Source organism: Danio aesculapii, chromosome 17 (genome assembly GCF_903798145.1).
Source record: "Danio aesculapii chromosome 17, fDanAes4.1, whole genome shotgun sequence".
Classification (NCBI taxonomy): domain Eukaryota; kingdom Metazoa; phylum Chordata; class Actinopteri; order Cypriniformes; family Danionidae; genus Danio; species Danio aesculapii.
Window position 1 is genome coordinate 42,840,480 of NC_079451.1, and position 276,272 is coordinate 43,116,751.

At 35.4% G+C, this 276,272-nt stretch overlaps 9 protein-coding genes and 1 long non-coding RNA gene across 11 annotated transcripts in view; 7 read left to right on the forward strand and 3 right to left on the reverse strand.

Annotated features, from left to right (window-relative positions):
• Nucleotides 1-91,960: 91,960 nt before the first annotated feature.
• Nucleotides 91,961-137,927, reverse strand: sec23a (Sec23 homolog A, coat complex II component). Its single transcript, XM_056476563.1, has 20 exons — nucleotides 137,855-137,927; nucleotides 134,326-134,561; nucleotides 134,081-134,138; nucleotides 132,113-132,199; nucleotides 130,660-130,896; nucleotides 130,097-130,176; nucleotides 129,186-129,330; nucleotides 127,068-127,226; nucleotides 126,444-126,559; nucleotides 123,350-123,473; nucleotides 123,180-123,260; nucleotides 122,994-123,083; nucleotides 109,427-109,533; nucleotides 108,465-108,618; nucleotides 103,091-103,168; nucleotides 102,843-103,004; nucleotides 100,678-100,764; nucleotides 100,094-100,249; nucleotides 92,751-92,816; nucleotides 91,961-92,585 (listed from the first exon to the last, which is right to left on the reverse strand). The coding sequence occupies exons 2-20, from the start codon at nucleotides 134,544-134,546 to the stop codon at nucleotides 92,496-92,498; spliced, it is 2,298 nt and encodes a 765-aa protein (XP_056332538.1). The 5' UTR covers nucleotides 134,547-134,561; nucleotides 137,855-137,927; the 3' UTR covers nucleotides 91,961-92,495.
• Nucleotides 112,177-119,045, forward strand: LOC130244235 (adenosine receptor A3). The gene is made up of 3 exons (XM_056476564.1): nucleotides 112,177-112,912; nucleotides 115,330-115,483; nucleotides 118,773-119,045. The coding sequence occupies exons 1-3, from the start codon at nucleotides 112,219-112,221 to the stop codon at nucleotides 118,966-118,968; spliced, it is 1,044 nt and encodes a 347-aa protein (XP_056332539.1). The 5' UTR covers nucleotides 112,177-112,218; the 3' UTR covers nucleotides 118,969-119,045.
• Nucleotides 137,928-138,583: 656 nt separating the features above from the next.
• On the reverse strand, nucleotides 138,584-150,337 carry srp54 (signal recognition particle 54). Its single transcript, XM_056477310.1, is given in 18 exon segments — nucleotides 138,584-139,244; nucleotides 141,242-141,337; nucleotides 141,442-141,612; nucleotides 142,955-143,063; nucleotides 143,158-143,231; nucleotides 143,363-143,432; nucleotides 143,434-143,450; nucleotides 144,934-145,034; nucleotides 145,116-145,264; nucleotides 145,347-145,497; nucleotides 145,580-145,637; nucleotides 145,732-145,798; nucleotides 146,007-146,111; nucleotides 148,095-148,179; nucleotides 148,252-148,343; nucleotides 148,425-148,526; nucleotides 149,748-149,844; nucleotides 150,249-150,337. Coding segments are annotated over 16 exon segments (1,515 nt in total). The 5' UTR covers nucleotides 148,503-148,526; nucleotides 149,748-149,844; nucleotides 150,249-150,337; the 3' UTR covers nucleotides 138,584-139,152.
• Nucleotides 150,338-150,740: 403 nt separating this feature from the next.
• Nucleotides 150,741-167,844, forward strand: zgc:109986 (uncharacterized protein LOC553566 homolog). The gene is given in 10 exon segments (XM_056477071.1): nucleotides 150,741-150,910; nucleotides 154,691-154,812; nucleotides 156,532-156,670; nucleotides 158,053-158,189; nucleotides 162,005-162,122; nucleotides 162,212-162,250; nucleotides 162,253-162,281; nucleotides 162,283-162,317; nucleotides 164,963-165,062; nucleotides 167,235-167,844. Coding segments are annotated over 10 exon segments (939 nt in total). The 5' UTR covers nucleotides 150,741-150,813; the 3' UTR covers nucleotides 167,358-167,844.
• A 1,658-nt stretch (nucleotides 167,845-169,502) lies between these two features.
• Nucleotides 169,503-200,085, forward strand: baz1a (bromodomain adjacent to zinc finger domain, 1A). 2 transcript variants are annotated; one of them, XM_056476701.1, is made up of 28 exons: nucleotides 169,503-169,596; nucleotides 169,899-170,034; nucleotides 173,099-173,374; nucleotides 175,299-175,448; nucleotides 175,543-175,644; nucleotides 175,753-175,840; nucleotides 175,940-176,074; nucleotides 178,159-178,219; nucleotides 178,320-178,474; nucleotides 178,634-178,729; nucleotides 178,804-178,942; nucleotides 179,115-179,249; nucleotides 179,458-179,553; nucleotides 179,695-179,919; nucleotides 181,461-181,626; nucleotides 181,712-181,816; nucleotides 181,901-181,992; nucleotides 182,154-182,699; nucleotides 184,205-184,359; nucleotides 184,433-184,572; nucleotides 186,077-186,225; nucleotides 187,830-187,910; nucleotides 188,055-188,302; nucleotides 190,882-191,072; nucleotides 191,178-191,509; nucleotides 195,279-195,454; nucleotides 195,652-195,739; nucleotides 199,056-200,085. In XM_056476701.1, the coding sequence occupies exons 2-28, from the start codon at nucleotides 169,922-169,924 to the stop codon at nucleotides 199,226-199,228; spliced, it is 4,413 nt and encodes a 1,470-aa protein (XP_056332676.1). In that variant the 5' UTR covers nucleotides 169,503-169,596; nucleotides 169,899-169,921; the 3' UTR covers nucleotides 199,229-200,085. The 2 variants fall into 2 exon arrangements, with proteins under 2 accessions (XP_056332676.1, XP_056332677.1); XM_056476702.1 differs by having other exon boundaries at nucleotides 195,282-195,454.
• A 2,029-nt stretch (nucleotides 200,086-202,114) lies between these two features.
• cfl2 (cofilin 2 (muscle)) lies at nucleotides 202,115-214,692 on the forward strand. Its single transcript, XM_056476991.1, has 4 exons — nucleotides 202,115-202,223; nucleotides 205,120-205,427; nucleotides 208,143-208,219; nucleotides 211,463-214,692. The coding sequence occupies exons 1-4, from the start codon at nucleotides 202,221-202,223 to the stop codon at nucleotides 211,573-211,575; spliced, it is 501 nt and encodes a 166-aa protein (XP_056332966.1). The 5' UTR covers nucleotides 202,115-202,220; the 3' UTR covers nucleotides 211,576-214,692.
• A 9,634-nt stretch (nucleotides 214,693-224,326) lies between these two features.
• snx6 (sorting nexin 6) lies at nucleotides 224,327-256,806 on the forward strand (the record flags this gene model as incomplete). The annotated part of the gene is made up of 14 exons (XM_056476398.1): nucleotides 224,327-224,350; nucleotides 224,489-224,539; nucleotides 230,238-230,342; nucleotides 230,458-230,568; nucleotides 233,714-233,835; nucleotides 234,285-234,408; nucleotides 236,514-236,609; nucleotides 238,776-238,881; nucleotides 241,176-241,251; nucleotides 241,341-241,380; nucleotides 245,267-245,353; nucleotides 249,028-249,187; nucleotides 255,485-255,570; nucleotides 255,649-256,806. Coding segments are annotated over 14 exons (1,242 nt in total), but the record flags the coding sequence as incomplete, so codon positions are not given.
• Nucleotides 256,807-258,541: 1,735 nt separating this feature from the next.
• Nucleotides 258,542-270,970, forward strand: eapp (e2f-associated phosphoprotein). The gene is made up of 6 exons (XM_056477723.1): nucleotides 258,542-258,704; nucleotides 261,350-261,534; nucleotides 264,339-264,446; nucleotides 264,532-264,646; nucleotides 266,533-266,658; nucleotides 268,980-270,970. The coding sequence occupies exons 1-6, from the start codon at nucleotides 258,634-258,636 to the stop codon at nucleotides 269,290-269,292; spliced, it is 918 nt and encodes a 305-aa protein (XP_056333698.1). The 5' UTR covers nucleotides 258,542-258,633; the 3' UTR covers nucleotides 269,293-270,970.
• Nucleotides 270,971-271,098: 128 nt separating this feature from the next.
• sptssa (serine palmitoyltransferase, small subunit A) overlaps nucleotides 271,099-276,272 on the forward strand; it is a 5,905-nt gene continuing 731 nt past the window's right edge. The window contains exons 1-2 of the mRNA XM_056477726.1: nucleotides 271,099-271,291; nucleotides 276,170-276,272. The exon at nucleotides 276,170-276,272 is cut by the window's right edge and continues 731 nt beyond it. Coding sequence (XP_056333701.1) covers nucleotides 271,189-271,291; nucleotides 276,170-276,272 — 206 coding nt within the window. The 5' untranslated portion in view covers nucleotides 271,099-271,188. The remainder of the gene's footprint in view (nucleotides 271,292-276,169) is intronic.
• The window catches only part of LOC130245080 (uncharacterized), a 17,762-nt gene continuing 16,781 nt past the window's right edge, over nucleotides 275,292-276,272 (reverse strand). The window contains exon 3 of the long non-coding RNA XR_008839287.1: nucleotides 275,292-275,473. This is a non-coding gene — a long non-coding RNA (uncharacterized LOC130245080). The remainder of the gene's footprint in view (nucleotides 275,474-276,272) is intronic.

The window sequence follows — 276,272 nt, forward strand, 5'->3', positions numbered from 1 at the left end:
TAACTTTACTCTGCTTTATATTGTCATGATAATAAGTAGGGTTGAGTAGCGTTTGGGGTTAATTCAATAGTGGTGCTAAATCAATACTTTTAAAATGCTGACTGAACCGGTACTTTTGAGCCACAAAATGATGGTGGATTACATCTTTTATTTCACAAAATATATATTTTAATCATTTTACTTGAAAAATATAATTACATTTAAATTTTGTTATAGTACATAGATTGATTAACTTCATTGTGTCATCCTCATTTCCTCTGGAGTTTCAAGTAAATTGAGTGTCATTCATTCATTTTCTTTTCAGCTTAGTCCATTTATTAATCTGGGGTCGCCACAGTGGAATCAACCGCCATCTTATCCAGCATATGTTTTACGCAGCAGATGCCTTTCCAGCTGCAACCCCGTCACTGGGAAATAATTTTGGGTGTTTTAATTTAAACTTTTCGAATTTAACCTCAGTTTATTCAGGTTTATTCAGGAACATATTTTTCTTGCCTGACAAACTGAGGTATTGGATGAGAATATGAAGTAAGAACTGGTTGAGGAGTGTTGTTTTGATATATAGAATTTGATACTGCACGCCAAATGGAAAGAAAAAACCTCTGTATTTCGTGATGCGGGTGTCTGTGGCCCTCAAAGAGGTATTCAAAAATCACTGTTTACATGGTAAACTTTTAATCAGAGTATTGTCTTAATCATATTAAAATCTGAGTATTGGTGTCCAAGCTCCGTGCCGTTTCTCTAGAATGTTTTAAGAAACTTCTCAAGACTCATCTTTTTACAGTTGCTTTTAACTTAGATTGATTATTTTTGTTATTTTTATCATTCAATTGTATTGAATCGTTCATATTTTATTGTTTTATTGTGGTCTTTTTTACTGTTTTTATTGTTCTGCTTTGTTTGCCTTGTATGCCTGATTTGAGTCTGAGAAAAGTGCACTATAAATAAAATGTATTATTATTATTATTATTATTATTATTATTATTATTATTATTATACTCAGTGAAAGTGTCAGATGATGTTGCAAGCTGTCAAAGGCAGTGCATTCCTCTGCCAAGTTGATTCCATGGGCCCTCAAATGTTTCATTAAGTTTGACATGTTTCCCACCTTACATGCAACTTTTGTAAAGCATCTGCTTCAGGTTGCTGTGTCAGAATCCTTGCTTGTAAAATATAGCCATACTTTAGATCGCTTAGTTTAATCAAGTTTGATGAACGAATCATGCGTGTTGATGAATCTGAAGAGAGTCGCTCACCAGATACACGCATTGCCTACGTGCGTGCATTCCCTACAACAAGAACAAATGCCTGACATCACAGACAGTGTCTATATCCCTCAAAGTTGTTTAGAATTGAATGTTTAGAGATGGTGTGACACAAAGCGTACCTACTGTATGTGTGTCTTTGATGTGCTTCTTGATGCTTCTTACATCCTTGTCTCAGTACCAGTGGCACAGAAATTCATGTGCTGATTCAGTGCCATTATGGCACCAGTACCCGAGTGCATACCGGTTACATACTGTAGTGACTTTTGTTATCCAATGCTAATAATAAGTGTTGAATACTTTAGCTTATACATACATGATTTCTGCAGGAGTCCTGTAGTATATAATGGGGACCACAACTCCCATGATTCCACACTCATTCACTGCCTTTGTTTGTTGTGAATCTGCACCCTCTAGTGGTGAAAATTACATACTGTGCCTTTAAAATATTAAAGTATTATATAAAGTATAACTAATAACTGCATACTTTTAGATTAATGTTAATGCATTTACCATGTTTTTATTGCAGATATACAGTAGCAAGTCAACTATTCTTGTATGCATTTATGAATTTAAAATAGTCTTTTGTTTTTAGGGTAATAACAAACTTTAGTGTAAGTTATAATACCTCAGGACCGAGAATGTGGTGCATTAATATTTCTGCCAAATTCTGAAAAGGTGTTTAATAGAGTATGCACCAACTCTAAAGCATTACAGCTAATATGTGAGGCACTAATGTGCGTCTATTCCAATCTAGCAATTCACTTTCATTTGTGCAATTAACAGTCGCAGGACTCCTAATGGACTGACTAATAACTTTTCTTTAAAATTCATTCAACCACTTTGACTTGTAATGTCAAAAGCTTTTACAAGCCGCTTCATACGTTAGATGGGGGCATCGAGCAATTTAGAGCTGTCAATCAAAGCATGTTTCTTTCATGATTCAATAACAGGCATTTAACATTCACAAAGTAATGGAATATAACTGCATAAAACATCCCCTTGGCTTTAAGATTCCCAGTGGACACACGTGGCTTGTTAAGATTTATTCGCGTGGACTAGTAAACAAGTAGGCAGGTGCAGACCAAAATAAAGATGTTGCTTATGTTTTAAAATCAAAAGCTAAAAATCAAAAGCAAGCATCTAACGTTGTGTATCACGATACACCTTGATCCTCAGCCGGTGAAACACTTGATAGATGTTGATGAGTCAAAGCAAATCCCTGTGGTCTCATTAGACATCCACTGAAAGCCTGAAAAGGTTGAAAGGTTTGATGTTTGATCAGTTGAGCGGCCGTGCATTTGACTCTTTTATAGAAAGACACTGGGAAAAAAAAACCCTGACGTTCCCAAGACAGAATTTAGCCCAACAACAGGATAAAGAGAAATCGCAAGTGTAGATGTTTCCTGTACTGTAAATAGCTATAATATTACATTAAAACAAATCTCACTCATCTCCACTCATACTTTTCTCAGATTTGACTACCATAGTGCAAATCTAGAGATTTAATACAAACAGGTTAACATAGTGTTAGCATGAATGCTGTAGTGTTAGCTTCAATCTTGTTTTTACCAAATGCTAACATGTTTTAGCATGTGGCTAACATTAATTAGCTTAATGCTAATCACATTCTAATAATATTTTATCATGGATTAGAATTTTTCCCACTTGTTTCATTGTTTTTAGCATAAATTAACATATTTGCTAACGTTTTAACAGATAAGGATAATCATGTTTCTACCATGTGCTATCATGTTGCTAGAATGTTTCTAGCATGAATTAAAATGTCACCTGTAGATTTCTAGCTTGTTTTGTTATATGGCTAACATGTTTAGCATGTTGCTAGCATAAATAAGCATTGCTATCCTGTTTCTAACATGGTTAGCATATTGCTAAAATAGATTAGCACATCAATATCATGTATTTAACATGGTTAGCATATTGTTAGCACTAATTAACATACTTTTAGCATGTTTTAGGCTAGTGGTTAAGTTTTAGTCAGGGGTAAAAAAAAAAAACAAAAAAACTGACATTTCCAAGACAGAATTTAGCCCTACAACAGGATATAGAGAGAAATCGCAAGTGTAGATGTTTCCTATACTTTAAATAGCTATAATATTACTTGAAAATAAAACCTCACTCATCTCCTCTAGAGTTTTGTTCCTACTCAAACTTTTCTCAGATTTGACTAGATACCAGAGTGCAAATCAAATCTAGGGATCTTAATACAAACTGGTTAACATTTTGTTAGCATGAATGCTGTTATGTTTTACGAAATGCTAACATGTTTTACCATGTGGCTAACATTAATTAGCTTAATGCTAGCCACATTCTAATAACATTTTGTTATGAATTAGAATGGATTGTAATGTTTTTAACATGTTTCGTTGTTTTTAGGATCAATTAACATATTTGCTAATGTTTTGACAGATAAGGATAATCATGTTTCTACCGTATATCATCATGTTGCTAGAATGTTTCTAACATGAATTAACACGTTTTCAGCACACTCACCATTTTTCTCACATGAATTATTACCTGTGGGTTTCTAGCTTGTTTTGCTACATGGCTAACATGTTTTAGCGTGTTGCTATCATAACGAATGTTGAACGTTGCTATCCTGTTTCTAACATGGTTAGCATATTGCTAGAATAGATTAGCACATCGATATCGTGTATTTAACATGGTTAGCATGTTGTTCGCATTAATTAACATGCTTCTAGCATGTTCTAGGTTAGTGGCTTAGCTTTAGTCAGGAGTAAAAAAAAATCCCTGACATTCCCAATGCGGTAATGTTAGCTTCAATCTTGTTTTTAACTAATGCTAATATGTTTTATCATGTGGCTAACATTAATTAGCTTAATGCTAGTCACATTCTAATGATATTTTATCATGGATTAGTATTTTCTAACATGTTTCATTGTTTTTAGCATGAATTAACATTTTCGTTGGATAAGGATAATCATGCTTCTACTATATACAATCATGTTGCTAGAATTTTTCTAGTATAATTTTGATATGTGTCCATCATGCTCACTCACTATTTTGCTAACATGAATTGGAATGTCACCTGTAGGTTTTTAGCTTATTTTGGTACATGGCTAACATGTTTTAGCATGTTGCTAGCCAGGGGAGTCACAAGACCCAATTTACTGGGGCATGTCCCCCAGTAAAAATCACCAGTGCCTCAGTAAATGCTTTGAGATATGATTTACTTTATGCGCAAGTGTATTTATTAAGAGTGGTAATTCCGAAATAAAGACGTTATTCTCTATGTGTAACTGAACCAGCGCTGGTGAAAGCAATGTGTTTTATTAAATAGCAAACTGACGCATCTCCGATGTGTGTGCAGAGAACCTGCTCGCCTCCCGCATACGCTGCTCTTCTCTCGGTGTGAGTCCCGTTAACATGCACGCCAAAAAAAACTTGCTGCTCATGCGCTGCTCATGCGTTGTAAAATCAGTGTAACAGCCTTTTTGTTTTGCAAGTCAACAAACTAAAGTTTAAACAATATGATGGTGATTTTATAAGCATGCCTCCTGATAGATTTTTGTATGAAGCAGAAAGGAGGGATGAGTAGTCACTGAGGTAAAGACTTATTCTCTTATTCTCTGCCATGTGTCAAGTCTAAGACAACAGATAATTCTATAAAACATTTTTTTTGTATTCTATTGAATTGTCTATATAATTTCATTCAAATGAAATTAATATTCATGCAAAAGATTTCTTAAATGATCTTAGCATCACTCCAGTTGTGTCTTAACATTGTTTTCCAGTTAAATTTCAGATTATTTAGAATAATAATTGTATAATAACAATAGTACTTTTATTTATAATAAATATTTGTTTTGTATTTATAATATATATATATATATATATATATATATATATATATATATATATATATATATATATATATATATATATATATATATATATATATATATATATATATATATATATAGGACTGTATCAGGACTGTCTCATATATTTATATTTACTTATTTATTTTTAAAAGGGGGGGGTTGTAAGGTGGTGCGTGCCCTAGTAGAGCTTTATGTCTAGCAACGCCCCTGTGGCTAGCATAAATGAACACGTTGCCAACATGGTTAGCATATTAACAGCATAGATTAGCACATTGATATCATGTATTTAACATGGTTAGCATGTTGTTAGCACTAATTGTGCTTATAGCATGTTTTAGGCTAGTGGTTAGGCTTTAGTCAGATAGCTAGATAGATGGAAGGTCTAAAGGTTTCTAACTGAGTAGATGCTGTGTAATTTGCTGTGGATTTTTTCTACTGGAGATTCGATTGTCTGTTTATTAAATGTATTAGTTAGAAAAGAGGTAGCATAGTTAACAAAACAGTCTGAAGGTCTGACCTTGCTTAATGCAGCAAGAAAATCTAGGAGGAGATTCTGTTTAAAAATAGTCTCAGAACAGTAGACGGAGGCTAAAAAGGATTTCAGTGTGTTGCCTTAGTTGAACAGGTCATTTTGTAATATAAATAGTGTGTCTAATGTTTTGTAGTGTATTAATGCAAGAATGTGTTTGTCTTTTAATGTTTGAAACCCCATTTGAATCCATCACCCTAATTTATTGTTCACTTATTATACATTTAATAGGCTATATATTTTTTTCTCATTTTATCATATTTGCAGATTTCTTTTGGCTGTACAGTAGATCAAAATGTATTGTGAGATTATTGCTTTACAAACAATTCTGATTTGCTTTTGATGCATAATGATGGTAGGATCTGAGGCGAAGTTGAGTCTAAGAAATCCATTAAGCTGCTTGAGCGATGAAAGAGCAATAAAATCACTCTCTGAGGAGATCTGAAATCTAAAAAAAAAGTAGATTCAGACTAAAACCTTTTTGGTGGTCACTCTGGATGTAGCTTCTGAATGCATAACTTCTTAATAATAAAAAATAAATGTATTATTCTTATTTATGAGAAGTCTGGAGGTGAAGTATCTGTTTGATCACTGGCCTTTGATTCTGAATATCGAGGGTAAGCAGGCACTAGTATGCTGGAATAACTAATCATCTCTCATTTATTCTTCATTAGGTTTGAAATGACCCTGTAATTGGCTCGTCTGGAGCTTGTAGAAGTTTCACTGTCTGTGAAGATCCATGAGTCTCTCAACTTGTCTGAGTTAATTAATACGATATCCGAGCTAATAGGCAGACCACACTGTCAGTTCAAATTCTCATAACGCATGAATAAAATATGTTGACATTCACTGACCTCACCACAAGAGAGCTAAGCTTCGAGTAAACAGACACATAGTCACCAGAGCTTGTGAAATAGTGTGTATTGCATGCAAAGCAAACACACTTTAGTCATGCTGTGGTATAGGAGTGAGTGAGGAGCGACTAAAGATGGCTGTGAATCAATCTGTCATTATGAGTGTTTGTGGTGGGCTTTTGTTTTATAACAAAGGGTTTTATAAGCATCTGTTATGTTGATAACCATATTATAAATGCAATATCAGACAGAAGTGGATTAAATGCTACAGTATACTCTATGTAAAGTGTTTAGTTGGCTTAAAAAAAGTGTGAACCCTTTGCCTTAAAAAGATGAAGAATGTGCATAATTATTAGAATTCAGTTGTCAACTTAACAGTTTCAGTTCCAATTGATTTGCTCACTTTTTAAGTAAACAATAGATATATAACAATAGATACATCCATACATGACCATTTTCAACTAAACACAACAAACTTTTTATGCATTTTGGTCATTACTTATTTACTTAAATATTTTTAATATATTCTTGGGCCCTAAATATGCGTACTTTTGGAAATGGGGTTTTAAGTGTAGGTTTTTAACTATGATACCATTATTATCACTGTGTAAAATGCATTTTGTTATATAAAAGGACATTTCATGCATGTTATATAATCAGTCTATAAGTGTGCACAGACACATTGATTAGTTGACTTTACTTTAGAGAAACTTAGTGAGTAAACCTGTTGCTTTTAAAGTGATTAGTTGACTTAACATAAAAAGTAAAAAAGTACTAAATCCGCTGTATTTTAAGTGATTATTCAATTCAATTCATGTTTATTTATATAGCGCTTTTTACAATGTCGATTGTGTCAAACAGCTTAACATAGTAAAGTCCAGATTATTTTACTTTACAGTTAAAAAGGTGAGTAAACCCACAGCTTAAAGCAATTTACAGTAAAAAGAGTGAGTATACCAATTAGTTGACTTCTTTTTTTCTTTAGAAAAGTGAGTGAACCTGTTGTTTTTAATGCGATTAGTTGACTTTACTTTTGTTATTTTTTTAGTTAACTCGTTGCTTTTAAAGCGATTAGTTGACTTTTCTTTTAAAAAGTGAGTTAACCTGTTGCTTTTAAAGCAATTAGTTGACTTTTCTTTTAAAAAGTGACTAAACCTGTTGCTTTTAAAGCGGTTAGTTGACTTTTCTTTTGTTTGTTTTTTTTGTTAACTCGTTGCTTTTAAAGCGATTAGTTGACTTTTCCTTTAAAAAGTGACTAAACCTGTTGCTTTTAAAGCGATTAGTTGACTTTTCTTTTACAAAGTGAGTAAACCCGTTGCTTATAAAATGATTAGTTGACTTTTCTTTTACAAAGTGAGTAAACCCGTTGCTTAAAAAGCGATTAGTTGACTTTTCTTTTAAAAAGTGAGTAAACCCATTGCTTATAAAGCGATTAGTTGACTTTTCTTTTACAAGGTGAGTAAACCCATTGCTTTTAAAGCGATTAGTTGACTTTTCTTTTAAAAAGTGAGTAAACCTGTTGCTTTTAAAGCGATTAGTTGACTTTTTTTTTAAAAAGTGACTAAATCTGTTGCTTTTAAAGCAATTAGTTGACTTTTCTTTTAAAAAGTGACTAAACCTGTTGCTTTTAAAGCGATTAGTTGACTTTTCTTTTACAAAGTGAGTAAACCTGTTGCTTTTAAAGTGATTAGTTGACTTTTCTTTTACAAAGTGACTAAACCTGTTGCTTTTAAAGCGATTAGTTGACTTTTCTTTTAAAAAGTGACTAAACCTGTTGCTTTTAAAGCGATTAGTTGACTTTTCTTTTAAAAAGTGAGTAAACCTGTTGCTTTTAAAGTGATTAGTTGACTTTTCTTTTACAAAGTGAGTAAACCTGTTGCTTTTAAAGTGATTAGTTGACTTTTCTTTTAAAAAGTGAGTAAACCTGTTGCTTTTAAAGTGATTAGTTGTCTTTTCTTTTAAAAAGTGACTAAACCTGTTGCTTTTAAAGCGATTAGTTGACTTTTCTTTTAAAAAGTGACTAAACCTGTTGCTTTTAAAGCGATTAGTTGACTTTTCTTTTAAAAAGTGACTAAACCTGTTGCTTTTAAAGTGATTAGTTGACTTTTCTTTTAAAAGTGACTAAACCTGTTGCTTTTAAAGCGATTAGTTGACTTTACTTTTTTATTATTGTTAACCCATTTCTTTTAAAGTGATTAGTTGACTTTTCTTTTAAAAAGTGAGTAAACCTGTTGCTTTTAAAGTGATTAGTTGACTTTTCTTTTAAAAAGTAACTAAACCTGTTGCTTTTAAAGTGATTAGTTGACTTTTCTTTAAAAAAGTGAGTAAACCCGTTGCTTATAAAATGATTAGTTGACTTTTCTTTTACAAAGTGAGTAAACCCGTTGCTTTTAAAGCGATTAGTTGACTTTTCTTTTACAAAGTGAATAAACCTGTTGCTTTTAAAGCGATTAGTTGACTTTTCTTTTACAAAGTGAGTAAACCCATTGCTTTTAAAGCGATTAGTTGACTTTTCTTTTACAAAGTGAATAAACCTGTTGTATTTTAAAGCGATTAGTTGACTTTTCTTTAAAAAAGTGAGTAAACCCATTGCTTATAAAGCGATTAGTTGACTTTTCTTTTACAAAGTGAGTAAACCCATTGCTTTTAAAGCGATTAGTTGACTTTTCTTTTACAAAGTGAATAAACCTGTTGCTTTTAAAGCGATTAGTTGACTTTTCTTTTAAAAAGTGACTAAACCTGTTGCCTTTAAAGCGATTAGTTGACTTTTCTTTTACAAAGTGACTAAACCTGTTGCTTTTAAAGCGATTAGTTGACTTTTCTTTTAAAAAGTGACTAAACCTGTTGCTTTTAAAGCGATTAGTTGACTTTTCTTTTACAAAGTGAGTAAACTTGTTCTTTTAAAGCAATTAGTTGACTTTTCTATTAAAAAGTGACTAAACCTGTTGCTTTTAAAGCGATTAGTTGACTTTTCTTTTACAAAGTGAGTAAACCCGTTTCTTTTAAAATGATTAGTTGACTTTACTTTTTTTTTATTGTTAACTCGTTGCTTTTAAAGCGATTTGTTGACTTTTCTTTTAAAAAGTGAGTTAACTTGTTGTTTTTAAAGCGATTAGTTGACTTTTCTTTAAAAAAAAGTGAGTTAACCTGTTGCTTTTAAAGTGATTAGTTGACTTTTCTTTTAAAAAGTGACTAAACCTGTTGCTTCTAAAGCGATTAGTTGACTTTTCTTTTACAAAGTGAGTAAACCCATTGCTTTTAAAGCGATTAGTTGACTTTTCTTTTACAAAGTGAATAAACCTGTTGCTTTTAAAGCGATTAGTTGACTTTTCTTTTACAAAGTGACTAAACCTGTTGCTTTTAAAGCGATTAGTTGACTTTTCTTTTAAAAAGTGACTAAACCTGTTGCTTTTAAAGCGATTAGTTGACTTTTCTTTTACAAAGTGAGTTAACTTGTTGTTTTTAAAGCGATTAGTTGACTTTTCTTTTAAAAGTGACTAAACCTGTTGCTTCTAAAGCGATTAGTTGACTTTTCTTTTAAAAAGTGACTAAACCTGTTGCTTTTAAAGCGATTAGTTGACTTTTCTTTAAAAAAGTGAGTAAACCCATTGCTTATAAAGCGATTAGTTGACTTTTCTTTTACAAAGTGAGTAAACCCATTGCTTTTAAAGCGATTAGTTGACTTTTCTTTTACAAAGTGAATAAACCTGTTGCTTTTAAAGCGATTAGTTGACTTTTCTTTTAAAAAGTGACTAAACCTGTTGCCTTTAAAGCGATTAGTTGACTTTTCTTTTACAAAGTGACTAAACCTGTTGCTTTTAAAGCGATTAGTTGACTTTTCTTTTAAAAAGTGACTAAACCTGTTGCTTTTAAAGCGATTAGTTGACTTTTCTTTTAAAAAGTGAATAAACCTGTTGTATTTTAAAGCGATTAGTTGACTTTTCTTTAAAAAAGTGAGTAAACCCATTGCTTATAAAGCGATTAGTTGACTTTTCTTTTACAAAGTGAATAAACCTGTTGCTTTTAAAGCGATTAGTTGACTTTTCTTTTACAAAGTGAGTAAACCCATTGCTTTTAAAGCGATTAGTTGACTTTTCTTTTACAAAGTGAATAAACCTGTTGTATTTTAAAGCGATTAGTTGACTTTTCTTTAAAAAAGTGAGTAAACCCATTGCTTATAAAGCGATTAGTTGACTTTTCTTTTACAAAGTGAGTAAACCCATTGCTTTTAAAGCGATTAGTTGACTTTTCTTTTACAAAGTGAATAAACCTGTTGCTTTTAAAGCGATTAGTTGACTTTTCTTTTAAAAAGTGACTAAACCTGTTGCCTTTAAAGCGATTAGTTGACTTTTCTTTTACAAAGTGACTAAACCTGTTGCTTTTAAAGCGATTAGTTGACTTTTCTTTTAAAAAGTGACTAAACCTGTTGCTTTTAAAGCGATTAGTTGACTTTTCTTTTACAAAGTGAGTAAACTTGTTCTTTTAAAGCAATTAGTTGACTTTTCTATTAAAAAGTGACTAAACCTGTTGCTTTTAAAGCGATTAGTTGACTTTTCTTTTACAAAGTGAGTAAACCCGTTTCTTTTAAAATGATTAGTTGACTTTACTTTTTTTTTATTGTTAACTCGTTGCTTTTAAAGCGATTTGTTGACTTTTCTTTTAAAAAGTGAGTTAACTTGTTGTTTTTAAAGCGATTAGTTGACTTTTCTTTAAAAAAAAGTGAGTTAACCTGTTGCTTTTAAAGTGATTAGTTGACTTTTCTTTTAAAAAGTGACTAAACCTGTTGCTTCTAAAGCGATTAGTTGACTTTTCTTTTACAAAGTGAGTAAACCCATTGCTTTTAAAGCGATTAGTTGACTTTTCTTTTACAAAGTGAATAAACCTGTTGCTTTTAAAGCGATTAGTTGACTTTTCTTTTACAAAGTGACTAAACCTGTTGCTTTTAAAGCGATTAGTTGACTTTTCTTTTAAAAAGTGACTAAACCTGTTGCTTTTAAAGCGATTAGTTGACTTTTCTTTTACAAAGTGAGTTAACTTGTTGTTTTTAAAGCGATTAGTTGACTTTTCTTTTAAAAAGTGACTAAACCTGTTGCTTCTAAAGCGATTAGTTGACTTTTCTTTTAAAAAGTGACTAAACCTGTTGCTTTTAAAGCGATTAGTTGACTTTTCTTTAAAAAAGTGAGTAAACCCATTGCTTATAAAGCGATTAGTTGACTTTTCTTTTACAAAGTGAGTAAACCCATTGCTTTTAAAGCGATTAGTTGACTTTTCTTTTACAAAGTGAATAAACCTGTTGCTTTTAAAGCGATTAGTTGACTTTTCTTTTAAAAAGTGACTAAACCTGTTGCCTTTAAAGCGATTAGTTGACTTTTCTTTTACAAAGTGACTAAACCTGTTGCTTTTAAAGCGATTAGTTGACTTTTCTTTTAAAAAGTGACTAAACCTGTTGCTTTTAAAGCGATTAGTTGACTTTTCTTTTACAAAGTGAGTAAACTTGTTCTTTTAAAGTGATTAGTTGACTTTTCTATTAAAAAGTGACTAAACCTGTTGCTTTTAAAGCGATTAGTTGACTTTTCTTTTACAAAGTGAGTAAACCCGTTTCTTTTAAAATGATTAGTTGACTTTACTTTTTTTTTATTGTTAACTCGTTGCTTTTAAAGCGATTTGTTGACTTTTCTTTTAAAAAGTGAGTTAACTTGTTGTTTTTAAAGCGATTAGTTGACTTTTCTTTAAAAAAAAGTGAGTTAACCTGTTGCTTTTAAAGTGATTAGTTGACTTTTCTTTTAAAAAGTGACTAAACCTGTTGCTTCTAAAGCGATTAGTTGACTTTTCTTTTACAAAGTGAGTAAACCCATTGCTTTTAAAGCGATTAGTTGACTTTTCTTTTACAAAGTGAATAAACCTGTTGCTTTTAAAGCGATTAGTTGACTTTTCTTTTACAAAGTGACTAAACCTGTTGCTTTTAAAGCGATTAGTTGACTTTTCTTTTAAAAAGTGACTAAACCTGTTGCTTTTAAAGCGATTAGTTGACTTTTCTTTTACAAAGTGAGTTAACTTGTTGTTTTTAAAGCGATTAGTTGACTTTTCTTTTAAAAAGTGACTAAACCTGTTGCTTCTAAAGCGATTAGTTGACTTTTCTTTTAAAAAGTGACTAAACCTGTTGCTTTTAAAGCGATTAGTTGACTTTTCTTTAAAAAAGTGAGTAAACCCATTGCTTATAAAGCGATTAGTTGACTTTTCTTTTACAAAGTGAGTAAACCCATTGCTTTTAAAGCGATTAGTTGACTTTTCTTTTACAAAGTGAATAAACCTGTTGCTTTTAAAGCGATTAGTTGACTTTTCTTTTAAAAAGTGACTAAACCTGTTGCCTTTAAAGCGATTAGTTGACTTTTCTTTTACAAAGTGACTAAACCTGTTGCTTTTAAAGCGATTAGTTGACTTTTCTTTTAAAAAGTGACTAAACCTGTTGCTTTTAAAGCGATTAGTTGACTTTTCTTTTACAAAGTGAGTAAACTTGTTCTTTTAAAGTGATTAGTTGACTTTTCTATTAAAAAGTGACTAAACCTGTTGCTTTTAAAGCGATTAGTTGACTTTTCTTTTACAAAGTGAGTAAACCCGTTTCTTTTAAAATGATTAGTTGACTTTACTTTTTTTTTATTGTTAACTCGTTGCTTTTAAAGCGATTTGTTGACTTTTCTTTTAAAAAGTGAGTTAACTTGTTGTTTTTAAAGCGATTAGTTGACTTTTCTTTAAAAAAAAAGTGAGTTAACCTGTTGCTTTTAAAGTGATTAGTTGACTTTTCTTTTAAAAAGTGACTAAACCTGTTGCTTCTAAAGCGATTAGTTGACTTTTCTTTTAAAAAGTGACTAAACCTGTTGCTTTTAAAGCGATTAGTTGACTTTTCTTTACAAAGTGACTAAACCTGTTGCTTTTAAAGCGATTAGTTGACTATACTTTTTTTTTGTTAACCTGTTGCTTATAAAGCGATTAGTTGACTTTTCTTTAAAAAAGTGAGTAAACCTGTTGCTTTTAAAGCGATTAGTTGACTTTTCTTTTACAAAGTGAATAAACCTGTTGCTTTTAAAGCGATTAGTTGACTTTTCTTTTACAAAGTGACTAAACCTGTTGCTTTTAAAGCGATTAGTTGACTTTTCTTTTAAAAAGTGACTAAACCTGTTGCTTTTAAAGCGATTAGTTGACTTTTCTTTTACAAAGTGAGTAAACTTGTTTCTTTTAAAGTGATTAGTTGACTTTTCTTTTAAAAAGTGACTAAACCTGTTGCTTTTAAAGCGATTAGTTGACTTTTCTTTTACAAAGTGAGTAAACCCGTTTCTTTTAAAATGATTAGTTGACTTTACTTTTTTTTATTGTTAACTCGTTGCTTTTAAAGCGATTTGTTGACTTTTCTTTTAAAAAGTGAGTTAACTTGTTGTTTTTAAAGCGATTAGTTGACTTTTCTTTTAAAAAGTGACTAAACCTGTTGCTTCTAAAGCGATTAGTTGACTTTTCTTTTAAAAAGTGACTAAACCTGTTGCTTTTAAAGCGATTAGTTGACTTTTCTTTACAAAGTGACTAAACCTGTTGCTTTTAAAGCGATTAGTTGACTTCTCTTTAAAAAAACTGAGTTAACCTGTTCCTTCTAAAACGATTAGTTGACTTTTCTTTTAAAAAGCGAGTTAACCTGTTGCTTCTAAAGCGATTAGTTGACTTTTGTTTTAAAACGTTTGTTAACCAGTTGCTTTTAAAGCGATTAGTTGACTTTTCTTTTAAAAAGTGAATGAACCTGCTTCTTTTAAAGTGATTAGTTGACTTTTCTTTTAAAACGTGAGTTAACCTGTTGCTTCTAAAGCAATTAGTTGACTTTTCTTTTAAAAACTGAGTTAACCTGTTGCTTCTAAAGCGATTAGTTGACTTTTTTTTAAAAAGTTAGTTAACCTGTTGCTTTTAAAGTCATTAGTTGACTTTTCTTTTAAAAAGCGAGTTAACCTGTTGCTTTTAAAGTGATTAGTTGACTTTTGTTTTAAACGTTTGTTAACCAGTTGCTTTTAAAGCGATTAGTTGACTTCTCTTTAAAAAAACTGAGTTAACCTGTTCCTTCTAAAACGATTAGTTGACTTTTCTTTTAAAAAGCGAGTTAACCTGTTGCTTTTAAAGTGATTAGTTGACTTTTGTTTTAAAACGTTTGTTAACCAGTTGCTTTTAAAGCGATTAGTTGACTTTTCTTTTAAAAAGTGAATGAACCTGCTTCTTTTAAAGCGATTAGTTGACTTTTCTTTTACAAAGCGAGTAAACCTGTTGCTTCTAAAGCAATTAGTTGACTTTTCTTTTAAAAAGTGAGTTAACCTGTTGCTTCTAAAGCGATTAGTTGACTTTTCTTTTACAAAGTGAGTAAACCCGTTGCTTTTAAAATGATTAGTTGACTTTTCTTTAAAAAAGTGAGTAAACCTGTTGCTTATAAAGCGATTAGTTGACTTTTCTTTTAAAAAGCGAGTTAACCAGTTGCTTTTAAAGCGATTAGTTGACTTTTCTTTTTTTAAGGGAATAAACCTGTTGCTTTTAAAGCGGTTAGTTGACTTTTCTTTTTAAAAAGGCTAGTTGACCTGTTGCCTTTAAAGCGATTAGTTGACTTTTCTTTTAAAAAGTGACTAAACCTGTTGCTTCTAAAGCGATTAGTTGACTTTTCTTTTTAAAAGTGAGTTAACCTGTTGCTTTTAAAGCAATTAGTTGATGTTTCTTTAGTTTAAACTTTTCTTTTAAAGTGATTAGTTGACTTCTTTTTTTAAGTGAGTTAACCTGTTGCTTTTAAAGTGATTAGTTGACTTAATGAGTAAAGTGAGTAAACTTGTTGTCTTAAAATCATTAAGTAAATTCAAATTTAACTTTTTAAAAACGAACTAATCACTTTTAAGTCTGTGGGGCTTCCACAATCTTGGAATGTTATTCAAATATTCTGAAACATAAATTTTTTTTAATAAAAAGTTGAGATTTAAAAAATTTCTATGTATGTGTCTATGTGTTAAAACCTCTCAGTTCGTGCTCTTCTATTTTTTTTTTTTTACTTTTAATGAAAGCTGTGACTGACAGCAGTACATTGGCACAAGCTTCAGTGATTGACAGCACAGCGTACTCTTCTCTCATCCATGGCAATTACATTGACAACCAGTTGTCGATTACGTTTCAGCTCATACAGCGCATAACCAAAGTCACTCAAAATTCCCCCTCATAAAAATGAAAGGAATCCAATTCAATTATGCACTTTGCTTGGCAAAGTGTGTATAAAAGCAGACACGTTGCGCCTTAACCACTCGGACTAATTTGCAGTGGATTTCAGTTTCCAGAGTTTAAGTGTGCAATTTACAAGAAAGTGGATAACTCAAGGAGAGATAATTGAACTTTGTTTCTTCATACAGACAGACCAACAACGTGAAAATAGACTGCTGAAGATTTGATTTACAATCGCCAGCCAGTTAAAACACCCTTCCCACAGAGGTTTGTGGCTTTAATTTGATTTTCTTTCTCTCTCTCTCAGCATGCTAAGTGATGATTTGTTTCTGCGTTTCAACGAACTCTACTGGCACTTTGTTTCATGACTGTGAGGCTCTTGTTCAGGTCTTGCTGATTGTTTTGATATTTGAAGGGAAGCTACAAATTTCCTGACCCCGACCAGGGTTGTGGATCGTTCTGTTTACCCGAACAAACCGCATCTCCTTCTTTGCAAATTGCAATTGTAATTGCAGCGGAAGAGATAACAAATCTGAGCTTCAATAAATCCTGATGCTTGCATGTTATAGAGGGCCACAGGAAAGGCGTTCATGGGGATTTCCACTAAATGCAGCAGAAACTTCAATACTTTCTTATTAGCTTACATGTAAAACTGAAAAGAGCAAGACGTGCAAATGCTCACAGTTTCTGAATGCTGCTATTTATAGAATCTCAACTCCATGAGGATTAAGGCTGGATATTTAATTAAAGTTCAGTGCCTTGCTGTTCCTCTCCCAGTCAGTGTTTGCTAGGTGAATGGCAGGCTAAGATGAGACGATAAAGTACTGTTATAAACCATTATCAGAGCACAGAATCTTGATATTTACTTTGATTAACGTCCCCTTTCAAAATCCTATCGAGCTGCAATTTATTGACTCGAAATATCTTGTTGTGATTTTGTTGCGAGATGTGGGTCAAAGCGGAAATGAATGTCAAAAAATGGCAATGATGAAAGATGATTTTGTGTCAGTCTTTCTTGAAATGCTGTTTGCTTTCCACACACACAGATTCACAAATAAAGATGCCTTTTATTGAGAATAATGACAGATTTGTAAACAATAGTTCTGCTTTTTAGGGCAGAATCAAAGCGCTGAATAGCATGAAAAGAACTTTTCAGTGCTGCTCAATGAGAAAAAAAAAAGGCTGAAAATGTTCCGCTTCAGTTTTGAGTGATGTAATCTTGCATTTTTTTAAAGGCTCAGTAGTGCAATAAATTAACAAGAGCCCAATGGACATGATTTAAAGGCTGTTGTGAATATGCTATTAATCTTCTTTCAATGTTTTCTGTAAAATCTCAGTATTATACTCTAAAACCACTTAATCTTTGGTTAATTTGTCTGTTGGACACTGTAAAAAATCTGTTTGGTATTTCGTATTTGTATTTCAGAGCTTTTTTCCTGTACATTTACAGTTATGAATTTCATAATGGGACCTTTAGCTCTGCTCTGCCTACTTTTGATGTTGACAATTCAACTCTGCAGTTTGACAAAGGGACTTTCATTTACATTTTAGTAGTTTGAAACAATATATTGTCTAAGAAATATTAAAATAATGAAAATAGCAGAAAAGCTACTGGCATTTATTTTTCCCTTCTTAAAAAAAGGTAATAAAAGTCATTTTTTCAAACTTACTTTCAAAAGTAAGTACAAATTTATTTAAGTTACCTTAACAAATTCAGTTAAGGTAACTCAAACTGTTTGGTTTGCAACATACCATTTAATTTGAAAAACTAATCCTAATGAGTACTGTGAACCTAATCCATTTGAGTAAATGAAGCAACTTTAACACAGTAAAACCTGATAAATGAAGAGAACTCAAACCAACTGAGTACTGTAAAACCCAGTAAGTTAAGGCAACTCAAACTGTTTGAGGAAACCGATTGCTCATTTGAGTAAAAAAAAAAACTAATCCATATGAGAACTGTGAACTTACTCCATTTATTTTGAATTAATAAGGTTTTTAATTAACTTCAAAACTCTTTTCAAATGAGTAGAATTAACTTTCAGTCAATTTTGAGTTAACTACACTGATTTTATTTGATAAAGCTGACTGTTGGGTTTTACAGTGTAGCACCTTTCACAGAAATTAAGTCATATTACAGTAAAAAAAAAAAAAAAAGAATAACCACAAATCAGAAAAGGTTGGAACAGTATTAAAAACGCAAATAACAAAGAAAGCAGGGATTTCTAAATTTTCCTCTGGACATTGTTAACATAGGGCTTCCTTTTGGCCCAGTAAGGGACCGATCACACCGAATGTGATTTTTGAATGGTTTACTAATGGCCGTAAGCGTTTTACGTGCTGCTTAAAATCTAAGAATATAAAAGCATTAAAAAAAACAATCAAACTGTAAATTTGAGGATGTTACAGTGTAGTGTGTAGGTACTGGTTCTAGAGTCGTGTGTTCAGTAAACAACATGAAAAGCAGGTTAAAAATAAAATATTTTTCCTGTAAAGCTGCCTGTTTTTATGCTTCATTGTGCATAAAACATTTGCATTTGTGTTCAGTCAGCAAATGACACCTCAAACAAAAGAACAGAACAGGAACAAGGAACAGGAACACATTTCAAAGATGAAAAATGTTAATGATTAAAGAGCACAATATAAAATATGCCACATGTTACTATATATAAACGGTCTCTATCATGTTATAAACATAACATTGTTGACATTACTATTGAATATAGGTCAAAGATGAAAAGGGGTTTTCAAGCATCAAAACAATAAATAGATAAAACATTTGTCACCGTTCAGCTCCAATGCTTATTAACTGGCATGTTAAGTCTGTTTAGTTTAATGCAAAAAAAGGTGTGTTTATTTTCTCATCAGCAAGCAGTTTTTAAAGTAATGAGATGCATGCAATCACTTATTCTTTTAAATATTTCATTTAATACTTGGTCAGGATAAATATGTTCACAGTAAAAAAAAAGGTATTGTTACCATTAAAAGAGGTTAACCATGTTTAACTTTTTTACTAGATGAGATGCAGTCTCATCTAGTAAAAGTCAGTTTAATGCTAAATAAGTTGAAAATCTTATGAAAGCAGCAACTAATATTTTACAATGTTGTTTAATATTTACATCTCTGTTATATTGACATTTTATTCATTATCACAGAAGTTTAAACATTGAAGTAGAAATTAACTTGCATGTAATATGCTTTAGACTGTGCATCAGGAAAATATTCGTAGCACTTCACTTTTTCCACAGTTTTTTTATGTTACAGCCTTATTCCAAAATGGATTAAATTCATTTATTTCCTTAAACGTCTACACACAAAACCTCATAATGACAATGTGAAAAAAGAGTTTTTGAAATTGTTGCAAATTTATTACAAATAAAAAACCTGTAAAATCACATGTACAAAAGTATTCACAGCCTTTGCTCAATACTTTGTTGATGCACCTTTGTACTTCTGTACATGTGATTTTACAGGTTTTTTATTTGTAATAAATTTGCAGCAATTTCAAAAAATCATTTTTCAGATCGTCATTATGGGGTATTGTGTGTAGAATTTGGAGGAAATAAATGAATTTAATCCATTTTGCTGAATTGGGGCCTGTTATAAAAAGTATTCAATTCAATTCAATTCACCTTTATTTGTATAGCGCTTATACAATGTAGATTGTGTCAAAGCAGCTTCACATAAAAGGTCACAGTAAATAGGAACAGTGTAGTTCAGTTTGTAGTGTTTAAGTTCAGTTCAGTTGAGCTCAGTTCAGTGTGGTTTAATAATCACTACTGAGAGTCCAAACACTGAAGAGCAAATCCATCGATGCGCAGCTCTATAGATCCTGAACCATGCAAGCCAGTGGCGACAGCGGAGAGGGAAAAAAAACTTCACTAAAGGTGGAAGTGAAGAAAAAAAAACCTTGAGAGAAACCAGGCTCAGTTGGGCACGATCATTTTCATTTCTCCGCTGGCCAAACGTCTTGTGCAGAGCTGCAGTCTCAGTGGCGGAGGCTGGAAGCTGGCCTCAGCGAAGACTCGTCTGTCTCTGGAGCGTCACAGGAATCAGTCTCATGTTCTCCACTCTTCCATGACCATCACAGTAGCTGCTCAGGATTCGGCCTGGTCCAGGATATGGAAACCTTGGGATCATCTCGTCGTTGGTCTTGGATCGAATCAGTGACTCTGCATAGTCTGAGGGCCTCGGGAAGAGTATCCCCAGGTGGAAATGGAGATTAAAGAAAATAATTAGCGTAGTGTTATGCAGCGGACAGGAGACAGAGGTAAGGAAACGTTAGGGTGTTTATTGAATGACAACAAGGAGCACATGAAGGATAGCCAGGAGGATCAGGAATGATGTTGGGGTCTTTTCCTCCGTGGCTGGGTAACAGGAATACACGAGGATGGACAGCACACACCAGATACAGCTGACAGAGGATGACACAGACTTGGAAGGACTGGAAGACAGGACGATTCGGGGGGACCAGGAAGACTAGGAGGAATACAAAGAGAACAGGTAAGTAAATCGTTTGTTTAGCTGAGGATGACTACGCTGAGTGGTCGCTCAGTTGTCCGCTTTCGTCGAGACGAGCCCGGACAATGAGCGACTGGAGTGCTGTGCTTTTATCTGGTGCTCGTGAATGTGATGCAGCTGTGTGCTCATTAGAAGTCAGGTGATGGTGATCTTCGTGAGTGGGGGTCGTGAGAGCCTGACCAATCCATGACAGTACCCCCCCTCCCCAGGGCCCGCTCCTGAGGGCCGACACCTCCGACGCCGTGGTGGTCTCCCTCTGCCTCTAGGCGCTGGGAACTCAGGGTGGCTCTCATGAAACTCCACCATGAGACTAGGATCGAGAATATCAGCTCTGGGAACCCATGTCCTTTCTTCGGGGCCGTACCCTTCCCAGTCCACCAGGTACTCCAACTGGCCACCACGACGTCGGGAACGCAAGATCTCCTTCACTGCGTAGACGGCTCCTTCTTCTAGGAGCAGTGGAGGAGGGGGTTCCTCTTCGTGGTCAGGCTCTGTGGAGGGAAGAACAGGATCGTGATAGGGTTTCAGGAGTGATACGTGGAATGTAGGGTGAATACGGTAGTGAGAGGGTAATTGTAGTTTGTAGGTGACGGGGTTAACCTGTTCCACGATGGTGAAGGGACCAACAAATCGGGGACTTAACTTGCGAGAGGGCAGTCGCATGCGTATGTCCCGGGTGGATAGCCACACCTTTTGTCCGGGTGTGTATCTGGGTTCTTCAGACCTTCTTCTATCGGCGGTTACCTTGCTTCGACGGACTGCCCTCTGCAGATGTTGATGAGCCTCGTCCCAGACTCTCTCGCTCTCCCGGAACCAGTGATCCACTGCGGGGACATCAGATGGTTCGCCATCCCAGGGAAAGAGCGGTGGTTGGAAGCCCAGGACGCACTGGAATGGCGTGAGTCCGGTGGAGGGTTGCCGCAGTGAATTTTGGGCATATTCTGCCCAGCCCAAATACTGGCTCCAGGAGCTCTGGTGACCACTGCAGAAGGTCCTCAGGAACCGTCCCACCTCCTGAATCTTCCTCTCTGTCTGCCCGTTGGTTTGGGGATGATATCCAGAAGAGAGGCTGACGGCCACACCTAGGAGCTTGAAGAAGGCTTTCCATAGACGTGAGATGAACTGTGGACCTCTGTCCGACACAATATCTTCTGGAATACCAAATGACCTGAAGACTTGATTAAAGATATTGTCGGCTGTTTCAAAGGCTGTGGGAAGACCTTTCAGAGGGATTCGTTTGACAAACTTTGAGAATCTATCTACTATGACTAGAATACAGGTATTACCTTCTGACGAAGGGAGATCAGTGATAAAGTCCACTCCTAGGTGTGACCAGGGACGGTTCGGAATCGGCAAGGGATGGAGCTTTCCAGCGGGTAGATGACGTGGGCTCTTGGATTGGGCACAGTCCTTACAGCCCTGAACATATTGCCTCACATCCCTTGCCATGTTTGGCCACCAGAATCGTTGGGATACTAGCGAGAGAGTATTGTTGATCCCTGGATGTCCAGTGCCTAGCGAGGTATGTAAGGAGTGGATCAGATCTACCCGGTGTTCAGGTGGTATGAACTGCCGATGAGGAGGGCATCCCGGCGGAGCAGGGGCTTCCGGAGTGGCAACGACTGGAGGAGCGTTCCAGGTGATCGGACAAATGGAGATGTGTTCGGGAAGAATCTTCGTTGGGAGTTCTTCATGATCGTGATGCTCGTGTAAACGAGAGAGAGCGTCTGCTCTTAGATTCTTGGGTCCTGGACGATAGGAAATGGAGAAATCAAAACGTGAGAAGAAAAGTGACCATCTGGCTTGACGTGGACATAGTCTCTTGGCCTCTTTGATATATTGGAGGTTTTTGTGATCTGTGATCACCTGGAACGGATGTTTGGCTCCCTCCAACCAGTGACGCCACTCCTCCAAGGCTAGCTTGATTGCTAGCAGCTCCCTGTCTCCTATGCTGTAATTCTGCTCCGCCGGGCTCAACTTCCGAGAGAAATAGGCACAGGGATGCAGTCGGGGCGGTGTATCATGATGTTGAGATAATACTGCCCCGACGCCGGTGGTGGATGCGTCCACTTCCACCACGAAAGGAAGATTTGGGTCAGGATGAGTCAGGAGTGGGGGCCCTTGTGAACTCCTTCTTAAGAAGGCGGAAGGCTGCGGCTGCTTCTTTGGTCCACTCCAGTCCTTTGGGTTTACCCTTGAGGAGATTAGTGAGAGGTGATGTAATCCTGCTGTAGTCCTTGATAAACCGTCTATAAAAGTTAGCAAACCCAAGAAACTTCTGGAGCTCCTTAATGGAAGTGGGTTCTGACCAGGATAGAACAGCCTCAATTTTCTTCCCATCCATACGTATACCGGTTTGATCAATGATGTATCCCAAGAAATGAATCGACTTCTGGTGGAATGAGCATTTCTCCGCTTTGAGGTAGAGGTGATGTTCTCTCAATGTGTGTAGGACCTCCGCAACGTGTTGGCGATGTTCGGCCCTCACTCCGGGAGTAAATGAGGATGTCATCTATGTACACTATTACAAAGTGGTGAAGAAACTCCCGGAGGACTTCATGAATGAAGTTTTGGAATACGGAGGGGGCGTTGACCAGACCGTAAGGCATGACCTCATATTCATAGTGGCCAGTAGGGGTCACGAATGCTGTCTTCCATTGGTCCCCCTCACGTATTCTTATCAGATTATACGCGCTGCGGAGGTCCAATTTAGTGAAGACTTTAGCTTCTCGGAGCTGTTCCAAAGCGGCTGGTACCAGAGGAAGGGGATATCGGTATTTTACTGTACCGTTATTTAGGACCCTGTAGTCGATGCATGGACGCAGCCCTCCGTCCTTCTTGGCCACAAAGAAGAAGCTTGAGGCGGCTGGTGATTTTGAGTGACGTATGTACCCCTGACTCAGAGCCTCCCTTATGTAATCTTCCATTGCCTGATTCTCTGGAAGCGAGAGCGGGTAGATCCTACCTCTTGGCAACTGGGCATCTGGAACTAGGTCGATCGCGCAGTCCCATGGCCGATGCGGCGGTAGCTGGGAAGCTCTCTTGGGGCAGAAGACATCATGAAAGGAGCTGTACTCCTTAGGAATGTGGATAGACTGCTTCTCAGGAGGGCTCTCGACCGATGTTGCAAACAAAGAAATGGGGTTCCGACCTTGAAGAGGGAGATTTGGAAAACAGGTAGGTGTACATCCAGATCCCCATTTCTTTATCTCTCCTGTGCCCCAAGAGATGATGGGATCGTGCTTCACCAGCCACGGGCGCCCTAGAATGATGTCCATATTTGCACCCTCCAGAACCAGAAATTGAATCCTCTCTTGATGTAACAGCCCCACTTGAAGAAGGATGTCTTCGCATTGTCGATGGATACGGGTCGAAGATCGAGTGCACTGGGTTATCGGTTGTATCTGGTATATATGCGAGGACGCCTCAGTACGGAGGTGGAGTTGACGACAGAGGGATTGGGAGATGAAGTTCCCTGCTGACCCGGAGTCGATGAGGGCTGTGACAAGGAGAGAAATAGAGGCAGTAGTTATTTGTACGGTGGTAGTAAGTGGTTTACATTGTTCAATATTCGTACTGAATACACTCACTGAAGTCCGAATGGGACGAAGGGGACACTCCATACGGGTGTGTCCACTGACACCGCAGTATAGACACAGACCCCGGGTCAGCCTCCTCTGTCGTTCCGCTGATGTCAGTCTTCCAGACTCTATTATCATGGGTTCTGGTTCTGGAGAGGCTGTTGACTCAGGCGATTGGAGGAGTGCAGACGAGGGGGTGATGGTGTCCTGTTGATAGGAACGGAGACGATCGGAACATCGGAGAGAATGTTGGATGAATCTCTCCAGACCCATTGTATCATCTAATGTGGCCAGCTGGATTCGGAGAGTGGGTTCCAAGCCGAGCCGGTACGTGGTCAACAACGATCTCTCATTCCATCCACTTGCAGCTGCTAGAGTGCGAAACCGGAGAGCATATTCCTGTGTAGATAGAGTACCTTGCTTTAGATGATACAGCTGCTCTCCAGCGGCTACTTCCCCATCAGAACGTCCAAACACCTCTTTGAAATACTCCGTGAAGGTAGTGATGGAATTCATGACCGGCCCGGCTTGGTTCCAGATCGTCTCAGCCCATTTAAGTGCAGGTCCAGAGAGTAGTGATACGATGTAGGCGATCTTTGACTTATCTGTGGGATATAGAGAAGGTTGCATTTCGAATATGAGGGAACATTGTAACAGAAAACCATTGCACTCCCCCGCTCCGCCTGAGTAGGGCGCTGGTCGGGCCTCTGTTATGCAGCGGACAGGAGACAGAGGTAAGGAAACGTTAGGGTGTTTATTGAATGACAACAAGGAGCACATGAAGGATAGCCAGGAGGATCAGGAATGATGTTGGGGGTCTTTTCCTCCGTGGCTGGGTAACAGGAATACACGAGGATGGACAGCACACACCAGATACAGCTGACAGAGGATGACACAGACTTGGAAGGACTGGAAGACAGGACGATTCGGGGGGACCAGGAAGACTAGGAGGAATACAAAGAGAACAGGTAAGTAAATCGTTTGTTTAGCTGAGGATGACTACGCTGAGTGGTCGCTCAGTTGTCCGCTTTCGTCGAGACGAGCCCGGACAATGAGCGACTGGAGTGCTGTGCTTTTATCTGGTGCTCGTGAATGTGATGCAGCTGTGTGCTCATTAGAAGTCAGGTGATGGTGATCTTCGTGAGTGGGGGTCGTGAGAGCCTGACCAATCCATGACACGTAGCTGCTGTTCATAGTGTATATAAACAAGATGCAGAACCTGTGTGGAAGCCCGCTAAGTGGTGCACTAAGTGTATGCTTTACTGAACAGATAGGTCTTTAATCTAGAGTAACCTGTTTTTTTTAATTAACTGTATTTTCCTTTTTTCCAGAACATTAATAACTTACACTAACCTTTTGCCTTATCTTACAGATCTGAGTGGAAGGACCGACGGCAAATGCATGTGACTTGAATGACATCAATTCAAACAGTATTCAGTAAAAGGTAATGCATTAATGCAAACAGGGAGAAGAGATGAAAAATGTCTCCATGTATAGGATATTCTGTATTACATAACCGTCATCCTTGGAAATTAATTGGAAGAGGTGCAGGTGTTACTAATAGTTAATAAACCTCCACATCAACCTTCACACAACCCTGGAAAAGGAAAAAAATGACAGATCAATATTCATTTGTGTTTTACAGATGCTTAATTGACCTCAGGCTTTTAAAAGACTGAATTTTTCCAATCATTTTATATAAATATATTTAAATGTGGTCCTTCTGCATAATTAAGAATGATTGCATTTGTAAATTAACCACTGGTGTGAGACTTATAGCTTATAACAATGCAGAATAATCCAGAATCCCTGCAGCCTCCACTGATTCCCATCTGCATTCATTTTTTCCACTTGTTGGCAGCTCACACACACACACACACACACACACACACACACACACACACACACACACGCGCACACACACACACGCACACACACACACACGAAAACTAATTTACCAAGGAATGCAGTAAATTACTGCTTTAAGCAATTGCAATTTCAGATGAATTAACGGGTGACCAATAGGAAGCAACAATGGCAGTATTGTTGTGACAGTTATATTAGATTTATTTAGCGCATTAGTGTGTGAATGACTGCAGGCTAAAGAGGATGTTGTTACCAGTCTGAATATAATGAGAAAATAAACAGTTTGGACATGTTTGTGTAAGATGTTAAATACAATCAGAGAACTCTGTGGAAATCAATGAGCAATTAAACACTGCAGATAATTGCCTTAATCAGTGTTCAATAATGAATTGAACTACATTTATTGATCTTTATGCGTGAAAATATTTCAAATAAAAAGGATGGTGGTATATCACTGTTTCCTCAAAGTTTGCAAATCAAACGTTGCTAAGTAAAATTGTTTATAAAATGTATTACATTTTATATATACACTGTTTACATTTTCCTGTAGCATCTACAGTAACTTACTGTAAATAGATTACAGCAAATTTACTTTATTTACATTGATTTTGCTGTATATGTATTTACAGTATTGCATATCTTTAGTGTAAAATAGACAGTAATTTTCACTGTGCCACTTTAAACTACAGTAACATGCTACATAACTGTAGTACAGTAAATTTCATATATATATATTACAGTTAAATAGAGTGTAATTTTCAAAAATGTTACAGTGTAGTTGTAGTGCAGCAGTTCGGCAGTAACTTACTGTAAATCAATTACAGCGAAATTACTGTACAAACATTTATAATGCATTTATTTTGCTGTATATGCATTTACAGTATTGCATATCTTTACTGCAAAATATACAGTAATTTTCACAATGCAACTTTAAAATACAGTAACATACTGCATAACTTACCAAAAGTAAAAAACAGAACATATTACAGTTAAATACAATGTAATTTACAAAAAGTTTTAACAGTGTAGTTATAGTGCAGCAGTTCACCAGTAACTTACTGCAAATCAATTACTGCATAATTATTGTATTTACGTTTATACTGCCATTTATTTAGCTGTATATGTATTTACAGTATTGTATATCTTTACTGTAAAATATACAGTAATTTTCACAATGCAACTTTAGAATACAGTAACATACTGCATAACTCTCCTATAGTAAAACACAGTTCATATTACAGTTAAATACAGTGTAATTTACAAAAACAATGTTAACAATGTAGTTGTAGTGCAGCAGTTCACTAGTAACTTGCTGTAAATTTGTTTTACTTACTGTAATTCAATTACAGCTAAATTACTGTATTTAAATTTACAGCACCATTTATCTTGGCATAACTGTCCTACAGTAAAATACAGTTTATATTAGTTAAATATTGTGTAATTTACAAAAAATGTTTACATTGTATACATTTAAATAATTGTGTATATACTGCATATATAAATGGTGGAGAAAATAGTTACACATTTTTTATTCAAATAATACTGAGGACCAGTAATTGATCAAAACAGCAAATATATTAACACAACACAACAATGATGAGTAAATATTAATTATTATTATTATTATTATCAATGTTGAGTAATTATTAATTATAATCAGTGTTGAGTAATTATTAATTATTATTGTTATAATCAATGTTGAGTAATTATTAATTATTATTGTTATAATCAATGTTGAGTAATTATTAACTATAATCAATGTTGAGTAATTATTAATTATTATTATTATTATTATCAATGTTGAGTAATTATTAATTATAATCAATGTTGAGTAATTATTAATTATTATTGTTATAATCAATGTTGAGTAATTATTAATTAATATTATTATTATTATCAATGTTGAGTAATTATTAATTATAATCAATGTTGAGTAATTATTAATTATTATTGTTATAATCAATGTTGAGTAATTATTAATTATTATTGTTATAATCAATGTTGAGTAATTATTAACTATAATCAATGTTGAGTAATTATTAACTATAATCAATGTTGAGTAATTATTAACTATAATCAATGTTGAGTAATTATTAATTATAATCAATGATGAGTAATTATTAATTATTATTATTATTATCAATTTTGAGTAATAATTATTAATATTATAATCAATGATGAGTAATTATTAATTATTATTAATATTATAATCAATGATGAGTATATATTAATTATTATAATCAATGTTGAGTAATTATTCATTATTATTATTATTATAATCAATGATGAGTAACTGTTAATTATTATTATTATTATAATCAATGATGAGTAATTATTAACTATTATTATTATTATAATCAATGTTGAGTAATTATTATTTATTATTATTATTATTATTATCAATGATGAGTAATTATTCTGAAAATCCACTGTTGCATCACAGAAATCAAATACATTTCAAAATATACTCCAAAGGGAACAAATTTAACTTGCAAAGCATTTTTATAGTGCATACAGACACAACTATAATTAGTTGAGCTTTTATACGAAATGCATTTATTTCACAAATACTACAATAGAGTCCTGTCATCAAATGCATGAAACATAAAGCAGCAAATAACAGGTGATATATCGTGTTGTTGTTACTGCTGTCCTCTAAAAGCCTTCATGAACCCACATATGCAGTACTCTAAGTAAGAGCATTTGCACCCTTCAGACTCGCAGTAAGCATCTGCCATTGTTCCTCTCTCTCTCAGTATTGATCATCCCTTTTCTCCAAGTGATGCCAATGGATTTGCTTGCTTTTTATGTCTGCTTAATGGCAACTCAATTCACAGAGCTCCATCTAAGGGTCAATCAAGTCCGTCCCTCATGCTGAAGCTTGTGTTCTGCTGCAAGTTTGGGTAAGTAGGAACAGACTTCTTTTTTTAATAAAATATTGCTTTCTGATTAATCACATACAGTTGAAGTCAGAATTATTAGGCCCCTAAACATAATAGCTTTAATAACTCAATTCTAATTACTGATTTTTAATTTATCTTTATCATGATGAAAGTACATACTATTTGACTAGAAATTTTTCAAGATACTAGTATTCAGCTTGAAGTGACATTTTAATTAGGGTAATTAGGCAAATGTTATGTTCTGTAGACAATTGAAATATTGTATTGTTTAAGGGGGCTAATAATATTGACCTTAAAATGGGTTTTAAAAAAAGGCAAACTGCTTTTATTGCAGCCAAAATTAAACAAATAAGACTTTCTCCGGAAGAAAAAATATTAAAGGAAATACTGTGAAAAATTCCTTGCTCTGTTAAACATCATTTAAGAAATAATTGAAAAGGAGAAAATAAATTTTTATTTTAATTGTATATATTTTTCATTCATTTGTACTAAATGTTGGTCCTTTTTGGCAGAAAAAGAGATCAAAACTGCAGAAAAATTTGAAATGTTTTGTCTTTCCATCCCTAAGAAAAAAAGAAGTTGCTCTTAGCTTAAAAAAATAAATAGCTTCAGTCTTATTCCTGCACAATTGTGCGTAGGTTTGTAAGACATTTGCATAATTCCAGTCTACGGTTTTCACTGGCTGCCTGTGTAAAACATCTGTGGTGTCCCTGAAGCACTGTAATTCTGAGGCCTGGTTTGTGTTGTTGATATGCAAAGAAGGCACTTTTGTGTTTGTGTTAGTGCGTGTGTGTGTATTGTGAAAGCAAATGCGTCTTTTATCCACTTTCAAAGTATAAAGACTCTGCTGGAGCCAAAGGAAATCTGTAGTCATTAATTAAGAAATGCTTGCACCCTTTGTATCAACAAGTGTCGAGGAGCAGCTGAAATTCAGATTTGATCATGAGCATTTGGTTTCCTGTGTGTGCTGTAAATGGTTGACCAATCACAATAGACTGGGTCATGATCTGACCAATCAGAAGACAGTAGACTCTCAGAAAGACTGGGTTTAGAGATACCTGATTCTTAAACCAACCATTTCAGACAGAGAAAAGAGCTGCTGTTTCAATATATATCATAAGAAAAATAATTATAAGAATTATATGAATTTTTTACCTTGGATAGAAGTAAACCATTTGAGGGAGACATTTAAAACAAACTTAGGAACTTTAAGGAGCACTTTACACTTTAATATGAAATTGATCACTTTTTTTGAAGAATTAGCAAGGTTTCCATTGTGTGAAGCAAATCTTTTTAAAGTTTGTGAAAGAACAACAACAAACAGCCAAATGTGAATTACATGCATTTCTATCAAGTTGTTAGAGCAGCCTCCTGTAGTATTGGTAACCTAGTAACCAATAGTAAACAAGGCAAGCATAATGGAGTCACATGGATGTAATGTTCGCTACATCAGAATTTATTCAGCATTTCCATCTCCCATTATTTGCATTAAACCTTTTTCAAACAAGTCCAAAGCCACCCCAAGTGAGCATAATTAGTTTTTTAGTAAATTTCTTTTTCTAAATCTGACATTTACATAATTTGTTTTTGAGCATGTCACCATTTTTCTCAGAAAACATATTTCTAAAGATGGTGTTGACTTAAAATTTCACCGGATGTTGGTAACAACCAAAGAAATCTAATTAGTTTACAAATGAAGTTATGCGTAGTGAAAGAAAATGTTACAGAGAAAAGTGTTGAACACATGAAGAAAGGCAGGTGTAGAAAAGCAGTGAAAGCCCAGACAGCAGCTGAAATCTGTCAGTAGTTGTTCAGCAACCCTCTGCCCTTCCTCATTGTAAATTAATATTTGCTGCATCAGTCCAACATCTACATCAGGATGATGAAGATGAAACCAGGGTGGACATTTCAGCAAGACAATGATCCAAAACACAGCCAATGAAACTCTCAAATGCTTTCAGAGGGAGAAAACTCAACTGTAGAAAGGCCCATCACCAATTACCTGACTTGAATCCACAAAATAAAGCTCGGATTTATAAACGAGACCTCAAGAGACCTCGAGAACCATCACGATTTTTACACAATCTGAGCAATTCATGTGAAGTCATTCTCCATATTAAATGCGTCTTTAAGTTGCCGTCACCAAAAAAGCCTTTTATATAAAGTATTAAATACGTTTAAGTAGTTCAGTACTTTCTCCTTGTGTAATTTCATTGTATTACACAACTCAATTGTCAGATTTTTTTGTTTAGTTTTATTTTTATGTGTGTATTGTTTGGGTTTTTACCAAATTCTAGTTCAATTCCATGTCAACAGCTGCTTTAGAGATGTTATTCTCAAGAAAAAACATGACGTGTTTAATACTGATTTTCCCCACTGTATATTACTTTGTACTTTTGAAAAAGGTACCACACCAGCTTTTATTTTTGAGACTATAATGATCGTAAATCAGAAACACTCTTTTCCTTTGGGCTCCATGCTTTAATGTCAGATGTCGTGGTTGATAAGACTTATCTCAAATGTGCTTCTGTCAGTCACTGATGCTCCAGTCACATATGGGATGCTGTTTACCATTGCAATTATTAAATTAGAGCAGATATGACTGGTGTTGTGGTGTGGCTGAAAGGTTTGCAACACTCCTTTGGCTTGAGGCAATTAAATGTGCACTAAAGAACTTCTGGAGAACATGAAGTGCCTTGAGTTCAGCATCGGTAAAAAAGTATAGTAACAGTTACTCATTACATAAAAGAATCCAAAATACTTCAATTCAATTCAATTCATCTTCATTTCTATAGTGCTTTTACAATGTAGATTGTGTCAAAGAAGCTAGTAAACTGAAACTGCGTCAGTTCGGTTTTCAGAGTTGAAAACTGGACTGACAATTAATAAGGGCGAATTTACTGTAATGTATTGCAGCAGATCCATATGATTACAAAAGATTATGTGAATCTATAGGGATGCATGATGTTATCATCAGTTTGTTTGTTGGTTATTTATTTGTTTGTTTAACTTAGTTTTAGGTATTTGTGTTTTTTTTAAATCATTTTAGTATATATTACCTAATCAACCCAGGCTCATTGCGGATAACTACTCAGGTCTACATTTCTAGGTACAGTGAAATACGTAAATGGAGGTATAACTAATAATATTTGTTTATTAATAAAATAACTAATATATTTTTCAAGTCTCATAAAGAAGTCAGTTTTCCATACTGTACAATATAACTCTATAATGGTTAAATATTTACTTATATAGATTAAAATTAGAGGATTTAATTTCTGTATAATAATAACTATATTCTATATACACTCACCGGCCACTTTTTTAGGTACGCCTTACTAGTACCGGGTGGGACTCCCTTTTGCCTTCAGAACTGCCTTAATCCGTCGTGGCATAGATTCAACAAGATACTGGAAATATTCCTCAGAGATTTTGGTCCATGTTGACATGATAGCATCACGCAGTTACTGCAGATTTGTCGGCTGCACATCCAAGATGTGAATCTCCTGTTCCACCACATGCCACAGGTGCTCTATTGGATAGAGTTCTGGTAACTGTGGAGGCCATTGTGGAGTACAGTGAACTCAATGTCATGTTCAAGAAACCAGTCTGGGAAGATTCGTGCTTTATGACATGGTGCGTTATCCTGCTGGAAGTAGCCATCAGAGGATGGGTACACTGTGGTCATAAAGGGATATACATGGGCAGCAACAATACTCAGGTAGGCTGTGGCGTTGAAACAATGTTCAATTGGTACTAACGGGCCCAAAGTGTGCCAAGAAAATATTCCCCACACCATTACACCACCACCAGCCTGAACAGTTGATACAAGGCAGGATGGATCCATGCTTTCATGTTGTTGATGTCAAATTCTGACCCGACCATCCGAATGTCGCAGCAGAAATCGAGACTCGTCAGACCAGACAATGTTTTTTTCAATCTTCTATTGTTCATATTTGGTGAGCCTGTGTGAATTGTAGCCTCAGTTTCCTGTTCTTAGCTAACAGGAGTGGCACCCGGTGTGGTCTTCTGCTGCTGTAGCCCATCTGCCTCAAGGTTGAACGTGTTGTGTGTTCAGAGATGCTCATCTGCATACCTCAGTTGTAACAAGTGGTTATTTGAGTTACAGTTGCCTTTCTATCAGCTGGAACCAGTCTGGCAATTCTCCTCTGACCTCTGGCATCAACAAGGCATTTGCACCCACAGAACTGCCGCTCACTGGCTATTTTCTCCTTTTCAGCCCATTCTTTGTAAACCCTAGAGATGGTTGTGCGTGAAAATTCCAGTAGATCAGAAGTTTCTGAAATACTCAGACCAGCCCTTCTGGCACCAACAACCATGCCATGTTCAAAGTCCCTTGAATCACCTTTCTTCCCCATTCTGATGCTCTGTTTGAACTGCAGCAGATCATCTTGATCTTGTCTACATGCCTAAATACATTGAGTTGCTGCCATATGATTGGCAGATTAGAAATTTGCGTTAACGAGCAATTGGACAGGTGTACCTAATAAAGTGGACGATGAGTGTATATTGTAAATATATTTTTATTTTGCACCACAATTTGCACATACTGTATCTGATGGAGAATGCACATTTAAATACAGAAATGCATTGCCATTGTATTGCTTTTTGGTTATTACATTTCAAAACAAATTTATTTACATGCTTCCATAATTATTGGCCATTAAAATAATAATTGCCTAATGCATTATATAATTCGTCTCTCTTTAAATCATCTTTCTTGAGCACTTCCAAAGTACTGTTTGTTTTGACACAATTGTACATGACCTAGGTCAGTTTAGTAAACACCTTGGCAAATTTGCTGAACAACTTCATTCAGCACAGAAATTGGTGTTGACTCTGCAGTAAACGCTCACATGCATCTATTACCAAAATGACTCTGCTTTAGGGGCTTATATCTGTGAGCAGTAATGAAGCCCATAACTCCAAATTACCCCCAAAGGTCATCCGTCAGACGGCTGGCTGGAGATTTCAAGTATTGCGTTCAGTCTTCTCCACGTCCACCGGTCAATACTGAGTCAATTCAGTCACAACCATTCAGCTTAAGAACACATTATACATAATATCTCACATTTTTCTCACCGCATCAATCCAATCTTGGGTTTTGAGCCCATCGTAAGATATATTTAACACTGCATGTATTTCATTTAAGGTGACAATCCATGAATATTAATACAATGGTTAGGATGTGACTTTGGCAGAGCCAGAGGGGGGAGAGAACTGGGATGGGAAAAGGCAGATAAAATGAAGAATGATGTATTGCACAGTGCCAGCGTTCATTTGATGCCAGGCCGGACCGTCCCACCTTGCCATTTATCCCGATTAAAATGCCTCCACCTTCCCTGTCCTTTTATCTATCACCTCTGTTGATCGCACTGAATGCTAATGCGGTCTGTATTAGGAATGCTGATGTAATCCATAGGTTGAAACATTGCAGTCCGGTGTTGTTGTAAGTAATGCAGTGTAAGCAGTGTGTCTTTGAACGAGTCTCCAGGGGCCTCAATAAATCCGCCCCACTGAATCAGCTATATTACATTTGAAATTTATAAAGTCAAGCTTTTATCTGGAGAAACGCTTATTCATTTTATCCACAGGCGTCTTCTTCTGTAAAGTGTTTAACCAGATTGGAGAGGAATTATGACATTATTTTGGAGCAAAACTATTTTTATATGGGAAAATGAGGGAAAAGTCCAAGGAAAAACACTATGAAGCAATCATTTAACTGAATCTTAATGGAAAAAATACATGCATGGAGCTACATCTTGGGGTCAGTCAGATTTATAAAGGCCTAAAGGATTCTTGATTCTTATAGGTCAGTTGAAAGCTTCTCAGTGGTTTATAATAAAGCTGCATGCCAAGCTGTTTTCATTCCTTTATCAATACTGTTCATAAAGTATATCCCATGATGGTTAAGTGCAGATTATGGGTAACTTCCATTCCCTATTTATATATCAGGTTCGTAGCCAGCCTGGTGAAAAGGGTGGTTCTTTTTTCTCAAAAAGTGGACCTTTTTGCAGTTATTCGCCTCATTTTCTATTTAATTTTAAGGTTTAAATACTGCATTTTAAAGACATTTAAAGCACTTTTTTGTTTAAATAGCTTGTCAGATACTCATCATTTTAATGTACCAAAGATTTTGAATAAACATGCTTTAAAATAGTAATGTATTACATGATTTATCATTAAAACAATAGCATTCGTTATTTTTTTAACTGTAGCTTATGTTAATTTATTAGGCAAATAACAATCAGCGGTGCGTTTCCGAAAACCATCGTCCAACTAAGATCGCAAGTTCCGTCATTACAAACATAGTTTGGTCCAAATCCGTCGTTCTAACGAACATTCGCAAACTGCATCGTAAACTTGTATGCTTGTGACTACACCTCTGGAGTTGTAGTTCGAAGCATAGTTCCCTGTTTTCTTTTCCCAGTTACCCCCATATGCCCTATTCATTTAGAACATTGTAACATTTAAACTTGGAATGGTTTAAAAATAAATATAGTCATCCCTCTTAGGTGAAATTTGCTTTCAAAGTATTTTTACAGTTCAGTTTTAACGATCTTCATGTTTACAATTGCGCTCCCTTCGCAGTGCACTTTGAAAACATTGATGTCATTTTGTACACAGCCGTGGCTCATGACGAAAGCTATAGGTGACCTATTATTTAAAAGCGAAATTTATGTTATGTCTCCAAAGCTTGTGAAAACAAAAAGCACATCATACGTTAATGCTTTTAATTTATAGTAGGTATTTTATTATCTGGACTGTATATGACATGGGCCTGTTGGTTAGAACATTTCTGCAGTAGTTTGCATGTGTCAAATTGTAAAAGTAGACTTTTCAAAAATAAAAATAAACAAAATCCTAAATAATAATATTAAAATCGTCATCATCATTAATATTATTATTAAAGTAGGATTTTTTAAAATCTCCTAATAAATAATAAATATTAAATTCAATTTTTTAGTAAATCATTATTTATTTATTTTTATGATTTATATATGATGTTAGAATACGTGTTAGGTTTTGTAAGTGATTTTATGTTTTATAATAGAATATGTAATGTTCTCAATAATATTTGTAAAGGAAACATTGGTCTTATATGTGCCGTTTACATATATTTCAATTAATATGTAAAACAAGTGCATGTTTTTAAAACTAATATTGTTTTTTTTATTATGTGTGTGCGTATAAAACAATATAATTTGCACAAATAAATGATGGGGTTCTTCTCTAAAGAAGTTGTTACCACCGCGTTTAGAGCATCATTATGGATATTTACGTTATAACAAATGTGGTTCAAACGATGAGTCTGTGACAGAAACTACGGGTTTTGGGAAACACTCATCACTACATCGTTTTTTTCCGAAACAATGCATCCTACAAGGATAGTTCAGCCGTGAGTTGAGACATTGTTTATGCACCCCTGGCCAGCACATTCTACTTCCTTCAGTTAGAATTTGGCCATTTGAATAAAAAATAAACAAATACATAAACAATAATAATGTAGAGCTTCACAATTTTTCTAGATTTTTCTCTTCAAAACATTGAAAATTCATGGATAACAATAGCCTGATTAGTATTAACATTAACTTTAATATGAGCCTCCTTTGATGCTTCACACATTTTTATTGATCATATTTTGTTTCATGAATAAGGTCCAAGGTTTAGAATAAAAGTTTCTTGTAAAATGTTTTCTCTATTTAACAATACAGGTCAGTAGGGAAAGATGGGTGTTTATGAATATTTCCCAGGACTGGGTCGCAGCTTGAAGAGCATACGCTGTGTAAAACATATGATAAGTTGCCAGTTCATTCCCCTGTGGCGACCCCAGCTTAATAAAGGGACTAAGCCAAAAAGAAAATTAATGAATGAAAGATTTGTGAGGGATGTACTTATATATGCTGAGCACTGTATATAGAAAAGCCTAGTCTGAACACATTAGCATATTTTACCATCACCCAACATTAAAAGAACATTTGTATATGATAATTGCAGCACGAACAGCTGAATTTAAACGACTTCCAACAGACCATGAATAAGCCCCAAAGCTTAATTGTAAAAAGTGTATTTTTTTTACAGAATACAAATGAAATTTTTAAACAATCAGGAAGAAAATAATGTGGAGGACTTAAATAGCTCTAGGCTATTTTTGGACCTTAAATACAAAGTACGTTATTGTCTTGATGTCTAATAATAAAATATAATTTCCAGCTCATTCACTCAGACTGAACTATTATTATGATTCACTTGATTGATTTTGAGTGAAACTACATAACATAACAGTTTGGAGCCTCTCACAATTTAAAACGTAGTAGTCTCTATTTTTTATTTGCAAAAAACAGTTGACATTTATTTGTATACTATACTGAATATGAAATATATTGTCAATGAAAAAAGACACAGAAGAGAGAAAGAAAGAAAAATAAAAATTAATAAAGAGCATGAGTATAAAATTTGCTTTCTTATTTTCAGATAATAAAATTGTATTCAAATAATTACCAATTTCTTGTAAAAAATGGAAAATATGGTTTGGTATTAGTAAATCTACATTAGTGGATATGGAATTTAAAAAGAAAATAAATTAAATTAATAACAAAACACAGTAGGAAAAATGTGAATGGGTTTGAGTCAGTAGGTCTCGACAGATAGGAAATAAATAAACCATTGTTATACTTACAGTGTAACTTTTTGGAAGAAGACAAAACAGGCTTTGGCAGGTGAGTTCATAATGCGCTCTCACATTACGTTTGGTTAATTTTTAATGAAGAATCGAGCAAAATCAAATAAAATACGTACTGCAGCTTTAAGGACACCGGCCCTTTTTATCGCATCACGGACGCGCGCTTTCCTGTTTAATTCAAACCGATTCAAACGCAATGGCTTCCATCTTGCGTCTCAGTTATCGACAGTTTTTAACTTAAATATATTACCAAATTGCTTCAATATTGATTATAAGCCTATGGTTTTAATTTGTTAAAGTGTTCGTCTTGTTGCTAGAACTAATATTTCCCCAGTTTCATCAATGTTAAGCCACTAAAAGGTAAGAAACGGTTTCTTCTGATATCAGTATTTAATGTCCTCATCTAACTTATATGTGGTAAAAAAGGTAATCAATGTTAATAACGTTAACGTTATATAAAAACAGGTAGCTGGTCAATCAGACTGGTTTTAGCCACATATTTTAACGGCCAGTCTGGGAGACTAGCTTAGATACTTAGGGTTGAAACCAGCTCTGGTTAAAAGTTCTGTTTATGTTTGTAATATCCATTGAATTTGGACAATTTTGGGATTTTCATGTAGATTTTTTTAAAAATATATAGATTCCAGATATTAAACTAGTTGTTTATCCGCCAAATAATTTCCTATTCTAGTAAACCATAACGTTACCCTTATGACCATGGGTGTTCAAACTCGGTCCTGAAGGGCCGGTGTCCTGCATCTTAGTTCCACCCCAATTAAACACACCTGAACCAGCTAATCAAGCTCTTTCTAGGTATACCAGAAACTTTCAGGGAGGTTTGTTGAAGAAAGTTCGAGCGAGGACACTGGCCCTCCAGGATCGAGTTTGTACACCCCTGCTTATGACACTTAAGGTTGTCACATTTGTGCTTATGTTGGTGAGCTAACCACAGATTTAATTTTACTATTTTAAAAACTTACAGGAAAATCCTGAGGAAGCTTGTGGCCCAAAAGCGCCTTCCAGGTTTTACGACTGCACATTTTGCAAGGTAAAGTGAAAAACTTATATTGTTAAAATAAAATTGACATTAACATGTTGTCAAGCTAACAATGCAGCCTTTTAAACTTAAAAAAATAGCACACAACAATCGTGTAATTTGTATTCACTGACTTGAATATATCAGTTAAGAGGCCTTAAATATTCCTCTTTATATTTCAGCATCCTCCATGTAATTTTCTCACCATTTCCCTACCAAACAACACTGCACAGTGAGTAATCCAAGTCTTTGTCACTCTTTTCAGTGCAAGCATGTTTATTTTCTATGCAAATTAGGGTTATCACAGATCATGCTGATGAGGCAGAAGTCAGAAGTATTTCCCTGCCTCAGTTTTAATAGCACTCTATTGCAAAACAATACTTGGTTTGAATTGTGTACATAGCCTAGGGACCGTGGCAGCAGTGATCCATCAAATGATGATTGAGGAAGAAAATTACGAATATGAGATAACAAGGGTGAAGAGGAGAGCAGAGTGTACCAGAACAGATGAAGGTTTTTTTTTGTATCTGGGAAAATAATTTGCTTTGTAATAGTGCAGCTGATGATCTTGAGATGTGGAGATCTGGAGTACTGGCAAGGCAAGAAATTTTAAAGTGAGTGGACCTTGGTGAAATAGGATGCGTACTCTCAAACTAAAGTACATTACTTGAAATAAAGTGCAATACTTGAAATAAAAATAGACAGGATGCTAAATTAGACTGTTATAAAAGACATTTTTATATTTTTTTCTAAGAAGAAAATGGTCAAAAGTTTGAGCTGAAAATGCTGTCCATGCTTAAAATGAAAATAGAAATGGGACATTATTCAGCATCATACATAACCAATAGTCTTGTAACATATATGTTGTCGAAAAGGTGTTAACTAAGAATACAACAAGCAAGCCTAGGGGTGATTCTAGATTTGCAGGTAGATTTCAAATGAATCCGTTAAGTGTTACCAATAAACACTCTATTATTTAACAAACAAATGAAAACTTTATTGAAACAGTTTGTGTATTTTGGGACGTTTTGTCCTTGAGCTTAGATCGGGCCCAAAAAATAAAACCCAACCCTACCCGAGCCCGTGCACCTTGTGTTCGAGCCCAGGGTGTCTACGTGTTTGTAAAAGGTGTTAAGTGCAGGCCTTTATTCCAAAATTTGCATAGATTTATTTATATGTTGAGAGAAGGACCTGAGTACTATCTTGTAAGGTCGTGTTCGTTCGACCGCGCACACTGAAACAAACTGGGTACCCAGCTGGCTTGCGGCCAACCATATAGGCAAGCTCGCTTTCATGGGAAAACATGGGAAAATGCAAGTTTTCGGACCTCTGGCTGGAGGACCCAAGATTTAAAGACTGGCTTAGGCCTGTAGTTGGCTTATTGCCACGTCTGCAAGAAGACGCAGCGCCTGCAGTTAAACTCACAGTGGTTTATTATGACAATTTTATAGATCATATTTCTCGCAATTGACAGCAAGAACATAGACGCGTTGTCTGATTGACAAGCAGCACCTAGTTATGTTTAAAACAATTGAAATCGCCAAATAGAATGAATTCATACCACATTTATACCCCGAAAGTAAAACATCCTCTAATAGGTAGTACTGTGTGTGGTAGTACAATATGATCTGGTTATGTTGTGGTTCTGTGGCTGCTGGTGTTGGTTGCTGCATGGTTAACAATCATGACAGTTAATGTAACTAGGTTAATAATTAAAATATTAATCCAATATTTTGGGCGTTTTTTGTGCGTTTGGGTGGGTTTTGGACAGCTTTTGGGCAAAAATCTACTATATCTGGCAACACTGGTGGTAGCTTGGCAACAGAGCTGCGACGTCAACAATCTATCGGCACGATTCAGCACGGTTGTCTAAGCGTGCCGAGAATTCCAGGCCAAGAACTGTTTGTAATCATGCTGCGCCATTCCTGGCTCCATGGAGAAACAACCATAACCATACAGAACTGTTCTTAGAAGAGCAGCTATTGACATTGTTGACATATATGTCATTGATTAAAAACTACGGACAAAGGCCTATTGTGACATCCTGATTAATGCCTCTGCTTTACTTAAATGTATATGTTATCTGCAATATGTTATTCCATTTGGAAAGATATTTCATTTACGCCACTACAGTTGCAGCTCTAAGTCGTGCTGATATTAACTTTTTTTTTTAAGGTATCGAAAAAAGGTAGTAAAAGGTCCGACACATTAACTGTAATTATGAGCCCGTACCTGATTTAAACCAGGCTATTTTTTAAAATGTTGGCCTTTACAACAGATGTTCTCAGCTACAATTCTGACTGTGCATTGATAATGACCAAAACTCATTGAAAGACCCAATAAATGCATTGATAGGATCTATGGATTTTATGCACTGTTTCTGAGCTACATACATACATAGCACTGCTTCAGCTATGCTTGTGCATGCAGTGTGAATGTGTGCCAGTGGAGGAGAAACTGCAGGAACTAGAGTGTTGTGAATTGTGCAACTTTGTAGATCCACACACATATTCATATCATATTGTAATTATGCTTTCCACCTAAATATGCGAATTAGGAAAAGACTTAAAAAAAACACAAATGCTTGATCACGGCCTGGCCTGAAGATAGTGGCAGGAAATATCGGTGGCCCAACCCGTGGGTCAAGTCTGGGCTCAGGCTCAGGCAGGGAATCTAAACTTTATTTTGTCCTAAAAATTAACTTAAAGACTCCCACTATACCTACTTTTGACTGTCTCTGCAGCCAAAACTCTGTTACTGCGGTTATTGAAAGGTATAGCAATCTATAAAGCGCTGATAGACAAGGCATGTGACTTGGAAGACATTGAGGACATCCATACTAATCCAGAAAACCAGTCACAGAGTGATTGTGAAATTCTGCATTTCAGTCTGTTTATATTGAGGCCATGTCCACACATACACATATATATTTAGTTTTCACCGCCTCCGTTTTAAAAAAATCTCTGTCCACATGAAAAGAAATTCCTGCATGATGCATGTAATATAAAAGCCTTTATTTTGAGTTCACACTAAATGCAGAATTAAGTAATGTACGTGAGTACATTACATAAAAGATTACCATCCTGTGGTGCAAATGGTGTGGAATACAGGACACGTTTGCCTCAATCATGTCTTCCGCATTTGGTGTGAACCCAGACGTGTTGGCCAATTAAAATGCGGCAAAAACTTCAGAGTTTAAAAAAATCTTTACCCTGGCCATAGTTATCAAAAAGTTTTGGTTTGTTACCTGATACTGTGTTTTCATGTAGACAAACAGCCAAACCACATAGAAAAAAATGGAGTTATGAAAATTCCCATGTTCATGTGGAGAAACAAACACCAGTGTTTCCAAACTGAAAGATTGTCCTCAGCATTTTCAAAAAGCTCTGTTATCACAGATCGAAGTTGTCTGAGTTGTGTGAACGCTAAGCATAAACGTAACAAAGGTGCATTTGAAAAGGAAAACCCATTAGTGTAAATGGCACCTGAGAGTGCTTTGAGTCTTGGATCTGGCAACCCATCTGCAACGTGACTTTAAAAAGCATCTAGTCTCAGTAGACTCATGTTCAGCCGTCATCACTGACGTTGTAAGAAATCATAAGCCTGCATTTGACAGTTTCTGTCATGCACCGCACAATCAAAGGCATGAACATGCAGGCCTTGTTCCTACTGAAGTATAAAAAAAAAAAAACTGGCACCTCTATGAATAAAATTAACATAAGGTGTTACTTCACACAGTTAGCAGTCTGCCAAAATGGTCTTCTGAAGGAAACTATAGACATACCAATGCTGTGGAGTTGGATGGTATGACAAAAATATAAAATCACGATGCAAGTCATCTCATATCCTGACACTATATCACAATATAGTATGACTTCTGTCAGTTCAATCAACAGCTTGTATATAGACCAGTTTTCTTTTTCTTTTTCTTTTTTTACATTTTAAAGTATATGCTCAGAAAAGTACCCATTCATACGTGATCATATTTCTCACTTTATTTAGAACTTCAGAGCACATGTTTTATAAAAAATGTAGAAATATAAAATAAATATTAATGTTGTATAAAACCCTTTCAGGGTTTCCAATAGGATTTTTTCTAGCTGTGCTGGCAGGCTTTCTACACAGATCTTCCAACTACCTATGACTTTATTTCAATGACAAATATCATGAGCGCAGTAGACTTTAAATGAAATATTTTTAAATGTGAATCTTCTAAAATTTTACAATTTTTATCAAAAGGAAACCTTAAACTGTTTTATCATATATTATTGTTATTATTTATGTATTTTACCTTGTATATTATTTATTGCTGTTGATTACTTTTATTGTTAGAATATTTTTATAAATTATAGAAAATTGGTATTTATAAAATGTGGTAAAATTGATCTATTTTTATTTTTTGCCATGACATAGCCATAGAAGCTGAAATGGCAATAAAATTAAAACTCTCCCTCTCTCTCTCGTGAGCGCAGTATTACAAGTGGAGATCACATTTACAGTATGTTATACGAGCATGTAAATCTCTTTGTTGCATGCTGATTTCCTCTGTTCTTGCACAAAACTTCTTGCACGCCCTCAAATATACGCTGCTCAAGTGCAGATTTTCTCGTGCATTCTCAAATAAACTGACGTGCGATTTAGTGCGTTTATGTCATGAGTATGTCTCCAACATTTAGATTTGCTAGGAATATTTATAATGTCTTCAGTACACCTACAGCATGGCATTGATGCATCCTGAAGTGGAGTGAAACAGCCATAAACTCCAGCAAGATAAAGTCATTGTGTGCAGAAGCACAGACCTTTATCTATGAATAAAGTATAATTATGGAAACTGTGTTCATAACTGAAAGCTACGTTGTGTTTGCTGGCCTCATGCATCGAGCAGCCCTGTCAGTCAGTCAACATGTAACCTTAAAGGGTTAAACAAATAACGCACAGCACTACTGCGATTACAGAAAAGTTTGCTCTGTTATAATGTACTTACATTTTTGGTTTTGAATGACACGCATTAATGTAGCTGTGGTGGGAATGAATGAATGAATGAATTTTGGTGTGGCACCCTGCCATGGAGGAATGAATGTAGCGAAAACCATGCCTTTTCAAAAACGTACAAGTCCAACATGAAGATAAAAAAAAATCCCTAAATAAAATGTAAACATTGTACTTTCAAAATGTAAACTTTTTCACAATGCTGGTATTAAACATGTAAAATTGTAATGCTTTAAATTAAGAAAAAAATTAATCTAGCATTTTGTGACACCACAGAATAAACGATAGAGCAAAACATGAACGTCATATTGCACAGCCCTTCGTTGTTGTTGTAAAATAATGATCCTCCCTTCAGGTCGTTCATATAAATGTGTGTAATTAACTGAAGTGTGTGTTTGTTGCCCAGGCTTTCATTACTTCATTAACCCCACACTATATTTGGAATATAGTTCAGTAGTGATTGGAAATTATAACCAAGCTCTGCTGTCCTAATTGCATTTTAGCAGTGGCAAATAACTCACCTGTCCTCAGAGAGAGTTTTATAAAGACACAAGATTATGGCTCTGTGATCTCTCTAGTCTCTCGCTTTAATCTACTTGTTTAGGTTTGGGAACAATTTTTTTTATTAGGTGTAAAGAACAGTTCTCTTGCACATCAATGACACAAACAAGCACAACCCTTTAGCTCTAAACAGGTTTGTGAGGATTATAATATAGCAGAGAGCCACAAGAGGCCATGTGTTACTTTGATTTGACTATGGTACTGCCGTGAAGCAGAAACAGCTCTAGTAAAATGACTGTAGTACTCAGCACATCTCTTTAAATAGACAGCAATTGCAATAAATAATTCAATTTAACCAAGTGAAAGAGTTCATTAGCCTAACCGTAGTGCATTTATGGTGTCCAAGGAAATTTAATTTCGAGAGCTGAAAGAATTTGTGTTCATGATCTTTATTTATTATCACATAAATGCGTTGGTGTGACCTTCATGCAACGTTGTCTTAATATGCTATAGTAAAGGGACAGTTATTTTCTGAATATTTATATACATTTTGTATATATTTATATAATTTACTTGTTGCTCTTGCAGTTTTAGTAATAAATTATATTTTGTTATTTTTAAAAAGATTTTTAATTTTATTTAGGTTTTTAAACTTAATGAAAATATCAATTAGTTGCCACATTTTTTTAGGACTTTCATAATTTTTAATTAATAAAATTTTTTTTAATATAGTTTTTTATTTTTAGGGGTTTTCACCTTTATTTGGACAGGACAGTAGAGAGAATTGACAGGAAAGTGTGGGAAGCAGAGAGAGGGGAAGGATCGACATAGGACCTCGAGGCGGGGATCGAACCTAAGTCGCCGCGAACACCGGAGTGCATGTGTCGGTGTACTTTCCACTATGCCATTGGCAGCGACTTTAGTATAGTTTTTATTAACTACACTTATGTTTCGTTAGTAATAACACCCCTCGTATAGACTTTGCTGTTTGTATTTGCTTTTTAATACAAGTTGTCATTATTTAAATTTCAGTTTTAGTTGTGAAGCAACATTTCAGCCCAAGCTCATTCTGAAAATGTATCCCTGTATACATTTCTGGAGAGTGCCAAATACGTCCAAGGAGTTATGTTTTTTTGCTGTTTTTGTTTTCGCGAACCCACTAGAGGTCACTGTGTATGCTTTTTCAGATCTCAAATTTCTCTTGTGAGTTCCATTCACGCCTGCTGTTCTCATGTAAATCCACTGTCGACTGACTGACTGACTGATTGACCAATTGACACACTCACCCTGCTCCTTCCCATAGTGCTTTCAAAAGCAATTCAGAAAAAGAAAACCCTTCGCGGCAGCCTGATTTTTTTACCGTGTTTTCAGATTTTACCACATTCTCACCCTGTTATTTACTTGTTTGTTTTATTTTTGGTCTTTTGTGAGCAGTTGCCTGCTTTCTGCAACCGTTCTTTGTGGAACTTGAACCCCGTCGTCACGGTCAACTCCGCTCCATGTCACAAGTCTGCCGGCGTATGCGGCGAGCCACTGGACAAACTGGTAAAAGCAGAAAAGCTGTCAATACACTTGTAAGCGGTGAGCTGGTACTTGTGGAAAGGAACGATGTCATACCGCTCCTTAGCGTTCGTTTTAAAGACGAAATGCAGCCATACTTACCTCTGGCTACATAATTTGCGATCTCCAGAAATGTACATAGGGCTACATTTGGAGAATGAGCAACATTTGTAATGAAATAAATGAAATCTTTTTTGTAATTAAGGAAATTTAGGACATTTTTAACAATGATACATTTAGTACTGCCACAAGTCATGGATGCCAACATTAATATAATTTTCTCTCCAGATCTTTAACCCCGATTTACACTTCCCGGTTCAGTAAATACAACTTAATCAACACTTCTGAAGAAAAAAAAAAAATCACGTCTTTTGGGGCTTTTTCCTGAAACACTGCTGCTTCACCCAGGCGTTCAGTGCATTGGTAAACACACCCTTCCCCCTGTCTTGCTATGGTTTATCAACCTAGCGATGAACTCTGCACCTCACGTTCTTCACACCCACACATTTACACACACACTCACACCCACACACTCAGAATAAAAGCGTTCACACCGCACAAGACACACACATTCTGTAGATTAATGCTCACTCTGTGATGTTAGCAGCACACTGATCGTAATCACATTTGGCAAGTGTGAAATTTCAGTTGCCTGGTTAACCGCCTACATAGTCTCTCCCAAAATGACTTGTCATTGAGCACGTATGAAAAAATAACAAATAGGTCAAGCTGCTTTTGTGTTGAAGTCTGAACTAAAATAAACAAGTGTATGAATTTAAATTAATTGATTGCTAAGTTAAGCATTACTGATACTATTGCCTGTTTCTTTGCTATGCCTTCTTTCTTACGTTTCTCTTTTACTGTAATTCACTGTCAGGTACAGTAGAGTAAAGTGACTACTGCCCGAAAGATTGTTATTAATATTGATGATATTTTATATAACAGGGTGCCACTGTTAAATTATTACTCGGTGCTCCCATGAACTTGTCAGAAACTTTTATTATAACTGTCATTTATGGGTTACAACATTTTTCTTTTTTGGGTGAATGGTGTCTTATTCAGCAAGGACAAATGTATAACAAAAATAAATAAATACAAATATATTTATTTCCAATAAATGCTGTTCTTTTAAACATTTCGTATTGATTTAAATTTCACTAAAATATTAAGCAACGCAACTGTTTTCAACTTCATTCATTCATTTTCCTTCAGTTTAGTCCATTATTTATCAGGGTTCACCTCAGCGGAATGAACCGCCAACTATTCCGGCATATGTTTTACGCAGAAGATGCCCTTCCGCCCGCAACCCAGTTCTGGGAAACACTACGGCCAATTTAGTTAATCCAATTCACCTATAGCACATGTCTTTGGACTTTGGGGGAAACTGGAGCACCCGGAAGAAACCCACGCCAACATGGGGAGAACATGCAAACTCCACACAGAAATGCCAACTGGCCTAGCCAGGACTCGAACTAGCGACCTTGTTGCTGTGAAGCAACAGTGCTAACCATTGAGCTACAGTGCCAACCTTTCAACTTTAATAATAATAAGAAAAATTTGTCAATAAGCAACTAAACAAATAAGCTTTTTGAATATAACGATTTCTGAAGGATCTTCTGTAAATAAATAAACAAACAAACATACACAGTTATCATATAAATTATTTAGAGAGTGCTTTGAAAATATCCGTTTTTCCAGATTTATTAGGCACAGGTTTGAGTAAAATGTTGATGTTTGATTTATTTTATAAAGATCTGATAGCTTTGGTTGCAATTTTCAATTAAAAATATCGTCATTTTTATTGACAATTTGTGAGAGTAACACATATTTTTATTTGTTGTTATTGTAAAAGCATGGTTATTCCACCAAATATTGATTTTTTTTAACTGTTAAGAAGTAGTTGGTGTTGGGTTGTCTAAAAATGTAAATAAATGCATCTGAAATAATTCACTTAAAAAATGCCCCATATGACTACATTTGCTTCTTTTTTTTTTTTTTTTTTTTTAAGAAAACAGTACTTTACAGAGTACAACACACAAAAAATATTTACTCAAACACATAACTACATCCTAAACAGTATTGGGGGTAATGCGTTACAAGTAACGTGAGTTACATAATAATATTTTATAAGTAATGAGTAGGCCCACACCGAATCTGCACGCACAGTTTTTTATCCCATCATTGATTCTGTTTATTTACTTGTGTAAATGTGTGTAAATTTATATTTATTCAGTTTTTAAATTAATTTCAGTAATATTATTGACTAATATGAAAATGTTCATATGATTTATTTACAATACAGTTTGTAAAACAATATTTTCTGTCTTTTAGTAGATATATTATATGAGACTTGCTTTTTTTACCAAATTAAGTGGATCTAATTGGATTTGCAATGTAAAAATTTTGTAAAATGTAAAAATTACTTTTTATTTCATATATTAAGGTTTTAGTTATGATACTCCTAAAATCCTTCCGCATAAATTTTTTTATCAAAATTCTGAGCAGAAATAGCAAAAAATGTCAGCAGATTCCGTCTGGCCCTAACAACGAGTAAAGTAATGCATTTCTTAAAAAAATGAAGCAATAATATTTGAGAACTTTTTAGATTAGTTAATTTGCTTTTCAAAAATAAATTGCTTAATTAAAATTTGTGTAATCATGTTGAATCACACTCAATGAGAGAATGAGCTCCCTACAGGAACAGACAGAAACCAAGATGGCAGAACCTTACATTTCTGTGATGGAAGTATTCTCATTATTTTGAACACATGGAAGAAAAGGGGATTATAGTCTCAATGGACAGTGATTTTACTGAACTAATAAGACAAAAGTACAAAAGTAGCAAACACATTAATCTGTACACTGTAAAATGTTTGCTCTTAAATTTACAGTAAATTACTGGCTAATAATTGCATTACTTTCACAGTAAGGTACTGTATGTAAATTCACAGTAAATTACTGTGAGGTACTTCATAATAACAATAATACTGTAAATATTCCAAAATATCAAAAAGTGCCTGTACTAGCATAAAAGTTCATGTGTATTCATTTATATGCTGAATAATGGTTAATGGTGTTTGAATTCCTATAACTAAGGTGCAAAAGATATGGCCATTTTTACAGTAATTTGCTGTAATCATGATGCCAGCCTTATTTTCACAATAAAATTCTGAATACGTAAATTTACAGTTAAATCCTGTAAGATGACACTAATGTAATTTACTGTGAAAAATTAAACAGTAACATGTTGTGAAATTCTGGGAATTTATTACAGTGTACATTAAGACATGCGCTATATAGCTGAATTGGGTAAGCTAAATTGTCCGGAGTGTATGTGTGTAAATGAGTATGGGTGTTTCCCAGGGTTGCTGCTGGAAGGGCATCTGCTGCGTAAAATATATGCTGGATAAGATGGCGGTTCATTTCGCTGTGGCGACCCTGGATTATTAAAGGGACTAAGCCGAAAAGAAAACGAATAAATAAATAATTTGTACATACGGCATGTGTAGCGTACACTGAAAAAAAAGATTCTAAGCTGATTCCTTAGATTTCCAGTTTTTTTTTACGTTGAGTGGTTGTAAACAATTTATTTGGGCTGAATTTAAAGAAACAAATTAAGTTGAACATTAAAATTTAATTTGTTTGTTTAAATTCAACACAAATAAATTGTTTGCAACCGTTTTGCATGCAACACTTTTTTCAGTATAAGAAAGTTCTTAGAAAGTAACGTTGTTCCAATTTTTTTGAAATGAGTTTTTTTAAAGTAAATAAAGGTGTAAGTTATACAGTGTATCGTGCTCAGTGTAAAGAGCTTTAAAAAAAGATTAAAAAATAAATTAAAAAAACCCTGCAAATTCTGAAAGAGTAACTCAAAAAAAGTAACTCAAAAGTAGCGTAACTCATTACTTTCTATAAAAAGTAACTTTCCCCAACACTGATCATAAATATAGAGCGACTGAGTATATAATTTATACCAAAGTGTTATTTTCAATTGTTATAATATCACTATTTTTGCTCATCATTAGAGATTTATTTCAAAAGCTATATATGGATAATCTCACTGACCCCATATTTCTGAACGATAATGTACTGTGTGTGTTCGAATAATCCAAGAAATAGTTGGCTAATAATGATAGAATTTCCAACTCTTTACTAAGCAAGTTCATCAAATGCTATAAAACACTAACAACTGGGAATGGAAAGCATCCCTCAGATCCAGACTGTGATCATTTATCTGCCAGATTATTTATAGACACTGACTCAGGGTTTCTTAAATAAGATGTTACTGTTTGATAAAACACCATCATTAGACTAAACAGTACTGTGGCAGTATCTTACGGCAACAGTGTGCTATTTTTATATGGCCATGCTATTGAATGATTACATTAGCAATTCATTCCGAAGCATTTTATAGGCTCAAATCGTAACCTGTGTTTAGTGCCCACTTGTGAACGGCTGAACAAAAGCACAGGTGAATAATAGCGTGCTAATGGAAAATCAAAAGCCCTGTACCAACCTTCAGAGGTTTCATATAGATTTTTTCACTTAACATCCTCATAAAATGCTCTGGAATCATGCGACATCAATGTCTATCTATTTCCAGTGATGAAAGAAATGATTTGCAGCTGCAGAAGTAAATATTAAGTCATCCCAGTGGCTGCACACACGACACCAGAAAGACCTCTGAACTCGAGTCACAATTATAATGACGTTTTTCACCGCAGGATTCAAAGAGCAGTGGTCTGTGGCAAACAGAGGAAAACACTGGATCCTTTGAACGCAGTGCCACATCTTTAGTAGTTGACAGTCAGGCCGTTTGGAGGATTTGTAAATTAGATGTCCTGCTTTCTAACCGACGTCAATCACAGAGAGTTTATCTTTGAACATGCATGAACATACAAAACCAAACAAAAGAAAAACTAGTCCTCGTAGAGATGAAGTTTCTGAGTGCATTCACAAGCATTTCCTTGATCGACTGACAATAATGAAGTTGACACGCTCACAAGGTCTTGACGCTGCATTTAAAGCTCCGAAGTAGACTTTAAAAGCTTTCAATTCATCGCCATGCTCAATGCCTCCATGTCCAATCGTGTGCTTTGAGTTTGAGTAAGATTTTTATTGCATGATTTTTTTTTTGCTGTCAGGTCAGGCCTCCAATTGCATCTAATTATACAGTGTTTAGACTGGCTTGACACTTTTCTAAATGGTGTCGTAACACTTCTGCTGTAATCTTGGATTTTTTTTCCCTGTTAGATCAGCTGAATTGGAAAAGTGTTATCGCTCCTAGTCTTGACTCTTGAGTGAAGAAAAACCAGAGCCTCTTTATAGATTTTGATTTGCTTTGAATTCCATCTTCCATCTGGATTTTTGATTCCATCTTTGAAACGCCTCTTGGGCAGTATGCTCGGGCATTCTGTCTGAATGGGGAAACATTAAATTCTCCAAAATTGTCGGCCATATTGAAAAATTATTATTACCATCTCCATAGACATGCGTGTGTATTTTTCAAACATTAAATGGTATGTTTTGCTTGTAGTTATGCGTATTTGAATGTCTGAAACCTAAAATAATAGTTTTTTGCTTGAAAGCATGGATAAATTGTGATTTATGACAAGTGCTGCGCACCTCTTTCCTTGCCTCAGCGCGCGCAGTCATATAACTTTAGCAGTTGATGACGTGCGCTCTAAACGTTGTAATCACACTGGTTCAGGGAACAGCCAAGGCTGATCAGGTCAGTTAAAGAGCAGATCATATGTTTTTAGAGCAGGTCAAACAGCTTATTTGCCATTTTTGAAACTGTCACTGTCCTTAAATGTAAATGTAAAGTTTAATCTAAATAAGGGCATAGTAAACAAAGATATTGTTTCTCAAAAAAAACAATATCTTTGTATCACTGCTGAGCCAGCATCGCGATCTTCCGCCGTGCCCCCGTCGCAGCAGCAACCCACCTACAAAAAATACATATGGCCCTGTTTACATTAAAACATCTTCATTTTAAAATGGCATTTTAGAACAAAAACGATCCACGTCCACACTGGCGTATTACTTAGCATTTCTGAAAAGCCCTCTGAGGGCCAGCAGTCAGCCCAGAGAGCAGTGCACATCGGACAGTTTATCAAGGATGTACCGCTGGATGGCGTCTCACTATAGTTGTTAAACGTGATATTTAATTGATCTTGTTTCTATCTAACGACTCTTCGGTCTTTTGAATCTATCAGGTATTGTGTCACAGCGTCAGTACGCTGCTTCAATATTTCGCTTTTACAATTGTACTCAGATGTAACCTCAGATGCTGTTGGTTGGTTCCTGTTGGTTGGGCACCTTTCTTACCAACCAAATTTATTGACGCCATTATAACGACACAGATCACTCTGCCTACTCATGCCAGAGTCCCGTGGAAAAAGGGATTGACAGGTGGTGGTTTGTGTGTAACTTAGCTTTATTTATTTATGGTTTGGTTATGGGTAAAACAAAGACCCTGCTGGTCAGGTAGTTATAACAGTAGGCTACAAATAATTAATTCATTATGAATTAATTAATTATTCATAAATAATTAATTCACCACTGCCTACGACAACGATGCCATCGTCTATCGCAATGTTAGACACATCGTATGATTCTAAATTGGTCGACATCGCCCAACCCTAATTCACACACACACACACACACACGCGCACACACACACACACACACACACACACACACACACACACAGACTCTTGCTGTGCCACCGTGTCGCCCTTGCATTGTAATTGCAGAATGATTCTATTATTAAGTGCATAATCTGTGAATATGACAAGGTTTCTTACCTTAGATGCATTTAATCCAGTTTAGGGGACTCCGACACAATATTAGGAAACTTTAAAATGCCCTATGACCTGCTCTTTAAAACACACATCTTCTCTAATATGGACTTTTATGGCATTTTCTGGTGTCACGTGACTTGTTTTGTTAATCTGCAAAACAATCCTTAAAATCTTTATTTACAGAATTTGAATAAGCTTAGGAACATTGATGTTTTGCTAATTTAACTCTAAAATGTGCCAAGCAATGTTTAATTACGACCTTCTCGTTTTAGAGCTCCTATGCTTTACTTGGAAAGTATTTTGGTAGAACCTTGAGTTTAATAAGTAGGAAACGGCAGCTCTGAGCTCATTCTGAAAGGCAGATGAGATGTTGCAATATTTTCGTCTGTGTGTGGCGACTCTGTTAGTAAGTTAAATCAGGAGTTTACGCCGCAGTGTTTGTAGAGGCTTTGTGTTTGCGTGAGATATGGGAGCCGTCTTTGTGACTGCTCCATTTCTGCTGATTAGAATGTTAAACACAGCCATTGTTTCCAACAGTTGCTGCACATAACTCAAAGTATCAAAGGTGCTTTCTAATGGGCATTGCCATAGAGACGGCTAAAGCTCACGGTAAAAGTGGAAAGGGTCTGTGTTTTGCATGTGTTTTGGTTGATGGAAGAATGGGTTTACTATGGCAACAGACACAGAAAAGGTGGAGGTGATATATTAGTCCATGATAAAGCGCACACTCGAATAGCGTTCGCTTCTGCCTTCAGTGTGCTTTTTGCAGGCATTGATCTTACTTCCAATTTGGAATTTTACAAAAAATGTTTTGATAGGTAAGCTAGAAATGTGCAACTTGATGAAACCTCTCAATTAAAAGGCTTTATTCAAGTCATAAATATGCATGATGCTTTAATAATCAATGAAATAATCACTTGGGGTTAGAGCTGCACGATTTGGGCTAAAATGAGAATCACAATTTTTTTTTGCTTAAAATGAACAACACAATTTTTTCACGATTTTGTAGATGTAAAATAAAGGTTAAAGAACCCCTATTTTGCATTATAAAAGGTCATATTTTGGTTTTAGAGGCCTCCAACAACATGCTGATATGCGTGCAAGGTCAAAAAACACTTTCATTGTCTTCTAATATGCATTTATTTTTACCTAATTATCCCAGCGACTCCCGTATGATTCGTTCAGTGATTCGTTTGTTCCCAAATCTCTCCTTAGTGCAAAGCTAATCTGCGGTGATTGGTCCGATGACCCAATCTGTTGCGATTGGTCGACTTCGTTCAGCACGAGACAGAGAGAAATGCCCATCATGGCTACAGTATGAAGTAGCACACAGAGTAATAACAACGACACACATTCAGTATTAATCCACACAGTGGCAAAAGCTGAACTATTTTGAAAATTGGCCGCGCTACATGTGTGTAGGAACAGCTGATGGTGGCCATAGCAAAGGCAAACTGCAGAGGATTGCCAGTTCAGAAACGCATTTAAATCGGTAAAGGAAGAAGCACGCATCACGTTTTTAACTTGGTTTTGGACGCGATATATGAACAGCCCCATACAGATTTAACCTGAGAGATACAGTACAAGCACTGATCTATAATAGATACGTGATTACCAGCCGCGCGTTGTAATTACAACATATATCACACAATTAAACATATTTTGCAAACTGCACAAAACGAGGCAACAATTTTAATGATACTTGCATGTTATGATCCTGAGGAAGAAAAAACTGGTCCATTTGAACTGTAACAGTTACTGACAAAGTGCCTAAACAATCCCATAGTCTCTGCTTCTCCTTCAATAGCAAACGGCTGACGAATCCCGTGTTGCAGCTTAGGTTATTGTATCAAAAATCTGAAAAATCAAAGGAACAAACACAGCACTAGGTGGGCTATACTATGGTGTTGTTGTGAAAATGAAATTTAACCCTTTATTCCCCACAGCTGAATCTCCATCTGTCAGTGATCGTCATCTTCGTGCCATGATCAGTCCCGTGATCCCCGCGCCTCCGTTAGTGTGTGGAGGGAAAGCCCATGCACATTTTACCAGAACTGGAAGTACATATTTGGTGATGTACCGTATCGATGTCTATGCGATCAAACAAATGATCCGAACCCAACTCGATTTGTTTATTCGACTCTGAGTCAGCTATTTCGCTAAAGAACCAATAGTTATAAACATGTTGCACTTTTAGATTTAAACCTCAGCTGGATGTTTTTATTCACTTAGAGCTGTGTCACACACTGCATGGAGGGGCGTTTTCAAAAACTCATAATAGGGGCTCTTTATTATGAGTAGGCAATTATTATTGGTAATTCTCAAACATATGATAAAACAGCAACAATAATAACATTAGGCCTGTGTGTGTAGGTCTACTTTTGGTTAAAGTGCTAAAGTTTGTATTGACTTGGAACGGTGGACTTGAACACACTTTAAATTTGTCCTGGTCATTAATGCACAGTAAAGTGACAACATCAGAATATAACTATTCATAATTCTGATCTTGAATTATTGTGCTTGAGACATGTGCTTGCAGTCTTGATAACATTATTAGACCAATTTTTTCACTGGTAAAATCAGACATTTGTCATTATTAGATTCACTGCATTTTATTCAACATTATATAAGCTAGAGTAGTTATACAGACACTGTTAAACATTTATTTTCATGCACAACACTTTTTGTGTTCGATATGAAGGACTACGTCATTACATTAAGACAAAAATGACAAGTGTGCTGTTAAGACTTGTGCTTCTGCCTTTACGCTTCTCTCTTGGCCTTGAAAATATAATTAGCTGAATCATAGAAAAGCAGAATTAAGATCCCATGTAGAGTTGAATCAAGATCGCGATCTTTTTTCGACTAATCGTGCAGCTTAGAGGTGTCAAAAATAATTGTTTCTTCGATGCACCGTGATACAGACATGGAAGATTCGGTATCGCTTCAGTAATAGATAATAATGGGTTATTACGTACTGGCATCATTTATCTCTTATGCGCTGTCACAGTAGATTCCAATGGTGAGCGCAAGTAATTAAAGGTGCAGTACAAGTGTGCCACAAGCCTGCTTTTGAGTGAAAGTCTCGGCCGTTAGATCGCCCCATGGGGGCTGGCTGCAGTACAAGTCATAAAGTCCGCCTCCGTGTTAATGAACGAGACTTGAGCCCAAATAAAAAATTTAATTACACTTGCAATAAAATTATCCGAATGCTGGTTTTGGTCAGTAGAGGCACGGTTATCATGCTGATATAAATGTTAGTTTGACACCCAGTGGTTGAACTAGGTATTGCACACCTGGTTCAAAGCAAACGCAAGCGCAGGTTGCCAGATTAACGACACCAACGGCAGTGTGCCTGACTGACGAGCCTTAAGGCTGTATTAAGTCGTGTTCTAACTAAAAGCAACGGCACATGATTGAAGGAATATTTTCCATATTAGATATTTCCATGAAAGGGGTTTTTGTTCTATCTAACACCTGAAATACATATTTTAGAAAAGGCTTCTATTTCATGCAGCTGAACAACAGGAAAACTGACAATGATAACCTCAGGTTCACCTCATTTGCTTTATTCAGTGTTAAATGCTATTAATGTGAGTTTGAATGCCATTTTACATGACATTTTTGCCATACTACTTAAAGCAGCAGCATATAGTTCATCTCAGATCTTGAAAATAAAATAAACCGTTTGACATTAAACTTTAGAACCGTCACTCAGTGTAAACCAACATGTATCAGTGATTCAGCATGTACATTTAATAATGTTAAAGAGGTTTAATATGTATTTATTAGATTACAAACTTTACCATTTGTTGGTGTGCAGTGAGTGCACTATTCTGTGGTCATCTGAGGTGAACTATATGCTGCTGCTTTCATTATGGCAATAAATGTCATGTAAAATGGCATTCAAACTTATTAGCATTTAACACTGAACAAAGCACATGAGGTGTGCCTGAGGTGATCATTGTCAGTTTTCTGTTGATAAGCTGCAAGAAATGGAAGCCATTTTAAAAATATATATTTCAGGTGTTGGTTAGGACAAAAACTCCTTTTATTAGGAAAAATATTCATGCTATCGTGTGCCTTTGCTTTTATTTAGAACATGGTTGAAATCAGCCTTAAATCAGCCTTTAGGCTCGGTAGTCAGGCTCGCTCCTGTTGATGTCATCTATCTAGCAACCTGCCCTTGCAAGTGTTTAGCAATACCTAGTTTAACCAGTGGGTGTCAAAATACTTAAATACTACATCTTTAAATGCTAGTTATGTCACATTGATCTGTGGCTTGTAAATTTGTATTCAAATTACTTCACCATTTGTAAACCGATGTCCATTGTTCATTTTTATTAAATCTATTTTATTTTATTAATTGCCAATATCTGTGAATCAAATTGAAATGAGAGCTTGCAAATTAGAATTAAATCAAATCTGAACATCTGAATTGAGACCCATGCCTATAGTAAATTAACAGCATATAACTTTACTTATATTTTATTTATTTGAAGGGGGGGGGGGGGTAAATTTTTAAAAAGATAATATCTCTTCTGGGGGATCATTCTGTTACATAATTGAAAGTCATATATAATGTTGCATGTTTTGTTTTTATCAGTGATCCCTATATAAATTGGCTGTTGGCAGATTCCTGATTCTCATTTTTAATCTGGATGTGCTTTGATATTGCTTCATGCTCCCTTGAGCCCAATAGAAAGAGATGATTGCTCCTACAGACACAGGTTAGGAGGTAAACATTCATACCTCGAGTATACAGAATGCATTGCCCCTTGGGTTTCCATGGATCAAACTTTAATTTCAACCAGCCGGATCAACAACAGCAACAGAAAAGCCACCTGGGATCCCACAAAACAAATTAACTTCAACCTTTAGTCTAAACTTTGTGTCGCACTCTATTCATTTCCCCACGCTTTAAGGGCAATGGCATGAATAATGTATCAGCTCTCATCCGTAGAGTCTCTGCACTGCCTATTGGGAAGGATTATGGACAGATCAAACGCTGAGAATTCCAGCACTATGTGTCATTAAGTCCCAAGTGATTGATGTTCCTGCCTCGAAACATTCCGAAATGAAAAGAAGTGACATGGTTGTCCTGCCCAATCTCTTAAAAGAACGACAGGAACCCAAGTTGTTGGACAGAATCTGTCATGGAGCCCAAAGGAAACAGTTCATGTTCTCCAATCTGATTGGCACGTTATGTAAAATTCCTCTCGCAGTCAGTTTGAGGAAGGACACATTCTCTGTCTGGCTTCCTTCCAGCAGGAAAGAGTGAAACCTCATCACAAGTATAGCGACTATAACACAGAGCGCTGGGAGCAGAGATTAATGCAGCGTTGATTAATTTGTGCTTTGCGGAAAGACTTCAGAGCTGCGCGAGTTTCATAGTTTCCCTCATGCTTGTGCACTACAGAAACACACCTTTCAACACACACAGCTTTGAAAACTTCCTCTATGATTTACATGAGTGGAGACTGAGGCTATTTGTCACACTTTTTACTCTTAATGAAAATTAGACAGGGAAAGGAGAGAGAGAGGGAGATTTTATACCTTGAAGGCAGCATTATTGTGCAGAGCAGTTCAGTTACAGTTCATTGACTAATTTGGTGCATGTTGTCAAACATTTTAAGTATGAATATGTTTTTAATATCTGAAGTCAGAATTATTAGCTCTGCTGTATATTATTCAGACAATTTCTGTTTAATGGAAAGATTTTTTTAAACATATTTCTAAACATCATAGTTTTAATAATGTCTTTTATCTTTGCCTTGATGACAGTACATAATATTTTACTAGATATTTTTCAAGATACTAGTATTCAGCAAAAGTGACGTTAAATGACTCAACTAGGTTAATTTGGCAAGTTAGATTAATTAGGCAAGTCATTGTATAATGATGGTTTGTTATGTAGACAATGGGAAAAAAAACATTGCTTAAGGGGGCTAATCATTTTGACCTTAAAATGGTTTTATAAGATTAAAAACTGCTTTTATTCTGGTCGAAATAAAACAAATAAGACTCTATTTAAACATCATTTGGGAAATATTTGAAAAAGAAAAAAAAATTCACATGAAGGCTTATCTTGTTGTAAGACTGTAGGGCCTTATTCTGTGAAAACAACTGCCTAGATTTACATTATCCCACTTATTACATGGCTACATGCCACAAAAATAAACAAATAGACACAAAACATTGATCTGAGATATAATAATTTACTATATAATTAAATGTAAAGCTTACAAAAACAAAAATGGCTCAATGCAGCCTACACTAATTTATTTTTGCAGTCACAAAATGGCACCAAGCAGTCAAGAACAGTGGTGTGAAATATAAGTATATAAATGCATACAGTAATGGTCAAGATAACTAAGGATGCTTTCACACTAGCACTTTTGGTCCAAATCCTGGTTCGTTTGACGTCAGAGTACGGTACGTTTAGCTAGTGTGAACATGTCTTCTGAACTCGGGTGCGCACCCGTAAACCGTACCTGAGTCCACCTGAAAGAGGTGGTCTTGAGTACGGTTCATGCGAACTCTGGTCCAGTTCACTTCTAGTATGAATGCAATCGTACTAAATAACGAAAGTAAACTGCCAACTGTACAACAAACTATCGTTTCCACAACGTTCATTCATGTGTTTGTGTATGTGTGTGTGCGTGCGTGCGTGTGTGTGTGTATAACGTACTGTACATTGGTGACAAGTGGGACTAAGCCAGGGCAAGCAGTGATAATGTCTGCTTATCTTCTCCAAAAACAGCTTCTGCAGACATTGCGTTATGTTCTGAATGTTTATAATATTTTTGCGGCAGATAGACTCGAGACGCTTTCTGAATTTTAAAAAACCAAAAGATTAAAAGCAGAACGACTGTGATATGCATCTGTCTTTCCATTTTGGCGCTTTGCTTTCGTGGCCGTCACCTAGCAACAGCTGTACACACAACAGCAGCTCGATAATGCAAGCGTACAGGGGTTCAGAAGGAAAATAAACAGTGTGAACACAAACCAACCAAGAAGGTGGCATGGGGGGACAATCGAACTTGAGTACGGTCCAGGCAATTGAACCAAGTGTGAAGGCACCCTTAAAGTACCTGGATGAACTTGTGTTATTAGTTTCAGTTGGTTGTTATCTGGGAATAACATACTTTGGAATGTCATGATTGACCAATCAAAATCTAGCATTTCAGAGAACTGTGTAATAATACATGATATATAATTATTGCGGCACGTGGCTCAGTAGTTCGAACTGTCACCTCACAGCAAGAAGGTTGCTGGTTTGAGTTCCTGCTTGGGTAACTTGGCATTTCTGTGTGGAGTTTGAACGTTCTCCCTGTGTTGTGTAGGTTTCCTTTGGGTGCGCTAGTTTCCCCCACAGTCCAAAGACATGTGCTGTAGGTGAATTAAATAAACTAAATGGGCCAGAGTGTATGAGTGTGTGTGAATTAGTGTGTATGGGTGTTTGCTGGACTGGGTTGCGGCTGGAATAGTTGGGGGTTCATTGTCCTATGGCAACCTCTTAAATAGAGACTAAGCTGAAGGAAAATGAATGAATAAATCACATGAGTAGCAGTGCAATATGGTTGCGTATTAATAAGTACAAATTAGTAGTAATAGTTTAGTAGTTAGTTGCTAAAGTAACATTTCTAATGGTCATCTAAAATTTCTTTGAACTTTACTTTATAACAAAAACTATTTTATTTTAAGTGTTAATTTTAGTTACAAATAAAAGCACAATTGAAAAAACAGCACCCTAATTTATTTTAATTAACTGTTTACATTTCATATTTATATTATTGTAAATCGCTGTTCTGCTGAAAATCTGTCATGTCTGTATGTTACTCAAAACTTTGATTTATGATATGCTCTTGAGACAACAAACCCTGGTATTTCTTATGCAGTAAGTGACCCTGAACCACAATGCCAGTCTTATGTTGCACAGGTATATTTTTGGCTATTGCCACCCAGCAAATTGTAAAGTGTTAATTTCACTCTCAAAGTGTGAAAATTAACACTTATTCTGTGTTTATATAGGTCCACACTAAATAAATTAGTTAAATTTACACTTGATATTATTTGTTGTATTTTTTACACTTAAAGAAAACACAGCGAGTGTTAACAGAAAGCTGTGTTTTGTACTCCATTTCCATATGTCAGAGTCAATATGTTAAAACTACACTCTGTGTTAATAGATTAACACTAAGAGTGTCTTTCTTAACACTAATAGTGCTCATTATAGTGTTCATACCTAGGTTGATATTTAAATGTATTTTTAGTCATATAGATTGTTGACTAAATTACAGAAAGGTTTACATTGATCATTTTAAAAATAGTCAAGACAGTGTACAAGTTGAAACTTCTATTTTTAACAGTGCATCATAAATGCAAGTTAAACCAACATAAGAGATGGTACAACATATATGATGTATGGGTCAAAACTATTGATTTTTCTTTAATGCCAAAATCATTAGAATATGACAAGAGAAACTGATATTCTGTAAATTTCATACCTTAAAATTCAAACTTTGGTTATTAATATGGATTGCTAAGCACTTAATGTGGACACGATTGAAGCCTAAAGATTTTCTGGGTAAAACCATTTTTTTAAACCTTCAGATTCTAGATTTTCTTATATATCAATATTGTCATATCCTATTTATTGTTCAGATGACATATAAATCTCAGTTTCTAAAAATAGACACTTTTGGCTGGTTTTGTGGTCCAGGGTCATATATGATGTATATTTAAGAGAGTGCTGCTCATTACTAATCCATAGATAATAAATATGCGATTTTAGAGAATTGTTTTAAAATCTATCACCTAGTATTAGATGTGATAGAATATATGTGATACACTCTTCTTTCCATTCTAGAAAAAAAGTGTTTATTTTTGGTTACAGTGTCACTTTGTCCCAGGTAGTTAGAAAATGGAAGTGTGCTAAAATGACTAGTAATCATCAGTGCTGAAGAGCAGCCAGTCATTAGAGTCATTTAGCTTCAGCAGAGCCATCATTACTCAACAGAAAGCATTAAGATATTACTCTAAAACACCTCTAATTCACTGCTGTTCCACCAGCTAGGTCTAACTGCATAGAGTTTAGTTTAGTAAATGAAAACTAAGACTAAAACTGTTGGCTAAAAAGTTTTCATTAACAAAGATAAAATAAAACATGAATGAAAAATTAAAGGAAACCTACAGGTCACTGAAAAACGAACTGAAATAAAATTATAATTACCTATAAAATAATCATTTTCAGAATGAGTAGGCACTCTTTCTTTTTGCTATTTATTATTTCACTTCAGTTAGTTTTTCAGTTTAAAGAAGTACCTGTAGAAGGCGCTCTTACAGCCAAAACACTTCAGTCAAGCACATGAATATAAACACAACAGTGCTTCCCACACATAGACTTTACTTGGGTGGGCCGCCCAGGTACATTAACGGCGCCTCAAGTATATTTAGTGACCCTTTTTTTTACTATTATTATCATCCTTTTACTCGTTTATCCGCCAAATATAACCAAACATCTGTGATGAATTAAGTAGTGGAAAATCTTCTCTGGTTTACTTGTTTCGATCTGTCTGCGTGAGAACTGTCACCCCTCAGTCTCATGTGCTCTACAGGCCCACAGAGATGCGCCTTGGGACATGGCAGGGGTTTCTAAATCTCCTAAAATGTTTGGGATTTGACTTTTGCTTTCGCTTTTTTAAAGCTGTCATTTCAAGAGTTCACTCTTAGCTGATGATTGATTATAAGCAAGTTTGGCATGCTGTCCCGGGAGAGAGGTCCTTGAGACCTGGGCTCCCTCCGGTTTCCAGGGCGAGAGGGGAGCTTTGAGCTCAGGTAGATCTCGACAACTCCCCCTTTTTGATAAGAGCTGATGACTAAAATGATTGCTATGAAGAGATTTGCTGCTGGATGAGAGTTTGACTGTAGTGCTAAATTTAGATTGATCAATTCACTTGTAGTGCATGTTTTTGGAATGTGGGAGGAAACCGGAGAACCCGGGGAAAACCCACGCGAGCACGGGAAGAACATGCAAACTTCGCACAGAAACGACAGCCGGCCTGTTAAAGGACTAGAACCGGTGACGATCTTGCTGTGAGGTAACAGTGCCAACCACTGGGCCACCGTGCTGCCCAATGAAGGGAAAGGTGAAGAAGTAGGGGTGGAAGGGGGGACTCGTCAAATTGAAGATGACTGTAGTGAGAAACTCTGGCTCTTTATAGTGGGTTAGGAATCGTCTGATTGGTGGATCATACATAGCTAATGCAGAACCAGCCGTGTTCAATCATAATCACGTGATCCTCATGAAATTAGTTTAGAAATAAACCTCATTAATCACATGTGTTTATGCATTACCTTTTCATTTAAGCCTACTTTCGCTCGGCTTTGCAGAAATTCAACAAAGAAACATTCAATAATTCATTCTTGAATCCAAACGACTTAGAAAAACTTTACTATATACACGGAGGGGACGAAATGACTGGTCTAAACTGGTTGCAAAATATATGTAGACCATAATGGTGTAATCAACGCATTTGCCTCATTTAAATAATCTACACGTTTTAATCTTGTAATTATGATCATTTTTAGAGATATTTTCTGTTTTCATTCCTTTTTCTGTGATTTATTTCTCATTTGCTGTATTTTATTAATATGATCATGTCAGTCTATTACATAGGCTATTTTATATACATATCTAAAATACTTTGGCATTCCAGTTTGCTTTAAACTTGAGAGAAAGAGAGAAGCAGATTTCCCTGTCAGTGGGTACACATGGCTCCTGAATAGTAAAAAAGTAAGAGAAATAGTGGATTTCTTTTTTATTTTATTTATTTTTTTTTTTTACTTTAACCTGTGTTTACATAGCAGTGTCATAATAAACAGAATTATTGTTAAAAATTAAATGATGTTTTGTTTGTCGCATATAGTTAATTATTTATGTGATGTGGGTAATTGGTGTGTTTCAATCCGGCTACTATCGCAAGTATATTTCAAACCTGTGGGAAGCACTGCACAAACATCTTTTCTATATCATCTTAAAATGTGTTCTGTTTCGCTTTGTTCGACACTGAAGTGTTCTAATTATATTATAAATAAATATATCAGAAACTAAATATATAAAAGCTGAATGGAAATGTGTTCACAAAATAAAAACAAAACTAAAAGTAACAAAACCATTAATCAAACAAACTAAAACTAAAAGTATAAATGTATAGCAAATTTAAAAACAGTATTGATGTAAAAACTAATTTAAAGTCCACATGAACCGGAAGCTGCTACAGTTTTTTTTGTATTGTGATGTGTGTATTGGGATCCTAGAGAAACAGAATATTGAAAAAACAGTGGACATGGCTTGGTTTTTTGTTTTGTTTTTTACTGCGAGCTGATTTGGATGTATAGTAGGCATTTCATTCAGAAAGATGGAGAAAAGGGTTTCGGAAGGGTTATTACAACCTAACAGACACCACCTCCTCACCATTGCTGTTTGTTGTCAAAACTGACATTTGAAGGGGTGTGGTTAAGTATGTTAGCCACACCCCATACATCAGACAGATGTAATCTGAGAATTTAACTAAAAACAAACAGGAAAAGCATTTTAGATAAGGGCAATTTTTTCTTTAATGACATGCACAGATGAATTGTTCACCACAAAACTAGCAAAATCAATATGGTTAGTTTTGATTTCATGTGTACTTTATAATGCAACACTATAATAACTTTGCTGCATATATAGAAAAGTGCAGTTTTGTTTTTAAGGCAAAAAACGCACACAAGTGTTGTTGAGATGCTTAAGCACAGGCAGACCGTGAGTCTATATAAAGCTGTAAGTGTGTTCTGTGTGAGGTGTGAAATGTGAGGCTGTTGGAGCGCCACATCTTGTGATTAAAATGACCTACTATGGTGAAAGAGCAGTGCCGCTGGACTGAGGGCACAATCACTGACAGTTCACACATCATTAACTCTGCCTAATGTCAGAATAACCTGCCGAGAGGCCTTCACATGTGCTGTCGTTTAAACAAAGCCAGGGTAAGCATCGCTTTAAAAAGCCAACTCTGCTTTTATGTTTCTTTTAATGAATTTTTAGGTTTTTTTTGTGAATTATTTATAATTTGGGTTAAAGATGAGATGTCCATCTTTTAGTGCGTCCAATTAAATTTCCAAAAGTCATTTTTATAAACGCAAGTCTGTCTTAGTAACCTTAATGAAAAAAAAAAGTCAAAATGCTGATGAAATAATGTTTCCATGTCATTCAGAGCATCAGAATAATTATTCTGACCTGGTTTATTCATTCATTTTCCTTCAACTTAGTCTATTTTAGAGGTCGCCACAGCAGAATGAACCACCAACTATTCCAGCATATGTTTTACGCAGCGGGTGCCCTTCCACCTGCAGCCCAGTAGTGGGAAACACCCATACACACTAATTCTCTCACACACACATACACACACACACACACACACACACACACTATGTCCTATTTAGTTTATTCAATTTCCATAAAGTGCATGTCTTTGGACTGTGGGGGAAACCAGAGCAAAAAAGTTCATAATCATTTCGAATATAACCATTTTATATTATTATTATTGTAACTATAAGAAGTACAGGGGATGGCACAGTGGTTAGCACTGTCATCTCACAGCAAGAAAGTCGCTGGTTTGAGTCCCAGCTGGGCCAGTTGGCATTTCTGTGTGGAGTTTGCATGTTCTCCCTGTGTTGGCGTTGGTTTCCTCCAGGTGCCCCGGTTTCCCCCACAATTCAAAGACCTGCGCTATAGGTGAACTGAAAAAACTAAATTGGCCGTAGTGCATGTGTGAATGTAAGGTGTATGGGTGTTTCCCAGTAATGGGTTGCAACTGGAAAGACATCTGCTGCGTAAAACATGCTGGAATAGTTAGCGATTCATTCTGCTGTGGCGACCCCTGATAATCAGGGATAAGCCAAAGGAAAAGGAATAAATAAATCTAAAATCACTTATTAACCTCATCTGACTAAAGTTATATTCATTTTATTCATGCCTGTCATCCCATCTGCTAAACTAAAAGTAAATAATAAGCAGAAGTTCGTTCTTTTAGCTTAAAGAGCCCATATTATGGGTTTTTGAAAATGCCCTTCCATGTAGTGTGTAACACAGCTCTAAGTGAAGTGAAATATCCAGCTAAGGCTTAAATCTAAGTGTACAGTGTTTAAAACTGTTGATTCATCTATAAAAGAGTCGACTCATAGTGCTTCAAACGAGTCGTCTTGATAACGAGTCATTAGGTGTTTCGCGATGACGCAGCTACGAAACACAAGTAGTTGTGCGTGCAAACCCGGGAGATTTGAAACCTGCGGCCCCGCCCACTAACAGAAAAAAAAGTCTCACACACACACAGAGACACTGGTCGAATGAAGTCACGCTGTGCAGATGGATATTATGGACAGTCTAATCAAAGATGAAACATCAGCAATATAGCCCAGCCTTGAGCAGTTCTGAGTGCTTCTGAAAACTATATGCTTTCAAAGAAGACTTCATCAGTTTGTTAAAGGAAGGATCAGTATAGACTGTCAGAACATGGATCAGTGCATCATGGATCAGTTTCTACCCCCATTTCACAAGTGTAAGTACGTGCGATTAAAATTATTGCCTCGTTTACTCTAGCTTGCAAATTATGTATTTAGTTGTGTTTTGTTACTTGTAACTGCGTGTGCTGTATCAGGTTAACTCTTTATATTCTCATATCGCGTGTAAAGCCACGTTGAAAACGCGACGCGTGCCGCTTTGATTACGGATCGTCAGCTGTTTACACACATGCAACGGTCAAGTTTCAAAATATTTCAGCTCAATATTATTGTCTCCTCGTGTGTGTAACGCACAGGTATTCGCGGATATAACTGAGCGCCGCTCCTCTATGGACGCGCCGGCCCTGTGTGTGTGTGTGTCTGTGTCTCCTCGTGTGTGTAACGCACGGGTATTCGCGGATATAACTGAGCGCCGCTCCTCTATGGACGCGCCGGCCCTGTGTGTGTGTGTGTCTGTGTCTCCTCGTGTGTGTAACGCACGGGTATTCGCGGATATAACTGAGTGCCGCTCCTCTATGGACGCGCTGGCCCTGTGTGTGTGTGTGTCTGTGTCTCCTCGTGTGTGTAACGCACGGGTATTCGCGGATATAACTGAGTGCCGCTCCTCTATGGACGCGCCGGCCCTGTGTGTGTGTGTGTCTGTGTCTCCTCGTGTGTGTAACGCACAGGTATTCGCGGATATAACTGAGCGCCGCTCCTCTATGCACACGCCGGCCCTGTGTGTGTGTGTGTCTGTGTCTGTGTCTCCTCGTGTGTGTAACGCACGGGTATTCGCGGATATAACTGAGCGCCGCTCCTCTATGGACACGCCGGCCCTGTGTGTGTGTGTGTCTGTGTCTCCTCGTGTGTGTAACGCACGGGTATTCGCGGATATAACTGAGCGCCGCTCCTCTATGGACGCGCCGGCCCTGTGTGTGTGTGTGTCTGTGTCTCCTCGTGTGTGTAACGCACGGGTATTCGCGGATATAACTGAGCGCCGCTCCTCTATGGACGCGCCGGCCCTGTGTGTGTGTGTGTCTGTGTCTCCTCGTGTGTGTAACGCACGGGTATTCGCGGATATAACTGAGCGCCGCGCCCTCTCTATTCAGCCGGTCCTCTATGGACGCGCAGGCCCTGTGTGTGTGTGTGAAAAGAGCAAGAAGACTGTGACCTCCTCGCCAGTTCTTGGACTTTTTGCTCAATAAAATAGTTAGTCGTCAGTATTTTCTAGTCCATCGTCTGTGTTTACATTCACCCACTGGCAGCCAAAATCCACTATGAAGCGTGTGTGCACTGTGACTACTTTTATATTGTAGATTACCAGCTGGGCATTTCACTCTGCCTCGCTGAAGCCTTGTCTGTGTCGACCAATCGCAGCAGGCTGTCATCGGTCCAATCAGCGCAGATTAGCTTCGCGCTGAGGAGGGGTTTGAGAACACATGAATCGCTGAACGATTCATATGGGAGTCGCTGGGATAATTAGGTAAAAATAAATGCAGATTATAAGACCATCAAAGTGTTTTTTGACCTTGCATGCATATTAGACTGTTGTTGGAGACCCGTACAACCTAAATATGACCCTATTTCATGTATAATATGGGCTCTTTAAATTAAAAATGTAACACCTATTTTTCTTACAAAATGGATTATTTTAATTTGAGGTATTTCTACCTGAAGAAAACAAGAAAATAAATCATATTTGTAGGTAGATTACTGTTGAGAACTGTACAATTTACATTTATTTAAACTACAGTAAAAACTGTAAAATTGACCATTTTTGCAATGAATTAAATTGTATTATTTATTCCTGTGATGCAAAGCAGATTTTAGCGGTCATTACTCCAGTCTTTATTATTGATTGGATATCCAGTTTACATTTAATGATCATTATTAGCAGATATGCACATTTTCCAACATTTATTTCACTTGCTTATTCTAATTATCTCAAAGACTATACAACATGTTGTATATAGCAGTGTTTCCCAACCCTGTTCCTGGAGGCACACCAACAGTACATATTTTGGATGTTACCCTTATCTGAAGCATTAACTTCAGGTTTTGGAGTGTCTTCTAATGTTCTGATGAGTTGATTCAGGTTTGATTAGGAAGAGGTTGAAAATGAGTACTGTTGGTGTGCCTTCAGGAACAGGGTTGAGAAACACTGGTAATACAGTCTTTGAAATGATTAGAAGAAACAAATGAAATGAATGTTGGGGCTGTTCAGCTGTTATTCACTTGCAATACAGTCAATAGTGATTTGTTTTCATAGTTTACTATGTTCTCCTCTCTGCTGTAATGTAATTTCACCACTTTCTGGATGGCCATTTCTTTTGATTTAGTTGTATTCTTTTGATTTGTATTTATAGGATCTCTATTCGACTCCTCAATAGATGTAGCACATTGATCTGCGCTGAGTTTGCTTAATATTTTATTTGTTTTCTTTAATCTTCTATTGTTGTGTCCCATCTGGCCAAGCGCAGCGTGGGTCGTAACAATCCAATTTCTACATCTCAATGAAGAAGAACTCATTAGAAAGTCATTCAATTTTTTTGACAGCCCAATATGCACTCAAAAAGCGAGTAAAATGGAAGATTAACTCTTTTGAAGTGAGAAATCTTCCCCTCTGATAGTCATCCTGAAGTGCTGACCTTTAAATCGTGGTGATTCTCAATGCATTTTAAAAGCTCTCTATGTGGAAAAGCAATTCCTGACTAATCATCCGCTTTCGTGGCAGCTCATGATCGAAACTGACAAGCACTTCCACAATTATTTGTGTCTGCCTGGCACATTTGGAGAGCATTCATACTGTTCCTACTGTGCACAGAATAAAAATGTTGCTTTATGCAATGCACTTCTCTTACAACTCCAGAAATATGAGACCTAGATTTCTTTGGCATTATTATCTCCACAGTTAAATGATATATGGCTGATCTCTTAATATAAGAATGCCTGAATAGAAAAGGAAAATGTCCTAAAGGTGTGCTTTTACATTCATCATGTGCATTTTACATTCAAGTTCATGGATCATTAATTATACCGTCATGCAAATGCCTTTTATATGCATAGAAATAAAAAACATGCAGATTTTATGTCTTTTTAAATGAAAGTGAAATATATGGCGCCATTTTCAGGGTATATAAACATACACTCACCGGCCACTTTATTAGGTACATCTTACTAGTACCGGGTTGGACCTCTTTTTGCCTTCAGAACTGCCTTAAACCTTTGTGGCATAGATTCAACAAGGTGCTGGAAATATTCCTCAGAGTGTTTGGTCCATATTGACATGATAGCGTCATGCAGTTGCTGCAGATTTGTCGGCTGCACATCCATGATGCGAATCTCCCGTTCCACCACATCCCAAAGGAGCTCTATTGGATTGAGTTCTGGTGACTGTGGAGGCCATTTGAGTACAGTGAACTCATTGTCATATTCAAGAAACCCGTCTGAGATGATTCACGCTTTTTGACTTGGTACGTAATCCCACTGGAAGTAGCCATCAGAGAATGGGTAGACTGTGGTCATAAAGGGATGGACATGGTCAGCAACAATACTCAGGTAGGCTGTGGCGTTGACATGATGCTCAATTGGTACTAATAGGCCCAAAGTGTGCCAAGAAAATTTCCCCCACACCATTACACCACCACCACCAGCCTGAACCATTGATACAAGGCGGGATGGATCCATGCTTTCATGTTGTTGATGCCAAATTCTGACCTTACCATCCGAATGTCGCAGCAGAAATCGAGACTCATCAGATCAGTCATGCTCGAGATGCTCGGTTGCAATGAGTGGTTATTTGATTTACTGTTGCCTTTCTATCAGCTCAAACCAGTCTGGCCATTCTCCTCTGACCTCTGGCATCAACAAGGCATTTGTGCCCACAGAACCGCCGCTCACTGGATAATTTCTCTTTTTCGGCCCATTCTCTGTAAACCCTAGAGATGGTTGTACGTGAAAATCCCAGCAGATCAGCAGTTTCTAAAAAACTCAGACCAGCTGTCTGGCACCAACAACCATGCCACGTTCAAAGTCCCTTGAATCACCGTTCTTCCCCATTCTGATGCTCTATTTGAACTGCAGCAGATCATCTTGATCTTGTCTGAATGTCTAAATGCATTGAGTTGCTGCCATGTGACTGGCTGATTAGAAATTTGCGTTAAAGGGGTGGTCCACTACCATATCTTATTTTAAACTTTAGTTGATGCGTAATGTAGCTGTGTGGACATAAACAGCATAGCTATATGTAAAATGCTCAAAGTTCAATGCAAAGTAAGACCTTGGCTTTTACAGAGTTAGCTTAGCAAAGCCTATAATGAACAAATTTTGGGGAATACAAAAAAATACTTCCGGGCCTGTGAGATCACAAACGTACTTTTACCGCGCACACACACTGCACGGCTAAGGGGTGTGGTCAGAGGCGCTGTAATGTTACAGCAGAGAGAGCTGAAAGTCAGGCTAAACGCTACTATTTCCACAGAGCTTCTTCTGTTTCTGTATTTAGGCTTCCAAATGACACGACACAAAGACAAAAGTGCTTACAGTTCAATATTAATTATGTTCCAGAGAATTATAAAATACATAGCAAGCATGATTTGACAAAGCACAGCTTCCAGAATCTCTCCCAGTTCAGTGCTGGATTCGGTTAAAATCTCCTTAAAGAAGGAGCAGCTCCAACAAGCAGAAGCTGTGAAGTCTGAGCCATGACCTGTAAGTGTTTTTATTTGTTAAAACTGATCATGACATGTACTGTGTCTAGCGTTAACGGTATGTTGTAGCAAAGATGTAAACAACGGGAAATGCTGTTTGCCACCGATTTAGCTACAAATTCATATTTATGAGTCAAACAGCTGTAAACACACACACACACACACACACACACACACACACACACTCTTCACCAGCACGTGCATGTCTCTCTATGCGTGTGCCTGCGTTTTACATCTCAGATAATGAACTCACAAAAGATTTGTGAACAATTCATATTACTTACACATGCATATTCTGAATATATGTGAAAGGCGTCGTGTAACGCGTTGAGTTAAAAAATACAGGAGAGCCCGCCTAACTCATTCATCTTTATTTCTATAGTGCTTTTTACAATGTAGATAAAGTTCCAGTAAATCTGACATTTGAAGTATAAACCTGAACTTCTATTTCATGAATATTACTCATTTAAATTGGGTTTCATTTTGTTTGTCACTTGAAATAAATATCTTAACTTGTTGTTGTCATTAAAAATATTTAAATTGCTTTTAGTTTAACTTAAAGGTAAAAAAAATATATAGAATAAAATCAATACCATTACATAGACATGTCTATTCACAAAAGTGTGAATAAAATGACAAAAACAATGTCTAAAACTAAAAAATTATATATATATATATATATATATATATATATATATATATATATATATATATATATATATATATATATATATATATACACACAAATAAAAACTGTTTCAAAATCAAGCTACTATTAAAAGTAGCATATTTAGTTCTGAACACCATCCAGGGTTTTGTGGTAGAAAGGTTCATGCTGAAGTAAAACATTCACATACTTTCAAATCACGCTTGGCTGCATGTTTATCGAACGCAGTTCCTTATTGTTGCAGCTTTTAAATCAAATCCCCCGCAGGCGTCGTCTTTATATCAGGAGATTATTTGCTGTTCAGTCAAAGTAATCAGCACCGCAGGTACAGATATAGATAAACAGGATGAAAACCACTTTTAGCTCACAGCACTCCATATGGCAACATAAATAATTAACAGCACACACACACACACACACAGACAAAAGTGCCATTTCAGATCCTTATTATTGTTGTTGTTGCAGGTTTCGCGAGTGTTGATGCAGATATGATAAATCAGTGCCTGGTGGCTAATCAAAATATTTTGAACTATATTTAGTCACATTTCTAGTTGGCATGAAATAAAAATCTGCAACTCAAATAAGATGCTTGAAGGGTGCACTTTCATAGGTCTTCAGTTTAACAGTTCAATTAGATTTAATTATTTACAAAGTTAATTTTTAACACTTTAGATTAAGGATAACATTAGTTACTACTGAAACATTGTCATGCATTAATTGTCTTTAATCTTAAACGAATTAATCTTTGTTATTATTGTAACCATTTATTATTAATTCATGTTATCTTGGGTCTATGAAAAATGATACACATTAGGGTTGCACAATATATCATTTAATTATTGATTTCACAATGTGCACATCCGCAATATTCACATTGCAGTATGTGCAATGTTGACTAAGTGTCACTGAACACTTGTCATTTGTAGAGTCACTGCAAAGTTTATCCACAATAGAATGAAAGTTTGTCATCTGCATGTGTTTTTAAGGCCTGTGACTGTGTAAACATTTCAAGAGAGTTCAAAACATTTGGCCACAAGAAATGTTGAGGTTTGGAGGTGACAAAGATTAACGAAATATAATTATTTACATAATGAAAACTATACACTTCCTGACAAAATCTTTTCGTCGATCCCAGTTACAAATAATAAATAACAAATAATAACTTGACTTCTAGTTGATCATTTGGAAAAGTGGCAGAAGGTAGATTTTTCAGTTGAATCATCTGTTGAACTGCATCCCAATCATCACAAATACTGCAGAAGACCTATTGGAACCCACATGGACCCAAGATTCTCACAGAACTCAGTCAAGTTTGGTGAAGGAAAAATCATGGTTTGGGGTTGCATTCAGTACGGGGGCAAGCGAGAGATCTGCGGAGTGGATGGCAACATCAACAGCCTGAGGTATCAAGACATTTGTGCTGCCCATTACATTAAAAAACCACAGGAGAGGCAAATTCTTCAGCAGGATAACACTCCTTCTTATACTTCAGCCTCCACATCAAAGTTCCTGAAAGCAAAGAAGGTCAAGGTGCTCCAGGATTGGCCAGCCCAGTCACCAGACATGAACATTATTGAGCATGTCTGGGGTAAGATGAAGGAAGAGTCATTGAAGATGTATCCAAATAATCCTGATAAACTCTGGGAGTCCTGCAAGAACGCTTTGTTTGCCATTCCAGATGACTTTATTAATAAGTGATTTGAGTCATTGGAGAGATGTATGGATGCAGTCCTCCAAGCTCATGGGAGTCATACACAATATTCATTTTTTTCCCCACTGCACCATGACTTTATATTCTATACTGTACATTATTTCTGTTAAGTGACAAGACTTTTGTCTAAGCAAAGTCAGACCTTACTGTCCTAATTAAATCATTAAATATGATGATGATCATATTTTATTTTGGTAAAATAAGTGTAATCTAGAGGCCTTTGCCTTTCATATAAGCCATTTCTGATGCCAAATTATCAACTAGAAGTCAAGTTATTATTTGTTGTTTCTAAAACTTGTATAGGCGACGAGACTTTTGTCAAGTAGTGTATAGTGTTGTTTTACATATGCACTGCAAAAATGCTTTTCTTACTTAGAATGTGTTGGAATTTGTGTTGTTTCTATTCCAAACCGAAAACAAGATTATTTTAGTTACCCTATTCATTGGCAGATTATTTACATTTAGTCATTTAGCAGATTATTTAGCTTGTTTTAAAAAAAAACTCACTTAAAGTTGACTTATTTCTTTTGAAACTGAAAACAAAACAATATTTTTACTTGATCTAATAAGTTTTAAATATTTGGAAAAGAAACAAGACAAAAGCTAATATTCAATTGCTGTACCTGAATACAGACTCCCCAGAAAATGTCAGAACTATTGAAACTATCTGGTGAAACTGTATTTATTTCGCAATAATTATCACAGAAAAATAAAAAAATGCTGTATCAGATTTTTCCATTATTGTGCAGCCCTAATACACATATAATATGTTTAATAGTACAGTATACTTTTTATTTTGACAATTTAGAAAATGATGACATTTACTACGACTGATTTGTGCTAAAGAATATTTTCATTGTTTGTTAACTGATGGAATTTTGTCAAATGTTTTTATTTTAATGGTTTGACAGTCTAAATAGAAGAAAATAATACAGACAAAGACAAAAATTGTGCGTATGTCAACATAGACCTATATTTTGGTCTGTTCTGAAGATCTATAAAGATTTTTTTTTCGTAATAGATGTGTCTAAGATGGAGTAACAAAGTGACAGTTTATCTAAAAACAATCCAGATATAATATTCTATGGTCCAGCCAGTTAATCCAACGACGGTGTCAACTGGTGGATGAAGGATAACTGCATGTTTGGTATTTTCAGTGCACAATGTTGATTTACTTCAAATTTAACTCATATCTGACTCCAATTTTTAGTATGAGGTGGTTTAGAATATTAATGTATTTATCCTTGTTTTATCAGACTCCAATTACAAAACCTTGATAAGATAAACTTGTTTCTTTTTAATATAACTTTAGATTATGTTTGAATATTGTCTTCCATTTGTTATTGTATATTATTCTCGTTCATTCTGATTCCTATAACATCCTGAGTCTTGTACTGGCAGCGTATACAATCTCTTAAACATAAGCATGTCAGAATAATTTTTCCACGAAAGTTTGAACTTTGAGAGTGTTTAAACGAGAGAGAAAAGTGTGAAAATGTTAATGCCTGTCTGAGAAAAGTGGATAAAGTGTGCAGTGAGGGGTTTTACAGCCTTAAAACATCTATAATAATTATAAAAAATAAAGCTACTAATCACTTTACTTAATACTTAATAGATTTCACCTATCGTGGGTTATTTTTAGACCATAACTAGGGTCATAGTCCTTCAACTGAACATAATCTTCCAATGAATTATTTAAAAAATAACTTTAGTAGGTACGCCTCTTCATTTGCATGTTAGCACAAATATCTAATCAGCCAATCACATAGTAGGAAAAAGGCGTGTACACTCCATGATCCTACTGGAGTGACAGCTTCTAAGAGATTAGGGCATAGGGATGAGCCCTTCCAAATGGAACTTCCCTTTGCAAAGGATCATAGAGTTTCTATCAATTGTACCTTTCAAAGTGCCAGTTTTTTGGGTTGAAACGATACTTCAATATGACAGACACGATTGTTTTCACTCCAAAGTGGGCTTTAAAATGCCATGTAGATTATAAAGATTAGAATGCACAGATAGAGACGTGATCAACACAGCTTGCTGAAGTTCAAACTGAGCATCTGAATGGGAAAGAAATTGATTTGATTGACTGATGCTTTTAGTGCCCGATGTTGATCTGCTTTGAATGGTCCGAAATGGAATATCCAGTGAGCGGCAGTTCTGTGAGCTAACATGCCTTATTGATGCCGGAGGTCAGAGGAGATTCACCAGAGTGATTCAATCGGTAGAAAGGCAACGATAACTCAAATAATGTTACAAATGAGTCTGCAGAAGAGCAAATCATTGATCACACAGCGCAACAAACCTTGAGGCAGATTAACAACAACAGCAGCAGGAGCAGCAGAAGAGACACTGTTCACAGTTCTGTCAGTATAAAAACAAACTGAGGAAAGTTATCTTTATGTCTATATCGCTTTTTACAATATAGATTATTTCAAAGCAGTCTGAGGCATATAACAAAATGTAGCATATTTCAGATTTGTAAAATGTACACAGCACCCTCTAGTGGATTTGTCATCTGAAACGTGCAATGAAATGTACCCAGAGAAATGCATTTTACATTTCACAAAATGTAAATGTAATGCTGTTGTGATGCTATTGTGCCAATATGGAGTGAAATTTCTTTGGAAGGTTGAATCAATGGCACGAAGAATTAATGCAGTTCTGAAAACTAAAAGAGGGTCCTATCTGGTCCTAGCAAGATTGATTTAATAAAGAGGACAATGATGGAAATGTACATTTACTCATTTACAGTACCTACTACCCCTACTGGGGTATAGGCCACCTACAAGGGAGCAGATGCATTTACAGTAGCAGACAGTTTATCCAAAGTGACTTCAAGTGAGGATAAAATAAGCACTTAAATCTTCAGAGTTGCAGTATAGAAATGCTTTGACAGTTTTAGTAATTTATTTATTTGTTTATTTTCCCTCTGAGCACACGCAGAGAGGAGAGTGTGTCTAACAGGTGGTTTTTCAAGTCAGTTGACCTGTGTGGAGCACACTTAGAATTGCACAATATTTTCTAAGAAGTATAAAAATTCTTGCACAGATGGATTTTTCTGTCCCGTTCCTGCAAACATGTATATTGTTTTCTCCTGCTGCCGCCCGTACTATTTACTTTAGGTTTTGTACCGCTCCTGCCTGCTAAATCCCACAGGTAAACATAGGTTACACTTGCTTGTGTTTTTGAACTTAAACAAAAAATGAAACGTAATCAAATATGTTTTGTTTTATTCAAGTTTAATTCAATTCAGTGATGAACATGGACACGAACGAAAAGCTTTCCAGAATATAGAAGTACAGTCGGAACAGTTAGAAATAGGCTAATAATTTTGCAATGAAACAAAATAAGAATAAACATTGATTTCTTAAGTGGTCAAACAGAAAAGCGTTTGCCGTAATACTGCTTCAGAACGTGCGCTAGCCTTTTTTTTCTTCATCAATATCCAAACATTGAAAATAAGTTATCCTTATTTCTCAATAAATTACAATTATTTATCTAAATAAATAAAAATAAACTGAATTGACTAAAAATGTAGGCCTACTTACTGTTTTCATGCAGGAGTAGCATGTCGTTCATTCACTGAGGAGGGCTTGAGATTAATGCGTCTCTGCTGGAATATGCGACCACACACAGTGAGAGAAAGCTCTCTCCGTGCAGCTTTGCGCAGTAGACATATTTGTTTTATTTATATTTCCATCTTGCGGGAGTCCCGTGAATAATTATATTGTCCACAACCTGCCCATAACCCAGCAGGCATAAGATGTTAATATTAGGATAGATTTAGGTCGTGGCATAGGGTGACAAAAATTCAATGTCTAGCCAGAGTCTAAGGATGTTATTTTGACATCCAATAACGATGTCAAATTATGTTGATAATTGGTTGATTTTAGGTTGTGCTGACCAAAATCCAACATCGAACCAACATCTTAAACCAACGTCAGATTGACGTCAAATACTGAGATTTATTCGTCAGGTGTGGAAACAAAAATCCAACATCTGATAGACGTCATAGTGGTAACATTCACACAAAAAGCTGTAACATCATTATATGTTGATATTTGGTTGTTTATAGGTTGCGTTGGAAAGTGACCAAAATTTTACGTCTGTCCAACGTTGGACATTGACGTTGGGTTCTGACATCAAACTGATTTTCATTTCCACCCAAAATGCAACAGCCCACCATGTTAGGGTACAACGTCAATCTGACATGTTGATGTCCTGTGCCTGTTGGGAAATGATCGCCCACACCCGCGAACATCCATCATCAAATTAGAGAAGTGCATGTCTCCAGTATGGGATGCTGCTTATAAGAAGGTGTCTGGTGCACGTGGAGAGGAAAATAAATGGATCTCATAATGAAATGAAACTCAACCAGTCACACAGAAGAGCGATCAATCAGTGATGGCCCAGAATGAGTGTTCAGTGAGACTGAAGTCAAGTGAATTGAAGAAACCATGCTCATTCACTGGAACACTTGTGTCTGGACATCTGGGACTTGGCCTGAATGAGCTGAAAGCACCAGCGAGGAGAGCGTCTTTAGAGATTGTGTGCTGAGATTTACTGACATGTAGCAGACTATGGGAAATGTGCTGGACTCAAGTGAATAGATATTTAGTTACTTGGCAACACAGGACAAAGAAACTACCTGCAAATATGAAATTATATACATGCCAGCTATTAAAGGGCACTTATAACGGTAAAGAAATGGCACCTCTAGATAATGGTGCAATTTTATTCAACCTTTCATTATTGTAATTGATAAACAGCTTTGGAAACAACATGAACTAGAGTTGAACTTTCCAGCATCAAATTGTTCCTCATAATTAAGAGGATAACTTAATTTTGACAGTTTAAAAGTGGTTGCCTCATATCATGAAGGTTGCAGGTTCGAGTCCCGGGTGGGCCAGTTGGCATTTCTGTGTGGAGTTTGCATGTTCTCCCTGTGTTAGTGTTTGATTCCTCCACAGTCCAAAGACCTGCGCTATTGGTGAATTGAATAAGCTAAACTGACCGTAGTTTGTGAATGTGAGAGTGTATGGGTGATTCCCAGTACTGGATTGCGGCCGGAAGGGCATCCGCTGCGTAAAACATATGCTGGAATAAAGGACTAAGCCAAAGTAAAATGAATGAATGTATGAATGTTTGTAATATTATAGTCTTGTCATAAATCTGTGCCAGTCATGTAATAATGTAAAGTCATGGTCATGTAAGAGTGAAGCTGAAGGTTTTGACCACACAATTATTGCTCAATTCATTGTGTTTAATTCTCAGATTTTATATTTGATCATAATTCTCTGATGATAAACGATTAGTATTTAAACGTGAATTAAGTTTTACAAATTGAGAAGAGACAGCATTAAAGTCTTGGCTGTCAGTGCTGGATTAAAATGATCTCAGATAATTATATGGTGAAAAAATAACCTGGGTTGAAGGGTTGCCTTGGTAACATTACAGTTTTTTTTAAAACGCACAAGGATTTTTTTTAAACACCCATAATTAAACTTAAATAAAAGACTCCAGAGCTTAAATTTAACCTTTTTCATTGAAAGAACAAATTGCAGAGAATTAAACGGCGGGCAGTTTAGTCATTATTTTAGGGTGGTAATGCTTCAGGTGGGCATTATTTATAAAAGGCATAGTTCACCCTGAGAAATCTTCAAAATGTCTTCCTTTGAGTTCAACAGAGTGAAGAAAAGCACAAAAGTTTGGAACAAGTGAAGGGAGAGTAAATTCATTCATTCATTCATTTTCTTTTCAGCTTAGTCCCTTTATTAATCTGAGGTTAATAGGCCAACTTATCCAGCAAAACGTTTATGCAGCAGATTCCCTTCCAGCTGCAACCCAGTACTGGGAAACATCCATACACTCTCATACACACACAAACACTACGGACAATTTAGTTTACCCAATTTACCTATACTGCATGTCTTTGGACTTGTGGGGGAAACCGGAGCACATGGAGGAAACCCACGCCAACACGGGGAAAACATGAAAACTCCACACAGAAATGCCAACTTACCCAGCCGAGGCTAGAACCAGTGACCTTCTTTCTGTGAGGTAATCATGCTACCCACTGACCCACCGTGAGGCCCGGGAGAGTAAATGATAATAGAATTTACATTTTTGAGTGAACTATGTCTTCAATAGTTCAACAGCCCTTAGTCAATTATTCCACTTATACAATAGTTACCACATCTCAAGACATTGTTCACATATTCTATTGCTTGTTATGTGTCAGGTCTTTTTGTCCTTGAATTGCTCTTGTGTGTTATTTATAGGTAAAGTTGGTTTTATATTCGCACATTCAGACTTTCTCCTTAATAATTCATAAAAGTATTATTTGCAAACTCTAAATAGCGAAATCATATTAGCAGCCAATGACTATCAAAGTACAACATTGTTCACAGTCAAATAAACAGTGTTAATGTTGTTTTCAAGTCACACTTGCAGGATATTTCAGACCGAATATTCAAAGTGCCGTGGTAAACATTTATTGAAAATGAGACTAAAAATAAATATGGGTTGTACAAATTAAAATGTTCGATTTCTATATTTAGCATCAACAGCAGCAGTAACAGTGAATTTCTCACAGTACTGAATATTTTACCATTTACTTTTATTCAGCTGATTATTTCTTCATTTTATTTCTTTTTATTTATGAAACCAAAAGTTTCTTGCAGTACTGTTTTTGTGGAAAGCAAATTACATTTGTCGTCTCTTTTTGGCTGATCTGAAAAATAGTCCAATCCGTGACTTAAAAACCATAATGTTATCTGAACCGTGATCCGTTACACCACTAGTAAAATACAGTTCATATTACAGCTTAATACTGTGTAAATTACAAAAACATCATGAACAGTGTAACTAGTGTCTCTCTTATTGCAAAACTATACTGTTAAATGTGTCAAGAACAGCGTGGTTATTACCTTGCCAGTGTGAAATTTGTACATCTGTTATTCATAATCTCATTTGTAGTGGTGAATCATAACGGCATCCATCTACTGTGAATAAGGTCAATTATTATTATGATCACCACCAAAGCAACTCAATAACAAACACTCAGAACATCTTGGCATAGCAACTGCATAGAAACACCTGTCGCATGATGGCAGCAAGTGTGTTTATATGTATTGAATACTGTTTGACAGCTAATCCGTGTTGAAATCTGATACATGGCAATATATGCAAATTACATATGACAATACATATGAAAATGTAACATATTAAACATGTATTTGAAAAATGTCCATTTACATATATATCTTTACAACCATTTGATTCATGAATAGGTTCTTATAAGTTCAATATATATATATATATATATATATATATATATATATATATATATATATATATATATATATGTATGTACCGGCCGGTTTATTAGGTACACCTGTCCAACTGCTCATTGATGCAAATTTCTTAACCCAATCACAGGCAGCAACTCAATGCATTTAGGCATGTAGACATGGTCAAGACGATCTGCTGCAGTTCAAACCGAGCATCAGAATGGTAGTTAGTGTCAGACGGGCCGGTCTGAGTATTTCAGAAACTGCTGATCTACTGGGATTTTCACGCACAACCATCTCTAGGGTTCACAGAAAATGACCGAAGTACAGAAAATATCCAATGAGCGGCAGTTCTGTGGGTGAAAATGCCTTGTTGATGTCAGAGGAGAATGGCCAGACTGGTTCAAGCTGATTGAAAGGCAACAGTAACTCAAATAACCACTCGAACAAGGTCTGCAGAAGAGCATCTCTGAACCCATAACACGTCCAACCTTGAGGCGGATGGGCTACAGCAGCACACCGGGTGCCACTCCTGTCAGATAAGAACAGGAAATTGAGGCTACAATTCACACAGGCTCACCAAAATTGGACAATAGAAGATTGGAAAAACGTTGCCTGGTCTGATGAGTCTCGATTTCTGCTGTGACATTCGGATGGTAGAGTCAGAATTTGGCGTCAACAACATGAAAGCATGGATCCATCCTGCCTTGTATCAACGGTTCAGGCTTGTGATGGTGGTGTAATGGTGTGGGGGATGTTTTCTTGGCACACTTTGGGTCCATTATTACCAAATGAGCATCATGTCAAAGCCACAGCCTACCTGAGTATTGTTGACCATGTCCATCTCTTTATGACCACAGTGTACCTTCTGATGGCTACTACCAGCAGGATAACGCACCAAGTCATAAAGTGTGAATCATCTCAAACTGGTTTTACTGAACATGACAATGAGTTTACTGTACTCAAATGGCGTCCACAGTCGCCAGAGCTCGATCCAATTGAGCACCTTTGGGATGTGTTGGAACGGGAGATTTGCATCATGGATGTGTAGCCGACAAATCTGCAGCAACTGTGTGATGCTATCATGTCAACATGGACAAAAATCTCAGAGGAATATTTCCAGTATCTTGTTGAATTTATGCCACGACGGATTAAGGCAGTTCTGAAGAGAAAATAGGGTCCAACTGGGTACTGGTAAGGTGTACCTAATAAAGTGGCCGGTGAGTGTATTATATAGAACTTGACATTAACACTCATCAAATACTGTATTATTTCAGCTGTGGCAGGTTCGACAGTCATTCCTACTAGCCAATATAATTTTTAAATTGTAGTTTTCTTAAAGTCATGTCAAATAAATGAATTGTATAGTGAACTATGAAACCACGACTCCCATGAGCATTACTGCAACTTCAGTCTTTGAGGTGAATTTTTTGCGGTGATAATTTGCCTCTGTTTGCCTGATTGCATTAAAGCGCATTTAAGCTGTTTAATCAGTGAATACTTAAATCTGCGTTTGGTTTGAACAGCAGCAAAGGAATGAATCTAATGAAGTTGTAATGACTCCTCTTCACCTTCATACACTGAAGCAAATTAACTTTTTATAAGGTCCCATGAATGAGCGCTGCAATTGACTTGAGGGGAAAAAAATGTGTGTGTGTGTGTGTGTGTATATATATAATAATTTTTTTTTTTACTGCTAATATCGTATTTATTTATTTATTTTTTTATTTTGCACTGCAGTTGTGTCAGTTCTCAAGGTGTTGCTGTTTGTACTTGACCAAGGTGAGTTCAATACCGACGGTACGAGTGGAGCCACGCCAATCTCACAAAGCCTGCTTCGTGAAGCTTCACTCGGGCCGTCTGTGCTGTAGTTCCTCGCGGTTTGTGTACGTAATTGCGAGGAATATTACGTGTTTGTTGCTCGAAGTGTGCCGCCGAGCAACATTGCGGGTAATCCGGCACAGACTAGTGCTAGGGTTAGCTCGTGCACTCCCTGGGGCGAGGCAGCCGTGCACCCTAGGCAGGGGGCAATACGGACTCTGAGGACCCTCAGGGAAACACGGGAGGCCGATATAGTGGGACCTGCTGCCAGGGTTATGGTGGGTGGGAGCAGCGTGGCCCACTGTAGCTTCTATTTTAAACTTTAGTTTTAAACTTTAGTTTACTGTAGTCTAAAATAGACAATAGGGCCTTTGTTTGAACTGTTTAATGTTTTGTTTTTCAGCTGACCAGTGTTGTTGAGCAAAGAAGCCTTCAGAACAACACGCTCAAGACAGCCATGATTTATATGCGCGCATTATAATGGTTTCTCCGGTTTCGGTCTTCCGGTTTGTTGTTTTCAGATGAGTTTGCAGATCAAACACAATAAAGTTCTCTTGCTAAACACCTGAATTGTGTTTTCATTTGTCCTAGAGCTCACTGTAGTCGCCTACAATGTCATAGAAATACCATTGAATACATTTGCTGACAATAGTTAAAGTGGTCCAACAAATAAGTAATTACAAATATACCTTAATTTCTCTTCAGAGTATTAAAAATGTAAAAGTTACAGCCAGATTTAACAGCAGACCTTTATTGAATGAACATTAATTCATCTGTCGACAGGTTGATACTTCAACAGTATATTTGAATCAGGTTTGCAGCATTAAATATTGTTTTTTTTTTCCAATAATAGAAACAGATTCAAGAACAGTGTTACTGAGATCCGAGGATAAACTGATAACAGCAGAATCACTGAAGAAACAACAGTTTTGGTACATCTTGATCTATTTTTTTGCATAATTGGAATAGTATTTGATTATTTGTTTGAAGAATAGCTAATGAAAAAGCCCTTTACCCACATTAAATCAAAACTCTGAAAATATGTATGTGTGAGAAATGACTGCACATGAAAGCAAATGAATTCCTTTATTTTGTTGTATAGTTCCATAGACCCTCATAAGTATGAACATAAATACATGTACACGTTTTTTAAATAATTTAACTTATTTATTTTTAGTTATCATTTGTATATAAATATTTTTTAATAATATTTTTTAATTTACATTTGTTTAAAAATATGTTTTAAATAACATAAACAGACATTTTTGGATATATTTTTTTCTTAAGAGTTTGATTAACCAAAATGAGATGTTATATCAATACATATGAATTGTTTTGGGTCATGCGTTTGTTAATATGATGGAGTTTTGCAATTGTGGTTATTCTGACACTTTACATACAGATGAAGGCAAAAAAATGTGATCCTTTTTTTAAAATATATAATTTTTTATCTCTTAAAAATATTTTTAAAAAGTCATGCATAGGACGGCACTTTTGGTAGTGCTGTAGCCTCACAACAAGAAGGTCACTGGTTCAAGCCTCAGCTGGGTCAGTTGGCATTTCTGTGTAGAGTTTGCCTGGTTTACCACAGCCCAAAGACATGCGCTATAGGTGAATTGGGTAAGCTAAATTGTCTGTAGTGTATGTGTGTAAGTGGGTGTTTCCCAGTGATGGGTTGCAGCTGGAAGGGCATCCGCTGCATAAAACATGCTGGACAAGTTGGAGGTTCATTCCACTGTGTTGACCTCAGATTAATAAAGGCACTAAGCCGAACAGAAAATGAATGAATGATTTTTTTTTCCCCAATGCAGTGATACAAACTCTTAAAAACAGCAACTTTTGTACATTTTTCAAAACTAACTGGACAGAAAGCACTTTATCCTTGGCAGTGTATGGTGAGAGTGGTTCACGATGTCCTCTGGATTCATTTGTAAAGCACATGTTTTCTCTGCTGCTCTCTTTTGTGACATTACTGTACTGCTGGAGTCACAGATAAATCCTTCACTATAAGCTTAAAAGACAGACAGTTGTCCTGATTACAAGGACAAAATAGCTGTGTTATGAACCTGCTGAAACACTTAATATCCCCAAAGGACAAACGTCTAAAAATAAAATCTGGGTTCATTTATTTAGGCAGCCGTTTCAATCGTCTGCTTGTAATCGATGTGACGTGATCATTCACATATTCCTCAGTGAACAGAATTTGTTCATTTAGTAAAAACACACTCCAATCTAGAGACACATTTTGAGATTGTCAATCACCAAGGCTGTTCCTTCATTCGCCATAATGAGTGTATTTCCACCCATCTGTGAGAGGCCAGAACTGTGTGGGTTAATTAGCCGGATCTATCATGGTTAATGAAATGGAAAAGTGAGACGCGTTGACCCGAAATCTGTTGCACTGATTTTCTTTCAATGAGCCATAGAGATTTGATCAAATCTATGCATAATTAAAGAGCAGATTTGACACTAAAACGCTGTTATTACTGGAGCATTTCTGGCAGGAGATCATTATCAAGCTCTCTGGAGGATGTCATAAGAGATTGGGTTTAAGCAGATCTCCAGATGTGGTTTTGATATAGACATACGTCTTAATTTATCAAAACAAACTTGAAATTTGATATCTTCTTGCCACTTGGTTATCATTTAAGTAAATGATTGTTTTTGAAGATTGTCAGTCAAACTAATAAGAGTATGAAACATTTTTACTCTCATTGTCTCCAAATAACTTAGATGCTGCTGTACTTGTGAAATGTAGGGATATTTCTAGCGATAAATTTAACAATATGTATCATCTGCTGATAGTGGATTAATTTAAAGAGCCCATTTTATGCATAATAAAAGGTCATATTTTGGTTTTGGGGTCTCCACCAACAGGCTGATCTGCATGCACTTTCATTGTCTTCTAATATGGATTTATTTTTATTTAATTATCCCAATGGCTCCAATATGATTTGTTCAGTGATTCGTTTGTTCCCAAATCTCTCCTCTGCATGACGCTAATCTGTACTGATTGGTCCGATGACCCAGTCTGTTGTGATTGGTCGACTGGGTTCTGTCACAAGACAGAGAGAAACGCCCACCACGGTTATGAAGTAGTCAGAGTACAGAGTATATGTGTAAGCTCAATGCAGTTAAACACCAGCATATTACTCTACTCTTAACGACTACACAGAGTAATAACAACGACACACATTCAGTATTAATCCACACAGTGGCAAAAGTTAAACTATTTTGAAAATTGACCCGCTACATGTGTGTAGGAACAGCTGATGGTGGCCATAGGAAAAAGACAAACCGCAGAGGATCGCCAGTTCAGAAACGCATTTAAATTGGTAAAGAAAGAAGCACGCGTCACGTTTTCAATGTGGTTTTGGACACGATATGTGAAATAGCCCATACAGATTCAACCCGAGAGATACTGTACAAGCACTGATATCTAATAGATACACCGCGAGGAGCGATTACAAGTTATAACACACAAGTAAATACATATTCTGCAAACTACAGAAAACGAGGCAACCCTTTTTATCACACTTCACGTTGTGTAAAAGAGAAACACTTACAGGATCTGGAGGAAGAAGAAACTGCTCCATATGAACTCTGTAACAGTTACTGACAAAGTCCCATACATTTGTAGTCTTTGCTGATCCTTCCTTCATTAACAAATGTTAAGCGAATCCCGTGTTGAAGAGCAGGTTATTGTATTAATCATCAGAAATGACAGAAACAAACACAGCACATGGTTTGTTGTGAAAATGAACTTTAACTTTTTAGTCCCACAGCTGCATTTCTGGCCACCTCTCAGTGATCGTAATCTTAGTGTCATGATCAATCCCATGATCCCCTGCACTCCGCTAATGTTTGAAGGGAAAAGCACGTTCACGTTTTACCCGATCGACTTCGATGCGTGCAGGCAAAAGACCCAAACACACAACGAATCATTGATTCGACTCTGAGTTGACTCTTTCCTTAAATAATTAATAGTGTTAAACACTGTGCACTTTCAGATTTAACCCTCAGTTTAATGTTTTCATTCACTTAGAGCTTTTATACACTGCACACAAAGTCATTTTAAAAAACCCATAACAGGGGCTCTTTAAAGCTATCGACATATTGGCAATAATATGAAAATATGCAGATACTGATGGTTAAATAATAATAATAACTAATAATTAAATGGAGGCAATGATAATTCAATGTTATTTTCAAAGCAAAATCAATAAATACTTGTAGAATTTATGTACAAAAAGTGAGATGTGGTCATGACCAGACGCTGACACACAACTATTGTTTAGTTTGGGCTAAAACCTCTTTGAGAATGAAAGAAACCGACTGCACTTTAGTCAGTCAACATTTTCCTGAAGCAGCAAGATGTGGAATGAACATATAGCAACAGCACTGTTATTTATTATATACATATATTCTATATATGTCAAACTAGAAGTTATTGTTAAAAGAATTATTGATGGCAAAAATCAATTGAAGACGGTCATATTGAAATTACAGTTTTTCTCTGTGGCTTTGGTGCATTTCTCACAGCACTATTTACATTTGCACAACAGGTCATGCATTTCCCAAAACAATAAGTCATTTGTGCACATCACAGTAGCAGTTTCTTATTCCTTCCAACTAATTGCAAATGCTCTTGGACAGGCATCAACTGCTTTCATCCAACTCTCTGCTGTTTTATAACATTATCATTTGCTTATGTCATGTTAGTCAAAATTAACTACACTTGTGAATGCTGAATAATCATTCCATATAAAACTAATAGTCCTCATTTCATTACTTGAGTCATTACATACAGAAATGCTGAACGAGTTGTTAAAATCTGTCAAACTAATTCTATAAAATGTTTAAAATCTTTTTTTTTTTCCTGAAAATGTTTTCTAAATTGAACATTTCATGAATGATATACAGATCTATGTATGTTGTAGGTTCAGTTTCAATATGTACTGTAATATTGTTTACAGTTGTGCACAGCTCTACCCAAAGGAAGTTTATGTTTGTTGTAAATAAGGGTGTATTTATTCTTCTGCACAATGCTGTATATAAAGGTGAAACACACATATTCAGTGTCTTGTACTCAGATACCTCACTAAATACAGTAATATCTAACTTTACTGTAGTTTTCACATGGCTGTGCAAACAGTATATAGTGCTGTCTTGAGCATTTTCAGGAAGAGTCACCAAAATCTGACTTTTTTGCATAGGAAAGTTTTACAGAGTAAACTGTCATAATGAAAACATGACAAAGCCATTTGACTTTCGTGTTCATCAACAATGGAGTCAGGACTTTTCATCTTGATGACACTGACACTTTCATTGACATCAATACTTGCTTTTGAGGAATGAGCTCTCCATTTTGAGCAAGTGACACACTTTTGCTGGTTATCAACAAGGTTTTGCAGTTTGTACTAATAGTTTTGAGAAATGCATGAACTGTTGTGCAAATGTAAATAGTGTTGTGAGAAATGCACCAAAGCCACTGAGAAAACTGTAATGTGTGCCTCCCTTAAAATGTTGGACAGTTCAGGATTAAATATATCCAATCCTCAATATCCTTCGGCTTAGTACCTGATCCATCAGGGGTAGTCACAGCGGAATGAACCACCACTTACTCTGGCATTTATTTAATGGGACCTTCCAGCCACAACCACAAGATTCAGATTCAGTCCTTGTTCACTAAAATTAATGCAGAAAAAAAGCCTATCCTGTACTGTATGCAATTGACCAATATTGTGATTGGAACCAGTTGAAAGTTGTTGGTTAGAATTAGTCAAAAGACAATTCTATCTGTGCATCAGCATCCTCAGAAAAAGGAATTATGATCCTCCTTTCAAACATTTTGGGCCTTATAAAAGATTAGAGGGCTTACTGTGAGTTCACACTTTTACAATACGGTTGTATTAGTAATGTGAGTTAATGTGTTTACTTCATGAACTAACAATGAACAGTACATTTATTACAGTATTTGCTCATGTTGATTCACTTTAATAGTTGTTCATGTTAGCTCACGATGCATTAACTAATGTTAACAAGCATGAATTCGGATGTTAGTAATGTATTAGTAAATGTTGAGTTATAATAAATGCTGTAAAAGTATTGTTCATAATTAGTTCATGTTAGTAAATACATTAACTAATGAAACCTTATTGTAAAGTGTGACTGTAGTAGTTGACTTAGTCCAGACCAAAACAATAATGCGTTTAGTTTGACGCTGTATTTTACTGTAGATTACGCTAGTCAGTACAACATCATTACTGATGGGAAATAAACAGGTATTCTTGAGCAATCTGTACTTCCTGGACATCTTGTCTTCATATTTTGTTCCTTGAGGTGTCTTTGATCCACGTTGCTTCTGTATTTCAGCTGAGAAGCTCCACAGTTCATTTGGAAGTGATTTAATTATCATATTTCATGTGCTTTGGATATGATTATTCAGTTGATCCACATCTTAGGCAATTTTAGAGTCGAGAGGAAAATAAAAGAATATTTGAAGGAATTTACAGTTAAAAGTTACTTCACAAGCTTTCATAATGCATAACAGGATCCGACTGTAGACGACAGATTATACACTACATTATTCTCAGGGGGTATATAAGTAATATCCTTTCATACCCGCCTAATGAAGTGTTGAATTTATTAGTTTAATAAGCATGAAAACTCTGGCATGCCTATTTCACAGCACAATCCGTACAACTATTGATAGAGCGACAAATGAGAAACCTTACCTGGAATAACACGGTGCGCTCTGAAATAATGAACACTTGAAGGCAAGAACTAGTCACTGCTTTCCATTAAAATTCTGGATTGACTGCAGAAACTTCTTAAAGAGACAGTTCTTCATTTACTTGTCATTAACCTGTCAGACTTTCTTTTTTCTGTTGAACACAAAAGAAGATATTTAGAAAAATGTTGAAGATCTGACTTGGCTAATATTTGTTTTTCCTACTATGGAAGTCAATGGTTACACGTTTTTAACATACTTCAAAATATCTTCTTTTTTGTTCAACAGGAAGAAGGACACTCCTAAAGCTTTGAAACCCCTTCTGAACGAGTAAATGGTGAGTAAATGTTGATTTTTAGTGAACTATCCCCTTTAAATAATTGTAGTTGGAGCAGTGCTGTCTTGTTAATTGCTGCTCCCATGTGGACATCAGTATAAACAGCCGCTGAAATGGTGAAATGGGATCTTTGCTGGATTGTTTGTGCTGGACATGAACTGCATTATGGTATTTCCTGATGTTTTAATGCAGTGAATAACTTCACAAAACAACCCAAGTTCCTATATTGAGGAATACTTCACCCCTCAGGTCAATCAAACTCAGCATAGAGAGAGATGATGGAAAAGCAGTCGGTCATGCTGTGTGCATTGACACGAGGATAAAAACAAAAACCCAACAATGACAGTGTTTTCAACTATTCCTTTAACCGGAAAAACACAAAGCGAGGCACAGGTGGCTTTTGGGTCCTTTGAGATTTGCAGGATGCCGACTTGAAAGACGAGAGCGACAAAGAAAGAACAGTTTCAGAACTCAGCCGACCAGCTGGGATCACGAAGCCGGTTTTATTAGAAACAAAACATACAATACTGCTAGAAATGGCTCATAAATATCAGAGCGACAGACAGAAAGGCAGCTTACAAATTCCGCAAGTCTGTGTTTGGAATCGAGCGCTCAACCCTGCGCTGAAACGAACCTTCAACATTCAGCGAGACGAGAGACAGCGTCTAAAAATAAGCCATTGTTCTGCACTGCTGGCTAGAGGCGGCGTTCCAGCTCTCATGCTTAATTGGCTGCAATGGCACTGCTTTCACCTTCCTCCACTATAGGCAAACAAAAGTATCTGCTGCAGGTGTGCTAAAACCAGTTCCCTCCCTCCGTTCAACATCAGGTCTCATCACAGAGCTTCATATGCATAAACATCGGATTCAAAGATACAATTCAGCCAAAATAATAACAATAATCATATTTACTCTCCCTCATGGTGCTCCAAATTCACGAGCTGCAATTTAGGTTTCACTAAAACACACAGTAACAGCTTCTGAAGAACAATTTTTGGCTTTTTGCTATATAAGGGAAGCACAAAAATGATAAATATGCAAGAAATTCCAGGTTTTTTGAAGCCGAATGATAGCTTTGTGAGTTGTCATTTAGAAAACACATGTCTAGTTCATTCAGAAACGGTGCATAAAGACAACAAAATCTAATGCAATGTGCCAGCTTTCTCATTTTAGAGGCAAATCAATAGTTAAATGACTTTAGAAAACTCATATCAAGAAATGAGGTCAGAAATAAAGCATATGACAAATGTTTGTGGAGATAATTATTGAGAAATCTCGGTTTGTGTTGAATTTGGAATAGCATGAGGGTCAGTAAACTTAACTAAATTATCTTTTTATGTTGTGTAAACTATTTCTTTAAAGGGATAGTTCACAGAAACGAAAATGACGACATCGTTTATTCACCCTTGTTGCAAACGTTTATGAGTTTCTTTCTTCTGTTTAACACAAAAGGAGATGTTTTGAAAAATGCTGAAAACCTGTAACCATTGACTTGCATAGTAAATATTTTTTCCTATTATAGAAGAGTCAGTGATTACAGGTTTTCAGCATTCTGCTAAATATCTTTAGTGTTCAAGATGATGAGTAAATCGTGAGTTAATTTTCATTTAGTGTGAAAATATCTACTAAATAATCTTTTGTTTTGTTTAAATTATTTCTTTAAGTAGTGGATACCTCACCCAGAAATGAACATTCTGCCATCCTTCTTTCAAACTTTCTTTTCTTGGTAAAACACAAAAGAAGATATTTAGAAGAATGCTGAAAACCTGTTACTACTGACTCCCATAGACTTTATTTTTCCTATTATAGAAGAGTCAATGGTTACAGGTTTTCAGCTTTCTTCAAAATATCTTCTTTAGTGTTGAACAGAAAAAAAGAGTAAATAGTCAGTAAATATTCATTTACTGTAAAAATATCAACTAAATAATCATTTTTATTTAAACTATTTCTTTAAATGGATAGTTCACACATAAGTGAAAATGTTGTCATCATTTACCTCACACTTTGCTTGTTGCAAACCTTTATGAGTTTCTTTTTCTCTGTTAAAACACAAAATAAGATATTTTGAAAAATGCTGAAAGCCTGTAACCATTGACCTCCATGGTAGGAAAAACAAATACTATTGAAGGCAATGGTTTCAAGTTTTCTTCAAAATATCTTCTTCAGTGTTGAACAGAAGAAAGAAGGTCAGATTTATAACCACTTTAAGATGAGTAAATAGTGAGTAAACTTTCATTTAGTGTGAAAATATCGACTTAATAAAAAACAAATAGTGTAAAGAGTCTCTTTAAAAAGTGGATACTTCACCCAGAAATGAACATTCTGCCATTTACCTCACCTTTTACCTGTTTCAAACCTTTATGAGTTTGTTTTTTCTGTTAAACACAAAAGACATTTTAAAAAATGCTGAAAACCTGTAACCATTGACTCCCATAGTATTTGTTTTTTTTTCTACTATGGAAGTCTCTGGTAACAGGTTTACAGCTTACTACAAAATATCTTCTTTAGTGTTGAACAGAAGAAAGAAACTCAGATTTAGAACCACGTGAGGATGAGTAAATAGTCAGTAATTTTCATTTTGTGTGAAAATATTAACTAAATATTTTTTTGTGTGTGTAAACTATTTCTTTAAATAAATAAACGAAAACTCTGTCATCATTTACTCCTTATCCTTTGCTTGTTTCAAACTTTTATGAGTTTCTTTCTTCTGTAAAACACAAAAGAAGCTATTTTGAACAATGCTGAAAACCTGTAACCATTGACTCCCATAGTATTTGTCTTTCCTAGAACAGAAGAGTCACAGTGATTACAGGTTTTCAGCTTTCTTCAAAATATCTTCTTTAGTGTTGAACAGAAGAAAGAAACTCAGATTAAGAACCACGTGAGGATGAGTAAATAGTGAGTTAATTTTCATTTAGTGTGAAAATATCAACTAAATAATAATTTTATTTAAACTATTTCTTTAAATAGTGGATACCTCATCCAGAAATGAGCATTCTGTCATTATTTACTTGTTTCAAACTTTTAGGAGTTTCTTCTGTTCAACACAAAAGATATTTTGAAAAATGCTGAAAACCTGTAACCACTGACTCCCATAATACTTGTTTTCCCCACTATGGAAGTCAATGGTTACAGGTTTTCAACTTTCTTCAAAATATCTTCTTTAGAGTTCAACAGAAAGGTTTAGAAGCACTTGAGGTTAAATGAGTACATTTTCATTTAGTGTGAACTAACCCTCGACACACAGCTAAAGAAGTGTGTTCTGATTTAAACAGTAACAAACATCTTGCCCTGATGTAGTGTTATGACAAACACAGCCTCTCAATGAATCATTACGAATCATACGCTCCTTCACGATTGATTCAATCTCTCTTCTGAAATCTGTGCTCCATTTATGCATGATGTAAATAGGAAACAAAAACTGAGGGCAGTGCCAATGTGACCCTGCTGGCTGTGTGTTACCGATGAGAGAAAGCTTTTATGCGGCGCTGGAGACCGCCAGCTTTTTCAGATGATCCATAAACACCTGAAGACTCACGTCGTCTGTCAGAATGGGTGCGCCAGACTCCTACACAAACAGAGGAAGTGTGATTCAATCAGCGGCGGTGCGGGTAATACAATATTAGAACAAGCCCAGACGTGTTTATGGAGCTGTATAACAACAACTTGTTACAGCAGACTAATCAATATTGCTGGCGGAGGGAAATGTGCTTGTGAGATCTACAGCACTCACCTGACCCCATGCATACATGTTGTTATGAGTCTGAGAAGGATTGACTTTGGAGAGGAGGAAACGAGCCTGGAGGGAGAGAAGAAATAAATCTTGATGCATCTTCAAAACGGTTAATATGCAAAGCAGAAGCTGAGTGTTGATGACCCGTTACAGTCATTTATTCACAAGCAGCGTTTAAAACATCTCGAGGGCGAGTCACCGAAGCGTAGAAGCTGACAGAAGAGCTGTCGGAACAACAGCTTTCAAAGTTGCACATTTCATTTGAGCCGTCGTTAATCAAGGCTCGAGAACAGAGAGAGAGAGCTGGTTTATAAATATTTGCACTGACTCATGCAGAATTATGCATTAAACAAATACGACTCCAAGATTGATTATTTTTTGGGTTATTTTTAACAAAAAAACGACTAGATCTGGCTGTGAAATTGGGTTGGAAAATAGTGTGCACCATGCATTCAAGTTATTTATTTATTATTTTAACGAAAAACTAAGACTGAAGTTAGCTGGAAGACTTTAGATAGTGGTTTATAAACATTTGCACTGACTCGTGCAGAATTATGCGTTAAACAAATAGGATTCTCTCAGGTCTTTTGTTTGTTATTTGAAACAAAACGGTTAGATCTGGCTGTTAAATTTGGTTGTATTATTGTGTGCACCATGCACCAAAGTTACTTTAACGAAAATTAAGACTAAAGTCAGTCAGACTATAGCCATTTCTAAATATTTGCACTGACTAATGGAGAGTTCTGTGTTATACAAATATGACTCTCTCAGATTTATTTATTTATTTTTTGTTATTTTGAACAAAATGGTTAGATCTGGCTGTGAAATTTGGTGTGCACCATGCATTCAAGTTATTTTATTTAACGAAAACTAAGACTAAAGATAGCTGGTTAGACTTTAGATAGTGGTTTATAAACATTTGCACTGACAAATGCAGAATTTGACTCTCTCAGGTTTATAATTTTTTTTTTTGGTATTTTAAACAAAATGGTTAGATCTGGCTGTGAAATTTAGTCATGAAATAGTGTGCACCATTCACCAAAGTTACTTTAAAGAGCCCATATTATGGGTTTTTGAAAATGCCCTTCCATGTAGTGTGTAACACAGCTCTAAGTGAAGTGAAATATCCAGCTAAGGCTTAAATCTGTAAGTGTACAGTGTTTAAAACTATTGATTCATCTATAAAAGAGTCGACTCATAGTGCTTCAAACGAGTCGTCTTGATAACGAGTCATTAGGTGTTTCGCGATGACGCAGCTACGAAACACAAGTAGTTGGGCGCGCAAACCAGGGAGATTTGAAACCTGCGGCCCCGCCCACTAACAGAAAAAAAAGTCACACACACACACAGAGACACACACAGACACCGGTCGAATGAAGTCATGCTGTGCAGATGGATATTATTGACAGTCTAATCAAAGATGAAACATCAGCAATATAGCCCAGCCTTGAGCAGTTCTGAGTGCTTCTGGAAACTACATGCTTTCAAAGAAGACTTCTTCAGTTTGTTAAAGGAAGGATCAGTATAGACTGTCAGAACATGGATCAGTGCATCATGGATCAGTTTCTACCCCAATTTCACCAGTGTAAATAAGTGCGATTAAAATTATTGCCTTGTTTACTCTAGCTTGCAAATTATGTATTTAGTTGTGTTTTGTTACTTGTAACTGCGTGTACTGTATCAGGTTAACTCTTTATATTCTCATATCGCGTGTAAAGCCATGTTGAAAACGCGACGCGTGCCGCTTTGATTACGGATCGTCAGCTGTTTACACACATGCAACGGTCAAGTTTCAAATATTTCAGCTCAATATTATTGTCTCCTCGTGTGTGTAACGCACGGGTATTCGCGGATATAACTGAACGCCGCTCCTCTATGGACCCGCCGGCCCTGTGTGTGTGTGTCTGTGTCTGTGTCTCCTCGTGTGTGTAACGCACGGGTATTCACGGATATAACTGAGCGCCGCTCCTCTATGGACGCGCCGGCCCTGTGTGTGTGTGTGTGTGTGTGTGTGTCTGTGTCTCCTCGTTTGTGTAACGCGCGGGTATTCACGGATATAACTGAGCGCCGCTCCTCTATGGACGCGCCGGCCCTGTGTGTGTGTGTGTCTGTGTCTCCTCGTGTGTGTAACGCGCGGATATAACTGAGCGCCGCGCCCTCTCTATTCAGCCGGTCCTCTATGGACGCGCAGGCCCTGTGTGTGCGTGTGTGTGTGTGTGTGTGTGTGAAAAGAGCAAGAAGACTGTGACCTCCTCGCCAGTTCTTGGACTTTTTGCTCAATAAAATAGTTAGTCGTCAGTATTTTCTAGTCCATCGTCTGTGTTTACATTCACCCACTGGCAGCCAAAATCCACTATGAAGCGCATGTGCACTGTGACTACTTTTATATTGTAGATTAGCAGCTGGGCATTTCACTCTCGCGCTGAAGCCTTGTCCGTGTCGACCAATCGCAGCAGGCTGTCATCGGTCCAATCAGCGCAGATTAGCTTCGCGCTGAGGAGGGGTTTGGGAACACATGAATCGCTGAACGATTCATATGAGAGTCGCTGGGATAATTAGGTAAAAATAAATGCAGATTATAAGACCATCAAAGTGTTTTTTGACCTTGCATGCATATTAGACTGTTGTTGGAGACCCTTACAACCTAAATATGACCCTATTTCATGTATAATATGGGCTCTTTAATTAACGAAAACTAAGACTAAAGTTAGTTAGTTAGACTGTAGATAGTGAGTTATAAACATTTGCACTGACTAATTATGTGTTCAATATGATTTTCTCAGGTTTTTTGTTGTTATTTTAAACAAAATAGTTAGATCTGGCTGTAAGTAAGTAAAGTTACTTTAATTAATTAATGAAAACTACCGAAGACTAAAGTCAGTTAAAGTAACTTTAATGCATGGTGCACACTATTTTACTACCAAATTTCACAGCCAGATCTAACTATTTTGTTTAAAATAACAACAACAGAAAACCTGAGAAAGTCATATTGAACACATAATTAGTCAGTGCAAATGTTTATAAATCACTATCTACAGTCTAACTAACTAACTTTAGTCTTAGTTTAGTTAGTTTTCATTAATTAGATTAGATAGCAATTTCTAAATATTTGCACTGACTAATAGAGAGTTGTGTGTTAAACAGATACGACTCTCCGATTTTATTTATTTTTTGTTATTTTGAACAGAATGGTTAGATCTGGCTGTGAAATGTGGTTGTAAAATAGGGTTTACTATGCACCAAAGTTATGTCATAAACTAAAATTAAGTTAGCTGGTTAGACCGTATATAGTGATTTATAAATATTTGCACTGACTCATGCAGAATTATGTGTTAAACAAATATGATTCGCTCAGATTTTCTGTTGTTACTTTGAACAAAACAGTTAGATCTGGCTGTGAAATGTGGCTGTAAAATAGCGTGTACTGTGCACTAAAGTTATTTTAGTTAACGAAAACTAACACTAAAGTTATCTGGTTAGACTGTAGATAGCGATTTATAAATATTTGCAGAATTATGTGTTAAACAAATCTGAGAAGAGTCATGTATTTGTTGTTGTTTGTTATTTAGAACAAAATGATTAGATCTGGCTGTGAAATTTGGTTGTAAAATAGCGCATACTATGCACCAAAGCTATTTTAGTTAACGAAAACGAAGTCTAAAGTTAGTTAGACTAGATAGCGATTCATAAATATTTGCTCTGACTCATGCAGAATTATGTGTTAAACAAAAATGATTCTCTCAGGTTTTCTTTACTGCTATTTTAAACAAAACAGTTAGATCTGGCTGTGAAATTTGGTTGTAAAATAGTGTGCACCATGCATTAAAGTTATTTTAGTTAACGAAAACTAGGACTAAAGTTGGTTAATAGACTGTATATAGTGATTTATAAATATTTGCACTGACTAATGCAGGATTTTGTGTTAAACAAAGGATTCGCTCACATTTTATTGTTATTTAATAGTTATCTAGCTGTGAAATTTGGTTGTAAAATAGTATGTAGAATGCACCAAAGCTATTTTATTAAATGTAAACTAAGACTACAGTTAGCTTGTTAAACTGTATATAGCGACTTACAAATATTTGCACCGACTCATGCAGAATTACGCATTAAACAAATATGATTTTCTCTGGTTTTTATTTATATTTTTGTTATTTTTAACCAAACGATTAGCTATGGCTGTGAAATGTGATTGTAAAATAGCGTGCACCATGCATTAAAGTTATTTTATTAATGAAAGCTAAGACTTAAGTTAGTTGGTTAGATAGACTGTTGTCCCAAAAACATTGTTAACTAAAATAATAATAATCACATTAAATGGAACAACTAAAACTAAATGAAACCAACAACAGTTACTGAGAACTTATCTGAAATCAAATAATAATTATATATTTTATTTTATATTATAATAATCTGACCTGTGGCTGTTTAGAGAAGTAGCTGTAGATGGTGCTTTTACAGCCCAACACACATCAGTCAAGCACATTTGTCTAAATTCCTCATCATTTGTACTTTAATTGGTTTGATCTGCATTTGTATAGTTTTCGCTTCAGTGTCTGTTCAAACAGATATTTTAGCTGTATTATTAAGAGGTTTGCACAAGAGGTAACACAAGCTGTGCAAACATTAAAGTTTGCTTTGGTTGACGCTGGACATGACCTGTTAACTCTTTACTAAAACTGACACTCAATATAGAAAAACTAAATAGAAATGTGATCACAAATGTAAAAATTAAGTCAAACTAACAAAGAACATTTAATTAAAACAAACTATAGCGTTGAAATAAAAATTCATTTAAATATGGAAAATTGTAATATCCTTGTCACTCACATACACACGACCAGACATCAACTGAACACCATATTCAAGGGCCAAGTGCACTTAAATGTTGGCTGCAATACTAAGAATGATGTTTGATTTGTTCTGCTTCTTGGCAAACATAAACCTCAGTCAGGCTAATAAACTGTATTACTTGGCACTAGAATGGCTTGTTTGTTTCTTATAATTACAATTACTAAATGTCATTTTTGGGCATATTTTATGTCACAACTGTTGCCATAGAGATCATACAAACACAATAATCCACCAATGTTACTAAGAGGGTTCTGGAGCAAAGGTAAAACGATGCCCTTAGAAATTAATTCTTGCTCATGAGATTATCACTTAGCAACATGATAAGTGAGATGACATGATCAGTCAGATTTTATTAAATCAACTGTGAGTCCAGCCTCATTTGTTTCATATGCATACTGGAGCTGACTTTAAGATGGAGCAGGTTTTGAAACAATAGCTTGTGGTTTATTGCTTTAAGTGATGCTTCCATTCAACGGTGCAAATGAAATAAAACTGGAATATTGCAGAAAACATTTGCATCAACACTTCCTGATAAACTGGAGCCAAATAGAAAATGTAATTTCTGCAGTAAGAGAAGCCACTGTAGGCTTTTTCCTATATAATGAATTACTTTTGCCTCAAAAGACAAAGATGTAACTCTCTGTGAATGCACAATGACTTTTAGATGTGTGAGACCACTTTTTTGGAGTATAGGAGCACAAGACAGTTCTGGAGGTAATATTATTGAACCACTTTGATCATAGACTTTGGCTGAGGGATTTTAGAATGGCCAAATCAACATTTCAGAAGTTTTGCAATGCAGTCGGTCTGCTGATTTGTCCAATAATGCCGTCCCATCGCTCCCATTTTTGTCATCACATGATCAATTAATACAAAATCCAGACTTTTTGATGAGCATGCTAAATTATTCGATAAATTCCATCATAGTTCACTGCTGTTCACAAGTTCTCTCTCCCATGGCATCGTTAGCCTCTTTCACACAGTGATACCAATAAATATCCAGAAAATTACCGGAACGACTTTACCGGTACACTCAAAACAGCACTGTTCACACAGACAAGGACATTCCAGATTTTTTCCGGAAAAGACCATTCACACATCTATTCCGAAATACCGGTAAATTCTGACATCATTAACCAGAAATGGCCTCTAAACGGCTGCGCTTGTATTTGTAAACATTTGACTACATTACAAACTCTGTGGATGGATCAGTATTGTGAACAACTTCAATAAAAAAATATGAAGGAACACTTTCACATGTCAAGATGTACATGTGTGTGTGCTGGTGCTTATCGGCTACTTCACGTGCACACATGTGGTGTAAAGCAACTGAAGCAGAGCTTGAAGACCAACAGCAGTTTATCATAAGCATTTTATCAATACATTTTTCCACAGCTGGTATTAAGAAGGAACATAGAAAGGTTATCTGACTAACAACTAGCAGCTAAATGTGTCTGGATAAATATTTAAAGGCTTTTATTTTCATAAACAGCGCACATGTGAATGCGTCTGAGTGTTCTGATTGGCTGGAGTAAACGTCTCACTTCAGCACGTTCTAAGAGTGAACACGATCTTTCCAGCAGTCTTCCTTCTGCGTTCACACAGCACAGCATTCCGGCTGTGGAATGAACTACTTGAATTAATTTACCGGTATTTTCAAAAAGGGCCAATTCACACATACAGACCTTTGCGGAACATTACTGGTAATTTTCCGCAAAGGTCTGTATGTGTGAAAGGAGCTATGGAAAAGTCTGTTTCCTCATAGGGCTTATTTGAATCTCTAGACAGCCATTTAAATGAAAAAAATAAATCCTGAAATCTCAAAACCGTACTAATCTACTAAACCTTTCTAATCTTTAAATAACATATTTCAAGTCAGCAACAAAATCTCACATCATCTGCCCCATAAATATCTTACATTTTAGGCTGGACCAGCCATTAAGTGTAGCCTATATTAGGTGGCATAAAGGGTCACTGACCAAATTCACAATATAGCGAAGTAGGTTGCGAGCTTATTATAGTGAAGTTTTGACTTGTTTTGTTTCTGCCAGCAGTATTTGGTTTTGATAATTAATTTCTAATCACTGATTTATTTTCTCTTTGCATGATGACAGCACATAATATTTGAAAAGATATTTTCCAAGATGCTAGTATTCAGCTTAAAATGACATTTAAAGGAGATTAATTAGATTAATTAGGCAAGTCATTGTATAATGATGGTTTGTTCAGTAAACAACCGAATAAAAATATTGCTTAAGGGGGCTAATATTATTGACCTTAAAATGGTTTTTTTAAAAACATTTAAATTCTAACCGAAATGAAACAAATAAGACTTTCTCTAGAAGAAAAAATATTACAGGAAATACTGTGAAAAATTCCTCGCTCTGTTAAACATCATTGGGGAAATATTTAAAAAAGAGAAAAATCACAGGAGTGAATCATTTTGACTTCACTGTATATTTCAGTGGCATTCTTAATGTTGTTTGTACCTGACTGCCGCCGTGCTCGGTGTCGATGTAGCGTGGCATGGGGAAACGAGTGTGTAGAAGCTCTTGAGCATCATCAACTGGAGCCTGAAGCAGGTGGCGGAAGTTCTCATACTCGGGCATGTCCTGGTACCCGGCTTTACGCCACTGAGACACAGTCTACATGAGGGGAAAACACAGTGCATCTGTCACAACTCACACAACAACAACAAGCCAAATCGGAACACTCGTCTTGTTTACTGGTGCAAGTGTATTTGCTGAGCTGTGACTATGGGAACATCTCACTCCATTTGTTTCAAATTTCACTTCATTAGCATGTACTTCAGTGACACCTACAAGTGTTTCATCAGAAAATGTCCGTCCTCTGAAACACAGCCAAGTTTAAACCTGTTTCAGTTTACTGGCTGGGATTTCATGCGCACAGATTATCGAACAGTTCTCATAGCGAGACTGAGAAAGCAGACTGTGTTCTTAATTATTGAAAACATGAAAAAGACTTGGCGCTAAACCAACGTCTATCTAGTCACGGGGGAAATGAATCACAGCAGGAAAGCAGAATGCAGGCTGTTTTTTCTCCTCAATCTTACCTCTCCGTGGTAAATCAGAATCTGGAAGAAAGTGTCCATGAGGAGGATGCGGTCCGGCAAGATACTGCTGCTGTCCAGCAACACAGGCTACAACAACAAGAAACAAAAGCATTTACTGGACTGTCAGTGTCAATTAGATGCTTTGATAAACATCTTTCCTGAAAGCTCAGCTGCTTCTGGTCTCACTGTCAGGGGAAAAACATTAAGCCCTCTATTAAAGCAGATTAGAATAATACAAGTCAGTGTGAGTTGCTTGTTGTCTCATCGTCTTGATGATGTTTAATTCACTCAGTGCAACTAAAGAAGTTTATACAACCCAATGAAGCTTTCCCCCCTCACAAAATGTGTGAGAAATACATGCAACTTTCAGGCCTTTTGGTAAAATGGGTTTAAAAACAATGATAGTCTGAGCTTTGAATGGTAATAAGATCACAGTGCACTAATTAAACGTAGCAAATTTTAATCTGTTGACTCAGGGGAGCTCATGTGCACAGTTATCATGACAATGCACTTTAGATTCACAGTCACAAGTCATGGCACATGATGTACTGTCCAATACTCATTAACACTTTCCTTGCTGTTAATGGAATGTTTTTGACGTTTGATAATGCTTCCAACAGCATTAAAAAAAGTCAAGTCATTTAACTCAGCTCTTTCCCTTCCATTAACATAATTGTCCATCATTTGACATTTATTTCCTGTCTTATGTCTGATGCTTCCATGGCATTAAAAATCTTAGAAATTAGACAGTCATTTGAGAGAACTCTTCCCCCACCATTAACAAAACTTTCCATCATTTATTACAAAACACATTCAAGCATAGTTGGACTTGTCTTGTTTAAGTACTCTCTGGTTCCAAAATCAGTAAATAAAAGAACTGCTTATGAACATCTGCACTGACTAATAATCAACAGCATATAATTCAACACTGGTCATTGACTATGTTTACATGGAAATCAGTGGACGAATGATTTGCCTTTAATCTGAATAAGACACTAATATGATGAAGGTGTTTACAGGAGTTGCTTTTGAATGTTTCTTTCAGGATCCTGTTTTACATGTTATAGCACATAATTCGATTAACATCATGGCGTCACTGCTATCCACATTTCCTCCAGAGTTTCATGTCATTTCGAATGTTTCATTTTTAATTTGTAGACATTAACTTCAGTTTGGCTCTTTCACTTTTGTTCAGGAACATTTCATGCATGCCCCCTGGGACAAATGAGATATTGGATGAGAGTATGAACTCCTGGATCAGTGTAGTTTTAATGGAATTTGATACCACGAGCCGTATAAAAAAAAAAACACACATTTGGCGATGCAGGTGTCTGTGGTCCTTCTCTGACTCCGTAGGTGCAGAGAATAGTGTCAAACAGCTGTGTGTGTATAGACTATCCTGTCGCAAAAAGCGTCAAAAATCCTACATGACTGTAATAGTTTGTTTGCAGTGTTTCCATGTCTGTAGTGCACTTCAATAATGCCACTACTCCACATGCCTTAATTCGATTTCTGTTTAGTTCGATTATGACTATGTCGGATAAAATTCATCAAAAACCGTTGTTTACATGGTAGACTGTTAATCAGAGTATTGTCTTAATCGTATTAAAATCGGATTATTGGTGTCCATGTAAACATACTCAGTGTAACTGAATGGTGTCAAATCCACAATGAAAAATTAGGAAATAGATGAAACTGGAAAACTATTCAGTGTTTCCTCTAGGATTTTTCCTGCTGTGGCGGCAGGCCTTTTTTTTACACAGATCTACTAACTACCTGTGGCGTTATTTCAATGACACATGTCGTGAGCACAGTATTAGAAGTCGAGATCGCATTTATGTAGTAGCCTACGAGCATGCAGATCTCTTTGCTTGAGCACCGACTTTTTTCTGCACGTGCACAAAACTTCCCCCTCAAATATAAGCCGCTTTAAGAGCGCACAGATCTTCTTGCGCGCGTTCAAATAAACGCTGCTGAGGTGCGATTTAGTGCGTTTATGTAACGAGTGTTTCTCCAGCATTTATTAGATTTGCTAGGAATATTTATGAATGCCTCCGGTATTAATGCGTCCTGAAGTACCACTTTAACTAGCACTTCAATGGAAACCCTCAATAGTCAGTCTAATCATGCAAACAGTAAACGTGTTAAAAGGTTTGCATGCCTACCTCTGGTGGCCCGTTGAAGGAGTATGCATACAGAATGGGCTGTACCATTATCAGAGACTGGGTCAGGTCCTGCCTCATAAACTGATGCCTGTAATAGGTGCTTTCATCAGGACTGTTGTTAAACACTTGCAGGAACGGCGACCTCCTCAGATGAAACATAAACTGCCAAAAACAACATCAACACCTCATTTTCACAATGCTATAGAGTGAGATTCAGTGACGTCTCAGAGTGAGAGATAAAAGCGTACCTGAGGATACAGCGAGAACGTCTCGGAGAAACGGAACGAGTTGGGATCCTCTTTATGATAATCTCCAAACTTCTGGCACTGTAAATTGAGGAAAATATTTAGGAAGTTTGCTGTGCATCGACTGTAATGTTACATGTTAAGGTGGTGATTATTTACCCAGTGGTCATAAAATGAGAAAATAAAAAACTCCCTTTTTACAGTTACAATAAAAGCATCCTGCAAGTTTTAGAGCTCAAAACTTTCTGCCAGTCTGGCAACACAACAGACTGTGGATCAACAGATCTGCCAATTTATTGTGTAACAGTATGTCTAAACTCCGCCCACTGATTCATGCAATAGAATTAAAAAATGAGGGGCAAACACAGGTCTACACAAAAAACAAACTATAAAGATGCTCAGAAAAAAGCAATATGTGCCAAACTGTGCTAACAATGCCCTCCACCTGAACCCAAAATTTAAAAAAGTGGATTAACTTTATTTTGAAGTTCCATACCGCATTAAGTACTTGTAGCTTTTTAGCTTCATTTTAGGGATGCACGATACATCGGCGGCCATATCATTCTCGGTTGATAAATGCTAGTTTTAATGTTATTATTATTATTATTATCTGTCCGATATCAAAATTAGGCCGATAGCTTTTAGCTGATAGATTACATAATTCTACAGAACTGCCTGCATGTGTTGGTTGAACTTGTTCAGACAGAGCTTTCCTCACATTGTTTATTCCTTCAAGTCTGTCCTTTCTTTGTGTGGTACTGCTGTGTGTTAATAACTCAGTAAGTAACCGTGTTCCTTATATGTTTGATAGAGTGCCATTGTGTATTTTGGTTTAAATCGCCTCAGGAAAAAATATTACATGTGTGAACATAATAGCACCAATGCACATGCTAAACAACGCGTTGGGTTGTTTGTAATCTAAATGATTATTATGAACGCGTTGCTTGCCATGTGTTGTTGATGTAAGATTGTATTCAGTTTGATCGTACGGTTGAAGTCAGAATTATTAGCCCCCCTTTGAATTTTTTTCTTTTTTAAATGTTTTCCAAATGATGTTTAACAGAGCAAGGAATTTTTTCACAGTATGTCTAATAATATTTTTTCTTCTGGAGAAAGTCTTGTTTGTTTTATTTTGGCTAGAATAAAAGCAGTTTGTAATTTTTTTTAAACCATTTTAAGGTCAATATTATGAGCCCCTATATGAGCTATTTTTTCTATAGTCTACAGAACAAACCATCATTATACAATAACTTGCCTAATTACCCTAACCTGCCTAGTTAACCTAGTTAAGCTTTTAAATGTCACTTTAAGCTGTATAGAAAAATATCTAGTCAAATATTATTTACTGTCATCATGGCAAAGATAAAATAAATCAGTTATTAGAAATGAGTTATTAAAACTATTATGATTAGAAATGTGTTGAAAAAAAATCTCTCTGTTGGGAAATTGGGGAGAAAAATAAACAGGGGGCTAATAATTCTGACTTTAACTGTATATAAAGTTACATGTAAATTTGCTATGTGAAGGAAATAATTTATCTTTGGCATGCTGATTTATGTGAAATAATGAATATAGGTCTATATAGACACCTTGTAATTTTGAAATTATTGATTTTAAAATAAAATCAGTTGTTTGCTGTATACAATTATATAACATTTATGGGCTATATAGCTGTGTCTCATTTCAGAGGCTGCATCCTCCGAAGGATGCAGACTTCAAAGGTGAGTCCTTCGAAGTCCACACAGGCTGAACCGAGCATTTTGAAATGAAACAATCTAGCCTACAGAGGACAGATCTCATCACCAGGCAACCGTAACAGCTGCTGATAATAAGCGCTGATAACATTTGTAATGTCTTTTTTTCAAAGTGATTTTAAAACTTATTTTAAGTGATCTGAGGGCAAAACTAGGTTTACAGAAGCTGGAAATGTTTCCTTTGATCCATACATGTACACATACAAATATAAACTGTCTGTAAAATCACTCTTTAGTAAGACATGTCAGACTCTTTTTGTTTTTTAACATGAGTTTAGTCTCCAAGTAAAATAAACCTAATTCATACATTTAAACTAGAGGTTTCTTTGAAAATCGTCCTGCTGTTATCAGCGTGCAATGAATCTTGGGACGTTCAAGGCAGCGAAGGATCAACCAGCTGTGTCCTTCATTATCTGGGAAACGAAGGACGCATTTTGAGGCTGTGTTTGAAGGAGCTTTCCAATTTTTTTGAAATAAGACAGCCTTCGTCAAGCCGCGATGACACAGCGCACTGCGATTGCATCCTTCGGAGGATGCAGCCTCTGAAATGAGACACAGCCAATATATCGATTATCGGCCTCCAAATCTTAAGAGTTATTGGTTATCGATATCGGACAAAATAAAATCCATATCAGTGCATCCCTACTGAATTTCACTGTGTTTCATTTACAAACAAGGCACAATTCAGCACTGCATTTATTTATTTATTTATTTTATAATTAATTTTTAGGGGTTTTCACCTTTATTGTATAGGACAGTACAGAGTATTGACAGAAAAGAATGTGGAGCAGAGAGAGGGGAAAGATCGGCATAGGACCGCGAGGCGGGAATCGAACTTGGGTCGCCGTGAGCACCGGAAGTGCATGTGTCAACGCACTAACCACAGGCACCGACCAGCACTGGATTTTTAGTAAGACTGAAACCACAAGATAGTGCTTGATGGGCCAACTATATTCACCTTATTCTCCACGTACTGTATGAGCGGGCGCAGCCATTTGAATCTGTTTGGCTTGAGACTTCCGGTCTCATTCCCTTCCATTTATTTTTAGACATTAAAAACAGCTTGTTTCACTGCTTGATGTTGCAAACTGATATTTTCTTATTATATTATTCTATTTTTGTCTGTATTGTCATGCAAACACTTGTTTGTAGAGCTAGCAGTTTGACCATTTTCTGCCATCTTCCTTATTCCTAGTTATTTCTCTTATAGGCGACTGAATCGGAAGTTCTAAAACAATCGCAAAAACGAGCGCACTTCAGCATTGAAGAATAAGGTACATTGGATGCAACAGTACCAAATGTTGCACCATCCAAATATTATTACCTGCTATTCATTACATATTTCCTATTTGTCTGTTTTAACAGTTTGTACTAGGTATTTCAGGGCTGTATTTAACCGAAATCAAAGCTGTGTACATTAATAAAAGATGTAATCTGTCACAGGCAAAAAGTTTACATTGTGGGCACACAGCGGTCCTTTAAAGCCAGTCAAACCTAGGGTTGTGTATTGTTTGGGGTTATTTCGATACTGATGCTAAATCAACTTTTTTCAAAATGATACCGGTACCAAAACGGTGCCTAAACCGATACTTTTGAGCCACAAAATTATGGTGGATGACTCTAGAAAAATCTTTTATTTTTACAAAAAAAAATTCTTTTTAAAATAATTTTAATTGAACAATATAATTAAAGTTTAAAGTAAACATCAATTCATATTTTATATCTTTGAATTAAATGGCATTAATATATTTCTTTTGATCATTTGTTTCTTAGCATGCACGTAAGATTTGCATTACGCAATTAACATTTCATTAGCTTACTACTAACCTGTGGAAAGGCTGTCATCAAAATCAGGGAACACCTTTTTTCTAGGGTTAGGGCTCGTGACTACATTTACATAGACATCAGTAATCTAATTATTTGCCTTGATCCGAATAAGACACTAATATGATTAAGGTGTTTACACAAGTTGCTATTTGAATGTTTCTTGTATGATCCCGTTTTACATGTTATAGTACATAGATCGATTAACGTCATTGCGTCACCACCATAATATATGGACGTAGTATCCGTGACGTCACCCATAGGTTTCTGAACACTGCAAAAGAAGCTACAAGTAGGCGCGGCCAACCGTCGCCATTTTGTTCGCGCGCCATCGCACCCACGGCGGGATACCAAACAAGGGCAAAGAGGCGGAGAGTGAGCGGAGCAACAGACACCTGCTGGCACTTTGCTTAGACCTGGCAGACAAGACTTTACTTTGGGAGAAACGCGTGATACTTTATTACCTGCGACTCGTTTGTGTTCTGACCACACGTGCTTGGCTGTACACTATATCAATAAAGTGTTTAGACTTTCAAAAACACTGTAGTAATACATTGAGCCACTAAGTATTGTTCTTATCACGTTTTTCTACAGGAGGAAAACGCGAATTACTTCCAAACACGTCAGATTTGTGTGTGTGTGTGTGTTAGTAAATGCAAGACTATTGATGAAATCCAGCATAACACTGTATGATAACGCTTCAGATGACTGTACTAGAGCCTACAGCTAATCAATCTGTCACATTCTGGAGTGCTTTACAGCCCTAAAAAACATTATAAATGATAAATGATCTTAAATAAAACACACACATTTATAGAGATGGTATACAAGTATATAACTTTACTCACATGTGAAACGAGGCCACATGAATGGTTTGTGAGCACAATTAAGTGCACACAGCATCCCATATCATCTGATAATTGTAAGAAATAAGTCCAAAAGGCGCTGACTGTGTAAAGCCACGTAAAACAAAACAAAAATACGATAATTATGCCGAGATCAGTGGCTAATCTGCCGGATTCAGCTGAGGTGAAGTGACGGCGACCAGCGAGACCTAGCTGTCACTCAAGTGACCACGCCTTTAATTATGCAAACTTAATATCACCTAATATAAAGGAAACAAATGAGTTATAAAAAAATTCACCCCCCTCACAGTTGTCATGGAGGGTAATAATAGCTATATGAACCAAAATCGTTCTTTGTACCAGGCTGTAAACACCTTTTTTTCTGCTGTAAAGTTGGCCATTCTAACAGTGGGCTCAATTGAAATTTGCTCTATTATGGAGCCAGGACTAGGGGGGAATTTTGATGAATTGCAGTTTCCGTTACTTCCGTATTGGCCTCCCGAAAGAGAGCGGGAGGTTGCCGCTTGGTCACCACGCTATCCACGTTTCAATATAATTTTATGTAAATGTTTCATTTTTCGACTCTAACTGCAGTTCGGCAGTTTCACATTCATTAAGCAATATATTGTTTATGCCCCGTGATTTACCATACTCCTTACGTCCTTGTCGCAGCACCAGTGGAACCAAAATTAGGCACAGAAATTTATATGCTGATTCCTTCCAGTGCAAAACAGTTTCGGTACCCAACCCTAGTCATACCAGTGGGCATTTAGAGTCAACAATCCCTAATCCCTAAATGTTCTAATGGGGGGGCAGTCAAAATAGGGACTTTAAAAAATAATCTACATTACTTAAAAATACAATGTTATTGATGTAAAAACATCTTGATAACATTATAAATGAACCTAAGAGATCTGTTGGAAAAAAAAAGAGAAGAAGCACTGAAAGACTCACCAAGCGGATGAGCTGTCTGTCCAACCAGCGTAAAACATCCGGGCCCTCCTCCGTCTCTGCCTTGTACACAGCCAGACGGGCCATTAGGATAGCAGCGGCCTCTTGGTCAAAAGATGCAGCGATGCTCTGGATCTGAGACTGAGCATCAGCCCAGCTGAAGTGGAGGAGAAGGAGAACACATTATAGCACAAATGACCTTCGAACACAAGCTTTCGCATCATCAATCTGACTCACTGTCTGGATGAGGGAAAGAATCTTACAAGTATATTCAAAACAGCAACAGGACAGAGGCAGAGAGCTCCGAAACGTTCTTTCAGATACTTCAACCACTTTTAAAAAGTTATAAGAGGAACATTAGTCTTTTTCCAAGATTGAATTTACTCTATCGAGATTCAAACAAACAAATGCAATGTTCTAAAAGTGGAAAGCCATCTTTGGGTTGTCATGGAAACTGGACGTGATTGTTGAAGACAACAAATGGAAGACGTGCAGAGACAGAAGTCCAAACTTGTAGGCACTTATGTAAAGAAGAGGGTCAAACTAAGAATACGCTACTGCTACAGTCTCAATATTGTGCCCAGTTCCTAAATGTATCATTACTAGTTTATAAACAAATGGACACATATGGATTCACAAAAGAAAAATCACCACTTTCAGGGTTGATAGCGCTATGTCATCGTTCAAAAAGTTGAGTTTGATAAGATGGCTACATACATTTGATCTAAAATAAAATGTTTAAAATGTCATTTGTATCTGTGATCTAAAACTTCAACATCATTTTTTTTATTATTATAAACCCTGAAATCTGTTGAGCTGCTTCTTTTTTCTGGAAACCACAATGTTTTTCTGTAATTATTTGATGAATGCCAGTTCATTAAGAACATAATTTATTTCAATTCAGAATATATAATCATCATATCTTTATGATCAAATATTTGCTGAAATAAAATAAAAACACTTACTTTCTTGCAATAGTGGTCACTCTGATGCGCCTCTGTCCGCTAGAATGCTGATACTGCGTTACGTACTGTATTGCTCCACGTCCACCTTGTGGGATAGGGGCATTGTGCTGAGGGAAAAGAAATAAAGATGTTCAATATTTTGTTCAGTTCAATAGAATAGAATATTAAAGGTGCAGTAGGTGATTGCCTTCAGAAACATTTTATGTTGAGCTGGTTGAAAGTCTCTTCACATTCCAATAGTAATGATTAAAGTAAATGATCTAAATGTATTTATATGTATTTTTATTTTCTGAGTAAGCCATAAGACTAAAAAATGTTCATCAAATTAAATAGTCAGGCCAACAATTCTGATAAGTAGCCCAAACTGTCTGTCAGCAAATGTAGATTTGTACATCTGCGCACCCCGGTTCACCCAGACAGATCCGCATTCACGTGCACATGAGGGAACGACAGCAGTAAAAACAAATGCTGAATCAAAACTTTTGAAAATCCTGATTCAATATCGTTGTTAGATTAACAATAAACTTTACTGTTGCCTGCTTTACTGAGCTGAAGTTGGTTTTATATTCACATTGGTTCATTTTTGAACAATGACAACCTGTGACGCACTCCCTCACGTTAAGTGAGTGAGACCAGCGATCCTAGCATGCATGCAATATTGCACATTATGACAAGTTTTGCTTGCTACACAACAGAAAACGTGCTAGATATAACACCGTTTTTCATTCGGAATTGTAGTATTATAAAGTACTATAAAGTTTTGTAACTGGCGAATGATATGATCTAGTGGGTCATTACAAAATTAAAAGACTTTAAAGAATTTCTTAAGTATTTCTAAACTGCTATGTTTCTATCCTATTTTTAGGTGTACATTGTAACAAATTTTTACAAGATGCATCAACACATACTTTATTATTGGAAAAAAAAACAATACTTCAGTAATTTTTAAAGGATTATGCTACACTGTAGCTGGGATAATAGCTGATAATTATTATTATTATTATTATTATTAGAACCTTTATTTTACCAGGAAAGACACATTGAGATTAAAAATCTCTTTACAAGAGCATCCTGGCCAAGATTAGGCAGTATACATGTCAGATGGGTCAAACAAAAAACAATAGACAGTTAACATGAATCACACATTGACAAACAAACCATTCAAAACATCTACAAGCCTGTTTCAATTTCTAAATCATTGATACTCTTTTTAAAAGCATTTAGTGACATCAATTCTTTAAACTGCAACTTTGTTTATAAATTATTCCATGCAAAAGATGCTGCGTATTTATAAGCCTTTTTCCCCATCTCAGTTCGTACTTTAGGAACAGACAGTACATGAATATCCTGTGACTATAGGCCAGACAGAATCTGCGGACATTTTTTGCGATTTCTGCACAGAATTTTAGTAAAAATCTGCTGATTTGTGCGGAATGATTTTGGGAGTATCGTAACTAAAACCTTAATATATGAAATTAAAAAATACCTTTTTAGCTTGTATTTAACGTTTAAATTGCAAATCCAATCAGATCCACTTCATTTGTTAAACAAAGCAAGTCTCTCATATAATATATCTACTAAAAGACAGAAAATATTACTGTACAAACTATATTGTAAATAAATCAAGTAAATATTATCATATTAGTCAATAATATTACTGAAATTTATTTAAAAAACTGAATAAATATGAATTTCCACACATTTACACAAGTAAATAAACAAAATCAATGATGGGCTCAAAATCTGTGGAATACTGCACGAGCAGATTCTGTGTGGGCCTACCTGTGACCGAAGGCCATATTTAAGGACAGGCTATTTACAAATGTAATATGTAACTTTTGCTTTTATAGCAATAAATAACATTTCAAAATATATATTACAAATCACATAAAAAAATACATTTTAAAATTGTCTCTACGTATAAAATTGGTATAGAAATTATTTCCAGAAATGATCTGAAAGACCTGTAATACTTACACAATTCTACAATGAAACAAAACATTACCATGTAAATTAAATTAATCACAACTCGACGTGCACTCAATATGTCTATAAACTGACTGCGATCATGATCTAATTAATACGTTTTTATTACTGAACAACTAAGATGAGGTAAAGCAAAACTAACTAATGCAAAACCAGAAGAAAAAAAACCTATAATCCAGAAATGCTTTAATACCTGTATGAAAGGACTCATGTAACAGGATATAACTGGAAGAAAGGCTTAAGCTCCGAGTAAAAGCACTGAAGCCTTAATTAATGATTATGGCTTAGACCGCATTAGTCATTTTTCTTGCCAATTATATTTATAAAAAAACGCACTAGAGTACGAAATGGCTCATAAAAATGGGCCACAGAGATGATATTGAATCTCAAGTGTGGTGTTTGCCGAGCAGCACAACGCTAGCCTCCCCAATGTGCCTTTGTGTCCACAGGAACACACTCTTTAAATGTTAGATGCTTTATTTACCCCGCTACGTGTGATTGTAGCTGTTCACATATCTTTGCCTCTCAAGACAGAATGTTTGCCATTTGCAAACCGACTGAGGCAAGTGCTGATAGTAAAGATGGAGAGGGGCTTGACTAACACTCCCTAAAGACATCAGTGCTTAGTGAAGTGCAGTAGATCCTCGACTCCTAAGGATCAGCATGAGGTTCACTCCTCCCATACAGCAACACCTTCCCTGGTGGTTTGGCAAACATAATGTGACCTCCTCTTTTCACAGCTTCCAGTGTGATTGTCTGTCGTCGATTGAGCGTTTGTGTCTGTAAATGTTAATGCCAATGTAAACATGCAGTGGACGGCGGTGGTTTATGCGGTGTTGATGATTGGTTCCAGTATCTGCTCCGTATTTGGCAACTTGCTATTGCTGTTGGTGATTTTACTCAACCAAACCCTTCAAACGGACACCTGGGTTCTCACGTTGAGCTTCTGCGTATGTGATCTGGCTTTGGGTGTCTCCACCATCCCATTCGGTATCCATAACAGTCTTTTCAAAGTGAAGAGCTACCCTAGCAAGAGCGCCACCTGCCAAGGCAGCGCATTTCTGTTTTTGGCACTTCAGCTCGCCTCGATTCATTCGCTAACCTGGGCTACTGTTGATAAGTTTACAGAGATCTGCTTCGCCCTCAGTTACCCTGTGATTTTCACAGCGTACAGGGCCAAAATCATCCTTGCGATGGTGTGGGTTTACAGCATCCTCAATGCATCCCTGCCTCTCTTTGGTTTTGGTAGTTATGCCTACAGCGAAACAAAGTTTCTTTGCGTTCCCAGCTTCAAACCATCAAGCATTGCCTTCAACATGCTCTTCATGGTGTTGGGAATAATCATTCCCATTGTATTGATGTGCTCCATGTATGGATATATAGTGTATATAGCCAGGAATCAGGTACGACGAGGGACGTTTGTTTGCAACGAAGACCATTGTTTCTATGTACCAGCCAATAATTACTTCAAAAGCTCCATAGTAATGGTGACAACCATAGGTAAGCATAATTAACGAAGGGGACATAAAGCTGTTTTATGGTGTTTGATCCGTCTCAGTGTTTTAGATGTTCATTAAGTGCTTATCTTGCTGGTTTATTTTACTGTGACTTATTGGAGATTTGCTTCCTGCCTTATATAAACAGAATAATTTCAGCAGCAGTATACACAGCCATTCGATATTTTTCATTTTGAAAGACTTCTTATGCTTGCCAAGGCTGCAAATCTTTTATTAAATGTAGAGTAAAACAGTAATTTTGTGATTTATTATTACAATTTAAAATACCCAGAGTGTTTTTAAAATGTAATTTATTCCTGTGATCTCTATCTCACATGATTCAACAGATATAAATTCAATTCAATTTTCTTATCATCTATCTTATTATATAGTTTTGTGGAAGCTGTGAAATGTTTTGTGATTAGTGATAAAGAAAAAGTTTTTTTATATTATATTAAAACATATATATATATAGTAATAGGGCTGCACCATATTGGAAAAATCTAATCTTAAGATATTTTATTTTTCTGTGATAAATATTGCGATATGAATACAGTTTCAGAAGATATAGAGAATAGCTCTATTTGACGGTTTTCTGTGGACAGAAATGTAATAATCATAATGCAAAAAAAATGCTGTCTTACTTTGTTTTGTCTTGTTTCTAGTCCCAATATATATATATATATATATATAAAAATCCTAAACCGAGTACAAATATTGTTTAGTTTTCATCGTCAGAAGAAATAAGTGAAAATTAAGAGTTTTTGCTTGTTTTAAGAAAATGATCTGCCATTGGGGTAAGTGAACTAATCTTGATTTTGCTTTGAAATGTAGATATTTGGATTAGAAACAAGACAAACATTCTAAGAAAGTTTTTTTTTTTTGTTTGTTTTTTTTTTGGCATAAATCATATAAATTTCATATTAATGCAGTGATTAAATACAATTCTGTAGCTCCTGATCAACTGTACTTCAGACTGGACATTGCATATCTTTGCGATGTGACTATTGCAGATGCGCACATTGCGATATCGATGCTGAAACTATATATTGTAACATGATAAAGCTCTTTGCTGAAAATCAGAGTTTTGATCTGCAGTTTAATGTAACTTGAGTCTTAATAATTCATCCTGTTTGATGAAAAATGTTCACATTTAGTAAACATTGAGAAATATGACAATTGAGACATCAAGGTATCTTCTGAAACTAGAAGAACTTGTACAAAATGTGTGATTACTAGAGCTTTCTCTCAGAAAAAAAGAAAGCTCTAGTAATGGAATCTTATTGGTGCCTAACAGAAGCAACTGCAGCATTGAATGGACGTTCTTGAAACTGTATTGTTATTGATAACTGCTAGTAACCCTATTACGTTTCATGACCTTAAAAATCAATATAAAGACCTGCGCTTTAATACTGCAAATTAGATTTGCAAAGAAACATAAATTGCCTTTGTATGAATCAAAACAAACCTTAATTTCTTTAATGGAAGAGTTAAAGCTGAATAAGGAATGAAATGCTGTCAACAAGTGCCAACATTAAATTACTTGGGTGCTGTTTACAATGAACCAACATTACAATTCATGAATACTAGATATTTCTTTCTTAAAGTAACATACTTATTTAGATTTGCCATTTCTAAGTTGACATGTTTTATGTTATAAAAATAATAAACAATGAGTAGAAGATTTTAGCAGGTACATACACTGTAAAACAGTCAACTTTATCAAATGAAATGAGTGTAGATAACTCAAAATTGACTGAAAGTTAATTCTACTCATTTGAAAAGAGTTTTGAACTCAGTGTTGAAGATAATGATTTAATTAAATACCTCATTACTTCAACTTAAAGTCCATAGTACTCACATAGATTTGTTTTTTAACTCAAATGGTTTGTTGCAATCGGTTTCCTCAAACGGTTTGAGTTGCCTTAACTTATTGGGTTTTACAGTACTCTTGGTTTGAGTTCTCTTCATTTATTGGGTTTTACTGTGTTAAAACTGCTTCATTTACTCAAATGGACTAAGTTTACAGTACTCTTTAGGATTAGTTTTTGAACTTAAATGGTTTGTTGCAATCGGTTTTCTCAAATGCTTTGAGTTACCTTAACTTATTGGGTTTTACAGTGTATAAATAATATTACAGACAGGAGTCTTGGACAGATCTTTAAAAAATGTGTAATCATTATTTAGCTCAATGTTAATTGATTAAATTTCAAATTTATTTTAATTGATTGACAACTTAATTATTTAAAATGTATGATGTCTTTAATGACAGAAAAAAACACAACAAGGGTTGAGGTTATGGAGAAAGTAATTAGCTAAATATATCACACAGCGCAGGTCAATATTGCTCTTGAGCTAATGAAATAAGCTTGTCCAAAAAATCTTTAACCGCATCATGTGATTTGTGTGTGTTGTTGACAGTGTGCCTGCTCGTTTGCTGGCTGCCATATATCGTTATCTGTTTCTATGAGACACTGACGGGAATAGAGAGCCCGCAGCCTGCCTCGGCTGTTGCCACATGGCTTGTACTCTTCACTTCAGCTCTCAACCCATGGATCAACTCCATGACTCAAACGTAAGCAACAGAGTACACCGTTTTGGTTCTTGGAAAGCATGTAATGTGGAATTAGGGTTCAAAGGCAGGTGTTATAGTATGTTATAGGGCAGGCAGGTTATAGCATATATACACTGTAAAATATCTTAATTAACAGGTTCTGTATTTTATGATCCACAAGAGATTTCTGTTTATTTATGGGTGTGATTTGCATTATTGGAGTTTCATCCCTGCTCCCTTCACTTTTGATGTTGAAAAGTAAGCTCTGTAGTTTTAACAGTGCCTTTTATTGACGTTTTAGTAGTTTGAGATAATATAATGTGTAAGAAATATAATATACAGTAGAGATCTTTATGTCCAACAGAAAATGTACTGGCAGCTTATTACCAGGTTTTTGTATTGTAATAAACAACACCAACCCAGACAATATCACTTCAAACTACTAAAAATGTTAAGAAAAGTCACTTTTTTCAAACTTTTCAACATCAAAAGCTTTTGGAGGAAAGATCAAGACCCCATAATGCGATTCAAAAGCATAAATAAGTGAAAAAACATGAATCACAAAATACAGATATTTTTAACAGTGTAGTACTACTGACTATGACAATATATTCAATGCAACCAGTAGTCTACTTAAGGTAGAGATTCTGCTCTATTGTTAATATTTTACCTCCTGAATGGGCCAGCATCTATTGAAGAGAATTCGACAATTATCCAAACATGAAGTGTTCATCAAAATACACAGAAAGCATTCATAGACTTATGCCTGGCTAATGTAGGACTCTGATAGGATTTAGAGCTCTTTGATTACAAATTTTGTTAGAATTAATTACAATTCCTAATTGGGGAGTTGATGGATTTGATTCAGAGAATCGATTGCACACTTGTTGTGATTCTTTTTCTATTCTTTATATTCAAATCAAGGCCGTAGTAAGTAATTGCAAGCACATAACTTTTTTTTAATTTTACTGCATGCAGGCTGCACTAACACACAGTGTTTAAAATGCATGTGTACAGCTGTCAAATAAAAACAGCAAACAGTGCACCAAAATAACCATAGCATTATAACACCAAAATAGCAGTGTACAGTTTTTTTATATATATAACAGCAGACTTTTAGCACTATTTAAAAGAAAAATATAATACAATTTTATTTCAAACAAAAAACATGAATGTTATTTTTATGCGTCAGACTGGAGCTTAAGACCATCTGTTGTAGACTATAATTCACATGTAATATAAAAGCATGCCATATAGGAACAAAGAAATGAAACTATTTGTGTATCAATGTCTATATGTGTGTATTAGCTGTAAAATTAGGTTAAAACTTAAAAGAAATACCATTAAATGTAATGTATGAAAGTTAATTATAAGCAATGCATGTTTATATAGTCTGTTATTTGGATTTTACAGCATGACATCCCACAACAAGCGGCCTGAATTTATAGTACAAGTGAACTGATTATTAGAACCAATTCAATGAGGTGAACCATGCATATCTGTTCGCCTTCATTGGAAATATATCTGATCATTATAAGCAAGTGACTTTTGATCAGTATTACACAGCAAAATCCTGAGTACAATTTACTCAGTTTAGATAGTATTTGGTCCCTCTCTAAATTGAGTTAAAGTTCCTCAAGTTAATGAGACAATGAAAGGATTAATAAGGTGATGATTGAGCACTGATGACCTGCTGTTAATAAACAGAAACACAGAAGAGTAACACAAAACTACATCTGACTTCAGGTCACAGCCTTAGATGAAATCAGCTGAAATATAAAACATTGAATTTCTCAAAATCTCAGCAGAGGATCATTCAGCAACTCCACAAACAGCAGCTATACTTATTACCAACTTGTTTGCTCTCATTTAAAGAGGGACAAAATACTCCCTGAACTGAGTAAATTTTACTGTGTAGCCACAGAGGGTCAAATGATTAATCAATTATTTCAAATTGAAAAGGAGTCGATTCCCTTTATAGATTCGATTCCAATGCTTTGGAACTCACAATTTGCTTTTCTTACTTCTCACGTTGCTTTATACAAACTGAAAGATGTAAAACTATTTGGCATGCAGGGGGTTGGGAGTTTAGAGTTACTGTTAAGTCAGTATAAAACTTTTTGCACTGGATATGAAGCAATCAATCACAGAAAACCAGAGTCACACTTTGATTTTTCTAATTAGGGCTGCACAATATATTGTTTCAGCATCGATACTGGAATGTGATCATTCGCAATAGTCACAATTTATCATTTGCACGTATTTTTGATGCCTGTGATTGTATAATGATTTTAAAAGCATTCAGGTATTAGAAATTGTACCATTTATGACCTTAACTACAAATCTATTTTATTGAACTATTTTTATTTTTGTCATTCAGTTACTGTACTTCAATACTGTTAGACTCAGGAAACAATAAAACAATTTACTTTATTGTATCCTGATTCTTGATTGTATTTATAGATTGTCATCCATGAAAATACTTACAACACATGCAAATACGCACTGCAAATAGCACAGACAACAATAGGGTTTATAGATAAGGTTTATAGATAGTTTATTAGATTTTATAGAGATTTTATAGAGATGCATTCCCACTGCAGAATCATCTCAATTGATCCAACATTATAAATTATTTCCAAACAGAGATATTAAGTCATAAGTCAAAGATTTTTCCAATATTGTGCAGCCCTAATTCTAATTTGACTCATTATTAGTGAAATTAAACAATTATAGGAAAATATCTCAATTTATTTTGTGGCCAACTGGTTCAGGTGAAAACCCCTAACACTCTAGCACAAAATAGGTGGGCAATGTGCTTTAAACTTGGGGGGATGGGTAATTAATTAATGTAAGTAATGCATTAAATAAACAACCCTAATTAAGATATAAACCAATCCACTCTTGAATTCCAAGGGTAAACAACTACAGATGGAAGACAGTCAGGAAAATCTATAAGACACATTCTCCCAGATAATGAGCTCTCTATTCTGGGAAGTGTAATCATGGATAGACATTACCTTTTTATTGTTGATTAAGTCTTTCCTTGCCGTTTAACCATTAGATGTGGCAGCCCATGTTAATACCTGCCACGTTCAATACTGTTTGGTAAATAAAAAGTGGCAGGAGCTGAATGTGGAGCAGGACTGGTAAAAGAAAGGTGGTGATACTCATCAGCCAATTTGAGCCACGTCTAGAAAGAGAACATGTAGCGGCTATGAATCACCGTATTGATATGTGGTTGTTATTTAGATTCTAAGAGCTTGCGAGTATGTGGGAGGTTTACCATGACCTTGTTTGTATCTCTCAGGAGGTACAGAGCGGCGCTCCGCAAAAGCCTGAATAAAATCCAGCAGATGTTTGAGTATCCTCGTAAAAGCTCCCTCTCTCAGTGCACAACTATACAGCCACGCAGCGAGAGCAACAGCTCCTCTTCACCGGCCCCCAGTGTTCCTCCGGCACAACTAACAAACAACCAACCCCAACAGGACCTCACGCTGGTCTAAATGCGACCCTCACTGACCTTTACTGGTTTGAATAGCGCAGAGATAATCATGACTTAAGGAAGCATCTACGGCATGGTTTCACCTCAACGCAAGAGGACACTGGGTTGGCGGAGGTAACCTGAAGCGATTTCAGCACTTATGATGTAAAAACTTCTTACAGACAGAAGAAAGCCTGTGCGATATTCTGTAGTAAATCCAAAATGGAAAAAAGACTATTGTATCAGATGAAGCACTGCACTTGAACAGAAATGGTTAATTCTTTCTCCAGATGCAATGTTTTTTGTTGTGAAATACAAGTTGTTAACGTTAAGCAGATTTTTGAAAATGCATTAAAGGGATAGTTTACCCACAGTTCAGAATTACCCCATCATTTACTCTCCCTCATGTGGTTTTAATATAATGTAATATAAATTTAGTAAATATGTTGATGATTCAGTAACTGTGAGTCTCCTCCACGATTAGGATTTGGGGCATAGTCCTGTTGTGGAAGGATTTACTTCCAGGGGTCTGTTCTTAGAATGTGGATTACTCGATTAGCTGGATTTGGTTATTGATCTAGGATTGTTTCGTTCTTCAAAACTCATCTAAGAGTTGTTTTCATAGCAACAGTTCTGGTAGCTCAAACCTGCTTGGAAGCAGGCTTATTTCATATTAACAGGATTATATTGCGTCTTCTCAAGCAAAGGTAATACTGAATGCATGTAATTTTCTTACAGTAGTAACCTATATGATATATACAATGCATCCGGAAATTATTAATAGCGCTTCACTTTTTCCACATTTTTATGTTACAGACTTATTCCAAAATGGATTAAATTAATTTATTTCCTCAAAATTCTACACACAATACCCCATAATGACAATGTGAAAAATGATTTTTTTAAATTGTTGCAAATTTATTTAAAAAAATTTACATAAGTATTCACAGTCTTTGCTCAATGCTTTGTTGATGCTCCTTTGGCAGCAATTACAGCCTCAAGCTCGGCACACCAGTCTTTGGGAATTTTTGCTCATTCCTCTTTGCAGTACCTCTCAAGCTCTATCAGGTTGGATGGGAAGTGACGATGTTGAGCAATTTTCAGATCTCTCCAGAGATGTTCAATAGGATTTAAGTCTGGGCTCTGGCTGGGGCACTCAAGGACATTCACCGAGCTGTTGTGAAGCCACTCCATTGATATGTTGGCGGTGTGCTTTGAGTCATTGTCCTGCTGGAAGATGAACGTTCGTCCCAGTCTGAGGTCAAGAGCACTCTGAAGCAGGTTCATTCAGGATGTCTCTGTACATCGCTGCATTCATCTTTCCCTCTATCCTGACTAGTTTTCCAGTTCCTGCTGCTAAAAACATCCCCACAGCATGATGCTGCCACCACCATGCTTCACTGTAGGGATGGTATTAGCCTGGTGATGAGCAGTGCCTGGTTTTCTCCAAACGTAACGCCTGGCATTCACTCCAAAGAGTTCAATTTTAGTCTCATCAGACCAGAGAATTTTGTTTCTTATGGTCTGAGAGTCCTTCAGATGCCTTTTGACAAAATCCAGATGGGGAGTGTCTTCCGTCTGGCCACTCTACCATACAGGCCTGATTGGTGGATTTGCACAGATGGTTGACCTCAGAAGAACGCTGGAGCCATCAGGTTATTAATCACTACACTGACCAAGGCCCTTCTCCCCCGACCACTCAGCTTAGATGGCCGGCCAGCTCTATTAAAAGTCCTGGTGGTTCCAAACATCTTCCACTTAAGGATGATGGAGGCCACTGTGCTCATTGGAACTCTCAGAGCAGCAGAAATGTATCTGTAACCTTCCCCAGCCTTGTGCCTCAAGACAATCCTGTCACGGAGGTCTGCAGCCGATTCCTTTGTTTTCACGCTTGGTTTGTGCTTTGACATGCACTGTAAATCCTGGGAACTTATATAGTCAGGTGTATGCCTTTTCAAATCATGTGCAATCAAAGGTTGTGAATACTTACGGACATTTGATTTTTCAGGTTTTTTTGTTTTTAATAAATTTGTAATTTCAAAAACTCTTTTTTTCACATTGTCATTATGGGGTATTGTGTGTAGAATTTTGAGGAAATCAATGAATTTAATCCATTTTGGAATAAGGCTGTAACATAAAAAATGTGGAAAAAGTGAAGCGCGATGAATACTTTCCAGATGCACTGTACACTCGGGAAAATAGTAAAAAAAAAGTTTATATATATATTTATAATTTATAATAATTAGTAACATTTAATATTACAAATTAATAATATTTGTTTATATATATATATATATATATATATATATATATATATATATATATATATATATATACACATATATATATATACACATATATATACACACACACACATATACATACATATATATATATATATATATATATATATATATATATATATATATATAAAATAAAGTCTGAGTCTTAAACCTTTATGAGTTTTTTTCTTCTGTCAAACACAAAATAAGATATTTTAAAGAATGCTGGTTGTTGATGTACATTGACTTCCATAGTAGGAAAAACGAATTATGGAGATCAGAGGTTCCCAGCAACCAGAATTTTTGAAAATATGTTTAGTGTTCAACAGAAGATACTCAACTGCTTGAACAAGTGAAGGGAGAGTAAATCATGACAGAATGTAACATTTTTTGGTGAACTATCCCTTTAACTTACTTTAATAGCAACTTTGTATAATTTGGATGATTTTGCATTGTTTGAATGTCTTAATCTGACGGGATGAATTCCACTGACTACTGTATGTAGCTTTTTAAACTTAAAAGCTCATGACATCCTAAAAAATGAATCATGCAAAATGTATGATGGCAAATAAGACCATGCATCCTTACAGTGCATTATTGCTACTTATGTGTGACGTCACGCAAAGCGTTTACCGGGTCCAGGCGCTCTATCAAACTGTACAGTGAGGCTCAACAAATGGTAGCAATAAACATTTACAAAGCACTGTAATGCATTCGAAAATCATGATCACAATATGTATATCCATGCCTGATATTCGATAGTCAGAAGGTGATTATTAATCAGGGTTTCTGCAGGTTTCTTCAAATAAAATTTAAGACTTTTTAAGACACTTTTTAGACCATTAGTAATGAAATTTAAGACTCATACAGGGCTAAACACCAAGGAGTTTTTCTAATGGCCCGGTTACTTCTGTAAATAGTTTTTGTCTTAATGGAAGATTGTGTAAAGGGATTTCTTTCCCTGATTAGGGAATTTATTTTGTGGAATTTGCTGTAAAATGTCTAACAGCTGTTGTGAATTGTCTCTCTCTATGCAATAAAAAAACTTAAATATAAAAAAACAGAAGTTTTAAGATGATTGGGTGTTGGCCAGATTGGGTAGCTTTACTTGGACAGAGAAATTAAGACCTGTTTAAAATGATTTAAGACCTACAACACAATATTTTAGTGAATTTAAGACTTTTTAAGGCCTCAAATTTAGTTTTTTGCATTTAAGACCCTGCAGACACCCTGTTAATATTTTAATCGTCTGATATTTTTATATATTGTTAAAATACAGTTGTCTGTTACGCAGCATGTTCAGAGACTGTAGTGTACACCATGATCTTGTATAAAATTCACTTTAATGTGTGATATGAGTGAAAAGTGGTCAATAACAAATAGTTTCTCAATTCAAATGAATAGCAGCTTGGACCCAGAAACAATGTCACGATTTAACAAGTGGATAAAGAGGAGACCAACCTCAAATCATTCTCTGAAAACTCACACATTGTTCCTCAATATATTTTGCAGCATTTTTAATTATTTACAATTCTATCATATGTAAATCACTAAAAGCAATGAAAGGACAAAACTACTGCAGTGAAGCATTGCTTTCAATTGAAATGCAGTAAGAGAATGTATTGTATGAAGAAAGTTTGCCACCTAGTGGACCACCTGCATTTAAGGTGCTTATTTTAATGCATATTTTTTGAATACCGGTTTGTAAGTCTAACATTATATTCTCTCTTAAATAAAAGCAATGCAAGCCTTTACTTATATCTACCTGATTCACGACCTCAAAGTAGAATCCGAGGGTGGTATTTGGGTCTAGTCCACAGATTTTCCACTGACTTGTGCCACCAGTTCCCATTTCCTACAAGAAGTCAAAATGAATGTCAGTATATTCTCTGTGAAGACAACAAGGCAACTCTGAACAGCCTATTTGATTTAAAACAGATGGTTTACTTACATTTTCTGACACGCAGGGTCCTTTAGCATTCAGGGAGACGCATGGGCCGATTGCACCAGAAATTTTGATCTCTCTAGAAGTCTGATTTAACAGAAAACCCCACAATATTGAGTTATTTAACCAGTCAAAATGTCTTTTTAAAATATTTGGTGAAAAGAAAAGCAAGCCACCTTAATCTCCAGAGTCCCTGCTAATGCCATTTTAAAGCAGCCCTGCACATCCTTGGTGAAAACTCTCTGAAAAGTTTGCTTGAATAAAGATGTGTTGAAAGAGTCCGCCATGACCATGTAGCCCCTGCCAGTTACAGAGAAGCAGAAAGATATTAAAGTATAAATTCAGTAAAGTATAAATTCAGTACAATTATCCTTTAATAAAACACCCAATGAGAGACTTCTTTTGTACAAAAGACTAGAAATCCTGCAAAGTAAACAAAATAAATGAGTAAAAAAGTGATCAAATCCAGGTGGATATATTACAATGTGTATTTCTTTTCTGTTGTGAACAGAATATGCTGTTTTCTGTTAGAGGACACACTTTTTACATACTTGTTATAAGGGCTGTGCGATTAATCAAAACTGAATCGCAATTGCAATCTGAAACGTTGCGATTAGCTAATCGCAAGAGGCTGCGATATGAAATATATGTATTCAGCCCACAGCAATCGCGTGACCGCCGTCTGTGTGTGATAGTCTTACTAGCTTATTGAGTAAGCAAACTTTCGTTCTGCCCAATGAGAATTGTGCAACCAAACTTTGCAGCCCACAATAAAAAAAACAGACAAACGGGTGGGTGGGATGATGGCATTTGCTGCTTTAGAAGCATTAATAGTTGAATTAATATCAAAGAAAAACAAGACATCGGTAATATGGGAATATTTTGGATTCAAAGGCACAGACGCCGAACAAAATCAGGTAATTAGTAAGAATTACAAAACAGCAACCAGCACCTAAAAAAGCACTATAATGCTATATGAGGAGTGTCTTGCTAAAAAGTCAACTGAAAGTATTGCCAGTGACACTCAGTCTAGTAGCAAGCAACAGCAAAGTGCAATTTCAGAGTTGTTTCAGCCATGAAAGTTTGCGGAGTGATCTGTATTTTTATAATAAATGTTTTTGTTTGTTTGTATAATAAAGCTACACTATCTCCCTAATTTGAGTTCAACTTGTTTACTGAAAGGTATGGTCATTTTATTTGTTTACTGTTTGCTTTAGAGAAAAATGAGTGTTTAATTTCTGAATATATAAAAAAAATATTAAATAAATGTTGGAGTAAGTTAATATCTTTTCAGTTCTTTTTTTTTTTTTTTTATCTAACACACACTGCATTTTAGCAGTAAGAAGCTACGATACAGATTGAGCTGAAGCTTGACTACAAAATTATATCACAAATCAAAATCTCAATAGCTGTCAAAAAAAAAAAACTCCTCAAATGGCACAGCCCTACTTGTTATCAATTGCTCAAAATCTTTTTTATTTCCCTCATGGTCTTTAACTTTCTCTCTTTTAGTCAAAAACCAATGATGCTGTTTTTAATCTGATGAAATGTGCATCCTTATGTTTACATCATGTTTTGTAAAATGATGTTTGCACTCAGCTCCATACATTCATTCACTAAGTTTAAAATTAAAATAAAGTTTTAAAGATTTAAACTGAAACTACTGAGAACAAAAATATCAAGATTTCAACATGTTTTAATATGCACCAATGTCTTGTCAGATATCTTAATGTAAACCCTAAAAAAATAATACCAAATGAATAAGATCAAATTCAAATGTTATTTGACATTATCTGTTTCCATTCAACTATTTTGATGCACATTTTGGATATGCGTATAAAACCGGTTGATTGAAATGCCAAGATGCACATGAATTTTGAAAATGTGCATAAAAACATATATGCATAACTGAGTAGGATAAACCTTTTATTTGATAAGAACAGATGAGCATAAACTGCGATAGAAGCACTTTTACAGAACAAATTCCAGTATGCGCATCAAAAAAAAAGTCATGTGATTTTGTTATAAGAGATCATGTGATGATAAAAATGTGTGTGAATGGACAAACCAGCAGGCTGGGCACACTGTAAAACATCTGAAATGTTGTTTTGGTCATTCAAAAATTCCTTAACCACTTCAGAATTAGTGTTATTATATTATTAATGACCTCCAGAAAAAAGCGTCTGTGCTCCGCGTCTTACACCTTCAAACGCCACAGTGTGTTCACTGCGTGTCAGGATTGTCTTCTGAGGCGCAAGTCATTTATTAAATGAAGAAAAGATTGACGCAGCTTCTCCCATCGCAGCAAATTCTCTTTTTACTGTTGATACTTGCCGCCAGTTAATCAGGAAGTGACGATTTTGTTCTCTTTGACTCGTTGGATGGAAACTCTGCTTTATTCGCACGTCTTTTATGCAATAATCCAGTTTAGCGCATAAAGTTCATTCGCATTTTTGGACGGAAACAAAGCTACTGACATGCACAGAATGAAATGCTTAAATGCAGTGCTTCCCACAGGTTTGAAATGTACTTGTCACAAACAATATTTTAATTTATTATGACACTGTTATAGAGTGTTTTTAAAAGTTTTAAAAATATATACTGATTTCAAAAAAAAAAAAAAAAGAGAAATCCACTATTTTTCTTACTTTTATGCCATTTAGTAGCCATGAGCACCCACTGACAGGTCAAATCTGCGGCTGACATTTTGTACAGTATTGCCAAAGCATTTTACATATGTGTAAAATATGTAATATATTAACATCAAACTAATGCAATCTACTGCAAATGAAAAATAAATGACATCAAAGAAATAAAAACAGACAATCTGTCTAAAAAAAATTATAATAATAACAAGAATAAATAGTTGAGATTATTTAAATAAGGCCAATGAGTTGATTAAGCATTTCTAATGGTGAACAAATATTTTGCAGCCAGTCTACTCTCAGAGTAAATTAACACTCTTCTGAGTCGTTTAGATCAAAGAAGAAATTATTTAATGTTTCTCTCGCTCTCGCGGCTGTGCACTCGCTGTCATTAGGAAATTGGTAAACGAGAGAAGATTTTCCACTGGTTAGTCAATCGCGTATGTTTGGGTAATGGATGGACACAAAAAAAGTAAAAGAATGATAATAATAGTTAAAAAAATGTCACCAAATATACTTGGGGGGCTGTGAATATAGCTAGGTGGCCCACCCAAGTAAAGTGCATGCATGGTAAGCACGGTTAAACGTATATGTTTAAATGTAAATGTAAAATAGAGTCACTTACCCTGTATAGTTGGTGCAGCACTTCATTTCCAGTAATCCTGTCTGATCCAGAGCGCACGCATAAATATCAATGATGTGTCCGTTGGCGGCTGCACGATTGGCCAAGGCTTCGTAGTGCTACAAGGCAATAAATATTATTTTAAATGTGTACAATAACTTCAAGATTGTATTCCAGCAGCTTAATGTGCAGAGAAGGACTCTGTTAGCCTTAAGGTCATGAGTTTGATTCCCTTACATAAAGCATGACTGCAATATAAGACACCTTGAATGCGTCAAATGCTTAAATGTCAGCAAAAATTAGGATAATGGATTTTGAAGACGAGGTGGCATGGTGGCTCAGTGGTTAGCACAGTCACCTCACAGCAAAAAGATCGCTGGTTCCAGTACTAGCTGGGTCAGTTGCATTTCTGTGTGGAGTTTGCATGTTCTCCCCATGTTCGTGTGTGTTCCATAGTCCAAAGACATGCGCTATAACTGAATTGGGTAAACTAAATTAGTCATAGTGTATGTGTGTGAATGAGTGAGAGAGTCTATGGGTGTTTCCCAGTACTGGGTTCCAGTTGGAAGGCTGGACGCTGGCACTTTATCTAACCCTGTCATAGACCACAAACACAGGAAGACTTACTTTAGTGGCTTTCTTCATGAACTTGGCATTGTCTTTCTCGATGTCATGCCAGGATCTAATAGGTGTTTTCAGCTCATCTCCTACCACCATGCCAGGACCCTGAGTGGCGGGTCCACCGATGAAAGCCATGATACGGGCGCCAGTGTTGGGGAAAGTGCACTACAAGAGACAGGTACATGAAAGGAAACATTTAAAGTGATAGTTCACCCTAAAATTTAAATGTACTCACTATTTACACTTCCTCAAGCGGTTCTAAACCTTTATGAGTTTTTTTATTCTGTCGAACACCAAAGAATATACATTGAAGAAACCAGTAAACATTGACTTCCATATTAGGAAAAAGAAATACTATGAAAGAAAATGGTTACAGGTTTTCAGCTTTCTTTAAAATATCTTCTTTAGGCTCTATTTATACTAATATGTTTTAGTTTTAAAACAACGCTTTAGAATGAAAACTATTCACGTCCACACTGGTGTTTCACCCAGCGTTTCTGAACAGATCTTCGTCCACACTACACTGCTGAAAACGCACATCACGTGACCACACACACACTCCGGCATGCACTGCAGTGTATTCGCACGTCTGAGCTCCAGGCAGTCAGAGGGTACTTTGAGCACACCTCCTCACATGAGAGCAGTGCACATCAGACAGTTCATTAAGGATCTTTCGCTGAATCTAGCGAACTATAGTTGTTAAACATGATATTTAATTCATCTTGTCTCTATCTAGTGACTCTTTTGTCTTTTGAATCTATTACTTGCTTTCAGGTAACGTGTTTTGTCTGAACGCAAAGATAAGTTAATATATTAATTTCTGTAACCACGTGCACTGATTCTACACATTTTCTGATTGCTTGCCTTTATTTTTTCATATATTGTATAAACTTATCGTATTATTAATGGCCATTATTGATTATTAAAACTGATATTCAGCAAAAGAGACAGGGTGTGTTTCGTATTTTTCACTGAAAATGAAAGGAGGGAGTTACGTTAAAGGCTCCAGTTTTTTCTAAATTTTCATACAGTGAAGATGACGATCATATAAATATGTAGCCACACATTTTATTGTTAAGATAGTGAAACAACATAGCCAGGGTAATGTGAATGAGGTTATAAAGTAGCCTACACTGGTCCCTTTAAAGATTTACCCGACATGTCCTCGGGATTTTGCTTTCCAAATCAAACTTGCAAAGTTTGAACTTAAGAAAAAGGTGCAATACTGAAATTTGTGCACTTTATATTGAGGAAAAAGCTCCGCCTCCATTTTCAGATGTCTCCAAATTCCCCCCAAAACCAAAACAGTCTCCTCAGCGTTTTCAAAAAGCTCTGTTTTTAAGGCTAGAAAACTCCAGGGTAGTGTGGAAGGAAGGCATAACCGTAGCAAAACTTGTGCATTTTAAAACGAAAACACATTGGTGTAAACGGCCTTAGTGTTCAACAGAATAAAGAAACACGAATGATGAGTAAATGATGAATATTCAGTTTTAGGCAAACTATCCCTTAAAAAAGCACAAACCAAAGATGATCAGTATGTGAGCAAATAAAACCGTTTCTCATTACAAAATATTACTTTCTGAACAACAGTGAATGAAAAGAAATGATAGTTTCTTCAATAATGTTTCAAATGCATCCCAGGATGCACTTCATAAAACTATTCTGAAGCCTTATATTTTGCTCACAAATTGGTCACATTCTCATACATCTATGTGTTATTTCATAATTTTGATAACTTTATTATAAGACCAAAGTGTGTGGAAAACATAAGGATGCACCAAATATTTGGCTGTTGAAAAGTAACGCTCAAAAACAATCATCACTTTCCTTGTTCACTAAGGAAAAATGTACTGTTAATAAAATCTGGTTATTTTGTTGGCTTGTGGTTTTTTTAAATCAGTACAATTTTATTCTTACAAAATCACTTAATATAAATTAATACAATAATAATTAATTATTGCAAAGCGGTTTTGGTTTTTGGCCAGATGTGTCCAGAATTTTCTTTTTGTTGCATCCCTAAAAACAAATTTGGATGTGTAAAGCTGCAGCTGCCGGCAAATGTGTGATAATACCAGCAGACCTTCTGAGAAAATAAGGCTAATGTTGATTTGTGAATAACCTCACCTCTAACAGCCCAACAGCAATAGAAAGAGCCACTCCGAGTGATCTCAGCGGACGCTTTCCTTGAGTGACGGGCCAGGGGTCTCTCTGCAGCTCACCCAGCAAATCTGTCAGGTTCATATCTATCTTCTGCACCGGCTGGAGAAACCTGAGCACACATATATTAATAATCAAAAACATTACAACACAGCCACAGCAATAAATTAAATTCTTGCATATATTAACTTGAATATGCAAAGAAATCATTGATCTATATACTGTGAAGATTTAAAGTGCCTCTATTACGCTACTTTAAAGGTCTACATTAAGTTTGCATCCATCCAAGGTAACAAAGAAAAAAAACAATTCTCTCACTGCCGCATCAGCTCTTTTCTCTCTGTGCTCAGCTCACTGCTTATAGCACATGTCAGAGCTCAGAAGACTTTTTTAGGCATCAATTAAATTTTTTTAGGTATCAATTCAGGATGTCTTCGGGGTCTTAAGCCTTAAATTCACTGAAATTTGTGTCTTGTAGGTCTTAAATAATGTAAACAGGTCAAATTTTCCTCTGTTCATGTACAGCTACCCAATCGGGCCAACACACACCCAATCACCAACAAATATTAACTTGACTTCTAGTTGATCATTTGGAAAAGTGGCAGAAGGTAGATTTTTCTGATGAATCATCTGTTGAACTGCATCCCAATCATCACAAATACTGCAGAAGACCTATTGGAACTTGCATGGACCCCCTGTAGTTTGTGCATGAAGTAAAGCGGGAATCACTGAGAATTGTTCCGAATTGTTTTATTATCTCAGAAGACAGCTCGATTTACTGAGCACTTATAAACTTTGCAGAACTTTTGCATAACACTTTACATATTCAAAAAAGCACTTTAAAGTTGGAAGGCAGCAATAAAACTTGTTTAGCTCACCTGTTTGATGGAGGAACCTGAGGCTGTTGTGGACCTCGGCCTGCCTGTGCTGCAGCTGGTTTAGTTAACCCAAGCATCTCCTGTACACAAGATTTACACCATTAAATCAGTGTAAATTAAGAGACACGCGAGTTCACCCAAAACTGAAAACTACGTCATAATTTACTCACCCTTCAGTCGTAGTTTAAAACCCTTTTGACTTTTTTTTATTAAGCATAAAAGAAGATATTTTGAAGAATGAACTGATAGCCATTGAAAGAGTGAATTTTCTAATGGATGTCACTAAGGTCATCAAATAATCTAGGCCCTTAAACCTTTAACTTTATTAATAATAAAGACATCCATCAGAAAATCCACTTCGTCACCATTGACCTCCATATTAGGAAAAACAAATACTATGGAAATCAATAGTTACCAATAACCAGCTTTCTTCAAAATATCATCTTTTGTGTTTGACAAAATAAATAAACTCAAAAGGGTCTGGAACCACTTGAGGGTTAGTCAGTTTTCATTTTTGGGTGAATGATCTCTTTAAAATGAGCTTCATTTGGAATAATCTCTACCTGGAGCTGCTTGGCATTGAGGTCTTTGGTCCCTCTGAAAACGTAGCTCTTAGAGATACCTTCACAGCCCAGCTCATGAACCTGAACCATCCGTCCAAATGTAATAAGGCCCACCAGAGCCGTAGGGGGCAGCAGACTGAGCGACATCTGGAGCGACTCTTTCAGCGCCTGCAGATCATCATCTTCCATGCACGTGTCCACCACATACAGGAAGTTCAGGGGCATTTGTGGACCACGCTATTAGAAACACAATCATTCAATCAAAGGTTAAATATAATAGCAATAAGCATTATAACATTATCTAAAATAAGAACTTTAAATAAACTTTCATATTAATTAAAATATTATACATTTGAGACATGAGATCAAATTGTTAAGAAAATTATAATGACCGAAATAATTGATTAATTTCTAATATATTTCCAATAGCTGTTTGCTGTGCTTATATACCACCCTACACTTCCTGACAAATGTTGTCGCCTATCCAAGTTTTAGGAACAACGAATAATAACTTGACTTCTAGTTGATTATTTGGCATCAGAAGTGGCTTATATGAAAGGCAAAGGCCTCTAGATTATGCTTATCTTACCAAAATAAAATATGATCATGTCTTGATATTTAATTAGGACAGTAAGGTCTGACTTTGCTTAGACAAAAGTCTTGTCACTTAACAGAAATAATGTACAGTATAGAATATAAAGTCATGGTGCAGTGGAAAAATTTTTATATTGTGTCTGACTCCCATGAGCTTGGAGGACTGCATCCATACATCTCTGCAATGACTCTAATCACTTATTAATAAAGTCATCTGGAATGGCAAAGAAAGCGTTCTTGCAGGACTCCCAGAGTTTATCAGGATTCTTTGGATTCGTCTTCAATGTCTCCTCCATCTTACCTCAGACATGCTCAATAATGTTCATATCTGGTGACTGGGCTGGCCAATCCTGGAGCACCTTGAACTTCTTTGCTTTCAGGAACTTTGATGTGGAGGCTAAAGTATGAGAAAGAGCGCTATCCTGCTGAAGAATTTGCCCTCTCTTGTAGTTTATAATGTATTGATACCTCAGGCTGTTGATGTTGATGATCTGCACTCTGCAGATCTCTCTCACGCCCCATACTGAATGTAACTCCAAACCATGATTTTTCCTTCATCAAACTTGACTGATTTCTTTGAGAATCTTGGGTCCATGCAGGTTCCAGTAGGTCTTCTGCAGTATTTGTGATGATTGGGATGCAGTTCAACAGATGATTCATCAGAAAAATCTACCTTCTGCCACTTTCCCAAATGATCAACTAGAAGTCACGTTAATATTTGTTGCTCTTACAACTGAGATCGACGACAAGACTTTTGTCAGGTAGTGTAGATTCATATTTAAGAATATACAATGGTTATTTATCCAATTCTACTGTTCACTATTTATATACCTTAATAATGAGTAATTAAAAGCTTTACCTGGACAACATATTCAATAGTGGAAAACTGTGGAAGAAGCTCAGCGGGTTGGTTGACTTCGGATATTCCAGCATAGGTTGGTGGGAACTAAAAGAGGGCATGGATATATTTGACATGGGATGTAGTTTAGTATTATTTGTTAAAAAAACACTTTAAAAATGCAAAGCTCTTTTCTAAAGCTGCCTAGTTAGCCTAATTAACCTAGTTAAGCCTTTAAATGTCACTTTAAGCTGTATGGAAGTGTCATGAAAAATATCTAGTCAAATATTATTTATTGTCATCATGACAAAGATAAAATAAATCAGTTACTAGAAATGAGTTACTAAAACTATTATATTTAGAAATGTGTTGAAACAAATTTCTCCGTTAAACAGAAATTGGGGAAAAAATAAACAGAGGGGATAATAATTGACTTCAACTGTATATAATTTTAACAATAATTACTTTAAATATGTAGAGGCTGCAAAAATATGTGACCCTGGATCACAAATTCAGTCTCTTGCTGCATGTGCATATGTTGTGCAACAGCCAAAAAACATTATGACCATAATTACTAATTTAGCTTATGGCAGAAATCACTCGAATATTAAGTAAAGACCATGACCAGTAAAGAAGAAATTAAGTAAAGCTCAAAAATATATTTCGGAAATTACCTTGCATAAATATATCAAAACTCAATTTTTGATTAGTAACATTTGAATTGCGAAACACTTAATTTAAACAATTTTATAGGCAAGTTTCTCAATACTTTGATTTTATTTGAACCCTCAGATTCCAGATTTTGAATCTGGATAATCAGCCAAATATTGGCCCATCCTGGCAAACCATACATCAAATGATAAACCTATTTATTCACTATATTTATTTCAATATATTAACTTCATGCATGTATAAATCTGAATTTCCAAAACTTGACTGGTTTTGTGGTCCAGGCTCACACAAAGATTTCATTCATTTATTTTCCTTCAGCTTAAGGCTGATTTATACTTCTGCATGGAGTGATCGGCATGAACCACGGCGCCTGCCTTGCACATAGCCGTGCAATTACACTTCTGCATGCTGTTTGTGTTGCTCTGCAATAACGCTTCCAAAATGCAAGCTGGCTGTAGAATTTTATGTTCCTCTGTGTCGAGTTTCTCCGCAGGTGTTTTGTTTTTTCTGAACGCTACAAGTAGTTCAAACTCAGATGTGCATCAACTTTAATCATAAGGTAAACACAAAACAAAAGTTTCCATCTGGAGCTCTTTCACAGGAAACACAGGAAACACTCACAGCCCTCAGCACCACCCACACTCATTAGCCCTACCAAGCCAACCAATCACAGAGCCTGTCGTGGCGTTGCAACGTGTAGTTACATTTTTTGAGAGGTGCGTGTCAGTATCGGCGACAGCCATGGTGATGGGTATGCAAACCATCCACGTGTGCTTGATGCAGAAGTATAAATCAGCCTTCAGTCCCTTATTTATGAGGGGTCACCACAGTGAAATGAACCACCAACTATTCCAGTATATGCTTTACGCAGCGAATGGCCTTACAGCCACAAACCAGTACTGGGAAACACCCATTCACACATACCCTCATACACTACGGCCAATTTGGTTTATTCAATTCACCTACTGCTCATGTGTTTTGACTGTGGGGGAAACTGGAGCACACAGAGAAAACCCACACAAACATGCAAACTCCACACAGAAATGCCAACTGGGACTCAAACCAGCAACCTTCTTGCTGTGAGGCAAAAGTGCTAACCACCTAGCCACCATAACACCCCACATACAGACTTCACTGCCTTAGGTTGCACATTGGGCAGTAACAATATCTGGAATAACAATTGTGGAAATATAAATTTTTTTGGATTTTTATTTGGATTTTTTATTTAATTTAGAGAAGTTGTGGACAGATTAACCGGGCTGTCCAATTAAATGTTAATCTCAGCTCTGTAACTCTGGAGAACAGCAATGACTTTACCTGATTTCTCTGATAGCAGAAGTTGCATGCCCAGAGTTTTGCTCTGTAATCCACTTGACTGATTGTTCAAACAGTGGGAAAAGAAAAAAAAACAGAAGCACAATAATATTAGAGCATCACGTATAATGTATCCAGCTTTCATAATAAATGTGTTTATTTGGAAATTACTGCCACGGATAAGGAGCAGATCCTCCATCTGTGAACTCATTATGCTGCCGACTCTGACTCTGATCTCTCAGACTTACCACAGAGGATTGAGCACAGCTCGGCACGTGGCCCGACTGCACAGCACCGGCTCGTACTGAATGGGGGGGAGATCCGGACGCTCTTTCAGTGGGGTGAACAGCGAGGCCACCGGCACCACCATACGCGTGGCTTCCAGACGACTGGACGGCCAAACGTTCCAGCTGAAACGGACGCCATCGCGGTCTTCGTTCTGCTGGATGAACTCCTGGAAGGTCGCCATCGCACCCTCTGGAATCTGTGAGTTGTACAAAAGTTGTGGAGAAATGCATGCAGTGATGTATTGAACACATGCAGTATGATCTCTGTGTGTGTGTGTGTGTGTGTGTGTATATAGAAACAGACCAGCCCAGTCTGATTCAGTGTTACCCTTTGGACACAGGGCAAACTATAATGTCACATCACATATCATTAAAAGCTGGAATGAGATAAGAGATATAAGATCTGATCTGAAAACACTTAAGTACACATTTCACTAAGCAGACATTCTGAGTAGACATTTCACTTATATAATTGCGACTGTTGCAGATATAAAGCTACTATATTAAAGGGACAGTTCACCAAAAAATGTTCTGTCATCAATGAAAGCTGGAAATCTGTAACCACTGACTTCTAAAGTATTAGTTTGTCTTTCTATGGATGTCAGTGGTTACAGGTTTTCAGGTGTCAGAAAGTCATAACTGTTTATAACCACTCAAGGGTGAGTAAATAGTGTGTACATTTTCACTTTTGGGGCAACACAGTGGCGCAGTAGGTAGTGCTGTCGCCTCACAGCAAGAAGGTCGCTGGTTCGAGCCTCAGCTGGGTCAGTTGGCGTTTCTGTGTGGAGTTTGCATGTTCTCCCTGCGTTCACGTGGGTTTGCTCTAGGTGCTCCGGTTTTCCCCACAGTCCAAAGACATGCGGCACAGGTGAATTGGGTAAGCTAAATTGTCTGTAGTGTATGTGTGTGAATGAGTGTGTGGATGTTTCCAAGAGATGGGTTGCGGCTGGAAGGGCATCCGCTGTGTAAAAAACGTGCTAGATAAGTTGGCGGTTCATTCTGCTATGGCGACCCCCGATTAATAAAGGGACTACGCCGAAAAGAAAATGAATGAATGAATTTACACTTTTGGGTGAACTACCCCTTTCAGTTTTGCGTAACGGCTTATATTATTTGTGTCTGGTCATAACTAAAATGCCAAAAATCCTGTCTAGGAAGATGGTTAATAAAGTACTGATTCATAAACAGAATATTTCTAAATTTCTGATCAATCAATCAAAAAATAAATAAAATACAGTCATTTTGAACAGGAATAGTTTGATAATGCCTTAAGAGTTTTTACCAATCTCCTTGAAACTACTGTTTTAGCTATTTGTCAGCGATATGTTTAAAAGTTTATTTTGAGCACTTATTCTTTTATATATTTGAATAATTGATGGTCAGAATAAATGAACCTTTTTCATGTTTACATACACTCACCGGCCACTTTATTAGGTACACTTGTCCAACTGCTCGTTAATGCAAATTTCTAATCAGCCAATTACATGGCAGCAACTCAATGCATTCAGGCATGTACACGTGGTCAAGACGATCTGCTGCAGTTCAAACCGAGCATCAAAATGGGCAAGAAAGGGGATTTAAGTGACTTTGAACGTGGCATGGTTGTTGGTGCCAGATGGGCTGGTCTGAGTATTTCAGAAACTGCTGATCTACTGGGATTTTCACGTACAACCATCTTAAGGGTTTACAGAGAATGGTCCGAAAAACAGAAAATATCAAGCGAGCGGAAGTCCGGTGGGCACAAATACCTTGTTGATGCCAGAGGTCAGAGGAGAACGGCCAGACTGGTTCCAGCTGATGGAAAGGCAACAGTAACTCAAATAACCACTCGTTACAACCGAGGTCTGCAGAAGAGCATCTCTGAGCAAACAACACATCCAACCATGAGGTGGATGGGCTACAGCAGCAGAAGACCACACCGGGTGCCACTCCTGTCAGCTAAGAACAGGAAACTGAGGCTACAATTAGCACAGGCTCGCCAAAATCGGACAATATAAGATAAGAAAAACGTTGCCTGGTCTGATGAGTCTCAATTTCTGCAGTGACATTCAGATGGTCGGGTCGGAATTTGGTGTCAACACCATGAAATCATGGATCCATCCTGCCTTGTATCAACAGTTGAAGCTGGTGGTGGTGGTGTAATGGTGTGGGGGATATTTTCTTGGCACACTTTTGGGCCCGTTAGTACCAATTGAGAATCGTGTCAACACCACAGCCTATCTGAGTATTGTTGCTGACCAAGTCCATCCCTTTATGACCACAGTGTACCTTCAGTGTATCTTCTGATGGCTACTTCCAGCAGGATAACGCACCATGTCATAAACCGTGAATCATCTCAGACTGGTTTCTTGAACATGACAATGAGTTCACTGCACTCAAATGGCCTCCACAGTCACCAGAACTCAATCCAAAAGAGCACTTTTAGGATGTGGTGGAACGGGAGAGTTGCATCATGGATGTGCTGCCGACAAATCTGCAGCAACTGTGTGATGCTATCATGTCAACATGGAATATTTCCAGTACCTTGTTGAATCTATGCCATGAAGGATTTAAGCGGTTCTGAAGGCAAAAAGAGGTCCAACCCGGTACTAATAATATGTACCTAATAGAGTGACCGGTGAGTGTATGTTGCACCATTGATGAAGGAACATTATTTAATCTATATTTAGACATTTTATTTTCACAAGTTATTTGAAATATTAAAGTAGACAGTTTATTTGTCTATAACATGCTTTCTATGTAAATAAAAATCACATTTCAAAATTTTCCATAAAGTCTCATAGACTATAGCCACAGATGAGAACCAAAAATGCCACATGTGCAGATGAGAACACATACCAACAAAGGAAAGCACATTAACAGCAGTCAAGTGTGTAAAATACAACTCATTCAGAGAAATAATTGGCTTCACGACAAACAAACAAGCAATGTAACAGCCTGCCAAGTTTTCGAGTAAATAAATAACATTAACATTATAAAGATCATGGCGTTAAATAGCTCATAGGCTATTAAAAATTTAGCATTAAAATTGTTTTAAAACACAAGTCTGTTAAGTCTGACACATACCAACTTTAGTCAGAAAGCTATTTTAGTTGGGTCAATAATACTTTTAGTTTACGCGAACTACAGCGATCCACTGGGGGCGTTAGCCCACCCTCCAGAATTAGCCACAGAAAGCTAGTTCGGAAGCTTAAGAAATAATAAACATTTACGTACATCAACATTTAAACACTTTAAGTGGTATTATGACTGTTTAAAGATCTGATCCTATGAAACATTTCAGTGAACAACCGCTACGATGACCTGCTTGTTGATGTTACGTAGACATGATGCTTCCAGTCAACACTGACTTAAAGCTAAATGCCCTTTAAACCCTCGATTTCCTGATCTACGGCCCAGCTAATGTTTCAAAATCCTCATCAATGACCGAATGGCTAACGCAGCGTACATTCGCCGATAACTGTTGTGAGAAAGTTGAGTTTTGACGTACCTGAATCCTTGATTTTGTGTCTCCTCAGAGACTACCAGTCAGTGACAGCGCGCTCCCGAGCAGAAGCGCGTGCCCGAGCTAATGACGTAGCGGCTCAACATGGAGTCGGTGCCACGTCAAGAGTCCCGCACTCATTTTGTTGTCTGCTATAAAAGTAACTCTTCATCTAAACGCAAATTATGTCTGGTTTAATTCTGTGAATTTTTAAATATTAATTTATTATATTATGGAAAATGTATTTAATTATTTGCTTTAAGTTTTTAAAAACTGGTAATGTACACTTTATTTTGGATACGTTACGTAATTCGGAATAGTTAGACGTAAAATACATTTTAAAGGATCAGAAATTAATTTCCTTAATTAATTAACCAGTAAACATTAAATTGTATATTAAATTAAACTGTAATTAGCATATATTTATACATTTAATTAAATTTCCTTGGTTTAAGAGTCAATTAAAATGTGAAAAAATATATTTACACTAAACGTTTGCTAAGCTAAAATAATTTAAAGATATTTTGAACCAGTTACAGTCATTTTACCAGGGATAAAACAAAGATTACCAACTAATCTCAGTGTAAATTTGTCTAGCTTTCTTTGCACAGCCTGGATTACAAACATACATCATAAACAATGCAAATAATACGGTCACTTCACTTACACAGATTCAATAATTGAAGACATAACTTAAGTGCAAACAAATCGAAGATTAATAAAAAGAGACAAATGTTAAAATGTTGCCATATAAACTTTATTATAATATTATGACAAAATATTGCCACATACTCTTTTGCAACTACTGTATTCATCTCTGATACAAAGCTGGAGCTTCTCTATGGCAAATTAATAAATCAGAAACAATCAATTATACAATAAACCATGATTTCTACTTATGAATATCTTTTGCTATGAAGACGATCATAGCAATTACGGTAAAATCATATAACCGAAAGAAATCAGCTGTCGACAAGTCTGGCAATATCGTAAAGCACTCAGATCCAGACGTCTGTGTGTGTATTTGCCAAGCTGATCACTCTCCAACCTCACGTGACATTTTGCACGTTGCTGGACTTTATCTCATGAAGCATAATTTCTTCTAACAGTGCCCCATTATCAATCCTGCTCCAGAGAAGACACACTGGGCTTTACATGTAAATGTACCTCTGTTTAATGTTTTACACCTTTTAAAGAATTAAATTACTTGTGGCATACAAGACATACAAATCAAACCATCTTCATCGGCCCAGGTTTTGCTTGCCAAAACCATCAGATTCTTTTAGTGTCCTCTATTTGCAGGTTCACATGTTGTTAAATCCCATCATGCCTTTCATGTTGCCAGCAGCTCCCTGTTGAAACTGCCTCATCATAGACTGCAGTCCGGCCATGCCACCTTACAAGAAACCAAGAGAAACCTCTGTAAGTAAGGCTTTACGACAAATATACATATGCTTAAATTATTATACAAGTGTTTTCAGTTGGTGCAGATCAGAGCGTTTTTGACATTGTCATGATTACGGTTTCAAGCTATAGTCATTTTTCCTGTATTACAGTTTAAAAGAATACTCATTAAAACCCTGATTATTGTGATATTAAAAACTCACTTTAAATCCTGTAACTTTGTGATTAGCTCATTGTGAAAGGTTGAAATGTAAATGCAGGTTTATATACTGTTGAAATCAGAATTATTAGCCCCACTGTTTCTTTTCTCCCTAATTTCTGTTAAATGAAGAGAAGATTTTTTCCAACACATTTCTAAACATAATAGTTTTAATAACTAATTTCTAATAACTGATTTATTTTATCTTTGCCATGATGACAGTAAATAATATTTGACTAGATATTTTTCAAGACACTTCTATACAGCTTAAAGTGACATTTTGAAGGCTTAACTAGGTTAATTAGGCTAAAATTAGGCAAGTTAGGGTAATTTGGCAACTTATTGTATAATGATGTTTTGTTCTGTAGACTATCGAAAAAAATAAATAGCTTAAAGGGGCTAATAATTTCGACCTTAAAATGTTTAAAAAAAATTTAAACCTGCTTTTAATCTAGCCGAAATAAAACAAAAAATACTTTCTGCAGAAGAAAAAATATTATCAGACATACTGTCAAAAAAATGTCCTTGCTCTGTTAAACATCATTTGGGAAATATAAAAAAATAAATAAATTCTAAGGGGGCTATTAATTCTGACTTTAACTGTATGTACAGTATGTATACACACACAGATTCACTGGCCACTTTATTAAGTACACCTGTCCAACTGCTTGTTAATGCACCAGCCTCTAGGCATGTAGACATGGTCAAGATGATCTGCAGCAGTTCAATCAGAGCATCAGAATGGGGAAGAAAGGTGATTTAAGTGACTTCGAACGTGGCATGATTGTTGGTCATACTGCTGATCTACTGGGATTTTCACGCACAACCATCTCTTACAGAGAATTGTCAGAAAAAGTGAAAATATCAAGCGAGCTGCAGTACAGTTCAGGCTGGTGGTGGTGTAATGGTGTGAAGGAAGATTGTTTTGGCACACTTTGGGGTCATTAGTACCAATTGAGCATCATGTCAACGCCACAGCCAACCTGAGTATTGTTGCTGACCACGTCCATCCCTTTATGACCACAGTGTACCCATCTTCTGATTACACATATACAATATACACATTTACATTGCAACATTTCACAATATTATATACACACACACAGTTAAAGTGTTGTATTGCTTTCCTTTAAAGTGTGTTCTGCACTGTATTGAGAATACAGAGCTAAAGCTTGTCTTCACAAAATAAAAAAAAATAAAAAATTCACAAATCAAAATCGCCGTATGATTTAAAAAAAAAAAAAAAAAAAAAAAAAAACAATTAGATTTTTTCATTAAATTGCACAACCCTTTTTGCAATTTTATACTATAAAAGCAATATAGACAGTATATATAGAAGCAGCAATATTGTGATAAACAATGTAAACATGGATCTCTGAAGTTCTTTTCTGAGTGCAGGTTTAACAAACAAAACCCTGAATTACATCTAAAACACACAAAAAAACTACATATATATCAAATAAATAAACATGACAAATCCAAAATGCAGGGATCCAGGTTTATGTTGTTTGTCACAAAATTGCATTAAGCTGCAAATTTTAGTTGTTGTTTGTTTATTTGGTAGAAAATGAATTAAATTTCAGAACATTTTTAGATCATTTTAACCAAAACCATGCGTGTTGAGGACCATGATCACTTTGGTCACTATAATTATGATATGCCATTATTTCTTTAGTTCATATAAGGATAAGCAAACCAAAGTTAAAAAAATAGAAAGAAAATGCACCAGGATCTGAAACAAATGCTAGGCAGGTGTTAAAAAGCCCTTAGAGTATCAATGGAGCTCATACCCATGTGATGAAGCACTCTTGGATCCATCATTTTAGCCATCTGCTGGTTCAGTTTCGCCATCTGTGATGGGTTGACGTTCTTGGACATGTCCCCTCCTTTAAAAAAACAACACCACCATAATTAAATTAGATCACGAAACAAACACTTTGCATGCATCAATTTCAGTTTGTTCACAAGCACTGGATACAAATCACTCAACCTTTGAACAAGCCTTTAATGCCTCCCATCTTCTTGACCATCTGGGCAAACTTTGTGTACTGGGTGAGCAACTCTTGTACATCCCTGGTGGCCACTCCAGACCCCCGGGCCACTCGCTGGATGCGGTTCGGCTGTTTGCTGAAGAGCTTGGCGCCATCTTTGTTGTCCAGTTCTGAGTTGAGAAACCACAATATGCTAAATCAGTGGAGTTCAGAAATGATCAAACTTTTCAATATTGGCCTTATTTACATCACACATTAAGATGCAGTTTGCTCGATCAGATCTAGGCATGGGACGATAACCGTTATCAAGGTATACGGAGATTTGGATAAGTCAAGGTTTTTCTGTTATACCGTTCCTAAGATATGTTTAAGATTTTATTTATTTATTTATTTTTTTTTTTAGGACAACAGTATCTCCAGCAGAAAAGATCTCCAAAGATGTCATTTCAAAAGGTAAAGAAATCAGTGTTTTTGAAACTCATGAAGACAGCAGAATCAATGATTCATTTGAATTATTTAGCCTGACATGTTTACTGCTCCAAAATATTATAAATATTTCAAAAAATGAAATCTATTGTTTTTAAAGAGGAAAAACATTTCAGATATTTAAAAAGAATGTATTTTAGAGCAGTAATCACAGTGATTTTTTAATCCAAGGCCATCCTACCATCAGAAACTTATACTGGCCCATGCCTAATCAAATCACAGTATAAGGGAGGCACATTCATATTTATACTGAGCTATTTTATCTACATTTTTCTGAGGAGGGTCTGTTAAGGGTGTATATATGTCTGATCTTTTATGCTATAATTGTGCATAACTAACCTGCACCAATAATAATATATTTTTTAATTACTAAAGAAAAAGCAGCTTTCATTTGTGCAGGACTACACCAAACACTGTGGACTTAAATCAGGATTGTAAATAGAAGATCATATATCAAATCAAACTTATAGTTTTAGATATCAATATAAATTCTATTAAGCATGTGCCCTTTAATCACATACAATTAAACAATTTCAGCCAAAAATGGGAAACTTTTTATACATTTTGCTTGTTCATTTACACAACAACATAGTTTTTGGGACTGAAAATACATACATTTACAAAGGGTTTGGACATTTTTAAAAACGCAGCTGTTGTCATGTCCGTCTAAACACCTGAAAACGAAAGTCTTTGAAATCAAGGATGTCATGCACTTGCATAGTCTTTAAGGGAGTTTAGATTTAAGGCAAGTGAGATCAAATATACTCAAGGCTGATTATGCGTTTCGTGTAAATTTAGTCAGAGTAGGCCATGCTTTTTTGGCACCTGACAACAAGAGCATCAGCACTACAAAAGCAATGCCATGAAATGTGCTTTCGACTCTGAAGGTGCCTGAAAGCAGATTGGCTCAAAACATTTTACACTAGTTTTAACATTGCTGAGATCAACAAAGATGCACTTTAATGCAGCGCTTAAACAGGGCATGGAAATCAATGCATTACTCTCATTTTAGAACAAATCACATACCCTGGTCATTCATACTATCCATTATTGTCATGAGTTTCTTTAGTCTGGCCATAGACTCCTGCTCATTTCCTTTGCTCATGAAATCGGTTCCAAAACCTGGGATCATGCCCTAAACACAAAGAAAAACAGAAATGATGGAAAACTACCCAGTCAAATCAATTTCTTTCAACTAGATTTTTAATTTCTTTTAATGTTGACATTACCATGATCTGACCGAAGGGTCCCATCTTCATGATGTTCTGAAACTGTTCATACATGTCCCTGAGTGTAAACTGACCTAAGAGAGAAAAAACGTCATATCTGATAGTAAAAATGTGATGAAAATTATCTTAATGTAGTGCTGCTGTCCAAAAAAAACAGCACTGAACATAAATATGCATGTTCTTATAGAAGTAATGTTATAGTTACCGTGTTTGAGCTTGTCAATTAGCTCCTCGTTGTCATCAAGCTTTAGTTCATTCACTTTGTCAATCAGTCCCCTCAATGTCTCCCATACCTAGGAGGAAAAATGCACCATTTTACTGTGTTTCACTAAACTCCTCAATTTTTTAATGGATGTTTTTAAAGGACCAGTGAAAATAAAATAATGTTTTTTAGATGTTAGTATCAGTATGTTAGTCTTCGAGGATATCTATAAGCTAGTGTGGTACAAAACAATGACAAAATTCACATTTAGGGGTGTTTTCGCATCTGTGGTTCGGTTCATTTGGTCCAGACCCATGATACATTGTAGCATTTTTCTGCCGTTTTTTCTGCCATTTTCACACCACACTGATTGCTTTGGTCCGAACCAGTTAAAAAGAACCAAAATGCAGTCATGTGACAAAATCCACATCACTCATTGGCCAGATGTTATTGAACGTTTTTCCTAAACTGCTTTTCGATTGGTCAGAATTAACATGCAGGAAAATGCCAATGGAACTCCCGCAAGTAAACAAAACGACAGACACAAAATGTCGCTTTTTACTATGGAGGGGTGTATATAGTATCCTATATAGTTTGTAAACATCACTTTAGACAAACTATACATTTCAAGAAAGAAGCGCGGCTGGAAAATGTTTAAAAGCAGTGCAAACGGCAAAGTACTTCAGGAGTAGGCGTGAATTTATTTAGCTAAACTGCGACATCTTACGGAAATATTACCAACGATCCATCAGGTAATGTTTTTCTATCTCTCTCTCTCCGTTTAAAAATTGTTGGTAAAGCGCTGTAAACAAATATTTTTCCTTCACATCCCATAATGCAAAGCGCACTGGACTACGGTAGCTGGATTAGTCCAAGGCGCAGTACTTTTGGCAGTTGGGTCTGTTCTAGTTCGGATCATGTTTTCACCACAAACGAACCGCTCCAGTGTTCCTTTGAAATGTTTACTTTGTTTTCCCTCTTGGTTAGTTTGGGCAGATGTGAATGTAGCAATCGCCCTCGAGTGCGCACCAAAAGCGTACCAAGACCTGCTTGAAGAGGTGGTCTTGGTACGCTTTTTGGTGCGCACTCGAGGGCGATTGCTACATTCACATCTGCCCAAACTAACCAAGAGGGAAAACAAAGTTCGATTCAACCAAACTAAATAAGGCAGGTGTGAAAACACCCTAGAACATATAAAACCGAAATAAACATGTGATGCTGCTAGTTTGCCATTTCCACCTAATGGATCAACGTTTTTTTTTTCACGTCACCTCATACTTCAGTTTCTCATCAAATCTTGACCAATCAAATCTTTTGTAGAATCTGACATGCCCCGCCCCTTCAATACACTACTCATTTGCTTTTCATTTGATGGGCTTGAGCTCAACCAAATCACTGACAGAGCTGTGATGAAAACAAAATGCTCTTGGCTGTTTTTAAAGGGAAGGTGCTACTATATGTCCTGCCCTCTCTTCGTTTTTCAGTTGAGATTACGTCAAACATCAAATAAAACTGCACATTTCAAAGCACTTCATGAGAACTTTAATGGACCCAGCAGCTCAGCAATATCTTACCAAGTAGTTTGCTTATGAAGGGCTGAGTTTTGAAAGGCTCAAAGTCATCAATGTGCTCGCCTGTGCCGATAAAAATGATGGGACTCTTTGTGGCAGCCACACTGTAAACATAAATTTACAGTCAACCCCCTGTATTTATTTACTTAAGAGCTGAAAGTACGAAGCAGAAAGTGTCTACTTACGCACTGAGCGCACCACCACCCTTGGCATGGCCATCCAGTTTGGTGACAATAACAGAAGCCACATCTACCTTGTCTTTAAAGGCCTTAGCTTGAGCCTCGCAAGCCTGACCAATGGAAGCGTCCATCACGTACACTATATTGTCAGGTTGCTGTGGGACAAATATGACTCATGAAGCATCAAACTTAACATCAGTCTTTCTGTTTGATATTTCATCAAAACGCAGGACTTACCACAGCATTTGACACCTGAAGCATTTCTTCAAAAAGTGAGTCTTCCTGTTTATGTCTACCACTTGTGTCCACGATGATTATTTCAAAGTTTTCTGTCTTGAATTTTTCCACACCTTCTGCAGCTATGATCACTGGATCCATTTCTGTGTAACTGTTGAACCAACATGATTCAATGGCTGAGTGTGAGGAGTTAAATATTCAATAGTTAAAGTGGAGGACGGTGCCTTTATTACCTGCCATAAAAGGGTATTCTGGCTTTTGTTGCATTTTGCTTGAGTTGGTCAAAGGCACCTTTAAAAACAAACATAAGTATTATTACTTTTTGACCAAAGTAGATGTATATATATATATATATAAATAATTAAATAAACTATACCAACTTTACCTGCTCTGAATGTGTCAGCACAAATCAAACATGTTTTCCATCCTTTTCTTTGGAAGTAGTATGCCAACTAATAAACAGACAATACAGAATCTGTCAGTTATGTGACTATGCCACAATAATTGTCATGCATTATTTAGGAATAACAACAGCCTATTTTACATTCTTTCTAAGGACGTACTAAAATGTGGCTTTCAATGACTGCGACAAAGTCAGATGCTACTTATTTTCTGGAAAAAGGCCAGAGGTCTGTGTGCAAATACCCAATAATGGCTCACCTTAGAACATGTTGTGGTTTTCCCACTGCCCTGCAGACCCACAAACATGATTACGTTGTTCTTTCCTTTTGTCGGAGTCCAAGCTTTCACTCCAGGATCCACCAGCTGCAACAAAAACATGCCATTATGTTTTCTATGTGATTAACTAGAGAATCTAATACAACAAAAGTCCCAGAGGTCCAGGACACACCAAGCTGCCAGTGTTGGTCCGGCTAGTTTTTATGGACATTGTCCTTCGAATTATTCATTCATTCATTCATTCATTCTCCTTCAGCTTAGTCCCTTATTTATCAGGGATCGTCACAGCGGAATGAACCGCCAACAATTCCAGCATATGTTTTACGCAGCGAATGCCATCTAGTATTGGGAAACACCCATACACTCCCCCATTCACACATGCACCCAAATACTACAGCCAAATTAGTTTCTTCAATTCACCTATCACACATGCCTTTAGACTGTGAGGGAAAACAGAGCACCCGGAGGAAACAGACAAACACAGGGAGAACATGCAAACGCCACACAAAAATGCCAACGGATCCAGCCGGGACTCGACCAGCAACCTTCTTGCTGTGAGGTGACAGTGCTAACCAGAGAGATATCATGCCTCTCTGTCTCTTGAATCAATTTGGTCCAATTTAGGGTGTAGAATCGATCTACAGCTGAAGAATTTGAAGAAACTGATTGGTTATATAGCAACAAATCAATCTGCGGTCACTGCACTTTTCTCCCCATAGACTTCCATTCATACGCAGAAAAATGCGTCACACCGGAAGCGCAAGCTTGTTCAACAATTTTTACAGTTCGCTGGGTTGGAAGTTCAAGCTTGGTGAACTTTGTCCTGCGAAATCGCATCACTGTACTGCGTGAGACCAATTGAAGATCAAAACAGGACCTCACTGGACAGAAATTGAAAAGATGGATCAATCGCTTGCTTTTTTTTAATGTCTAATCATCTTGTTTAATCTCGCCCCTTTTCGCACCGCCATACTACAGAATTTCACACGCACAAACTCTAGTGTGACCGCAGCATCAGGGCACGAGAACAAAAACTGAAGTGACGTAACCAAGCAAACGATTCAGATGCAGAACACATGAACTTGTTTCAGTGAGCTGCCATCTGTTTCGTGTGTTCATGGGCAGCTTTTTGTTCTAGACGAGACCAGATATATCGAGCTGCAGGCCCGCAGACCTACAAACATTTCAGACCACTATATCCATGTTAGGATGAACCATATATGAATAGCGGACCAGTCACAATTTGTATCATTAAATGAGCAATCCCAAGAATGTCAACATGAATTATACTCAGTATTTACTAACGATGCACCAAACTACAAATACAGTATCCGATTGTTTATTGATATTCATTTTGATCACTATAATGAACCATAACATTTTTGACTGTAGATTATGAGATATTTACTTCATTTTTGTTCAACCTATTGTGTTTTATTAACATCTACACCCACCGCAAGTCTAAACCTACCCCTTACAGTTAAATAAACAGTACTTTATGTTGAGTCACAAAAGTTATGATATACAGAGTTTACACCGCTTTTAAGGGCACGCCGAACCAACAGGCGATAATAATACACTTATGCTGGGCTCAAACCAAACGGGGGATTTAAAGTGTTTTCGCAAGTAGACTGCAAACAAGTCATTGCAAACATGAGAAGAGGCGTATTATTGTCCCGCAGTCGAACAATGCGATATGTTTGCTGCAAACATGCGAAATTTGCGTCTTCCACATTTGTGTTGTGAACCAGCCCTTTTGTCCAATCAGAAAGGAGGAAAAACCATCATGAGGCTAAAACTCCCGATTGTAGTGTTCACACTGTACTCTGAGTTTTGGAAAATCTTGGAGAACACCCTGGCCCGGAGTTTTTAGAAAGTTTTGGTTTCAGTCACCCAACACTCCCGAAACCCCGTAGAAAAAGTGTGGTTTAGAAATACCCATAATCGTGTGGACAGGGCTTGAATCTAGTGTTCGTCCAATGCTAGTTGTTGGCGTCAGCGTGGTTTGTCCAAACCCTAAGGAACAATGCAGTAATATTCAACAGACAATAATAATAAATCATCACTTACCTTGACAAGTTCCTTGAAAACGGCATGTTGATCATTCTTCTCTTGTTCAGGACCGGAGGCCATCTCCTCTAGATCAATGGCTGCCCTGAGATTATAGAGTGGTTTTAGAGACATTCACTAATACCATACGATGACATTGTTAACTTTCGTTACTCACTTGACATTTTCTCTAAGCTGCTTTACCAGCTTGATATTCACATCAGCCTCCAGCAGGGCAGCACAGACTTCTTTGAGCATAGCATTTAATACCTAAGAAAGATCGCAATTGAATTAATATTTTATGTTGTGCTGCAATGCTTATCAAGTGTGACTTTAGGATTGCATCTGTACCTCCTCATTGATGATGGTGGCATTGCTGAGAGACCTCAAGGCTGAGGTAATTTTCCTCCCTAGATCAGCTAAAACCATTTTGGCGGTTAATCAGCTGCCAATCTGCAACAGAAACTTTTTGTTACATCAGTAGAAAAGATTAAAGAAAGAGAAAGTCTCTGTACTAGGGCTGCATGATATTAGAAAAACTGACATTGTGATAATTTGTTTTTCTGCAATATATATTGCGACTTGAATATAATTTTACAAGATGACTTGAGTAAACTCCATTTGGAAAGCATTATAATTTTAGGAAGTGCATCTACAAAAAATATACAAAATTATACAAAATTTGAACAAAAAACTAAAGTACAGATGAAAACGATAGAACAAAGATAAAAAAATGTTAAAAAAAACAGCGCTTCATAGTTTTGGTGGTAGTCGAACAGCATTGAGGTTCTGAAACGTAATAATCAATGTAAATTTACACCGTTATAGTCTTTATTGTAGAAAGAAACTATTAATATTTGTTGAAGTGACAAGCTTCAGAACTTCTTGTACTCAAATGGTTTAATTTTGCTTGAAATCTTACAGTCACCGGGCTTAAAAATACATTCAAATGCATTTCACACTATTAGATTCAATCAAGTTTTATTAATCCAAACATAGCATTGCATATCCTGACCATTGCAATAATGATATACTGTGCAGCCCGTATCTGTACAGGTTATCAATTTTTCCAGATGACCAAAATAAGATGAATACGATCATCCTTTTAAAACATACTTTTTTTGTTTAAAGACAAATTTATACTTTTAAAACACTATAAATGAATCAAATTGTAAAACAGAATTTAGAAAATTATTTAGTTTGTAAGTCACATTGTTGATTTTTTTATACTCGTAACAGAACTGCATTTATTATTTTACATGCACATGCATTTACTTTATTTCAATCATTTATTATTAATAGGTTTCCATTTTAAAGTACTTTTTAAGCTTGTTTTAAATTTTGTAAACTCCCATTCTCTTTAATATTATTAAATATGTTGGTGATATGTTGGTGTTATCTTTTTAAATATAGATTTTTATTTGTTTGTTCCATAATATGTTTTTTATTAAAACATATTTCAGTTTACTGTTTGTATTCCATCAACCAAGTTATTTATCAATTACACTCTCATTGCTTTTCTTCAAACATTTCCATAGGCCTAACTAATGGCCCTCATTGGAGCCAAGTTTAAAAACCTGTGGTATTAATCACCAGCTTGATTACATGAGCATTGAGAAGGACTTGAGTGATGATGACATTAAAACGTGTTGATCGAAAGCATCTATAGCTTACTTGTTATTATGAATGTGACTTTCCACTGTTGGTGGGTTTCCCCCCAAAACAATCCAACTGTCACCGTTATCTCCACTCCAACCTTCAAGGCTTCAACCTTCATGAACAAAAACATATCAGGAACTTTAAAAATAATAATATCTCCGAGGAGTTTCTTCGTTACTACCACAAGCCATGTTACGTTACTATCCAACCTGGATGAAACCGGATCATTTTAAACCACGAGTCGTAAATAAACACTCATTTCGCCAGGTTTATTAATAAGTTTATCTATTATAAATCATAACCGTTGAACAGTATATAGATATATATGTTTAGCAAGAGTAAACAGTTAAAGCTCTAGCTGAAATCAGGGCCAGACAGCCGTAGTAAACCACATTACCGTGCTCGATTTAATTAAAGACAGGATTTGATCCATGTTTAATCGAAATCGACGATATTGACAAGGTTAAATGATCAAATTATTACGATAAAACGTCTTTTTTGATTAATATTACTTACCAAACTCGCAGCAGCTGTTTTTTTCGCCGAGTGCTACACCAACTCCACAAACGTCATCTAACCCCCAACTTCCCGTGACGCATCTTTCCTACATCCGTGAAAATAAGAGTCGGTATTTTTGTTAGAAATGAACATGAATCGTTTAAATTAATCTTAATATGCAGCTCATTTAAACTGCGGTAAAATGAACATATTAATGTTCATATAAATTAGATGTTATTCTCTGTGTATTTACAAATATTTAAGTTTAAATTAGGCATGAGTCGAAATTTTAAGGTGGCACTCGGTAAATAAAATGGATATAATTATTAAACAAAATAAACAGCATTTTAACTTTATCATTTAAAATATAATTAATAAAATAGTTTCATAATATATACATACATATATATTTTCTTTGTTTTTAGCACCTGTCATGAGTTTGATTTCGACGCAATGTGCAGTTCTACCTTAAAAACACGCTCCTCTCTCTACTGTAAATCAGCAGATCCATGTGTTGCTCACACTGGTTTACTTGCCATATAGATTGTCTTTGGCGTAATTGAAGTTTCTATAGCTTGAGTCGATGAATTTTAACGATGCTAAGAACGAGATCCTTCAGGTGTTGTCCAAGACGGAGAGACAGCATCTTCCAAAGCTGTTAGAATGGATGAAAACCTCTGGTAAATGCACAGTTGGAAGGTTTTGTTGTTGTTTAGTAGTCTGTTCTGTGTTTCCTAGGATGTATATCTTGGTGGAGAACATTCGCAATAAGGTTCCACTGATTAACTTCAGAAGATGCCTTGAATAACAATGACCTAAACATTTGTTACTGTATTTTGTGAGTGTTAGTTTATTAACGTACATATTAACTAATTAGTTAATTGTTAGTTCGTGTTACCTCACATTTAGATACAACTTTTTTAACAATGTATTTGTAGATGTTGAAATCAACAGCAACTTAAATCCGTAAATACATTATAGATGTTTTATTGTAAACCCTCTATGGTACCATGTTGCAACATAGCATATTTAGATGGTTTTTGTTATATTTTTAAATGAATTAATTAATTTATTTTTAATGAGACAACATTAATTGGCAAATGGTATTTCAAGGAGAACTCGAATACTAAACAATCACCCCAAAAGTCTCTATTTTGTTTTTAAAGAAATTTTTTTTGTATTTTATCTGGAAAGTCACCTGCCGAAAGTCACTTCAACTTGTTATTAAAACGTATTACACACCTAAACTTATATATACACACACATAGGCTATATAACGTATATATACACACATTAAGTCGGCATAGATACATATTTTTTAATCTAGATTAATCTCACTGTAATCTTGGAATTAATCTAGATTAAAATGGCTCATTTAAATTCTGCCGAAGGCATTTACATATGTGTGCTACCCAAATAATCAAATAAAGTCTTTGAGAACGGGTTTCTCAAGCCAGGGGTGCATTAGACCAGGGGCTCATCTCTGTTTATTGAGAAATGTTCTACTTTGTAATTGGTGATGGAAATAAATTATGTTCAATAAGATTTAGTTGTGTTTACTAACTGTTTATTCAGTTAAACATGAATTTTGAACTGTAGGCCTACATAAGCTCGAAACAGCTATTTTTGATTACCTTAATCTGACTAAAGTCATAACTGAACTAAACAGAAATGGAATTAAGACGTGGAGTATGCATATATTAGTGGCATTATTGAAGTAAACACCGCAATCAAACTATTACTGTCATGTAGGATTTTCACCATATTTTATGACAATATCCACACATGCCGCTGTCAGTAAAGGACACACACACACATCGGAAAATGCTGAGGTTTTTCTTCCATTAGGCATGCGTTATTAAATTGCATAAACTCTCACCAGTCCTTACTCCTTATTTGCGTCTAATACCCCCGTTTGTCAGGGGGCATGAATGAAATGTTCATGAGTGAATGTGAAACTGTCGAACTGCAGTTAAAGTCACCCAAAAACACAGGAAACTCTTACATGAAAGCACTTCACGTAAACTCCTTAATTATTATTGTCTATTAAGGCAAATAACTAGATTACAGATGTCCATGTAAACTTAGTCAGTAGTGTCTTTGAAGTAAGTGAAAGATTCAGAAGGGCACTTTTTGTCAGACGGCTCACCAGTTTGACTTCATTCACCGTCATTCATTTAAAAAGCACCCGGTCCATTTTATTTGTAGGTTTTACTCGAACGCATTAACTCCACAGGTGCCTGATAGTTAGATGTGGAGCTAACATCAATCAGATTCACTCTAGTGAACTGCATCCATGTTAGCACGTCACGTTTGATGTGGTAATTTCACAGTAGGAATACACACAGGTTCGAAGACTCATTCTCACCACCTACAGTGCAATTCGGCCAGGAATACATTCACGCTAAACTTCAAGGTGAAAGTCATCATAGCTTGCGTAGATAAACCCAGCTCCCAACCCAACCTTAGGATAGTTTAACGGCGATATATATATATATATATATATATATATATATATATATATTTATTTTTTTAATCGCATGTTAAGAGTCTTGCAGCGCGTTAACGCAGATAACTATAAACTCACTACAGTTTGACAAATATTGCAGCTGTTGGACAACATAATGTACTTTTGAGGTTATAGGCGAGAATGTAGTTGTTTAGATTGCAACTATGCAGCGCATCCACAAGATGGTGACAGAGACCGCATAATAAGCCTTTATTGGAGAAAAAACTCAGCGAAATTTTAAACTATAGCTGATCAATCATTATGAAACTGGTAAGTGACTTTCGATCTCACTAAGTGACTCTCTCTTTTGTAAGTTGTTGTGCTGTATTTATACCACAGTAATTGTAGTGTATTGAGTGTGAGATGCGATTTTGTGTTGGCCATCTGTTTGATGGATATATATATATATATATGTTATGTCATTTAATTGACCCTCTATTTTTGTGGCTTCAGTCATTGTTGGAGTACTCTTTTAAATTTGTAAGCATTAACAACTTATTCATTCATTCTTTCATTTATTCATTCATTTTCTTTTCAGCTTAGTCCCTTTATTAGTCAGAGGTCGCCACAGTGGAATGGACCGCCAACTTATCCACTGCGCATTAACATCTTTTATTGAAATATTTATCGTTATCATTCAATATGGAGAATAATTATGGAGATTGTATTTTTTCCCATATCACCCAGCCCTAGCCTCAAGTAATTTGAGGCAACAATTATTATTTTTATCTCACTGAAATCAAATTGCACACCACAGAGGGTTAACTAATATAGTTAGTGTATTAATGAAAGCTTTTTTTAATATTTTATTTTAAACCTGGAGAAACCCTGGTGAATTCATATGTATGTCATATTTATTCCTGAAATTTGTGAATGCAAACTAATGCATTTTAGTTAAAAAATGCTGCATGCCATGTGCATAGTTAAACATAATATTTCAGTTACCTTGTCATAAATAATTAGGTAAAAAAAAATTCATTTTAAGGGCCAAATTCTTACTATTATATATAATATATATATACCTAAATCTGACTTCTACCAAAGCAAATTAGAATGTTATTGAGCTTAAATTCATACTTAACATTTTATTGATAGCAAGAATTGTACCTTAAATTATAGCTTGACTAAAATATATTTGTAATTATTAACAAGAGTAAACAAAATGAAGAGTTGTTGTGTATTTGAGCTGATTATTTTACCCTAATCACACTATTATGTCTTTCTATTTTTTTCATTCTTTTAAAACCTGTTTAAACACACTATAATCTGTTTTTAATCATTTTTATTCTTTGTTTTTAGTTCTTAAGCTTATTTCTTGTATTTTTGTTTATGTAAAGCACTTTGAATTACCATTGTGTAGGCCTGTCACATATATATCAACAGAATGTATTGCGATAAACTAAATTATTGTCATTTTAAGACCATTTATACACTATAATTGCAGTACATAATGCAAGTACACTCTCCCAATAAACACATATTTTATTCTTGAGAATATTTCATTTATTTATAGTCATTTTTTTAATTTAATAATCAGGATATGGAAATCAGAATGTTAAAACAGATATCCTACACAAATAAATAATAATAAATGTTAACAAAAATGCCCAAGGTAAAAAGTAATAGATGTATTTTCAGTCATCAAGCACCCACATGAAAATATACCATAGTAATTTATAGTAAATACTATAGTTTTTTTTTTTAACTATACTGATACTGACACCTCCAATAGAGATAGAGAAGCTGTGCAATCAGCTAAAATGTGTTTAGAATTGTTTTTATGTATGGGTGATATATTTGCATCACCAAAAATGATTGAGGACATGCCCACATATTGTGCAATAAGTCGATATATTGATTATAATGACAGGCCTACTTGTGTATGAAATTTGCTATTTAAATGAACTTGCCTCGCCTAATCACTTGCCGGTCATTTCATCTATGTTTTCAGATGACCTGGATGATTTCCTGGTGGATAATCAAAGTGTTATTCTTCACAGTATTGCAGAGGATCTAAGAGCTTGCCTTCCACTGGAGGCTATGGCTCCTTCTGAGACTCTGGCTATGCAGAAGGTTTGTGCATTAGGTTTTTATTATTTTACTCTGGCATGCATAGGCCTGTCATGATATCTATTTTTTGTCGCATGATATATTGCACAAAATACAGTGCATCCAGAAAGTATTCATAGTGCTTCACTTTTTCCAAAAATTTTTTTGTTACAGCCTTATTCCAAAATGGATTAAATTTATTTATTTCCTCAAAATTCTACACACAGTAGCCCATAATGACAATGTGAAAAATGATTTTTGAAAATTGTTGCAAATTTATTACAAATAAAAAACCTGAATAATCACATGTCCATAAGTATTCACAGCCTTTGCTCAATACTTTGTTGATGCTCCTTTAGCAGCAATTACAGCCTCAAGTCTTTTTAAATATGATGCCGCAAGCTTGGCACATCTGTCTTTGGGATTTTTGCTCATTTCTCTTTGCAGTTGTTGTGAAGCCACTCCACTGATATTTTGGCAGTGTGCTTTGAGTCATTGTCCTGCTGGAAGATGAACCCTGGACCCAGTCTGAGGTCAAGAGCACTCTGAAGCAGGTTTTCATTCAGGATGTCTCTGTATGTTGCTGCATTCATCTTTCCCTCTATCCTGACTAGTCTTCCAGTTCCTGCTGCTGAAAAACATCCCCACAGCATGATGCTGCCACAACCATGCTTTACTGTAGGGATGGTATTGGCCTGGTGAGAGCTGTGCCTGGTTTTCTCCAAACGTAACGCCTGGCATTCACTTCAAAGAGTTCAATTTTAGTCTCATCAGACCAGAGAATTTAGTTTCTTATGGTCTGAGAGTCCTTCAGATGCTTTTTGGCAAATTCCAGGCAGGCAGTGGCCTCCGTCTGTCTATTCTACGATACAGACCTGATTGGTGGATTGCTGCACAGATGGTTGTCCTTCTGTAAGGTTCTCCTCTCTCCACAGAAGAACGCTGGAGCTCAGACAGAGTGACCATCGAGTTATTGATCACCTCCCTGACTAAGGCTCTTCTCCCCGATCACTCAGCTTAGATGGCCAGCCAGCTCTAGGAAGAGTCCTGATGGTTCCAAACATCTTCCACTTACGGAAAAATGTGGAAAAAGAGAAGCGCTATGAATACTTTCCTGATACACTGTATACGGCGATAAACAATATTTTTGTCATTTTAAGGCTTTTTTATTCCACTCATCATTATATAATGCCAGAATGGCAATATAATAACATCATAATGCAAGTACAATCTTCCAAAGAGCACATCATATTTTATTCTTAAGAATATTTCATTTATTTATAGTCATTTTAACATTTTAATAATTAAGCACTGGGGTCAGAATGTGAAAATGCATATCCTAAATGAATCATAATACAAGTTAACAAAACGTGCATGGTAAAAATTAACAGAGGCTGCGATATCTGCTACCAGATCTATTTTTAGTTGTCAGACACCAACATGAAAATATACTATAGTAATTTACAGTAAATACTATAGTGTTTGTTTAACCATACTGCCATTCACACCTACAATAGAGATAGAGATGTTGCGCAATCAGCTACAGTGTTGCTAGAATTGGTCTATATGTATGAACGATATGTATTGCATCACCAAAAATGATTGAGGTCATGTCCATGTTTTGTGCGATAAGTCCAAATATTGATTATTGTCAAAGTCCATTTAATGTGTATTCTATAGTCTTTGTTATTGTGACAGACCTAAAGTACATTGTTAGATTCTATAGCGTGCTTTACATTTTAGACTCAACAGAAAGCTCATCCCACTCTGCATGTGGATGCGTTCTTATATGATGATGAAACTGTGGATTCATTGTGTGAGGAGGGAAAAATGAGTCGCATCTACTGCCTCAACTGTGGATCACACAGAACAGCACCGTTGGGTGAGTGTTTGCATAAATACTCTAGTCTATGCTATGTAGCTAGGGCTTTGCAGTATGACAACAGTGATCATATAGACAAAAAGTCACGGGATCATTGTGATTACGTAGCCCTGTATACATTTCTGGAGATTGCGAATTATGTAGCCAAAGGTATGTCTGGCTGCATTTTGTCTTTGAAATTAATGCTACGGGGCAGTATGATGCTGCCGACAGCTTCTGTTTTCGCACTAGCAGCTGACTGCTTACCTCCGTATGGACGGCTTTTCTGCTGTTACCAGTTTGCCCATTGGCTCGCCATGTACATCGGCGGACTTAAGAAACAGAACGGAGTTGACCGCGACGACAGGGTTTAAGTCCGGTAAAGAACAGTTTCAGAAACCAGGTAAAACGAAAACAAAAGGCAAAAAATAAAACAAACAACTAAATAACAGGGTGAGACGTGGTAAGATCTGAAAACGTGGTAACAATTATGAGAACAGCAGGCGGAATGGCACTCGCGAGAGAAGTTTAAGATCTGAAAAAGCATAAACAGCGACCTCTAGTGGATTCGCGAAAACAATAACTGCAAAAAAGTAGATCCTGAGACGTATTTCGCACTCTCCAGAATTGTGTAGCGGTGCATATCCATGTACAGTACGTATCCGTTTACATCTGGTCTATATATAATGGGGGAAATAAGTATTAAATAAGTCATGTTTTTTCCTTGGAATAATATTTCTAAATATTATACTAATAATATTATACTGTTGACGTGGAATTGAACCAGATTTTGGTAAAAACCCAAACAATACACACATAAAAATAAAACAAAACAAAAAAAAATCAGATAATTGAGTTCTTTAATAACAATGGAATGACACAAGGAGAAAGTACTGAACTACTGAAATATATTTAATACTTTATATAAAAGGCTTTTTTGGTGACGGCAGCTTAAAGACGCATCTGATGTGGAGAGATTTCAGCTGCTGTCTGGGCTTTCACTGCCTTCCTACACCTTCCTTTATTCATGTGTTCAATACTTTTCCCTGCATCATTTCATTTTATTACACATATCTTCATTTGTAAACTAATTGGATTTGTTTATTTCATTATATGGATTACTTTGGTTGTTACCAACATCCGGTAAAAATTTCAATTCAACTGCACCTTTAGAAATATGTTTCCTGAGAAAAATGGTGACGTGTTCAATACTTATTTCCCCTACTGTATATGACCATTAATTGATTGAATTTACAGAAATGGTACAATACTGGTGTTAACAGGATTTGAGATTACTTCTATTGTAATATGAGGGTTTTTTTCATATCACTCAGCCCTGTATATATTTCATACAGTAATAAAGGAACACAATATAATATTAGATTTTCTAATTTTTTTTGCAGAGTTCATCTCACATTCATTCTCAATCCCGGAGCTCCAGTTCTTATTCCACAACGTTCTTCCAGACCTCACTGGAAAACTGGTGGTGGATGTGGGATCAAGACTAGGAGCTGTGCTGTTCGGGGGTAAACTGCTGATGGTTGTGTGTTAACCTAAACACCTCATTATCACTTGTAAATTAACTAATGTTTATAGCGAACAGTCCCTCAGGGCAATCAGGGGTTAAGAACTATGACCTACCAGGTTTAAATCTGCGACATTTTGCTTACCAGCCCAGGGGTCTCATTTATAAAATGTGGCATATGCAAAAACGGGGGTGGAAACGTGTGCATGCCACTTACCATGCAAAATTTGTGATCTATTAAAACTCATACAATACTAATGTTCAGGGAAGATTTCTACGCATATGTTTATAGTTGAAATGCTAGCTTTAATATTTAGATTTGCATATGCCATATAAGACTACACTGTAAAAATATCTGTAAATTAGCAGTTTTCTTGTGAATTTGTAATTCATTTTATTATTTATTATTATTATTATTTAATGGTTTTGAATTGCAATTACGCGACGCAGTGGCGCAGTAGGTAGTGCTGTCGCCTCACGGCAAGAAGGTCGCTGGTTCAAGCCTCGGCTGGGTCAGTTGGCGTTTCCGTGTGGAGTTTGCATGTTCTCCTGCGTGAGTGTGACTTAGAAAGGAGACATCCAAAACATGCAGTGTTGGTTATCCTCCCGGAACGGGTAGAGAAACACTGGCTTAAAGTGATATATTGTGTGGGTTGGTGTTGTATTTTAACCCTACAACAATCTTGTAATAAGCTGCCAGTATATTTTCTGTTATTTTACAGGCTTATTCCACTCTGTATTATTTCTTATACATTATATTATTTTAAGCTCCTTAAAAGGTTAATAAAAGTCAATTTGTTAAACTGTAGAGTTGAATTTTCAACATCAAAAGTCGACAGAGCAGAGATCAAGCTCCCATAATGCAATTCACAACCATAAATAAACAGAAAAACACTTTAATTGAACAGATACTTTTACAGTGTAGTTTTTCAAAATGATTTTATATACTAGAATGGGTCAACATGCTTCAACGTTCAAAATACGAGTCTCCTCAAGTCTGTCTGAACAGTAACAAGGGGGTCATCTTTTGGAAGTTGTTTGGACCGAACTCTGTGTAGGTATAGTGTTTCCACAGTCATATTGGGGTGATATAAGACAAGTCTGTTATTAAAATTTCCTGATGTTAAAATAGGATCCAAATCCCTCTCAGTTTGAGGCCCACCGCTGCGTGGACATAGGAGTACAGTTCCCCCCGCCACTGAAATGATTGACAGCCGTGTATTAACATGTCACCATAGTAACGCGTATAATCATACAGTATCAACAAGACAGGACGTGCGCAAAGCAAACTGATATTAAAAGATCTGTTGAGCTTGTTGTGATCATCAATCATCATCAGATGTGATCAAGAATGAGTTTTACAAGTTTAAAATATTTCTAAAACAGTGCATGTTAATAATAAAGTAAGTTAAAAGACGGTAAATCGGTGTAATTCATCACCACCGCCGCATGTCAGTACAATTATAAACGAAGACGCTTCAATCCCAGTTTGTGGACGTTACATCAGGTTTATTTGTACATTAACATAACAGATATCCATACAGCAGTCGATATAACCTGTATCCTGTCACATTTGCCGTGCAAAAACAGTGCAAAGTTAAACATGTGTGTGCAGGACTTTTGTAACGACATTGTGTGTGACTTATCGAAAGGCTTGAATTAACTCCACAACAAATACATCAAATATTCATTGGGAAAGTTCTTACTGTAGTTTTTCTTACAAACGTTATGTGAGATCTGTTTCCTTCATGTCTGTCACTGGGCTATTTATCTGACGCAGCCGAGCCAAAGATTGAGGCACACTCTGACAGGGCACGTGAGAACGGTGGACGAGGAGAACTAGCATTAAAGGCACAGTCAACAAAAGCAGCTACATTGTGTTCAGAGCAGAAAATCCAATAATCTGGAGGCTATACTAAATAATCTGAATGGTGTTTTAAACTGAAACTTTACAGACACATTCTGGAGACACAAAAGATTTTTAAATCTTGAAAGGGGGTAAACTAGGTGTATATAATATAAAACATATATATATATATGTCAATATTTAAAGAAATATTTGTAATTGTTGTGGAATTTTTCCACCAAAAACAGAATTTTATCTCTATAAATATTTTAAAACATTAATCTTTGGTTGTCTAAAACTACAAATCTTGTCTGAAAATCAGTGGTGTAGAGTAACTAATTACAAATACTCAAATTACTGTAATTGAGTAGTTTTTCTCAGGAATTGCAATTTATTAAGTCATTTAAAAATGTGTACTTTACTGTACATTGAGAACATTTTAGTGAAGTATTGGTACTTTTACTTTCTTTCAACCTGCAGTCACTACTTTATTTTTTCCTGTCTATGGGGATTAGAAAAATCAGACCTGCGAGTCCTGTCCAATCAACTGCACCACACTGAACTACCTCAAGACATGCAGCAAACTGTTTGGAAGCATTAAAAGCAGGGGTGCCCAAACTTTTTCTTATGAAGGGCCAAATTCAAGCTTGATTGAAAGCTGTGGGCCGAAAGCAAATATAGCAAACTGTATTACATTAAAGCTGCCATGGGTAATTTCCTAATTTATTTCATAAAATTTATAAATAAATAGAAAAAAAATACTTCACAACCGTATTACTAATGCATTCTATTAAAAATATATATATAATTTAATGAACTTATACAATAAAACCATTAAAAAATGTTTAAAGATCCAAACAATGGAGTTCATGCCGATACACTAGTCATGCTGAACCTGCCTTTGCCTTGATTTGTATTCGTTAAGTGACAGAATGTGTATTTTCTTAAAGATCTGATTCATGCAACAACATTTAATTTCAGTTTGCTTTTTTGTAGCTCAGCAATAAAAAACAACAAACAAATGGTTACATTAAAATGGAAATGTCAACCCAGTCCATTTTCCCTCTGGGGGCAAATCAAAGGATACAAAGGGCTAACTTTGGCCCGTGGGCCCTAGTTCGGCCATCTCTGATTAAAAGTGTCCAAGAGATACTTACACGCAATGACCCAGAGACTGTTTAGACTGAATGTCACTGATGAGAAGATGACGGATTTTTACTGTATGATGACCGAAATGGCCGGTAAACAATAACTAAATGCACTACAGAATGTTACGTTTACACACACACACACATGCACAAATTACATGTAGACACATCACCTGTCCCAGCGTAATACTCACTACTCTTGAGTACTTTTGAAAGGGCTACTTTTACTTATACTTTGAGTAATATTTACAACAGATACTTTTACTCGACTTGCACTACATTTTGAGCAAGTAATCGTAGCAAGCAATCGTGTTTCACATTCATTCTTTCATTTTGCGTTGGCTTAGTCCCCTTTATTCATCTGGGGTCGCCACAGTGGAATGAACTGCCAGCATATGGTTTACACAGCCGATGCCCACCAGCTGCAACCCAGTACTGGGAAACACCCGTACACACTCATTCACAACACTATGCCCAATTTAGTTTATCCAATTCATCTATAGTGCATGTGTTTGGACTGTGGGTAAACTGGAGCACCCGGAGGAAAACCCACAGGAAACCCAGGAATGCCAGCTGACCCAGCTAAGGTTTGAACCAGCAACCTTCTTGCTGTGAGGCGACAGTGCTAACCACTGAGCCACCGTGTTGCCGTTTTTCATATTAACTGCAGAAATAAAAATGCTTTGAGAGCTTTTTCTACATTTGACAAAATGCCATATATATAAAACAGAATAAACCTAAAATGCATGTTTTTACTCAAAAACTATATAAATCCAGGGAGTATTTTCATTTGTCTTTTCATATTGACTTAGACAGAGGATTTCTCTCTCTTTTAGGGATACCTTTACAGTTCTGCATCTCAGCTAGTCGGAGTTGAAATGAGTTCAGAGTTTGTCAGCTTCAAATCAATGGCTGTAGAGAAATATGGCTTCAGTGACAGAATTCAGGTAATCAGTCATGCTGCTGTTGTTGTTGTTGTTTCCTTGCATGGTCATTGTTTCATCATGAACAAATGTTTATAGAGATGTTTATTGTGCTCGTAGGTGATTCATGCGACATTCGCTCTCAGACTGCCTTAGTGAAAATGCAGATGTTCTGATCATGAATAATGTGTTTTGAATACTTCATGGAACCAAGCGATCAAATGCAGTAAGTTCAAAGTCTTGTTTGTCACCATGTCAAAATTAACTTTGGCATATTGCAGTATTTCGTATGTAAGATTTATTTTTGGCTCTTATATTTTTTTAGTGAATGTGGTTCATAATTCATTCATTTTCTTTTCGGCTTAGTCACTTTTTTAAACTGGGGTTGCCACAGCGGAATGAACCGCCAACTTATTCAGCATGTTTTACACAGCGGCTGGCCTTCCAGCTGCAACCTATCACTGGGAAACACCCATACACTCTCATTCACACACATACACTACGGACAATTTAGCTTGCCCAATTCACCTACAGCTCATGTCATTAGACGTGTGGGGGAAACCGAGCACCCGAAACCCACGTGAACATGGGGACAAAACTCCACATGGCATAGCTTCAACAAGGTACTGGAAACATTCCTCAGAGATTTTGGTCCATATTGACATGATAGCATCACGCAGTTGCTGCAGATTTGTCGGCTGCACATCCATGATGCGAATCTCCTGTTCCACCACATCCCAAAGGTGCCTCTATTGGATTGAGATCTGGTGACTGTGGAGGCCCATTTGAGTACAGTGAACTCATTGTCATGTTTAATAAACCAGTCTGAGATAATTCATGCTTTATGACATGGCACGTTATCCTGCCGGAAGTAGCCATCAGAAGATGGGTACACTGTGGTCATAAAGGGATGGACATGGTCAGCAACAATACTCTGTGGTGTTGACACGATGCTCAGTTGGTACTAATGGGCTCAAAGTGTGCCAAGAAAATATCTCCCACACCATTACACCACCACCAGCCTGAACCATTGATTCAAGGCAGGATGGATCCTCATGTTGCAGCAGAATAGGAGACTCGTCAGACCAGACAAACGTTTTTCCAATCTCATATTGTCCAATTTTGGTGAGCCTGTGCGAATTGTAGCCTCAGTTTCCTTTTCTTAGTTAACAGGAGGGGCACCCAATGTGGTCCTATGCTGCTGTAGCCCATCTGTCTCAAGGGTTGTGTGTTCAGAGATGCTCTTCTGCATACCTCGGTTGTAACGAGTGGTTATTTGAGTTATTATTTCCTTTCTAGAAGCTCGAACTAGTCTGGCCATTCTCCTTTGGCATCAACATGGCATTTGCGTCCACAGAACTGCCGCTCATTGGATTTTTTCTCTTTTTTGCACCATTTTCTGTAAACCCTAGAGATGGTTGTGCGTGAAAATCCCAGTAGATCAGCAGTTTCTAAAATACTCAGACTCACCAACAACCATGCCACGTTCAAAGTCACTTAAATAAACTTTCCTCCCCATTCTGATGCTCGGTTTAAACTGCAGCAGCTCATCTTGATCTTGTCTACATGCCTGAATGCATTGAGTTGCTGCCATGTGTATGGCTGATTAGAAATTCGCGTTAACAAGCAGTTGGACAGGTGTACCTAATAAAGTGGCAGGTGTATATTGCGATATAAATGCAATTTCAGCAGATAACTTAAATAGTTTGTAAGAATTCATAATTTTTAGATCGATTGGGATGATTGTGTCGGGGAGCGTATCTGCAAAAAAAATTTTTTAAAATTAAAAACTTAGTTAAATACAACAGACAAAAGATGCAAATAAACAAAGATCTGTGATTCTGGGAAGTCAAACAGTATTCAGAAGCAGAAAATAACATTAAACTGTTTTAATTGAGTACAAATGTACAATTAACCGTTAAGCTACAAATGTTTATTTCATTTTCCCAAATGTTTAAGTTTGTTTGAAATTCTTACAGTCAGGCTTTAAAAAAACACATGCAAATAATAAACAGTCTAAGGTTAAATTTATTTCAGGTTCACATTTATTTACTCACATCCACATTCATATCTATCTGATTGTCTGTCATGCTGCGGTTTTTGACTGTTTGGCACTATCTAGTGTCTGAATAATGCGTAAGTTAGTGTGTACTCCATCAGCTGTTTTAGTTTCTGACAGATTTGTGCTTTTGACTGTTTAGCGCCATCTTGTGTCTAAACACTGTGCAGGTTAGTGTATACTCCATCAGGGTAAAGTTTTGAAATGACTCCACAATGTTGTTAACGGTAATGTCTGGTTAACTGTAATCCCTGCGATGTGATTATTGCGGACACGCACATTGATATATCGATATATAAAGATATATTGTGCAGCTCTATTAGCATTGTCACTTAAATAAAATCCACCAATAGCAAATCTTAACTATCCACTCAGTTTCCCACAGACAAAGTCAAGATCAGAACTACATACTTTTGTTTCTTTTTCGTAAGCAGTTTTCCTCAGGTATATAGTTAATACCGAAATTATTCATACCCCTGGCAAAATCATGACTTAAAGTTACTTTTATTCAACCAGCAAGTTTTTTTTGACTGAAAATGACACAGGCTTCTTCCAAAAGATAATAAGGCAATTTACAAGAGGCATTAATGTGGAAATAAATATTTCTTAGCTTTTATTTACTTTTATTTGAACAAAAACTTTAAGTCAGAATTTGCCAGGAGTATGAATAATTTCAGGCTTGACCGTATATCATAGAGAAGAAGTTTATTACACCTTTAGTTTCATGACTGCTTTCATGTGTTCTTTATAATAAACCAATAATAAAATGACTGTCTCTTATAAAGACTGCCACTAAATTTTCTTTTTTCCAGGGCTTGGCTGTATATTAGTCAAAATTTCAGAAAGAAAGGTGCTCTGTTGGTAACTGTACCCAGCATTCAGGAGGCACTTGGTTTACTTCAGGATACTACTGTGAGTAACTTTATATCTGATATTACAGAAGGGTGCGTCTCATTTAGCTCTCTTGTTCAGTAGTTAGAGCACTGATCAGGGATTCAGACATTTTAACGGCTGTCTCAATAGGGTATATGCACACAGACTTTTAATTTCAGCCATCCAGCCTCAGCGCTTCTGGTGAACTGTCTTTCCGTTATAAAAATTGCCACATTCAAGGTCTGATTTCTATAAAAATAAGTGATCTTCACTGACTGACAGATATGTGATATAAAGTGCACCTCAGACCGGACACCTCAGACCGGACAAGTGCATTAAATTCCACTGTCTCCCGCCATGTCTTTAAAGTATGACCCCAGTATTTTCAATGGAGTTTTTGCTGATCCTCATGGCATTAGTGATTACAAGGTCTTTCATCTCTTTTAAGCTTGAACAACTAAATGAATGCTTAAGTCTATCAAACTGAATATTGTAATTACAACATTGATGCTGTAAAAGAAAACCTTATGAAATTGAAAATAATCATATTAACTGTTTCACTGGAAGTTTATCATTGGCTGAAAAAACACTAGCTGTTCACATAACCCATTGCCCATTTTTTTCCAATGCACTGAAACATTGGCTTCCTGAAATGTCTCACAATGCACCATGAAAATCAGGGAGCATCAATGCACAATATATTCCTGTAACGGAACCTCTAAAGCATAAAACATGAATCACAGAACTCACCGAACATAACGACAAACAAAGAAAAAAGAAAATGCTAATTATTTAGATTTACCCATAGACAAGTTAAGTTTATTTATATAGCGAATTTCGTATAGAATGGTAATTTTACGTGCTTTACATTATCAAGAATAAAAGAAACATAAAATAGACGTATAAGAAAAAAACAAAGAATACAATTTATAAAAAAGGTGTTCAACAGGTTTATTATTCCTTCATTCATTTTCTTTCCGGCTTATTCCCTTTATTAATCTGGGGTTGCCACAGCGGAATGAACCGCCAACTCATACAGCATATGTTAAATTTAGCCTACCCAATTCACCTGTACCGCATGTCTTTGAACTGTGGGGGAAACCGGAGCAACCCTGAGGAAACCCACACGAACGCAGGGAGAACATGCAAACTCCACACAGAAACGTCAACTGACCCGCCGAGACTCGAACCAGCGACCTTCTTGCTGTGAGGCGACAGTGCTACATACTGCGCCACTGCGTCGCCTAAACAGGTTTTAAATTAATGAAAAAGAAAAGAAAAACAATAGTGCGATCTGTCGGACACAGCACAGTGCTCATTCAGTAAAGTCACAGCTAATGAGATGTGTTTCAAGGCAAGGCAAGTTTATTTAAATAGCACATTATATATACTATGGTAATTCAAAGTGCTAAACAGGAATAAAATAAACAAGTGTAAGAAAATAGCTGCAACTGTCTGACTGTCTTTTTGGGAAGGCCAGTGAGGAGTCCGTTACAGTAATCCACTCCGCTGGTGATGAAAGCATGAACAAGTTTCTCTAAATCCTCACTGGAAACAAAGCATCTAATTCTTGCAATGTTTTGGAGATGATAGTATGCTGATTTACTAACTGCTTTGACTGAAATTCAGATCTGACTCCGGAATCACACCAAGATTAGTGACCTTATTTTTTGTTGTTTGACCCTTAGTGCCAAGGTACACATTCACCTTGAGAACCTCATCTCTGTTCCCAAACGCAATCACTTCCTTTTTCTCTTTGTTTAATCGAAGAAAGTTTTGGCACATCCAACTGTTAATTCCATCATGCATTGGCAGAGGGTGTCAATGGGCTGTAGTCATTAGGCAGTAAGGCTAAGTAGATCATAAATGAACAATAAGTCTCATAATGAACATAGTTGGCTACAGAAGAGTCTAACAAACATTTATAATTGATTAATGGTTGAAATTTTGCTTGTACAAAATATATATCTATAATGTACTTTAAAGACATTTTAAAATGTTTTACTATGTGGATATTCTCATGTCACCATCAGTGTACTAATGTGTAGTAAACCAAGGTCTATACTATCTTTAGCAGTGCTGGAATTTTCACAACATGCTGATTCACTACCTCAGGAGCTGATTGAGACGCACCCTTGGTCTTCTACTTGTAATTCAACACATAAGCCTTTCATTTCATGAAACAATTCAATGTTTTATTTTCTTTCTCAGTTCCTAAAGACATTAGCACTCAGCCAGTGGATTGAGGAGGTACCTGTTGATTACAGTGTTTATCTAAAAAACGACACAGATCCAGATTCTCTCAAACAAATCCATCTTTATAGAGTACTTTGACACTCAGAGGAGAAAGCGATACACTTTTTTTTGGATACAGTGGAACCAATAAATATGATTGGCCTCCATGAGGCCTTTAACAGGACAAACTTATTTCAGTTCAATTCATGTTTATTTCTATAGCGCCTTTACAATGTAGATTGTGTCAAAGCAGCTTAACATAGTTCTTGTGACTCCAGATTTCACAGTTAATGATCAGTACAGTGTGGTTTAAATTTCACTGCTGTAAGTTCAAACACTGAAGAGCAAATCCATCGATACACAGCTCCACAAGTCCCAAACAGAGCAAGCAGTGGCAAATTTAAAACAAATGAAAACTAAACCATTTTTGTTTGTCAACTTTTAGTAGTTGATGACGATTTTATTTTTAATACATTATCCTTTTAATCATCTGTTGTATTTGCTGTGCATGTCATAGAATATCTTTATGTCACTGCTGCATTTCAAAGCAGCCTTCACTGAGTGATAATAAATGTTTTCTTGTAAGTGCGCTCTTGCTTGGTTTGTGTTTCCTCTAATGTATTTCTGTCTCCTACTCTTTTTGATGAAGCAGTAAGTAGGGGAGGGATTGCTGCATCTGTGTTTTTCTTCATTCACTGGCGGTAATGCAGTGGACACTATTAAAATCATCCATGAGATTAATTTTGATATAGATTAAAGGCAAAGTCAGCCATGACTGATGATGTTTTTATTCAGTCATTGCTTATACATAAACTAATATGAACCAATTTAAATATATCAAAACAATGCTTATATATATATATATATTATAATATATATATATATTTATTTATTTATATATATATATATATATATATATATATATATATATATATATATATATATATATATTATATATAAACACATACACACACAAAAAAAGTAAAGTCTTGTCGTCGATCCTAGTTGTAAGAGCAACAAATAATAACTTGACTTCTAGTTGATCATCTGTTGAACTGCATCCCACTCATCACAAATACTGCAGAAGACCTATTGGAACCTGCATGGATCCAAGATGCTCACAGTAATCAGTCAAGTTTGGTCAAGGAAAAATCATGGTTTGGGGTCACATTCAGTATGGGGCCATGCGAGAGATCTGCTGAGTGGATGGCAATATCAACTGCTTGAGGTATCAAGATGCTGCCCATTACATTACAAACCACAGAAAAGGGCAAATTCTTCAACAGGATAGCGCTGCTCCTCATACTTCAGCCTCCACATCAAAGTTCCCGAAAGCAAAGAAGTTCAAGGTGCTCCTGGATTGGCCTGCCCGGTCACCAGACATGAACATTATTGAGCATGTCTGGGGTAAAATGGAGGAAGCATTGAAGATGAATCCAAAGAATCTTGATGAACTCTGGGAGTATGATCATATTGTATTTTGGTAAAATAAGCGTAATCTAGAGGCCTTTCATATGAGCCACTTCTGATACCAAATGATCAACTAGAAGTCAAGTTATTATTTGTTTTTCCTAAAACTTATTATTATTTTTTTAATCCTCATAATAATGTTACAGTTAAATTTTTATGAATGGCTTAATTGCAATTTATTTCAGCTCAGGGTCATATAAATCAGCATTGTGTACATTTATGGAGGTATACATGTTAATTTAGCTACAGAATTTTAAAAAGTAACAAAAAACAAGCAAAGTAATTTTATTATGTTCTACCAAGAGACATTTGTATATATTTGTTAAGTTGATACGTACACAGAAGTTTCAGACATGGATGAAAAGCCACTTACCTCCCATTTCAATAGAATTATGACGAAATAAAGGTTGTTTACTTAAATGGTTTTGCAAATATTCTGTTTATCCGAGAAGCCTGGCTCTGTGGTGGGGAAATTTGTAATAAAGATGGCGCCACACTTATTTATCTTTATTTTCAACCACAAAATATGTGTCATCATGTCGCATCAACGCCTATTCAAACATAATAGCCTTAAATTGTCATTCAAAATACATGAAGCTTCTGTGGCGGAAAAAAAACCCTATTTCTACTTTCGCCTCCCACTATTGGCTGTGGAGGCGTGATGGGCGCTCAAACTGGCCAATGGAATGACAGAATTGTCGTGTAAGCTCCACCCATGGCGCTGCCCGGTGGGTAAGTGAACTAGAGCGGATCAAAACTTGTCGTCAACACGCTGATCCCCGCTCGGAGAAGTGGGACGTGCGCTGCTGATACTCTTGTGGTTTTCTTTCCCTTCCGGAGCCGATTATCTCTTTACATCATAGATTTGGTAATTAGAATATGTACTCCTCTATTATATGGGATGTATTAGTTATTTAGATTGAAATGAGTACTTAATATTCGGTTTGAATGGAAAGCGAAACATGTGAGCTGGATTTTGAACGTCACCCGGGAAGCGCGTGTCATTAACAAAGACTGAAGAATATCGTTATTTTTTATACATTTGAAATCATAACGGTTTTACTTCGGTCGCTTTCGACGACTCTCATATATTGACTTTTAATGGACTCTTATTAATGTGATATGTTATTACTTTACGATTGTATTCACGTGTTTGTTGTTTATTCGAAGTCTCCGAGAAAGAGAAAGAAAAGATGCCGCTGCTCCACAAAAAGCCGTTCGTGAGGCAGAAACCACCCGCGGATCTCAGACCCGATGAAGAAGTCTTCCTCTGCAAATATACACACGAAATCTTCAGGACATACGAGTAAGGATTTGTAATTTTTTATTTCCTAATTGTTGTTTTCAACTTCCTCTTCGATACCAGTCAACAACAGAATAACTGGAAACTAACAACACAAGTGACAGCCCGCTTTAAAGTTTTAATGTTTCGTAAATAAAGCAACTAACGCCTTATATCTATACTGATTAGATTTTTTGAGCTAGCTTATTAATAACCCTACAAAATTTTGTGTGAAGTAAGCATATATATTAATAAGACTTTAGTTTTTTTCCCCTCTATACACCCGGCAGGTGTCAGTTGCAGGCCTTTGCTAACATAGTTGGCTGCTAGTTAGTTAGCTTACTGTAGCCGATTCAACCACGATATAAAGACCAGTCTGAATAAAGTAATGTCTAAAACTATCTGTCGATTTGTTATAAGTGCTTATATAGTGTCATATCGCGGATGGGATGTCCACGGGAAGCCCCTGCTCGGGTGTTTTTGGGGTGTTAGCGGGGATGGGGAAGATCTCATCCACACACAGGATGTTGTAGCTTGAAACGTGGTCGCTATTGTTAATGTATCTGGCCATTAGAGGCAGAAGTTTTACTGCTGCTCTCCTTTTTGTTTGGATGACACTTGTCATTTGATTTTGGGAAATTGAGTTACTGGTCATGAGGGTCTGCAATGGGCAAGGTTATGATGACCAAGTAGTACTTGGTTGCAACTATCCATATAGGTTTGTTTTGGATGGTGTTCTTTAGTCTTGCTGTTGATGGCATGTGTATAATCTGTCATCATTTTACAGAAAGTTGTCGTCTGTTTTGGTCAGGGGACGTGTTGGATCATCAGATGTAGGACGTAAGATGCAAATTGTCATCTGTCACTAAATCTGTTTACTGAGCAGTGAAACTACCTGATGATGAATCTTTGATCAAGCCAAACTTTAGTTCTTTGATCTCAATTTTTGTTTAATAGATTCTAGTCTAGGGGTGCCCAAACTTCTTATAAAGGGCCAAAAACCAAAGTTGATTGAGGGCTGTGCGTCGAAGTTGAGTATACCAAACTGTATTACATTAAATTTGCCATGGTTCATTTCGTCATTTATTTGCTAATATAAAAATAACTAGAAAATGTTGCTTTAAAACATATTAATTAATGATGCAGTATAATTTTTTTTACGTTTTCTAATGAACTTATTATAGTAAAAACATAAACAATCCCATTTATAACACAATAGAGATCAATGCTGAATACACTAGTTGATCTGCTCCTGTCTTTGCCTTTATTTGCTCGCAGCTGTCTTGTGCATTGTCCTCTGTCAAGTGACCGCATTTACAATTTAAAAGTCTGATTCATTTACTACATTTAATTTTAGTTGGCTTTTTCGTAGTTCCTCAATTAAACAAAGAAACAAAAGGTTGGGTTAAATTGGAAGTGAAAAACTCTGTCAAAGGCATTTGCCCCAATCAACTTCTTATCATTCTCTCCCTCTTTTCAGATTGGATGTCGGGCCAAACCAAAGGTTACCATGGGCCAACTTTGGCCCTACTTTAGGCTATAGAATAATAAAATAATCTTTTTTTGTCATGTTAAAGTAGGGATTTTTAGTTAGCTTAGTTATGTTTAGTGACCGATTTAAAAGTTAATTATTGATTCTTATTTATAACAAGTTTTAAAATGAGCATACATTTTTGTTTAAATCTAGCAGGGTTCAACGCTAATGATTTTTTGTAATGGCCCATTGGTTCAGATTTATACTTGCCCTGCCAAAATTTTCACTGGCTCCACCAAAAAAAGGTGAATAGCTTTTTCTTAGCCACATATTTTAAATAACGTGTAATAAATAATGTCTGTGAATCTAGAATTTAAGTATTTTAAAAATGTTAATATACGTATAATGAGCCAAATTCGAAGTGTTATCCAAACAAAAAGAGCAGTATTGAAAATGTGCAGGTATTTTATTGCAGTTCGAAATTATTTAATTAAAGGTGACTGACTTGCCACACTGACGGTAAACTGTGCAAAACATCACTTAATTTTTTTCGTCATGTTTTTCGTCCTGCTTTCAAGATGTTAGACATTTTTGTTCAGCCTCATAATTTGATGTTGCTGCAATGTTTCCGTCTCTTCGCTGTACTGGTTCTTACTATGTTACGAGAAAAAATAACATGTTCACAACATCCAATCAGATAAGAAGAACCGAAAAGCACTATTTTGTTTACTGCTAGGCATGGGCCGGTATAAGATTCTGACAGTATGATAATCTTGGATAAAAATTTCAAGATATTGTGATTAATGCTCTAAAATACGCTCCTTTTAAATGTCTTGGTATGAAAAATTAAAACTTTTTTCTCTTTGAACACAATATATTTTATTTTGAGAAACATTTTAAAATATTTTGGAGCAGTAAACATGGCAGGCTGAATAATTCAAATGAATCATTGACTTCTGCTCTCTAATTTTCAAAAACACAGATATCTTTACAATTCAAAAAGGCATCTTTGGATATCTTTTCTGCTGGAGTTACTGTCCTAAAAAACATAATTAAAAATCTTACATATACCCTAGAAACTTTATAGCAGAGAATTTTGGCAGTTTTAAAACTTTGACTTGTCCAAACCGCAGTATACCTTAAAATCGTTTATCGTCCCATGCCTATTTACGACATCACAGAGAAGATGGCATTTAAAAGCACAAACTGTTTATCGATTCTAATTTATGTCGATAATGATGATAAGCTCTGGACATTTTTACTCTATATTGATCCTAATCACAAATGATGAGCCAACCACACAGCAGATATATGCAACAACAGGAATCTATAGTTATGTTGATATTAGAGATTCATAAAATTTTTGGTCAGTGAAAATTATTGGCTGAAAATAGGTCATGCTGCATCACCCAGTATTGTTTAGCATGCTTGTTTTACCTCCCCGCCAGCAGTTCTCTTTCTGCCAGCAGTATCCGCCTTCAGTCATGGTTGGCATACTCTTTTAAAAGTAGAAGCATTAACAACTTATATCGATATATATATATCGTTATCGTTTAATATAAAAAACAATTATCGAGTTTTTAATTTTTTTGTTTGTTTTTGTTTTTTTAACAGTGAATTCTTTGAGAGGACTATTCTGTGTAACAGTCTGGTGTGGAGCTGTGCAGTGACAGGGAAGCCTGGCTTAACCTACCAGGAGGCCTTGGAGAGTGAGAAAAAAGCCAGACTTAGTCTTCAAAACTTCCCCAATGCTCTAGCCGTCCCCCTCCTGCACCTGACAGCACTTACACACCGCTCACGCCTGCATGAGATATGTGATGATGTTTACGCCTACGTTAAAGACCGATTCTTTCCCGGAGAAATGGTGGATGTTACCAGTCGCTCAACCAGGTGAGATGTTATCATCAACATGAAATCTCTGTACAGATTGTTGTGTTTCTGTCAGAGCAGTTCAACCAAGTCTTTACCGTTGTTTTATAATGTTTATGGAATCAGTAAGGCAGTTTTGTAAATGAATTAAAGAGTAATAATTAAACTGTTAAATGAACATCCAGCAATTTAGGATGTTTATTTAGGGCTTATTAACCTAAAGTACATATTTGCTTGATTTTGATATCATGGGAAGTAACGATAACTTGCTGATTTAATGAGTTAACTTCGTGTTAACGTGAATTTTTAGCCGTTTTGAGTGACTGAAAATGATAACCTGGTTTTGTGTGATATGTTGTTTTATTGTATATTTTTTGGTCACAATATATATTTTTCGAGACCTTTTCAATGTGGTTTAGAGTGGAAACTGCACATTTAATTATCATTTGACTTTAATTCTGTTTTGAAATCCAAAACAACTTTTGGACAACAGCTGATTTGTTTTGTTTTAACTGGAGCAAAAAACAAACCTTTATCTAGACATTCCTCACTTGTATTGAAGGGAAAGAATATGAATAGTGGTGAACAATAGCCCTGCATAAAGCACTGTTTTGAACAGACCACGGCTTAACAGAAGAGAAACACCCAGATGTTCATCGATATGTCTCCACCCTCATCTGCCTCCTCTAGACAAAGCTGTTTTGGAGCGCTGAAAGTCCTTGGCAGCTCTTTATGCAGAATGTTATCAGGTCTCTCAAGACGAGTATGCCAATCTAAAACAATTATGAGTCCGATGGAATGGAAACTTGCCTGCTGAAGGAAAATGTATCAAAGCTCTGTCTTGGACAGGATCAGAGTCAGCCATCATGGGCTGACCTTGCTGTTTGGAAATAACTGAAAGTAAATGGGTGGAGCTTAAAAGAATTCCTCTGATTGGCTGAACTGGTGCAAGGAGTTGCCTCAGACATCATCAGAGACAGCCAGACGTGAGGCAGCATGGAGTCCCACTGGTAGACGGGGGTGGAGGGGGATTTTTTTCTTCTTCCAGAAGACAAGTAGGATGGCTGTCTGTTTAGCTGAGCATTGCTGTCTCTAGTGAGACAATTCGGTTACACCCAAATTGCCTGCATTATTATATATGGTTGGAGTTTATCTGTATTGAAAGTGACTGATCATAAAGAAATGACTGTTTTGCTTCATAAGTACTTTTCAGAAAGGTTTTCGATCTGAAATTGTTGACCAAAACAATGGTTTAATTGTCTCTACAGTGTTGACTGTGCAGTACCATTCATAAACAATGTGGATAAGCTACAACAAAAACATGTCAGCTAATTTCTCTATTTTATGATAAATACATGTACTGTATTATGCATTTTCTTGGTTTAAAGGGTTAGCTCACACCAAAATTTAAAAAAATCCTCATTTACTTTACATCGTTTACTCTTTCGAGAAGCAGTGATGGTTGCTGGCACACTTCCATAGTGGGAAAAAAAAGATTACTATGAAAGTCAATGGGTGCCGACATCCAGCATTTTTCAAAATATCTTCTTTTGTGTTCAACAGAAGAATGAAAATTCAATAGGTTTTGAACAAATGAAGGGTGAGTAAATGATGACCGAATTTTCATGTTTGGGTATCCTTTTATTTAAAAATGCATTTCCCTTGAAAACGAATTATTATATCCATCATCACCAGCAAATAAAAAAAAACACAAATAAATTAAATAACTTAATTTTCATTGTGCACCAAGTAAATCTGAATTGTTTATCTTTTTTCTCTCTCTCTCTCTTCCACACACACATGCACACACTCACTCACTTTCTAATTGACACTTTATTTTCTTGAATTGTTTCCATTTTGTTTAACAGGTCACACTTCTCCTTATAGAGCTGAACATTTGCATGCAGAGTAGCCTAATCTATTATAATGTTTCTTTGTTCAACAGGCAGCTCTGCAAAATATTGGAAGTTATACCTCCGTATTCCAATGGTGCTGTCAATGGCCATGTCAAACACCGCATTGAGGGGGATTCAATAGTGATCAGTGACAGCGATGACGAGCCCACGGTCACTTCACCCAAAACACCATCCAATGGGTCAGTTCACAAAACTTTGTTTTAATGCTTCATACATGTTTCCTTGGCTAGTTTTCATCTAAATTGTGTATTTTTATTCCTTGTTTGTGTGAAGCAAGAAGAAGAAGGCCATCAACCCATCTTCATTTAAATACAGAGTTCAGCCTGTCAGCCCAGAGGCTTGCGAACCAGTAATAGTAAAAGTTGCTCAAATGAGGTGAGTTACACATGTTGTTTGTTACTTGTATTTATGAATAAAAACAATATATATTTATACTCAATGACTTTTTTTTACTTTTTTTTCTGCTGCTGATACATCTAATAGTCGAAAAAAGAATATTTTCAGTCGAGACAGATTGAAGCTTCTGCTTAAACAGCACTGTGAACCAATGCATGGGACCATCAGAATTAAGGTAAAAAAACTAAATTTATTAATAAATTTTTTGGTGGGCTTGAGTTACCCAGTTTGCCTGATTACTTTATTTAACTTTTTTTATGTTGTTTTTTTGCAGCCATCATCAGCTTTACAATACAAGTTAGCCGAACACAGTTTTTCCCACTTTTTTCCGGACGAGCCCCCAGTATTTACCTTCAGTCCACCAGGGAAGGGCAGAGGTCGCCCTCCTAATAATGCCTCTTCAACCGAGGTCAGTGTTATCGTGTTTTTCTTCTAGGGATGTAACGATTCACCGTGAGCCGGTTGAAAATCGATTAAAATATGTGACTATTCAAATTGGTATTTGCAGTAAGCAGGAGGTGGGGCAGCAGAGTAAAATGACAGTGGTGAAGTGCACCAGACAAAGCACAAACCGTGTGCAAATACTGCGTGAAGATGTTTACTGTGTGTTCACCCCAGATGCGGAACGCACGTTTATATTGCACTATTCGCACGTAAATACATGCATGAACATTTTGAGTTTAATCGCTTCATTTACACATCAAATTCACTTCATTCGTGCATCAAATTCACTTCACAAGAGATGCGGATTCGTCATGGGCGGGGCTTCTGTCTGCCCGGTGACTTTAGCTTCATTCCTAACATGGATTTTATTGAGATTTATTTAGATTTATAGAGTTTTGTTTATGTGCTTTAGGAATGCTAAAATGGCATAAGTAATCTTTCGGTGCCATGTCTGAGTCCACTAGATCCTTTTAGAGGTGCACCCAGCTCTGTGAGTTCATCAACTCTTCCAGAAACTGTACCTGGATGATGCAGGCTTTCAGTGGTGCTTCCGTCTGAACAGAGCCTAGTTTAATGAACTGGTGTCGGCAAGAAGATTTTCCCTCGGGAGCCCAACAACAAGCACTACGTCATAATCATGCCACTAAAAGAGGAAGCTCCTTATTGGTTAATGCTGCGAGAATGTCCGTTGAAGTTCTGGTTTTCCAAGTCAAAATGCTCAACTCACGCCGCTTCATTTGCGCGAAACACGTTGCAGGAGAAGGGCATTAAAATTTACCCCTAAGAAATGGGACAGCACCTGCACACGTCATCATATGTCATCGCGATCTCTTGCTTCATATGAGATCAAATGATCGCGACTGCTGTAGTTATTCCAGTTGTGTTATTTTTTTGGTATTTATCTTCAGGAAATCACAGAAGGCATATATTGTTATCACAACGATCTAATGTTTCAGTAAGATCTAACTGTACTGCGCATTTACACAGTGGCCATATTCATCTATATAAACACATTATATATAACAGACACTGTAAAAAGCTCATTCCCAGCCACTAGACTTTTCTGACAGGGTATTCGAGTGTCATTGAGTGTCAGAATGTTGTGGGACTGCTGTACAGGAGTTATTATTAGGGATTATTGTGTATTGTGGAAAATTTTCTTACCCCTTGGTTTCGAATGTGGTCCCAAAAAATCTGTCTTTCGAGGGGTAGCTACCACTTCCCCTTAGCCCTACACCTTCAAGCTAAAGAGAATTGGGACACCCCTACCCCTTCACGTGGATACGAGGGGTAAGGGGAAGTGCTCATCAAAATAAATTTTATTTATATATAAATATTTAAGTTTTTATTGCAAAGTGATGCAATTCTCAACACCTTTTAGACATTTTTACAATAAAATCTCTTCTTAAATTCCCCAATCAGGAAAAGAAAGCTGAAAGCAATTACTCAATTCCTCATGATAATAACAGTAATATATTCCTTTTCATGATCCCCACCTCTGTACACCCGGCTCTGTAGTTTGGGAATGGCTTACCTCCCCACACCAGCCATCTCAGTCCTCAGTGATAGAGTTTTTTCATCAGCAGGGGACATTGTAAAGATCTCAGCTTATACCAGAAAACACAGATATGCTTATATTTCTGTTTAGAAATGTAAAATCCCAGCACATCTACAGTTTGTTTATATTAATGAGTCTTCTTTAGTTTGTATTATTCTTTGTATAATTTGTTTTTAAAATAGCAATTTAGTTATGGCAGAAAATATATTATTTACAAACAATGTGCAGCATTTAAGAAATAAAAGGGCTCTTCACCTTAAATTTATTTCAAATTGTGTTACAATCGTGTCTAAATAGTGAATCGTATTGAATCGTGAGTCAGGTGAATCGTTACATCCCTAGTTTTTGTGTGTGTGTTAAATGTAATGTTGGCAACTTGTTCTCCTCCATTCAGCTAATTTAAAGCATGGTACGTCATTTGTTAAGATGCAATCAGTGTGGTATTGCTTTAAATACTGTTTCTCTTATGAGGACTTGTTTTCCAATTCTAGATTAATTATATTGAAGAGAAGCTCAAATTGATGCAGCAGAAAGAGCAGATGATGTCCATGGGTAAGTGTAACATACATGCTAATAATTAAATCTAAAACATGTTATAGAGTAAAATGTGCTGTGTATCTGCATAAAACTGCTGTTTCCTTATATTATTAAGAAAAATTCAGAAAAGAAAGGGATGATCTAATGGAGGCTAAGAAGAAAGAAAAAGAGGACAAGGAGAAAAAGAGAGAGGAGATGAAAAGGATCCTTGAAGAGGAAAAACTGAGGAGGAAGGAGGAGAGGGAACGAATGAAGGTCGAGAAAGAGAGGGTGAGTTGGATTTTCTTTTGTTTTTTTTTTGTAAGTGCATGTCTTGTTCTTTGGTCCTACAAATTTCAAAGTAAATTAATGCATTAGCATATTTATTTTTAGTTATATGGTAGTAAATATACCTGTAAATTGTATAATTCCATAATTTGTATTTTTCAGGAACGAGAGAAGCTAAAAGAAGAAAAGAAAAAATATGCCGAACGACTGAAGCTATGGAGTAAACCTCGAGAGGACATGGAGTGTGATGACCTGAAGGTAAGTCTTCCTCTGGGATGTCTTTGTTAGCGCATGCATGAGCGGCAAACTAAATGTTGTTTGTCTCTTATCAGGAGCTGCCAAAACCAATTCCAGTGAAGACTCGTCTTCCTCCAGAGCTGTTTGGAGATGCTCTGATGGTGCTCGAGTTCCTGCATGCTTTTGGAGAGCTGTTTGATTTAAAAGATGAGTTTCCTGATGGTGTAACACTGGGTAAGATGCACTTATTGGTCAAAAATGCATTACACGACGTTAATCTCACTTGCAGATGAGTCTAGTGTTCCTATAACATTCTAGCTTACAATGGGTTTTTCTTTAGCAGTTTTTGGTGTTTGTGTTAATAATGTACCTAATCGTGTTTTTTTTATTTTTATTTTGCTTACAGAGGTGCTGGAGGAGGCTGTGGTAGGCTCTGATCCTGAAGGGCCGCTCTGTGAGCTGCTCTTCTTCTTTCTTTCTGCAATATTCCAGGCTTTAGCAGAGGAACAAGAGGAAGTGGCCAAAGATCAGTTGGCAGAAGGTTAAGTTGTTTATAGATAAGAGGGTGCTATATTATATTATATTATATTATATTATATTATATTATATTATATTATATTATATTATATTATATTATATTATATTATATTATATTATATTATATTTGGGAAAAATCAAATGTTTTGATAATCTGGAAGTGCCATTTGTTATGTTAGTAACCCTCATGGCTTGACTGTTTTCATTCTTAGATCTGAGTGAAGCTCTGGACGATGATGCTGACCCCACACAGTCTGCCATTAGCGCTGTGGCATCTCTTGCTGCTGCCTGGCCACAACTGCACCAAGGTGAGATATTTTCCCCTAAAATGGCTAAAACCAGAGATGGATGTGACTTTTTTTTAAATAGAAAAAATGGACCAGTTATAATTTAGATTTGCAGTAAATTCTGACATCTGTTGAACTTCACCGTTATTTTACTTTGAGCAGGGTGTAGTCTGAAGCAATTGGATTTGGACAGCTGTACCCTCTCTGAGATTCTGAGGCTGCACATCCTGTCTTCAGGAGCCGACTGCGGATTCACAAATGCAAAATTCCGCTATCAGAAACAGGGAGGCTTTGGTTCCACAGACGACCCCTGTGTGGAGCTGCGCCTGTCAAATCAGGGCCTGCTCAAAAAGCTCTCCTGCACTTCAGTTTATGACCTGCTGCCTGGTAATTGTGTTTTTCTTTTTTATAGAATGATAAAACTAAAATAGAAAAATACAATGATTTGATGTAAACAGGGGTTCCACACTTCTCGAGTTAAAGGTGCAGTATGTAAGTTTTGTACCCTGTGGTTCAACGAGGTATTGCGTTCCTGGATCAAAACAAACACATGCACAGGTTGCCAGATTGAGGACCAACATGAGCGATTTTGACTATTAAGCCTAAAGGTTGATTTAAATCATATAAATGTTCTATATAAAAGCAACGGCACTTGATAGGAGGAACTTGATAGGTTTTCATATTAAAAGGATTTTTGTTCTAACCAACACCTCAAATTGATATTAGAAACAACTAAGCAGCTGAACAACAGAAAACTGAATAAAGCACATGAGGTGTACCTGGGGTGATCATTGTTAGTGTTAAATACCAACAATGTGAGTTTGAATGCTATTTTACATCATATTTAATGCTAAAGAGGTTTATTATCTAATATTCAGATCCTTAACTTTACAATTTTGTTGTGTGCAGTGAGTGCACTATTCTGTGCTTCTGAATGGCTGTATTTAAATTTCTGCCATGTTCCATCTGGTGCAAACAGTCAAATTGCTTATCACTGCAAATCTCGCCACATAGCGTGTTGTTAGGACACGGGGTAACAATGCAACCGTTTACATTCATAATATTTATATTATTTGCTTATTAATAACCTCATGTGGAACTCTGAATCTGCGTTTCATTTCGGAGTCTGCTACCTTTCCACCAGAGGTCACATTTCAGTCACGGGCATATGCTTTGAGAGCCTTTCTGAATTAATAAATGAAATATTGTTTTCCAACAAGGCAACCCGGGGTGCTGAAATATTGGCTAAAGTGGCAGTGGGTTAAAGTGACCAAAACAAAGACAGACGTTCCGGCACGTAATGCATATATTTAAAGCAGAATATCTGACTTCAACAATGCTTTTCAGATAAACAAGTGTTATAAACAAGTGCAAACATATTATGGTATTTTTATGCTTTAGAAGAGTAAAAAACTTACATACAGAGCCTTTTTAAAGTACTTGAATTTCAGAGCTATGGATTCAAGGCCTGGAAAGTACTTAAAAACAAACACAGGACTTTAAAAGTGCTTGAATTAAATGTAAAAAACGGAGTGAAAAAGCTGAGAAATTCCCAAATTAAAAATCTTAAATCTAAATCATGTACAATAACACTGACAATTAATGGACATTTTATCAATATTTCAGAAACCGCATTTGAATATCACCAGTAATGAATTCAACAAACTTTTATTAAAATTCTTTGAACATGACTTTTTAAAACAGTCAAACTTTTTGAAAATGCCTGTCTTTAATTATTAAGTGTAAGGAAAATGTTAAGACTTTCATGGCGATACATATGCTGGGGTTTGAACAGTGTTTAATTAAAAAAATTAATTGTTCTTTTAAAAAGTCCTTGAATCTGCTGTTCATGAAAGTGTGGGAACCCTGTGTAAAGTGTGCACACGTGCAAGCATATGCTGATTTTGTAATACTGATGTACATTTCAGGAGAAAAGCTGAAGATCCTCCATTCTATGTGTGGAAAACTGCTGACGTTGGTTTCTACAAGAGATTTTATTGAGGACAATGCTGACGAACAGCGAGCTGCCAAACAGGAGCTGCGTGAGCTTAAAGCTGAACAGCATCGCAGAGAGCGAGAGGAAGCTGCAGAGAGGTTTGGCATTACTTACACCTGCACTTACCTATCAGTACAGAGATGTTTATGCTTGGAGACTATTAGTTGCATCTCTATGTTTCAGGGTTCGAAAAAGAAAGGAGGAGAAGCTGAGGGAACAGGAACAGAAATTAAAAGAAAAACATGAAAGACTTAAAGAGGAGGCCAAAAATGGAGGTCAATTGGCAGGGTAAGTTGAGTCAATACAGTCAATTCTCTATCTCACTGCTTACATTCCTGTCCAGTTGATTAAACTTGTCTCTGTTTGCTGTAGAGAGGAGATGGACACCAGCACAGAGAGTCAGGAAGGTCACGCTGAGCAACACACAGAGGATGAGGAGGAGCAACCAGCCAAATCTAAAAAAAGTAGCTTTTAAAATTTACTTAAGTGTTAATCAAGTTTATTTTCATAAGACACATACTTGGTGTTATTGAGATTGATAAATCAATAATATTCAGTAAGCAACTTAACAGATAATGATACTTTTGTAGCAAATATCTATAGCATTCCTATTTTCATTTTCCAGTGAAGAAAACAAATGGCACAACAAAAGAGAAACCGGCCGGTGAGGTTGAAGTGAAAGACAACCTGAGCCCAGAAGAGCTACAGCTTCAGCAGCTCAAAGAGAGAGAACTTCTGGAGCGCATTCAGCAAGCCATGGCCTGTACCTATATTCTACCTCTCGGCAGAGACCGCCTCTATCGCCGTTACTGGATATTCCCTTCTGCCGGGGCCCTGTTTGTTGAGGATGACTTTTTCGGCCTGACAGAGGACATGCTAGAGCCCCGTCCTACTCCCGAACCCAAAATTGAAGAACTTCTTTCAGCTGAGAGCCCTGTTAAGACAGATGACACCACCGAGGAGCTGATGCTGGTCCAAAACACCTCACCCCCAGTCAACCGGCCCAATCAGTGGTACTTTTACAGCACAGCTGAAGAGGTGGAACAGCTCATAGAGGCTCTGAACCCTCGTGGACACAGAGAGAGCACCCTCAAAGAGACTCTGACGGTGGAGAGGGGCCGCATTTTTCAGCTGATGGAAAGCAACGCTGCGCAGCGCTACCATCACTCAGGTACTGTGGGATTTTGAAGCCATATTTCCTAAGGGGCTGTTCACATATCGCATCTAAAAGCATGTGGAAAGCTTCCTTCACCATTTTCAGCACGTTCCGTGATCATCAACCGTTTTGATGGGTGTGCCTGGAATACACCAGCACGTTGCATCGCTCCTTATTAGAAATAACCAACTTGCATTCTCATAAGACTGGCTTATACAAGCGTTGTCACGATACTGGAATTTCTGTACCAGTCCGTACTGAAATTTTAAAAACGTCCATTTCCTGCTAATATTTGAGTGATGTTGAGCATGTACTTAAACACCTATGATTGGCCATTGTTCACGTGCTCAACAGAAATGACTATGATTGGCCTTTAGGGTCATAATTTTACCGCTGTTCACCGAGTGCAGGGAAACTGGAGCATTTCAAAGCTGTGAAGATCAGTCGATCCATCAGCAGATCGCTCGTATATCAGCTTATTGACAGACCAGCTGATCAACACAGCTTTGAAACACTCCAGTGTCCCTGTATCTGTGTTTGCACTTGATGAACAGTTTGTGGTGAACTGATGACCTTCACGGCCAATCACAGTCATTTTTGTTGAGCATGTGAACACAATGGCTAATCAGCGGTGTTAAAGTATGCACTTATGCAAGCAGGAAATGGAAAATTTTCACATTTTTAAACACTAGTTCATACCAAGGACAAAACTATAAATATTTATATATGTGGATGCCAATATAGCTGACATTACAATTATCTTTCTTCAATTCCTTGGATAAAAGCATCTACTAAATGTATAAATGTGGTGTGTGACCATACATTTAAAGGGATAGTTCATCCATGACAATTTTAGTCATTTATTCATCGTACGTTTGTTCAGGACCTGTGGAGTTTCTACTGTTGAACCCAAAAGAAAATATTTCTCAGAATGGATGTACATTCATTCATTCATTCAGTTTCCTTCAGCTTAGTCCCTTTATTCATCAGGGGTCGCCACAGCAGAATGAACCGCCAACTTATTTAGCATATGTTTTACACAGCAGTTGCCCTTCCAGCTGCAACTCCGTACTGGGAAACATCCATACACTCTCATTCGCACGCATGCACTACGACCAATTTAGTTTTTTCAGTTCACCTATACCACAGGTGTTTGAACTGGGAAAAACCGGAGCACCTGGAGGAAACCCACGCAAACACAGGGAGAACATGCAAACTGACCCAGCTGGGACTCAAATCAGCGACCTTCTTGCTGTAGGGCGACAGTGCTAACCACTGAGCCACCGTGTCGCCCACATGGTAGTACATGACTACCATATTATTATTCTTTTACTATGGAAGATTGTTTTGTAATCAGCATTCTTCAAAATATAATCTTTTCTGCTTAATAGAAGATACACGTACAACAAGATTAAAACTATTGCTTTGTCTTCGTGTGTGTGTGTGTGTAGGTTTCTGACTTTTTTTTTGAACGCGCTACACCTTGTGGTTTTATATTCACTTTACGACTTATTGCACAGGTGAATCTCTACCAGAGACTAAAGGCAGTTCGGGAAAAACAAAAGTTGGCCCACAAAGTACTGTACCTGCTGAGTGCTTCATGGAGAATCGTCTTCGAGACCTACTATTGGATATCGAGGACCGCATATATCAGGGAACTCTTGGCTCAATTAAAGTAAGCTCATTACTGAGTTATAAATATTGTTTGTGGTAGGATCTTTAATTATATTCTTCTCATGTATGAAAAGGTGATGGAGAGAAACTCATGGAGAGCAGCACTGGAAAATGGGAACTATGAACTATTAGACCCTGACTCCAAAGAGAATGGGCTAATTGGCAGAGAAGAGGAGCCAATGGAGATTGAGGAGAATCACAGAGTCAAAGACAGGTTATTTTACTTGAATACCTGTTCATTGTGTATTTTTACTTGTATGTTTGTATAATCAGGGTGTCCGCGGGGTCTTAAAAAGTATTAAAAGTTGCTAAATCAATTATGTGAAAATTAAGGCTCTTAAAAGGTATTAAAGTCTAAATCCGGTTTTCATGGGGTCTTAAATTTTCTTCAAGCATTGTCCAAGTTTTTATTCAAGTGTCTCACTGCAAAAAAGCATAAATATATTTATTTTCCTTGGTTGGTGATGTCAAGTAATTTGCGACAAATGCGGGAAGGTGATGTCTTGCTCTACACATAACCTTCGAAACCATGAAGCAAGCCTATTCAATTGGCGGCCCGCAAGGCAATTTGTTTCGGCCCTCCAAATAGTGTGACCAAGACACCAGAAAATAAATTTAGTTCAGTCGAAAAATGGCCACTATAGTTATGAAGTGACGTGCATCTGTTCAATACAGCACGAGCTGCAGTTGAAGGCTGCGTAAAGCGTGAGTCACCTGGCATTAAACGAGTGGCGCGGGCAGCCGAAAAAAAATTGGATACTTAAGCTTTAAGCCTTCTCAACGCTGCGTTTCTGTTGCACGAAACAAAACTGCTGCAACTAAACAAAGTTATGTCTCCTGTGAGCTAGTTTAAAGTTTCGAGCTTATATCACATATTCCGTCTTTTCTGCGCGCAAGTTTGCTGTAATATTTCCAATATTAGAATATATGCCAGTATGTGTGCGCAAGTGGAGCGATGCGTTGGCGCCTTTCAGACGCACCGAGTAAAAAAACATCTCACGCTGTTGTGGTGAGAGTTGTGTGTGGCTTTCAGTGCAATGTAAACAAAAGATATGTTAGACGAATTATTGCAAATTATTAAAATGATTATGTATGTATAAACGCAGATAATAACAACAGTTAATCTAAATACTTGGCTAATATAAAGCTTAAATTTATATTAGACGTGATAACTGTGAAACTATGATTACTCTTCAGACTATATAATCGTACAACCAAAATCTATAATTGTTGCATCCATAATAACAAGTCATATCTCTCCGGCCCCTCATTTGGGATGCTTTTCATAAACTGGCCCCCATGACAAACTAATTGAATAGCCCTGCCATAGAGTAAAACAGACAGCAAAATGGGAAAATGTAAGTTTGCGTACTCCTGGTTGGAGAAAGACGAGTTTAAACAGTGGCTGAAATCTGTTGCTGAAAACAACCGCGTAATTTATTCTTTCAAGCTTTGTTTCTTCCGAGCTTATCTTGTTCTGTTGCACGGTTGTGCTTCATTCATTTATTGAACTACAACTGTTTATTAACAAATGTTTATTAGGTTAAAGGTTTGATACTGATTAGAACTTGCAGTGGCGATGAGGTCTTAAAATATTCTGAGAGAAAAGTCTTAAAGGTATTGAAATTTCCTTTAGGATGCCTGCATATACCCTGATAATGTTACCTTGCAGCAGTGCTCTGTGAATGTAGAACTGATGGTGTCTTTCTCTTGTTTAGGCTGCAAGAACTGAGGGTGGAGGGTCAGAGTGCCACATCCACCAGTGTGAGCACACCACAACCCGTGAATAATGTCGTTCACTGCTTGGCAAATGCCCTGGCACAGGTGGAGCAGGGCATAGAGCGCAAATTCCTGAAAGCTCCACTAGGTAAGATTTGTTAAAGATCCAATGACATGAACACACAGTTTTTTTAGATGTTAGTATCAGTATTGTTCGTTTTTAAGATCTCCATAAGCTAGTGTGCTCCAAAACAGTGACAAAATTTGCATTTAGAAGATGTAGAACTAATATAAACATGTAAAGCTTGGAGTTTGTCAATTCCGCCTAAATGTGTGAGAAATATCCAGCTGCAGACCCACACACGTTTCAGCAAACACAATCCAGGACACAGGAACCCAATATGGTTACGACGGATGTTAATACAACTTCTCAGATCTCATCATCAATATATTTTTATATATATTGCAATAAATAGTGTACACAATAGACAATAGCGTATACTATTTCACAAATATGGTGATCAAGATGGGCGAATAGGGAACGTTGTTTTCCATCTCTATTCAATATAATACACTGTCAGATAAATAATGACTGATCATCTATGATGATTGATGGAAAACTGTTCAGAGTCAAAAGAGAGACAAAAGATGCTCCTAAGGAGTTTGTTATCGTTACACAAGAAAAAATAGAAGACTGTTCCGTCATTATATATGGTTCATCCCTGCCTGGATCTTGTGTACTGGTTTGTGTGTGTGGGTTTGCGGGTCTACAGCTGGATGTTATTAAAATGGATCAATGGTTTTGTTCACGTCACCTAATACTACAGTTTCAAATCAAATCTACTGACAAATCAAATTCTCTCTAGTATCTGATATTCCCCACCCCCTTCAAGACCCTTTTAATTTGCTTTTCATTTGATGCACTTAAGCTCGACCACTCTTACTGGCAAAGTAGTGATCAAAAAAACACTATTGGCTGTTTTTTTTTTTTAAAGGGGAGGAACTACACTGTCCCAGCCTCACTTCGTGTTTCGCTTGAGATTGTCAAACATCGAATAAAAGCACATAGTTCAAAGCACTTCACAGGACTTTTAATGCTACAGCTTCGAGCACACTCTGCTGAACTATTGTCAAACCCCAAAGTTTGTCCAGTCCCTCTTTCGAACCTAAAATCAACAATTTGTTCATATGTTAGTAACAATAGGCAAAGAGAACGGGATCTGCACACAAGAAACAAACTCCATGAAATTAGCCCTAATGTTAGTAAAAAGAAATCTCTATAAATACTCCAACAGCTTGGATAATGTTTTTAATCACTGTTGAATTGGTCAGGATGATAAGCAAGTTTGTAATACTTGAAGATTTTCCCACATGTCTATTTATAAAAGCACTTTAAATATCAAGCATGGTCTATTGGATTGTGTTGGGTTTATTTCCAAATTTTATTTCATTTTTATTTATTTATTTATTTTGGAAGAGATTTTCAACACTGTTTATCCAAATGCTGTTTTAGAATTTCTAGGAAAAATATATTGTGAAACTTTAACTTAATATATTACTACAGTATACTTTTTTTGTTTGTTTTTACATGAAAATAGCCTAGAAGCATGGTATTAAACATTATTTTATTTTATAAAAATTTTTTGATTAACATTTATTTTATATGTAATTACTATAGTTTTTTTTTTCTTCATAATTTTTGAATGCATTAATCTACAGTCTCTAACTTGTGATTGTTATATTTTTATGTAGGTGATGAGGATGCCAAAAAAGACCAGAAGGCGAAGAAAAAGGACAAAAAAAAGGATGATGACCAATCCAGTGAGAAAGACGGTATGATTTGTTGTTTACCGATTTGGGAGACTGAGCAGCCGTTTGCTTAAGCATGTTTACCAAACTGAAAGTGTTTTAATTTTTAGCACATGCTGTATTTAACGATCAACAGTAAACCGGTTTTCTTCTGTATGGTTTCAACAGATGGTAGTGAAAGTGGGCGGCAGGTGAAGACTGTGCAAGAACGCTGGCGCGAGTCTCTTTTGGCTTGCACCAGCCTGTCTCAGGTTTTCTTGCATCTTTCCACACTTGAGCGCAGTGTAGTCTGGGCCAAATCCATCCTGAACACCCGCTGTAAGGTTTGCCGTAGGAAAGGAGATGCTGAGAACATGCTTCTATGTGACGGCTGTGGCAGAGGCTATCATATCTTCTGTGTTCGGCCAAAACTGAAGGTAAGGGCTTGCTAATGTAGTGGACACTAAAAGTTAGGGCTGCATGGTATTGGAAAAATCTGACATTGCCATATTTTGTTTGAAAACTATTTCACCAGATGACTTGTATAGCTCTATTTGGAAGGAATTCAGTCATTTATGTTGATTTTGGATAATTTTGGGAGGGAGTGAATCATGTATATAAAAATAATCAACAAATTACAAGTATAGATAAATGGAATAGAGCAAAGACAAAAATAAAATAAACAATGCTTTAAGGCAGGGGTCACCATACTTGTTCCTGGAGGGCCGGTGTCCTGCAGATTTTAGCTCCAGTCCTAATCAAACACACCTGAACAATCTAAGCAAGGTCTTACTAGGTATACTTGAAACATCCAGGTAGGTGTCTTGAGGCAAGTTGGAGCTAAGTCCTGCAGGGACACCGGCCCTCCAGAACTGAGATTGGTGACCCCTGCCTTAAAGCATTGTTTATTTAATTTTTGTCTTTGCTCTGTTCTTTTAATTTAAATTTTTTCTAGTATAAAAGTATTCACGCAGTGAAATTGAATAATCAAATGTAAAATAACACTGTATATTCTTTATTATAGAAATAATCCAATAAAATTCATCTTTATTAAAGTAAAAATAATAATAATAATAATTTGTTTCTGAATGTTTTAAATGGGTCAAATATAAGCCCAACTCAACATTCTGCATTCTGCAGTGTGACTATTGCAGATGCACACATTAGCGATATCGCTGCGAAAACTATATATTGTGCAGCTCTAATATGGGTGCAACAACACCGGCTTCTCATGCTTCTGTTTTAGTAGTAAGGTTTGGTATATGATACGTTCAGTAAAAAAAGAGAATGCTGTCAAATAAAAATAAAGAAAATCATTCAAGCAAAATACAATACAAAATGAGTACAATATAGCGAAGATAATACTAAAATAAAAGTGTTTTTGAGGTATCTTAATATCTGTCGAATAGTATCTAATATAGAGGTATCTATATTATTCAGTTTGTGTAACTAAAAACTACTCGAATATAACACTTCATACTGTATATGCTCTAACCTTTATTTAATTTTAACAGTTAAAACATTATTGAGCTATATATAGTTATTTAGTCAAGATCAGTGAGGGATTTCATTATCTTTTGTTGTTTGATTAATATTAAAAGCACAGATGTTGCAGAAAAAACTATTATCTGAATGTTTACATTCTAAAGGCTGATTTATACTTCTACATTGATTGATCGGCGTGAACCACGGCGCCTGCCTTGCGCGTAGTCGTGCATTTAAACTTCTGCATGCTGTTTGTATTGCTCTGCAATAACACTTCCGAAACGCTAGCTGGCAGTAGGTGTTTTGTTTTTTCTGAACGATACAAGTAGCTCAAACTCGCTCATTCAGATGTAGGAACCAGCGGACGTGCAACAGCTTTAATCATAATGTAAACACAAAAAAAATTCCATCTGGAGCTCCTTCACAGGACTCACACTTGTAAACACTCGCTCCATCCAGCACGCGGCTCTCAGCATGCTTGTCAGTGCGACCAAGCTGACCAATCGCAGAGTTTGCTCTACGCGTCGTTGAGACATGAAGCAAAAATTTTTTTGAGAGGTGCGCGACGCCATCAGCCACGGCGAGGGCTATGCGACAGTGCAAAGTCTACACCAGACCATATGCGTGCGCTTGACGCAGAAGTATACATCAGTCTTAAAGCATAACTTATTGGCCACTGGTCAAGTTGGACATGTTGACGTAAGTATTGGTCATAATTAAGTTTTAGCGTTAAGCAAGAATTCATTTGTAGGTCATAACTTTTGTTTACCTGTTCAGATGTCTGACATGAGTTCTCTTTGTGCTTTAGGCTTCAAAGTTTAAATAACCAAAGCTCATAAATTTAGTTCAAACAGGAATAATGTCATATAGTGTGGGCTTCTGGTGGCAAACGTCTCTTTCATTTTACATTTACATTACATTTAGTCATTTAGCAGACACACAGCATTTAGTCATTTAGAAGAGCACAAGAAGTGCTAATTTTACAAAGGAACTATAAGTACCAAGATTATAAAGTGCTAGAGTAAGGAAGGGATAGTGTTTTTTATTATTGTTGTTGTTGTTGCTGTTATTAATAATATTATTATTAATTTTATAGAGGAAAAGTGAGTTTTTACAGGTGGTTTGTCAAGCCCACTCACCTGTGTGAAGCCCACATCATAAATGCATTTTTTCCCCATATGGGATATGAAGTGATTGTAAAAAAGGGTCTGGTGCAAGCAGAGATGTGAAACCTCCCTAACTTTAGTGCTTACTGATGGCATATTTACTCACGGAGAGCCTTGTTTCAGGACATACATTCTAACATGCAGATCCAGTTCAGAGTTTAATTATAGAAGTTGGTAAAATGAAAAACATACGTGTATTTAAATGCAAACTGGAAAAAAAAGCTAATTCCATATGCATGATGAATCGTGGAGTTCATTTCACACAGTTCAATATTATATTGAGTTTTGGGCATGTGTACTGAATAGCATTTTAAACTTCTCAATTCTAAAGAAAGTTTTGACATTTCTTTGATTTGCTTTTAAAGGCTGTTCCTTCTGAAGACTGGTTCTGTCCTGAGTGTCGTCCCAAACAGCGCTTGAATAGAATCAACTCCCGCCAGCGTTCCTCTGTAGACTCAGAAGAAGAATTGGAGGATGAGGAGGAGTCTGAAGAAGAGGACGAAGAAGAATCTGAAGAGGAAGAAGAATCAGAAGAAGAACAATCAGAGGAGGAAGAGTTAGTAGAATTGCTGTTTTTTGGATTTTGATCATGATTTCATGCAGGAATAAGTTCAGAAGTTTTAATGAGGGTTGTTTGCTTTTTTCACCAATTGTTCAACAGGGTGCCTAAGAAGGCTGCGGTCAAACTTCCTCTACAGAACAATAAAGGAGGACGTTCGAACAGCAAATCAAAACAAGCTGAATCAGCTAATTCCACGTCCCGCTCGCAGCAGAACACACCCAAACAAAGCCAGCCTGCTAATAAAGGAGGCTCTAAAAACTCAGGGAAGAAAGCCACCCCAGTGTCCAATGGCAAACCTCCATCCCGTGTAGGAAACCGATCTAGTGCTCGTCTTAGTTTAGAGGTGATCTCCACTAATGACACAACAGGGAAATCCGAGCAGTCCAGTCCTGCTGTGGAGAATGCAGAGTCCAGGAAGAGGCCCATTACTGGTAAGGAGTGTCAGGGATTTTGCTGGAATGAATAAACAAATCAGTCTCACTTGCATGTTAGAAATTTGCATCACGTCTAATTGCTGTTCTTTGGTAGCTTGTTTCTGCCTTCAAACAGAAAAAATGGTCATTGCGGCTTTTTGTCTAATAATTTTTTTTTCTCATAATTGCAAGGTCATTAGACTTAGACAAAGATTTTCTTATTGCAATAAGGACTTTATCAAGCTTATGTTAGAAGTAGGGATGCTCCGATCAATCGGCCGATAATCACATTTAATGACTCTATGAAAGACTGATTGAAGGTATTTCTTTAGGAAATAAGTCTCAAACTTGATTCCTGGAGGGCCGCAGATCTGCACTTTTGCTCCAATCCTAATCAAACACAGCTGGGGCAACTAATCAAGGTGTTCAAGACTACTAAAGACTATTAAGCAGGTGTGAGTTGGAGCTGGTTGGAGCTAAACTATGCAGAGCTGTGGCCCTTCAGGAGTTGAGTTTAAGACCGCTAGTTTAGGAGTTTACAAGCATAGGAAGAAGCACATGCGCTCCCATATGGTATACATAGCCTACAGCACCTACAACACATGAGGAGGTGAATGATGCGTGGGGACGTGAACGATCCCTGCGCTCTCGTCTCAACAGCTAAAATATATACAGATGCAGTGCGTCCTCTGTTTTGAGGAGTTCAGCCTCTTTGTTGCAAGTGCAGCCATTGTATGTCCAGTGTTTTGAGCTGCTGTGACATGAGCACCTATCTAGTGTCTCATTCAACCCAATGACCTCTCCCGCATATATAAATATACGAGTCTCCCGCATATTCATACCAGCTCCATGATTCTCAAAAATTTGTTAAAATACCCAGAAATCATGGCAACGAGAGTGGATAAGCAATAGAACAGATTGCAAGAAGAACAGTGATGTTCTAAGCATTACATTTCTTAGGTTAAATGTAAAGCTGGCCACATGTTCACACCTAAATGGTTATGAGAGGCGTGTTTAATGTATTATATGCAGCGTCCTTAATTTATTCTCTTAGGTACACTTAAAAATCATATTTATGGCCTGTTTCCACTGAGTGGTTCGGTATACTTTTATTGCCATTTTCACTGTCAAAAGTACCAAAAACCGAACTGTATCGTACCACTTTTTGGGTATCCTTAGCAAAAGGTACCTAGCGCAACAAAAGGGTACCAAAAGGGGGAGCTAGACATGCAGCTAAGCACTTGGTTTACAGAGATGCGTCACTAACTCACAAGCAGAAGAATAAAAACAAAGGAAGCACCATTTTTAAATACACAGTCACGACATTACATTATAATAATATATACATATAATAACGAGCCATGATCGACCTGAGCTCAAACAAACCTTGTCGTCTTGATGAACAATCACAAAAGAACAAAATCCATGTCCTGTTTTTGTTTTACGAGGCCTTCTAGAAGTGTGAGCGGTTTCACTTTCTCTAGAGAGCTCACATGCACGTCTATATTTGAAATGACAAATTTCTTGAGCTGATGATGATAATAACGTGTGCATGATTATTGAAGTGACATCCGATCCTTTCAGAAACTGACAAATGAAGGAGCAAATGAGTCTTTCAGCAACCTAAAACATGACCAAACGACCATGTTTAACTATTTTCATCACCTTTTGGACTATCATGAACTCTGAATGACGGAATTACTTTCTAACAGAGGCTGCATGTGCTGCTGAAGATTAAAGACACAGATGAGAGGTTTGCACTGGCTGTAGGCTATATGCTGCGTGTTTTTTAACACAAATGACTAAATTTATGATGTGTAGGGTTTTTTTTGTAATTGGTAACATATCGGCTACTGTAGGGGCTGTATGTGTTCATATGTTGCATTTATAACATTAATTGTAATTTGTAGTTGCAAACATTACAGTAGGCTATTTTTGTCATTGATCTGCAGTTATAATCAAATCGTCTTAATAGAAAGGTTAGTCATGAACATTTATACATGAGTATTTGTGTATTAAGCATCTGTTTTGTGAGAAGTGCTTCTCATAAGATATGTGAACGACCTGTACAGCTTTACTGTAGGCATTTCCTCGACCAAGAATGACGTCAACTGAAACGTTGTCGTACACCACGCCCTTTTGGCAGTGGAAACGCAAGCCTGATAAAGGTGACTCGTACCGTATCGTACTGTACCACTCAGTGGAAACGGGCAATTAGAGGGAAAATGTGCTTAATGTATTATAAAGCTTGTAGCATCAGAATTCTGTATCGGCTGATCCCCATTACAAGGAATCTGTACTTGACATCGACTGCAAAAATCCTGATCGAAGCATCCCTAGTTAGAAGTGTGAGTTTAAAACTTCATTTTTTGACAGAATGACGCCATAAAAAGGTAAAAGTTTTGAGCATTTTATACAACTTCTCTAACTGTAGCCAACTTTTTTTTTAATCAGTTTTGGCCATTTATTTATAACTGTTTTGAAGGCCTGAAAATGCAAACCCATTCAATTTTGGTTCCGTAGTACAAGTGAATGCACAACTACTTGACAACTACATGCTAGCAGCAAAGTTTTAGTCCGTTTTTGCAGATTCACATTTTCATCTGTACACAGAATTTTTCAAAAAATAAACAAATTTTGTTCATTGTTGTTAGGGCTGCACAATATATCGTTTGAGCATCGATATCACAATGTGTCCATCCACAATAGTGACATTGCAAGATATGCGGTGTTGAATTGAGATTATAGTTGACCTGAAACCACAGGTTGAAACAAGATTTGTGGAGTCACTGCAGAATTGAACCATAATTTATTGAAAGTTTGTCATTTGTATGCGTCTTAATTAATTCCTGTAACTGTGAGCATTTTATGATGGCTTAAAGCATTCAGGCACAAGAAATTGTACAGTTTTATACTAATGAAGATTATTTTAATTGGATTATTTAAATGAAGAAGACCTAATAACGGTTATTTTCCATTTAATTATTCAATAATTTTTTTACTTTTGACTGTAGTTTGTTTAGTACATGTATATAATAAATAGTATATATTTATATAAAAAGATATATAGATTTATACATGAATCACTCCCCTACAAAATAATCCCAGTCAATCTAAATGAAGGGCTTTCTAAAGTCATCTGGTGAAATTGTATTCGTATAGCAATATAAATCGCAAACAAAAACAAATATTGCAATGTTAGATTGTTCCAATATGGTGCAGCCATAATTGATGTCATGCAAACATTTTATTTCACACTTTATTTATTTCACAGGTTAGGTTAATGGAGAAAAGTCAAAATGATGATGCATAAACTCACAATTCAATTAATTTCTGTAGTGCTTTTACAATGTAGATTGTGTCAAAGAAGCTTAACATAGAAGTCCTAGTAATTGCAAGACAAAGTGAGATTAAAAGTTGCTATAACTATTTATATTTTTGGATTTATTTCCATAGTCCATAGATTAATTCATTTTTTTTCAATTCACCTTTATTTGTATAGCGCTTTTACAATGTAGATTGTGCCAAAGCAGCTTTACATAAAAGGTCATGGTAAATTGGAACAGTGTAGTTCAGTTATCAGTGTTTAAATTCAGTTCAGTTTTAAAAGACGGATGAAATGTTACAAAACAAAATTTTTTTTTTTTTTTTTTACATTTTGTATCAAACTTGGGATGTTTAACTGTAAAAATTGCATACTTGATCTCTGAACGAATGTAGATATCTGCTATTTTTCCTTTTTCATTTTAAATTCTTGTTCACATCTCCGTTATTGTGGTTTGTCCAGCAGAGGTCTCCCCAAAATCCAAAATCATCTTGGCCCCAACCACCACTTCATCAAGCCGTCGAAGCTCAGGGAGAAACTTGGGTGTCCACGAGCTGTCGGCCTGTGAGCTGCTCTCTGTGGATCTGGTCAGACATGAGGACAGCTGGCCTTTCATGAAACTAGTGTCCAGAACTCAGGTTAGAAGTTAAGACCTGTTCACACACACAGCGCTATGGTTATATAGTCCTATTTCTTGGTTGGTATATGCATAGCTATACTTTTTGTAGGTACAGTTACAAACTTTGCAGGTGTTATACGTGACATCTCACTATTCCAGTTTTACTCCAGGGCATTACTTGGTTTTAATGACTATGTTTATTGGCTGTAATTTCAGGTGCCTGATTACTATGACATAATCAAAAAACCCATTGCCTTGAGCACAATCAGGGAAAAGGTCAACAACTGTGAATACCAAACTGCTGGTAAGTTTGCCGATTTATTTTGTGGAAATTGTAAGGTTTAAATCTGAAAAAATTAATTAATAGATTTCAAAAGACCTTTAGGTGACTTTACTTTAAAAAGTGAGCAAATCCTTTGACTTTTTTTATTTATTTATATAATTATATGCATATAATACTTTAAGTAATAATTTTAAGTCTATGGGTTTATTAATTTTTTTAAGTAACTAATCACTTTTTACAGTGTAGCGTGACAACCCAAATATAATCCCCTGCTATTGAGGGATATTGTATTGCTAGATATAGCTGACTTTTTCCAGCCTAGAAGCACAAAAAAACTAAATATTAGATTATTATTTTATTTAATTACATTTTTTTTTTTTCTAAATGAACATAGTTACTTTAACTGTCATTTTAACCATATAGCAACTAACACCAGCAGTCACATAACCACAACATCCCATTTAGCGTCTTAAAATTCTTTTGAACATAATTAGGTGCCGCTAGTCAATCAGACAACGCTTCTGTTTGTTTTTGCTGTCACTTGCTTAAATAAGTTATCGATAAGTGTCATGATAAACCGCTGTGAGTTTAACTCCAAGTGCTGCGTGATGCACGTGCATTCGTAGGGGAGTCAGATTTGTCCAGCGGTTGCCCACGCGGTTTGGGCTATGCACTGGTAACTGCTAACTGAATGGAGAAGGTGCACACAGTTATGTTTTGTTAAATAAGTTGCATATAAAAGTTATGTTTCAAAACCGCACAAATTTTGTCAACCCGCCTATGCCACTTTTTACCCACATAATCAAATTCAAAACTGCCCAATCTGGCAACACTGGTAATTTTACTCACCATTTGGTCAATCAAGTTTTATTTTTTATTCATATTTTAGGTTTATCAAAGAAGCTTTTTAGCTGAAACTGTGGCCTTTTAGTGCAAATAAATGACTGCAATGGGGAATATTAAAATAATGTTGTAAATGTTCAGGTTCTTGCAGATTGATCATTTTGCTTCCTATAATCAGGATCATTAGCAATGATTTGTAATTGTATGAATCGCTAAAAACACAGTTTCAGCCAAAAATCTTCTGTAATGGTCTATTTAAGAAAAAGCATCACCTACATTTTGGATTGGCTGAAAATTAGTAAATTAACAGCAATTTTTAGCTCAGGGTGTTCACAAGGTCTTAATCTTAAAATGACTTAAATTTTAAAAACAAATTCACTGAACCATTCTGTTGTATGTTTTAAACATTTTAAACAGGTCTTAATATTCCTATGGTCATGTGAAATTACCCTGTCGAGCCAACATCCATCCAATCACCAACTATCCATCTTAATAAACCGTATTTATTTGAGATATTTAAGTTTATTGCAAAGAGATCTAGTTCACTTACATTATACATCAAATTCTCCAAATTAAGTTTCCTAGTTAGGGAAAGAAAACTAAAATCAATTACGCAATTCCTTATGACAATAACAGTGATAAATCCCTTTACATGATCTTCCATTTATACAAAATCTAATTTACAGAAGGGACAGCAGATCTAATATTTATAAACAGGCATGAAACTTAAGGTTTCATAGCAGAAATGCTTTTGGTGGAATAGGAGTTATATACTCAATCCATTTGAACCAAAAGTCAACAAATATATTTTTGATTGTTATAAGTATAATGTGTAATTTTCCCCATAATTAATAGACTTTTAACAAAATTAAACTTTTAAGTGAAACGTTTAAAAAAGGTGACGCATTATTTAAATTTGTGGCTAAGAAATAACTACATTCAATTTATTAATTTGTATTTTTTTTGGTGAGGCAAGCAAGAAAAATCCATTGGTCCAACCAGGGCGTTAAAAAATGCTTGCCATTTGGTAAAAGTAAAATTTTATTCATAATGGTCTTGAATTTGGCTGCAGAAACCCTATGGTTGAACTATCATTTAAATATTCAGTACAGGGTTCATACAGTCCTGAAACCTGGAAAAGTCATGGAATTTTGACGTGGCATTTTCCAGACCTGGAAAAACAGAAAAACCCATAAAGTTTTGGAAAAGTAATGGAAAACATATATCTGTATTCTTGAATATAGGTTACAATGTTTCCTCTGAGATTTTTTCCAGCTGTGCCGGCAGTCCTTTAGCACAGATCTACCAACTACGGCCTTGTTTCAATGACAAATGTCATGAGCGCAGTATTACAAGTCAAGATTGCATTTATGTAATACGAGCATATGAATCTCTTTGCTTGTGCACCAATTTCCTCTGTTCAAAACTTCTTGCACACCCTCAAATATACACTGCTCAAGTGTATTTTCTTGTGCGCTCTCAAATAAACACTGCTGATGTGTGATTTAGTGCATTAATGTAGTGAGTATGTCTCCAACATTTATTAGATTGGCTAGGAATATTTATGAATGTCTCCAGTAGACCTGCAGAGCGGCATTAATGCGTCCTGAAGTAAAGTGAAACAGTTATAAACTCCAGCAAGATAAAGTCATTGTGTGCAGAACCACAGACCTTTATCTATAAAGTATAATTATGGAAACTGTTCATCCTAACTGAAAGCTACATTGTGTTTGCTAGCCTCACGCATTGCGCACCTGTCAGTCAGCATGTCACCTTAAAGGGTTAAACAAATAACGCACAGCACTACTACAATTACAGAAAAGTTTGCGCTGTTATAATTCACTTACCTTTTAATACGTTTTGGTGCGATTATAACCTGCTATTTAAAAAAAAAAAAAAAAAAAAAAAAAAAACGGCTGAATGTTTTGAATGAGAAGCTGTAATATAGCCGTGGCGGGATGAATTGTGGTGTGGTGCATGGCCATGGAAGAATGAATGTAGCGGAAACCATGGGTTAGTTGTCTTCACTTCTATTCTGTCCTTGGCCAATCACATTCTGTCACATAATTAGTGCGGTGTAAGCATGATCTAAATCCATTTTACATGGATATAAATATAAATTGAAACTAAATAGATTTTTTTACAATATGCTGTAATAAATTTAAAGATGCTTTGTTTTTCTTTTACCAGGCATATATAGACGTTGCATGAAACATTAGGTCATGAAAATTTACTTGAAGGTTTCGGAAAAATCATGGAAAAGTCTTGGAATTTTAGTATTAAAATATGAATGAACGCTGTCAGTAGTTCTGAATAATGAAGCTTGTTTTTGTTTTTTACCCGTACACAAAATAACTATTAAAATGGAAATATCCACTTGAGTACAAAAAAAGGTCAACACTCAATGTCATTTAGTATAAATTACCTTACTGGCTAGAAAGAGTTGCACAAGTTCACAGCCAATTGTAATTTCCTGTTGTTTTGAATCTTTTAGCGGAGTATATTGAGGATGTAGAGCTCATGTTTTCCAACTGTCTGGAGTACAACCCGCACAACACCAATGAAGCAAAGGCCGGTCTCAGGCTCCAGGCTTTCTTCCATTCAGAGCTTCAGAGACTCGGCCTGGCTGACCGCATGACCCCTCCACAGAAACGACCCCGGATGTAAACAAGCCCGTCTTCCCCACAAATCCTCAGATTGGCCAAGACTTGAAGGCCAGTTCATAATCTGCTCTCTAATTATTTTGCTCCGTGGCATTTGAGGAATGTTCATGAACATTCCAGTGTGGTGTGTGACTCGATAAAATTCTGCATAGCTCTTGTTCACAGGAAAATGTATTTGCAAAATGCACTCTTGACTGATTTCAAGCGACATTTATCTTCACAGCCAGTGACGGGAGTATAAATTGGCCTTTAATCCTATGGATAAGTCTTTTAAAGCAGCAGAAAGGTACAACTATGCTGTGAAGAAAAAAAAATATTTGCACTGTTTTCTGAGAAGTTTTTGCGTTCACAGTAACTCAGGACAAAAAGCATTTGTACGTTTGGTTTGTTTTTTTTTTGTCTGAAATTTAAAAATGGTGCATTTTTTTTGTGTTTATACCTTGACTGCATTTCTAGACTACTATTTTGTATAGATTTTTACACACCCGAGTGACAAATTAAGTCTTGCAACTCAACAGGAGCAAATAGAATTGGTTTTGTAGTTGTGAATAGTTGTAAAGATTAAAGTTCCTTCTGTCGGGTCCCTATAGCTTGCATAAACACTACATAGGAACCAGACCATCTCGTTTCATTGTTTTCCTTCTCAGCTTTTGGTTATTTATTTAGATTTGGGTATAATTTGCTTGCTTTATTTATAAGACTGTCTTTATAGGTTGTGTTTGTCTTTTTTTCCTTTTCTCTGTACTTCAGAAAGCTGAACGAATCAGTTTGTTTTTCCCTCATGGGTCTTAAGAGTCATTTTACCTGCTGTGTAATTCTTTTTTCCAGATGTAAAATAAATTTTGTTAATATTTGGCTTGATCACGTGGGATCATTTTTGAGTTGTGCACAACACTAGTGGAGACGTTTCGCTGATCACTGTTTTCACAGCACGCCTCTTTATACACTTTATTAGATACACCTGTCCAACTGCTCGTTAATGCAAATTTCTAATCCGCCAATCACATGGCAGCAACTCATTTAGTCATGTAGACATGGTCAAGACGATCTGCTGCAGGTCAAACTGAGCATCAGAATGGGGAAGAAAGGTGATGTAAGTGACTTTGAATGTGGAATGGTTGTTGGTGCCAGACAGGCTGGTCTGAGTATTTCAGAAACTGCTGATCTACTGGGATTTTCACGCACAACCATCTTGAGGGTTTACAGAGAATGGTCTGAAAAAGAGAAAATATCCAGTGAGTGGCTGTTCTGTGGGCGCAAATGCCTTTTTGATGTCAAAGGAGAATGGCCAGAGCATCTCTGAACGCACATTTCGAACCTTGAGGCAGATGGGCTACAGCAGCAGAAGACCACACCGGGTGCCACTTCTGTCAGCTAAGAACAGGAAACTGAGGCTACAATTCACACAGGCTCACCAAAATTAGACAATAGAAGATTGGAAAAACGTTGCCTGGTCACAGTCACCAGAACTCAATCCAATGGAGCAGCTTTGGGATGTGGTGGAATGCGAGATTCACATCATGGATGTGCAGCCGACAAATCTGCAGCAACTGTGTGAAGCTATCATGTCAGTATGGACCAAAATCTCTGAGGAATATTTCCAGTACCTTGTTGAATCTATGTCACGAAGGATTAAGGCAGTTCTGAGAGCAAAAGAGGGTCCAACCGGGTACTAGTAAGATGTACCTTTTATAAAGTGGCCGATGAGTGTATTAAATAGGGCTTGACAGTAACACTCCTCAAATGCTGTATTATTTCAGTAGTGGCGGGTTAGACAGTCATTCCTACTAGCCAATATAATTTTTTAATTGTAGTTTTCTTAAAAGTCATGTCAAATGAATTGAGTTTGTAAATCAAACACAATAAAAGTTCTCTTGCTAAACACCTGAATTGTGTTCACTTGACCTGTAGTAGTAGCCTACTATGTCTTATGAGTACCATTGAATGCATCTGGTTGACAATAGATGTCCAACAAATAAATAGTTGTTACAAAGATTAGGCCTTGTCCTAGACCTTCATTTATGTTACCAGGCAGAATCACAGAAGAACCAAAACAAATAGGCCTACATCTTGATCTAATTTTTAAGTTTGCTACTTCTGCACTTTTTGTCTTATTGAGATAATCCCCTTTTCATTCTTTCCTTCCTTTCTTCATTTTTAAATTCTAATTAAACTAAAAGTAACTCTCATTACATTTTTATTAACTCAAATATTATTACTTAATTTAAGTAATGTCTTTACTCGTTAGAAAGGTAATTTTATTACCCAACTCGCGGTTCCCCAACACTGATTAACTACTGCTGCATACAAATAATTTATGCAAAAAGTACAAAAGTTAAATAACATTAAAATAAGTTGCAGTACCATAGAAGTTTAATAAAACAAATTGATTTTTTTACAAAGGGCTGAATAATAATACACGATCAATTGTTATCTGTATCACATTTTTTAAATCCATTTTCCTTGCCAACTGCCTTAAACACAGTGAATGACAGTGCATTTATGCCCCGTCAACCCTTTACTGCGGCTGTGCCGTTCTCTCTCTCTCTCTCTCTCTCTCTCTCTCTCTCTCTCTCTCTCTCTCTCTCTCTCTCTCTCTCTCTCTCTCACACACACACAGACACACAAACACAATTAAATTCAGTTGAAACCTAATTTAATGGGGCGACAAATGTTACACATGTATCGCCAAATCATGAGTAATGTTTACACTGAATAGAACATATTGAAACAAATTACATAGTAGTGTTAAAAAGTAATAATAACAACAACAACTAAATAAAAATAACAAAACAATAATAGTAAACAGAATATTTAACAATCTAAATTAATTTATCACAATCTAGAATTCGGTGTGTAAGTGCGTGCGCGTGCATGTGTGCGTGCGTCTCTCTCTCTTTCTCTCCTCCCTCTCTCTCTCACCGTCTCGGCTGTTCACATTCCCAGATAGAAGTACCAAGAAAATAACGGTTCATTGATTCATCGCATCGGACAGCATGGTAAGCCAGTCTTTTCCCTCACACATTTAATTTTTAATTCATATCAGACGTCGTCGCGCTATTTTGAAACTCTTTCTGTCAAACTTTTGATCGGCAACTGTCACGTTTTGAGCTCCAGGCAGGATCTGTAATGCGGCGCTGTGGCGCTATAGCGGGAATCTTCATTATACGCGCTCAGGCTGAAGAAAAACACCGCGTTATTTGACCATAAGTCTATTTCGTGGTCAGTGAAATCAGTTTTATTTTTATTATAAATCTTTATATCTCAGGCCTGTGTCCCGAGGCGGCCATGTTAAGCTAATTTTAGCCGGTGCTTTAATCACTGTGAGCGCGCGTCTCTCCAACTTTTCCTCACAGGCACTGGAGAAATAAATGTGAGTAAATTGATGGACACAAACGCGTGTAATCAGATCGAAATGGGCTGTTTCATGCTGTGAAATGACTGTTGTGTGTCCTGGGGAGTGAATTAGGCTACTTATTCGTGATTCAATAGGATTTAGTGGGCATAGTGTGTGTGAGAGAGACTCGGAGCTCCGCACCAGCTGCTCATTGCAGGTTTGTGCGCATGCGCCGTGAGTTTGCTCATTAACTACTACACACTTACTAGTACTTTTGATACTTGTAGTAGTTTACAGTGTGTGTTTATTAAATATTGAACAGATAAATTAATGCTTAAGAATTAGATATATCTATTCAGTACTTCTCTAACTTGCTAAATTGTTTTAGCACGTATATTTATAGGATTTAGTGGCTATTGTTTTTTTTTATTATGAAGTTGTTAATACAAAAAAAATTATTGTAAAAAGTAGAGAAAACATGCTGCTTTCATTCATTGAATAAATTTGAGTTAAATAGGTTTTTTGTCAAGTACTAGTTGATATCTGCTTGGCAGGACTATATATAGGACTGCTAAAGACACAAAACAAGTGGCACACTGAAAAATATGAATTTCTCAGCATTTATGTTTTATTTTCTAAATCTTTTCTAAACATTCTTAAATCAAGAATTGGTTTTAGTGTCTAATTAATAAGATATGTTTATTATTTAAACCTAAGATCTAATTTCAGATTTTTTTTCTTACACTATTGGCAACTTTATCTTGTGCTTAAAATTGTGTTACTTAATTAAAAAAAGTATATATATTTATATTTAATATTTTAAATAATTTATTTATTGTTTATTAATCTTTAACTATTAAGTACAATATGATTAAGTTAATTATGTCTAGCTAATATCTATAGGTAAATCGCATACTTATGCACTATTCTACGCCATTTTGGAGTATAAATAGTGTAAGTAGAGCATTCACACTGAAAACTTTTAAAAGAACAGGTGCACTTTAAATACCCGAATGATGCACTTATTTAACCCTATTTAAGCTTTCAGGCACTGACATTAGCTGACTTTATTTATTTTGGAGTGTAAAAGCAAAATTCTCCTACGAGAGTGATTATACAGCCTCTCGATGGTGAATGCGGTTATGCTCATGGCAGGTATTATTTGGTAATTTGGTCGTTTATTTTCATCGAGGAAACGGTTAGAATTTTCGCTTTTTAAAAAAACGTTATTGTTCCATCTGGGACGACACTACATTCATATACCATGCTGTTAAGTGTGTAAGTGCATTAAGTGTACAGTGTGCCACTAGGGACAAAGCTTATATTGTTTTTTGGTAGACATGTTTTTTTATTTAATTATTATTTTTATTAAGAAAGCAACATTTAGTCTTATAAAAAGTAAATAAGAATGAATATCCAGCCTGATTTCACGAGGTAGCATAACTATTTTACGTTTGATCGATTTAGTGGCTACTTCGTACGAATTCAGTCATACGAAAATGTACAAATATAAAAAGGAGGTGTGGCACCAAACCCCACCCCTAAACCCAATCATCATTGGGGGATAAGCAAATCATATTAAAGACTTGTAGGCCTTTAAATTCTCTCTTTTAAAATCACTTGGAGTTTCAGTGAGAGTTGTATATTTGGGGCTGGATGCTAGGCCATTTCGTCTTAAACAATATCCATTGGGAGGGTGATATCGCAAATGGATCTATCAGATGAGCGCAGCTGATTTTAACATTAATTTTGCCAAATCACTGTGCTTATCACTGGGTGACAAGCTGTTACAATACACTGAAAGCCTTATGTAAATAATATATACAATATCTAATCAATATAACTTGTTTCTAAGACAACAACAAACTCAGTACCGCATCGGATGTCATTCCCTCGCTGTAAATGCTAGCGCTCCCGTTTTTTTTCTGCAACCTCGCTGAGCGTGCATCCTGAATGTTTACAAACATGGTAATTCGTCTATATATTGCGATCGTGATTTTCAAAAGTATTATATCGCTTTGTAAACGCTTATCATTACCATTTGTTGAGTCTCCCCATACAGTTTGATAGAGTCCTTGGACCCGGAAGCCGCTTTGCGTGACGTCGCACTTAACAAGCGGATAATACAGTTAATAATTACAATACCAGACTTAAAAAAGAAGGTATGTTGTTGATGTTCTTTCTGAGCAAGCAGTTTGGACAGCCTACAGCAGGGGTGCCCAAACACGGTCCTGGAGGGCCAGTGTCCTGCAAAGTTTAGCTAATCAAGCTCATACTAGGCTTTCTAAAAACATCCGTGTAGGTGTGTTCAGGCAAGTTGGACACCGGCCCTCCGGGACTGAATTTGGGCACCCCTGGCCTATAGTAATGTTTAGACCAAATGTTTTGACTGGATGAACTTTTCTTGGTCCTACACCTTCCACAGAATATTAAAATACATATAAATACATTTGGGCCACTTCATTTAATGATTGCTATCAGGATGTGAATAGACTTTAAACCTGAAAACAATCACCATATTGCTTGTAAACCTGCAATCGTCTTTTTCTCAATCGCAGGCCTCTGGTGTCACAGTCAGTGATGAAGTCATTAAAGTCTTCAATGATATGAAGGTCCGGAAATCCTCGTCTTCAGATGAGGTGAAAAAGCGCAAAAAGGCAGTGTTGTTCTGCCTTAGTGACGACAAGAAGAAGATCATCGTGGAGGAGGGCAGGCAGATTTTAGTTGGAGACATTGGAGACAGTGTTGACGATCCCTACGCCTGCTTCGTGAAGCTCCTTCCTCTCAATGACTGCAGATACGGCTTATATGATGCCACTTATGAAACCAAAGAATCCAAGAAAGAAGACTTGGTATTTATATTTTGGTATGTAATGGGTCGGTTACTGTAGTTGTAAAAGCATGTGCAGTTGAAGTCAGAATGATTTTGCCCTCCTGTGAATTTTCTTTTTCAGATATTTCCCAAATGATATTTAACAGAGCAAGGCATTTTTCACAGTATTTCCTATTATATTTTTTCCTCTGGAGAAAAACTTATTTGTTTTATTTTGGCCAGAATGAAATGTTTAATATTTTGAAAAATTATTTTAAGGTCAATATTATTAATTGCCCTATTAATTAATTAAAACTAATTACTCTAACTTGCCTAATTGCGGAGACCCGGAAGGGACGTGATGGTGGGCCATATTTGCCAGCATTCTCCCGTTTTATACCGTTCTATCCCACTATCCCGTTATCACCCGATCATTAAATATTTTCCCATATTTCTGATATATTTTTAATTTTAAAGGCACGCTGAAATGAATATAAAAATGTCTGCTTTCACTTTCTTTCCATAAAAGCTGTGCGTCGATCATCGCCCTTCATATGCAACCTCTGAATCAGTGAATGCATGTATGAGCGCTGACTGACGAACGCGATCCATATGATAAACTGATCCCAGATCTGTACACATCATTAAAGAGGAGCTAAAGTGCAGGACACTTTGGGATTCAGGTGTGTGTTCAAACAGACAAATACACTTAATATGTAGACATGTCCGTCCTGCATGTTTTATTTTAAACAGCTAATTTTCTCTTAAATGAGCATAAACAGTTACTAAAGTAATGGAATGCCTTTATTATAGATCTGTGCATTCTTAAAGCGACACCTCTGTTATCAAACTAACAAAACGAGAGATTCATTTGCTGCTCTTGCTTGATAACAGAGGTGTCACTTTAAATGGCGTGTACAGAAGCTGATCTGGGATCAGTTTATCATACGGAGCGTGGAAAGAAAGTGAATGCAGACATTTTTGTATTCATTTCAGCTTGCTTTCAAGATTAAAAATATATCAGAAATATGGGAAATACTTGATGATTGGATGATAGTGGGATAGGATGGTATAATACAGGAGAATCCGGGCAAAAACGGGAGGGTTGGCATGTATGAAGTGAACAGGAAGTGTTTGTGGAAAAACAGTTTTGCGAGGGAACACAAATTTTTTCAAATATGTTTTCCTATGACTGTTTTTTTTCTTCCAGCTATTTTTTCCCCACCATCACGTCCCTTCTGGGTCTCCGTACCTAAATAACCTAGTTAAGCCTTTAAATGTCACTTTAAGCTGTATAGAAGTGTCTTGAAAAATATCTAGTAAATCATGTACTGTCATCATGGCAAAGATAAAAAAGAAACAGTTATTAGAAATGAGATATTAAAAGTATTATATTTAGAAATGTGTTGAAAAATCTTCTATCTGTTAAACAGTAATTGGGGGAAAATATACAGGGGGCTAATAATTCAGAAGGGCTGATAAGTCTGACTTCAACTGTGCATATTAATGCATTATACATACATTTATTTACCCATTCATGTTTTTAACTTAGGCCTTTGTTTTTGCATTACATTATTTTTATTTTAGCTTGTATCCATCAATTAATTTCTTCATTTATTTAGAAAAGTACACTTATTTATTTTCAATTTTAATTATTTGTTTTGTTTTCCTTATAGCAACATATACAGTTGAAGTCAGAATTATTCGCCCCCCTTTTTATTTTTTTCCCCAATTTCTGTTTTACAGAGAGATTTTTCAGCACATTTCTAAACATAATAGTTTTATTAACGCATATCTAATAACTGATTTATTTGATCTTTGCCATGATGACAGTAAATAATATTTGACTAGATATTTTTCAAGACACTTCTAAACCGCTTCAAGTGACATTTAAAGGCTTAACTAGGTTAATTAGGGTAACTAGGCAGGTTAGGGTAATTAGGCAAGTTATTGTATAATGATGGTTTGTTCTGTAGAATATAGAGAAAAAAAATAGCTTAAAGGGGCTAATAATTTTGACCTTAAAAAAATAAAAAACGGCTTTTATTCTAGCAGAAATAAAATAAATAAGACTTTCTCCAGAAGAGAAAATAGTATCAGACATACTGTGAAAATTTCCTTGTTCTGTTAAAAATCATTTGGGAAATATTTAAAAAAAGAAGAAAAATTAATGGCAGGATAATAATTCTGATTTCAACTGTACATTTAATAAAAGATTGATATTCAAAAAACTGGGGTGATTTTTCCTCTCATTTTGCATCAAGCACTGATTGACAATCATTTCATATTTAAAGGTGTGCTCCACCCTGATATCATATTTTAAACTGTAGTTGATGTGCTTGAAGGCGTGTGATGCTTCTTTTGGTGACGTAGTGTGACGTGGAGTCGACCCACGAATCACAGCACATTATGTTAGCTGGCCAATCAGAGCCTCTTGAGAGCGGTCCTTTCAGAGGAACTAGGAAATATGACAATCATTTTCATGTTAGCTGAGTAGCTGTATATAATGAAAGATATATGAAAAAATAACGTGATTTTCTACAAATGAAGCTTGAGCACACATTGCTGTGCATCTTATAAACACAACCAAGCCATATAAACAAATACACTCTATACCACCCGCTTAATAACTCATTTTTTAAAGTATATCAGAATAATTTTCATCAATATAAAGGCTTCTATTAATAATGATAATAACCTGCGACTTTGTTTGGATTTTTTGTTTCATTTAGAAGTGAACATACTAACATTGTCTGTTTTTAATTATAGGGCCCCTGAAGGTGCGCCATTAAAAAGCAAGATGATTTATGCCAGCTCAAAAGATGCCATTAAGAAGAAGTTTACAGGTGAGTACTGTCATATTCACTATTAAATACTCATGTTGCAACCTCACAAGACATTTTATAGGTCTTTATAATTATTGTATTATTCTGTATTGTTTGTATGGTTCATAAAAAAACGCATGGGATGAAAAGCTGTTTAAATGCAAACTCAGAAACTACATTGAAAATACTGTGGTAAAATAAATGTTGATATTTTAAAGACATGGCGGGGAAAATGGAATTAAATGCAGTGCTACTGGTACAGTCTGAGACCCACTTCATATCGTATATCAATCAGGGTGTGAAGATCATTGATTTTTAAAGAAAACATCTTAAATTTTAGATTAGGGATTAGGATTTTTTTGCTTTCTACATGGAAGTAACGTCTAGATCTAGAATGCTGCTAGAATAATGCGTTGAGGTTGGAGGTGGGACATTTCACTGCTGAAATTCCCAACTGTTTCTGGAATGCTGCATGATTTCCAATCAGTGCGGATTTAGCATTAGCCTACTGTGCTACTGTGTATGTATTAGTTATACCCACAATGATGTCAGTAAAACTAAACAAAAAACATTGTAAATCCAATACTTAAGGCCCGTTCACACCGGGACGCTTTTTGCTCGCGTTTTCCGTCAACGTTTGAAGCCTCGTGACTATAAAGGGGGTCAGTGTGATTGTGTACACATACTTGCAAAACACCAGGCGCAAAAGCGTCATTTTTTAAGAAACGCCTCATGCTAGTTTTTTTGTTTTGACGGGCCGCGTTAAAACCTTCTTCACCAATCAGATTGGCACGTTTGTTCACGTGCACGGAGCTGCTGAAGTTACAGTAAACAGCACTTGGAGGCGCTCAAGTGGAAAACTGTCAATGCGAGCGCACATTGAAGAAGATGCCCAGAGGCGATATGAACGTGGAGCTGTTGATTGCACTGATGAACAATAATCATTTCTTCATCACTAGAGCTGAAGCTGCTACTTGAACCATCTGTGCTTCGAATCGCCAGTAACTTTAACAACAAGCGTTTCAACTTCCTGTCTCTGTTACGAGCAGGTGTCAGAAGCTTAAAGTTGTGTAGCGCTATGTAAAGGCTCGTACACACGGGCACGCTTTTCGTTTGCGTTTATCGTCAGCGTTTCTCGAGACGGGAATTCAAACCCAAGCAATTTTCACTGGCCGTCGAGCAGAGGAGTATGCAAAATCACTCCTTGACGTTAGATGGCGCTACACAACTTTAAGCTTCTGACACCTGGGGCGGAGAGCCGTGGGAATTGGATGAGGCCGGTGTCCTGACATTTTAGCCCACCCATCAGATTATGCTACCAACACTGTATTTGAATTGTCCTGAGGTTGATGTTAGGGATTAGGTAGGTTAGGATGATATTACAGCTTCATATCACACTACTTCACATTAAAATTTACACTGGTAGCAAAATTTGATAGGTAGCATATTGCATCATCAAAATAGCACCACCTACTTTTTGAATGGGAGGTAGGACAATCAGACAAGGTAGGACACTTCGACAGAACACCAATGCTTGAGTGATAATGTGAAGCACCTGTGTCGCGCACCGGCCCAGAGTCTCACAGAGGAGCTCTGGATAATAAAAGGAGGAAAGACAGCAGTGGAAGATGAGAGAGGACCAGGCCTGGATGTTTCTCGTCTTCCACTGCTGTCTCTCCTCCTTTTATAATCTAGAGCTCTCCCGTGTGACTCAAGGCCGATGCGCGACACAGGTGCTTCACATTATCACTCAAGTAGTAGCCTCATCATGTTCCCATGGCTTCCCATCGCTACAATTAAATGAACAACATAGTTTGACCACTTGTGTTTGTCAGAAAGAAAATTATTCAACCACCAAATATTTTTAAGTAGATAAATTTTGATTTAAACTGCATGATTTTATCGTCACAAATGCATATATTGATTTGTTTACATTTTATCTTGAGTTAATGAGTTTTATTGCTGTTTGGTTACATTTGAAATGTTGAATATTAAGTGTTATTTTATAAGCTACAAAACCCAATGGTTCTTGAGGTCTAAAGTAATAAACATGTAATAAAGACTGTTATCTGTGGTATGTATTCTACTGCAAATCGACGCTAAAAAAATTCAAATATTGCTGTAAATTTGAAGAAAACTTGCAGCAAAATCAGTGAGTTTAGGCTGCACAAATCTGAAAAATAGTCCACATAAAATCCAAGAGGGACTGAATGATTATGTAGAAAAAAAATGCAGAATTTAAAATCTATCTGTCTGTCTATCTGTGTATCTGTCTCTCTGTCTGTCTATCTATGTATCTGTCTGTCTGTCTGTCTATCTATGTATCTGTCTGTCTCTCTGTCTGTCTATCTATGTATCTGTCTGTCTGTCTGTCTGTCTGTCTATTTATGTTTCTGTCTGTCTGTCTGTCTCTCTGTCTGTCTATCTATGTTTCTGTCTGTCTGTCTGTCTATGTGTCTGTCTGTCTGTCTGTCTGTCTATTTATGTATCTGTCTGTCACTCTGTCTGTCTATCTAAGTTTCTGTCTGTCTGTCTGTCTATGTATCTGTCTGTCTGTCTGTCTGTCTATTTATGTATCTGTCTGTCACTCTGTCTGTCTATCTATGTGTCTGTCTGTCTATCTATGTTTCTGTCTGTCTGTCTGTCTATGTGTCTGTCTGTCTGTCTGTCTGTCTGTCTGTCTGTCTGTCTATGTGTCTGTCTGTCTGTCTGTCTATCTATGTATCTGTCTATATGTCTGTCTGTCTGTCTGTCTGTCTGTCTATCTATGTGTCTGTCTGTCTGTCTGTCTGTCTATTTATGTGTCTGTCTGTCTGTCTGTCTATCTATGTATCTGTCTGTCTGTCTGTCTGTCTGTCTGTCTGTCTGTCTGTCTATCTATCTATCTATCTATCTATCTATCTATCTATCTATCTATCTATCTATCTATCTATCTATCTATCTATCTATCTATCTATCTATCTGTCTATCTATCTGTCTATTTATCTATCTGTCTGTCTGTCTGTCTGTCTGAAATAAAACAAATAAGACTTTCACCAGAAGAAAAAATATTATAGGAATACTGTGAAAAATTTAGTTGCTCTGATAAGCATAATTTGGGAAATATTTGAAAAAGGAAATTCACAGGAGGGCTAATAATTTTGACTTCAACTGTATATCTTTACACACATTTACCTGAGTAAATCAATAGACTTAATGATGGCTAAATAACCTGGAAATAAATATGTATTGTGAAATCTAACGCAATCATGCTTCATCCTCCAGGTATCAAACACGAATGGCAGGTGAACGGTTTAGATGACATTCAGGACCGCTCGACTCTGGCAGAGAAGCTGGGAGGAAGTGTGGTGGTATCGCTGGAGGGAAGACCATTGTAGAGGGACCTGCCATGTGCCATCTGGATTCCACACGCTTTCATCTCAGCAGCTGTCTCTATCGTTTCATCCTGGAGGAATAGGCCTATAGTTTCTCTTTATTTCTTTTACTTTTCTTTTGATTTGTTTTTACGTTTAAACATTGAGATCTCATTAGCATACAGTCAGAATTATTAGCCCTACTGTATATTTTTCCCCCAATTTCTGTTTAACGCAAAGAAGATTTTTTTCAGCACATTTCTAAACATAATAGTTTTAATAAGTCATTTCTAATAACTGATTTATTTTATCTGGCGTCACTACGTGGGGAAAATGTAATGTGGGTATTTAAATAGCCCATTTATCGTGTAAAAGGCCCAAAGGACTTCACAATCATGAGGGGGGGTCTCGTGTGTAGATGTGTTGGCAGCCAAAGGACAACGGCTCCAGTGCGCTCTCTAAACACCAGCTATAGGGGGAGTGGAGAGATAGTGATAGAGTCAATTCAGTGGTTGGGAATGATTGGGAGGCCATGATGGATAAAGGGCCGAGAGGGAATTTGGGACACCGGGGTTACACCTGTACTCTTTACAAGAAGTGACATGGGGTTTTTACTGACCACAGAGAGTCAGGACCCCCCAACACTCCCTCTCACTCTTCACATTTTTACGCTAGAATCCCCCCCCCCCCCCCCACCCCAAACTCACTTTTGTCATTGAGAGCACACCCACCCCACACACCCTCGCTTTTCACTTTCGTTTACGACAACCCCTCGACCACCCCTCGTACGTGAGAATCACCCCCACTTCCCCCGATTCACTTTCGTCCGCGAGAACCCACACACCCCCGCTCTTCACTTTCATCTGCAATGACCCAAACCCCCCCCAAGACTATTCACTTTCGTCCGCGACAACCCCCCCACCCCCACCACTCCCCCCTCGCTCTTCATTTTCGTATGTGAGAATCACCTTCCCCCGATTCACTTTCGTCCGCGAGAACCCACACACCCCCGCTCTTCACTTTCATCTGCAATGACCCAACCCCCCCCCCCCCCCCCCCAGACTATTCACTTTCGTCCGCGACAAACCCCCACCCCCACCACTCCCCCCTCGCTCTTAACTTTCGTATGTGAGAATCACCTTCCCCCGATTCACTTTCGTCCGCGAGAACCCACACACTCCCGCTCTTCACTTTCATCTGCAATGACCCAAACCCCCCCCCAAGACTATTCACTTTCGTCCGCGACAAACCCCCACCACTCCCCCCTCGCTCTTAACTTTCGTATGTGAGAATCACCTTTCCCCGATTCACTTTCGTCCGCGAGAACCCACACACTCCCGCTCTTCACTTTCATCTGCAATGACCCAAACCAACCCAATATCCAAACAAACCCCCCCCCCAAGACTATTCATTTTTGTCCGCGACAAGCCCCCCACCATTCACCGCTCACTCTTCACGTTCATACACTAGAATTAACACCACTTTCGTCCGCGGGAATCCACCCACCGCAAACCCCTTGCTTCACTTTTATCCGCAACAACCCACCACCACCCCCAAGACTATTCACTTTCGTGCACGACAAACCCCCCCACCATTCCTCCTCGCTCTTCACTTTCGTACGTGAGAACACACACCCCCCAAAACCCACCCTATTCACATTTGTCCACGAGAACCCCTCCACCCCCCCTTTCAGTTTTGACCGCAAAGACCCACTACCCACACCCAAGACTATTCACTTTCGTATGCAAGAATCTCCAACACCAACCCCCTCTTTCACTTTCGTCCGTGAGAACCCATACACCCTCCTCTTCACATTCGTCCACAAAAACCCACCACCACCCCTTCCCCAAAAAAACTACTTACTTTCAACCGCGACAATCCCCCCACCACTCCTCCCTCATTCTTCACTTTCGCACACAAGAACCCCCCACCCCTGCTCTTCACTTTCATTCTCAACGACCCACCCCCAACTCCCCCTCCTCATTTTCGTTAGCGTCACCATCGAAATGTTGTCATAGGCCCCGTACCAGCTAGCGATGCCCCTGATAACTGTATATAATATTTGATTAGATATTTACTAGTATTCAGCTTAAAGTGACATTTAAAGGCTTAACTATGGTAATTAGGCAAGTTAGGGTAATTGGGCGAGTCATTGTGTAGTGATGGTTTGTTCTGTAGACAATCGGTAAAAAAACTAATAATATTGACCTTAAAATGGGTTTTAAAAAAAGTTTAATCCGGCCAAAATAAATGCAATTAGATTTTCTCCAGAAGAAAAAATATTATAGGAATTACTGTGAAAGTTTCCTTGCTCTGTTAAACATCATTTGGGAAATATTGGAAAAAATTCACAAGGAGAGCAAATAATTCTGACTTCAACTGTATGCAGAAAGTAAATCTACCAATTAGATTGGTCGCTTTTGTACGTCCCCTGTCTCCCTCTGCGCGTTTTTTTGCCAAACTCAGATGATCACATCTATTATATGATCAGCAGCAGCAGCTCAGTCTATATTTTATGATGTATTTACAGAGATATTTTATTATGCTGTACGTTAATGCCTCACAGCAGTGCATTAACCAGAGACAAGCACTTTACAAGTCTGAATCTATTTATTGAACTCTAATCTGGCGAACACGTAAACTCTATGCAGATAAACAAAGCACTTTTACACTAGCATTTGAAGGAGGACTTTGGGATTTCTGTCATACGTCAATTTCGGGATAGAAGTTACCACAGTTTTCATTCCTGTTACGCATATGGACACAAACAGACGGGTTCGAACTCTGCCATTGCAGCCTTTGATTCAAACACACACCGCAGATCGTCTGCTTGGAAAGTGTTTGTTTTATTTATTTTTTTGTTTTGTTTTTTGACACTACATGACAGCGGAAATACATTATTACATGTAAAGATGGCGGCCTGATGTGAAGCATTGTTTGTGAGATCGAGGAAGGGGCCACTTTGAAATAAAATCCTGTGGCAGAATTCTTGGATGGGTTTTCTTGGCTCGGTTGACTGCTGTGGTCGTTTCATCCGGGTGTCACTCCAGCGATGTGATATGTCTGACATGTGTTCGCTTTGCTCGTCAACATGACCCTCATTTGATGGAGCTTCTCAATTAAAGATATTTATGTTTGCCATTTTAGTTGGTCTGTTTCTGTTCTTCTATAGGTCGAGCGTTCTGTTATTGATCAAATGATTGATTGAGCATTTGTTTTTATCTCTTGCTCTAGAGTAGCTGTTGATTGATTGATCAATATTTTGTTCATTTGTTCTGTTGTTTAATCAATAGTATCTATTTGTATGTCTGTCTGTCGATCTGTCCATCTTTCCGTCCGTCTGTCTATCTATATCTGCCTGTCTGTCTATCTATCTATCTATCCATCCATCCATCCATCCATCCATCCATCCATCCATCCATCCATCCATCCATCCATCCATCCATCCATCCATCCATCCATCTATCCATCCATTTGTCGGTCTGTCTGTCTGTCTGTCTGTCTGTCTGTCAATCTGTCTGTTAAGCTGTCTGGGCGATCTACTTGTCCATCTGTCTGGTTATCTATCTACCCATCCATCCATCCGTCTGTCAATCTGTCTGTCTGTCCGTCCGTCTGTCTGTCTGTCTGTCTATCTGTCAATCTGTCTGGTCGATCTACTTGTCCATCCGTCTGGTTATCCATCTATCCATCCATCCATCCATCCATCCATCCATCCGTCTGTCTGTCTGTCAATCTGTCTGTCTGTCCGTTCGCCCGTGCGTATGTCCGTCCGTCTGTCTGTCTGTCAATCTGTTTGGTCGATTTCTGATCCATCCGTCTGGTTATCTATCTATTTATCCATCCATCCGTCTGTTTGTCTATCTATCTATCTATCTATCTATCTATCTATCTATCTATCTATCTATCTATCTATCTATCTATCTATCTATCTATCTATCTATATCTATCTATCTATCTATCTATCTATCTATCTATCTATCATCCATTTGTTGGTCTGTCTGTCTGTCAATCTGTCTGTTAAGCTGTCTGGTCAATCTACTTGTCCATCCGTCTGGTTATCTATCTATCTATCTATCTATCCATCCATCCATCCGTCTGTCTGTCTGTCTGTCTGTCTGTCTGTCTGTCTGTCTATCTATCTATCTGTCTGGTCGATCTACTTGTCCATCCGTCTGGTTATCTATCTATTTATCCATCCATCCGTCTGTTTGTCTATCTATCTATCTATCTATCTATCTATCTATCTATCTATCTATCTATCTATCTATCTATCTATCTATCTATCTATCTATCTATCTATCTATCTATCTATCTATCTATCTATCTATCTATCTATCTATCTATCTATCTATCTATCTATCTATCTATCTATCTATCTATCAGTCTGTCAGTCTGTCAGTCTGTCAATCTATCTGGTCGATCTACTTTTTTATCTATCTGGTTGTCCATCCATCCATCCATTCATCCATCCAACCAACCAACCAACCAACCAACCAACTCTGTCTGTCGATCTATCGACCTGTCTGTTTGTCTAGTCGTCGATAAATCAATTGTTCGTTAATTAATTCGTTCAAGTATAGAAGTGTAAAAACTTCAAGTCAAGACTTTTTTTGAAAATGCTCATTTTTTTGTTTGTCTTGACCAAATGTTCTGTTAATTAAATTATTAGTTGAGTTAATTAAATTAGTAGATTCATTGCGATTTGTTCAGATTCTTCCAAACTAATCAGATTAACTCACTAATGACAAAAATCGCATCTGTGGCAACCTCCTATCTGAATGAAGCTGAAATGAACAGCTCAGCCACCTTCACTTCTTCTTCTTCTTCTTCTTCTTCTTCTTCTTCTTCTTCTTCTTCTTCCTCTTCTTCTTTGGCCAGTGTTTTCTATAATCGAGCTCTTGCAGTAGATCTGGGCTTCAGGCCAGTGGCCGCTTTTCCCTTTGGAGAATTCGATCCGCAGGCAGTGAGCAATCCTCCGCTTCTCGGCGCTATTTATGGCCAGCATGCTTTTGTGTCTTGTCATCGGTGTCCACAAATGGCAAAACTGAACATGCTTCCAAACAGCTTCAAAAGGGACGCTGGTATAAAGAGGGTTTTCACTCTTCTGATATAAGGAAAGTCTCTGTTTTAGGGAGAAACTCAAGAAAGGCTGCTCCCAAATGCCTCTGATTTTAAAATACAATGTATGGTTTGTTATATTTTTAACCCATTGCATGAGTTCTGGACCATCTGTGCTGTAGATTGCTGGCTATGAACACTTGTCTACTCTTCACTGGGAACTTTCTAGTTAGTTGTGATAAAGCTAGTTCTTCATGCTTTAGGCACATTTTATGTGAGTGCAAATGGATATGACAGATTAGATTGGTTCATATAGTGTTATAAGTGATATTTGTTTTTATAAATGACAGATCAACTGGTTACAAGAGTTTTTTTATTTGTTAAGCACGAGAAGATCATCTGATGAGTATTGGTAACTCAGTTGTACTATTGCCTCACAACAAGAATGTCATGGGTTTGGGTGACAGCAGAACCAGGTGGCATTTTTGTGTGGTGTGCATGTTTTTCCTGTGTTCCTCCAGGTGCTCCGGTAACCCCCACAGTCCAAAAACATGTGGTATGGGTGAATTAGATAAACTGAATTGGTCGTAGTGTGTGAATGGAGAGTGTGTGGATGTTTCCCACCACTGAGGATTGTACTTTTGTGACAACGATTTTTTAAATGCCAAGAAGTCTTTATTGCTGACCCTATCTATCTATCTATCTATCTATCTATCTATCTATCTATCTATCTATCTATCTATCTATCTATCTATCTATCTATCTGTCTATCTGTCTATCTGTCTATCTATCTATCTATCTATCTATCTATCTATCTTTATCCTCATCCATCCATCCATCCATCCATCCATCCATCCATCTATCTATCTATCTATCCTTTTGTCCATCTATCCTTTTGTCCATCCATCCATCTATATTTATCCGAGTGCATCCATCTATCTATCCAACCATCCATCCATCCATATTTATCCTAGTCCATCCATCCATCCATCCATCCACCCATCCACCCATCCATCTATCCATCTATCCATCTATCTATCTATCTATCTATCTATCTATCTATCTATCTATCTATCTAACTATCCTTCTGTCCATCCATCCATCCATCCATCCATCCATCTATATTTATCCTAGTCCATCCATCCATCCATCCATTTATCCATCCATCTATCTATCTATATCTATCTATCCATCCATCCATCCATCCATCCATCCATCCATCCATCCATATTTATCCTAGTCCATCCATCCATCCATCTATATTTATCCTAATCCATCCATCCATCCATCCATCCATCCATCATCTATATTTATCCATCCATCCATCCATCCATTTATCCATCTATCTATCTATCTATCTATCCTTCTGTCCATCCATCCATCCATCCATCTATCTATTTAATTGTTCCAAACCTATTTGAGTTTCCTCTGTTAAACACAAAAGAAGACATTCAGAAGAAAGCTGAACCTGTAACCATAGACTGACAGTATTAGTTTTTCCAGCAATGGAAGACAATGGTTAGAGGTTTTCAAAACATCTTTTGTGTTCAACAGTATAAAGAAATTCTTAAGGGGCAGTAAATGATGAGAAATACATTTTTTGGATGAACTGTCCCTTTAAGTATATTGTGGCTGAAGCTTTCAAAATTACGTCCAGGACCACCTCTTCAGGTACCGAAGCAAATGGTCAGATTTTGATTAAATATTGCCAAAAAAAATAAAAAAAATCAGTCAATTAACTTAAACAGATACATTTTTCAAATAAATAATAACAATGTGTCCTAGTAAAACAAACATTGTAAATTTGATTTCACATGCACTTTAAGCTAAAAATAATCCATTAGTGTACATTGACATGGATGCATAATAATATGCATTAAAGACACCATGCAGAAAATACATTATTACAACATATCAATTGATTAATTTAGCTGACGCACAGAAAATTTGCCTCTATTTTGGGCTTGTGTAGCCAACTGATTTGCCAGAGCTTTTATAAATGAAACAAAGTGCCTCTCATGTAAGCTCTGAATCTCTGTGTCTGGACAAGCGCGCTGAAAATAAACAAATGACCTCTCCTTGCTCTCTGGTGTGTGTGCTGCATGCTCACCGACAATTGATATCTTCTGTTACAAAGCATGTGAGGTGTGCGACATGTAGTTAAAACATTTGGTGAATACTGTCAACGTTCCTTATGGTTTAAACAGAAATTCTGTGCGTTTAAAGGACAGAGGAGAAGAAGTGTAGTCTAGAGTTACGCAGAATGCTGTTTCTCAGAATAAAGCTGCTGACCTTCAGGTTTGCAGAGTTATGTTTACTGTAACAGCAACTTAAAGAGCCACGGTTAAACTTGCTTTTTGGGCGTTAGCTAGCATTCATGTACTGTGCTAAATAGCTGTTTTGAAAAGTCTGCAGTTTTAAACCTCAAAATGCAGGATAAATATTGTTGTTGTCTACCAATAGAAAGTTCCTACTGCCTGAAACAAGTCGTCAGTAATTAATTCAGTTTTCCTTCACGAACATTTTTTTTTCCTTTAATGATGATGAAACAACTGATATTTGGGAGTTTTAGGTCTGTCAACTATAAATAAATGATCAAACCTGCCAGTAGGTGGCAGCAAACTTTTTAAAATGATTCAGTGAATCACTCTTTCTAACGATTCAGTCAAAATTATTTACTGTTCCACTGCCCAGTACAGTACTGTTAGATTTTGCTCAACTTGGTTTGCATATCCAACATCGTTTGCTCTGTGAAAATAAGATGACAAAAAGTCATGACAACAAATGCTTTTATTTTATACTTTTACTTATTTTAATAATTATCCTACTATAAACAATTACAACCAGGGGAAGATTTAACTAATAAGTAAGGTAAACGGCTGCTCATGGACCCAGGAAAACTGAGGGCCCCCAAATAAATTATTGTATAAATTATATATATATATATATATATATATATATATATATATATATATATATATATATATATATATATATATATATATATATATATATATATATATATATATATTAGAATAAATTGTATTATTATAGTATAAATTATACCTAAAAATATTATATATATAACATTGTTTGCTATCATATTTTGTTTGAGGCTCTAAAAAAAAAAAATTTGAATGTAATTATTACATCTGCACAAATGTGTACCCCACCCTCAATAATGGAGCAGTCCAGCGATCAAATCAGGTAAAGAGTTAGTTTTAAATACGAATAGTTTATTTATCATTGTTAGTTGTGTATTCATTTTAGGAAAACAAACCATTTAAAAAGATTTACAAGATATTTTTGATCTTATTGTTGTTTTGCATTAAGATACAATGTAAAAAAGGTGGATTTTAGGACTTTTGGGCCCCTTGGCTGGAATTGCGTAGGGCCAAATCACTAAATCCACTAAATAAATAAAAAATTTCTTTAGATATACATAGTTTAACTCAATATTTTAGTCAGTTTGATTAATGTAGGTTGAGATAACGAGAAAAGTTCATTCGATTCAACCAAAAGATTTAAGACTGACGGCTGACTTCTACTCACTACAATGCAGCCATTTCGGGTAGCCTATTTTCTTCCTGTCTTTATAAATGGATCATTAGCCGCGTTGATTCATTGACTCACATGATTCAATAAAAACTAGATTAATTTAGTAACAAAACACAGTGGTGTTCTGGTCCATCTTTGCAACTATTTTAGCTGTCATAACAGAAAAACACAGACAATATTTTTTTATTTATTAATTTATTTATACAGTCACAATATACAACATGACATGCTGTGCCAGAGTTAGCTATAAAGCTAATTTACATCTGCAATCCCTGGGCAGGAAGTTGTTATTGTAGGAATATTGTTTCTAAAATGTCACTGATTCCATATTAACTTTGTGGTTATCAGGGTCTCTGACCGGACAAGAAACTCTGCATTAAATTCTATTTTTCTGCACCGTCTCTTTAAAATATGGAAAATTATTTTACCTCAGTATATTCAGTGGAGTTTCTGCGCTCGCCTCCTGCTCCTGACACCACTTGCATTTCAACGGTCTTTCATCTTGTTTTAAGCTTGAACCACTAAACGAATGCTTAAGTCTATTTAACTGATTGTATTTTAATTGCATCACAACATCGATGCGGTAAAAGGAACCTTAAGAAATTGAAAATAGTCACATTAAGCTTTCACCGTTTTTTTAAGTTTATTGTTGGCCGAAAAACACTAGCTGTACATATACCCCATTGATACACTAAAACCAACACCATTTTTACTGTTTATGCTGAGGAAGAAATCCAGATATGAAGCATTTGGTTTCTGACACATGCAGTAAGTGGTTGACTAATCAAAATAGACTGTGTCGTGAATCGACCACTCAAAGCAGAGTAGACTCTGGAAAGGCGGGGTTTAAAACACATTCTTGAACAAACCATTTTAGACACGGAGAGAGAAGCTGATGCTTCAATGCACATTATAAGAGAATTTAAGTTTTTTTTTTACTATGGATGGATGTAACCCTTTTGTAGGAAACTTCCAAAACAAAACGAATAACTTTTAAAGTAGCACAATACGAGGACATTTCTTGGTCAATGTAATTAACCGAACACTATATGGTCAGTTGTGTGAATTTGTTGTCTTATGCAGTGAAACATAACCTGCTGAGGGAATATCAGTATTGCTTGTTGCAGGGTCACAAGATTTCACTCGAGGACAATGTTACTCAATATGTTTAGAGGGATGCTCATGCCTGTGATATTGATGCCTGTTTATGATTTCTCAAAATGTGTTTATGTCCTGGGCTGGTGTTTTGTTATTTCATCATCATATAAAACCAATCGTGTATGCTTTATAGACTGTTTTGAGGGATGTAAACAATAACAATGGTCCGAACATATTTCCTGTTGTACATATTTGATTTCTATAATTTCAAAAAGAGCCACATATTGATAAATAATGTTATGACATCTGTTTTAGCATTAAGTTATGATTGAATTGCCTCTTGTTACAGTTATGAAGTAGTTTGATAACAAGCAGGAAATGTTCATGGGCCAATGACATGAACACATTGAAATGGTCTACAAAAGACTAGCCTATTTATTTATAACTTATCACTTTTTTATATTATAGCCCAGAGTACAGTAGGTATGTGCAGTAGCAAACATGTTAAAAACAATCGGAACAAATTATTAATCCACATTTGAGGTTGGTATCTCAAAAAATGAGTTTTCAGTAAGATTTTGTTTGGCCGCAGGACCAAACACGGCCACCAGATGGCATTCAGTTTACGTTGGAGACCATACCAGGAATTTTTGAGAAATATGAATGGCATTTTTCATACTTTTGACAATATTTGTAAAGTAGACATGCAATTATGAAGTAGTAAGGGGAAGTTTTGTTGGTATTTGACTTGAATTTAGTCCCTAAAAAACATCCAAGATATTAACATTTTTACATGTGGATTGCTGTAGCAAAGTAATGCTTTATGACTATGATGAGTATCCCAGTTGCAAATTAATATATAACTGTTGTTCATTAATATCTATCAGAAATCAAGACTAGACATTTTAAGCTTTGAAATGATACATAGTTTGTCAGCTTCATATTTAGACTACAATATTAGGGTTTAAAGATGTAATGGTAAATGGTACCACATTTTGACAGTAAATGTGTTAACAACAACAACAACAACAACAACAACAACAAAGTGGTAAAATATGTATTCGGAAGTCTTAGACCTTTCTAACGTAATATAGTTTGTGATGATTAGATTAAGATTTAATTAAAAGAAAGTGTAAATTTAAGCCTCCAGTGGTGGAGTTAAGGGGTTAAATGATTTTTAAATATGTTAAATATGTTTAAATATAACTTTTAAATATATTTGTTTGTTTTTTGTATGTAATTGTGCTTTTTAACCATATGTATTTTGTGTACAGGAATCATTTACAGGTAAAGGCTACAATTTTATGAACAGTTTTCTGGAGGTCTGGGACTAGCCTTTGCTAACTCTGTCAGAAACCACAAATATAGCAGGGTTTACTAATGTGTGATACGGCATGAATATTTACTGGAATTTTGTTAAAAATAGCTGTACAATTCTGCTGAATTCTTTCAAACTTGTCTGACCTGATTCATTGAGTGGGATATTTCAGTAGCGACTCCACCATCAGGTATAGAAGGAGAGGAGTGTGTTTGTCGCCCTCTAGTGCTCATTGATCACATCGACACACAATTTTAGAGAAAAATTCAGACGGCATTTAGTGGTTGCATCTAAACTCTTCATATATATATATATGTATGTATGTATATGTATGTATTTATATGTAATATATATACGTATATGAAGTTTCTGTATATGTATATGCTAATCTGCTTAATATAAATCAATAATATAATAAGAACACAAAGAAAAAAGCCAAACAAACAAATAAATATAAAAATAAATAAATAAATAATCAGAAAGACAGTCAGACTATGGAGGGCCAAACCTGCAAAAATAAATAAATAAATGCATTAATAAATAAATAAATACAAATAAACATAAAAATATACAAATAATTAAAGTTTAAAAGACCAAAATATAAATGACAAAAAAGACAACAAATAATAAATGAAGGAAAAAATAATACAAAAATAATTTAGGACTAATTTGAAATAAAAAAAACCACAATATAATTGTTTTATAAAATAATTTGTTATATGCATTTATTAATTAACGTTTTTTTTAATCTATTTATCTATCTATCTATCTATCTATCTATCTATCTATCTATCTATCTATCTATCTATCTATCTATCTATCTATCTATCTATCTATCTATCAATTAATTTTTTAAGACAGACACACCGGGGAAACAAGAAAGAACATAGTTTCAAGATTCTCACAGAATTAGTGAAGTTTGGTAAAGGAAGAATCATGGTTTGGGGTTACATTCAGTATGGGGGTTCGCGAGAGATCTGCAGAGTGGATGGCAACATCAACAGCCTGAGGTATCAAGACTTTTGTGCTGCCTATTAGATTACAAACCACAGGAGAGGGCAAATTCTTCAGCAGGATAGCTGCTCCTTCTCATACTTCAACCTCCACATCAAAGTTCCTGAAAGCAAAGGTCAAGATGCTCCAGGATTGGCCACCCCAGACACCAGACATGAACATTATTGAGCATGTCTGGGGTAAGATGAAGGAGGAAGCATTGAAGATGAATCTAAAGTATCTTGATGAACTCTGGGAGTCCTGCATGAACGCTTTCTTTGCCATTTCAGATGACTTTATTAGTAAGTTATTTGAGTCATTGCAGAGATGTATGGATGCAGTCCTCCAAGCTTATAGGAGTCATTCACAATATTCATTGTTCTTCCACTGCACCATGACTTTATATTCTATACTGAACATTATTTCTGTTAAGTGACAAGACTTTTGTCTAAGCAAAGTCAGACCTTACTGTCCTAATTAAATCTTTAAAAATCAAGGCATGATCATGTTTCATTTTGGTGAAATAAGCGTAATCTAGAGGCCTTTGCCTTTCATATAAGCCACTTCTGATGCCGAATAATCAACTAGAAGTCGTTATTATTTATTGTTCCTGAAACTTGGATAGGCAACAAGACTTTAGTCAGGTAGTGTTCATCGCAAAAATAATGTGCTCTTGTCTTGAATACTTGAAGTCTCCGCCTCTCAGATCTGCTGCCTCGCTGACGTCACGCGCTCCGCCACATTCATACTCCACCCGCAGCAGCCATGATGGTGGGTGCTTTTCTCTCTCACTCCCTCCACCTTCATCCTTTACACCAGATATCACCCAATGCGTCGAAAAATAACGCGCATCTGTCGTCTTTACACCCCAATCGTTCATGTCTCACCTCTCTGTCTGTCTCTCCACAGCAAGAAGGGCTGGACGACGGTCCCGATTTCCTTTCAGAAGAGGACAGAGGAGTAAGTTTTTCCCTTTTCCTCATCTCTATTGTCTTTTTGTGTTCATATTCCGAGTCGTGTTTGTTTGTTGTCGTGTTAAGAGAGTGTGTGTGGGTGTGTGTTGCTGGTGTCATTGTGGCCTGTGTGTGTGTATAATATATGTGTGTGTGTGTCCTATTTGGGTCCGTCCGCTCACTTCCTTCTGACAAACCTCACACACACTAACCTGTGTGTGTGCACAATAATTCGCCTTTTACACCATGTAAGTCTTGTGTTTTAGGCTGAAACTAGGACAAGAACCCGCAAGCCACATCATGCCATGAACAGATTTGATGTTAGCTTGTTTAATTAGCCTGTTAAAGTTAAAGAATAAGCTCTCTCTCTCTCTCTCTCTCTCTCTCTCTCTCTCTCTCTCTCTCTCTCTCTCTCTCTCTCTCTCTCTCTCTCTCTCTCTCTGTGTATGTGTGTGTCTGTTAGTCTCTGTTATCGAGCTGTTGCTTTATTATGTTGTGCAAATTATGTAGTCAATGTTGTTTTTTGTTGCCATATTTTTTTCACCAATTATTGTGTGTTGTGCATTGAGGTAAAGTTGTTTTTATATTCAGACTCTCTCCTTAATAATATAACATCAGGAAAGTATACTGTGCTAATTCTATAAAGTCATATTAGCAGCCAATGACTATCAAAATACATCATTGTTCACAGGCAAAAAAAATGTTGTTTCGAAGTCATACATCATGGTCACAAGCCTCTTTAACCCCATTGAAGCCTATTGATTTGACATATATAAACAAGCAATTAAAATTATGGGCTTAAAGGGCCCCTATTTTAGGAAAATCTTTTGTGTCTCCAGAATGTGTCTGTAAAGTTTCAGCTCAAAACACCCATCAGATTGTTAATTATAGCCTTTAGGAATATTGGATATTCTGCTCTAAATAAAATGTAGCAGTTTTTGTTGACTGTGCATTTAAAGCTAGTTCTCACCACCCACCGTGCACTTGTGCCTGTCAGAGTGTGCCTCAATCTCTGGCTGCCAGATAAACAGCACAGTGACAGACATGAAGGAAGCAGATCTCACGTAATGTTTGTGAGAAATACTACAGTAAGAACTTTCCCAGTGATTATTTGATGTATTTGTTGTGGAGTTAAATCAAGCCTTTCTGCAACAATGGGTCACACAATGTCGTTACAAAGCTTATGCAGACACACTGTTTTTGCAGGGCAAATGTATATATATATTTGTATTTTAAGATTTAAGATTAAATAAGATTTAAGTAAATGAAATGATTGTGTTGTTTTCATATTTATTTATTTTGCTAAGTAGATGATGATGATGATAATAATAATAATAAAATATTTAAATAAAATAAAACAAATCTTTCTGCTTTTGCATAAAATGTAAACTGTGGAGTTTGTGCTTGTGAACGATCTTTTCTTATCTGCTCCCCTTGAATTTAAAATAAATGTAAATTTAAATTGAAAGACGATGCATTTAAGATGCAAGTAAATACAATTGTAGAGAGTACATGGCAGTAATTCAATATTGGGCTCGGGGCAAACAAGCCATCAAAATATTTCCTTAAAATACAATACTATAGAATAAAACGAGGATTAGCATCTGATATAATGTGATGAAGATTGTATATGTGATTTTACACACGTGTAAAGTGTTGCAAAAGGTTGAAAATGCTTTTAAAGTGATTTTAAAAAGGGCTTAAATTTGGAAAGTATAAGAATCCTGATGTAATCACCAGGTAAACCAGTATTTTGATGAGAGGCGTTGTCTCTCTCTCCATTGTAAACAATAAGGGTCGGTTCACACGTGAGTTGCATACATCATCATTATGCGACATGACTTGCTCCAGACTGTCATGAACACACTAAGGATAGTTTGTAGAGGCTGCGGATTAAAGAAAATAATTTTGCAAATCAATAGTGTTCTGTTTCTCTAACAGATTGATCATTTCACTTCATACTTCCTTGGCGTATCATCAGGAGCCAGATACAATTCTTTAATATTGTAGCAGAAAATGTGTGGGTCATTGGGGAGAAGTGTTTCAGAATTAAAATAGTTTATTTTAAAGTCACAGACATGTTTTTAACCATAATTGTTGCTTTATTACCACAATTATTATAGCTATTGTAACTCTGACAGCGAGTTCATTAATTTAAGATTATAATGTATAAAATGATGATATTATTTTTTGTGGCACAGTGGCTCAATGGTTAGCACTGTTACCTCACAAAAAGAAAGTCGCTGGTTCGAGCCTCGGCTGGGCCAGTTGCCATTTCTGTGTGGAGTTTGCTTGTTCTCCCCGTGTTCGCATGGGTTTCCTCCAGGTACTCTGGTTTCCCCCACAGTCTGAATTGGTAAAACTAAATTGACTCTAGTGTGAATGTGAAAGTGTTTGAATCTTTCCCAGTACTGGGTTGTGGCTGGAGGGGCATCCGCTGTGTAAAACAAATGCTGGAATAGTTGGCGGTTCATTACGCTGTGGCAACCCCAGATAAATAACGAAAGCCTAAGGAAAATGAATGAATGATGAAATTCATTCAATCATTCATTTTCTTTTCGGCTTTGTGCCTTTATTAATCCGGGGTTGCCACAGCGGAATGAACCGCCAACTTATCGAGCACATGTTTTATGCAGCGGATGCACTTTAAGCTGGAACCCATCTGTGGGAAACATCCATACACACTTATTCACACTCATACACTACGAACAATTTAGCCTACTTAATTCACCACGTCTTTGGCCTGTGGAGGAAACCCACGCAAATGTGGGGAGAACATGCAAACTCCACACAGAAATGCCAACTGACCCAGCCAAGGCTCGAACTAGCAATCTTCTTGCTGTGAGGTGACAACACTACCTACTTCGCCACCGCGTTGCCCGAATGATGATATTATTTTACTTAAAAGTAAGTAAATAAAAAAACAGCCTGATATTTCTCTGCAGTGCTGTTTGTATGCGATTTAGCATTTCTGAAATGTAAAAATTAGTTAGAAGTAGGGTTATAGAAGTATATTATAAGCATTTGAGGATTTTATGCATGAGTTGTCAAAGACAAATAACACAAATTGAATATTTGAATGAATAAATGTTGGTCAAAGACGAGATGTAGGCATTGCAAAAACCAATTTACATAGAAAAAGACAATAAATGCAAATAAATGGTCTACTTTGAAATAAAATGAGTGAAAAAAAATCCTAATTTAGCCTAATATATATTTATTCACAATTGTATTGTACATAAAGTAATTTTGAAGGATAGTGGCAGATTATGAAGATTTAAAATTACATTTAATCTGTCATTTTAACCAAACTGTTAAAAAGAGTATTTTAGTCAAATGAGTCTAGTTTATGTTATATCTAACAGCATGTGTGCATACACTACCGGTCAAAAGATTGGGCTCAGTAGGATTGTTAAATGTTTTAAAATAAGCTTCTCCTGCTCACCAAGGCTGCGTTTATTTCATCAAGAATACAGTACACAGTGTAAAATTGTGAAATGTTATTGCGCTATAAAATAACTGTTCAAAAGTAGTTTATCATTCATTTAATCATTTATTCCAGTGATTTTGAAGATGAATTTTCAGCTTCATTACTTATTTATTATTATTATAATTTTTATTAATGTTAATAGTAATAAAAGCAATAATGACTGGAGTAACCATTTCATTTGAAACTACATACAATAAGAAAGCAGTTATTTAAAACTTTAATAAATATTTAACAGTTTTTTTTTACATTTAATAATTGCCGCCTTGATGAACAGAATACTTTTCTTTAAAAAAACATAGACATTTTTTTTTTTACCCTAAACTTTTGACCGGTAGTGTGTATATATATATATATATATATATATATATATATATATATATATATATATATATATATATATATATATATATATATATATATATATTTATATATATTTATATATATATATTTATATATATAAATATATATATATATATATATTTTTTTTGTGCATAAGCTATTGTTATACTGAAATCATGGTGAAGGGGTCTGTGGCGAAATTAAGAAGGGGAAATGTATTGGACTTTTTTGATGCCTTAAAATATAAAGGAAAGCGTATAAAAGTGTCGTGACTGGTCACGTTTTCGCTAAAGTTTTCTTATTATTACCTACAAATGCACTTAAAAAGCACAAAAAAATCCCATTAAAATATTCTTTTTATTTCCATAGGATGACACTGATGTTTGTTCTGGTCATGCTTTGTCTGGTATTCAACAGTATGTGTTGAAAATGTTCATTTTACTGACTATGTTGCGACCTTATTATGCATTTTAAATAACCTAAAAATAAACGTTTTATATTTTAAATGAGGAACATAAACATGAGCTGTGGATGTGAATAAAAAAGTCTGCGAGTTTACAGTATGCAATATACTTTGTGTAGAAATGCTGTGAGGTAAACTGCACAACCCCAAAGAAATAATGCTAATGAAAAGGATAAGAGTTTGCTCACTATAGAGCAAAATGACTGATTTTGTTTGACATTTTTGCATTCATGAGGAGAAAGCTTCATTATGGATAATGATGGATGTGAAATTGGCACTTGTGTGATTTTGATAAATCAAATATAATACTTTGAAAACACTGACAGATACATTTTTGAGTATTTTTAAAGTACTGTAAAACACAAGCCTAAACAAACAACGTAGAAAGGGTTTCACCGTTTTGGTAAAACTTAATTTTTGTCATGGGAAAGTTGACATTTATACTATACGATAAGGTTGTGCGATTTAATTAAAATCGTATCAAAATCGCGATTTGAACATGCACGGTTTCTAAATCGCCTTACAGCATAATTATTTTTTGCGCGCTCTAGTCCCGACTAATGCTACTCCCGTAGTTTGCTATTTGAACCAATCATAACTCAGCGCGCCTACACAGTGCGAGAACAGGTAAGCTTAATGACAAATAGCCTGCATTAACAGGCATGATGAGTTCAGCACAGGAAGGCTTGGTGCCCAAAAGAAGTCAACGTCTGTAGTGTGGGATTACTTTGGAGATCGGAAGGCTGATGTATTCTGTCAGTCACAGATCACGTCTAAAAGCATTTGGAAAGCATGAGGCACGTTGCTTTCTTTAGCATTTTCAACGCACTTTTGCACTCACGCTCTTCTGTCATTCCTGGATGACCATAAACCGTATTTACAGAGGATAACAAACTAACAAATCATTGCTGCAGCTCTGATACAAGTTTTATTCATGGAGAAAATTAAAAAGCTCTGAGTGTTTGGGTGTTCTTTGTTTGTATGAGGTAATTAGTCTACCGTTAATACTAAAATGTGTGTATTTCGTTCAAAGTATGAAGCTGATTGGTCAGTTTTTGTTACGCGACTCTGCAGTCTGAAAAGTTCGGTTGTTTTCAACTAGGGGCGCCTGGAATACGTGCACATTGCCTCCATTGGAAATAATGAACTTGTGCATGCATTTTTTGCCTTGTGTCAGTTTTAGAGACATGTTACAGGTCTTTGATAAAAATATAATTATTTTCCTTTGGAAATATGTTTCATATTTACGCTGTAAAATATCTGTGTGTGTCAAAATCGTGATTAAGATAGAAATCGCAATATTGTTCAAGAAAATCGTGATAGGTTTCTTTTGCCCATATCGCACAGCCCTACTATACTTAATGACCTATTGATACTGTTTTGATTACATTGTATTTATTGTTGTATTAACAGCCCAGGGCGGTGAATGTGGATCTTCAGACTGACGCTACACTACAGGTGGACATTTCAGACGCTCTGAGTGAGAGAGACAAGGTCAAGTTCACCGTCCACACAAAGGTACGCAACATCAGTGAATGAAGAAATCCACGAGTGTGTGTTTGTGATTTCAGCTGGCTGTATGTGCATGCCGTTTATCGCATTCATTCAGTACATTGTTTTGTTTTTTTCCCAGAGCACTCTACCTAATTTCAAGCAGAATGAATTTTCTGTGGTTAGACAGCATGAAGAATTTATCTGGCTCCACGACTCGTTTGTGGAAAATGAAGAATATGCAGGATATATTGTAAGTGTTTTTCTGTTATTATGTATATATTGGCTGTACAACATATTGTTTCAGCATTGGCAGGACAGTGTGCACATCTGCAATAGTCACATTGTTGATGTTCAGTGTCAAGAAGGGATTATTGTTGACCTCCAGCCACTTGCTAACTTTATCCATTGTTGAATATAAGTTTATAATTTGCTTTTTTTTCCTGTTGAACATAAAGGGCTCTATTTTAACAATCTAGGTGCAAAGTCTAAAGCGCAGGGTGCAAAAGCATTAATGGCATCTCCGAATACACATTTGCTGTTTTATAGACGGAAAAATACGCTAGGCATGTCTAACAGGGTTGTGCTTATTCTCTTAATGAGTTATGGGTGCGTTTTGAGAATAAACCAATCAGAGTCTCATCTCATATTATTTTATGCAGATGTACTCCCTTCAGGGTTCATACGGTCATGGAAAAGCTGGAAAATTCATGCAATTTTGACATGGCATTTTCCAGGTCTGGAAAAGTTTTGGAAAAACAGAAAAACCCATGAGGTTTTGCAAAAGTCATGGAAATTACATTTACATTCAGTCATAGCAGACATTTTTGTCCAAAGCGATTTAGGCTGCGGTCACACTAGAGCTTGTGCTTGCAAAATTCCCCCGGAAAGAGGTGGGGTTAAACAATATGATTAGACATTATTAAAAGTGAGCGATTGCTCCATATTTAAAATTTCTTATTTTAGATGATCTTCTATTGGTTTCACGCAATTACCTGATGTGATTTCGCAGGTAAGAATTCACCAAGATTGAACTTTCGAATGCAGTGAAATTCGAAACGCGTGTTTGGGTTTCTGGTCTGCCGCATTCGCATGCTTATGAATGGAAGTCTGTAAGAGCGAAAAGTGTGATCGCGGCTTTACAATAGAACTAGTTCTACCTACTATTTAACAAACTATTAAGATTATCTAAAATTAGTTTGACAAATATCTGTATATTTGAATGGAGGTTAGTTGTTTTTACTTCTTTTCTTGGCCAAAAACATGCTCTCACATTACTAGTGCTGTGTAAGCATCATCTATTTACATAGATATAAAATTAATTGAAACTATTGCATGTTTTATGATATGCTGTAATAAATTTAAACAATTCTTTTTTTTTTAATAATTCTTTTTTTAGAGGTTTTCACCTTTTATTGATAGGAGATTTGTGGAGTGGAGATTTACAGACAGGAAAGTGTGGGGAGCAGAAATGGGGGAAGGATCGGCAAAGGACCTTGAGTCGGGAATTGAACTCAGGTCGCCGCGAGCACCTGGGTGCTATATGTTGACGCACTAACCACTAGGCTATTGGCGCCGACACGATTCTTATGATTTACCACGTATATGTAGACATTACATGAAACATTAGGTCATGAAAATTGACTTGAAAGTTCTGGAAAAGTCATCAAATTTTGGTATTAAAAATGTGTTTAAACCCTGTTCCTTACAAAATCACCCCAAACCAACAATAATATATTCAATATATTCAATAATATTTTCATTAATGGTTAAAGTTAATCAATCCATCTGGTGAAATATATTTCACTTCAAAATAAATAGTGCATGAAAACAAAATATTTTGCAATGCCATTTTCCCCAATATCTAATAATGTGTACATCCTGTCAAAACTCTGGGATCAATAATATTAAAAAATATATACATTTTTAGCTAAAAGAAGCCTGTTTTGCACACCAAATCTGCATCAATAAATAAGAAATGTGTTTCTAAAGCCTCAGTAAAATGTGTTTACTTTTATTCATCATGTATGCATTTAATTTTTCAGTAGTGAAAGTAAAGATATTTATAATGTTATCAAAAGATATCTTCACAAAACTATGGTTATTGTAAGAATCTTCATTAATGATTGAGAACCAATAATAGAAAAGCAAATCAACATATTATAATGATATCTGAAGGATGTGTGACACTGAAGACTGGAGTCATGCTGAAAACTCAGCTTACCTTCAACATTTTTAACTACACCGATCAAGAAAACATTAAAAATACACATAATTTAACATTTTTCTGTATTTTTAATTAAATAAATGCAATATTAATATGCGAACTAGCCGTCTTTTAAAAACCGATCCAAATCTTTTCACCGTGCGTGATGTAACTGATGCCTAATCGCAATCACAGGCCTGCAGTTTGCAGTTCTGCTTGTAATGTAATTCCTTCATTTGCTTTACACTGGACACTTGTTTGAGCTCTCTGGCTCATACTCTCTTTAAACACTGGTTCATTATGTGTGTGTTTGAGAGCAAACGCTCCAGCCGCTCATGCCAAAGCTGAAATCATCACTTAATGTCCTTTTATAGCCCTGCTGTTTATAACTAGATCTGTTGTCGCAGTATTAATATAATTCAGTTCAGGTGCAAGAAAAAAGGGGAAATAATGTTTGCTACAGTTTCCTTTGAAACTATTATCAGGGTACAAAAGTTTAAAGGCTTTGAATTATTTATAGCTCTTAAAATTAGACACCACACTGAGAATTTACATTCAGTAAATGGTGATATTATGTAACCCAGAGTCTCAATAGAAGAGTGCCAATTATACATTGACTTTTTTGGTTATGTATATAATTTATTAATAAAATGTATTTAAGTTTTCAGTGTTTTGAGGCATATTTAGTGTATTCTGACCTACAGTAACCTCTGATTTGCTATTTTAAAGGTTACTGTAAGTCCAACTATACAAACTATGCATGCAATTTTACTTTATTTTAGGCTCAATGTAGATTTCAACAGCTATTTTACAAGAAAAGTGTCTTGTGAACCCTTATTATGTCCATCAGTGCACTAAATTCGCTGGTTTCAGACTGTTGAATGAATTTTTTCTCGAATAGACTGGCACGATTGCACATTCACAATGGTATGAACCGTTATAGGGGTGTCATGTATATTTATATTATCCATTATTTTAATAATATTATTATTATTCAAGATACAGATCAGTTTGAACTATTTCTCACTCTTAAAGGCTCTCCCTCCTATTCATCTTCTTTTGATGTCCTTCGGGGGGGGGGATCAAGGGTTAATTAGGGGGGTTAAATCCCTCCAAACCACCCTGTAATTTGCACACTGCCCTCTAAAAGCTAAATAATTTTGGGAGTCTCAGTTATGGTCTTTCCCTGTAGATTCCTCCTGCTCCTCCGAGACCAGATTTCGACGCTTCACGGGAGAAGCTCCAGAAACTCGGAGAAGGTGAAGGATCGATGACGAAGGAGGAGTTCACCAAGATGAAGCAGGAACTGGAGGCGTGAGTCACTCGTCTGCTTACAGTTGAAGTGAACATTTTTAGCTCTCCTGTCAATTTTGATTTCTTTTTCAAATATTTCCCAAATGATGTTTAACAGAGCAAGGAATTTGTTTTCACAGTATTTCCGATAATATTTTTCCTTCTGGAGAAAGTCTTATTTGTTTTATTTCGGCTAGAATAAAAGCAGTTTTTAATTTTTTAATAAACATTTTAAGGTCAAAATAATTAGCCCCTTCAAGCTATATATTTTTTCGATTGTCTACAGAACAAGCTATCGTTATACAATGATTTGCATAATTACTCTAACTTGCAACTGTATTTCTATTGGCTAATGTTAACAAACAATAATAAATACTTGAATAAATGTATTGTTTATTGTTTATTTATGTTAGTAAATGCATTAACTTATAAAACCTTATTGTAAAGTGTTATCTGAAAATGTGTTGCAGTGAATATCTGGCCATCTTCAAGAAGACTGTGGCGATGCATGAGGTCTTTCTATGCCGCGTTGCTGCCCATCCTGTCCTGCGCAAAGACTTGAACTTTCACGTTTTCTTAGAGTACAACCAAGATGTAAGTTTGACAATTCCTTTATTTATTTATCTCTTGCTATATACATCTTGGATCTTGCAGTGATTAAATAGGTTTTAATTCTTGCTGTAATTGTTTTTTATTTAAATGTAGCCATTCTAAAATAATTGATCATTAATAGTCTAGATAAAAAAGGGTTGACTTTTTTTCTTTTATTGATTACTTGTGTATATAACTTTTAATATTTATAAATAAAGTTTTTAATATTTTTGGACCAAAATGATAGGGCCGAAAGCAGAAGGATGTTTTATTTGAAATTGTCCAAAAACGTACACACACTACCTGCCAAATGTCTTGTCATCGATCCCAGTTGTAAGAGCAACAAATATTAACTTGACTTCTAGTTGATCATTTGGAAAAGTGTCAGAAGATAGATTTTTCTGATGAATCATCTGTTGAACTGCATCCCAATCACCACAAATACTGCAGAAGACCTACTGGAATCTGCATGGACCCAAGATTCTCACAAATACCAGTCAAGTTTGGTGAAGGAAGAAGCATGGTTTGGGGTTACATTCAGTATGGGGACTTGCAAGAGATCTGCAGAGTGGATGGCAACATCAACAGCCTGAGGTATCAAGACATTTGTCCTGCCTCATTACATTACAAACCACAGGAGAGGGCAAATTCTTCAGCAGGATAGCTGCTCCTTCTCATACTTCAGCCTCCTCATCAAAGTTCCTGAAAGCAAAGAAGGTCAAGGTGCTCCAAGATTGGCCAGCCCAGACACCACACATGAACATTATTGAGCATGGAGATGGAGGAGGCATTGAAGATGAATCCAAAGAATCTTGATGAACTCTGGGAGTGACTTTATATTCTATACTTTACATTATATCTAGTTAAGTGACAAGACTTTACAAGTCAGACCTTACTGTCCTATTTAAATAATTAAAAATCAAGGCATGATCATATTTTATTTTGGTATAAAATAAGCGTAATCTAGAGGCCTTTGCCTGTAATATAAGCGTCTTCGGATACCCAATGATCAACTAGAAGTCGAGTTATTATTTGTTGTTCCTAAAACTTGGATAGGCGACAAGATTTTAGTCAGGTAGTGTAAATACAAAAAATTTAATTAAATAATTAAAGCAGTGACAATGACACATGCATTATTATTATTTTATTATTTATTCAGCTAATTCACTCAAAATTATTTTTTTCTGTATTTTATTACAGTCATGGAGTAAATGTGCAGAACAAAATAATTAAAAAAAGTAATAATTTATGTGTGAATAACAGCTAAAAAAATAAATAAATGCAAGTGTTATTCATTATCATTGATATACTATTGCGTTTGTTTCAGCAGATTTGAGTATTTTTATATATTTTCACAATGTATTAGAATTTTTCTTTGTAGTTCATGTTTACTAATGTTAACTAAGAAAACCTTACTTTAAACCTTCATCAGGTAAACTAAATGATAAGGAGTGAAATTAGCAAGACAGCTGAAATAGGAAAAATAAAAAGATGTTTAATATTCATTTCATTCATTCATTCATTTTCGGCATAATCCCTTTATTAATGAGGGGTTGCCACAGTGGAATGAACCACCAACTTATCCAGCACATGTTTTACGCAGCGGATGCCCTTCCAGCTGCAACCCATCACAAGGAAACACGCATACACTTTTGCACATACTCGCATACACTACAGCCAATATAGCTTATTCATCTCACATATACCGCATGTGTTTGGACTGCGGGGGAAACCGGAGCACCCGGAAGAAACCCACACCAACGCGGGAGAACATGCAAATTCCACACAGAAATGCCAACTGACCCAGCCGGGGCTCAAAACCAGCAACCTCCTTGCTGTGAGGCAATTGTGCTACCCACTGCGCCACCGTGCTGCCCTAAAATTCATTTCAAATATCAAAAATGTTTTACATTTTAGTTTTCTAAAATAATATGAAGTTCAGTAAATACTCTTTAATAATTATTCCTGAGCATTTAATTGTTCGTTTGACCTTGGATTTGTGACTTGAAATAATAGCTGACAGTTAACTGATTCTGAGTAGGTGCTAAATATAATGTCTGAAGCTTTAATTGTCGATTTGTCCTTGTCTTTATCTGCTGACATTACAGCTGAGTGTACGAGGGAAGAACAAGAAAGAGAAACTGGAGGATTTCTTTAAGAACGTGGTGAAATCTGCAGACGGGGTTCTGGTGGCTGGAGTGAAGGTCAGTTTTTTTCTTTCTGTATCATGTGACGCTTTTATATGACTCTGCTTTAGAAATCAGGGGGAGGAAAGAGAGGCCACGGCGGCCAGCACCTCTTCTGAGGAATTATTTACTTTGGCTTTGAGTTCAGCTTGTGGTTGAAGGACAGTTTATGAGTCTCTGGTGAATGCTTGACTAGTAGGGGAATGCAGGATGGCCATGAAACATGTAGTCAAAAATACTGGTTTAAATTTTTGCTGTCATTACATCCCAAAGGCTCAATTATATCATTAGTTGAATTATTGCATCCAAAAAGTAACTTTTTTCTTAACTCTACCAATAACATACTGAACCATGACTTTGCTTTAAAGTGAAGTAACAATAATAGTGTTTTTTTAATCTAAAAATAATAATAATATATTTTTTAACCTCTTACCTCGCTACAAAGCATAATGAAACAAAAGAAAATTCTTCAGCACTGTATTCTTCCCTATTCTCAGCTTTTGGATAAATAAAAATAAAAACAAAAGATGGCGTTCACGTCTTATTAAAGTTACCTTCATGTTTGCAAAATGGAAGTCATACAACATCTTCCCTATCCACCTTACTCTGAGAAAAGAGTAAACTTAGAGAGCGGCAGCTTGGTATGAATTTGGAAAGAGCTGGGCCAAAAAGTAACAAACAAAATAATAATGTACCAAAAGCACAAAAGTCTCAAAAGTGGCCAGAAGGGTGAAAAAGAATTTTACCCAAACAAAAGTTAAGCAAAATAGACAAAAATCAATATTGTGTCAGCAAGAATGAGATCAAAGAAATGTGTGCTACCCTTCGCTTTTCCTGGTGTCCCTTTTATATTGCCACGCCACTTAACGATTACAGACCGCTCTCCTGACCAATCAGCTGTTTCGGACCAAATTAAATTGACAGGCATGAGAGGAAAAACGAGAGAAAGAGAGAATGCAAGAGTGGGAGGAAAAATACAAACAATATACGTCTACGGATGTAGCAATAAATAATTATTATGGTTGTTATTATGAAATATTATTAATTCGGTTTATTTATTTTGGTTTATAAGTCTCTGGTGAATGCTTGCTAGTTGAGGAATGCAGGATGGCCATGAAACATGTAGTCAAAAATACTGGTTTAAATTTTTGCTATCATTACATCCCAAAGGCTCAATAATTTTGTTAATTGAATTTTTGCACAGAAAAAAAATAAGCATTTTTTTCTTACCTCTACCAAAAATGTACTGAACCATGACTTTGTTTTGAAGTAAGAATACTTGTGTTTTTTTATTATTGGTATACATATTTATTTAATAATAATAATTCCTTTTCTGGACACTCAAAGCGCTTTACACATTGGGGGGAAATCTCCTCATCCATCACCAGTGTGCATCATCCACCTGGATAAAGAGACAGCACCATTATGCACCAGACCACACACCAGCTGATTGGTGGAGAGGAGACGAGTGATGAAGCCAATTATGATATGGGGATGGTTAGGAGGGCATGATGGACAGAGGCCAGTGGGCAGGACATCCTGGGATTTTAATGACCACAGAGAGTCAGGACCTCGTTTAATGTCTCATCCGAAAGACAGCGCTCACTAAGCAGTATAGAGTCCCCTTGACTATAATGGGGCATTAGGACCCACACAGACCGCAGGTTGAGCGCCCACTGCTGGTCTCACTAACACCACTTCCGGCAGCAATCAGAGAAGCGAACGCAGTTTTTTTTTTCAGGCACGACTGGTTCGCAACTGGAAATGGGAACGCGCATGCTTTTTAAACAGTCGCGTGCATCACATCATCTGTGCGTACAAGTAATCATCCTCTCATTCGGTATTCACCTGCTTTCTTTTGCTCGCACGAATGCTATTTTTGTCGGTTGTGCTGCTGCTTTTTTCTAAAATTGCATTTGCACAAATATTGGGCCATCCTTTTTGCCAAACCCTGCTTTTAGGAAAACTACCATTTAAAAATTATTTTCAACCGGGCAAAGTGGCTAGCGGGAGTGTCTGTCTAACCTGCCACAGCTGAAATCTACCCGCATATTAATGGTTAATGTCAAGCCCTGTATATAAGTAATATTTTAATTGCTATTTTAATATAAATAATACAGTTATTTGTGAAAAGTATGTTGTTTTTTATGTGACACCGCATTGTTTTTTATGTTTCAATGACAGGACGTTGATGATTTCTTTGAACATGAGAAGACATTCCTTTTAGAGTATCACAACCGAGTCAAAGACTCCTCTGCCAAATCTGACCGAATGATCAGGTCTCACAAAAGTAAGTTTCTCTCATCTGTCTCATTTTTATGAGTGAAATCATGACACGTTTGTAGACTCTACTGGGTCTCGTGACAACAATAGCACTAAGGAAAAGGCATGGTCAAAGTTCTCTTGTCACAGGAACAGTGTTGTGTGGGTGGTGGTTTAGAAGTACACAAATTTGTATAATGACATGGGAATGATCTAGATGTACTCTATTAAGGTGGTTTAGATGGACATAGAGTTGAAGTCAGAATTATTAGCCTTCCTATATATTTTTGCCACCAATTTCTGTTTAACACATTACTAAATATAATAGTTTTAATAACTCATTTCTAATCACTGATTTATTTGATCTTTGCCATGATGACAGTACAAAATATTTTACTAGATGTTTTTCAAGACATTAGTATTCAGCTTAAAGTGACATCTAAAGGCTTAACTAGGTTAATTATGCATGTTAGAATATTTAGGCAAGTCATTGTATAACAATGGTTTGCTCTGTAGACTATCAAAAATAGATATTGCTTAAGGGGCTAATAATATTGACTTTAAAAAGGTATAAAATAAAACAAATAAGACTTTCTCCAGAAGAAAAATATTATAGGAAATGCTGTGAAAATGTAGTTGCTCTGTTAAACATCATTTGGAAAATATTTTAAAAAGAAAAAAAAAACAATTCACAGAAGGGGGAATAATTGTGACTTCAACTGTACATTGTGTCCTCGTAATCTAAAACACTTAAAATACATACTTAACAGGCAGTGGTGTAGTCCTTGCTATACGCACGTATACTCAGTATGCCTACTTTTTTCCACGAGCTGTTTGGGTATTACGACTTCTGAGGATCATACTCTCGGTATACTCACTTGTTTTGGTGATTAGACTTCTCTAATTTTTGTATTGAGTATTTGAGTTTTTCGAAGACCACAACTAATCAGCTGAATGATGTCTCGTTGAAACATTCAAGTAAAATTATAAAACAGCATGGGCTTCGCTTTAGCCCTCCTATATTTCCATTCAGCCCCCCTAACACCTTTGCGATTACCTGTACACTACTAAATGATCGCCTCAGTCCCCTTTAAATTTGATATAAAAACGGCGGCAAAATCCCGCTCCTGAACTTGTTTTAGTTAGTCAGCAAACCACAGCTGTGCAGATTGTGTGTGTATATATATATATATATATATATATATATATATATATATATATATATATATATATATATATATATATATATATATATATATATATATATATATATATAATAAATGAATTAAAGATACAGTGACTTTCGTCGTTTCTTTGCCTACTTTTAAAATTTGGATTGGATTGGATTTTTTTTTAGAGGTAGTCCTCATAAACCAGCTGCTGGTGTCAATGTCAAACTAACAATCAAAGAGCACAGATTTTAGCCTAGGATTACTGGAGTGTTTTAGGATTACCCAAATTTGTCTCAGACTACCAAATCATGAGCAGGGCTTTACTCTCACTCCCAGACTGTGGATTAAAGCTGATAATGTTGTTAATAATGTTCAACATCGTGCACAGACTGATTGTTTACATCATAAGCATCAGTGTATCATTAAAAGCCACAGTGATTGATTTGAATTTATTTGTATGTGTCCCTGAAGGGCCGGTGTCCCTGCAGGATTTAGCTCCAACTTGCCTCAACACACCTGCCTGGATGTTTCAAGTTTACCTAGTAAGACCTTGATTTGTTAGTTCAGGTGTGTTTGATTAGGATTGGAGCTAAAATCTGCAGGACCTCCACGAACAAGTTTGTTGTCCCCTGTTAAAAAACAATAACCAATGAATTACATTACAGTAATCTGCAAGGACCACAGACTTAGCTTAATCTTCTTATGATTTTCTAAAGAGACAGACAAATAACAGGCACAAACTCGGGGAGTAATTCTCCTCATCAGTAACACTGTTTCTGAAGCTCTTAAAGTTTTAGTTGTACGTTTTCTTTGGAGAAAGTAATTGCATTATAATATTATGTTACAGCACATTTCAGATGGCTGACAGTCGTAACTTCTCCTCAGATGCAGTATTCAGAAGTTCATTTTCATCATTCCTGTGACTCTTTTGCGTTGAGTGTTTTTCCAGTACTGAGCCAAATAGCCAAATGTTTAGGCTTTTTCTTGAGTGGTTTGAGTGTTATTGGTACAACACGGAAACCTGATCTGGAAGAGCGGAAAGAGCTGTGAACCGGTGTGATTCAGGCTGGATATGCAGCTCTGACTGACCTCTGTGTCTGTTTGTGTGTGTATCTGTCTGTTTGCGTGCGTGTGTGTGTGTGTTTTTCAGGTGCAGCGGATGACATCAACAGAATCGCCTCCACGCTCTACACTTTAGGAACTCAAGACTCCACAGATCTGTGCAAGTATGACACGGATCGAAACATTTTAGCCTGTTTGCTAGTGGAGACAAATGGGTTTCTCAAATGTGCTTTTCGTTTTTCTCCCCAAACAGATTTTTCCTGAAAGTATCAGAGCTTTTTGAGAAAACACGGGTAAGTGTTTTCATTTTTATAACACTTAATTAGGGATCTGCGACAATATTGTTATCGGCCGATAAATGCTATTTTTAAAATTATGGTTATCGATCCGATGTCTAAATTAGTCCGATGTCTTTAAGCCGATAAATTACGTAATTGTACAGATCTGCCTGCCTTGCGCATGCGTGGGCGGAACTTGTTTACACTTGTCCAGTGCAGTATAATGGATCTCTCCTCACATTGTTTATTATTTCAAAGTCCGTCCTTTCTTCATGTGGTATTGCTGTGCGTTAATAACTCAGTAAGGAACCATATTACCATTGAACCATTGTAGATATGTTTGATAGAGTGCCATTGTGTATTTGCTTTAAATCACCTCAGGAAAAAAATATTACATGTGTAAACATTACCGCAGCGATACATGCGTGTTTAACAACTTGTTGGGTTGTTTGTAATCTAATATGATTATTTGTTGTTATCAACGCTTTGCTTGCCATGTGTTGTTGATGTAAGATTGTATTCAGTTTGATCGAAATATTCATAGATTATAACGAGTGCACGTGAGAGCTGTCACCGCACACACGGGGGAGAGGTGCGCTCTCAACTCGCCGCCACAGTCTGTCCTTATATTATGCTCTGTGTTTGTCATAAAGTCATCTGTGTGCTCAACGCTCAAGGGTTGTATAAAAATCTGACTCCGAGGGCAAATCTGCGCCTGCAGTAGAGTAAAACTCACAGCAGTTTATCATAAACTTTTCATCGATCATTTTTCCTGCAATTGACAGCAAGAACGAACATAGAAGCATTGTCTGGATGACAAGCAGCAGCAACATGTGTTCAAAAGAATCTAAAACGCCAAATAAGATGAATCTATGCCACATTTTGTAAAGTAATACAATCTGTATTTAGCTGTTCACTTGTACAGTGACTCTGAACTGTGAGAACACCCCTAAAAAAGGCTTTTTCAGACATTACACATTTGTACATACGTACATTACTGTAACACTTTTTATTCAAGAACATTTGAGTCAATTTAATTCAATTCAATTCACCTTTATTTGTATAGCGCTTTTACAATGTAGATTGTGTCAAAGCAACTTTACGTAGACGATCATAGTAAATTGGACCAGTGTAGTTCAGTTTGGAGTGTTTAAGTTCAGTTCAGTTTAGCTCAGTTCAGTGTGGTTTAATAATCACTACTGAGAGTCCAAACACTGAAGAGCAAATCCATCAATGCACACAGTCCTTAGCTCTTTCAGTTTCATTTTATTAAAAATTACTTTAACTTGCTTGATTAAATCCCATTTTGTTATTTAATCTATTATTTTTATGCAACAGTCAATGTTAATTTGCTATGAAGAAAAGGAAATAATTTATTTTTGCATGCTGATTTATGTGGATATAGGTCTATATAATCACCTTGCAATTTTGAAATTATAGCTTTTTTGCTTTGAGTATAGACTATTAAGTTCATAAGAGCAGTTCAATCTTTTATAAAGTTTGCTGTATAAAAATATAACGTTTTGAAATATTTATAATTATCGGCCTATATATATCGGCTATCGGCCTCCAAGTCTGAAGAGTTATCGATATCGGCCAAAAAATCCATATCGGTGCATTCCTACTTATATATATGGCTTTTAATATTTGAAGTGATTATTGTGCGAAGTAGCATTTAAGACGAATAACCTAATTTGTAAGATTTGTTTAATCACAACACATTTAAAACAACAAAACTTTCTGGCATTATAAAAAAGAAAAAATACAAAAAAGTGTTGCAAAATAGCTAGTTTTAGTAGATGTTTAATAATGAATAATAATGCTTAACATTGCATTTCAGTTTTGTTATAGTGACTTTTGTTAACTCATAGGGCTCTATTTTAACGATCTTAGGGCGTGTCCGTATCCACTTTTGCTAATTTAGGGACAGAAAAATACGCTTTGTGTTTCGGCACATGATCGAACAGGGTTGAGCTTATTCTCTTAACGAGTTCTGGGTGTGTTTTGAGCATAACGTGCTTTAAACCAATCAGAGTCTCATCTCCTATTCTCTTTAAGAGTCAGGTGTGTCACGCCATGGCGCATTTACTATTTACATGGCAGACTTTGTGAGTAGAAAAACTGAAAGCTTCACTAGTGAGAAAACAGTTAAACAGAGCATCTGGATCGAGAATAAAGAACAAGCCTCCATTTATCCTCTTGACTTTCTCTTTACTTTACTCTTTTACTTTCGTGGATAAGGAAACGGAGGAACCTCACTCCACTAAAGACATCCATTAGTCTACATATTTAAATTTGTTTAAGCGCAAAGATTTGCTTCAAAACTATTTCTAAATTCAGTTCTAATTTCCAGTAAATGAATAAATGAACAATAATAAAGAAGTGTGGTCAAAAAACTGAGTTATATCCAAATACACGTCCTATTCTTATGCCCCATATGGTGATGCATACAGTTAGTCAGAATTATTAGCCCCCCTTTGATTTTTATTTTTTTTTTCTTTTTAAATATTTCCCAAATGATGTTTAACAGAGCAAGGAATTTTCACAGTATGTCTGATAATAGTTTTTTTTCTGGAGAAAGTCTTATTTGTTTTATTTTGGCTAGAATAAAAGCAGTTTTTAATTTTTAAAACTAAATTTAAGGTAAAAATTATTATCCCCTTTAAGCTATATATTTTTTTCCGATAGTCTACAGAACAAACCATCATTATATTATAACTTGCCTAATTAATCTAACCTGTCTAGTTAACCTAATTATCCCCAGTTAAGCCTTTAAATGTCACTTTAAGCTGTATAGAAATGTCTTGAAAAATATCTAGTCAAATATTATTTATTGTCATCATGGCAAAGATAAAAAAATCAGTTATTAGAAATGAGTTAATGAGTTATTATTTTCAGAAATGTGTTGAAAAAAATCTCTTTGTTAAACAGAAATTGGAGAAAAAAATAAACAGGGTGCTAATAATTCTCACTTCAACTGTATGTCCTCAAAACTCGACAGATGGACACATCTAAGCTTGTTTTTATTGAAACAAATATAAATATGCATATAATAAATAATACTGCTAATAATAATAATAACGTTATACAAATAATATATAATAAAGATATTTGTTTATTGCTGTACATCCTGTGTGTATTAAGCAAAGTGTAAGTATTTTCTGTATAGGCGCATGACTAACATGCTCTGACCTGGACTTTAGAGCAGTTTTTAGATGGTCTATTGCACAGTCTATTTCAGTTCCTTAAAATAGCAACGCACCATCAATGCGCCTTAACACACCTCCTTTTTAGACCGGAACACCCACGAGTCCACAAAGTGGCGCTAATGGATTTGCTATTTAAACAACGTGGCACAAAACATGAAACTGACCGTTGCGCTGGTCTGAAAATAACAACAAATCACGCCAAACACGTCTTGCGCCTTATTGTACCAGGTGTATGATTGGGCCCATAGTGTTGTGAGGTTATTTATGGACTATTATGTTATATAAATTTGTAATTTAGCTATTTTATGCATTTTGTTTTATTATTTTTATTTTAAGTTAGTAATGTGTCTTTTGACAATATTTTTTTTAAGTGTCTAAAACTTTTCTGATGAATGCAGAATCCACACTGTCATTAGTTATTTAAAAGTATTATATGATAAATAAACAAATAAAATGTTCTAAAATCATCTAAAAACAACTAAATCATAAAAAACAACTAAAATCAAAATAGCATTTTGTGTGAACATGTACGAGACGTTTCCTTTTATAAATGTTTTCTGCCTTGCTACTGTAACTGTAGAGGTGAAGACGAGTTGAACTGCTGTGTTTCTGACCTCAGCAGTTTTGATCAAAACAGAAAGCAGAATAAAAGACTCAGCACTTCCTGTTTTCCATCTCTGTTTCCTGTGCAGAAAATTGAAGCTCGTGTGGCGGCCGATGAGGACCTGAAGCTTGCAGACCTGTTGAAGTATTACCTCCGAGAGTCTCAGGCCGCAAAGGTAGAGTCTTGTGTATCAGCATGAAGAGCTGACAGAGGCTCAGTACAGCTGCTTTACTGCTCACTGGTTTATAAATGGAGATGAGTTACACTGCCATACAGTCAAAGGTCTTTGCACACTCAAGTCCGAAATTTTTCGTATGCGTTTTTTTTTGTATTCATCAGGGTTCGCACAAGGTGCTTAAAGTGCTTGAGTTTGGCTTTAAGAAATTCAAGGCCTGGAATACCTGGAAAATTGGCTTGTTTAGTTGAAAAGTGCTTAAAAGTGCTAAAATTAACAAGGAGATTTTGAATGCAATTTTCACCCAGGAAAAGTGTAAATGTGGATTTTTGTGACTATTTAATGCAAAAATACCCGCACAAACTGCCGTGATTCTAAAACGATGATTTGACTGATATGAAAAGTGACCAATCACAGTCGACCTTGCCTAGTTTTACTTGAAACGTAAGGGCGGGACAAAGGCCTTTCTGTGTTGCAATGACTGAATAATAAAACAAATGTTTTATTGGAATTATGCTTATCGGATGTGTTTCACCATGGAGATGGCTATGTTATTAACAAGAGTATATAAACAGCGGACATTCTTCCTGCCATTCTGCTCGCTTCTCTCCGACAGCGAGTTTGACTTGCCTCTGACCTGTCACTCTTCTAATGGCCCGTTTCCACTGACTGGTTCGGGTCGGTACAGGTCACCTTTATCAGGCTTGTGTTTCCACTAACAAGGGTACCCTTTTGGTGGGTGTGGTGTATGACAAGGTTTCAGTCGACGTCATTTTCGCTCGAAAAAATGTCTACAGTAAAGCTGTACAGGTCCCTCGCATATCATATGAGAAGCTCTTCTCACAAAACATGCTTTACACACATAAATACTTCTGAATAATGTTTATTACTAACTTTTCTATGAACATGAGTTGATTATAACTGCAGATCAATGACAGTGCGAAATAGCCTACTGTAACGTCTGTAATTATATTAAATAACTAAATAAATGCAACGTATATGAACACATACAGGTCCTTACAATCTCCGATATGTTACCAACTACAGAAGAACACACACAGCAGACATTTAGTCCTTATTTAGGTTCAAAAACAACACAAAATATAGCCTACAGTCAGTGAAAACCTCTCATCTGTGTCTGTAATCTTCAGCAGCACATGTAGCCTCTGTTAGTCAGTAATTCCATCATTCCCAGTTCAATATTAGTCCAAAGGTGAAGATAATAGTTAAACAAGGCAGTTTGTTCATGTTTGCTGAATAATAATGTGCTCCTTTTTTTTCCGGCTCCTCCTTTGTTTTTTCGCGCTTCACTCTCGCGTTTGTCAGTGTCTGACAGGATCGGGTTTCAAAAGCATGTCAGTAATCAAGCGCACGTTATTATTGTCAGCTCAAGAAGTTTGTTATTTCAGATATAGACGCGTAGCGAGTGCAAGCAAGAAAGCGAAACCGCTCGCGCTTCAGACTGGCTCGTAAAATACTAAGGGGCACAGGATAAATCTGCTCTTCTTTTTGGCTTTGTGGCTGTTCATCATGACGACGACAAGGTTTGTTTAAGCCTGGGTTGACTATGGCTCGTTATTATATGTATATATAAATCCGCTGTAATCTCTCAGCTGTGTATTTCAAACATGGCGGCTCTTTTGTTTTCATTCTGGCTTGTTGCGTAAGGGAATGACGTATCTGTAAACCAATAGCATTCAGCTGCACGTCTAGCTCCGTCTTTTGGTACCCTTTCTCGTGTTTGGTACCCTTTCGAAAGGGTGCCGAAAAAGTGGTACAGTTCTGTTGTATGTCTTGACAGTGGAAACGGCCATAAAAGCGTATCAAACCGAACCGTACCGTACCACTCAGTGGAAACGGGCCTTTTCTTCTGACCTTGAAAATATAATTGGCTGAATCATAGAAAAGCAGAATTAAGATCATGTGTAGGGTTTGTTTGAGATGGCAATCTTTTTTCCATTAATTGTGCAGCCCTACTGGCATTGACAGGTGAAAATCCAATCTACCGGGTTACACTGCAGACATGAAGGGACACAGCCTATTAATATCAGATATACTTCCACATATGAACGAGGCCTGAATCTGATCTGAGTAAATAGGAATTCAAGTGATTTTTTTTTTTTTGGTAATTTTGTTCCTGCTTGCATGTATGTGGGCCATATCCCATCTGTGTCACATAGGAGAAAATTGGGTCATTTTAACCATGCAGTGTAAATGCAGTCTGCACAGATTCACACTTGGCAGAGGCAAAAATGCAGGAAAACATGAAGCATATAATTTATATTTTTAAACTGTTTTGATAATGTGACAGTAAGTATTTGTTTCGAAAATGTTTCAAGTATGTTAGCTGTTATACAGCACTCAGTATGTATAGGATGCTTTACAATATTATATTTGTGCATATACATTAGATTAGTCAGTACTGAAGCCAAATCTGGAACTAATCTAACAAAATAACTTACAATAATGGTTCAAAAATTAGTAGCCCAAATTTATATGTTAGAGAAAAATATTAAATTAAATTTTCAAAAATAGCCAAGCCAAGTCAAGAGAAACAAAAAAATATATATACAATTTTGTTGAAATGTTGTAGTTAGTAATTTTTTTGCAATATTTTGCTTGCTTTTAATTGTATTATCTTTTCATTTCTAAAGATGTTCTGTGACTAAAATATTATTTTATTAAATATATCTGTTATTGTTATAAATCTGTTTTGTTCAAATGCACCAATATATATTACCCATATTCACTGAGAAATGGATAAAAATATTCATTTTCAAAATGGGGTGTGCTCAATTATGCTGAACACTGTATCTCACAATAAAAACTTGAAGTAGCAGTATGTTATGGTAATGTTCAAGCATTGGCTGAAATAGAATTTTTGGATTTTAATTGTAATGATTTTTTTAAGGTATGTGCTGAATTTGTGAACACTGTTTAGTGAAATAATAATAATAATAAATATTTTTGTCATGTAAAATGTTACTATTTTATTTAATAATATAATTTATTTGCTAATAATTATAGTCAATAAAATGTTTTATTATTTCTTATAAACTTTTAAATAATATTTTTATTTTAAAGTTAACAATAGTAATATAGTTTTGTTTATTGGTATTATTATTATTATTATTATTATTATTATTATTATTATTATTATAAGACTCAATTATTTGATTAATTGAATTATTGCATAGAAAAATAAGCAATGTTGTCTAACTTATACCAATAATGCACTGAACCATGACTTTATTTTAAAGTGAAGTAACAAAAGTAATGTTTTATTTATTTACTTATTTATTTCATAATAATACTATTTAAAAAATATATATTTTATTTTAATTCGTGAATATGTTTGCATATTTGTATTAAGAAAAGGAAGTACTATTAGTATTTCAATTGAGTCAAGTGTTTTTTGTAACAATGATAATCCTAAATAACTATTGTTGTTGTTATTATTATTATTATGAAATATTATTCATTCTGTTAAATAGAAGCCAAAAAGATCACAATATTGTTAACTTCGTCTTCACCACACATACTAAACTATGAGTTATATATGTATCAAAACAGTTTAATGTGCATTAAATCCTTAATCTTGATTGTATCTTCTAATATTTATTATTTGTGAAAAATGTTGTCTTTATTTGAGAATGGCATGATCTTTTTAACAGGACCTGCTGTACAGACGAGGACGGGCATTAGTTGACTATGAGAATGCTAATAAAGCGCTGGACAAAGCCAGAGCTAAAAACAAGGACGTCCTTCAAGCGGAAACCACACAGCAAGTGTGCTGTCAGAAGTTTGAGAAAATCTCTGAATCTGCAAAACAAGGTACTTGATATACGTCAGCCAGCACTCACTACTGTACAGAAACACTTCATTGTTTTAAGCAGCTAACGGTAGCGAATGCATCGTTTAAAAAAAGTTATATCAACCAAAATAATGAACTGACTTTTAAAAAGCGGATTGCACAAGCCAAGTAAAGTTTTCGTTTACATGAAAAAAAAGAAATTAATAATGTTCTTTAATATTAACTATAAAAAAAATTATAAAAGTACTTGAATTCCAGACATATGGACTCAAACAAACACAGGTCCTTAAAGTGCTTGAATTAAATTTTAAATAAATTTGTTTATGGCTTCGTTTCAACAGTTGTACTGGATTGTCAAAAACAGAATAAAAAAACTTGATACATTTTTTAAATTACAAATCTAATATTTAAATCTTGTACAATAAGACTGACTCAATGACAAATAATGGCCATTTTATCAGTATTTCAGAAACCAGATTTGAAGATCAGCACTATTGAGTTTTATTAAAGTTCTTTGAACACGATTTTTTAAATAACTCTGACGTTTTCTATGTAAATATTAACTGTAAGTGAAATGTTAAGTACAGTAAGGACTTTCATGGCACTACAAATGCTGAGGTATAAATGAAAGGTGCTTGATTTAAAATGGAAAAGGCCTTGAATGTGCTTTTGGTGAAAACGTGGGGATCCTGTCTTAGATGTTGTTACCTTTGTGTGGGATGTATTATTGAAAAAAAATTAAAATGGTGGGAATTAACGTGAAAACTAGTGCAGCCATAAATGTTTTCATTGTAACTAAAGATGAAACTTTTTATTATTTATTGAATTTATTTAAAGTTATATAATCAACTTTACTATTGTTGTTATTGTTTAATAATAATAATAAAATGTATGTTAATAATAATAAATTATTTTAATATAATAATAGTATTAATAAAACACTTTTATTTTAAGTAAAATGGAGTAATGTTTCTTTTCTTTCATGATTTTCATAATGATAATCATTAAATATTATTAATTATCACTGTTTTTATCCTGATTACTACATAAAGAAATAATTCAGGCAAAATTATTAATATTGCAAATTTAAGTTTACATTTGATCATTTTATATAATGTATACATCTTAAAGTAAAATTAAAATATTATAAAATTATTATTATTGTTGTTGTTGTTGTTATTATTTTTAGTAGTAGTTAATAATAATATTAAAATAATTATTTTAATATAATAGTGATAAAATACTTATAAATAACAATAACTATATTATTTTATAATATAATATAATATAATATAATATAATATAATATAATATAATATAATATAACATAATATACTATACTATAATATACTATAATATAATATAATATAATATAATATAATATAATATAATATAACATAATATAATATAATATAATATAACATAATATAATATAATATACTATAATATAATATAACATAATATAATATACTATAATATAATATATTATAATATAATATACTATAATATAATATAATATAATATACTATAATATAATATAATATAATATAATATAACATAATATACTATAATATACTATAATATAATATAATATAATATACTATAATATAATATACTATAATATAATATAATATACTATAATATAATATAATATACTATACTATACTATAATATAATATACTATAATATAATATACTATAATATAATATAATATAATATAATATACTATACTATACTATACTATACTATACTATACTATACTATACTATACTATAATATAATATAATATAATATACTATACTATAATATAATATAATATAATATACTATACTATACTATACTATACTATAATATAATATACTATAATATAATATAATATACTATACTATACTATACTATACTATACTATACTATAATATAATATAATATAATATAATATAATATAACATAATATAATATAATATAATATAACATAATATAATATAATATACTATAATATAATATAACATAATATAATATACTATAATATAATATATTATAATATAATATACTATAATATAATATAATATACTATAATATAATATAATATAATATAATATAACATAATATACTATATATATATAATATAATATAATATAATATACTATAATATAATATACTATAATATAAATAATATACTATAATATAATATAATATACTATACTATACTATAATATAATATACTATAATATAATATACTATAATATAATATAATATAATATAATATACTATACTATACTATAATATACTATACTATAATATAATATAATATAATATAATATCAATATATATAATATACTATAATATAATATACTATAAATAATATAATATAACATAATATACTATAATATAATATACTATAATATAATATAATATAATATACTATAATATAATATACTATAATATAATATAACATAATATAATATACTATAATATAATATAATATACTATAATATAATATAATATAATATAATATAATATAATATAATATAATATAATATAATATAATATAATATACTATAATATACTATAATATGATATAATATAATATAACATAATATACTATAATATACTATAATATAATATAACATAATATACTATAATATACTATAATATAATATAATATAATATACTATACTATAATATACTATAATATAATATACTATACTATACTATAATATAATATAATATAATATAATATACTATAATATGATATAATATAATATACTATAATATAATATAACATAATATACTATAATATAATATAACATAATATACTATAATATAATATACTATAATATAATATAAAATACTATAATATAATATAACATAATATACTATAATATAATATAATATACTATAATATAATATACTATAATATAATATAATATACTATAATATAATATAACATAATATACTATAATATAATATAATATAATATAACATAATATAATATAATATAATATACTATAATATAATATACTATAATATAATATAATATACTATACTATACTATACTATACTATACTATAATATAATATAATATACTATAATATAATATACTATAATATAATATAATATACTATAATATAATATAACATAATATACTATAATATAATATACTATAATATAATATAATATAATATAATATAATATACTATACTATACTATACTATACTATAATATAATATACTATAATATAATATAATATAATATAATATACTATAATATAATATACTATAATATAATATAATATAATATAATATACTATAATATAATATACTATAATATAATATAATATACTATAATATAATATACTATAATATAATATAATATAATATACTATAATATAATATAATATACTATAATATAATATAATATACTATAATATAATATAATATAATATAATATAATATAATATAATAATATAATATACTATAATATAATATAATATACTATAATATAATATAACATACTATAATATACTATAATATAATATAATATATTATAATATAATATACTATAATATAATATAATATAACATAATACACTATAATATAATATACTATACTATAATATAATATAATATAATATACTATAATATAATATACTATAATATAATATAATATACTATAATATAATATAATATAATATAATATACTATAATATACTATAATATAATATAATATACTATAATATACTATAACATAATATACTATAATATAATATAATATAATTAATATACTATATATAATATAATATACTATAATATAATATACTATAATATACTATAATATAACATAATATACTATAATATACTATAATATACTATAATATACTATAATATAATATAATATACTATACTATACTATAATATAATAATATACTATAATATAATATACTATAATATAATCTAATATACTTATAATATAATATATATAATATATATAATATAATAATATAATATAATATAATATAAAAATATAATATACTATACTATACTATAATATAATATAATATAATATAATATAATATAATATACTATAATATACTATAATATACTATAATATAATATAACATATATACTAATAATATAATATAATTAATATAATAAATATAATATACTATATATACTATAATATAATAAACATAATATACTATAATATAATATAATATAATATAATATAATATAATATACATATACTATAATATAAATAATATTATACTATAATATAATATAAATATACTATAATATAATATAACATAATATACTATAATATAATATAATATAATATAATATACTATAATATAATATAATATACTATAATATAATATAATATAACATAATATAATATAATATAATATAATATAATATACTATAATATACTATAATATAATATAACATAATATACTATAATATAATATAATATAATATAATATAATATAATATACTATAATATAATATAATATAATATACTATAATATAATATAACATAATATACTATAATATAATATAATATACTATAATATAATATATTATACTATAATATACTATAATATACTATAACATAATATACTATAATATAATATAATATACTATAATATAATATAATATACTATAATATAATATACTATAATATAATATAATATACTATAATATAATATAATATAATATAATATAATATAATATAATATAATATAATATACTATAATATATAATATAATATAATATAATATAATATAACATAATATACTATAATATAATATAATATAATATAATATACTATAATATACTATAATATAATATAATATAATATAATATAATATACTATAATATACTATAATATAATATAATATAATATAATATAATATAATATACTATACTATACTATAATATAATATAATATACTATAATATAATATACTATAATATAATATAATATAATATACTATAATATAATATAACATAATATACTATACTATAATATAATATAATATAATATAATATAATATAATATAATATAATATACTATAATATAATATAATATACTATAATATACTATAACATAATATACTATAATATAATATAATATAATATACTATAATATAATATAATATACTATAATATAATATACTATAATATACTATAATATAATATAACATAATATACTATAATATACTATAATATAATATAATATAATATACTATACTATACTATAATATAATATACTATAATATAATATACTATAATATAATATACTATAATATAATATAATATACTATACTATAATATAATATAATATAATATAATATAATATAATATAATATAATATAATATAATATACTATAATATAATATACTATAATATACTATAATATAATATAACATAATATAATATAATATAATATAATATAATATAATATAATATAATATACTATAATATACTATAATATAATATAACATAATATACTATAATATAATATACTATAATATAATATAATATACTATAATATAATATAATATACTATAATATAATATAATATAATATACTATAATATAATATAATATAATATAATATAACATAATATACTATAATATAATATAATATACTATAATATAATATACTATAATATACTATAACATACTATAATATACTATAACATAATATACTATAATATAATATAATATACTATACTATAATATAATATAATATACTATAATATAATATAATATACTATAATATAATATAATATAATATAATATAATATAATATAATATACTATAATATAATATAATATAATATAATATAACATAATATACTATAATATAATATAATATAATATAATATAATATAATATAACATAACATAACATAACATAACATAATATACTATAATATAATATAATATAATATAATATAATATAACATAATATACTATAATATAATATAATATAATATAATATAATATAATATAATATAATATAATATACTATAATATAATATAATATAATATAATATAATATAATATAACATAATATACTATAATATAATATAATATAATATAATATAATATAATATAATATACTATAACATAATATAATATAATATAATATAATATAATATAATATAATATAATATACTATAACATAATATAATATAATATAATATAATATAATATAATATAATATAACATAATATACTATAATATAATATAATATAATATAATATAATATAATATAATATAATATAATATAATATAAATGCTTGCTTCCCCTGCAGAACTGATAGATTTCAAGACACGGCGAGTAGCGGCGTTCAGAAAGAACCTAGTGGAACTGGCAGAGCTGGAACTCAAACATGCCAAGGTTAACATTCACTTTACATTCACTAATATCCAAACATCTTCCTCTCCATATGTCCTGACCATTTCTCTTTCTCTGTAGGGGAATCTACAACTGCTGCAGAGCTGCCTGGGGGTCCTGAAAGGGGACACTTAGATGCCCAAAGCGGGCTCTCCATAGAGGGCTTGGTCCCTGCTTTGGTCTCATCTTCATTCGGAAGATGGAGGAGAGAACATATAATGGGGTCAGTTTGTCTAAAGAGACGTCTGTACTCACCACTACCAGAGACACCACACACTCCCTCCACAAACCCCAACAGAGAGGCAGTCCACTGTGGAAGATCCACATGATACACAGCTTCATTTATTCACACCTTTTTGGCTTTTAATTCTTCATCCTTTCTCCATGGGGTTCGCTTGTGTCACTCTTTGTTTCTGTTAACGTTTGTCTGCTTTGATGCTTTGTTTTTTCAGTTTGTTTTTGTTGTTTTTTGTTTGTTCCATTTTGTTTCGCTTGTTCTTTGTTTGTTTTTGTTCAGTTTTGTTGCACTTGTGTTTTTTCAGTTTTCTTACACTTGTTTTGTTAGTTTTTGTTTGTTTGTTTGTTGTTTTGCGCTTGTTTTTTTTGTTTGTTCTATTTTGTTACGCTTGTTTTTTTTCAGTTTTGTTACACTTGTTTTGTTAGTTTGTTTTGCTTGTTTTTGTTCTTGTTCTGCTTGTTTTTTTGTTTGTTCTATTTTGTTACGCTTGTTTTTTCAGATTTAACACTTTTTGTTAGTTTTTTGTTATGTTTTGTTTTACTTGTTTGTTTTTTGTTCTGCTTTTTTGTTTTTTGTTCCACTTTTTTCCCCTGATTTCGTTTGCTTGTTTGTTGCTTGTTTTTTCCCCGTTTGTTTTTTCTGTTTTGTTGACACTTATTTTATTATTGTTTTTGTTGTTGTTTTGTTTGTTTTTCTATTTTGTTCTGCTTTTTTGTTCCACTTGTTTTGTTTTTTTCCCCTTAATTTGTTTTGCTTGTTAATTGTGTGTTTGTTTTTTGTTCAGTTTTGTTGCAATTGTTTGTTTGTTTGTTTTTTCAGTTTTGTTAGCAGTTTTTGTTAGTTTTTTTTTTGTTTTTTTGTCTATTTTGTTCAGCTTTTTTAGTTACACTTCTTTTTTTGTTGTTTTTGCCTTAATTTGTCTCACTTGTTTGTTTGTTTTTGTCAATTTAGTTGCACTTGATTTGTTTCTCTTGTTTGTTGTTTGTTTTTATTCAGTTTTGTTGCGGTTTTTTTTTTTTTTTTTTTTTTTTTTTTTTGTTCTGCATTTTTTTGTTAGTTTTTTTTTGTTTCTGATTGTTGTTTGTTTTTGTTTTTTTCTGTTTTGTTTCACTCTTTTTGCTGTTGTTTTTTGTTTGTTTTTGGTTGTATTTTGTCCCGCTTGTTTTATTTTAGTTTTTTTGTTCCTTGTTTTTTTTGTTATATTGTTGTTTGTTTTTGGTTGCTATTTTGTTTATTTTGTTTTTGTTTACTTGTTTCTTCTGTTTTGTTCTAATTGTTGTTTGTTTGTTTTGGTTCTATTTTGTTCCTTGTTTTATTGTTCTATTTTTTGTTTGTTTTTTGTTTATGTATTGTTTATCTTGTTTTTGTTTGTTTTAGGTTCTATTTTGTTCTGCTGGTTGTTTGTTCTGTTTTGGTTTTGTTTTCCTTTGTTCCGCATTTTGTTTGTTTGTTTGTTTTTCCCCTCTGTTGTAATCTTTAAAGTTAGTTTTTGGTGATCTGTGTGTGGACGCTGCTCCAATATCTTGTTCAAGTTGAGCTGATTGTTATTATGATTAAAGTGTATGGTCACTCAAAAGCCTTGTACATGTGTTAGTTTTCATCGTATATCTTCTATATGGATCATCGTAATCAGACTAATTTTTCTTTGGTTTCATTCCTGATGAATAACGCTTCGGTATGTTTGCCTTAATGTAGAATCATATATTGTTTAAAAAGAAAAGAAAAAAAGATTATACATGGATGCATTTTTTTTCTCTCTCCAGATTTCTTTTTTAAGTGCACTGTATATGAATGTTGTTTTTCACAATATGTGACCAAAGCTTCCATTTATTCAGATGGAGGAATGCTGATATAAACGCTGGTGATAATGATAAAATGACCATGAAAATAACTAAATAAATGATGCTGTTTACTTTAAGTGAAGCTTTTTTTATTTAAATGTGGACGGAAAGAACTGATTGGTCTAAATCAGGAAAAGAAGAAAATTATCAAAGCAGTGTTTGCTTACTAGTAATATATAGCTATGGGAAGAAATGGAGACTGATTGAAAATTATTATTTTTTTTATTTGTGTTTTATACACAATAATAATTAAATTTATTTATATATTTAATGTATTTATTCACAATTTATTTACTTTTTAATAATTAAAATATTTTTTGTATGTAAAATACCAAAAGGTGCCATGATTTAGGAAATTTTTGATTCAATTAAAAATACTTTTGGAGGAAGAAACTTTTTTTTTCAGACGAGTTCAAGCTAAACAAATGAAAATGTTATTCTGACTATTGTACTTTTCTGAAGAAAAAAAAAAAAATCTGTATTATTTTTCAGTTTTTGTTTTTATAGAGTAAAACCGATTGTAACATTTTATTCAAACTCATATAAAAATGTTATAATTTGTATTTTCTTTAAAATGACTATTGCTATTAGACTTTTATAGAGTAAATCAAATTGTATAACAATTCAAAGTCAGACAGACAGACAGACAGACAGACAGACAGACAGACAGACAGACAGATAGACAGATAGATAGATAGATAGATAGATAGATAGATAGATAGATAGATAGATAGATAGATAGATAGATAGATAGATAGATAGATAGATAGATAGATAGATAGATCCCTTCCTTTCAAATTCTTCGTTTAGCAGACCCTTGAATGTGACAAAAATATTGTTGCGGGACTTTTATTTTAACAGCTTTATTTTGAAATTGACAAAAGGACACCCGGAAACATTCCACAACTCCAGCGTTTTCTGATGTTGCAGTGTTCGTGAAGCAAAAACACGTTTTTTAGTCGTTGTGTTTTACTCGAAATAAAGAAAATGAACCGAAAGGAAGATTATGATTCATACGAGATTGAAGAGCCGAGCGACGAGGAAGGAGCCGCGAGCAGGTAAATACCAAAACACTCTTTTATTCACACAGCATGTAAACAAACTAACGTGGGTTGTGTTTTTGCTGGTAACCTAATACACTGATATCAGCATATACATCTTCATATCAAGCTATTTTGTAGTTGTAGATTTTGTAAAGACGAAAAAAAAAAACTATATCTATGTACTGTATAAATGTTAATTTCACTCCAAACGCTATGGTATAAAGTTGTGTAACGTTAGGAAGTTGCTCAGATTAATATTAACGTTGCTTAGTTTAAACCAAACGGTATTGGAGTATAATGGATTTACTGTGTATAATATTATATATACACTGACGATCAAAATTAGAGAACAATTTATAAACGATTGAACAATTCTGAAATAATGTCATCTTCACTGCTCAACAGTTGGAGTTTTTGTCCCGTCCATACCATGCTACCACAACACCCTTTCCACAAAATATCTAAGGCATTTCAACAAAAAATATATATTTTGCTGATCAAAATTCGAGAACTCCAGAACGTCCCCTGAATCAAACGTCACACAACCCGCCCACTTCAGCAGATAAAGCACACCATCACATCACCACGAAACGATTAAAATGGAGACAACCGAAACAAACAAATGACACGCTACTGTACAGCATTACATTATGTCTATACGCACAGACCTGTGTATTTCCATTCAATATATTTGTTTACTCACCGACAGACTGTTGGTATCATGCATCGAGTGGTCTCGCCACTAACGGAGGGACCCAGCACATTCTTAAATTAGCATTATATTCTATTTGAATATAGACATGACTAGCTTGCTCATACAAGATGTAGAATTGTCCACTCAAGACTTCCACACTCATATTTATTGAAAGGGGAAGAGAATCATATTTGTAACCTGTGTAAGAATATTTTGACTTTAAAAAAGATTTAAATTGAATGTATATATTTAAAAAAAAACAGATTAGAGACCGTTTTTATTTCAGAAATATTTTAGGGGAATTTAATATTTTCTGGCTATGATTAAAAATGTATTTTTTGTAGAAATTTAACAATATTTATTGTTGATAAAATTGAACTTGATTTCTTTTTTCAAATCAGTGAGTTTTTTTAATCTGTTTGTTAGGAAACGGTTATGATTGTAAATTATATACTGAAATGCATTATATGTTGTGTATATATAGCCAATTCTGCTGATATGGGATTAAAGCATAAATAATAAAATTTTACATTAACATTTAGTAATAATTTAACTGATGCTTTTATCCAAATAATAATTATATATATATATATATATATATATATATATATATATATATATATATATATATATATATATATATATATATATATATATATTTTTTTTTTTTTTTTTTTTTTTTTTTTTTTATTATTATTTTTTTTTTTTACATGTATATTTTAGTTGTTGGTCAGGTCAAATCTGAGAAGATCAGAAAGTTTTAATATTTATGAAACTCAAGCGGGGCGGTGGCGCAGTGGGTAGTGCTGTCGCCTCACAGCAAGGTCACTGGTTCGAGCTTTATTTGGGTCAGAAGGCATTTCTGTGTGGAGTTTGCATGTTCTCCCCTTGTTGGCGTAGGTTTCCACCGGGTGATCCGCTTCCCCCCACTAGTCCAAAAACATACGGTGTAGGTGAATTGAATAAGTTAAATCGTCTGTAGTGTATGTGTGTGTATGGGAGTTTCCCAGTGATGAGTTGCAGCTGGAAGGGCATCCGCTGCGGGAAACATGCTGGATAAGTTGGCGGTTCATTCTGCTGTGGCGACCCCTGATTAATAAAGAGACTAAGCCGAAAAGAAATTAATGAATGAAACTAGTGTTTTTTAAGTGTCAAACTAACTTTACTTCACAATGCATGTTTGTTTAAAAAAAGAGTTATGATTATTACAATTATAAGCTGAATATCTATTAGCAATGCTGGCAAATATATATAGCCGATGCTGCTGATACGGCATTAAAACATATATAAATACATTTATTTTACATTTGCATTTAATCATTTAGCAGATTCTTTTAACCAAATAATAATTAAATATGCATTATACATGTGCAGTTAAAATCACAATGATTAGCCCTCCTGTGTTTTTATTTTAATATTTCTTTCTTAGATATTTCTCAAATGATGATTTGAGCAAGGATATTTTCACAGTATGTCTGATAATATTTTTTCTTCTGGAGAAAGTCTTATTTGTTTTATTTAGGCTAGAATAAAAGAAGCTTTTAATTTTTAAAAATCCATCTTAAGGTAAAAACGATTAGCCCCCTTGAGCTATATTTTTTTCGATTGTCTACAATCACTATTATATAATGATTTGCCTAATTACTCTAACTTATTAACCTAATTAACCTAGTTAAGCCTTTAAATGTCACTTTAAGCTGAATACTAGTATCTTGAAAAATATCTAGTCAAATATTATTTACTGTCATCATGGCAAAGAAAAAAATAAATCAGTTATTAGAAATGAGTTATTAAAACTATTATGTTTAGAAATGTGGAAACAAATACACAGCGGGGCTAATAATTCTGACCTCAGCTGTATATTTTAGTTGCTATAAGCTCGAATCTCATGAGATGATCAGTTTAATGTTTATGAAACTCTTAACTCAAGCGTCAAACTAACTTCACTTCGACTGCATTTTCTCAGCTCTGAGGATGAGCTGGATGTCCTCCTGAACGGGACGCCGGAGCAGAAGAGGAAGCTGATCAGAGAGTATCTGACAGGGGAGAGCGAGTCTTCCAGTGGAGATGAGTTCGAGAAGGAGATGGAGGCTGAGCTCAGCAGCACCATGAAGAGCCTGGAGGGCAGCTGGACGGCGTCCACAGCACAAGGTTTTACTCATTCACTCACAACATCTGTGCACCTCTGGGTTAAAAACAACACTCTTAAACATGCAACACATAGGGCTGCTCGATATTGGGGAAAACTGACATTGCGATGACTGTGATATACAGTTGAAGGCAAAATAATTCTCCATCCTGTGAATTTTTTAAATATTTCCCAAATTATGTTTAACAGAGCAGGGGATTTTCCACAGTATTTTCTTCTGGAGAAAGTCGTATTTGTTTTATTTCGGCTGAAATAAAAGCAGTTTTTAATAAAAAAAATATATATATTTTAAGGTCAATATTATTAGCCCCCTTAAGCAATGTTTTTTCCAATTGTCTAATGACTTGCCTAGTTAACCTAATTAACCTAGTTAAGCCTTTAAATATCACTTTAAGCTGTATAGAAGTGTCTTGAAAAATATCTAGTCAAATATTATTTACTGTCATCATGAGAAAGATAAAATAAATCAGTTATTAGAGATGAATTATTAAAACTTTTATGTTTAGAAATGTGTTGAAAAAAATCTTCTCTCTGTTAAACAGAAATTGGGGAAAACAATACAGCAGGAGCTAATAATTCAGGCGGGCTAATAATTCAGACTTTAACTGAATATATTGTGACATGAGTGTAATTTCACAAGATGACTCTGTTTTGGATAGATTCATAATGTTACATTGATTGGGAGGATTTTTCATAAAATATCCAAAATAAAATAAACAAATTGATAGAGATAAAAAAGAAGATTTTTTTCGCTGGTGTCTAACAGTATTCAGATACAGAAAACAAGTTATCAACTCTAAAATAATCTACATAATTAAACACAATTCATACTTACTCATTTCATAAGTGGAAAACATAAAGTGGCAAGTTTCTTTAAAATCTCTTGTGGCCAATTAGCTTGAAATCTTAAACTCACAGGCCTTCAGAACACACATTCACACTATTAGATTTGCAATGACTCTGTATAGTTCTCATTGTTTTAGATAATTAAACACAATTCATATTTTTTTAAAGTGGCAAATAAAAATTTCCTGTGCCCAAATGCTTTAAAGGGCACCTATGGTGAAAAATCTACTTTTCAAGCTGTTTGGACAGACATAAAGCTGAAGTCAGAATTATTAGCCCCCCCCCTTTGATTTTTTTTCTTCCTGTTTTTAAATGTTTCACAAATTATGTTTAACAGTGCAAGGATATTTTCACAGTATGTTTGACCAAAATTATCGTTGTGGAGAAAGTCTGATTTGATTTATTTCGGCTAGAATAAAAGCAGTTTTTTAATTTTTTAAAAACCATTTTAAAGTCAGTATTATTAGCCCCTTTTAGCAAATTTTTTGCATAGTCTACAGAACAAACCATCGTCATACAATAACTTGCCTAATTACCCTAACTTGCTTAGTTAACCTAGTCAAGCCTTTAAATGTCACTTTAAGCTGTATAGAAGTGTCTTAAAAAGATCTAGTAAAATATTATTTACTGTCATCATGACAAAGATAAAATAAATCAGTTATTAGAAATGAGTTATTAAAACTATTACGTTTACAAATGTGTTAAAATCTTCTCTCCGTTAAACAGAAATTGGGGAAAAAATAAACAGGGGCTAATAATGCAGGGGGGCTAATAATTCTGACTTCAACTGTATGTGTAGGTATAGTGTATAGACCATCATATTGCGCTGTTATAAACACACCCAGTCCTTTTTTTTTTTTTTTTTTTCAATTTTAACAAAATAAAAATGGTGGACCAATTGGAGCGATTTTAAGGCCAACTGTAACTTGACGTAGGAGTGCAGTTTCCCCTGCCCACTGAATTGATTGACAGCTGCGTATTAACATGTCTCCGTAGTAACGCATATAATCATTATCAACAAGACAGGACGTGCGCAAAGCAACTGGGTTAAAAGATCTGTTCGGCTCTCTATGATCATCAATCATCATCAAATGTGATCAAGAATGAGTTTAAAATGTTTTTAAAACAGTGTATGTTTATAATTAATTATACAGCGATTTTACAGTCTTTACTTTATCAGCACAGCCGCATGTCAGCACAATTATAAAAGAAGACGATTCACTCCCGGTTTGAGGACGTTAAATCAGGTTTATTTTGTACATTAACATAACGGATGTCCATTCAGCAGTGGATATTAACCTGTATCCTATCATATTTGCTATGCAAAAACAGTGCAAAGCTAAATGCGCACGCTGTGTGTGTGTGTGTGTTAACTGTGTAATGACATTGTGTGCGACTCATCATTGCAACTCCACAACAAATGCATCAAATACTCATTGGTAAAGTTCTTACTGTAGTATTTTTTACAAATGTTACATAAGATCTGCTTCCTTCATGTATGTCTGTTGTCTGAGGCAGTCAAGGGTAGAGATGACAGGCACATGGGAACGGTGGGCGGGGAGGACTTGCCTTAAAGGTGCAGTACACAAAAACAGCAACAAGCTGTTATGAGCTATAAAATACAAACTACTGAAAGTAAATAAGATAAATAATCTGATGGGTGTTTTGAGCTGAAACTTTACAGACACATTCTGGAGACACAAAAGACTTATATTAAATCTGGAAAAAGGGGTAAAAAAGGTGCCCTTTAAATCAAATGCTTGAAATCCTAAAGTCACAGACCTTAAAACACTTTCACACTATTAGATTAAAGTTGCGACGACTCCACAAGTGATTTGAAATCTGTTTTCTGGTTTAATTATAAGACAAACGTATAATAGTAAGTTGCTTATTGATGGAATCTTGTCATTCACATGTTGTTAGTACACGGTATAATACTTTGATCAATATTTAATTCTAGGTCAAGCAACTGGGACCAGTGACAGCACTTCTACAGCAAACAAACCACAGACTCAAGAGTATGACAGCATCTACTTTGACTCCGACTCAGATGAAGATGTTACAGCAGGTGATCACTGATGAACATTTAAAATGTTTAGTTGTGCTTCACCCATTAAACTGCATGAATAACAGTTATTAACATGGTTCTTCAGGCGCTTCTCAGGGACTGAGGAGAAAGCAGCGCACTTTTCTCACTAATGACGAGCTGTTGTATGACCCAGATGAGGATGACAGAGACCAGGCTTGGGTGGATGCAAAAAGAAAAGCGTGAGTTTTATTTTTCAATATTAGAAAGTAACATAAAATCAGAGAAGCATCAGAGATGGTCAATAGGGATGCAGATGGATACTGAAAAGATAATGGGAAAAAAGAAAGACATTTGCACAGTGTTATTTTAAAACAATATATACAGTGGGGGAAATACGCGATCAACACGTCACCATTTTTCTCAGAAAACATATTTCTAAAGATGCTGTTGACTTGAATTTTTCACCGGATGTTGGTAATAACTAAAGAAATCCATATATGCAAACAAAACAACTCTAATTAGTTTACAAATAAAGTTATGTGCAATAAAATGAAATGACTCAAAGAGAAAGGATTGAATACATGAAGAGAGGGAGGTGTAGAAAGGCAGTGAAAGCCCAGACAGCAGCTGAAATCTCCCAGTGTTCAGCAACCAGTTCAGTTGTTCTGCCCTTCCTCATTGTAAGTGAATATGAGCTGCTTCAGTCCAACATCTAGATTAGCAAGATGAGGAAGATAAAGCCAGGGTGGACATTTCAGCTAGACAATGATCCAAAACACAGCCAAGGGAACTCTTAAATGCTTTCAGAGAAAGAAAATCAAGCTCTAGAATGGCCCAGCCAATCACCTGATATGAATCCAATAGAGAATACAAAATAAAGCTCAGATTAGATAGACGAGACCCACAGAACCATCAAGATTTTTACACTCTGTTGAAGTCTGTAAAAAACTCACACCTGAGCAATGCATGTGACTTCTTTCTCCATATGAGACGCGCCATGTTTTTCAGGATTTTTTTGTTTAGTTTTATTTTTATGTTTGTTTTGTTTGAGTTTTTGTCAAAATCTGATTCAATTCCATGTCAACAGCTGCTTTAGAAATATTATTCATAGAAAAAAACATGACGTGTTCAATACTTATTTCGTCCACTGTATATCCACAGTATATTAAAAAATGGATGAGGGTGCTTTGGGAGATGTTTCTTATACTAGTTATGTGTATAATGTGGTTGTTCACTAAATCTATGTTGTATGTTTAAAGTTGGTTAAGTTTTATTCTTAGGATTGGGTTCAATCTTGCATCAAATATATTCATCTGGAGTCTAAAGCAATAAGTTATTCTTTCCGTTTTGTAAATTGCTCTAATTTTTTGGATCCATTGCTCATATGTAGGTGGGTTTGATCTGAGCCCGTTAGGTGTAATACATTTTTGTGCTGCAGAAAACAATATTTGAAGTAATTAAAGCGTGAGATTTTGATTGCTATTGTTTACCATGCTATATTAAATATTCAGTCACAAATAGCGTGCAAGTATGACTTCAAAGCAACATTAGCACTATATAATTGACTGAAGACAATGTTGTACTTTGATAGTCATTGGCTGCTAATCTAATTTCACTGTTTAGAATTTGGAAAGAATACTTTCCTGAATTTATATTATTAAGGAGAAAGTCAGAATGTGCGAATATAAAACTGACTTTACCCCAATCTAATTATTTAGGTGTATAAAATGGAAACCGCTACTTTAGGATGCGAAATTAAACAGAAAATTATTGAGGTAAAGTTGGTTTTATATATGCACATTCATTCATTTTTCAATGGTGACAACTTGTGACACGCTCTCTATATTGTTTACAACACTATTTTAATATTTGGTCTTGCAAGTATGACTTCAAAACAACATCAGCACTATTTGATTGACTGTGAACAATGTTGTACTTTGATGGTCATTGGCTGCTAATATAATTTCCCTATGTAGAATTTTCAAACAAGACTTTTCTGACAATATAATACTACTGAGAAAGTCTGAATGCGCAAATATAAAACCAACTTTCCCCCAATGAGGTTTTATCAGAATTGAGCTCAAATGATTTTGGTTTTCAGAACTTACTATTATTTTATATTCAGATATAGAAATCAGAGACCGTTACCGCCATCAGCGAACAGAAGAGGCAAAAGCCAGGCTCTTCCCAGCAGTGACGCTGTGCTCAACTGTCCTGCCTGCATGACCACACTGTGTCTGGACTGTCAGAGGTACTGTCATATTGTGCATCTGTGCAGATTATTGTGTTTTACCACAGTCTGGTTAATATAGAAGGAGATTTCCACCAGTTTAAGTTGACATACAGTAAGTATAAAAAACCTTCACGGATATAATTCGAGTTGAAGTCAAAATTATTAGCACTTCTGTGAAATTCTTATTCATTTTCAGATATTTCCCCAGTGATGTTTAACAGAGCAAGGAAGTTTTCACAGTATTTCCGATTACATTATTTCTTTTGGGGAAAGTCTTATTTGGTTTAGTTTGGCTGGAATTAAAGTAGTTTTAAGTTTTTGTAAAACATATTAAGGTCAATATTATTAGTCCCCTTAAGCAATATTTTATGATTGTCTACGAAACAAACCACTGTTATTCAGTGACTTGCCTAATAAGCTCAATGCACAGCTAGAGTTTTAAAGCCAATGATAAACTTCCGGCGAAAGCTTAATGTGACTATTTTCAATTTCACAAGGTTGTTTTTACAGCATCGATGTTGTAATGTAAATAAAATACATTCTGTAAAATAGACTTAAGCATTCATTTAGTTGTTCAAGCGTAAAACGAGATGAAAGACTGTTGTAACCTCTAGCGCTGTCAGTAGCAACAGGCTAGCGCAGAAATTCCATTGAAAATACTGGAGTGAAATAAACTTGTCCGATCTGAGACCCACTTCATATCGCATATCTAACAGGCAGTGAAGATCACAGATTTTTAAAGAAATCAGATCTTAAAGGTGACAGTTTTGTAATGGAAAGACCGTTCACTGGAAGCCACTGAAAATTAAAAGTCTGTGTGCACATAGCCCATTAACCTAACTTTCCTAGTTAAACTAATTGACCTAGTTAAGCCTTTAAATGTCACTTTAAGCTGAATAATAGTATTGTTCAACTAGTAAAATATGATTTACTGTCATCATGGCAAAGATAAAAGTAATTAGTTATAAAAATGAGTTATTAAAATATTGTTTACAAATCTATTGAAAAACTATCATTTGGAAAATATTTTTGAAAGAATTAAAATTTCATAAGAGCGCTAAACATTTTAACTTCATCTGTATATAAGTCAAGGTTCTCAAGGGTTATGGACTTTCTGGAGTATCATTACATTTAAAAAGGTCTATTCTAGACACTGAAAGTCAGGGAATTGTGTTTGTTTTTGTCCAAGTCATGGAATATCTGGGATTTTTTATGTCATTTGAAATTTTAACCGTTTATCAACACTATTTTTTTTCTCTATCAGGTTTTTTAAGATGTTGTTTCACGTGCTTTGCTTATTGTTATGATTAGGCCATTTTATTCTTTCCCACTTATCAACCAGCAATCAATGCAGTCATCAGGCTGTACCTGTTAAAATACTGTCTGTCAATGTTTTATTGTTCTGCTCGGTCCTCAGCCAGTCCCTCCTGGATTTCTCAGAAAAAAAATTCTGATTTATTTATTTTTTATTTTTTTGACAAAATAAAACTGATACACGATTGACTCTAAATAATCAAAACAAACTAAAAGTGTTTAACTCTCTTTAACTATTACATTAGAAAAACAAAAATGTAACTTTTTATATTTTTTATTTCAAATATTTCTTGAAAAAGGTACAGATATCTCGTAACCGCATGTACAGAGGTTTGTTACAAAATTTCACATTTGATTTTAGCAATTGGTACAACAAACCTAGCCTTGTTCAAATAGGCCTTGGCTGAATTATGATAATGTCACTTTGTGTTTAATGCCTCTTTCATACCACATGCAGAAGCAAAGCGTGTCAGTGGTGCGGGTGTATTTTTGCTGTGCTGCTCGTGCTTAATTAATGTGACAGTGCATTGATAATGACCAAAAACACATTGAATGACAGTAAAAAGAAGCAATTTTACCCAATAACAGCATTGATAATATCCACTGAATTTTATATAGTCAATCAAATGAACTTAAACTATTAAACAAATGCAACAAATATATTTACAACTCATTGCAGTCACACACTGGATGAGCACTTGAGCACCAATATAATGTTATTTGATATGAAACAGTGCAGATGGCATGAAAGGAATTTGAACAGTGTGTGTTTGGTCAAAATCTGTGGAAAAATCTGAAGCAATTCAAAATAAATAGCAAGCTCCTCTAAATTTTGCTCTCTATTTTTAAATGATTTTTTGCCCTCTAATTAAAATTTTCTAGAGTCTGCTCAACACAACAGCGGTCGGTTTTTCTATTCATTATAGATCATGAAAACTTTTAACTTGAATAAATGTAATGTATAAATAAATTAAACAGAATGCTTATTGTGATCACAAAAGAAAAACATTCTTCTCAATCAACAGGCATGAGAAATATCATACGCAGTACAGAGCGATGTTCGTGATGAACTGCGCTGTCAACAAAGAGGAGGTTCTGCGCTATAAAACCATTAGCAAGAGAAAGCAGAGCCGCAGCAGGAAGAAAGCACGTCAGGAGTCTACACTCACAGAGGCCGAAAGAGAGTCGAATGCCGGTCTGACTGATGCACGATTGGCAGGAATGGATGAAGAAGAGCTTTATCACCCAGTGAAGTGCACTGAATGCTCTACTGAAGTGGCTGTGTTTGATAAAGACGAGGTTTATCATTTCTTCAACATCCTCGCCAGTCACTGCTAAAGGCATTTACTGGACACAATCTATCCAAACCACTTCTTTAGATGGTTTGATGAAGTGGATCTGCAGACAAATTTACTGTAAATACATGTGGAGATGGGTTTGGGGGAGTTTTTGGAGGGAAGGTATGGGGTTAGACTAGTGATTTTATTTATAGGGTTTTATTTGATTTCTGATGTTGTAAAATGCAAACACACACAAGTGATCAGCTTCATGTAAAAGACATTTCATATTTCCATAAAGTTCATTCTATTGGCTTTAAGATATATTCTTTAAGGTCTTTTTATTGTATTTTTGTACCAGGAGAGGATATTGATGTGAATTAAACTGAAGTGACATGTAAATTATTTACTTAACTATTTAATTCCTTAATGAATTGCTGGTCTGTTAGGAAAAGTGGCAGATTGTGCTTTGAAACCCGGTAAATACACTTAAAATATATTTATGTACACTATCTGACAAAAGTCTTGTCGCCTATCCTAGTTTTAGGAACAACAAATAATAACTTGACTTTAAGTGGCTTATATGAAAGGTAAAAGCCTGTAGATTACGCCTATCTTACCAAAATAAAATATGATCGTGCCTTGATTTTTAATTATTTAATTAGGACAGTAAGGTCTGACTCTGCTTAGACAAAAGTCTTGTCACTTAACAGAAATAATGTACAGTATAGAATATAAAGTCATGCTGCAGTGGAAGAACAATGAATATTGTGTATGACTCCCATGAGCTTGGAGGACTGCATCCATACATCTCTGCAATGACTCAAATCACTTATTAATAAAGTCATCTGGAATAATAAAGAAAGCGTTCTTGCAGGACTCCCAGAGTTCATCAAGATTCTTTGGCTTCATCTCCAATGCCTCCTCCTTCACCTTACCCCAGACATGCTCAATAATGTTCATGTCTGCTGACTGGGCTGGCCAATCCTGGAGCTCCTTGACCTTCTTTGCTTTCAGGAACTTTGATGTGGAGGCTGAAGTATGAGAAGGAGCAGCTATCCTGCTGGAGAATTTGCCCTCTCCTGTGGTTTGTAATGTAATGGGCAGCACAAATGTCTTGATACCTCAGGATGTTGATGTTGCCAACCATTCTGCAGATCTCTCACGCTGTGGTATTGAATGTAACCCCAAACCATGATTTTTTCCTTCACCAAACTTGACTGATTTCTGTAAGAATCTTGGGTCCATGCGGGTTCCAGTAGGTCTTCTGCAGTATTTGTGATGATTGGGATGCAGTTCAACAGATGATTCATCAGAAAAGTCTACCTTCTGCCACTTTTCCAAATGATCGACTAGAAGTCAAGTTAATATTTGTTGCTCTTACAACTGGGATCAAAGTAACATGTCATTTTCTGGTAATTTTAGACTCTGGTATTTTTTAGATTTTTAAGATAAATACTCTGTTATATACCCCAGTTTCACAGACAATCCTTAAGCCTAATTCAGGGCTAAAATGCAATTTATTCCTCAACCGAAAGAAACTTGTAACGACTTAAAATATCAATTCACTATCTTTTTTTTTTCATCTCTCGCAAATTTATAAAAATGTCTCAATTGATCTATGGCTTGATCCTGGCTTGTTTCAATTACTTATATATTAGTCTTTGATACCAGGTCATATGTACTTATATTAAGTATAATATACTTACAAAGATTTTAAATGCAATATGAGGGTTAAGTAAACACTTGATCGTGTGCTTGAGTCATTAGAATCCATAACAAACATGAAAACAGCAACATTATTTGTTCTGTTTACGTGAGCGTGTGATCCGGATTTCAGTCGGACTTTTATTTTGATACTCAGTGCCAACCTTTTCCCTCATCACGTGACTTTTGTCACACTCTGGTCCACTCCGGAAGGGAGCGGCGGTGGGACCAACACGAGCCGACAGAAAACATGGCGTTTGGAGATGCCTGGAAACAATTATCTTGGTTTTATTACCAGTATTTGCTCGTAACAGCTCTGTATATGCTGGAGCCGTGGGAGAGGACTGTCTTCAGTATCCTTTTATCACAAAACAGAGTTTTGTATGCGCAAGGAGAATTATTTGGGTTGTCTTATCTCCGATGAAGGTATGAAGTTGTTTCCTCACTCTTTACGCTGTTTGTTGTTTATTTTAGCATGTCGTACTATTAACAAATATATTAAGACGATGACGTACTTTTTGATATTATTAAAATAACTGATGTATTTCCGACACGCGTGGTTTCTGAGAGTCTGGTGTGCTAACATGTTTGCGTAACAACTGATTATTTTTAGTTCGTCTTTAAAGCTATGTTGTTATCATCATTATTTTTTTATTATCAGTTATAGTTAATAAACGATAACCAGGACGCACTTAGCTGTGTGTATTTGCCAAATGAATGAATGAGTGGCGTGGTGTGTCGCACTTCTTGTGGGTGTGACGTGTGATATTTAAATCAGTGACACAACATGACCTGATTTCCAGGTGTCTCCTGAGAACATGTTGATCTTCAGTTTCACTGTAACCTGTTTTACTTGATACTTTTTTTTTTTTTTGTCGTGAGAAATAAATTTTTCTGTGGTCACCTGGGAAATCATGTCACCTGACACCTTTACAGCAGTGTTTTAGTGCTGCGTTTGTATATGGTTAACCCACAGACAGTAAAAAAAACTTACAAGATGCGTCTGTTTATCCCTGGTATAGTGTTTCGGGCTGGCACTCTTCCGTTTTTGGGAGCCCTAAATAAATTTAAGTGGCTCAAATAGATAATATATTTTTAAAAAAGAAATACAGTGATCCATTCATTTTCTTTTCGGCTTAGTCCCATTTTTCATCTGGGGTCGCCACAGCGGAATGAACCACCAACTTAACCAGCATATGTTTTATGCAGCGTATGCCCTTTCAGCCGCAACCCAAAAAGAAATGCATACATTTGCTAAATTTTATATATATATGTATATATGTATGTATGTATGAATGAGTAATTCCAGCGTTATGGATGTGACATTTGCAGTAAAATCTCAAAACATAAATGAATGAATTGAAACTGAACCCAAAAGAGGCGATGCTAATCAAAAGGAAAAGAGTTGGATCACTATGGAACAAACATGATTTGATTTGATTTAATATTTTGGCATTTATTAGGAAAAAGCTTCGTTATGGATGTGACACCTCTCTGTTATGGATGTGACTGATGTGAAATTCCCACTTGTGTGATTTTGATAAATCAAGTATAATTGTTTGAGAACACTGACAAAGACATTTTTGAAGTATTTTTAAAGCACTGTAAAATACAAGCCTACACAAAAACATGAAGAAGCGATTTCACTATTTTGGCGAAAACTAAAATTTTTTTCATGACATTTGCATGGAATTTCTCATGAATTTATGTTATTTTAATTTTACCTGAAAAAATGTATCTGAAAATCTGGTAGGTCTAACTTTAGTTTTATTTCTTTTTTATCCACTTGATACCAAAGCACTAGTTCTTTTAATAGCACCATTAACACGAACGCAAATTCAAACACATATTAATGCATGAAAATGACATACAACATAATTACTCAATATGTGAGAGAATGTAAAACACTGAAATAGACTATATTTTTACTCCTGTTAATAAAGTCTGGCCAGGGTAGCCTGACTGAAAAACATAATAGCCCCAGTACATCAGGCTAGCGCTTTTGCTAGGCCTGTTTTCTAACAACAGTGATTTCAATATAATTTAAGAAATATGTCTTATTGTTTATTTGGAATTGAAAAATCATGTTTATGACTTATTGCACACAGTGTTTGGAACAACAATGTAGATAATTTAGAACTATAGTATATATATAGTTTAAGACAAAATTAGCAACCTTCTTGTGAAGTTAATGTAAAAAAATGTTTTTATTTTTTAATCTAGATTAATCTCACTGTAATCTTGGAATTAATCTAGATTAAATATCTCATTTGAATTCTGTTTTCATCACACCTAACGAACAAAGTAGATCAGAGCAAGTTCACTACTAGTAATAAACAACTAGCAATCATCAAGAAGCAAACAATGTGGTGGTAATTCGTGATGTTGTGGTAATTAATAAGCTAAGTAATTAAATTAAAGCATTTAAAATTACATAACGTAGCCTGGTTCTGGTTCTTAGATATTATTTAGTGAATAAAGTCTCTCCAAAAGAAGTCTGTAGTCGTTCTGAGTTACTCAGGTTTATTGTCACAAGCGCAGTTTGCAACAACAGAGGCGATATGATCATATGTCCTTCTGCTCAGCCTCTTTCACACAGTTTTATACATACTGCTCTCCTCCCGTATGGTTAATATCACATACGTCATATCTCATCAATATCTACAGTTTGATCATTAATCTTAATTTCTATGTCTCAGCTGCATCCTGCTCCCCAGACCAGGCTGATGCATTCCCTAAGTATAGTTTTTAATTGTTCTTTAACCCAAGAATACCCTTACCCTGCCATTCATATAGAAGTCCCTTGTGTCTTCTAAATAAAAGCCTCTCTATGATCTCTGGGATAATACGGCTGCTCTGGTGTGGGTGCCTCTTGAGGACAGCAGGGCATATCATATCTCATAACCTATTTTTCTAATAGAAGCTGGCATTATAAGGTAGAAGTCAGGTAAACGTCACTTACATAGATCATGCTGAGATATGTGTCTGAAACTCAGTAAGATAGAGTACACTTCCAATATTATAAAGGCAGATACAGTTTGAGCAGCATCATATGGTTTTGGAGTAATGAGTGCATTGGTTTCCACCTTCATTAATACATTCATATAGTCAATCACAAAATCACATATACTGTTGATTAAATTACATACACTGTTAATTTTCACAACAGCGTTGATGAGGTGTACAGTAACGTCGAGGTAGTTATCGTTGTTGACAAATGTCCAATGGTCCCCAGTCAGTGCTACACACCTCGCCTCTTCCATCTTCTCGTCTTTTGAGGCTTTCTCTGCGGCATGCTGGTCATGTATTCTCCTCATGATAGTTCGCCTTGCAGGTAGTTTGTAAGATAGGTCACCTGTGGCTACCTGGAGAACAAGCTCGAGTCCATCATTTGATGGGCCGGCAGCTGGTGCAATCCACCGAGCGAGGAGATTAGTTAGCTTGGCTGATAGAGCTGTGCTGACGGGCTTGCTTCGGTTGCACTCAAACATAGTCGTTTGACGACAACTCTTCCCCTGCACTACATCAGTGCTTGGCCCGGCATCTTCTGCATTAGCTAAGGGATGCTTTGCATTTACGTGGTACTTGAGACTGTAAGAACTCCTACAGTAAACCTCTTCAGAATTGCACAACATTTGTTTTGTCGAAGTTTATATTAGGAAGCGTCTTAAAAATTCATTTTCCCTGAAGCAATCCCAGAGGCTTCATAGCTGCATCCATGTTAGCACGTCACGTATCATGTGGTAATTTCACAGTAGGAATACACACAGGATGAAGACTCGTTCTCGCCCCCTACAGTGCAATTCACCCAGGTATACATCTGCGCTAAAATATCAAGATGAAAGTCATCATAGCTTGCGCAGAACAGACCCAGCTCCCAACCCAACTTTGAGAATAGATTAACGGCAATTTTTTTAATTTTTTATTTTTTTTTATCGCGCGATAAGAGTCTCGCATTAACGCAGCATATATATATATATATATATATATATATATATATATATATATATATATATATATATATATATATATATATATATATATATATATATATATATATAAAAGGCATAGGCCAGTATAAGTTTATGATGTATGATAACCTTGGATAAAAATACCACAGTATCACGATATTGTCGTTACTGCTGTGAAATAAGTCCTTTTTATATGTCTGGGTAAGAAAAACAATAACCTTTCCCATCATTGAACACAATATATTTCATTTTAGAAAACATTTATAATGTTTTAGAACAGTAAACTTGTCAGGCTAAATAATTAAAATGAACTATTGACTTCTGCTATCTTCATTGGTTTTCAAAAACACATTTATTTATGCATAAAAAACATTAAACACACACACAAATACATAATCCTTACGAACGGTATAACAGAAAATGTTAGAAGCCACTGCATTGTTCAGGTCTATAGCATGCTTAGATGGTGGTTTATAAGCAATTTGTTTTTCAAGTTTTCTAAATCGTGGGCTGACCAGTAGCTTTTGATGTGGAGGGTCCTGTGCTTCAGGAGATGCTGTTGCCCTAAAAAATGTAACGAAATAGTCATTAAAAAAACAGTAAAACAGATTTTTTTTTGCTATTTAAAAACCTTGACTTTTCTAAACCATGCTAAACTTTGAAACCGGTTATCGTCCCATGCCTAATATATAGGTGCGTGTGTGTATATGTATGTACAGTAGTCAGAAAGTCAGAATTATTAGCCCCCTGTTTATTTTTTTCCCCAATTTGTTTAATGGAGAGATTTTTTTCAGCACATTTGTAAACATAATAGTTTTAATAACTCATCTCTAGTAACTGATTTATTTTATCTTTGCCATGATGACAGTAAATAATATTTGACTAGATATTTTTCAAGACAACTGTTTGTGTGTGTGTGTATGTATGTGTTGTCACGAACAGCGCTCAAATGTTAGTGGGAAATGGACGTTTTAAAATTTTAGTATTGATTGGTATTAAATTCCAGTATCGTGACAACCCTAGTATGTATTATTGATCAGTTATGCACCAGTTATTTTATTTCATACATTTGTATAATTTCCATATTGATTTCATTTTTATTTTGGCTCTTTATTTTACTCTGTCATTTCATTTATATTATTAATAATATATGTTTTATTCCTTTTATTTGATTACCCTTTCCCCATTTCATTCCCTCTTTTTTTACAGTTAGTAAATCACTTATCTCTTGTGTAATCGTTTCCTTAACCATGATCTCAGATTCTCTGCTGATCTCAGTGGCAGCGATGGCTGTCTACACTGGTTATGTGTTCATGCCGCAGCACATTATGGCTATATTACACTATTTTGAAGTGGTCCAGTG

Bases quoted from the DNA above. Each gene is read 5' to 3' on its own strand.
- LOC130244235 (XM_056476564.1), top strand. From the start codon at position 112,219: ATGCAGTGGACGGCGGTGGTTTATGCGGTGTTGATGATTGGTTCCAGT. The intron at 112,913-115,329 runs GTAAGCATAATT...TGTTGTTGACAG, and splicing joins AGTAATGGTGACAACCATAG to TGTGCCTGCTCGTTTGCTGG. The intron at 115,484-118,772 runs GTAAGCAACAGA...TGTATCTCTCAG, and splicing joins ATCAACTCCATGACTCAAAC to GAGGTACAGAGCGGCGCTCC.
- sec23a (XM_056476563.1), bottom strand. From the start codon at position 134,546: ATGGCGACCTTCCAGGAGTTCATCCAGCAGAACGAAGACCGCGATGGC. The intron at 126,560-127,067 runs GTAAGTCTTCCT...ATTGCCTTGTAG, and splicing joins TCATGAAGAAAGCCACTAAA to CACTACGAAGCCTTGGCCAA. The intron at 108,619-109,426 runs GTAAGTGTTTTT...CCTCCACTTCAG, and splicing joins GTGACCACTATTGCAAGAAA to CTGGGCTGATGCTCAGTCTC.
- cfl2 (XM_056476991.1), top strand. The intron at 205,428-208,142 runs GTATGTAATGGG...TTTTAATTATAG, and splicing joins GACTTGGTATTTATATTTTG to GGCCCCTGAAGGTGCGCCAT. The intron at 208,220-211,462 runs GTGAGTACTGTC...TTCATCCTCCAG, and splicing joins CATTAAGAAGAAGTTTACAG to GTATCAAACACGAATGGCAG.
- baz1a (XM_056476701.1), top strand. From the start codon at position 169,922: ATGCCGCTGCTCCACAAAAAGCCGTTCGTGAGGCAGAAACCACCCGCG. The intron at 178,475-178,633 runs GTGAGTTGGATT...TGTATTTTTCAG, and splicing joins TGAAGGTCGAGAAAGAGAGG to GAACGAGAGAAGCTAAAAGA. The intron at 178,943-179,114 runs GTAAGATGCACT...TTTTGCTTACAG, and splicing joins TCCTGATGGTGTAACACTGG to AGGTGCTGGAGGAGGCTGTG.
- eapp (XM_056477723.1), top strand. From the start codon at position 258,634: ATGAACCGAAAGGAAGATTATGATTCATACGAGATTGAAGAGCCGAGC. The intron at 258,705-261,349 runs GTAAATACCAAA...GCATTTTCTCAG, and splicing joins GAGGAAGGAGCCGCGAGCAG to CTCTGAGGATGAGCTGGATG. The intron at 264,647-266,532 runs GTGAGTTTTATT...TTTTATATTCAG, and splicing joins GTGGATGCAAAAAGAAAAGC to ATATAGAAATCAGAGACCGT.